This window comes from Garra rufa, chromosome 20 (genome assembly GCF_049309525.1).
Source record: "Garra rufa chromosome 20, GarRuf1.0, whole genome shotgun sequence".
Classification (NCBI taxonomy): domain Eukaryota; kingdom Metazoa; phylum Chordata; class Actinopteri; order Cypriniformes; family Cyprinidae; genus Garra; species Garra rufa.
In genome coordinates, this window is record NC_133380.1 from 29,701,356 (window position 1) to 29,960,852 (window position 259,497).

Sequence of the window (259,497 nt, forward strand, 5' to 3'; positions counted from 1 at the left end):
TATCTCAATATACAGCTGTTATTTAAAAAAATAGAATAACTTTGGTTTTTATATTAAGTAGAGCATGATTCATAAATTGTGGTTATTTTTTTTAACGTGTGATGAGAACTCTTTAAATATTTTTTTAAAAATGTTTTTGGTGGAAATGACAGGGTGGTGGTGGAAATGACAGCGTATTGTGGAAATGACAAGAAATTAAGGTAAATAGGGAAGCTTCATCCCAATGCTGGAACATGACTGTTTCTGGATTGAAACATTTGCAGTCATGCAAATCTATTCTCACAATCCATATAAATTGCACTTTGTAACCATAAATGTCATTTGACATTCCAATGACTGTGGTGGAAATGACATTTCTGTAGTTTTTTGTGAAAAAATGGAAGATAGCTTCACTGATTGACTTTGAATTATTACTTAGCATTTCGTGTATGTAAAATACTCTTATTTAACTTAAAATGTTTAGCTTTTTAATAACACCATTGACGGTAGAGCATGTGGTGGAAATGACATAGAATAAATATATTCACTGATCAAGTAATATTTACTTCGATTTTTCTTCATTTGTTGTTGATGAAAATGTAAATTCCCTCCATGTCCAACATGTGCTCTGATGTCACTGAACATTTCCATAGAAAACATCAAAAAAATCTTTCACACAAACTTTTTAAAGATACATTACAGTGTTGTGGTGGAAATGACACCAATACTGTGCGACAGCTATATTTTGTATAAAAAGTAATATTGATAGAGGTCTCATATTAAATACTATAATGTATTTTAATTATTTTACTAGTGCTTAATTCAAGGACATTAATAGTTACCAGATTAGTCATATTTTTAAACTGTAAATTGAAGTTTAAAAGTCTGGGTGTGCGACAAGGAGAAAACACTGATTTTGACACCTATAAGAAGGTTGAAAAGTATGAAAAAATCATAATACAAAGGTAGTAATTTTTTTTAGGTTGGTTCTATTGATAGCTTGACAAAGAAAGAGGAATTTGTCCAAAATTACATGTATTTTTAAAAATATGACCAAAGTACATAAAAGTGTCCATAGTCTAAGAATCACCCATATATAGATATATATATACCTACATAATCATGAAGGTCTCTAGAATCATTCAAACAAAACAAATCTTACAAGAGATCTATAGTTTTTTGTGTAGTTAGACAAAAGTCCAAGTGGGTATACGACTTGTAAGTACATTTATCGTGGGGAAAGGTTATTGGTCTTGTTTAGTGCTTTTTGGGAGAAAAGAGATAGAAAAGGGGAGTGGGGAGGACACTAATGACATAATTTCCCATTCCGAATGTCTGTATGCCATTATTATATAGTTTCTTCATTCTATTTATTTATTTATTTTTCATTTAACTTTTTGAGCTTTTTTGGGTTTGCATCGAATGTTTTTCGACTTTTATACATTATATATTTGTTTTTGAATAAAGCTTGATCTGTTGAAAGCAGAAAAAACAAAACCTGGGGAAAATAAATGCTGAACATGTTTACATAGGACATATTAACACGACTATATGCATGAAACCATTCAGAAAAACTTGGACACAAGAGGGTTAACTCTAATGTTAACAGGTAAAACGATGAAATTAGTGCATATTTAATTGGATAACACCTTTTGCATATTTAATCATGTTATTAACAACTATTTTTAGAAAACGTCAGAAAAAATAGAAAAATGTTTTCAATTCCTAATGTAATCAATCAGCTAGGGTTAAGATGATATTATCAATTAGTATAATAGAATAAGAAATGTGAACAAAATATACAAAGTCTAACATGAACTACTACCCATTTCAGTGGATTCACACAATGATTCATCTGGAGATTCATCTCAAAATGGGACATTAGTGTAAGGGACAAACAATCTGTTCTGATGTCAAAGCCAAACGTTCTCAAGGGACTTAAGCAAAACCGAAGCTGAATTGTGAAGCTTCTGAAGGATTTCGGCTTGCACAACATCTGAGGACATGAACTTTCTCCCAATTACTTTTAATAGGAATGAGTTAACGGTGGATGGCTCTCCTGAGGGTTTTGCGGAGCTTCCTAAACGGATAAGGAAGGAACATGCTCGCTGTCAAGGCCTCCGTAATACGCTACGGCTACAGATCCCGTGAAATGAGAGGAAGGGTCTTCCCTGTTCCTCGATGTGGACAGGAAAGGGGGGAGAGGTTTAGTTTTGGTCACATCATGACTAAAAACATGCACCGACGGCGCTACTGTGAAAGATCTTTGGGAAGCGACTTGGAGCTCGTTCCCAAAAACCTCACGAGCTGAATGTTTAGTGTCTTGCTGACATCGAACCTTCAGTATGAGTTACAGTCTTTGATACGACCACGTCTCTGAAATCGTGGGGCCTTCTGGACTTCACCCTAAGTGCTCCGTTTCATATCATATGCTTGTTTATGGACATTGTAACATTGCATCATAGTAATTAAATGCCATAAGAGCAGAAGATAAGAATGTATACTCACATTCATGACACACGAGCAGAACGGATTTGTGTGTGAAGCCTTCACAAAACCACAAAACCAAAATTCACAGTCCAAAAATGCAAGTACAAATGATTCACACAGAAATTCTTTCCACTTTCATTTGATAGGTGCAATTAGAAACGCATTGTAGTTTGGCACAACACCTGCAAAAAGTAGTCTAAGACTTGCTCAAATGTATTAATGTGACTTATGAATGACAACGTTCTGAATTTAATGTCATTTTCTAGGTTGGACTGAACAAATGATGCTTAATTGATAAAAAAAAAAAAAAATCAGGTAATACTTTATTTTGATAGTCTACTAACTTTGCAACATCAACTAGCAGTCTTTGGAGTATCAGTACACTGTCTGTCTAATATCTTCTAACACTTTATTTTCATGGTCACAACTGACATTATACGGACTATAAGAAGCTTTGCAGGTATGTCAACTTTTTCTACTAACACTAATCCTATCCTAACCATCTACTAATACTCTAATGATAGCTAGTTGGATTGTAGTTGCAAAGTAGCGTTAACAGAATGTCTAAAGTGGACTGTTGAAATAAAGCGCAACCAAAAACCAATAAATTATCCCTAGATTTCAACAGTCAGTAAACTGATACTTCTCGTGTAAAGCGCACACACACGCACACCATATACAGCCCTTGGATGTATATGCTTCTAAGCATGCAATGGTGCCATAACTGGTTCTTGGAATTGAAGTTCCAACCCATTGAAATGCAAAGCGAAGGAGGCGTCTTTGGATAAGGTGCGGCTTACAGCCTCTAATGAAGTCAATGCTTCTGTATAATCCTGCAATCTGTGTGTGAACACGTGCAAGATAACGTACTAAAGCATATCTGGGCCATTTCAAAAGAGACGCAATCCATCATCTTTATGCTCAAACCAAACAGCCACTCCTGTAAATGCACACACACATACCCAAAAAAAGCTTCTACGTGAACTTGGTGCTTACTGAGCGTTCAGGTCTCAGTAGTTTTCAGTGCACCAGAACTAAATGAGCAAAGTGCAAGAATTTTGTCAGAAGCATGTGCAGCACAAAGTGACAAGCGATTTTACCATTAAAAATCAGTGTAAACAGGGTTTCTCCTGCGATTTCCACACCTTACATTTATGACAACAGGGTAAAATCCACCATGGTGCACGGCAGTTATATAACAGGTCAGACTGTCTCATCTCGAACGGCTAGATTTGTTTCACTCCATACTGTACGTTTCCTACGTTTTTACACATGCTAAAGATTTAAACCACATTGAAATTCTGGGATTTAAATTCTAACTAAAAAAATGTTTTAGATTTCTAGGTAAGTAATCAAATGTAAGTACAGAGGGTCAGAAACTCAAGATGGTGTTTTTAAACTATGCTGGAGAACATGATCATCAAAGAGAAAAGCACTACTGAATTCAGGTTCATATTTCAAATCATAACATATAATACTAATAATAGAGTTTGTAATGGAAAAGTCAGGTTAAAATAGAAAGCAGAATCATTTTGCTCATTTTAGACTTTTGGACACTTTACATGTAAACATACAAAGACTAACACACACAAACACAAACACAATGACGACATGAACTGTACATATGACAAACATGAATGTACACATAACAAAAACACACAACAATTATGGGAATAACTCTGAGTCTTAATGAAAAACTTTTCGATTTCGATTTCCAGTTTCTGTTTTTTTTTCTCGCCCTCCCACTTTAACGATTACTTACTATGCAAAAGCGTAGTCTGAGCCGAATGACAAAGCTGACCTCAGAATTACTGGTAAAGCAGAATTAGATATTTAGTGACCTCTCTTTCATATTAATTTCGCAATTTGTGTAACGCATCACAAATGTCATAAGGTTGTTTGATTTCCCTAAATAACAGCAGGCCAGACATTGTGCGTTAGTGGCTATTTGTGACTGTCACAAGAATCTGACTTTAGTTCTTGAATTAAAGGGTGCTTATGTTAGCAAAGTTTTTTTCCTTTTTTATAGATCTGCTACTGTGGTATTAGAACATGATGAAACTGTCAGCCATCATTCTGAACTAATATGCTTTATGATGTACATTTTGGTAGATAGCATTTTAGATAAAATGTTGAGAAATTGTGCAGTCTTAACAATCAATACAATAAAAAAATCCAGTTTTACATCTATGATATTAACCAAATGTCAGAAATTATAAATATGTTTCTATCTTGCATACACTTAAACATTTATACAGTAGGCCTATTTACAGTAAATTACTTTATCTGACATGAGATTTTATACACAAAGCTATAGAGTGAAGAGTATGTTAGCTGGCCAACTTCTTGATATTAATTTTGAAAGTTTAAAAATATACAGCATTTTTTCAATACATTTCATTCTACAGCAGCTTTACAGAGAACAGTGCTTCACAAAACCCCAGAGATCACACACGGCAGTAGGTAGGAAACAACATTAAGGTTTCGTATGTTTACATACGTGTGTCATCCATGATGATGCTTTACATCCAGTTTAAACATTTAACAATTGGTGAATGTTATTTTAAGGATAGAACTTTTACTCAGTCAAAACCTGCAACGTTAAGCCAACATTTGCACTTCAGACAAAAAACTTTTGCAAAGTTGCAAAGTCTAAATCTCAGCTTAAAAATAGTTTGTCTTGTGTTTGCGGACAAATCAAAGCTCATAGATAATAAAGTTTAAAATAAATGAAAATGTTGAACTAAGTAGCATATTTCAGTATTTAAGATTTAAGAGAAAAACATCTGAACCTTACAACAAAACATCAGATCCAGTATCATCTTTTTTAAGAGATCATTTCAAATTTAGCGTTTGACAGGTTCATACAGGCGTCCAACAACAGATGTAGAGAAACAAGTATATTCAACCCAGCAAAAATTAAGAAGAAGAAAAAAAAAAAGATACTATTGTTTTATCATTTTAAACTAACAAACGTTTTACTATTATTATTAGCAATGGCATTCAAAGAGTGTAGGTAAAATGTTTATATATTTTTGAGGCCTCTATAATAATCAATATTTACTGTCAGTTCTTCACTAAAACAGTCATTTACTTTCCACTAAATAAAACCTGGTAATGCTAATTATTTCTGGTGTAGTAATGTATGTTGGCTATTTTACAGCAAATGTAGGTGTCTCGACTCAAAAATCCCAGCCATTCATAACACGACATTTTCCTAAATGTTACCGAGTGTTGAAATGCATTAAAATCTGCCAAACTACACTCGTCTATCCAACTCAGCAGTTTATTATTCTATAGTAGAATTCATCTCAAAAAGCCTAATTTATGCAATTTATTCATATCAAGTAATATTATTTAAGCTCTTAGTTTACACTTACCCGAAGTAAATGACGGTTTTTTAATATTGAAACGGCTGTGCAGCATATATGTAGGCTAAGTTAGCAGATTCAAACTAAACGAGCTGTTCTCTTCAGTATTCACCTGCTGCTCACTAGAGGTGGTCTTGAAGTGCACTGACCTGTAGGGGTCTCTTGAAGGTGTTCAGTGACGCTAAAGATATTTCCTCCTGGTGTCACCACCAAACTCTGCTGTTGTGTCTGAGAGCTGCAGGAGTTTTCCTGCTGTCCGGCTGCGTGCGAGAGCTCCACAGCAGGCTGCGTGCAACAGGTTTGACTCGGTGTGAGTTATAGATACAGGAGTCAGTGCTTCAGTTCTATAAAGCGCAAAGATGCGGGGGGCAAGAAGAACTAATGACAGTGTCTCAAAACCTAGCGAGCTGCCTACATAGTAAGCATTAATTTTGGGGGATTATATGCCCCCCCCCCCGCCTCCTCCTTCCCCCCACCTCCTCTCCTCTCTCTCTCTCTCTCTCTCTCTCTCTCTCTCTCTCTCTCTCTCTCTCTCTCACACACACACACACACACACACACACACACACACACACACACACACACACACACACACACGCACGCCTCTATAAAAACACTATAAATATTTTAAAATATTTTGAAAAATTTGAAATATTCGGTACATTGAAAAAAAAAAAAACCCTGCATACATGACTAACATTATTTTAATATTATTCTATTTTAAAACATGACGTAGATTAGGGATTCCTACACGATTCTAAAAAGATGCTTTAAATGAGAGATTAACGATTCAAATATTCTGTACAATTTAGATTAAAAACGCTGCGTATTGCTCTTCAATGCCCAAAATGACAGAGTCTAAGGAACTTTAACTAAATATTCAAAAAGATTATTTGAAAACTCCTAAAATTCTAAAAGCGTCTAGTTAGACAGCTCGATATGATTTGAGACACGGCCACTCTGTTTCTCCTCCCATCAGGAACACCTTTGGAACACATGGAGCAATGCGGAAGAGCCAAAGAAATCTATGCCAAAATAACTGCATTACGTCAAGTTTACGTAACTACGCACTAACGTTACCGATTTTACTCTACGTGTTGTCAACTCAGCACCCAGTGAGATCTCGAAAAATGCTTCAGGCGCTAGAACTGGTAATTTAGGCATTTAGCCAAATATCATTTAGCATTTTATTGATACTGGGAAATTCGTACAGCTGTAAAATAATAATTAATAATACCTTATGAACGTTTTGTTTTATTGTGAAAGTGCATGGGGACACACTGCTGTTTTCAGTTGGGAAACAATGAACCCAAATCATATTTGTTTGTAATATCCGTTATATCAGGTCGTATCAAAGTCTCTTCAGTGAACTCTTAATAGATACCTATTGAGCAGTTTCTCTCATTTCCCCTTCTATCATAGAACGTTTCTGCGTCAGTTGGGTTTTGAAATCCACTGTAATAGCTATAACAATCAATTTAAGTTACAGAATACTGTATCATTGTTTCACATGATTACACGTTTAGAAAAAGTGAAAAAGATGTGGAAAGAGGCTGACAGGTTTGACGTAATGAGAGTCTCTAAAACATCATCAATTATATGACTCAAAACCATTGAGAGAAAAAGACAGTTTTGCTGTTCTGACAGAGTGAAGTAGCAGGTTGTGTATGTGTAGCTACATATTAGTGTCATTATAAGGATTATAATTATATACTGATACCAAACGACATCCCATTTAACATTTACCATTTAACATTAACATTTAGCTGAATTATAGTTTTGAAGACATTGGCATTTTCCCTTTATGTTGTGGGAATGTAGATTTACATTTAATCCTAAGTATAGAGTGCGACTTTCAACCAAGGCGGTTCTACATTTTTCCCACACTCATATTTTGTATAATGGTGTAATTTTATTTTGGTGGATGGGATATGATGGCATAGGCTGGCCATTAACTAGAGTAAGCAAAAATGATTAGTCATCTACTGCCACCTTCTGGCAATTCATATTCTCTGAACTTAATGAATAGTGAGTTACTGGCTTTTACCATCTCTCAGATGAGATTAAATATTTATTTTTCACAAAGTACATTAAAAATACATCAAGTATTTTTTTCTCCAAAGCATAACAGCTTGTGAAAACCAGGGAATGGTCAGGGTGTTAGTGTTTGCACTTACTGATTGGGTCCTCTGATTCTAAAAATGTGTAGAAACAAATACTGAAAAGGTTACAAATACATACATAATATATAGTAAATAAATAAATCTACTGATTAAATACCTCTTACACACTTTAGATACATCTTGCATGTTGAAAACACCCCAGACATCCATTCTTGTCCAAGAATACCAAGAATCATGTTGTTTTAACTGAAACGTTTTTTGTTTTTTTTGACAAATATTGCATTGTTAAATGTCAAGGCCAAATCTGTATCACTATATTAGCTTTTTATATTAAATGTCTTTGCATATCAAAACAGTGACTCCACTATATGGCTAAAAAGCAGTACCTCTAAATCACCTCTTAGTGATACTATAAAATATTATCTTAGTAATACTATATAAATTGCATTCATGATGCACAGGTGATGGCTGTGAGAGAAAAAAGACTCATGTCAGTTTCCAAACAGTCATAACGAATTATTGTAAGTGATCTCTCAAAATGTGCTTTCTTGGGTGAATGTCACGAAACATGTCTAGGTCACATTTCACAACAAAAGAGAAAAAAAACAAAAACAAAATAAAATTCTCATTACTATGCCTTAGTAAAAAATAAATGTAATTCATTTTTTCATACTAAGTTTACTACAAATATATTTACATATTCATTTTAGTTAATCATCATTAAACAAATTCCAATACAAAAAATCTGGCTTTAAAATTTTCACTATGCAAAATATAAGTTCTTATATTTTCTTTTGATTTTGGTGTGATGTAATAACATGACACATTCTTGACAGGTTTCTTGTGATTCATTTAGACTATTTCATTACAGTAGGTTTTGTATTGCTCAGAAGGATATATATAACATAAGATGGCAAAGGTCAAGACGTCATGGGAGGAAGGACTCATCTGCTAAATCCAGCCTATTCTGAAACGTTGATTAAAGAATACGAAACTCACTTTTACATGTCGTTTGAACGTAATTGTGTGTTGGCAGTGTGTGTACACAATCACCCTATAATGATAAAAATCCACCCAGTGGTATTTTTTAATCCCTATAAATAATATCCCCTTTTTTAAATCAAGCCGTTCTCAGCTTCTTGGCTGTGTGACGTCACACCGACCAAGACTGCTCCCACGTTAGTTGATTGACACTGCCATCTTACCTTAGACCCGCCATGAGTAAGCTGTGAACAGTCCGACTGCCATTGTTTTGATGCCAGAGCTGGAACGTAGACAAGAATGTTTTGTTTTGAATGTAATAATGATCATAGCAGTCGTCATTTGTGACCATGGACCACAAAACCAGTCATAAGGTTAAATTTTTACAAAACTGAGATATAAACATCATATGAAAGCTCAATAAATAAGCTTTCTATTGATGTATAGTTTGTTAGGATATGACAATATTTGGCCGAGATACATCTATTTGAAAACCTGGAATCTAAGGGTGCAAAAAAATCAAAATACTGAGAAAATCACCTTTAAAGTTGTCCGAATTAAGTTCTTAACAATGCATATTACTAATAAAAAATTACATTTTGATAGGTTTACAGTAGGAATTTTACAAAAAATCTTAATGTAACATGATCTTTACTTAATTTCCTAATGATTTTTGACATAAAAGAAAAATCAATAATTTTGACCCATACAATGTATTTTTGGCTATTGCTACAAATATACCCCAGCGACTTAAGACTGGTTTTGTGGTCCAGGGTCACATTTATTCCTGACATCTGAGCTGCTGAAGATGCAGAGAATTAACATTACTTGCGTTTTTGAATGGAATGTGCCCTCCGATCTACCTAAATGTGTCTATGTTCATGTGAATCATTTGTGAGCCAGCTTCACCTACAAAAGCAGAGAGTATAAGTTTTTTTTAATTAATCTTAGCAAGTTGCCTTTCCTAATAATGTGCTAGTTAGCAAGTTTTGTGGCTAAATGCGCAAAACAGGACAGCTCGTCACCCCACAGAAGAGAGGGGTGGGGTGAACAAAGCTCATTAGCATTTAAAGAGGCATGCAACAAAATGGGTTGCTGTGAAAAGAGCTGATTTTGACAAGGCAAAAGGGGTATTGTTTTACACTACCACTGACAAATTTTAACCAAAGTGTGTTATAGACTTTTCATCAAGACCCTAAAGAATTTCTGATTCTATAACTGACTGGCTTAAGTTTGAAATGTAATGGCCATTCGGTTTTATGGAATTTCTTCAAATGTCTTTCGCTCCTCATGGTTATCAGTTTACAGTTCATCAGGTAGTAAGAAAATCACTCTAGTTACTAACATATCCTTGATTCCCTGAGATACAGGAATGAGCATTGCGTCAAAAAACACTTATGGGGAAACTCTTGTTCACAAAGCTGCATGAACAAAATGGCACTTCAACCCACCAAAAGGAGTGGAAACAGCAGCTACATAAGTTGGCTCTGAGTGCCATTTTGTCAGAAGGAAGCTATTCCTTTGGGGGAGTGGGCTGTCATTCCAGTAGGACACTGTAAGCTTGCTGAATCTGCTTCGTAACAGGTGGACGAAACGGGCCAGAGTGGTGAACATACATTATAAGAGCCTCAACTTGTTAGAGTGGATTGTGACCCTGCTCATCCTCTTAATTGGGAAGAGCCAGGAAAGAAATGACCTGTGCCCTGAACGGAGTGGAGAGCACTTTAGGCACATAGCTGTGTCTCAGTTTGAGATACAGTCGTTAGGCCCAAACTCAAGACATGAATTACTGAGTGCATGCAGTTGGACTGACACTAAAACTAAAAGGAGGGTGGTCTTAAGTGGCAGGGTTGGCTGACTAGAGCACCTCAAAGGGAGGCACTAGGACTCGAGGACTATATAAGTCCCATTTCGGCACAGTAGGAGGATAAGGTGGATCCAATCTCTGAGCTTCCCTCAGAAACTTAACGACAAGGTCATTTTTGCTGACAGTAGTGGCTGCCACATATACTTTGAGCATGGAAGGAGTGTGCCCCTTATCCAGCAACTCTTGTAGAGGGATTAACACAGAAGACATGTCACAAGAGAATGAGTCCTGACTCTGTGCTGCACTCCGGTCAGAAAAGACTGACCATTTAAGGGCGCAGAGACATTATGTAGAAGGTACTCTAGTCTCCAAATTAGTATTAATCACACTCGCAGGAAGCCGTAAAAGGTTCCCATTGAGGATCCACAAATGAAGGCTCCACAGCTTGGGCAGAGGATGCCAAATGATGTTTCAGAGAAGATCTGTCTTGAATTTTATCAGCCAGGGGGCTGCCGATTCCAAGTCTGGTTCCTCCAGAGTGGGACCACCAGGAGTACTGAGCATCTGGCTTCCCTGACCCATCTGATGCCTTGAGAAAGCAGGGCAATTGGGGGAAGGAATGACTCCGTTAGCTGCTGAACTACCAGGGAAGTGTTCCGATGTAATCCATTTCCACATCTGGGCTGAATCAATAATTGTCCTCAGGAAGATGACTCGCCGGTTGGGAGACAGAAAGCCCTTGGCTAAATTGAATTTTAGCTGCTTGGGCATGTGTTGAGTGAGAAGAACGGGCCCAGCCTGAACAGAACTTCCATCGCTTAGAGCTAAGCGGGGGAATGGAAAGCAAGTGCAAGACTTCTTTGAGGGTAGTCTGGCCACTGCTGACTTTTCCATGGCTTTGGGATCAGGGATGGCTTCTGAGGCTCAGGGTCCAGCACTACTCTGGGGTGTTGACCTTGGCACTTAGGAAACGGGTAGCATCTAGCTGTCTGTGGATGGAGCCTTCTGGTGACTTGTACCAGCCACTGAACTGGAGCGACTTGGCAGGAAATCACACATGGTCTGCAATGACTTCTGTGTTGCCAGAAACCGCTCAGCAAATCAATCCATGACAGGCCCGACCAGTCTGGGGAGTTGAAGAAGGCGATCTTGTCAGCGTTTTTGATCTCAGTTGAAGGTGGCACTCCAGCATGACCACACTGGCCATACCAATCCCCTGCGCAGTGGCCTTTGTAGGGCACAGAGCCAGGTCAGTTGCTGTGCAAAGCTCCTTAAGGGCATTGTAACATGGCCTGAACTCTTCCATGATGTGGAGAAATTTGGCCTGAAAAACTTTTAGCACTGCCATTGTGTGAAGTGCTGGGACTTCAATCCCAGGGCCAAAAATAGGGCAGAGCTGCACAGCGACCACCTCTTCGTTAAGAAAATCTTTCAGTAAACTTTTTCTTCAGCGTTGTAAACAGTGGTGAGAGCAGCAGAAGTGGAACTTCCTCCTTAGACCCCCGAAGGAGATTGAGTCGCTCACAGCCGACAAGGGGTGCTGATCCTTACATGTGAAATACACAGGCAATTCAAGGAATTGTGGGGAGATTGAAGCATACAGGACCTGTGCTGGTGTGATTTTCACTCGAGCACAATGGTTGAGACCTGTTACCTAAGCTCCTGAAAGAAAAGAAATGGTAGAGTAGTCAGGAAAAGACCACCTTCATGAAAAAGATGATCTGTGGGCGAAGCAGGGTGAGACTCATGCTCTTGCAGTGAGAGCACTCTGTCCCGCTGAGCACAGCCTTAGCATGAGCACTGCATGAGCCACATGGGGTTCCCTGCATGAGCCAAACTTGTGGTGCAATATTTAAAACAACGCCACTTGGAAAGATGAACTGCCACTCAGAGATTTGCTGTATATTCGCCAGATAGCTGCAGGGGAAACCCTTGTAGAGCTCAGGGAGGAGATGATCTTCGCACTGAAAAAGAAAAATTCTATAAAATAGCACTCATAGCTGACTTATATATAGCAATTGGCGGGTTAAAGCACCATTTGTTTGTGAAGCTACACAAACATGAACAAAACAGGCTTCAGCATTTAGAGTAAGCAGGAGTTTCCCCATAACAGTTCCAAGGAATCACCTTTCAAGACCTCATTAGAAACAATTTTTTTATGTTATTGAATACACTTGTTGTGTATTCAGAATGTAAACACATGGACTTATAACAGCAAGCTTGCTTGCACATCACTCATGCAAAACCACAAATACTACATTTAAAAAAAAAATCAACATCACACATATAGCACACATAAATGTTACAGCACACATACACACATCCGAAAGCAAAGAAACCTTAGCTAGATGATTAGGAACAACCCTCACTGAAATAAGTTCAAGTTGTACAAAACATTTTTCAAAGTACATTTTGACCACATGAGACACCACAGCACAGAACTTTGTGTAGGCACAGTTAGAATTGCTTTTTAGCTGGCAGCGACAAACCTGGAAACCACTCAACTAACAAGGAAACAAATGTAGCCATCAGAAGCAAACATAGACAGAAAATTTAACAGTACAGAAAACACACTTATGGGGCAACCTCAACCAGCACCAATGAACTGAGCTTTGATTTTTTTGTAGGCTGAACCGTGTATCTGGAATCATGGCAATCGAAATCATTTTGCCTGGACTTGTTTTGGTTCGACTGCAACTCGAGAATGTCGAGAATGTACTGTAAACAACTTTTTGGAGGGGGCTGCTGGCCGACAGTCTTGTTTGGGGTCAGTCAAGCTTTCTTTTAAGTCAGCGTTCTTTAGACACACACAAATGTTTTTCAGTCTTAGCACATTTCTATAGATTCCACACCAGGGGGCAACACTATACATAAAAAAAGATGTCTGAATTTACATTTACACAGATGACAGATTTTACATGTCAGGTTCTAATGCAGCCAATACGAGTTGTGAATATACTGTAAGTAAGCATTGTTTGTTAAAATACTGCAGAATAAGGCATGTGCTTTAAGCATACTAATAAACAGCCAATATTCTAGTAATATGCAAGCTAATTAACAAATAGTTAATAGTGACACCTTATTTTCCACCTAAACACCGTATTTTCCATATTTCAACTATTTCCTTCATTTTTATTGAAAATAAATGCTCTTCTGGTTTGATGTGATGTGATGTAATGGGCGGATTCGAACTCGGGTCGACTGCGTCAAAATGTCAGAATGACATGCTTTACTACTTACACCACTGCTGTTATTTAACAGTCATGTTTTGTAATGTTGTCCAGCCATAGCACACGTTGGTAGGCAGAGGTAGAGTAAATAGCCTCTGTCAACAAGATGGGCTATTTGCACTTAGTAAACATTCAGATTTAGTTATTAAAAGAAAGTGTAAAAGTTTCTCTTTGTGAGCTTTGGTTAAGAATCACTGAAAAGCAGCTTTATGCACAACTGCATGGAGAGACACCAGCAGCTTCAGACTGGTTTACAGCTCAACACTGGCTTTTTTATAGTTGCCCTTTAAAACTATTTGACAGACTTTCCTTAATAAAAGTTTTTCTGTGCTCTAAATCACTCACAAATATTTAGACAGTTTGATAGTCTCTATTTAGTTGTTTTCATGCCTTTTCCAAAACATTGCACAATTTCATGCATTCAGACAGATCTTTCTTCCTCTCCATATTGAATGAGAACTCTAACTTTCTTAATGAACAGTAAACTTTTTAAACAGGTTTCCCATTTAAAAACTAAAATCTTAACTTTTTTTTTTTTTTTTTTTTTTGAAAAACATGAGATGATTTCATTACTGTGGCACACCACATGGAGAAAACATTCATGACCACATCCTTCCATGAGGGAAACTCAAAATATTGTCTTTTATTTACCACATCAAAATACTCAAAATACTTCCTTAAAACTCAAATGTACCACTCACTGAACAGTCAAGAAACATGATGACACAGCTTTGACGTCAATGATGCATTGGCTCTCATGTGTCTTGTGACTGATTTCGACATGCTAAAGTTTGGATTTATCTTTTGAATGAGGAAAGGGAAGATGCTCAGCACTTTGAACTTTCACTTGGTTCCTCACACGAAGCTACGAAGCTATGGCTTCAGAAGACAAAGCAATGATTGGTGCTAAAATCATTTAAGTCATTTTGTTACAAAGAAATGATTGTAACAATACTTTTATGTGCTTGTTACTTATTTTACATTGCTGAGAGCTTGGCAGGTTTAGAGGTTTAGGGGTGCTCAAAAATAGCTTTTAATAGTGTAATGTAATTAAAAGTATTGTGTCTATAAATCTGTCTGTTATGTGTTTTATACTGTTTAAAATGGTTTTGATTTAGGGCTGGGATGAAGTTCTAAAATATCATCATGACAGTACAACATAACAAAACCTTTTTTATTATTATTATTATGAGCTGACATCACAAAACTGACGCCTGTCTTATGAAACAGTCCTGGGTTTACTGGATATGTGACCGCTTTTAGTGTCTACAGCAGTCCACAATATTTATGGCATAATTTGTATTAACAGTTCCAGATTTTTTGGCCAAACTTGAGTTCTCCTTTTCCATGAGGAAAAAAGTGAGCTTCCAAAGAACTACTGCAACGTCTGACTCACATTTCTAATAATAGATTTGGCAAGGATTTATATGTTTTCCGTAAAAACCTCATAAGGCATGCACCCATTGGTCTGTATCCTGGCAAAATACAGAGTCACTGTGGTCAACGCCTCATGACTATATCTTCTTACTTATTACACATTTCTGTCTCTTTGTCCAGTGTTGAAATTCAACAATCAGTTCGCATGCAATAATACAGAGGTTGGGTGGCTGATTTAAGGCTTGAATCAATGCATGTGTTACTATGCTCTCACCTGATACAGTCTTACCCATCCTTTCCATATAAGGCATTAACAGCACAGATGTCTAGACTTCAAAAGACATCTGCACAGGCATCCACCCACAGCTTGTATCCCAATTTATTCCCAATATCAGAACACTTAAGGCATTTTGAGTTTTAATAATCTTGGATGTTAGACACCAATTTTAACATACTGATCTACTACACAGTATTATTCTTACAGAATTGTCACTACTGTTGATTTTCTTTCCTTCCTTCTAATGGATTTGGCATTTTCCATCACATTTATGAATTTAATATTCATAAATTCACATTTATATAAGAAGATGAATGACTCATTTTTTGGTTATGTTGAGCTGGACAATACTGCAGTCGTCTGGGAAAATTCACTGTTTGCGAGGAGAAATGATCATTTTTATTTTTTTAAGCAAAAATTGTGTGATTGTGTATAGGGCTATCAAGCCAATAATTAATCAGTTTGATCGGAAATCAGTCAGATAAATTAGAAGAAAAAGTTATTATTAAAGATATTTCAAAGTTTTTATTGCGGTTAATTAGAAAAGCATGTAATATACATTACAAAAAGTGCCTTTATAAAGAAATATTTTAGTTCAACACACAAAATACAAATAAATTGTGAAATATTAAATGCTTTAAAAAAATAAACGCTACTCTAAATATAAAACTTAAAGTGCCAGTAGGTGGTGTCAAATCACTGTAGTAGTAAGTCAATTCAGTAGATTGGTTCAAACGGATGATTCATTTAAAAAGAAAGCAAGTGCCTTTATGAATGGCTCACTGAATCATTGACTCACTCAATTTGTTTAAAATTGAGTGAAAAATTCACTGAAGTTTAATTTATTTAAACCGTTGTGTGTTGATCAGAGGTACACAACAGTTCTTCTAGGGCTTTATTTTCTTGACAATGTGTCTAAAATGTAATTAGTTTACTGCATTTGCATGCTTTGTATTGCTTTGAAACTAACAATCTCTTTTTGTACATGGAAGCTGTAACATATTCTCGTTATGCATGAAACCTTTAACACAACAGGTCTATATGCATTTCAAATGTAAGAACTATTTTGACAAAATCTATCTTTAATCCTTACACTGCAGGCATGAACTGACTATCGTTGGTAAAGAAGCTTTTCCAGGAATGCCACTCTCTCATGTATGCACATATGACAGTTAGCGGAAGCTAGAGATTTCAGTTTATTAAGTTTTAAATATGGATATTTTTCTTACAAAAACACATTGATTCACTTCAGAGGGCCTGTATTAACTCCCCGGAGCTTTATGATGGATGAGCGCAGTTTATTGGACTTCTATTGGACTATTGAATATCACCACCCATTCATTGCGAATATCACCATTCATTGCCATTATAAAGCTTGGAAGATATTTTTTTTAATATAACTATGGTTGTGTTTTTCTTCCATAATCTGAATGTTCTAAGTGCAACACAGAATTTAAACAGACTTGATTGTTTCCATGAGAATTGTTTCCAGAGTCAGATCTAAATGAATGTACTATACTCCTTTACTGGCACAAGAGCATCTTCAACAATCTCTCTGTGTGTGTTTGTAGAGGATGGGGTTTGTTTAGTCAGAAGGGAGGTCCTTTCCTCAGCCAGACATGAAAGCTATAAGACACCCTTAGAGTCTAGAGAGAGAAGGAGATCACTACAGACGGGGAGAGAATCATTTAGGGCCACAAAAAAGTGCGTTTTATATAGTTGATCATTTCTTTTGTGCTGGCAGAGTGTGAGCATGTCTGCTGCTGGGACTCTATCGCTGCTGTTCTTCTTGTCTGTGGGACTGAACAAGCAGGTGGCAGAGAGCTGCAGTTGCAGTCCAGGGACCTTTCAACAGATGTTCTGCATGTCTGACATAGGTATGTCATTCAAACAGAAGTTTGTGCTCTTTTATTTTCATAAATTTGCTGGTCAGCAGGATGTTGTGATCTATCAAATGTAATCTGTCAAGACCATTACAGAGTTACAGTATAATATTTTTATAGTCTTTTGCACTAAACGAAATGGCTGTTATCAAAACCCACATTATGTCTGTCAACAGTGAGAACTAACAACAGCTTGTGAACATATCTCAGATTTAAGTTCAGGACAGTGTTGTGAACTGCATTATATCAAACATATTAAATTTTAAATTATTGTGTAAATATAACAATAAAAACAGAACCATAGTGGTATTTAGTTGTTGCTTCATTAAGGAAAGATCAGTTTCCTACAATGATCTGGTGCATCTATCAACCTTATTGTAAGAGCATAATTACATAGTTGTCAGAAGCTGCTCTCAGTTTTGAATGACAGATTGAATTATGAATAAGGTGTGAAGCTGTGAGGCTTCAAACTGCTGTTGTAGTAAGTTCACTGATCTAGTTGCTTAGTCACCTCGGAGTGGCATTCATCTTTTAATTAGCTCTCTTCATGGCTTTAAAAATATGTTGATATAATATGTTGATATTGATATAATTTGAACTTTAATAACATCATGATTGAGGTTATTGTCTAGTGTACTGGCAAGAGCTGAACGCTTTCTTATTGGATTATAAACTCCATTTGGTGTCAGAAATCCAAGTTCATTTAGCATCGTGGAAACACTACTGATTTACTACAGAAAGAGTCAATCACTTACAGTTAAAACAGTGGCACTTGTTTTCCAGGACAACATATCTAGTCTAATTATCTTTATACTACGTTCATTTTCCAGAGTAGTAGTTGCTGAAATAAGGTAGGATTTGGTTTCAGAGAATCTACTTTATTCATTTAAATTTAAATATGCAGTTAAATGTGTTTTACTTAGAGAATAATAAAGTTGGTTTGAATCCCTAAATATAAAAAAATTATCTGGTCCTTGGCAGGTCTGAAAATTTGGAAAATAAATCCTCAGATAAACATCCTCACAAGACATATCACACAGTGTCATCATTTATTTAAGAAAAAATGTGTCAATTGCCTGTAGATTCACTTTTAGCAGTAATAACTGGAAGCATTAATTTCTGGAGAAATTTGTCAGACAGATGTCAGACAGATGCCCTCCCTCACATTTGACTTGAGAATACTTCGATATACAGAGGAGTTCATGGCCGACTCAATGATGTAAGGTGCCCAGGTCCTGTAGCTATACAAAACAAGCCCAAAATCATCAGCCCTCCATTAGCATGTGTGACTTTTGGTATGAGGTGTTTGTGCTGATGTGCTCCTTAGTTCTCTCGAGAGGCTGGTTCCCTTAGTAGAATTTCTGGCAGCGTGGAAACTACTGCCAAATATTTCTACATGAGTCCTGCGCACTGTAGAGAAAGGTTATTGCATTCAATTCGGCGCCAAGCCGCCACCTTTCAGCGGGGTATTTCCAACTCTTGTGAACCCCAATCAGGGTCTGGTAATGGAACAGGAAGTAGAAACTCTCCTGAGGAAAGAGGCCATCGAGGTGGTCCCTCCCCAAGACAAAGAGTCCGGGTTCTACAGCCGGTATTTCATTGTTCCCAAGAAGGATGGAGGGCTTTGGCCCATTTTAGATCTCAGGCAGTTGAACCGCTCAGTCAAGAAACTGAAGTTCAAAATGTTAACTGCCAAACATGTCGTGTCTCAAATCAGGTCCGAGGACCGGTTTGTCACGATAGATCTAAAAGACGTATTCTTTCACGTCTCCATTCTTCCCCAACACAGGAAGTTTCTCAGGTTCGCTTTAGGGGCAAAGCTTACCAATACAGAGTGCTTCCTTTCGGCCTAGCTCTCTCACCCCAAACTTTTGCAAAGTGTGTGGATGCTGTTCTGGCTCCTCTGCGACTCCAGGCCATCCGCATACTCGACTGGCTGATCCTGGCCAGCTCGGAACAGTTAGCGGTTCAACATCGAGGTGTTGTTCTCGCTCACATGAAAGAGTTGGGGTTGAGACTCAACACCAAGAAGAGTGTGCTCTCTCCACTACAGAGGATCACTTATCTAGGTGTAATTTGGGATTCAACCACAATGCAGGCACGAATGTCACCTGCTCAGATCGAGTCGATCCTTACTGCAGTAAATGCGGTCAAGCTGGGCCTGTCATTCACTGTCAAACAGTTCCAAGTACTGTTAGGTCTTATGGCAGCAGCATCCAACGTGATACCTTTTGGTCTGCTGTACATGAGACCACTGCAGTGGTGGCTCAAAACCAGGGGGTTCTCCCCGAGGGGAAACCCATTCCGCAAAATCAAGGTCACGCGGCTGCCTACGTGCCTTGGCCATGTGGAAGAAACCCTGGTTCCCCTCTCAGGGTCCGGTTCTGGGAACTCTTTGATGCCGCGTCACGCTAGCGACAGATGCATCCCTCAACGGGTGGGGAGCGGTCATGAGTGGTCGCTCAGCCCAAGGCCTTGGAGCCATACTCCAGGCCCTGAAGTGTTTCCTTCCAGACCTGAGAAACCGTCACGTGCTGGTCCGTACAGACAGCACTGCGGTAGTCTATTATTTAAATCACCAAGGAGGTCTCCGCTCACGCCCCTTATACAAGCTGGCGTACCGGATCCTCCTGTGGTCTCAAGGAAAACCTCTCTCCCTGAGAGCAGTCCAATATCACTGGACGTGGGAGCGGACGTCCTGTCGAGGCAGGGGCCGAGGCCCGGGGAATGGATGCTTCACCCAGAAGTGCTGAAGCAGATTTGGAGAGTGTTTGGCCAGGTTCAAGTGGACCTCTTTGCGACTCAAGAGACATCGCAATGGTCCCCGCTGGTACTCTCTAGTGCCTCCAGCTCCTGCGGGACTGGACGCTATGGTACAGACGTGGCTGAGGCCTCGTCTGTACGCCCTTTCCCCGATCGCTCTGCTCCCGGGAGCTCAGGAATAAGTGTGACCCCTCAGGGGGTGTCGCTGTTTCGCTGTTTCCCTGCTTCCTGTTTGCCTCGCTGCAGAGTGGTCTGTTTGTTTGTAACGTTAGCTCTCTGCAGCTTCGTTTTTCTACTGGATTCTCTATCTTATTGTTAATTCTGCCGTTTTAAATTGATAGATATAGCTTAATTTAATTTCTGGTCTTATCCATCAAACTAATCTGACTAATTTGATTGTTCGCCTTACTCTATAATCACGAGTGCAGCACGTTAGCATTCCATAGCCGGTTAATTTGCCGCTCGCACTCCATTCACGCTTTTAACTCTTGTTTACTATTTTTAGCATTGCGCTGGCCGGTTAACTTGCCATCTGCGTTCCATTCACGTTTTTATTTATTTTTTCTCGTGTTTAATATCGTTAGTACTCTTTTAGCCGGTTCCGTTCCATTTTTTCTCCCCCTGATCTGTTCTTCAGGAACTCTAACAACATTGGTAAGTTGAAATCATTCTACAATCACGGTGAGTAATGGCTTCTTCTCCTACAATTGTAGTCTGCACTGCTTGCCACATGTATAGCTTATCTATCTCTGTCAGCAGTGAGCCTTATACATGTGATAAATGCAGGAATATAGTCAGGCTGACAGAGAAGATTTCAGAACTAGAGTCACGCATCCAAACTTTAATGGAGGATAGTAAGAATGTGAGGGCCTTAGATACGGTTTTGGATGTGACTAGCTCAGAAAGCCCTGTACATTGTTCGGTTCCGGTAACAACGCCCATGCAGCAGGGCAATTGGGTGACTGTGAGGCGGCATAGTCGCGGGTCAAAACACCGCTCTTCCGTTCCGATCAGAACATCAAACAGGTTCTCCCCACTCAGTGAAGCACCCACTGAGAAACCTGATGAAAGTGCTCTAGTAATTGGCGATTCTATTGTACGGAACGTGAAAATAGAGACACCAGCCAACATAGTCCAATGTTTACCGGGAGCCAGAGCGCCTGACATCTTGGCAAATTTAAAAGTGCTGGCTAATGCTAAACGTAAATTCAGTAAGATTGTTATTCACGTCGGCGCTAATGATGTTCGACTTCGCCAGTCGGAGATCACTAAAAATAATGTTAAAGAGGTGTGTGATCTTGCAAGTACGATGTCAGACACTGTAATATGCTCTGGTCCCCTCCCGGCTTACCGTGGTGACGAGATTCACAGTAGACTGTGGTCACTCCATGACTGGATGTCAAAGTGGTGCCCGCGAAATAACATAGGTTTCATAGACAATTGGACAAGCTTTTGGGGCAGACCTGACCTGTTGAAAAGAGATGGTCTTCATCCCTCCGGATGTGGAGCATCTCTTCTATCTAGAAATATGGCACATAGTCTTAGAGTTTGCACTTGACTCACTGGGGCCCAGGTCAGGAAGCAGACAGACTGGCTAAACCGACCGTCTGCTAGCCGCCTCACGTCACAGAAATCAGTTAATTCTCAGCACATAGAGACCCTTTCACCTAGATATCACTCTATAGAGACTGTGTCTGTTCCCCGAGCTAGAAAATACAAAAAACGCCTGAATCAAATCAGGACCAACAATTTAATTAATGTTCAACAAATAAAAAATATATATAATACAGAGAAACAATTGATAAAGCTTGGCTTATTGAATATCAGGTCCCTTTCTACGAAAGCACTTTTTGTAAATGATATGATCACTGATCATAACCTAGATGTGCTCTGTTTGACAGAAACCTGGCTAAAACCAGACGATTACATTATTTTAAACGAGTCCACCCCCCAAGATTACTGTTATAAACATGAACCGCGTCTAAAAGGTAAAGGAGGAGGTGTTTCTACTATTTATAGCAGTATTCTCAATGTCTCTCAGAGAACGGGCTTCAATTATAACTCGTTTGAAGTTATGGTGCTTCATATAGCATTATCCAGAGAAACAAGTGCTAATGATAAATCCCCTGTGACGTTTGTGTTAGCTACTGTATACAGGCCACCAGGGCACCATACAGACTTTATTAAAGAATTTGCTGATTTTCTATCCGAATTAGTGCTGGCCGCAGATAAAGTCTTAATAGTGGGTGATTTTAACATCCATGTTGATAATGAAAAAGATGCATTAGGAACAGCATTTATAGATATTTTGAACTCGATTGGGGTTAGACAACACGTGTCAGGTCCTACTCATTGCCGAAATCATACTCTAGATTTAATACTGTCACATGGAATTGATGTTAATGGCGTTGAAATTCTGCAGCAAAGCGATGATATCTCAGATCATTATCTAGTCTCTTGTACAATCCAGATAGCTAAAACTGTTAATTCAATTCCTTGCTACAAATACGGTAGAACCATCACTTCTACTACAAAAGACTGCTTTGTAAGTAATCTTCCTGACTTATCTGAATTCCTCAGCATATCCAATAGCTCAGAAAAACTTGATGATGTAATAGAAACTATGGACTCTCTCTTTTCTAGCACTTTAGATACAGTTGCTCCAGTGCGCCTAAAAAAGATTAAGAAAAACAGTGTAACACCGTGGTATAACGATCATACCCGCGCCCTAAAGAGAAAAGTACGAAAAATGGAACGCAGCTGGAGGAAAACAAAACTAGAGGTTTTTCGTACTGCTTGGCGTGAATGTAATTTATCTTATAGGAAAGCATTAAAAACTGCCAGATCGGATTACTTTTCATCTCTCTTAGAAGAAAACAAACATAACCCTAGGTATTTGTTCAATACTGTGGTTAAATTAACTAAAAATATAGCAGCAACAGGTTTAGACATTTCCCAAAAGCACAGCAGTAATGACTTTATGACGTACTTTACCTCCAAGATAGACACTATTAGAGATAAAATTGTAACCATACAGCCGCCCGCTACAGTATCGCATCAGATAGTGCGTTGTAGATCTCCTGAGGAACAATTCCATTCATTCTCTATTATAGGAGAGGAGGAATTGTATAAACTTGTTAAATCATCTAAACCCACAACATGTATGTTAGACCCTATTCCATCTAAGCTACTAAAGGAGGTACTTCCAGAAGTCATAGATCCTCTTCTGAATATTATTAATTCGTCACTATCATTAGGATATGTCCCCAAAACCTTCAAACTGGCTGTTATTAAGCCACTCATTAAAAAAACACAACTTGACCCCTATGAATTAATTAACTACAGACCAATTTCGAATCTCCCTTTTCTGTCAAAGGTACTAGAAAAGGTAGTATCCTCACAATTATGCTCCTTCTTAGAGAAAAATGGTATCTGCGAGGATTTCCAGTCAGGTTTTAGACCATATCATAGTACTGAGACTGCTCTAATTAGAGTAACAAATGACCTGCTATTGTCAAGCGATCGTGGTTGCATCTCTCTATTAGTGCTACTGGATCTTAGTGCTGCATTTGATACTATTGACCACAACATTCTTTTAAATAGACTTGAAAATTATGTAGGCATTAGTGGTAGTGCACTGGCATGGTTCAAATCGTACTTATCTGACCGTCATCAGTTTGTGGCAATAAATGAAGAGGTATCATTTAGATCGCAAGTGCAGTATGGAGTACCTCAAGGCTCAGTGCTAGGGCCATTACTTTTTACGCTTTACATGTTACCCTTGGGAGATATCATCAGGAAACATGGTGTTAGCTTTCATTGTTACGCTGATGATACTCAGCTCTATATTTCTTCGCAGCCCGGAAAAACATATCCATTCGAAAAACTAACAGAATGCATAGCTGATATTAAAAACTGGATGGCGAATAACTTCTTACTGTTAAATTCTGAAAAAACAGAGGTATTAATTATTGGACCTAAAACCTCCACAAGTAATGACCTAAAACACAGTCTAATACTAGATGGCTGCTCTGTAAATTCGTCGTCATCAGTTAGGAACCTAGGCGTCCTATTCGATAGCAATCTCTCCTTTGAAAGCCACATTTCTAGCATCTGCAAAACCGCATTTTTCCATCTTAAAAATATATCGAAATTACGACCTATGCTATCAATGTCAAATGCTGAAACATTAATTCATGCGTTCATGACCTCAAGGATAGATTATTGTAATGCTTTATTGGGTGGTTGTTCTGCACGCTTAATAAACAAACTCCAGCTGGTCCAAAATGCAGCAGCTAGAGTTCTTACTAGAACCAGAAAGTATGACCATATTAGCCCGGTTCTGTCAACACTGCATTGGCTCCCTATTAAACATCGTATAGATTTTAAAATCTTGCTAATTACTTATAAAGCCCTCAATGGTTTAGCTCCTCAGTACTTGAACGAGCTCCTATCGTATTATAGTCCTTCACGTCCGCTGCGTTCTCAAAATTCTGGCAATTTGATAATACCTAGAATATCAAAATCAACTGCCGGCGGCAGATCATTTTCTTATCTAGCGCCTAAACTCTGGAACAATCTACCTAACACTGTTCGGGAGGCAGACACACTCTGTCAGTTTAAATCTAGATTAAAGACACATCTCTTTAACCTGGCTTACACATAAAATCATTAACACATTTCTATAATTCAAATCCGTTAAAGGATTGTTAGGCTGCATTAATTAGGTCAACCGGAACCGGAAACACCTCCCATAACACCTGATGCACTCGTTGCATCGTAAAAAGAATGGCATCTACGCTAATATTAGTCTGTTTCATTCTTATTCCGAGGTCACCGTAGCCACCAGATCCAGCCTGTATCCGGATCAGATGGTCACTCCAGTCCCCCGGATCCAGTCCGTACCCAGCTTAGAATATGTATCACCACCTAGAGATGACTTCAATAGCCGTGGATGTCAACCAGATGAGCTCCAAGGCGGATCACCAATAAAGACCTCGCCAACCTTGACGGCCATCGGCACTACACCACAGGATCCTGATGAGTTCTCTACAATCAGACATTGGTACAAACTGTTGTTTGGTCTGGCCAGAGGAGAACTGGTCCCCCGACTGAGCCTGGTTTCTCCCAAGGTTTTTTTCTCCATTTCTGTCACCTGTGGAGTTTTGGTTCCTTGCCGCTGTCGCCTCTGGCTTGCTTAGTTGGGGACACTTTCCAGCGATATCGTACACTATTTGAACTGAACTGACGATGATATCACTGAATTCATTGATGAACTGCTTTTAACTGAAAATTGATTGTTACAATAATGCGTTACTTACACACTATTGTGCTGTTTAAATACTGTGCAGTTGCTTTGACACAATCTGTATTGTAAAAGGCGCTATATAAATAAAGGTGACTTGACTTGACTTGACACGTCTTATAGAGGTCAGTCTCTCAACCGAGGTTGCTGAGACCATCCTTCACTACAGAGCTCCCCCTATGAGGAAACCCTATGACCTTAAGAGGAAGTGGTCCACTGCATGGTGTAACCAGCACCAGTTTGACCCAGTTAACTGCCAGATTGGTACAGTACTGGAGTCTCTGCAGTCTCGCTTTTCGCAGGGCTAACCCACTCCACCCTGATGGTGGATGTGGTGGCGGTATTGGCCTGCCACTCACATTTCGGGTCCCGTTAGTGGGTAGAGTCCCCTTGGTCATACGTTTTCCTCCACGGTGCACCTGGTGACCTAGCCGGTCCTCGAGAGCAGACGTACTGCTGAGGCAGGGGCGGGGAATCAATGCTTCATCAGGAAGTAATGAAGCATGGAGAATTCTTATCCAGACTCAGTTGGACCTCTTGCAACTCGAGAGATATCGCAATGTTCCCTCTGGTTCTCCTTAGTGCCTCCAGTTCCGCTCGGACTGGACGCCATGGTACAGACGTGGCCGAGGCTTCGTCCATACGCATTTCCCCCGATCGCTCTGCGCCCAGGAGTTCTGGAAAGAGCACGCCGGTATCGGTACGGCTGTTACTTCTAGCCCCATACTGGCCGGTCCGAGTATGGTTCTCGGACCTCCTCTCCCAGGCTGGGGGCGCAATCTGCCACCCCCATCCGGAGATGTGGAAATTATGGGTGTGGCCCCTGAGGGGGCGCAACTCATAGGATCTGGTCTTTCAACTGAGGTTGTCAAGACCATTTTCCAATCCAGAGCTCCCTCTACGAGGAAACCTTATGGCCTAAGTGGAACCTGTTTGCCTCATGGTGTCACGAACACCATTTAGACCAAGTTACTGCCCGTTTGGTACAGTACTAGAGTCCCTGCAAACTCACCTGTCCACAAAACCAGCTCACTCCACCCTGAAGGCGTTCGTGGCGGCTCTCTGGCCTACCACGCCCCCTTTCGGTGGCCTGTTGGTGGATATAAGCCCCTTGGTCATATGTTTTCCTCGGCGGTGCACTCAGGTTGAGACCCCGAGGGGTCCCAAGCCTCTATTTTTGGTGCGCGACCAAATTGGAAGTATAACTGCATGTGTCCAGTGTGAGCACTGGGCACACACGGCCACAAAAGCATGTGGCATAAACAGAGCTATCAGTAGATGGATCATAGATGCCATTTCTACTACTTTCAAGTCCTCTGGTCTCCCATCTCCATGGGGAGTCAAGACTCACTCCTCCTGAGGCTGTTTGCCTCTAAAAGCTCTGGTGGCAGGTGTCCCTATCCAGGACATCTGCAGTGCTGCGGGTTGGTCCTCGCCCCTGACATTCGTCAGAGCCACTCCAGGCTCCTTCGTTCTAAGCCTGAGAGATTCAGCCCCCTCCCTAGCCAGGAGGAGACTTCTCAAGGCGCATTCTTTTAACAAAAGAAGAGAAGTCCTTTTTGCCGTCTTTCTCCTCGAGTGAAAAAGTGCATCCTTGCGTGCCTGAGGGCCGAGGATCACACTGCCTTTTTGTCCGTGGAATACTAGACAAAGGCTCATGCCTCTCGCGTCCTGGCAAGGTCACCAGGCCGAGTCAATTTCAGTCCCTCTTGTTCTGGCTTTTCCCAGACAAAGGACTAAGACTCCTCGTGCACCTGCGGGCCGAGGAGTACCTCCTGCACTGGCTGGCAACCAGGCAGAGGTCTGCCACCTTCCTCGTGTGCCTGAGGGCCGAGGATCATATAGACCTCTTGTCCATTCAATACTAGACAATGGCTTATTCCCCTCGCGTCCTGGCAGGATTACCAGGCCAAGTTTATTCAGTCCCTCTTGTTCTGGCTCTTCCCAGACAAAGGACTAAGACTCCTCGTGCGCCCGAGGGCCGAGGAGTACCTCCTGCGCTGGCTGGCAACCAGGCAGAGGTCTACCACCTTCCTCGTGTGCCTGAGGGCCGAGGATCATATAGCCCTCTTGTCCGTGGAATACTAGACAATGGCTTATTCCCCTCGTGTCCTGGCAGGATTACCAGGCCGAGTTTATTCAGTCCCTCTTGTTCTGGCTCTTCCCAGACAAAGGACTAAGACTCCTCGTGCGCCCGAGGGCCGAGGAGTACCTCTTGCGCTGGCTGGCTAACAGGCAGAGGCATTCACTGTTTTCCTCATGTGCCTAAGGGCCGAGGATCTCATTGCCCTCTTGTCCGTGGAATACTAGACAATAGCTTATTCCTCTCGCGTCCTGGCAGGGTTACCAGGCCGAGCTTATTCAGTCCCTCTTGTTCTGGCTCTTCCCAGACAAAGGACTAAGACTCCTTGTGTGCCCGAGGGCCGAGGAGTACCTCTTGCGCTGGCTGGCTACCAGGCAGAGATCTACCACCTTCCTCGTGTGCCTGAGGGCCGAGGATCATATAGCCCTCTTGTCCGTGGATTACTAGACAATGGCTTATTCCCCTCGCGTCCTGGCAAGGTCACCAGGCCGAGTCTTTCAGTCCCTCTTGTTCTGGCGGTACCCCAGACAAAGGACTACCACTTCTCCTCGTGGGCCTGAGGGCTGAGGAGCACTCCATGAGGTCGAGTACCCTGTCCTCGTGTGCCCGAGGGCCGAGGACCATGCATACCCTCTTGTCCGTGGAACACTAGACAATGGTTATTTCGGTCCCTCTTGTTCTGGCTATTCCCAGACAAAGGACTAAGACTCCTCGTGCGTCTGAGGGCCGAGGAGTACCTCTTGCTCTGGCTGGCGACCAGACAGGGGTCTACTACCTTCCTCGTGTGCCCGAGGGCCGAGGATCACATGCCCTCTTGTCCGTGGAATACTAGACAATGGCTCTTCCTGTGCTCTGGCAAGGTCCACCAGACACAACTTTCTTCCACCCTGGTCCTAGCAGACACTAGGCAGGGCTTTGGAAATTATGGGGGCGTTGACATCTCGTTCCCCATAGCGTTTCTGACGCGGCTCGAGTTCCCGGAAGGGAACGTCTCGGGTTACGTATGTAACCTTAGTTCCCTGAGGGAACGAGACGCTGCGTCACGGACCATAATTCCCGCACCCTGCGGCGCTCGCTTCATTCCTAAAGAGCTGCCGTCGGCTTCAAACGCACGTGCTTTATACTTCCTGGTCGCTGACGTCACCGCGCATGTGACGTCACTCCCGTCGTACGATTGGTTGTTAGACAATGACTCAGAATGCTGCCCGCCAATGGCGTTCCCCATAGCGTTTCTGACGCGGCGTCTCATTCCCTCAGGGAACTAAGGTACGTAACCCGAGACGTTTTTCACCAACTTGGCACTGTGCATTATGGCTAAACATCCCCATTGTGCTGCCATGTTTGTTTTTTTAGATAGAAGAGGCTTTCTTTTGCCAAGCCTTCTAAACATGACATTTTTGTCCCATATTTTTCCAATGGTATTGTCATGAACTTTATAATTTAACCTTTTAACTGAGACCTGTAGAGTCTGAGGTGTAGTTCTTGGTTTTTCTGCCATTTCTCTGAGCATTACATGGTCTGATCTTGGGGTGAATTTTCTGGGACATCCACTCCTGGAAGGAGAGGTGTCTGTTTTAAATGTCTTCCACTTGTAAATAAACATCAAATTGTTGTGACCATATTTAAGGGGCAGTCGAGGCCTAATGGTTAGAGAGTCGGACTTGTAACCCAAAGGTTGCGGGTTCGAGTCTCAGGTCCGGCAGGGATTGTAGGTGGGGGGAGTGAATGTACAGCACTCTCTCCACCCTCAATACCACGACTGAGGTGAGTCCCTTGAGCAAGGCACCGAACCCCCAACTGCTCCCTGGGCGCCGCAGCAATGGCTGCCCACTGCTCTGGGTGTGGGTGTGGGTGTGTGTGTGTGTGTGTGTGTGTGTGTGTGTGTGTGTGTGTGTGTGTGTGTGTGTGTGTGTGTGTGTGTGTGTGTGTGTGTGCGCGCACTTGGATGGGTTAAATGCAGAACATAAATTCCTAGTATGGGTCACCATACTTGGCCTCACGTCACATCCTTTCCTTTCCTTTCCTTTCCTTTCCTTTCCTTTACTCTTCTCAGATTGATGGCAGCAACAAATGCTTCTCTAAGATGATTGCTGATGTCTTACCTCCTTGGCATTGTGTTTACACACACCTGAAGGCTCCAGACCAGCAAATTGCCAAAGCTTATGCTTTTAAAGAGGCTTGCTGATGATCAGTGTTGGGTGTAACGCGTTACAAAGTATAATATAATAAAGTATAAGTACTGTAATAATATTACTTTAATCAGTAACTAGTAGTGTAAGGCATTACTCGTCTGAAAATTGTAATATTATTACAGTTTTCCCAAGCTAGTTACTTGCGTTACATTTGCCAGTAGCACCTTCATCACACACAAGGCACACGACAACACAGAGAACAGAAGGGAAGGGGAGGGGGGCGCGAATGGAACAGTGATTGGTCTGGGTTTGGCACGAGGTATCATTAAATTACCATCACCGATTGGTCGACAACCGGCAGCCAGCAGCAGAGCGGCACTTGCAAAGAGAGACCTGCAATCCCGCGGGACCCAACGCAACAGAGTGCGGCGCGGGACAAAACTTGATGGACAAGTGCGTGTGCTGATGCGGGCGGGTAGAGACTTGTGTGTGTGTGTGTGTGTGTGTGTGCGGGATGCGGGATGCGGGTACTCCCGCAATATAGAAATATCTAAAAATAAAAAAAATAAAATGTTATTCATCTATTACACAAAAGCAGCAAGAACGAAATATATGATTAGTAAGAGCAAGAATAGGCAGTTTCAATTTAAAACTTGTTTGCAGCATCAGCAATGTAGCCATCTGCTGATTTTTGGAACGCATCGCCAATCAATAGTGTTTAAGATAGAATTCACTCACTGCTCAAAAGTTTTGAACAGTGCTGAATATTGCGTGCTTACGAATCACAACACACGTAGACCTTTATGAAAGATTAATTGTGCATAATATCCATTGTGTTATAAGAGCTTTATGAGATCGCGTATGCACTGGATGCACGCAGTAGGTCATGCTTTTTTGTTAAGAATAACAGTTTTTTGTGTAAGAAAAAAAATGTAACTAGTAATGTAACTAGTAATATAACTAGTTACTTTCTCCAGGGAGTAATAAAGTAAAGTAAGGCATTACTATTTTTGAGAGTAATATGTAATATGTAATATATTACTTTTTTGAGTAACTAACCCCAACACTGCTGATGATCAGTTAAATGAAGGTATTTGATTAGCAGTGCTTGCCTTTTATATACTCTTTTAATTTCGATGTTAAGAGTAAAGTCTTTTCCATATTGGCTTTATTTTTGTTCAATAAATAATGACAATTTGTCATGTGTTGATGTTCATCTGAGGTTTTATTTTAAGGACCAGATTTTTTTTAATGATTATGATTATTTCAGGTTATGTATGTAATCATGGTTCCCTGAGGAGGGGAATGAGACACTACGTCTTCTAGAGGCCACTAGGGTAACTGCCATCAGCGTGACTGGTGTCTGAAGAATACATACAAAAACTACAATAAAATTGGCCGGTGACAGCCTATGACATCACTACGGTGCGACTCGTCACTGCGCGACTACAGTATAAAAGAGTGCCGGTAGAACACAACATTGGCTTCTACGTCTGAAGCTTACGTCTGAAGCATGGCGAAGAGACTAGAGGACGCAGTGTCTGGTTCCCCCTCTCAGGGAACCATGATTACATACGTAACCTGAGACATTCCCTTCCGAGGGAACACGAACTGCGTTCAGATGGTCAAGAGATATCGGCGATGATACCTAAGTGGAGTCAGGCCCAAGGAGACCGGGGTTTTAAAATCAACTCAAGAATGGGAACGAAACGAAACCATACCATACAGGATTTAAGAAAGTGCCCAAAACTTGGTGGGCACTTACCACTCATGTGGATTTTAGAAAGTGCCCAGAGACTTGTGTGCGTACTTACCACTCTTGTTAATTTTAGAAAGTGCTCAGTCACTAGCGTGGGACACTTAACATAACATTCGGATTTGAGAAGGTGTGTTTTCCAGAGGGGTCACACTTGAAAGAGCTCCAGGCTTGTCATTAATGACAGGCAATACTAGGGGTTGACCCTCAAAGTCAGGGGAGCAATGCTACACCCAAAAGGACAGACAGTTCGCAAAACTGTTAATCGACTGATGTATTGCCATGGAGCTATACTTGACCATCATTCAAATAGTGGAAATCAATAGAGGACAGACTCCTAACCCTGAGATACAGGGAGGAACACCCGTTCCACCGGGGGGTGGCACTGTATAGGGGACCCATCTGTAGAGAGAGGAGTGTGCCAAGCCCTATCCACAAAGCCTGAGAAGGGAGAATCAACCCTTGAAAGTCAGGAAAAGACAGGCTCCTAACCCTGAAAGACAGGAAGGAAAACCTGACCCACCAGGAGTGGCGCTCTAACCAGGACCCTTCTGAGAAGGGGAGCATGCCATGCCCTATTCAAGAGGCCTGAGAAGGGAAATATGAATAGTAAAGGGCAAGCTCCAAACCCTGAGAGACAGGGAAGAACATCTGACCTGTTGGAGGGTGGTGCTCTGTACTGGACCCTTCTGCAGAAAGGGGAACATGCCAAGCCCTACTCACAAGGCCTGAGAAGAGGGAATCACTCTTGGATATCCATAAGGACAGGCTCCTAACCATGAGAGACAGGGAGGAACACCTGACCCACCAGAGGGTGGCACTCAATAGGGGACCCTTCTGCAGAGAGGGGAGTAAGCCATGCCCCATACACGAGGCCTGAGGAGTGAGAATCAACCTTGGATGTAGTAAAGGACAGGCTCCTAACTCTGAGAGACAGGGAGGAAAACCTGACTTGCCAGAGGGTGGCGCTCTATATGAACCCCCTTTCGCAGAAAGAGGAGCATGCTCACCCTATCCTTTAACCCTAAGGCTTGCACAGAAAGCCACTTCCCCTGTCCTCAGGCTAAGAAGGTGGTGCTTCTGAAGGTTTAGCTAAAACCAACCCTAAATGGACTTATGCTTCTGTCTCAACAGAAACACAAGCCAGAATCTGCAGGTACAAGAAGCCTGAGAGAGGTTACTCGTCAGAGTCAACACTCAAGAGGGTTTTCGCAAAAACCCTTATGGTAAAACCCACTCCACAGAGTGGTGATACACTAGTCCACTTAGAGAGGGCTGGGAGCTAAGCATGGGATTCTCAGTGAGGAGGCCTGAAAGGTCCAGCGTTAAACTTGCCAGGGGCATTCCTGTGAAGGAAAAAGACATAAGTCCTAAGTTTAGCGAGCTGTAAAGGGGGACTTGGTGGTTTCCATAGGGACCTATGGCACCAAGGAAGACAAACACCGCCATAACCCTAGTCAGTAGACCTGAGGACTTGCTCCTTTTTCTGAAAGGTCTGCTTCAAAAAAAGCAATAGTCCTGCACATGACTCCAATCCGGGAAAATAAGCCCGAAGGAGCGTAGCTCCAGACCATCAGTAATAGTAGCTTCTATGCAACATAGAAGCTAACTATAAACATCATAGGTCTGGGGAGCATGCAGGAGGCTCTCACCTAACCTCGGTCAGGTGCTGATGGTAGTAGCAGGGGATTTAACTCTGTAGGGGAAGTAGCTCTGCAACTTTGTCAGGGGAAAGTCCCTGACCTTTATCCAGGTCCTTTAGCAGGTCAGCCTAATAGGCTTCAAGCACCGCCATAGTGTGCAACGCTCCCACAGCCTGACCCGCTGCTGCATACACCTTGCCATTTAAGCGAGATGTTACTTGAAGGTGCACAGATGGCAAGGAAGGAGTCTTGAGAGAGGATGTCTCTCCTGTAGAGAGATAGCTAGCCTGCGTCTCTTCTACAGGGGGCATCCTCTCATAGTCGTATTCATGTATTTCCTCAATGTTCGCATAGTTAGCCTGTGGAAAACTATGGAAATGCGAAGAATACAGCTTTTTCCATACCTTCTCGATCTCAGAACAGAGATCGGGGAGAAATGGAAGACTCACTGGAGCCGGGAGGTTATGGTCGGAAAGGTAGCGTTCGTCGAGACGACCATGCGACACCACCCTTCTAGCCCACTTTCACGGCAAGTCAAGCCTTGCTGTGGCACGGTCCATAACCTCCAACAACTCCTCGTATGCAGGGCAGGAGGGTTGGGAAGACTCAGCCTCAGCTTACTCATCCTCCTCCAACATTTCCTGCTCTTCCTGGGTGGAACCCAACAGAGCACTGGCTCCTGGTGATGTTAGAGAAGTAACATCATCATCCTCCAGGAGTTCACTCTCATCTCTGGATGACGGGCGCAAAAGGGAAAGGCTTTCCAAGCTCATTCTCCTCTGTGCCTCGGCAGCGGTAGGATCTGAGCCGCGGGGAACAGATGGTTGTTCCTCCTTCCTCAAAAGGAGAAACAAACAAAAGCGGAGCTTTTTCATAGAAAAAACGCTTACAGTGTACGCAGGATGCCCCCTCGAGGACATTGTGTACGTGCTCTTCACCCAAACAGAAGACACAAAGTTTGTGCGTGTCGTCAGGTGTCAAATAACAGGGACACGGATCCACACACCTCTTAAACATCTTACTAGTGCTCACCATAATAAGAGGAAGAAAATAATTCTTAACAGTATGCACGCTTAGACAAAGAGAAGCTGAAGAAGAAGAAGAGAATGTTGTGTTCTTTTATACTGCGCACTTTTATACTGTGGTCGCACCGGTAGTGACATGTTGACAGTGATGAGTCGCACCGTAGTGACGTCATAGGCTGTCGCCGGCTAATTTCATTGTAGTTTTTGTATGTATTCTTCAGACATGAGTCACACTAACAGCGGTTCCACTAGCGGCCTCTAGAGGGCGCAGTTTGAGTTTCCTTTGGAAGGGAACCATGAAATTCTAATAATTTTCCCCCTCACTTTATATATACATACATACACACATACAGGTGCATCTCAATACATTAGAATGTTGTGGAAATGTTCATTTATTTCAGTAATTCAAATCAAATTGTGAAACTCGTGTATTAAATAAATTCAATGCACACAGACTGAAGTAGTTTAAGTCTTTGGTTCTTTTAACTGTGATCATTTGGCTCACATTTAACAAAAAACTACCAAATTCACCAATCTCAACAAATTAGAATACTTCATAAGACCAATAAAAAAACATTTTTTGTGAATTATTGGCCCTCTGGAAAATATGTTAATTTACTGTATACAGTATGTACTCAATACTTGGTAGGTAGAATACCAGGTACCTTTTGCTTTAATAACTGCCTCAATTCAGTGTGGCATGGAGGTGATCAGTCTGTGGCACTGCTGAGGTGGTATGGAAGCCCAAGTTTTTTGACAGTGGCCTTCAGCTCATTTTTCTCTTGACAATACCCCATAGATTCTCTATGGGGTTCAGCTCTGGTGATTTCTCTGGCCAGACAAGCACACTAACACCATGGTCATTTAACCAACTTTTGGTGCTTTTGGCAGTGTGTGCAGGTGCCAAATTCTGCTGGAAAATGAAATCAGCATCTTTAAAAAGCTGGTTAACAGAAGGAAGCATGAAGTGCTCTAAAATTTCTTGATAAACGGGTGCAGTGTACTAGAGTACCAACACCAGCAGATGACATTGCACCCCAAATCATCACAGACTGTGGAAACTTAATACTGGACTTCAAACAACTTGGGCTATGAGCTTCTCCACCCTTCCTCCAGACTCTAAGACCTTGGTTTCCAAATTAAATACAAAATGTGCTCTCATCTGAAAAGAGGACTTTGGACCATTGGGCAACAGTCCATTTCTTCTTCTCCTTAGCCCAGGTAAGACGCCTCTGACGTTGTCTGTGGTTCAGGAGAGGAATATGACAACTGTAGCCAAATTCCTTGACCCGTCTATGTGTGATGGCTCTTGATGCCTTGACCCCAGCCTCAGTCCATTCCTTGTGAAGTTCACCCAAATTCTTGAATCGATTTTGCTTGACAAGCCTCTCAAGGCTGCGGTTCTCTCAGTTGGTTTTGCATCTTTTTCTTCTACACTTTTTCCTTCTACTCAACTTTCTGTTAACATGCTTGGATACAGCACTCTGTGAACAGCCAGCTTTTTTGGCAATGGATGTTTGTGGCTTACCCTCCTTCTTAAGGGTGTCAATGATTGTCTTCTGGACAACTGTCAGATGAGCAGTCTTCCACATGATTGTGTAGCCCAGTGAACCAAACTAAAAGAACATTTTAAAGGCTCAGGATATATTTGGAGTTGTTTTTGTGATTGGCAAGTCACCATATTCTAATTTGTTAAGATAGTGAATTGGTGGGTTTTTGTTAAATGTGAGCCAAATCATCACAATTAAAAGAACCAAAGACTTAAACTACTTCAGTCTATGTGCATTGAATTTATTCAATACACAAGTTTCACAATTTGAGTTGAATTACTGAAATAAATGCACAATTCCATGACATTCTAATTCACTGAGATGCACCTATATATATATATATATATATATATATATATAAAGGGCTTAACCTTGAACCACAGTCCTGAGAATCTACTGTTATATACCACAAAAGTTTGAATGATTTGAATTAATGTTCACATACAAGATGATAAAATATATTACAATTTACCAAATAAAGCCAGATGAAGAAAGCTGCGGGATACATTTTAGCTCTTGTAGACAGTGTTGGGTGTAACGCGTTACTAAGTAACACCTTTGTAATTAAATTACTTTTCCACTGAAAAAGTAGAGAAACTCATTACTGTTAATTTTTAGGTATTTTAATTACAGTTACTTTTAATGTACTTGCGTTACATTGTAAAATAATTAAACTCGCTGAATATCATTATTTAATTTTATTAATTAATCTTCTAAAAGTAAAAGTAAACTCTGCTGCTTTAAAATCGTTGTAGTGCAGCTAGGTGCACGTGATTTCTCGCCAGTTTGCTGCTTCGTATTCTAAAGCGGAAGATGTCGGACTCGGCTGAAGCGAGTGGCTGTTTTACGAAATGGAAATATTACCATCACTTCAGTTTTCTGAAAAAAGCAGACAAGAACATTACAGTATGTATACAAAAAGTAGAATGTTTTATCGAATTATAGAATGTTTTTACAGAATGAAATAATGATGATTCAAAAAGCTAAAATGTTAACTATTTCATGTTTGACTCATATGTTTTATTTAATTATTTATTATTTAAAGACTTTAATTTCTATTGTTTATCCACTCAAGGTTTATAGGGATTTTAACAAGTATTTAGTTAAATTACTTATTGAGTAATTAAGTTACTTTTCAAACACAGTAATTAGATAAGTATTTTAAATACAACATTGATCAAGTAATTAGTAATTAGTAATTAATTACTTTTTTAAAGTAACTTACCCAACACTGCTTGTAGATAACTGCATGTAGGTTACCTGGAAGTAAGTTCACAATCTGTCTTTTTCAGCAACAGCAACTTTTAGGTGCACCTCGCTGGACTGTGTATTGAGTACTTTCTTTCACTATGTATTTAGTACTTGAATTGCTAATTTATGCTGGGGTGGAACCATAATTACATTTCTGTCAATGAGAGTTAATAAGAAAATCCTGAAATCAGTTCTGTAAGACTTACATAATGTGGTTTTGAAAACTGAAATTGCTTTCAAATGTTATTGTTCCTGACAAGAAATAAGGAGACTAAGAAATTGATTTCACTGAAATGATTCCTTTAATGCTTTCAGTGTTATGCTCTAGTATTAACAACTGATTCCTTTCTGATTAGTGATGCGAGCTGAGGTAACTGGGGAGAAGATCATACCCAGTGCTATAAATATACCTGGCATGGGAAAAATTCAATATGAAATCCAAGTGATAAAGGTGAGCTTAAAGTACTTGATGATCACGTAAATGTTCTGTTGGGAAAATTATTGTTTTTGCTCCACTTTTAGGCAGTTATAGTGTAAAAAAATACATAAGCATAATAAAAACTGTGACTATTTGCACTAAGTAACAATGCTGCCACCCAGCTTGGCTAGTAGCATAACAATAGTCTGGTCAAACCAAGCAAATGTATTACAAAACTCTTTTGGCTGGCCAGAAACTTTAAGCATCATAAAGAGTAGAGTTGAAGGAGTTTTAGTGACCCATATTTAATTCATCCTTTGACCAATCTCTTTCTTCTCTCTATGTTTGACCTATATAGGCTCACAGAGACATTTATTTTAAATTACACACACGCACGCACGCACGCACACACGCGCACACACACACACACACACACACACACACACACACACACACACACACACACACACACACACACACACACACACACACACACGTTGGGTTTACATGTTTTATGGGGACATTCGATAGGCGTAATGGTTTTTATACTGTACAAACCGTACTTTTTATCACCCTACACCTACCCTACACCTAAACCTAGCCCTCACAGGAGATTGTGCATACTTTTACTTCATCAAAAAAAAACTCATTGTGCATGATTTATAAGCCTGTTTCCTCATGGGGACCTGAGAAATGTCCCCACAAGGTCAAAATCTACTGGTATTCCTATCCTTGTGGGGACATTTGGTCCCCACAATGTGATGAATACCAGGTACACACACACACAGTATCTCACAAAAGTTAGTACACCCCTCACATTTCAGCAACCATTTTAATATATCTTCTCAAGGGAAAATACTATAGAAATGAAACTCTGATATATTTTAGAGTAGTCAATGTGAAGATTGTATAGCAGCATAGGTTTACTGTCCTCTGAAAATAACTCAATATACAGCCATTATTGTAAAAATAGCTGGCAACAAAAGTGAGTACACCCCCAGGGGTTTTCAACTCTGGCCTTCGAGGTCCACTTTCTTGCAGAGTTTAGCTCCAACCTTGATCAAACTCACCTGCCTGTAACTTTCTAGTGATACCAAAGACCTTGATTAGCTTGTTTAGCTGTGTTTGATTAGGGTTGGAGCTAAACTCTGCAGGAGAGTGGACCTTGAGGGCCAGAATGGAGAAACCCAGCCGTAACAGCAGTATGTTGTTCAACCATGCAAAGCCACATGTCCTATTCATCATGTTTATGCTTGACAGGACCATACAAAGTTGTGTATCTTGTATTAGAGCAGTTAAAATTAGGTGCTTTAAGTACAATTCTCTTATACTGACCACTGGATGTTCCACATGGCACCTCATGGCAAATAACTCTGTGAGGATTTGAGAATTAGTATTGTTACTCTCCACAAAGATGGCCAAGGCTATTAGAGGTTCAGTAACAAGAGTTGCACTACAGAACGCCTGACATTCAGAACCACAGGGGAAAAACACTATGAAAACATACAAACACAGTCCACAAACCTGACACTGGTGAGGAGTACCAAGAAAATTGTGTCTTGCCTACGGTCAAGCATGGTGGTGGTAGCATCATGGTCTGGGGCCGCTAGTACTGGGGAGCTGCAGTTCATAGAGGGAAACATGGATTCCATTATGTACTGTACATTCTGAAGCAGAACATGATGCCTTCCCTTCAGAAACTAGGCCGAACGGCAGTTTTCCAACACGATAACGACCCCAAACACACCATCACAATACATTGACACTTTGGACAAGTTCACTTTAGGGTGTACTCATTTTTGTTGCCAGCTATTTTGACAATAATGACTGTATGTTGAGTAATTTTCAGGGCACAATAAATCTATACTGCTGTACAAGCTGCACATTGACTACTCTAAAATATATTAATAGTTTAATTTCTATAGTCCCTTGAGAAGATATACTAAAATGCTTGCTGAACTGTGAGCGGTGTACTTTTGTGACACACTGTATTTATTAAAAAATTGACCTGCAGACCATAATGGGTTAGGTTTAGTGTTAAGATTGATTAAAACATACATCTTAAAAAAGTAATATGGCGACTGTGCAAAAATCTTGTTTTTACAGGTGTTCAAGGGTGTTGACAGAATAAAGAAAAGTCAGCATGTCTATACAAATGAGATGTCTTCATTGTGCGGGACCAGACTACATCATGAACAGTATCTGATTTTCGGTAAAAGCATTTATGAAGTTTTTACAAACTACCAAATGTTTTTTGCACTTCTGAACTATAATAATAATAAAGAATCCTTGAATCCTTGAAATGAGAGCTCATAGAAAACTAACTATGTTGCAAAATGAACATGACAGAAATGGGCAATATTTGACCAATGATTACAAAAAGTTATAGTGACAGTAATTTATACCATCTGTGTAGACAGCACACATCAATCATTGCAAGTTATTTCAGACACTTGCTTGAGTCTAAAAAAAGAGTTGTGCAATAAAAATCATTTAAATGTCTTAAAAGTTTATGTTAGCTGTTAGCTTGATATGAAACATGGGAAATTAGCTGTGGTTTTGGCCATCTCGTAACTTAGATAAACTTACAAATTTTTCTGCCCCTAAAACTTTGAGAGCGTGATTCAATGACTAACATTATAGACCACAAAGATAATAAAACAATACTGAAATTTATCACACTGTGTGTTTGTTATCTCACAGGAAGGATCAAGCCTGAGGGAGTCTTCATTTCATTGTGCCGCAAGCCTGTGCTCTGGGACAAACTCTCCTTAATTAAAAAATGGAAACTCAAATACAGATATCTGATGGGCTGTAACTGAATGGTAAAAAAATATTGATTTTAACATGATGACAATTATCAAAACATTATGATCACTTAATTACCAAACAAAATTTCATGACATTCCACTGAATTCTTTACATTTAACATTAACCAATATTTTCAAGAGATTTGATAATACACAAAGATACACGAGATTTGCTGTTTATAAAAGTTTAGTTGTGGAGTAGGATTAAGTAATGTGCTTTTTAAGTACTAATAAACACCCATGCTAGAAATGTGCATGCTAATTAGCAACTACAAGTTCATAGTGCAAACTGGTCAAGTGTTACCCAACAATTATATTATATTATGTCTCTGAAACTATGTTCTCTACAGATCTCTACCTGCACCAAAAAGCCTGTTAACCCAGCACAAAAAAAGAGTGTATACTGACAAACTGGTCATCCTCATGGTCAGTTGAGGAGAACCGGTTCATGAGTCTGCGTGCATTAGACACAGCGATGGCTCCTGCAGCTGGTATGGAGGAACTGGGAAACCTTATGAAAATGTCACCATAGATGTGTGTGATGTCTGACAGCCAAAAGCATGAGTGGTTTATCACAGTAAAACAATTTGCCTGATGCTGTTCAAGAAGATCAGACAGTTCCAACTACCTGTCTTATTAAGCTCTTATCAGCACCCCTCAAACAACTACCGAGAGCAACAATTTAACAAAATACTCTTTAAATTGACATGTACAATTAATAGTTGCACTCAAAGATGTTACCTTGAGTCTGTTGTACATCTTTGAAATGTGTAATTGCATTGTAACTACATAATTAATGATGTGTTCATTTAACTTTGCCTGGCTAATCAATGATTTGAATTAGAAATAACTGTGCTGGATTATTAGCATGTCATAGTTGTGCTACAATATGATGCCATATCTTTTACATCCATGTTATTTGATTTTCTATTTAAAAAGGAATAAAGAGAAATGCAAAAGCTAATACAGCTTGTATTTTTTAATGGGTTTATGGCTTAGATGGTTTATTCGCATATATCTTTTGGACCTTTTTCACATGTACAGATCTAAACTAATCATTTTACATTTTATCTGTATTATATTTTCTTGATGTATTTTAACATGTTATTGTTTGACATGTAAGTTGTTTAAAAAACAGAGGCAACATGCAATTGAAGACAGGAATTAAGAACGCCATCAAAGCAATGTTCATGTTTTGAAATAGGTTGGTCGTAAGGCTATTTGCAATGCATCATGCTGAATGCAAGACAGTGTAACATCAGCTTGAGATGCTGCTTGTCTTTGCCTGTGTCACTAGAAACTATAACAGACTGGATTAACTGGATGATTGCAAAATTAGTTCTTGGAAAAATTAAGTTACATTGTACTTTTACTACAGATACAAATAGCATGGTTCTTGAGACAATGGAAAAGGGGCCCCCACATACTATCTTTGCATAGGGCCCAAGAATAAGGGCTTCAGCTGCTGCTCACCAGAGGTGGTCTTCAAGTGCACTGACCTGCAAGGGTCTCTTGAAGGTGTTCAGAAACACTAAAGATATTTCCTCCTGGTGTCACCCCCAAACTCTGCTGTTGTGTGTGAGAGCTGTAGGAGTTGCAGGAGTCCTGCTGTCTGGCTGTGCACAAGAGCTCCATAGCAGACTGCATGTAACAGGTTACGCCAATTTTCCTCCACCTGTTCCCAACTCAGCACCCCGTGAGATTACAAAAAATGCTTTAAGCACTAAAATTGGATATATCATTTAGCATTTTAATGATACTGTGAAACTGATACAGCTAGATGTAAAATAATAATATATAATACCATATAAACTTTTAGTTTCTCTTCTATGGGACTGTGTCCTCTAGTGGACACTATGGGGACTGCCCCCAGCAGGACCACTGTCTGAAGCACGTGTGAAACAACTCCATTCCCGTTGACCTATGTAGCCCATGACATCACAGACGGGCACCCGCCGAACACGTCACCATCTTTTGTTGTCTTCAGGAGCCGTTTGTTTGACAGTGTGTGTAAAGGTGTTATGGAGAAAACTAAAGCTAGTAAGCATTTTAGAAAGTGTGTGCCTCGTGTCCTAGGGTTTTGACACCCGAGGACACACATGATTTATGCATTATGTGTCTTGGTGAGGAGCACACGCAAGGAAGGAAGCTGAAAGAAAAGTTCCACATTCTCATAGATTTTGCTTCCAGCAACCATTGGGGGGCAGAGGCACATAATGTGAAAAAACAAACAAACAAATATGACAGGAATGAGGAAGTGAGCTGTATAGGGAAGACATGGTCAAAAAATGAAAATACTGTGGAAGCATATGATGTCCTAGATACCAAAGTGCCAAGTCCAGCCAAAAGGTGACTTGATTGTTTAACTCCAAACTGCACACAGACTTCTCCACCAAGTTTGACGCTGCAAGGCACTGGAGGAAGCCAAGGTTCACCAACGGGGAACTTACTAGAGAAACAAGCGCACATATCTTCACCAGTGGAATGGTGCCACAAGAAAGACACCAAGCCAGACCTGTGTCTGAATGTGTCTGTTACCTGAATGCTCCCAACATATGGGACGAAACTGGCTCTGCCCGAAGATTATAGAATCTTGAAAAGGCGTTTGGTGTCGCCCAGTCCGCAGCTCTACATACAGTATGTCGGCAAGAGAGGTGCTGTGCACTAGTGCCCAGGAGGAGGAAACACTCCGAGCTCTCAATCTCAGGTATCACGGCTCACCTTGTGCCTGATACAACAAGGTGATGGTGTTCACCAACCAATAAGCCAACTTATGTTTGGAGACAGCCATCCCCTTCTGCTGTTCTCCAAAGAAGACAAAGAGTTGTTCGGTGTGTCTCAGGTTTCAGGTGCGTTCTACATAAATGTGCTGGTGTTGAAGCAACAGAGGGGCGCCCTCTGTGACGGGCAGACGAAGACAGGGCCCTTCGTGGCTTGGTGACTCGAGTCTTCAGCTGGGGCAAGATGTGTTTTATGGCCTCTGTCTGGAGTTCTGGACTACTGAGAACTTCTGGCCGATGTCCTCGACATTGTCGCTGAAGAGGTGTTTTGCAGGCATCTTCAGCATCCAAAGATGAAAACCCCTCCTCTGATGCAGCGATAGACATCTTGCTGGGTCTGCCTTGCTGGATCAGACCAGTGCCATCATCCATGACCTTGACAGCACTATGTTGTGAGGGGCTAAACTTCCATGGGGGCTGACCTGACAGAACATTCCTGACCGTAATCCTCTGGTCTCCCTTGTCTCTAATCAGCATGGCCCCAGAGTCTTTACAACCCGAGGAACCAGACTGGGTAGAGCCTGAGGGAAATCTCATAATGAATGAGAGCCACAGCCTCAGCCTAGCCATGGACATGTACTCGCAGCGTGGGCATGAACCATCTACGTCCTCGGATGTAAGAAAACTACCACATCCAGAAGCACATGGTCAGATGGACATTCCCAAGATACCCTTGCCAAGCATAGGGCTTCCCTATTTTCACGTCTCCTTCAGACATGGTGACATGTTCGGCAAGTGCCCTCTTATACTTCCAGGGAACCAAATGAGTCCTCTGCAATTTGACTTTGATGCAACATGGAACTTTTGCAATTATTGACACACTATTGTCCTATTTTAATATTTTAATACTGTAAGGTTGCTTCGACACAACTTGTATTGTAAAAAGCGCTGTATAAATAATCTTGTTTCACATGATCACACATTTAGATAAAGTGTGATGAAGATGTGGAAGGAGGCTGACAAGTTGGCTGTTATGACAGTGAAGTAACAGGTTGTATGTGTATATTAGTGTTATTAAAATGATTATAATTACACTGCCCTCCAAAATAATTCCTTCCAAAAGTTTGGAAACGCCCTAGAAAAGTGGGGTTTTGGACAATATTGGCATGAATCCTTTTTAATTTGTGATCATTTTGCACTGATAAGGGACAACACAAACTACGAAAAGATATATTATTACATAAACAATTTATACATAAAAAATTGTTTGATTCATCAAAATGTCCACCATTAGCAGCTATTACAGGTCTGCATAATCCAGGCATCGAGCTGTCAGTTTATTCAAACATTGACTTGATATATTACTCCAAGCCTCCTGAAGGATTGCCAGGGGTGTTTCCAAACTTTTGGAGGGCGGTGTACATACTGATACCAACCTTTTAGACATAACATATTGAAAGCTGAATTATAGTTTTGAAGACATTTGTGTTTTCCCATTTTGTTGTGGGAATGTAGATTTACATTAAATCTTGAGTCTTGAGTGCTAGACTTTCAATCAAGCAGGTTCTACATTTTTCCCCACTCATATTTTTGTATAATGTTGTTAGTTTATTTTGGTGGATGGGATATGATGGCATAGGCTGATCATTAACTATAAAGAGTTAGCAAAAACATTAGTCATCTACTGCCACCTTCTGGCAATTCATATTCTCTAAGCTCAATGAATAGAGTTGCTTGCTTTTACATCTCTCAGATGAGATTAAAGATTTATTTTTTTCACAAAGTACATGGAAAAAAACCCCATTATGAATGTTTTACAACGCATAACTAACCAAACCAAATGGCCGGGGTATTGGTGTTTGCACTTACTGATTAGGTCCTCTGGTTCTAAAAATGTGAAGAAACAAATACTGAAAAAATAACGTTACAAATACATGCATAACAGTACGTGTCGCCACTCAATGCTTCAGCTGAATGTACATATAATGGGCAGACTGCAAACGGAGCACAGAGCACGCCGGTATGTCAGTGGAATGATGCGCCACGTGTTTATTGACACTTGTACAGAGAAAACAATTATCACTGGATCATGCAAAGCAATATCACTGCGCACAAAGAAAACACAACATGAACAGTGTGACGCCGGAATAAACATATATTCAAATTAAACTCCTGAGATGTTAAACATACAGTACAATACAATATGTAGAGATACTATAAACATGGCACTCATGAATATCTTGACAGGTTGATAACTGAATGCAAGCCATGTTGGTAAAACACCAGGCATTCCACTGAATCCCACCACTGCATTGAAACCGACCAGTCCAAGCATTGATTATTGTAGGAAACTTGAATAGGAAAGTGCTTTTATAAAGATCCCGAGGTATTGTTGAACTAATGTCTTACTGGCTAATGCTTACGACACACCAACTAGTTACACACACACACACACACACACACACACACACACTACAGGGGATAAACAAGGGAAACTAGTCACAAATATTTGTCTCAGGTTAAAGAAAACACACTACTACGATACAGCTACAACATCGATGGGTTAAAGACGACTTCAGCATACTCCAGCCTCCTGTAACTGATCACTTGAGAACCATCCCCTCCTTATATAAATCCCAGTGTTTCGGGGCAGAGTGACTCAAAAAATGTAAATACCAACATCTCGCGAGAACAATCACTGTACATCACTCTAACCTTCTTAATTAACACTCGGATAATTACAGCATAGTTGGGAGGAGGGGTTAAATGTACACAGCTACATGGAATTAACCTCAGACCAGGATGCATATCTGTCACTCAAGTGCCTGGCCAACTTTTAGGCTGTGGGATTTTGTCATTAGTCAGAGAACAGGCTTGCAAAGGACTTGCGCAAGTTTCGAATGGTCTCAGCCTTAGCTTCATCCTCGTTGCTGGAACGGAAGGTATCACCAAAGGCGTTGAAGGCGTTGGTCAAGGACTGGGATTTGCTGCAAAACAGTGGGAAGAGCAGAAGGCAAATTAGATCATTTTTGTAGTTCTGCCTTCATTTAGGTAGTCATGTCATTTTAATAAACACGACAGTAGGGTGTTGAAGGCAGAAGACCTCAATCCCACTCATGGATATTTACCTTCCTGCAGAATTTGCCACTCTTAACCAGGCCAATCACAGGATTAATTTTGAAGCACAGCTGAATCCTGCAGGAAGCTAAGACTGCATTTTAACTCACATTCGAAATGGGATTTAACCCTCTTCTCCGGGAGAAGCACCCCTAATGTATGGCAAGGGTGTTCAATCCTGCTCCTGGAGGGCCAAGATCCTGGAGTGTTTAGCTCCAATTACTTCCAACACACTTGTTTGGAAGTTTATAATGAGTTTGAAGACCTTGATTAGTTGGTTTGGTGTGTTTATTTATGCTTGAGGCTAAACTCTGCAGAACACTGGCCCTCCAGGAATCGCAGTACAGTTTCTTGCTAAAATGCCTTGCAGCAGATGATCTCCAAATAAAAAGATTCTTACTTCAACAGGGGATGGGTTGACTTCTGCTGGGGTGCAGGCTGTTCCTCCACAGGAGGCTGAGATTGAGGGGGTTTCACTTGGGTAGGTTGGGCCAGGGCTGGAGCCGGGGAAGGAGTTGCTCTGACAGGGGCTGAGGGTGCTTCAGATGGAGCAGCAGTCTGAGCACGGGCTTCAGGTTTGGCTTGCTCTCTGAGCACTGGTTTAGGCTGGAGCTGAGGTTTAGCTGGTGACGGGGGTTTAATAGGGACTTTGGCTGGGGATTGCTCTTGGGCAGGGACTGCATCTGGCTGGGTTTGACCAGAATTCTGATCTGTGTCACCCAGTTGAACTCTTGGTTGGGCCTTGGTAGGAGGTGGGGTTTGGGGTTTCGGTTGGATCTGAGGCTTGGAGTTTCTCCGAACTGGAGGCACAGGCTTTGGGGGAAGTGGTTTGGGAGGTTGGGGTTTTGGGGGCAGTTCCGACGGCTTCCCTGGAGTGGGTTCAGGTGTTGCTTGAGCCTGGGGTTTGGGCTGCTGTGTGGTGGGTTGTACAGTTGGGGTAGGGCCTGCTTTAGGCACAGGTTCCTGGACAGGGACTGGCTCAGGTGTAGGTTCTTGACTCTTAGGTTGTGGTTCTTGGGGTTTCACTGCCCCCCCTAGGTTTAGTACAAAAGAGAGTCATCATTTTATAACATTTTTACACACTGAAGCTTGCAAGAAGGTTTTAAATCCAGCACCGGAAACTGCGTGATTTATGATAAAAAATTAAGGTGCCCCCAAGACTGGCCAAAGTAACCATACAAAGGGTAATGCCCAAGGTAAGAATAGTCATGTCCACCAAGCAAAAGGAAAACTCTTTTTCTCCAAACAAGCAGAATGAAACAGACAGGACATTTAGCTTGCAGCAGTATCATACATGTAGGTGTGGATGTGAAGAGTAATAGCTGCAGGTTCACAACAACAGATCATGCATACAAAAAACTGAGACCCAGAGGCTGCATGTGCCTTCTTTAAAAAAAACAAGACCGTATTTCTTTTACTTTTCACTCCTGGCCACAACTGTTTTGCCTTGCTTGTTTGAGAAAATCTTTGAAAAAAAAAATCAGAAGTGTTTTTTTTACATAAATATAAGGGACAATTGGGATACATGCAGGAGCAGGTAAAATGTGGAAGATCATTTGCTTTCTTGAAATAATTACATAATGATCTAGTAAGTGAGGTGTGTCTTGTGGTTTTGCTTGTTTGTTTAGAAATACTTATGTTTCCTGATATCTCACTATAATTAAACATACAGTGGGCTTGACCCTTTAGAAATTTTACAAAGACACTCAGAAGAATCTCGTCTTTCATAAAGGTTATTCCATTTAAAAAAAAAAAAAGCTAACAAAAAGTATAATTCAGTAACACAGAACAGTAAGTCTGGAAAATGGGAGCTTTATTACTTTGGACATGAGGGGGAAAGACTAGATCTATATCAGACAATAATCACAGGTAAAACCCAAGTACTGGATTTAAAGAGACAGTGACATCAGCAAAGCCTAATCAACCCAAGTCAATGAGTATTAAGTCAGACCACACTATGCGACGCTACATCAGCATATAGCGATAGAGATCTGATTGTTCACATAGGGGACATTATTTTCAGTGTGTTTGATGAGTACATTCATTGATTTCATTAGTCTTTTCACACACAAAAAAATATTTCTGATTTTTCCACTCTTTGGTAATGCATGCAAATATAGTTAAGTAAACATTTCCCATGCAATATAAGGACATATTTTAAATTCTGAACATAGATACCTCTTACGCATTATAGATACCATCTTGCATGTTGATAAAACAGTTAAAAACATCAATATACAGAACAGGCACTACACTGAAAACACCCCAGATATCCCTCTTATATATATCCAGTCTTGTCCAAGAACACTAAGAATCATGTCTGTTTAACTGGAAAAGCTCATTGTTTGTCAGATATTGCATTGTTAAATGTCAAGGCCAAATTTGTATCACTATATTAGCTTATTTAATTGAATGTCTTTGCATATAAAACAGTGACTCCACTGAATGGCTAAAAAGCGATACCTCTAAATTACCACTTTGTGATATTATAAAATTGCATTCATGATGCACAGGTGATGGCTGTGAGAGAGAAAAAAAAAAGTTTTTTAAACAGTCATAACCAATTATTGTAAGAGATCTCTTAAAATTTGCTTTCTTATTTGGGTGAATGTCACAAAACATGTCTAGGTCACATTTCACAACAACATCAAAAGAAAAAGATTAAAATTAAATTCTCATTACTGTAATGCATCCAGGCATTTCACATTACGTTTTTTGATAGATTAGATTTTGATTAGTGTATTACAATGTGTTTTTAATTTCATTCATCAGCAATAAAAGGCAGCACAACAAATATGCTGTGATGTAATTTTTTCATAATTACAGTTAATCGTAATGAAAATAATGCAACAAATTGCAATGCAAAAAAATCTCAATGGCTTTAAAATAGGCTTTATTTTAATCATGCAAAATATAATTTCTTATATCCTCTTTTGATTTTGGGGGTGATGTAATAATATGACATATTCTTGACAGGTTTATTGTGATTCACCCATTTTGACTATTTCACTACAGTAGGTTTTGTATTGCTCAGAAGGATATAAGTTGACAGTCAAGAGGTCATGGGAGGAAGGACTCATCTGCTAAATCTAACCTCCTATTCTAAAACGTTCATTAAACCTGATCCACTTGATGAACTGATGGTCATTATGGAATTCCTTCAAATGTCTTTGGCTCCTTATGGTAATTTGTTTACAGTTCATCAGGTGGAAAGAAAATCTTGGTAACCTCGGGAAAACAAGTGTTTAAGACAGCTTCAAACTGTTCCAAAGAATCACCTTCCAACACCTCTTTAGAAATCATGCTGGAAGCAGTAAAAACACTCATCTTATTTTTTAAAAAACAAAAAAAGTTATTGAATACACACTTTGTGTATTCTGGATGTAAACACATGGACTTATACCAGCAAGCTTGCTTGCACATCACTCATGCAAAACCACAAACACTACATTTAAATAATAATAAAAAACAACATCACACATATAGCACACACACAAATGTTACAGCACACATACATCCGAAAGCAAAGAAATCTCAGCTAGACGATTAGGAACTACCCTCACTGAAATAAGTTCAAGTTGTACAAAATCTTCAAAGATCATCAATCTTTCATAGAACATATTGACCACATGAGACACCACAGCACTGGACTTTGCGTAGGCACAGTTAGAATTGTTCTTTAGCTGGCAGCGACAACCCTGGAAACCACACGACTAACAAGGAAACGAATGCAGCCATCAGAAGCAAACACAGACAGAAAAGTAAACAATACAGAAAAACACTTCATTGGGCGAACGACACAGTCTAGGCAGATTCTGAAGAGCACCAGCTCCAAACTACTGCATCTGTCACTATCTTAACCTCAACCAGCACCAGTGAACTGAGCTTTAGTTTTATTGTGGGCTGAACCGTGTATCTGGAATATTGGCAGTAGCAATCATTTTGCCTGGACTTGTTTTGGTCCGACTGCAACTCCGTTACAGTCGAGAATGTACTGTAAACAACCTTGTGGAGGGGGCCGCTGGCCGAGGGTCTTGTTGGGGTCAGTCAGGCTTTCTTTTAAGGCAGGGCTCTGTAGACACACACAAACAAACACACTCAAATGTTTTTAGTCTTAGTGCACTTCTATTGATTCCACACCAGGGGGCAACACTAGACAGGAAGACTAAAAATGGAACTATTTTTGGGAGAAATTGCTTTGCTAACCTAAAAGGAAAACTCACCCTCTTTAGAGTAAAATCATTTCTTTAAAAGAAGATGTCTCAGTGTTTTGGAGTCAACTGACTTATATTGTATAGACTAAAACGGTTTTTAAAATTAAGTCACAGTGGTTTGGGCAAGTAAATGATGACAGCATAGAAATTTTAGGTTCAAGTGCAGCCAAAAAGAGTTGTGAATATACTTTAGGTATACATTGTTAAAATACAGCATATATTTTTATATATTTTGTGCAATTTGCTGTACAGTTGTTTATTGGTATTTAATTGGTCGCCCCACATAGTTCTTGTGTATTAGTGATGCAGTGGATCTGAGAAAATACACAGTGTTCCAAATTATTATCCAAGTGACATATCAGAAGAATTTCAGTTAAATAAACATTCAGATTTTAGTTTTTCAAAGAAAAGTGTAAAGGTTTCTCTTTGTGAGCTTTGGTTAGGAGTGGCTGAAATGCAGCTTTATGCACAACTGCCAGCCTGCATAGAGAGAAACCAGCTTCAGATACCTGTTTATGCCCCTGGCTTTTTTATAGCTGCCCTTTTAATTTATTTGGCATAAACTTTCCTTAAAGGGTTAGTTCACCAAAAAATTAATCCGAGAAGAAGAAACTGTTAAATAAAGTTGTTTTTTGTTTCCTTTGTGTATAAAAAGTATTCTCGTAGCTTCATAAAATTAAAGTTGAACCAATTAATTTAACAACCTTAATACCCTTCTGGGCCTTGAACATGGAAGTTGCGTTGCTGGGTCAGAGAGCTCTCAGATTTAATCAAAAATATCTTAATTTGTGTTCTGAACATGAATGAGAGTCTTACAGCTTTGGAATGACATGAGGGTGAGTCATTAATGACTGAATTTTCATCTCTGGGTGAACTATCTTTTTAATAAGCCTTTATCTGACCAAGTTCTTCCATGTTTTGATTCACTCACAAACAGTGTTGGGCATGCTACTTAAAAAAGTAATTAGTTATAGTTACTAATTACATAATTATAAGAGTAACTAATTACTAGGGAAAGTAACTATTGTGTTACTTTAAAAAAAAAATCAAATGTGTCAAATAACTTGGATGCCCCCAATATTAAATAAAACGTTGTACACTAATCTACACTATTTTAATGTTTCTGTCACTTTTCAGGGGCTAAATATGACATTATAGGGATCACTTCAAACAGCGGCTATGAAAAACATCCTGTGGCAACACTGTTGCAGTGTGGTCTGTCTCATTTTTTCTTGATGACTGCGAAAACAACTAAAAATACTCTGTAATATTTGATTGTACAGATAGAAGTAAGGTATCGTTTGAAACTGCAAAGGGTCTATTTTATTTGTGTGTAGTCATAATAACAAAACAATGTGCTTTTTTAAAATGAAGAAAATAAAAAGGGTGTGCTTTCTGTAGTCTCGGCCTCTGTCACCTCTTTTCACAGACACGTAAATAAAACAACCTGAATCTCAGCAAATACCTGCCTCACAGACATGAGAAATATATGTATAGAAAGCTTGAAAGCTTGAAAAATATCTTTTAAATGAAGTAAGTCACATTGAAAACAAATACTTTCTGATCTCTATGTAATCATGTCCACCAGCAGCTCCACTTTTTAAATTTTAAACATCCACGTGAGACGCACGGACATGTAGTCTAGGTAAACGCCCGTAAACAAACGTAAGCATTCATCAAGTTCATCTCGGCTACTTTCAGTTTCTGGAAGAAGACGCGCTGAGAGGAATAAGCCAAAATGCACCTCAGAAGAAGAACGCAGTGTGATGCGATGCAGGTCCTATGGCTGAAAGAGAGCCTACTCGGATGAAAACCGATGCAGTGAGCTGAATTATAGTAACACCATGTTTTATTGTCAATACGGTAACGGTGTTGTAAAAATGTTCAAATGTATATAATAACTTGGATGCCCCCAATATTAAATAAAACATTGTACACTAATCCACACTATTTTAATGTTGCTGTGGGATAATGTGAGATACACTTTTCAGGGGCTAAATATCAAATTATAGGGGTCACTTTAAACATCCTGTGGCAATAGTGTTGTGATGCGGTATGTCTCATTTGTTCTTGATGACAACGAAAACAACTAAAAATACTCTGTAATGTTTGATCGTACAGATAAGAATAAGGTATCGTTTGAAACCGCAAAGGGTCTACTTTTATTTGTGTATAGTCATAATAACAACAAAACAATGTGCTTTTGTAAAATAAAGAAAATAAACAGGGTGCATTTTCCCAGTCTTGGTCTCCATCACCTCTCTTCACAGACATGTAAATAAAACAACCTGAATCTCAGCGAATACCTGCCTCACAGACATGATTAAGCTTGAAATGTCTGATTTTAAATTAAGTAAGTCAGGTGCAAAACAAATATTCTCTGATAAAGTAATATGTACAAAGGCGAGTGCTAGTTTTTCCAATCTAAACTAATCTCTAATGTAATCACGTCCACTAGCGGCTCCGCTTCTCAAATTTTAAACATCCATGTGAGATGTGCAAACATGGAGCCTAGGTAAATGCCCACATTGCCTCCATAAACAAACGTGAGCATTCATCAACTTCATCTCGGCTACTTTCCGTTTCTGGAAGAAGATGCGCTGAGAGGAATAAGACAGAATGTATCTCAGAAAAAGAATGCAATGCGATGCAATGCACAGTTTTGGAGGTCCTATGGCTGAGAGAGAGACTACTCGGATGAAAACCGCTTTAGTGAGCTGAATTATAGTAATTTCATTGTCAGTAAGGATAACGGTGTAACGGTGTTGTAATTGGGGAACTGTAATTTGTTTGATTACTTGTTACTGAAAAAAGTAGACAGTCTTTAGACAGTTTGATAATCTCTATTTAGTTTTCACAAAATATTAGTTGTTTTTTATGCCTTTTCCAAAACATTGCAAAATTTCATGCTTTTTTATCTACAGAAAGATTTTTCTTTCTCTCCATATTGCATTAGAACTGTGATTTGCTAAATGTTGAACAACCTCTTTAAGCAGGTTTTGCATTTACCTAAGAAAACTATTTCACAAACCTGTCTGGGATCAGTTAATCAAAAAAAGGGAAATCAAACAACACTTCTTGGAAACCTAAAATTCTTTTTTTTTTTTTTTTTTTTACTGAAATTCTTCTGATATGTCACTTTCATCATGTGGAACACAGTGTATATTGTGTTGAGTAACATCAGTGTTTGATGACCGTACTTGTGCTGGTTGTACAGTGGTCGGAGGTCTCTGTGGGGCTGTTGTGCGGCCCGATTCTTGGTTCATCTTGGCCAGAACGATGGCAGCAATCAGCTGCCGGTCCTCCAACTGGTGATCTCCAATCAGCTGCATTGAAGAGCCCACAACCTACAGCCGATCACACACAACAGTATTAATACATGATGAGGAGCACAGGCTATCTATCTATCTATCTATCTATCTATCTATCTATCTATCTATCTATCTATCTATCTATCTATCTATCTATCTATCTATCTATCTATCTATCTATCTATCTATCTATCTATCTATCTATCTATTTATCTATCTATCTATCTATCTATCTATCTATCTATCTATGTGATAGATAGATGTGCTGCTCCTGCTCTCAATGAGAATACGCTCATTCACTGTGCGCTAGCACTGTGCGCTAGCATAGAAAACAGTTTCCATAGCAACACTGGCATGTCACACTAAGTCTCTTATAATGAATCAAAACATTTCAACAGCAACATGTTGTACAGAGAGAAATCAATGCTTTGATTGTTCATCATTTGATATGAGAATTGACATTGTCATTGATTTATCTGAATATCTCTAAGCTAAAGAAAGAATAATGTCTGGGTTTTTTAGACAATTTTAGACAATGAATTTTGTTCTTGTGGCACACCACTGGGAGACAACAATCATGACCACATCCTTCCATGATGGAAACTCAAAATACTGTTTTTTTTTTTTACGGCATCAAAATAAATTTACTGAAACCACTAGAAATAAGACATGTTTGTGAGAAATGTTATTGTTTTGTGAGGAATCAAGGAATATCTCACTATTGTTAATGTCCACTCCCAATATGACTGTTTGCTACATGCTAAAGTTTTGATTTATCTTTTCAATGAGAAAGGGGAAGATGCTCAGCACTTAAAAAGTTAACTGTGTTCCTCACATAAAGTTTCCTCACATGGCTTCAGAAGACATGCAATGCTTGTGCTAAAATCATCAAGTCGTTTTGTTACAAGAAAATGACTGTAACTGCTTTTATGTGCTTTATACATATTACATTGCTGAAAGGGGTAAAAGGTGGATGCAGGTGCTCAAAAATAGCTTTTTAATAGTGGAATGTTTAATTTAAAAAGTATTGTGTCTATAAATCTATCTGGCTGCTATGTGTTATTGTTTCAAATGGTTTTGATTTAGGTTTAGGGCTGGGATGGAGTTCTAAAATATCATCATGACAGTACAACATAACAAAACCAATTTATTTTGAGTTATAACAAAACATAATTTTATTGTGAGTTGACGCCTTTCATATGAAACTGCCCTGGGTTTACTGACCATGTGGCTAAATGATGCTTTCAGTGTCCACATAATGTAGTCCACAATATTTATGGCATAATTTGTAAGAACTGCTCCATGTTTTTTGACCAAATTTGGCATTTAATGCTGAATATAAAGAAAATTACCTGCACATGTGTGGATATTAGCAGGAAATTAAAAACTATAGGAGTGTCCTTAGAATGCAAACACTTGAGTTCTCCTTTTGCATGAGGAAAAAGTGAGCTTCCAAAGAACTTATGCATTGTCTGACTCACATTCCTAACAATGGATTTGGCAAGGATTTATGTGTTTTTTGCAAAACCTCATAAAGCATGCACTCATTTGTCTGTGTCCTGGCACAATGTACGGTCTCTGTGGTCAACGCCTCCTCTCATGACTATAATCTTCTAACTTATTACGCATTTCTATCTCTTTGTCCGGTGTTGATCTTTAACTATCAGCTTACATGCAGTAATACAGTGATCGGGTGGCTGATATAAGGCTTGAATCAATGCGTGTTATCACTAAGCTCTCACCTCAGTGATATAGTCCTTTCCATCCTTTCCATGTATGGCTTTAACAGCGCAGATGTCTAGACCTCCGAAGACATCTGCACAGGCATCCACCCACAGCTTATATCTGCAGGAAAGAAAAACATGTCACTAAAGCCAGCCAGAGCTTTTACTTGCCCAATTTCTGATCACATATTGAATATAAAATTAAACTGCCAGTTGAACACCGACTTCAACATACTAATCTACTTCAGTATTATTCTCACAGAATTGTCAGTACTATTCATTTTTTACCATTCTTGCTACTGGATGTTGCATTTTCCATCACATTTAGTAAAGGGACCATGAACTGAGAAATCAAAATTCCCTTGATCTATTGACATATAAGAGGTTATTGTGCTATAAAACAACTTATGTTGAAGCCAGTCTGCCAAAACGACAAGTTGTGGTTATTCTCTTACATTATTTTAATTCATTTAATCAGCAACTAGGGGAAGTGTACAGTAGTTGCACTGTACATTTGCATTTGTGTATATCATTTGGCAGCATATGTGCAGATTTTTTTTTAGCTTGAAAGCCTCAGTTCCCATTAATTGTCAGTAAATTCTTTAAAAATCCTTCTTTTATATTTCACAAGACAAAGTAAGCACAGTAAGTGACTGTGTAGCTTGTTCTTTCTGGTTTATAACTAGCCATTGTAGGATGCATTTCCCATATAATGCCATAACTCATTGCTTAACTACCATAGTGCAATAATGCACTGAGGAGAAATTAACTAGCTAGTCACAACTGTTTCCCAAAGCACAGTATTTTTATAGCACATCCATCGTTTTAAACCATGTTTAAAACATTCATCTGGAGACGTCTCTTAGATGCAAGTTTTCAGACGTTTCCAGTCAGATGTGTAATGTAACATTTGTTTTTGTGATTAAGTGCTTTTTACCATATATTGCCAAAAGTATTAGGACATCCCTTCTAATGAACAGGTTTGACTACTTTAGTAATTTCCATGAGTACAAATCTTAATATTTAAGCATATAATGATATTCTAGGGAATTGTGTGCTTCTAATTTTATAGCAACAGTTTGGACAGGACCCTTTTCTATTCTAACATGACAATACCATGTACACGGCAAGGTTCAAATCGAAATGATTAATTCAGTCAGTGTTGAAGAACTTGACTGGTCTGCATAAAGCCAAGTGTGACTTTAAATGCAGACCTTGAGCCAAAAACTCATCACCAAACACCAATGACATATACGTATGAGTACAGTCATTTTAGACAAATCCAAAACTGTTGCAACAGAGGTGGAAATACAATTTTCAAATACATTATTTATGTTATGTACAAGTCATTGGTGTTTGGTGATTAGTTTTTTGCTCAAGATCTGCATTTAAAGTCACACCAGAGGTGTTCAGCTGGGATTTGGACTTGGCTTTCTGCAGACCAGTCAAGTTCTTCCTCATTGACTAAATCAATCATTTCTATTTGAACCATGCCTTATACACATATTGTCATGTTAGAATAGAAAAGAGTCCTATCCAAAATGTTGCTATAAAATTACAAGCACACATTCCCTAGAATATCATTATATGCTTAAACTTTAAGATTTGTACTCGTGGAAATGACTACGGTAGACAAACCTGTTCATTAGAAGGGGGTGTCCCAATACTTTTGGTAATATAGTGTATATGTTTCAGGGCAAAACCAGGTAATGCTGAACCAGGTAATCTTTTTAATAGCTTTTTATAGAATTTATGACCTTTCTGCTTTCATATTGTGATTTTTTAGTAACCTTTTTACACTATCTATTTAACATTTGCTGTAGTCTACCAGCATACAGATGGCATCAAACCTAATATACTCTTTATAGATTAAAAGACATCATAGATTCCGTAAATGCCTTTGTATATCTGGACAATGCAGTTCATCCAAAGCATTTCTATTGATCTTACTCACTTGTCAGTCATGGCTACTTGCTCCAGCATGGCAGAGCCAGTGTTTGATTTCCAGTTGCCAGAGATGGATGTTCTCCTGTGAATTGAAATCATTTATCATTTCACACAGCACATACTGCATCACATTATTTCACAGCTTGCACAATGTTTTAACCAATCACTATCTAAGGAATACTTCACCACAAATGACCATTTGCTATAATTCGACTTTAGAATATGTATTGGCTGCAAGTATGATACATTTATGATCATTTTTGAAGCTTGGAAGCCTCAGTTCCCATTAATTCTCAGTAAATTCTTTAAAAATCCTTATTTTATGTTCAGCAGGACAAAGTAGGCGCAGCTGTACTTACATGTAAGCCTTATAATCAGAACCGATCTTCTGGACCCTGATGTCATATTTAGCATCAATGAAAGTCTCTGTAGTCGTGTAGGTCTGAGTGATGGCCACAACACTCGCAATGTCTTGGAAGTCACTGTGATTGTCAACTTTCACCTGCCAAGACACATTTCCATTAATTTGTTGTCACGTGTTTCATGGGCTGTGAGCTAAAATGATATCAAACAGAGACATCAGTGGATAAGTTGGGAAACTAATGGGAAACACATGGCAAAATTACAAAAAAAGAACTATAATAGTATATAAATAATAATAATGTAACGTGCGCACACACATAAAACACTTCACCTAGACCTTTTGAAGAGCTGTTTTCAAAACCAATCAAACATTTTACCATACCTTCCCCATCCCAGAATGGGCATGTCCGATCTTCACCACCACAGGGAATGTTGGCATCGAGATCTGAAACACAGATTAATTGTTGACTTTCATTTATATGCTTTTCCTCATTTGCATTAGTTACTGGAAGGATCCAGGAACTGGTCATTGTCTATAAAACAACATAATTGAATCCCAGCTCTTGGCCAATAAAACTTTCATTGTTTCAAGTCATTTATTATGCATTACTGCGGTGTGGCGTATGCTTCAAAAACAGGTGTGTTTATGACATTTATCAAAATTGGCTCATCATATTAAGTCTAGCAATCAAGCATGTGTGAACAAGACAAGTTTTATGTCTTAGCCACAAATGGCTTATTGTTAAACACTGCACGCAACATCTGATACTTCTGAGTGCAACACAGCATTTAAACAGATTTGAATATTCCCATAGGGAACTGATAGCATAAAGTGTCTTTCATATGAGAACAGAGTCAGATCTGAATGAGTTCCACTGGCACAAGAGCATCTCCACTGAACTCAGCATGTGTGTGTTTGTAGAGGGTGTGGTTTGTTTAGTTAGAAGGGTGGTCCTTTCCTCAGCCAGACATGAAAGCTATAAGACACCCGTAGAGCCTAGAGAGAGAAGGAGACCACTACAGACGGGAAGAGAATCATTTAGGGCCACAGGAAGTGTATTTTATATAGTTGATCTTTTCTCTTGTGCTGGCAGAGTGCGAGTGTGAGCATGTCTGCTGCTGGGACTCTAGTGCTGCTGTTCTTCTTGTCTGTGGGACTGAACAAGCAGGTGGCCGAGGGCTGCAGCTGTGCTCCAGGACACCCTCAACAGCTGTTCTGCATGTCTGACATAGGTACGTCAAACAAACAGGAGTTTATGCTCTTTTATTTTCGTAAAGTGTCAGGGACAGGATGCTGTGACAAATCTGTCCAGGACTTTACATGGTTAAAGTATAATATTCCACAATTGCTCTAAATAAAAATAGAGAAATTATGTCTGTCAACAGTGAGAACTAGCAAGGAATGGCTTGTAAACAGAATAGACCACAAGAGATGTACTGTAGGTTTAGGTCAGTGTTGTGAACTGCAATGTGTAAAACACAATAAAGTTGTAATAACTGTGCAAATATGACAATATGATCAGAATCATGGATGGTACAGTATTTAGTTAAGAAAAAGCAGTTTTCTTATTTTACAATGATCTGATGTAACCATATTATAACAGCATAATTACATAGTAATCAGGCGCTGCTCTCAGTTCTCTGTAATTATGAATAAGCTGATATTCAAACTGCTGTTGTAATAAGTCACAGTTCAATGATCTAGTTCCTCAATCACCTCAGAGTGGCATTTACTTTTAATTAGCGCTCGTTATGGCTTTAAAAATATGTGTACTGATATAATTTTAACTTTAATTAAGTTATGATTTTTGTCATTGAGGTCATTTACCTCATGGGCAAGAACTGAACACTTTTTTCTTGAATTATAAACTCCATTTGGCATCAGAAATCTAAATTCAATCAACACTGTGAAAACAAAACTGACGTACTACAGAGACAATCATATCTAAAAGAGTGGGTCTTGTTTGCCAGGACAAAATATCTAGTCTAAATAAAAGTTATAAGGTAAGATTTGGCTGAAGAGAATCTACCTTATCCAGTCTTATCCTTTAGTTTTTACAAACGAAAGTAAAAGTATTTTTACTTAAGTGAAAGTCGTCTAGTCAAAAGACAAAAGCAAAACACTGATTTTCAAGATATATTCTTTGAAAACAAGTCTTAATGTCTTTAAATTTATCAAGTTTTAAGAACATTGAGATATTTTCTGAAAAACAAGAGCGACATCTGATTTTTGCAGTGCACTCTTTTAAATATTCTGCTAAATGTGTTTCACTCAGAGAATGAAAAAGTTGGTTTGAATCCCTGCTTCAGTGCGTCATAGCTGCTTTGGCATTCCAGTCTTTGTTCTGGAACAATAAGGCATGGAATGACTGGCATGAGGTTGTAAAGACACGCAGATTCCATTAGTATTCATTGAACGAATACAGTAAATCCACATAATCCATCAACTGGAAAACAACTATGGCATCAGTGTACCATTCCACTCATTTATAACCAATAGATGTTTTATTTTTTACTTTTGTTGTGCAATTCAGTGCCAAATTATTTCATCTTGGTAAACTCCTAACACAGCAGATAATGTTGGGTCATTGACAAATAAAGATGTCCTGAGATGTCCACTTTCAGCAAATAATTTGAACTTAGTTACACTAAAAAATGTCAAGTGGTGTAACCAAGTACAAATAATTACATTTCTTTGCTTACTTGAACCCATGTATATTGAAAAAGAGTGAAATTATGTCCATTAGTGTATTTTTAAATCAAAATGGCAAGAACCTTGGTATTGTCATGGGTTGTTTGCGGGCAAGCAAAACTCTGGGATAACTCAGGAGGAAACATTTAGAGGCACAAGAAAAATGTAGAAGAATAGCAATTTAGACATGGACAAGAACAAGCAAAGAATAACCCTGCTGAAAAAAAAAAAAAACCAGCTAAAAACAACCAGGCTGGTTTTAGCTGGTCAGCAGGCTGGTTTTAGAGGAGTTTTGGCCATTTTCTCAGCCTGGCCAGGAGACCAGCTAAAACCAGCTACTTCTAGCTTAAACCAGCTAAGACCAGCCAACCAGCCAATCAGACAAAATTGCACGTGTATCATGGAGTAAGTGTGTACGTGGAGGAGATGCCCATAGTGGAGCGGCCGGTACAGGACGAGACCATGGAAGAGTTGACTATAAGAACCTTGGAACCACAGTCCTGAAAATCTACTGGACATCTGCATGCTATACATACCACATGACTTTGAAGATAAATGGATTTTTTTCTGTTATTAATAGTATTTTAAATTAACTTTCACATACAATATGAAAAAATTAGTAACATTTACCAAACAAACCCAAATCAAAGCAGCAGGATTCATTTTAAGAGAACTTGTAGGCAACTGCATGCAGGCTAACTGAAAGTAAGTTCACAACCTGTCTTTTGCAGCTATAGTAACTTTTAGGTACAGTAGATTCATCTACAGTAGCTGGACCAAGTATTGAGTACTTTCTTTCACTATGTATTTAGTATTTAGTATTGAATTGCTGGTATGTTGGAGTGGCACCATGAAGACATTTCTATCAATAAGCGTTAATAAGAAAATCTTGAAATCAGTTCTGTAAGACATTAAGAGTCACTTGTATGCTTAGCACATATGGATTTTAAAAGTAAAATTGCTGTCAAATGTTAATGTTCCTGACATGGTTACTGACCTTAAGGAATAAGGTGACTAAGGTCATTAAGCAGATACATGATAAACATGCCTGTGTAAGTGTATAGAAGTGTTCTAGAAGAAGAAATTGGTTCTACTGAAATGATTCCTTTAAAGCTTCCAGTGTCACACTCTAGTAATAACAGCTGTGTCCTTTCTGATTAGTGATACGAGCTGAGGTAACTGGGGAGAAGATCATACACAATGATGAAAATATACCTGGCATGGGAAAAATTCAATATGAAATCCAAGTGATAAAGGTGAGCTAAAGTCCTTGATTAAATCAATGTTCTGCTTGGCTTTACGTCCAAATAATGAAATGGAGGGAGTTACAGTCTCTTTGGGGTTTTGGTCAATTAACTAGTAGAGTATAGACCAGGGCTGCTCAACCCTGTTCCTGGAGATCTACCTACCTGCAGATTTTTGTTCCAGCCCTGCTCCAACACAGCTGTCTGTAATTATCAAGTGCTACTTAAGACATTAATTAGCTGGTTCAGGTGTATTTGTTCAGGGTTGGAGCTGAACTTTGTAGGACAGTAGATCTCCAGAACAGGGTTGGGCACCCCTGGTATAGACCAATAAAGGCAGTGTGAATATCTAAATATGAAAAGGCACATCAGATGGAAAAACAAAAACAAAACAAAACATAAAAAGTCTGACTATTTGGAAGTTACAGCTCTGCCACCTTGCTTGGCAAGTAGCACAACAATAGTCTGGATAAACCAAACAAATGTATTGCAAAACTGTTTTGGCTGTTTTTGCAGGTGTTCAAGGGATTTGACAGAATAAAGGAAATTCAACATGTCTATACGAATGAGATGTCTTCAATGTGCGGGACCAGGCTTGGTTGTGGACAGTATCTGCTTTCAGGTAAAAGCATTTATGATGTTCTAACAAGCTACCAATTTTTTTCTGGACACTTGTCGGGGTCTGAAAGTGAGTTTTGCAATAAAAATATTTAAATGTGTTAAAAGATTATGCTTGCTGGTAACCTGATATGAAAACATTGGAAATGAACAGTGGTTCTCACCATCTGCTGACTTAGATAAACTTATATATTCAAAATCTGTCTGCCCCTGAAAAGTGCAAGAGGGTGATTCACTGACTAATATCATACATAGACCACAGAGAAAATAAAATGACATTGCAATTTATAATATAGTGTGTTTGTTATCTCACAGGAAGCATCACGCCTGAGGGATTCTTCGTTTCAATGTGCGACTTTCTTGAGCTCTGGGACAGACTCTCCTTAATGCAAAAAAAGAACCTCAAATACAGATATCTGATGGGCTGTAACTGCATGGTAATAAACTATGTCATCTATTTCTTTCAACCTAGTTTACAAACATCCAAACATTGTGATCAATTGCCAAACAAAAATATCATGTCATTGCACTGAATATTAACAAATATTATCAAGGGACTAGATCAGGGGTTTTCAAACCTGTCCTGGAGCCTCCCCTGCCCTGCACATTTTGCTTGTCTCTCTCATCTAATACACCTGATTCAAATCATCAGCTCATTAGTAGAGACTGCAAGACCTGAATTGGGTGTGCCTAATAAGGGAGACATACAAAATGTGCAGGGCAGGGGAGGCTCCAGGACAGGTTTGAAAACCCCTGGACTAGATAATACACAAAGCCAATTTAACATAGCTTCTATAATATTAAGAAAATCACTAATTCAGAGAATGCTTTATGAAGGTTTGAATAACCAAAAATTATATGTGACCCTGGACCACAAAACCAGTCATAAGTGTTGCATTTTTTTAAATTGAAATGTATACATTATCTGAAAGCTAAAAAAAAAAAAAAAAAAAGCTTTCCATTGATGTATGCTTTGTTGAGATTCAACTATTTGAAAATCTGGAATCTGATGGTGCAAAAAAAAAAAAAAAAAGAAGCAAAATATTGAAAAAATTGTCATTAAAGTTGTCCAAATGAAGTACTTAGCTATGCATATTACTAATCAAAAATTACGTTTTGACATATTTATGGTAGGAAATGTACAAAATATCTTAATGGAGCATGATCTTTTGCCCCATACAATGTATTGTTGGCTATTGCTACAAATATACCTGTGCTACTTAAGTTTTGTGGTCTAGGGTCACATATTATATTCCAACCATAATTGACCATTAAATTACATTCATATTTAGTGTTTAGAAATACATTAAGGACACACACACACACACACACACACACACACACACACACACACACACACACACACAGACACACACACACACACACACACACACACACACACACACACACACACACACACACACACACACACAGACACACACACACACACACACACACACACACACACACACACACACACACACAGACACACACACACACACACACACACACACACACACACACACACACACACACACACACACACACACACACACACACACACACACACACACACACACACACACACATGTTGGGTTTACATGTTTTATAGGGACATTCCATAGGCGTAATGGTTTTTATACTGTACAAACCGTACTTTCTATCGCCATACACCTACCCTACACCTAAACCTAGCCCTCACAGGAGATTGTGCACACTTTTACTACTCAAAAAAACTCATTGTGCATGATTTATAAGCCTGTTTCCTCATGGGGACCTGAGAAATGTCCCCACAAGGTCAAAATCTACTGGTATTCCTATCCTTGTGGGGACATTTGGTCCCCACAATGTGATGAATACCAGGTACACACACACACACACACACACACACACACACACACACACACACACACACACACACACACACACACACACACACACACACACACACACACACACACACACACACACTTCATAACTCACAACTCAACTACATTTTTATACTGTATAAACTGTATATTTTCCTAAACCTAACCCTACTCATGGCATTGTCTTTTTTTCATGACTTAATCTAAAGTGAGAACTATTTATGGCTAGTAACCAAATTGTAATCTCCACAGATCTCTATCTGCACCGAAAAGTCCTGTCAACCCAGCACAAAAAATGAGTGTATACTGACAAACTGGTCATCTTTATGGCCATTTGAGTATGGAGAACCAGTTCATGAGTCTGCCTGCATCAGACACAGCGATGGCTCCTGCGGCTGGTATGGAGGAATTGGCAAACCTTCTGAAAATGACACCATGGACGTGTCTGATGTCTGACGGCTGACGGCCGAAGCCATGAGTGGATTTTAACTTTAATTAAGAAGCTGCTTGATGCTGTTCAAGAAGAGTAGACAGCTTAACTGTAAACACATGCAAGCCCTTTAACCTGATATACTTTCTTGTAGCCATACAGAACACCTTAGCCACCACTTAACATCTCTCAAACAACCACCAAGAACAATTCTGCAACATTTTAGCAACCAACATACTCTTCAAACTGACATGTACAATTAAGATGTTACCATGAGTCTGTTGTACATCTGAAATGTGATTGCATTAATCAATGATTTGCATTATAAATAGCAGTGTTAGATTATTAGCATGCCATAGAATGCGATGACATATCATTTACATTAGGTCCATATCATTTTCTATTTAATAAGGAATAAAAGAGAAATGAAAATGGTTTGTTCAAACGTATCTTCTGTAACACAGACACATTAGAAAGAATGCGCAGTATATGAAAGTGCATTCCCACACCAGCTACACCCCTTTCTCGCATCTGCATTTACAAGTGCACGAGTGAGTTTTGGTACAGGAATATTGTGAAAGAAGTAGCAAAAGACAAAGCGTTAGAATTTGAAGTTGTACTGCTGGAACTGACTGTGTCGGCTTGAGCTTGTAAAGTGCAAAGTAAATACATTTCACACACTTGTGTCTGTCATTTTGTTTATGTGAATGTCATTTTACACATTTTTAACTATTAATCTGCAACTTCAAATTCAAAACGGTTCAGCTTTTTACATTAGAGCTGTGAGTGTAAATTTCAGCTTACAAATACAAATATTAACAAGACAAGTTCTCACATTTAAATCCACAACCACTCGAGTTATGCTACTGTTTTACCTTTATACAATGGACCTTTTTCACTTTTACAGATCTAAATAAATTTTTACAGTTTACATTTTATCTGTACTATTGTCACGTTCTATCAAGGGCGTGGGAGTGAAGGAACGAGGAGAAAGTGGTTAAACGGAAACAAACGGTCTTTAATAACAAAACCAAAGAGAATACAGGGGCAGGCAGGGAAACAAACATAGAACAACTTAGGGGAACTGGAAGACATACGATGCCGAATACAGGACAGTGGAAACATAGGGCTAAAATACTGAACAAACTAGAAAATGACCAGGAAACACCTTGTTATTTTTTTAATGAAGTAATAACTAATAATAAAATAAACAGGCAACATGAAATAGAAAAAAAATGACAGGAATTAAGAAAGCTGCCAACGGTATTTTTTCTCACGCTACAGCAACGCAATGTTCATGTATTGCAAAAGGTTGGTTGTGTGGCCGTTTGCGATTAATCATGGTGATTGCAAGACAGTGTAACATCAGTTTGAGATTACAAACACGTTATTTAGGTGGATGATTGCAAAATAAGTTCTTCTACTAAAAGCCCAAAAAAGGAAAATAAAGCTACAATTAATCTCTTACAGCAGATGCATATTCATCATTTGCATATGTAGTTCTGTAGCACCTGGTGATTGCAAATGTGAATGTTTCGGTTTAAATATTTTTGATTTCAAGATCAGGGATATGTGGCCCAGATGATAAACAGCAGTGATATAGGTGACTTTATCCTTTCAATAAAAATGTGAAGATTTGTAGCTGAGATTTTTAGTGGATTTTTAGCTAACATCACTTTGAGAGTCCAAAAAAAAGTACATGTGACACCTATTGATACCAATATATTGAAGTCTTATGAAGCGAAAAGATAGGTTTGTGCAAGATACGAAACATTATTACCTTTAACCAACAGCCTCAGCAAATGTCAAAGTCTGATTCTTTTCCTGCAAACAGGTTCTTTTGAATTCATTTAAGTGAACTGGTTTAAATAACCTATTTACCTGGTTGTTCACATAATGATGTAACATATATGCAATTATACTATTAAAGCACCCAATAATGATGTGAAATTATTAGTTACTAACAACCTAAAAAACAACAGGTATTAGCATTGTGTCAGTTGCTGACGCTTTGGGGAAAATTCCATTTCTCTGAAATACTGAAGCCTAAATACATCAGATTACACACCTGGATGAACAAATTAATTTTTTTTTTATGTAAGACGGTGCTGAAGGTCATTTCATCAGAATCTGACTGGGAAGCAGCAAGCATTCACTTTAGTGCAAGTATGCAGTGCTCATTCCCCTTATCTCTAGTGACTGAGATGTTCCCTTTAAATACTGTTGATTCCCTTGGTGTGTTTCTTTGTGTTTCCTTTTGGGAACACAATTCAGAAGAACCATCCTGTGAGCCCATCTTATGATCATTTAGGGTTCAGGGTCTGGGAAAAACTGCCAAGAGCCTACACTGAAGAAGGATTGCTTAGAGACAAGAATTAACTAAAACACTTTAGTATAGGGACCAATTCACACTGTTAACTTGTTGCTTATTAGCATGCATATTACTAGCATATTATTACTTATAAAGCACATATTCTGCATGACCATATTCTTAATCCTAACCAATACCTAAATTTAACAACTACCTTACTAACAATTATCAAGCAACAAATTAGGAGTTTATTGAGGCAAACGTTGTAGTTAATGGTTTTGTTAAAAGTGATAACTGGACCTTAAAATAAAGTTTGACCGAATTAACAGTACCTAACAGTCATGCCGTACAGACCTTGGAGGGGTCAAAAACAGCTAAGCAGACAAATTCTGTGCCTGAACAGCAGGGATGTCAAATTATAGAACCTGGCAGAGGTGGATGGACCAGCCAGTTGCCACGCAGATACCATGCCTAGGAGGAGTCCCAAGGAGGCACAGGCCAGCACTATTGCATCAATTTTCTAAAGAGCCTGTCTTTGCTTCATAACTAAAGGCAGCCCTTTAGTGTGACAGTTTAGCTACAACAAGCTAGACCAACTTCGGGAGCCAGGCTTAGTTCCGACAGAGCAGGGTCAATAGGGACAGAGTGTCTGTCAATGTCAAGTTAATTTCTAGGTTACAATTTATAATAACTAAAAAAATGATCAAATGGTTTTACAGTAACAGAATCATAACATTCGAAACAAAACACAGAACAGGGGACTGTATTAATCTAAGTTTTGTAGCTTAGATTTACAATCAGAAAATATTTGGGCTGTTTTAACACAAAAGGGAAGACTGTTCCACGGTTTACAGGCAACATTGGAAAAGACTAATCCCTTCTTAATTTTAGTCTAGGAGCTTCCTAGTACTTAGGTACTAGGAATGGTTAGCATCCTCTGATCTGAAGATCTTAGGAATCTCAAAGAATTGTGGACAGACACAAGACTTGATATATAAGTAGCTGTTTAAAGATTTAAAAACAAATAAAATAATCTTAAAATCGATTTTATAACAGACAGGAAGCCAATGAAGGGACATTAAATCCAGATTAATATGCTCATGCTTGTGTACAGCCAACAGAAATTTAGCTGCAGCATTCTCTGAAGTAGAGAAAGATCATTGGTTTACAACTACATAAAGGGAATTTTAGTAGTCAAATCAGCTAGAAATAAAGGCATGAATGACCTTTTGTCCACGGGGGTTACCACAGGGAAATGCTTGCATGTACAAATTAGGCCGCTCATATCAGGAGCGACAGATATTAATTTTGTGTTGCATATTTGACTCTCAAAGGACTTGCATTTTATGAATCATCAAGGACTAAACATCTTCTTTACTGGTGCTAAAGAAAAAAAATATATATCATCTAAATCTTGGATGGCTTGAGTGTGAGTAAATTACCAGCAATGCAGCCATTTTTAAAAGATGCTCTTTTTGATGGAGGATTGTCCTGAATGTCACAATGTGTTTCTGCAGTATAATGCACTTTAAAAAAAAAAGAAAAAGAAAATGTAATTCTTCATGACAGTTTACTGGTGTTTTTTGCTTTATCATGTTATTGCTCAATCTTTAATACACTAGACTTCATAATCAAACTTGAGAGTTGATGTGCGTGTCTGTATGAGAGGTGGGGTTCGTGAGGTTAGATGGGTGGGAGATATAAGAGCTATATAAGATGCCCACTACGATTTAGAGATCTTTGGATAAAGAGAAAGAAAAAAGAGAAACAATCAAAAAAGCTCTAGCTGGTCGAGATCCTGAGTATATTGTTTAATCTTGCTGTAAGAGTGTGAGGATGGGCATCCCGCTGTCTGCCGCTGTGACTCTAGGGTTGCTGTTCTTCCTGTCTGTGGGACTGAACGAGCAGGTGGCCGAGGGCTGCGAGTGTATGGCAAGACACCCTCAACAGCTGTTCTGTGCGTCTGACATAGGTACGTCAAACACATGAACTGCTAATTAAACATAAGAAGTTTTCTAAAGCTATAGGTGCAGGAACATATCGCTATAAAATAAGCTAACTTTGTAGTTAGATCCTTTCATTACAGTGTAAGTTACATTAGTTAAATGAATATTTTCACCCAAGTAACATGAACTCTTTTCTTTTGTAGTGTCAAATTATTTAAAGAGAAAGTTCAACCAACAATTAACATATAATTTCAAACCAACATGACTATTTTGAACACAAAGGAAGATATTTTGAGAAATGTTTTTTTTTTTTTTGTGGGCTCTAGGAACATTTTTTAAAAGATAAAATTAACACATTTTTGTCGCATCTGTCTATTTTACCAATTAGTGATTCGAGCTAAGATCACTGGAAAGAAGGTGATCAGCACTCCGCATGGATTGACTGCATACAGTGTCAAAACAATCAAGGTGAGAAAATGTACTTGCCACATCATTTTCAAATCCAAAATTTGCCAATAAATCTTTCTTAACTATAAATATTTTCTTGTTTTTTTTTTTGTTTTGTTTTGTTTTTTCCTTTCCAGACGTATAAGAGTGTCAACAAAAAGCCAATTCGGTACATCTACTCACATCAGACTTCATGTGAAGTCACTCTGGAAAATGATGAGTATCTGCTGTCAGGTAAAATTATTAATTATCTAAAGTCAGATTTTGAACTGGGTCTGAACACCCTAATTCCTGATGCTGGTTGTGAGCATAGATTAAGGCTGGAATACACTACACATCAATGCTTAAATTTTTAGCTCAGATTTGCAGTCTAGACAAGTCAACGAAAGTTACTGAAAGTCAGAGCCATTCTGCAGATTTTGGGCAGTCTGAGTTGAAAGATTTCACAGAAATAGTGTATTAAGTTATTCAACCAATTTTTTTCTTTTTGCTCCGTTCTGTGAGAGAATATCAGATAATTTGAGATGATTTTAAAGCACATATTGTTTTTACCTATCATGCATTACCTAGCAACAAGGCACATGTTTCATGTATTTTCAGACAGTGGATTTTTTTGTTCTGAATTCTTAGACTTAAAATATCCATTTGATGTTCCAAATATCTTCTTCATCTTGAAAACTCTTGAAACTCTTGAAAAGCTATTAAAAAAAACAAAAAAAAAACAAAACAAAACAAAACTGGATATTTGAGGTCTAAGAATATTTTGATATAAAAGACTGTTTTGATAAAGCAAGCTAAAAACATTCTGGTTAGTATAAAAGTAGCTTATATTAAAGCCATAGAGATAAATATGTTATGTTTCTTTTTTAACCTAAGGAAATGTCGAGGATGGAATGATCTTCATTGATTTATGTAACCTTGTGAAGCATTGGAACCATGTCTCCTCATTTGAAAAGCGGTACCTCAGCATATATCAGAGAGGCTGTGACTGTGAGGTAATAATCTAAATCATTTTCTTACAATAATAACATAGTCTGAACACAGTGCAGAGCTGTTGAAAATTGCTGTCATTTTTTGCCTAATTAAATTTTCTGCAATTTTGAATGTTGTCAAACACATTATGTTCAGACTATGCTTTTCAAAATGTTTTTTTGTGTTAGCCACAAACTATCACTATTGATTTATTGTCGTTTTTAAAGTAGTAAAACAGTTGTTGTCATGTTATAAGCAGATAAGAGCTCAGTCATCTCTCAAACTGTGATCTCCACAGATATCACCCTGTACTGGAGCGTCCTGTTTGATCAAAATGCTTCAAAAAAAATGTCTGATGAGAGTCAAAGATTTATTCATTATTGATGATGAAGAGGCTCTTCAGTCTATTTGCCTGCAAAGCAGCGACGGCTTCTGCAGATGGAATAAACCTCGTTGATATATAACTACAACAGCTCCTAAAAATTACAGCCTGATGATCAAGTTCACCAGCCATTTGTCAATTTGAAAGTGTGCCATTTTTTTTTTCAGAATGCGTAGAACATGTTTAAATGAATTTAAACATTTACTGAAGCTTTGCAATGCAGTCAACAATTACATACAAAACAATGTTTTATGGGGATATGTGATTAACTATTAAACATTTTTGTATGTGAAAGTGTCTGTGTGTATTTAATGTGAAATGTAAGCAAGTTTATATAGATTTGAATGTTCGTAGTCTTCAGAAGCAAAATAACTAAATAAATCAGAATCAGAATCAGAATCAGAATGAGCTTTATTGCCAGGTATGTTTGCACATACTAGGAATTTGTTTTTGTGACAGAGCTCCACAGTGCTACAGAATGACAGTGACAAGACGATACATATTATAAAAAGAACAATATAGAAGTATACAAGACAGACAATGTGCAAAAATAACAAAGACATTTGAATGGAAGTAAGTATGTGCTTTAAATAAATAACGGAAAAATGAATAAAGAATGTATAGTGTTGTATGTTCCACGATCAAGTGTTCATGAGATGGATTGCCTGAGGAAAGAAACTGTTTCGGTGTCTGGTCGTTCTAGTGCTCAGTGCTCTGTAGCGCCGACCGGATGGTAACAGTTCAAAAAGTGAGTGTGCTGGATGTGAGGGGTCCAGAGTAATTTTAGCAGCCCTTTTTCGTACTCTTAAATACACTTTACCTCACTTAAAAGTACTTTTCAATTGCAATGTATTATATGTAAGCAATAAGGTGCAAGAGGCCGTGCGGTACTGTGAATAAGTCACAGCTGAATGCTGTTCTTAAGCACAACGCAAGGTAGTAAAATTATACCATTGCCAACTTAGTTAATCAGCTCTGGTAAACACTTCAACCACCACTCTCCACTTCTTTCTCTGAATATCATTCCAGTCCCATTGTCCATCCAGCTACATACTTGGGCACTCTGGAGGATGTCATGCGGCAGATGTTTTCTACTTCAATGCTCCCTTGTATTTGAAATATAGCCACACAGTTTTTCCGCTAACGGAGCGAAGTTTGCTTGCATCATTACCCTGCGCTCTGGCCATGCTCTACAATAGGATAATAAATGTGGGATCATGCAAGCTTAGTCACTTGTTCGCTCAATGCTTTCACACATCATTTCAAAGAGCTTTTTAGACAATTTGTCAGCAAGGCTTCCATCCACAAACAACTTTACAAACTGTGTCAAGGTAACTAATTTGTTCAGAATATGCTTAAAAATTTCATACGCTTGGATGCCAGCCTCATCACCAGGTATTGTCAGGGTCTCGCATTGCTGTAGCCCTCACAACTCACAGTGTTTGACGAACCATTGGACTTGAGAATCTCATTCAATGCTCTATTTGCATTTCTCAATGCATAATCACCTGTAATGAGAAATTACCGACCTTGCAATTCCTGCCATCTCAGCACAATATCCTCTAGCACCAGGGAATGAGAATTTCCTCACTGGAAAGCTCCTTCGTCAACTGACTATCTCAAAAATCTCCTGTAAGGAACCTCTAAATATCCATTCCATCCTGCATAGGCCACTTGGACATGAGACATTTTCACACGTATACTCCTTTGAGGACATCTAAATGTGGAAGTACTGTAATTTCTCTGCTGGTGCTGGAAGGCTCAACCACCGAGATCATTCTGGGATGCCCGTAGGTCAAGTCAAGTCAAGTCAAGTCAAGTCAAGTCAAGTCAAGATTATTTATACAGCTCTTTTCACAATACAAGTTGTGTCAAAGCAACCTTACAGTATTAAAATAATAAAGTAAAATGTCAATAATAATGCAAAAGTTCCATATTGCAACAAAGTTAAATTGGGGAGGACTCATCTGGTTCCCGTGGCCTTGTGTCGGTGGCCGTTTAGGGTAGGAGTTCTTTCTTGATGATCTGTCCATCTGTCCATCTGTCCAAGTCCATTTACCACACTTACTGACTGAGCACCCCTAGTCTAAAGTGCATGGCGCAGGTGCACGTAGGGCATGTCCGAATCCACTTTTGCTAGTTTAAGGATGGGAAAAATGTCTAAAAGGGTTGTCCCTTTTCTCTTAATGAGTCATGGGTGTGTTTTGGGCATAACGCACACTAAACCACAGTCTCATCTTTCATTCCCTTTAAGAGCCAGTTGCGCTCATGGGCCGTGCCCTCCAAACCAGTTACTATGCACCCCCTTTCCATTCTCTCCCCTTTTTGCTGAATGTGGTCATTATTGAAAGTGAAAGGGAAATAAAAAAATAAAAAAAATAAAATAAATAAATATAAACAGCGCGCATAAGAAAGCAAATGACTATCGTTTATGACATAGGCATTTTTTTTATTTATGTACACAATAATAATATTTTACATTGTAATCCTTTGGCCTGTTTGTGTTTATTATATATATATATATATATATATATATATATATATATATATATATATATATATATATATTAGTGGTGGGCATAGATTAATTTTTTTAATCTAGATTAATCTAGATTAAATCTTGAAATTAATCTAGATTAATCTAGATTAAAATGGCTAATTTGAATTCTTCTGAAAGCATTCAGAATATGTGTGCTACCCAAATAATGACTAAAAGTAAGTCTTTGAGAACGGGTTTCTCAAGCCAGGTGGCGCATTAGACCAGGCGCTCATCTCCTGTTTCCAAAATGCATTACAAACTGCTTGACAATTGCATTTAAAACACAATTAACTATACAAACTTGTGTAACCAAGTACTTCTGCGCAAAAGGCTGTACTATTCAGTTGTTGCATATAGTATAATGTCTTTATTTCGGGATTATCAAAGTAAATTATAACTCAAACTTGAGATTTTACTGGGGCACAGCAGATTTTCACTGGGGCACGTGCCCCAGTAAAAAGGGTCTAGCAACGCACACACCTGCCCTGAAGCGGCTTCATAACTGCATCCATGTCTGCGCGTCTCATTTGATGTGGTAATTTCACAGAAGTTGAAGACTCGTTCTCGCCCCCTACATTGCAATTCAACTAGATATACGTCATCCGCGCTAAAATATCAAAGTGAAAGTCATCATATCTTGCGTAGTTTAGACCCAGCTCCCAACCCAACTTTGAGAATAGATTAACGGCGATATTTTTTTTATCGCGCGATATGAGTCTCACGTTAACGCAGCACGTTAACGCCGATAACGGCCCACCACTAATATATATATATATATATATATATATATATATATATAAATTGTGGCATTTACTTTATAACAGGTTTTAGTTGGTCAGTGGCGCAGTTTATTTCAGTTACTTAAAAATAGCAATGGGCCGGCACAGTACCTGAACACACCTTGTTTTCAGACCAGGACTCCCATGGCACACAAATTGGTGCAAAAAGCATTTGCTGTTTAAACAACATGGAGCAGTACAGTACGTGAAAATGGCTGAAACTAGCAAATATCACTTGCGCCAACTTGGTGAACCTTTGCCCAAAGGGAAAGTTCATCCATTATTTAGAACAGAAGGCCACAAAGGAGTACATAGAAGTGGCACTGTGTCAGGAATACCTCCACCCTTCTATGTCCCCTGCCATTTCCAGTTTCTTCTTTGTGGCCAAGAAGGATGGAGGTCTGAGGCCCTGTATTGATTATCATGCCCTTAACCAATATACTATCAAGTACCACTTCCCCTGAATCCAAAAGGTCTAGAGATTCCTTGAAAAGTTAGACCTGCATGGCCCGTACAACCTTATCCAGATACAGAAGAGAGATGAATGGAGGACCGCCTTCATCACACCAACAAGACATTATGAATATTGGGTTATGCAGTGTGAACAGCCTATACCTAAAGCTTGGGAAATGTGAGTTCCATAAGCCATCTATTCAGTTTCTGGGTTACATTATCTTCTATTGCAGCATCCCTATATAAGGGCTATTAAGTATTATTTTGCAAGCTTTATGACTATAAACGACAAATTTGGTGGGCAAGCAGTCATCTCTATAAAAAGCTTGCAATCAGGAATATTATGAGAGAGATTAAATCTAATATATAAAGTGACCTTCCCTCCCCGCTTGAAGCAGGGGGGATATCAAGAAGGGAATGAAGCCCCCATATCACAGCTGGCTATATTTCACCCTCCATTCATTAACAAAGCTAAGCTTAGTTTTCTTCTTTTATTTTCAATATCAGGGTATTGGCAAATATTGCTTGTTGCTAAAGGCTTGTTGAGTAACATGCTTGTTGCTTTAGGCTTACTGGTTATTATTGTGACATGCTTGTTCTTTTAACTGTTGTTTAAGGCTGATCTGATTTGAGTCAACAACAAGCTATCTAGTTTATCAGTAACATGCAGTGTCATCTGGGTGGAGGCAACATGCTTACTGCTTTAGGCTTTTCTTGTTGCTTAAGCTTCTGGTATTGACAAACGTTTGTTGCCTTAGGGTAACTGCATCTAAAGGGCACACTGCTCTTTTTACCTGCTTACAATCAAAAAGCACCCCCATCGCTTATACTCTCCTCGTGTGATGGGAACACTGCCCCAGCCTCTGCTATTTAAGTCAAGTCACCTTTACAGATACAGATTGTGTCAATGCAGCTTTACAGTAAATTGGAAAATAGTGTGTCAATAATGCGAAAGGACAACAGTAAACATTCAAAATTCAGTTAAAGGCAGGTCATCATTGAATTCAGTTCGAACAGTATCTGTGCAATCAGGTCAACAGAATTCAGAATAACATGCTCTTTCTTTCAGTTTTTTTTTTTTTTTTTGCTGTCAGTTTTTGGTTATTGCTGCTCTCCTTGCTCTTATTCTTGGATGGGCTGAAAGTTTTTGCCTAGAACCGAACTATACTGTCAATACAAACTTTGTGCTAATTGTCAATCAGCTTAAATGATAAGTGGTCCTGACAGAATTTCAGTTAGTTTGCCTCTCCGCAGGGGCGGATTTAGCCATTTTGGGGCCCAATGCAAACACAGAAATGGGGCCCTCTACATATTTTGTTCCTCCTTGTAAAACTGTTAAATCGTATTCTCATAATATATTACCTGTGCAATAATATTTATTATCTATTCACAAGGAAGAGTTGCCATTTGTTCTATTTACCTTGGTTTCCAAGCAGAATCTCCTAACTAGATCTGTTTGCTGCTGCTTAAATTGGAAAAGTTGTTTATAGTCTTCTATCTTGTTTTACTAAAGCGAGAAGAAACACACAACATAAATCATGTAAATCAGGGGTCACCACACTCGGTCCTGGAGGGCCGGTGTCCTACAGAGTTTAGCTACAACCCGAATCAAACACACCCAAACCAGCTAACAAGGTCTTAATAGGTATACTTGAAACTTCCAGGCAGCTGTGTTGAGGCAAGTTGGAGCTAAACTCTGCAGGACACTGGCCCTCCAGGACCGAGTTTGGTGATCCCTGATGTAAATGATCAATATGGACACATAAATGCAAAATGCTGTATTACAGTCTTCGTCATTACTATAATGGCCAAAAGTGAACACGGAAGTGCTGTTACCTGCACAGGGCTTGAAATTTACTTTTTTACTTGGTAGCACTGGTGCCCCCACGTTCAAAAAGTTAGGAGCACCAAAAAAAAAATTAGGAGCACCCAATTTGTTTTTAGTAATGCACGATGCACCGATCTTGAGTATTCATGGCCGATTCTGATTGTCGATGTTTTACAAGCAAATGGGCTAATTCTGAAAGCCTTTGAAATAAATTTATTTTACGCCTTAAGCAATGGACAAGAATGAATGTAAACATGAGTACATGAACAAGCTGGTTAATTTCTCTATTAGAGCCATTTAAATTAGAGGCAGCCACTGTATTTTTAAACAATCTACAGTAGAAATGACAAAAAATAAACGACACAGTTCGTTCTTAGTGGTGTTGACAAATGCAGCCATAATCAAAGTAGGCTCCTCTGTTAATATTCAAATTGCAAATAGAGACCGAATTTTTCAAGCATGATACAGAGCTATAGACAACATTATCATCTTATTATCTGCTCACATACTAATAACAGCCTAGATATTTTATGTAGCCTAATTTGCGCGCATTGGGAAGTCACTCTCTAAAGGTATTAAAATTGCTTTTGAATGTGCGTGCGCGTTTCACTTTTGGTTTTAACAATCGCGCAAAACTCTCGACGGCGCTGAGCATGTTAAAATCCAAGAGATTACTTTAACAAAGCCATTTGAAAGTAGGAGAACACAAACGGGATTTTGAAAAGTGCGTCCTCAATGGAAATTACGCCCCTGCGTGAGTGGAACTCTGCCACTGAGTTATCATTTGATGTGGATGTATGCTGCGTTGTACAGTATTGAGACGGAGGCGCCAGAATGTATCTGACAGAATGTACGCTGTAGCACGAAATATAGAATATTTCTTCAATCACTTCCGCAGTTCTGCAGCAGATGCGACGTGAAATAATGGAATAGTCCAACAGTGTGGTGTTCGAGGGAGGCGCCAGTTTCCATAAAATATATTCTATAGTATTCTGATGACTTTTCAGAGAATCTTTGACATTTGCCACAAAGTAAAAAAAAAAAAATCACCTCGACCAAATTTTTTTGAGGGGGCCCCCTTGCAGCTCGGGGCCCAAGGCAACTGCCTACCTTTGCCTAATGGCAAAGTCCGCCCCTGCCTCTCCGTTCATGGTCTGTAACAAGCCCAAGTGTCTGTCTTGGACACCAGCAACTACTACCGCATTCCAACAACTCAAAAAAGTCTTCACCACTGCTCTTACCCTTAAACAAACCAATACAAACATCCCTTTATCGTGGTAGTGGACGCCTCTACAACTGGGGTAGGAGCAATTTTGTCCCAATGTCAGGGCAATCCACCAAGACTCCATCCATGTGCCTTCCTTCTAAGAAACTGCCCCCAGTGGAGCAGAACTACGACATTGGTAACTGGGAATTGCTAGCTATCAAATTAGCTCTAGAAGAATAATAAAATTGGCTGATGGGAGCCAAACACTACTTTGAAGTTTTCACAATACCTTACCTGGGCTGGGTACACACAATTTTCCCTCAAACACCACACCACAGGATTCACTTCCTCTCAGTACATGGTCGGCTGTTACCTTCATCAGGAGAGACATTGGAAGTTCCTGTTGTAGACCATTAGTTCAGGGAGAGCAAGAGTGTCTAAGCCTTAGCTCAAAATTATTTTAAAAGGACAGTTTGAAGGCATATGAGCCAGGCTGATCATAGAAGAGCCAAAACCAAGGATATCCACTTTCAGATGCTCTGTCCGAGATACACTGGCACCTTCACCATACAAAAACAATTAAATGCAGTCACATACCACTACTGTTTAGCCCCTTCTCTTCATGTCTGCTTCCTCAAACCTCACTATCCTTCTTTGGTTCCTCTACCCGAAGTGTCTGGCACAGCAGGCAGTCTTCTTCTTCCCACTTCCCTGTATGAAAGGCCGGTGTATGCAGTCTCTTACATCTTGGACTCCTGATGATGGGATAGTAGACTTAAATATCTCATTGTCTGGGAGGTGTACAGGGCTGAAGAAAGATCCTGTGTACCACAAGAGGAAGTAAACCCACGCTTGCTAACCGATTGCAACCATCCAGAATGACCTGCATTCAGGAGCACCCACATCATCATATTAAAGGTGCCATAAAATGGAAGACTATATTTACCTTGGCATAGTTGAATAATAACAGTTTTGTACATGGACATGACATACTGTGAGTCTCAAAACCCACCATTTCCTCCTTCTTGTATAAATCTGGTGTTTGCAAAAGACCACTGAAAAATAGGCTAATCCTACCATAACAGGGACTATTACGTAATAGTTGCAATCATTAATAGTTACGCACCCAACATTTGCATAGCTGAATCATTAGAAGTTCTGCAGCTAGGCTATTGTGAAAAAAAAACAAAAAACAAAGTGAGGACAATAGGGAAAATGGCAGATCAGGGGAATAAATGTTATGTTCCAGGTTGTGCAGGGGATGTTTAGTGCAGGGATGGTTGGTGTCTGTAACTTACTCAAAAAGGCAATAAGGCGAGCCACTGAAGAGACATGGTTAGCTTACTGCTAGCGGTAGCCTGTTATATTGCAGTACATAAGATTTTACTTACCACATAAACGGAGAGCTGGAGAGTTGACTGCGAGGACAATGGCCAATGATTTACAGATCCTGAGCATCACTAACAAGCATCTAAACTTATGTGGTAAGTACTGCCGCTGTAGTATAACGTTACACAGAGCACATGCGATCACAAAAGTAAAAGTAAAATGATTGCATTCAAAATGGCAGTTTCAATAAACCGCATATTAATAGCAGCTTGAGCTCCTAGATTAAATATATATTTTCCTCCATGTGCGAGCTACTGAAATGAGAGCATCAGAGCAGAGAGAATCATAGCAGAGCTTATCATTATTATTCATGAACCTTCCAAATAAGGTAATAACAGACCATTTAATTCTAGGGACAAATCCTAGGGTTGTAAATTGACCTGTAAACCGTTTCTGGAGAATTCTTGACCTTTCCTATGCCATATACCTTCTATGTAGATATCAGAGAACATTTCAAAATATTGTATTAATGCATTTTTGGCACCTTTAATATACATACTCTCCATATAAGATATTAGGGGAAAAATGCTCCTGTATGAGTTCTTGAACAAATCACTTATATAAATGACTCAGTGACTCAGTGAATTTTATAGTTAAAGTGTTAATCTCATAACATTTATGCAACTGTAATTGCAGTGTAAATGCATTATTGCCACTTCTAAATATTACTTCATGCAGCTACTGTGCTACTGTGCAATACTTAGACAGATTTTGTTTACACTTATTTCGAATGGTGACAACAGTCTGTTTTTCTTTCTCATAGATAATATACTAAGAGAAAAATCTGATCTGTTTTCAGTTACATATTTATAAATATTTGGTTCATTTTGTAGATTTGAATTATGAATTAACGCAATACTGCACAGTATTGTGATACTACTTGGTATTGCAATACTTCAGCTGGTACAGTATTATAAGACATTTTTATGGTATTGTGACAACCCTAATAAGAAGTTCACATTCAAAACTAGCAAGCACACTAATATTTTTCACTGTTATTCACAATATTATATGTTCCCTACCAAAACTACACTCGATGCTGCGTATCAATACGCTGATTAGAACATTCTTTGTTCGACCGGTTGTGAAGCATGTGTGCCAAACACACCAAGAATTTGGCCTAAATAACCTCGGTAGGTGACGTAATTGATTGAACACACCTGAGGGTTATAAATAGATGTGAAACGAACACACCTTCAGGTTTCTTTGTCTTCAAGGACCCTGTTCGCAAAGCGAAAGTAACAGAAAAATAGAAAAGCTTACCATGTCTGAGTTGAAGAGATGCTTGCGTCCATGTGTCAGGCTCATCTCTGATGACGATCCACATGGTTTTTGCTTCGAGTGTTTGGGGGAGGAGCACGCTGCTCTCGGGCTCGAGGGAGAATGCGAGCACTGCGATCTGTTACCTATCAAAGTGCTTCGTGCGCGGCTTGCTTTTTTCAGAGAAGGGCAAGCAGCCTTTCCCTCGTTAAGATCCTGGGGGTCGCGTGTTGATCTGGCTGAGGCACGTGAGACGGGCATGCCCCTTTCTCTCGTGCTCTCACCAGAAGAGGAAGTTTTACCATCCGTTTCTGAAGCGCACCCCGGTGCTTCTTCTGAACGGATGGAGGAAAACTCATCTCTGGTTTCTGTGGAGATAGACATTGAGAGTGCCACCTCCGAGCGCTCCTCCGGTGATGATATATCATATGAGGAGTTACTCGAGGTGGTAAGTCGATAGATTAAAGCTCGACTGGCCACAGGAGTCTGAGACCCCCAAACACTCGAAGCTGGATGACAGATATCTGTCAGGTGGCCAGGGGGAGGGGCCTCAACGACGGTCTCTCCCCTTCTTTAGTAATCTCCATGACGAGCTAGCTCGTTCATGGAGTAAACCTCACTCGTCCCGTGTCTTTGTAACCTCGAGGTCGATTTATTCGACTATCGTGGACGCACAGGCACGGGGCTATAAGATGATGCCCCAGATAGACGAGACGCTTGTGGGCTATCTCTCTCCTGGGAGCTCATCGTCTCTAAAAAAGCCTTCGCTCCCCACCAAGCCATGTAGAATGACATCTTCGCTGGTGGGGAAAGCATTTTAGGCAGCGGGTCAGGCTGGTGCTGCCCTGCACACCATGGCCATCTTGCAGGCGTACCAGGCTGACCTGCTTAAAGACTTGAGCACCGGCGGGTCTATTGATGAAGAGGCGTTTCTCGAACTGCGCCGAGCCACAGACCTGTCTCTCTGTGCGACCAAGCAGACGGCCCGTGCTATCGGCCGTTCTATGGCTGCTATGGTTTCCACGGAGAGACACTTGTGGCTCAACCTCACAGTCATCAAGGAGAGGGATCGATCATTCCTCCTTGATGCCCCCCTCTCACCTTCCGGCCTATTTGGCGGCGAAGTCGACACCATCGTCACTAGGTTCCGGGAGGCGAAGCGTCACGAAGAGGCGTTTGTGAGGTTTCTTCCCCGCCCTGCTCAAGCGTCGGGACTGTCGGCCACCCAGTCCCGACCAGGTCCGGTCTCACTGAGGCGAGAGGCTCAAAAGGAGAGTGTGGCCAGTCGTGCACCTCCTCACAAAGAATGGGGGACGGCTCGCCGCACTCCTCAGCCTGCTTCTAAGAGGCCGGATCTTAGAAGTATCCTCTCCAAAAAGCGGTCCTGAAGGTTTTGCGCCCAGAACCGTGAGGTTGTGCCCCCCCGGGGAGGGGCGCGTAAAAATCCAGCAGAAAATAGGGGCTCCTTCCCGGCACCCCCAGGAGACCGCTGTAAAATCTCTGCCGCTTCTGGCGTTTCAGGAAACAGCAGTCTCCAGCGAAGTGTTACGTGGTCGGTTGCCTCCTGCCTCCATTCAGGACACCGCACATCTAACACCCCCCCAGCCAAGCGAAGTGTCAAAACTTGTGCCCCTTTCAGAGAAACTGGCAGCGTGGAAACTACTACCAGGTATCTGTCCATGCGTCGTAAGGACTGTCAAAAAGGGCAACAGGATTCAGTTTGCACATCGTCCTCCGCGTTTCAATGGCGTGGTCTCCACTTCCGTGAAACCGGAACGAGCGCATTTATTGACACAGGAGTTGCAGACATGTTCCTCTGCCAGACAGAGAGTCAGGCTATTACGGCCGATACTTCCTAGTTCCCAAGAAAGATGGGGGGTTGCATCCAATTTTGGATCTTCTTTTGATCTAAGAACTTACAAGTTCAAGATGCCCACAATCAAGGTGATTGTTTCCCAGATCCAGCCAGGGGATTGGTTCGTGACAATCGATCTCAAGAACGCTTACTTTCATATAGAAATATTGCCACAACACAGGAAGTTCCTGAGGTTCGCTTTCGGGGTCGAAGCTTACCAATATCGGGTTCTTCCCTTCGGCCTAGCCTTGTCACCCCGCACGCATACAAAATGCATGGATGCAGCTTTGGCTCCTCTGCGACTCCAGGGCATCTGCATTTTGAACTACATAGACGACTGGCTAATTCTGGCCCAGTCCCAAGAGCTAGTGCTTCGACATCGGGATGTCGTCCTAGCTCATCTTGATTCTCTGGGGTTGAGACTCAACGCCAAGAAAAGTATTCTCTCTCCTGCCCAGAGGACAACGTATCTGGGGGTTGTATGGGATGCGATCGCAGTGCAGGCACAGTTGTCACCTGCGCGTGTCGAATCCATTCTAAACACCCTAAAGAACATCAAGCTAGGCCAAAACGTTACTGTTCATTACTTTCAGAGAGTTCTGGGTCTCATGGCAGCTGCATCCACGGTGATACCTTTGGGCCTGCTGCACATGAGACCGTTTCAGTTGTGGCTCAGAGCCAGGGGATTTCATCCAAGGGCCAATCCCCAGAGGCAAATAAGGGTTACACGCCAGGGGCTTCGTACCCTTTCTATGTGGTTCAGACCCCGGTTTCTGACTTTGGGTCCCACTCTAGGTCTGTGTTCCCTCACGGGCTGGGGTGCGGTCTTAGATGGCCGTCCAGCCTAGGGGTTCTGGAGAGGTCATCTTCTCGACTGGCACATAAATTGCCTCGAAATGATGGCTGTATTTCAGGCCCTGAAATACTTCCTCCAGCAGTTAAGAGGCTACCATGTCCTAGTGCGGGTGGACAACACAGCGGTGGTCTCTTATATAAAGCTTGAGTCAACATACCACAGTCATGTCTGAGACCTCTTCAATGCTTGTGCGCACACACTACACAACCTTGAGGGGTACAGACACTTCCAGTGCGGCAGCGTTGGTATTCTCGTTCCTGTCAGCGTATTGATACGCAGCATCGAGTGTAGCTTTGGTACAGATCTTGGCTGGGTTCTCCGAAACCACCTTAACGCTACGTCGTTCTTAAGTTGTACCTTAAAAAGTACCTTATCGTTAATATGTGTTTTCCGAAACCTTCTTAGTTAAGTATACCTTCTGTAAGTCATACGTTCGTAAGGTTGGTCTGGAGCGCTCTTAGCTATACCTTACCGCTTCTGACGGTTCATACCGCTAGTGGGCACCACGCAAAAAGCTTTTTTACATCGCAGTTTAATTACAAATAGACAATTTTATATGAACATTTAATATAAAATCTGTTTTAATATTAAAATTGCTTTTTTTACTTTACTTTAAAATTTTACACATAAAATACTTAAGTTGTTATAGCCTACACCCAGTGTCAAGTCAAGTCACCTTTATTTATATAGCGCTTTTAACAATACAGATTGTGTCAAAGCAACTGCACAGTATTTAAACAGAACAATAGTGTGTAAGTAACGCATTATTGTAAACAATCAATTTTCAGTAAAAGGCAGTTCATCAATGAATTCAGTGATATCATCATCCAGTTCAGTTCAAATAGTATACGATATCGCTGGAAAGTGTCCCCAACTTAGCAAGCCAGAGGCCACAGCGGCAAGGAACCAAAACTCCACAGGTGACAGAAATGGAGAAAAAACCTTGGGAGAAACCAGGCTCAGTCGGGGGATCAGTTCTCCTCTGGCCAGTGTATGGAAGTGTTTTCATTAATAAAGTTTCCATGGTTGTTAGCTTTTTTTAATTACTATCTCGAGGCACATCAGCGGGAGAACCATTTGACAGAAAAGGCTATGAGCCTATATAAAGAAAGATGAGTTTACACAAACTTTATAGCAATGGTACGGTGCCCGCCAGGGGACACCTTTGGTTCACTTATGTTTGTCGTGGCCACAACATATAAACTCGTGGGAACGTGATATTATGTCGTGGCCACAAGATATTAATTCGTGGGAACGTCATATTAACTCGTGGGAATGACATCCTTATGTCGTGGCCACAAGTTTACTAAACAAACCTGCGTGACCATAGTAACCCAGGCTTAGATAGGTTTATTACTATTTTATTTTGAGTTAACAAATGATTGTATCAATTATTATAGAAATTAATACAATATTAAATTATTATATTAACAATAGGCGATGCTGTCTGTGCGCGATGTAGACAGCATTCAAAAGTTTATCATGAATAAATATTACAAAGTACATCAAATAAAATAGCCCTACAAAAATATTTTATGCATCCCACATTCTTGTCCATTAACTGATCCTATGTTTTACGTAATATTTGTATTATTCATTTATATTCGTTATTTTCCCCTTTATTTCGATCTCTTAATGTTCTTAATGATAGGCTACTGTAAGGTATGACTGGGGTTTTCACTGGAATGCAGTTTAAAGGTTGAATTTACCATATATTGTAATTTATTTAGTCTAATTAATAGACAAATATAGTGTTTCACTGAAGAGTGAATTATTCAAGTAGTTTCATTTGGAAATCATTTATTTTTTCAAATCAAATCACGTCTTTTTTCCATATTATAATTAATAATAATAATAATAATTATTATTATTAGCAGTAGTAGGCTAGTAGTAGTGATTCCTATTATTATTGTATATTTTTTTAATTTTCGTTTATATTCGTTTTTACCCCTAATTTTGCTATCTTTATGTGGAAATGATACTGTTATGCTTGACATATGCAATGACTGACTTTTACTGTAGTTTAAAGTTTGAATTGAACATATATTTTATTTTATTTCGTCTAAATAGACTAGACTATATAATACTATTGTGTTTCACTGAGGAATGAATCATTCACATAGCCTAGTTTCATTTATAAATAAAAATATTTTCGTTTATCGTCACACACGGGTGTAAATGCAATCATAAAGTCAAAACTTAATTGGTAGCTACAATTGTCAGGCGTGAAAAAATATAGCCCTAACCAGTTATTAAAATAATAATAGCCTAATAATAATAATAATAAATGATAAGTGACTTAGAGCTATATTTTTATATTTATTGTGTATCGCTTTATCTAAAAGCGTATCCTTGAGGAGCCGTTGTGTAGGCTATAGGCCTATGTTATTTATGCCATATATTTAGCAAATATTGTGAACGACAATTATGCCAATACAGTTTTGTTTTTATGATTGTATTTATGCCCGTGTGTGACTATAAACGATTTACAAATGAAACTACGTGAATGATTCACTCGTCAATGAAACACTATTCATATAGGTTATAGGTAATAATTAGACGAAATAAAATGAAATATATGTTAAATTCAACCTATAAACTGCATTCCAGTATCCATCATATATCATCAGTATCCATATCCATCATTCCATCATATAGCATAATCAAAGCTTTACTGGCATGTCCAGCATTTACCGTATCATTTACATTAAGAACGTTAAGTAAAGAGATCGAAATAAAATAACGAATATAAATGAATATAAACAAATAATACAAATATTACGGAAAAAAAAATAGGATCAGTTAATGAATAAGAATGTGGGATGCATAAAATATTTATTGTAGGGCTATTTTATTTGATGTACTTTGTAATATTTATTCACGATAAACTTTTGAATGCTGTCTACATCGTGCACAGACAGCATCGCCTATTGTTAATATAATAATTTAATATTGTATTAATTTATATAATAATTGATACAATCATTTGTTAACTCAAAATAAAATAGTAATAAACCTATCTAATCCTGGGTTACTATGGTCACGCAGGTTTGTTTATGTAGTAAACTGGTGGCCACGAGAAATGGATCTCGTTCCCTCATCATCGGATCTCGTGGCCACAACATAAGGATGTCATTCCCACGAGTTAATATGACGTTTCCACGAGTTAATATCTCGTGGCCACAACATAAGGATGTCTTTACCTCGACAAAATGATCTCGTGGCCACGACATAATATGACGTTCCCACGAGTTAATATGATGTTCCCACGAATTAATATCTCGTAGTCACGACATCACGTTCCCACGAGTTTTTTATGTCATGGCTACGACAAACATAAGTGAACCGAAGGTGACCCCTGGCAGGAACCGTAGTTTTCTCAATAAAATATTATAATTTCCTATTTACTCAATAGAATGTATGCGAATACTAGGGAATACTAATATGGCGGCGCGGTGGCTTCACTTTTATGACGTCATGAGCAATCCGGTTCTCTATTATAGATCAGTGTTTCAAGCACAAGCAATAGGCTGAAACTTGCCACAAAGCACCGGCAAAATTAAATAACAATAAATGTGTCTGGGAAAGAGTAAGGACAAATCTGAATTATTTATTAAAAAACTAGTGTATTCTGAGTCAGTGTCGCAAAGATCTTTTTTTTTTTTTTTGGACGCGCCTTTAGAGAGAAATTACATATGAAATTGAACGGATTACATATGAAAGAGCTTTTGTTTTCGATTTGTTTTATTTTGTTAAGTAATAATTTAAAGCTTTCTATAGATATATTTATCATGTCTGTGAGGCATACATTTCCCTTTATTTTTGTTAAGCGCTCCTGTTCAAGAACGAGACGGAAGAAAGTGCATCATTTTTGTTTTCTTTATTTTATAAAAACGCTGTAACGCTTTTTGATTACTCGTACCTTTGTGAGCAAAAAATTATGGATAATTTTAAATTGCTTCCACTGAAAAAAATGCAAGTGGTTGCGCTGGCGCCTGGATGTCCTGCAAAGCGGCTTTAGCTTCCAATTTCTGCACAAACATTTTACTTTAACGTTTAAACTAACATTGTTTTATACTTTAACTGTTTTATATCTATAGAATTTATTTTAGACAAGTTGTGATGATTTGAGAAGGCAAACTGATCAAACAGACAATGATCAGTCTTCCCCTTGGCGCTGTTCGTTAAAAAAAGGAGGAAAAATATATTTTTGTCCCGTCCATTGCTTCACCGCTATTTCGAGAATGAACCCAGCATAAATATGCAGATGTCATTCCCAAAACATAGTAGCGTGTATGTGTCCGAAAAACAAAAGTTTCATACAAATTCTGAATGGATTATAGCCTGGAAAGTGCAAAGCGCGCTCCCTTTATTATGACTACAAGCGTCTCTTAGTTGAGATCTCACAAAGTTCCGTTATAATTAATAAAGCTCTCTAAACTACACAATGAATCTTGTATTTACATGGCGTCTACACTTAGTCATGAGATGATTCACGAGAGCACAAAGTGGCACTTATTAAAAAAATACACTTTTCGGTCGTTTGCTTTTTGCAGTTTCGAATGCGCTGTAATGTAAAATAGCGCCGTCTCTCTCTTCGGCGATCGGCCCACTACTCCACCGGCCCACCGGGAATGTCCCGGTACTCCCGATGGCCAGTACATCCCTGGTTAACGGTATTTGTGACCAACGCCCAGGGGTGCGTTTCCCGTACAACGACATAACTCGCTGGTTAACCTCCATAGTACGATGCATCGTTGTGGAAACGAACTAGTCACGACTGTTTCCCGAACACAGTCGCATCTCCGTCGTTTAAACCGCATAGTTCAACAACTTAGGGCCGTTGATAATGACGTCACCGATTAATAACTTCTGCTAGGGTCTCTCAAAAATGCAGCTATATTGAACATGGCACCTAATGACTAATTTACTATTTTTGTTCCCTGTCATTTCGCTTTATTTGTTGTTTGATTCATTGCGCGTTCTCTCTTACGTGCTTCACAACCGGTCGAACAAAGAATGTTCTAATCAGCGTATTGATACGCAGCATCTCGTTCCGCTTTTAAGGGAACAGGGTTACAGTCAAGTAACCCGAGAAGTTTCTGTACCAGTTTTTTAAGCAGTATTACTGACCTGAGCCAGAGCCACAACTGTTTTAGACAGTTCAGTTCGATATAGTGAACATTCTTCATCAGGGGTGTCAAACTCAGTTCCTGGATGTTTAGAGTTTAGTTCCAACCCTAATTAAACACACCTGATCCAGCTAATCAGGTCATTCTGGCTTATTTGGAAACTAAATGGTTTGTGTATTGGAGCAGGGTTGGAACGAAACTCTGCAGGGCTGTGGCCATCCAGCAACTGAGTTTGACACCCCTGCTCTTCAGAAAACACACTTGAGTGTTGATGTGCGTGTCTGTACAAGAGGTGGGGTTTGTGAGGTTAGATGGGTGGGGGACATAAGAGCTATAAAAGATGCCCATTACGATTTAGAGATCTTTGAAGAGAGAGAAAGACAAATAAACTCTAGTTGGCCAAAATCCTGAGTATATTCTTTAATCTTGCGCTGTAAGAACGTGAGTGTGATCATGGGCGTCCCGCTGTCTGCTGCTGTGACTCTAGGGCTGCTGTTCTTTCTGTCTGTGGGACTGAACGAGCAGGTGGCTGAAGGCTGCAGATGTCTTCCAAAACAAAGGCAACAGCAGTACTGCGATTCTAACACAGGTATGTCAGACACTTGCATAGCTAATTAAACATGAACAGCTATAGGTACCGTATACAAATCTGTAGGTTGTTAGCTGTTTTGAAAAAAGATGTTACGAGATGTTTCTTACATTTTAGTTAATTTTCAGTAGTTCAATTACTTATTTAATTATTGAACTACACATGAGGTTTATGGAAAATACTGTGATTGCTATAAAAAATAGTGATAAATAAATTTTATTTAAAGTTAGTTGGTTTTCTTAATTATAGTTCAAGTATCTTCTTTTTGTTTAATCTTGGCAAACTTGGAATGCAAAATATGAACATATGTTTTTGCTTAGGCCAAAATGTAATGTTTTTTTTTTGTTTTGTTTTTTGTTACATCTGACTATTTTACCAATTAGTGATTCGAGCAAAGATCACTGGAATGGTGACCAGCACTCCGAGTGGAAATACATATGGTATCAGCATTATCCAGGTGAGAAAATCCACTTGCCACATCATTTTCAAATTCAAAATTTGCCAATAAAATCTTTCTTAACAAGATTTTTTAAAATTATCCCCCCCCCCCCCCCCCAGACGTTTAAGCATGTCGGAAGGCCAGTTCAGTTCATCCACTCATATCAAGGTTCATGTGGCATCAGTTTCGACAACGAGGAGTATCTGCTGGCAGGTAAAATCATTTATTATCTGAAGTCAGGTTTTGAGCTGAAACTGAAAACCCTGATCTATTAAGGCTGGAATATACTACACAAATTACGCCCAGATTTTTAGCACTGATTTACAGTCTGGATGAGTTCATGTTAGTTTCTAAAAGTCAAAGCCAGTCTGCTGATTTTTGGCAGTTTGAGTTGACAGATTTCACAGAAATCACAAAGTGTCTTCAGTTATTCAACTTCTATTTTTTTTAGCTTTAGACTCTGATTCCATCCATGTCAATCCATGTTTTGACATTTAAAGCACATATTATTTTCACTTATCACACTTAACTCCTAACAACGAGGCACATGTTTTTGTGTGAGTTTGTTGTGTTTGGAAATAGTAGTCTGTTAGTTTGTAACAGGCATCTCTAGGTACACAAAAGTTGTATATATTGTAAACTGAGCTTTAGATGTAAAACTAATAGAGATACATTCGAAAAATGTTATGTTTGTTTTTTCCACCTAAGGACATGTTCAAAATGGAGTGATGGAAGTTAATTTATGTAGCCTTGTGATGCGTTGGGACAGTCTCTCCTCAGTTCCTGTATCAGAATGGCTGACTGTGAGGTAATAATATAAATCATATTCAAACTGTCATTATTGATTTATTGTAGTTTCTAAAGTAGTAAAACAGTTGTTGTCATGTTATAAGCAAAGATAAGAGTTCAGTCATCCCTCAAACTGATCTCTACAGATCTCGCCCTGTACTGGAGGACCCTGTACTGGTGGACCCTGTGGAGCACCCTGTACTGGAGGACCCTGTACTGGTGGACCCTGTACTGGAGCATCCTGTTTGATCAAAATGCCCTGAAGACCAAGTGCATCAGCCATTCATCAGTGTGGAAGTTTACATTTTTGTTTTTCAGAATGATTAGAACGCTTAGAACATTTTAATTAATTTAAACATTTTACTGATGCTTTGCAATGCATACAGCAAATACATACAAATCACTGTTATCATGGAGATATGCAATTAACCATTAAACAGTTTTAAATGTAAACGTGTCTATGTGTATTTAATGGGAAAAGTAAGCATGTTTGTATTAAGTTTGAATGTTCTTTTTTCTTTTTCTTTTATTTTCTGATGAGCATGGGTTAAAAGTAAACAGTTTAATTTTCAAAAAATTGTAATGACAAACAAAAACAGTTAAGGTTCTTTTCAACAGAACTACATCCACATTAGGAAATTATGTTTCAGCATATATCGTATTCAGCATAACACAAAAAAATATTCTGCACCGTGTTAACATAAATGCAATTTTTTTATACTTTACATGATATTCATTACATGAAATTCCTTATATTTTTACATTAATGATTTGCCAGCAGTTACTGAATTAGTGAGTGAAATGTGTGTGTGTGTGTGTGTGTGTGTGTGTGTGTGTGTGTGTGTGTGTGTGTGTGTGTGTGTGTGTGTGTGTGTGTGTGTGTTTGTTTTTGTGACATATCAGGACACATTGGTGTAATAACATGGGTATGACATAGGTATTACAAGGAGAGGGTGACTTATGAGGACATTGCCCATGTCCCCACTTTTCAAAAGGCTTATAAATCATACAGAATACGTTTTTTTGAGAATGTAAAGATATGCACAGTCTCCTGTGAGGGCTAGGTTTAGGTGTAGGGAAGGTGTAGGGTGATAGCAAATATCGTTTGTACAGTATAAAAACCATTGTGTGTGTGTGTGTGTGTGTGTGTGTGCTTCCCCGGATATTATTATTTAAAAAGAATGATAAATGGCATGAGATTATTAGAAAGTCTTTGCATAGGGCCTAAGGATCAGCAAAGCCTGACTATAGTTTAAGAAAACATTGGATTGCTTTGTCTACAGGAAAATTGCAAACTGTACTTTGTATATAGATAACAATGGCCAAAATATTTAAATAGTATAAATGATCTCCAACCTATGCCAGTGGGCATTTGGTTGCCCACATGTCTATAGTTGCATCCCAAATGACGCACTATACACTATGTTGTTATGAGATATGTACTTAACCATGTAGTGTATGAATTTTTTAAACATTTATTTATTTGAGCATACCACTACAAGTTTTCAACCAAAGATAACTAAAAATACCAAACATCACAAGCACTTTAAAGTACTTTAAAGTAACTATCACGCAAGTAATACACTTACGAATAGACTTTAGAGCAAACTTTTTTTAAAAACAGATTCATAGTTATATTAGTAAAATATATTAGTAAAATATGTTGACTTTAGCAATCTTTGTTGCTATTCATCCATGATGCTTTAGGGTCCTAATGAAAAGTTTGTAATATACTTTGATTAAAATTTTTCAATGGTTGTGTAAAAAAAAAACCACTCATTTAGTACATGGCCCTTTAAATTAACCTCTGCTCACCTCGCCCCTCAGTTCTGTGGGGCGTGTCATCACATTGCACATGGGGTGTTGCCTAGACAACAGTAGAGGGTACAGTTTGGGGAAATAATGGTCGCGGGAGGCTTTGAAAACACATCTGTTACGGCTTGAACCGGGTGTTTATGAATGGTTAGTAAACTTAATGTCACTTTGATTTCTCTTTGTATGTACTGGCAGGGTAGCGTACTGAGAGAGATACGAACGCGATGTGTTTACTGAGGTAAAGTTGATTGAACGAGAGCAAATGCAGTTATAGCTGATCCAAAACGATTTAAAATAATTGTACATGACTTCTTAATCATTAACAGACACCGTTTTAATCCATCTAGCGTTACAAAGCTAAGCTTAATGTAGTTTTACAACAACGTATACAGTTTGTAACTAGACAATCACCTTAATGCATTGTTCATTATAAACGTGCGATTAGGAATTATATTGAGATGGATGTACATAGAGAAGACGACATAACCATGTTCTCTGAGAGTGTAAGTTACACTTTCATTCATCGTAAAATGTGCTTACTTTTAGCACATTATTAGAAAAGGCGATTTGCAAAGATTCATAGAAAAAGAAATTACACTCACTTCTTCTCGTGAAGATGAAGCAGGAACACAAATAATTGGTACAGATCCATTTTTCAGGAGCAGCTTCCTAGCAAAAACCTGCTTTATACTGACCCTTGTTTACAGTAACTCCTCAGGAACTATCTACTTAATATAAAGTGTAAAATGGTTACAACTCACTGAGTAATATGTCAAATGTAAACCTCTGTGCAACACTTTAATATCAATGTACTTACATGGTAACTCCTCAGGAACTGTCTATTTAATATAAAGTGTAAAATGGTCACAACTTACTGAGTAACATTTAAAATGTAAACCTCGGTGCAACACTTTAATATCAGTGTACTTACATGATAACTCCTCAGGAACTGTCTACTTAATATAAAGTGTAAAATGGTCACAACTTACTGAGTAACATTTAAAATGTAAACCTCTGTGCAACACTTTAATATCAGTGTACTTACATGATAACTCCTCAGGAACTGTCTACTTAATATAAAGTGTAAAAAAAAAAAAAAACTGCGCTCATTGCACTTAAGTGCATTTTACGAATTCAAATACAACCGCGTCAGGAACGGCAGTTTTTACGGCAGGAAAATCGACCTCTCATTGGCTCTTACCAGCATTCGTCACACATTACGACATGCCGTGTTTCTGGTGAGATGTGTTTGAATGATGTGCGGGGCCGGGCGCATACTCTTTGGGCGCATTTACGGAGAGGATGAGGAAAATAATCTGGATAATATTTTCAGCGATTAATAACTTTAATTCTGCTCTGCACCTCAAACAAACCTACTGTTTTCTTGCAGACTGCGGCTGCAAAAGCATCGCCATTTGGATTACTTTTTATGGTATGGCTGTTGACATTTCTGCATTAAATAAATTATTGTGATTGTGATGCAATTTTCTGTTTGTCATGTTTTTTTTTTTATTAATGTACTGAGAGAGATCATGGTTAATGTTAGGTTTAGAGGTAGGAGTGTGATTAGTGACTATAAAAATATTTTTGTATGCTATATTGTTAGTAAAAATGTTAATTTCCCTACATATTTTGGTCAGTTACAATTTATATTCTTTTAGTTTTACTATAAAATGGGTAGCTTTAGGTTTGGGGGTAACGTTAAGGTTAGCTTAAGGGGGTTAAAAATGTTAATCGCTTATTAATAAAATGATTAAAAGGCATTGATACGAATATCTTAATGATGTCACGATTTGAGCCTCCGTCGTCCTGTCATCACAAACTCTTGCACTACACATCATGGACTTCATCCCCCACAAGCCACTGCACCAATCACTGCTCACACCTGCTCCTCGTGACCCACTGCACTGATTGCTGCACGCATCTGTTTCTCATCACACTGACTGTTCATAAACCACTCACACACACAGCTTCTTCGCGAAGTCTTGTATTGCCCTGGCTGCATTTCTGAGCGTTTCTTCCCGTGTTTGTTTTCCCGTGTTTTGATTCCTGGACTCCTTCCTGTGTTTGATTCTCGCTGCCTGCCCCGACCATTCTGCCTGTGTTTGACTACGATTTCTGCCTGCCCCTTTGTGTTTGTTTGCCTGTACAATTAAACGCTGCATATGGATCCGCTCGTCTCAGACCATCCTTGTGACAAATGAATTGAAAGATACGTAAATATTTTACATTTTTTAGCAAAAAAATACGTATCTATCTGTACATTTTAATCGTTGAAATATCATTTCATAAACAATGAGACCAGGCTGGACCATTTTACACTTTATATTAAGTAGACAGTTCCTGAGGTGTTACCATGTAAGTACACTGATATTAAAGTGTTGCAGAGGTTTACATTTACATATTACTCAGTAAGTTGTGACCATATTACACTTTTTATTAAGTAGACAGTTCCTGAGGAGTTATCATGTAAGTACACTGGTATCACAAATTGATACTTTAATTCTAATTCAGGGTTCACAAATACATGAATACAATCATCACGATTTCAATAATGTTTCAGGGCAGTCTAAACTGGTAACTGTAATACTGAAGACTGTGTGGAAGTGTGAAAACTTCTGTGAGTACATATTGTTGTTACAAAATGTAGTTACATAATTCTTGTTACACATGTGTACTTCCAGAAGTGAAAAAAAGTGTTGTTACCAATGTCCTGTTACACATTTGTTGAGTGAGTTGAGTTACACACATGTAATGAGTTGTTACATGTGTGTAATTACACCAGTGTTAGAGCTGTAGATGCAATGTACCAATGTGTACATACACTGTGGTTACATGCTACGTACACATCTAGTTACCATGTAAGTTCACAGGTATTAGGGACACTTAATATAAAGTGGGACCAATTAGTCTACTGAATTTGTTGTCATCTGAAGATTTTGTAGAAGTTACCCTCATACCAGATATTGTCAGGGTTCCACACCAAACATGACGATGTGATCTATGAGTATTTGCAGCATGTTTCTGTATTTGGTTGTGCTGTGAGTATTTGCAGCTCATGTGCCGTCAAACTAATGAAGATGTTTTCCTAATTTGCAGGTGTTTTTTTATTATTTGCAGCACATTGAGCTTTCTCTTTTTCTTTTTTAAACATTATGCAGAACTAGAACCTTCATGAAAGGCGTGGTTGTTTCAGATCTCCATATAGGACATACTGTTCTTAACCATTCCTTAAGTAGTATTGGGAAACATGAGTCAGGTTTATGTAATAATCATAAAAAAAAAAGTTGGCAGTTGGCAAAAATTGTTTGCCAATTCCACTATGTTGAAAGAAGTGTTGAAACCTGAGTGTTGATGTGCGTGTATGTGCGGGAGGTCGGGTTTGTAAGGATAAAAGGACATAAGAGCTATATAAGATGCTCACTAAGATTTAGAGATCTTTGAGGAGAGAGAGAGAGAGAGAGAGAGAGAGAGAGAGAGAGAGAGAGCGAGAGAGAAAGAGAGAGAGAAAGAGCGAGAGAGAGAGAGAGAGAGAGAGAGAGAGAAAGAAACTCTAGTAGTTATAGAACCTGATTATATTGATTTATCTTGCACTGTAAGAGTGAAAGTGTGAAGATGGGCATTCCGCTGTCTGCTGCTGTGACTCTAGGGCTGCTGTTCTTCCTGTCTGTGGGACTGAATGAGCAGGTGGCCGAAGGCTGCAAATGTATTCAAAAACTACCGCAACAGCATTACTGCGATTCTGACACAGGCATGTCATGCATAGCAAATTAAACATGGACAGCTACAGGTGCTGTATGCAAATCTGTAGGCTGTATGCTCTTTTGAAATCAGATGTTACGAGATGTTTCTTGCAGTAGATTCAATTATTTGAATTACACATGAAATGCAAAATATGAACATACATTTTTGCTTCTGACATAATAAAGTGTAATCTGGGGGAAAAAAAATGTTTTAACACATTTTTGTCACATCTGACTATTTTACCGATTAGTGATTCGAGCTAAGGTCATTGGAAAGAAGGTGATCAGCGCTTCGAATGGATTAACTGCATACAGTGTCAACGTTATTGAGGTGAGAAAATGCCACATTGCCACATATTTGCCACATCATTTTTAAATTCAAAATTTGCCAATAAAATCTTTCTTAACAATATATATTTTCTTGTATTTTTTTCTTTCCAGACATTTAAGCATGTTGACAAAAATCCAATTCGGGTCATCTACTCACGTCAAAATTCATGTGGTGTCAGACTGAACAATGAGGAGTATCTGCTGTCAGGTAAAATTATTAATGATCTAAAGTCAGATTTTGAGTTGAAACTGATAACGCAGATTCCTGCTTGTAAACAAGGTTGTAATACACTACACAAAACAAATTATGTTAGGGCCGATTTACAGTCTTAAACGATTTGACGAAAGTTGCTTTAACAGAAAATCACATAATGTGTTCAGTTGTTCAGCCTAATTTTTTTTGCTTCAGTCTCTGTTTTCATCCTGTTGAAGAATATCGCAAATTTATTATTTTGAGATGACTATAAAGCAGATATTATTTTATCATGCATGAACTAATGAACCTTATTGTAAAGTGTTACCGAAAAATTTTATGATTGTTTTTTTCACTCTTTAAGGATATGTCAAGGATGGAAAGATCCTTGTTGATTTATGTGAGTTAAGGATGCTTTGGCAGGATGTCTCCTCAGTTCCTGTATCAAAATGTCCATGACTGTGAGGTAATAATCTAAATCATATTTATTTTTATAATAATAATTCACCATAGTTGAGTTCTGCAAAGTTGAAATACAAATTTTCTGCCATTTTGGATGTTCTCAAACACATACTGTGCATTGTTGCTAATCCTGGGTTCAGATCATGTATACTTGTCAAGACTTTTTAAATTTTTTTTTTTTTTTTTAAGATTTCCGTGTTTAAAGCATAAATTAATTTGAAAAGGACATTCGAGATGCCATAGGAAGTTCTCAAGACTTTTTATGATTAAGCTTTCTCAGTAGAGAAGGAAGTTTCATTTACTTGGGTTTGTAATTATACTTGCAGCTCTTGTACTAGCCACAAACTGTCATTATTGATTTATTGTAGTTTTTAAAGTTGTAAAACAGTTGTTGTCATGGTATAAGTAGATCAGTCATCTCTCAAATTGTCCACAGATCTGGCCCTGTACTGGAGCATTTTGTTTGATCAAAATGCCCTGAAGACCAAGTGCATCAGCCATTCGTCAGTGTGGAAGTTTGCCCTTTTTTCAGAATGCTTAGAACATGTTTATGACTTTAAACAACAAAACATTGTTTTCAATGGGATATGCAATTTACCATTAAACTGTTGTGTAAATGAAAGTGTCTGTGTGTATTTAATGGGAATTTTATGTAAGTATGTTTATATAAATTTGGATGTTCTGAGTGGCAATACCTTATATCAAATGCATTCATCTGGTATTGTGTTTCATTTTTATCTTCTGATGAGCATTGGGTTCTATATTTGGCTTATAAGTTATATTTTTGGGATTTTATGCCCTTAATGGACAAGGCAGTAGAGAGATGACAGAAAAGCACTGGGTGTAGAGAGGGGAGCAGCAAAGGACCTCGAGACGGGAATCAAACTCGGGTCGCAGTGAGCACAGTTGTGCTAAACTTGGCACACTAACCACAAGGTTCAAACAAAACAAACAAAAATCAGGTTACCAAAAAAAAAAAAAAATGGAGGAGAACAGAAAGAAAACAAAAGGGAAACAATTTTAGGTAAGAGCAGGTGAGAACTAGTGTGCATGGTAGATGGCATTTGTCTACATAAGATTGAAAATGGTTATCTAATGGTGATCCACAAAATGCAAATTCAAGTAACGAGCCTGGTTTGAAAAAGTAAGAAATAGAAAGTAGAAAAATCTACTTAAGTACAGTAACAAAGTCTTTGTACTTTGTTACTTCTCATCTCTAAATGGCATCGATCATGAGATGATGAGAAAGGGAATCTTTATATGTATGTTATAATTACATCATTACTTCATTACTACATAACTGTCTTTGGATTAAGGTTAAAGTAAACTACTGAATGAATTAACAAGCATTTATTATAAACTAAAACACATATTAATGCCATTTCTATCAAAGGTATGGCATGCATTTAAATACATTTCCAATTACATACCATTTAATACCATTTTATTCACTTCAAATGTGATATATAATAACAGTCAAAATTCGAATCAAGTACTTTAGTATGTTAGTCAACACATCACAAATACTTCTTTAAACCACACACACACTGTCACAAATTGATCCCTCCACCTGTTATTAAGCAATCAAGGAAACTAAATGCTACTGTTGTCCATTTACATTAAATTACCATACTGAAAAGTTACCCTAATACCAGATATTGTCAGGATCTCACACCATTTCTGTAGCCACCTACAACTTATAGTGTATGACAAACCATTGGACTTGATAATCACATTCATTCTCATTTCTCAATGCATGATCACCAGTTATGAGAAATTGCAATCCCTGCCAGCACTAGAAATGTGAGTTCCATAAGCCATCTATTCAACTTCTGGGTTACATTATCATCTATCACAGCATCCTATATAAGGGCTATTCAGTACTATTTGGCACGCTTTATGGCTTTACTCGGGAGCTAATTATACAGCAAAATTGGTGGTCAAACTGTCATCTCTATAAGAAGCTTGCAATCAGAAATATTGAGAGAGATTCATTCCCCACATGAATTTCTCACCAGATTCAAGTGATTAAACTGATTAATTGATATATGCTAATAGATTTGAACGCGACCTTCATTCCCTGCATTGACGAGAGGGATATCAAGAAGGGAATCAAACATCCATATCACAGTTGGCTATATTTCACCCTCCATTCATTTCTGAATGTCTTAACAAAGCTAATCTTTGTTTGATCCTAAAGAAAGATCTTAGGTTCCACGAGAGGAAGTCCTCGACCCAAGCTTGCTAACCGAGTGAGTTTCATTCCAACCATCCAGATTGATCTGCATCCAGGAGCACCCACATCATCATTTTAATATACATACCCTCCAGTCAGATTCGGAAATTTCAAGATATTAGGGGAAACATGCTCCTGTTTAAGCTCTTAAACAAATCGCTTGAATAAATGATTCAGTGACTCAGTCTATAAGACTTACTTGTTTTAGTTTCCCATTTAAAGTAGGCCTGCTATTTCAGTTTTTCTTTGACATTTCATATTTCTGGATTCAGAATTGTATATTCAGAACATAATATCATTACATTTATGCAATTGTAATTGCTGTGTAAATGCATTAGTTCTCTCAACACTGTAGTTATTGCTCAATCTTTATTACATTATGAGGAAGTACACTTCATCAGGAGAGTCAAACTCAGTTCCTGGAGGGCCACAGCCCTGCAGACTTTAGCTCCACTCTTTATTAAACACACCTGATCCAGCTAATCAGGTCATTCAGGCTTATTTGAAAACTACATGGGTTCTGTGTTGGAGCAGGGTTGGAAATTGATTGTTGATGGGTGTGTCTGTACACAGAGGTGGGGTTTGTGAGGTTAAATGGGTGGCTGACATAAGAGCTATAAGATGCCTACTACGAGAGATCTTTGGAGAGAGAGAGAGAAGGAAACTCTAGTTGGCCAAGAACCCGAGTATATTGTTTAATCTTGTGCCGTAAGAGTGTGAGTGTGAAGATGGGTGTCCCGCTGTCTGCTGCTGTGACTCTAGGGCTGCTGTTCTTCCTGTCTGTAGGACTGAATGAACAGGTGGCCGAAGGCTGCAGATGTCTTCAAAAAGATGTGCATCAGGCGTGGTGCAATTCTGACACAGGTATGTCAGACACATGCATAGCTAATACTTTATTTAAAGATGTTAGGTTTTCTTAATTTTAGTGGATGACATTATTTAAATCAATAATAATGACTTTATAAGCCTATATAAACCTGTATGACTTTATTGAACACAAAGGAATTTATTTTGAGATGTTTAATGGCCTTCAATGTTGTTTGGTTTCTTTTCTAATTATTTTTTGATTCCAAATCATCTTTTGTGTTTAATCTTGCTAAACTTGAAATGCAAAATATGAGCATTAGTTCAAAATGTAATGTAATCAGTTTTTAAAAAATACAATTAACACATTTGTTTGTCACATTTGGCTATTTTTACCATTTAGTGATTCGAGCTAAGATTACTAGAAAAGTCACCAGAGCACCAAATTCTCAATACAGTATCAAAATGATCAAGGTGAGAAAATGTACTTGCCACATCATTTTACAAAACTTGCTGATAAAATCTTTCTTAAAAGTTTATCTATCTATCTATCTAATCTATCTATCTTTCCAGAGGTTTAAGCATGTGAACAAAAAGCCAATTACTGTCATCTACTCACATCAAGATTCATGTGAGGCCTATCTGCAAAATGAGGAGTATCTGCTGTCAGGTAAAATTATTAATTATCTGAAGTCAGATTTTGAGTTGAAACTGAACACCTGATGCTGGTTGTGAACATCTACTAAGGCTGAAATACACTACACCAATTATGCCCCAATTTTCAGTCTGGATAATTTGAGGTAGTTCCTGAAAGTTAGCTAGTCTGCAGATTTTGGGCAGTTTGAGTTGGCAGATTTCACAGAAAATCATACAGTGTATTCACATATGTGATAATTTGAGATGATTTTAAAGCAATTATTTTCACTTATAATGCATCTTATAGCAACAAGGCACACGTTTTTGTGAAAGTTTTTTGGTGTTTGGAATGAGTTGAGAGTCTGTTAGTGTGTAAACCTCAGTTGTGAATTATATCCAGTTTTCCTCTGTAACATTTACAAAGTCTGCACAGTTTTTAGAACTTCTTCAGAATTTAAGTCATGTAAAGTATTCCAGTCAGATCAATTAAGCTGCATGTTTCTTTTTAATACCTAATAGAACTTGATAACACACTTCATTAGTAAACAAGTAAATGTCCTCAGTGATGTTACACTCTTCAAAGAAAAGATTAATATTATCCAGGACCTCAAACCCAAAAACACTGAAGAATCTCAGCAGAAAATTGGGGTTCAAATGACGACATATTTAGGTACTCTAGGTTCAAAAAATGTTGCATATATTGTAAAATGAGCTTTGGGTGTAAAATTAGATATACATAAGATAATGTTATGTTTTTGTTTTGTTTTTTTCACCTAAGGACGTGTCGAGAATGGAAAGGTCTTTGTTAATGCATGTGAATTTGTGAAGCGTTGGGCCGATGTCTCCTCAGATGAAAAGGAGTACCTCAGCAGATGTCAGAGAGGCTGTAACTGTGGGGTAATAATCTAAATCATGTTCTTACAATAACAATTCACCATAGTCTGTTCAGCAATGTTGACACTCTTGGCTTTTTTAATTTTTGCCCAACTTAACTTTTCTGTCATTTTGGATGTCAAACACATACTGTGAGAGTTGCAAATCCTGGGTTCAGATCATGTATGCTTGTCAAAACATTTTATTTTTTATTTTTTTATATTTCCATGTTTAAAGCAACAATTAATTTAAAAAGAACATTCCAGATGCCATACAGGAAGTTCTCAACACTTCTTATGATTAAACTTTCTAAGTATAGAAGGAAGTTTAATTTGTATATTTTGGTTTGTAATTTTTACTTGCAGCCCTAGCCAAAACTGTTTTATTGTAAAAAAAAAAAAAATTTGTAAAACAGTTGTTGTCATGTTATAAGCATAGATACAAGTTCATCTCTTAAACTGTGATCTCTACAGATCGTCCCCTGTACTGGATCATCCTGTTAGATCAAAACGCCCTGAAGACCAAGTGCATCAGCCATTCTTCAGTGTGGAAGTTTGCCTTTTTGTTTTTCAGAATGCTTAGAATGCATAGAACATGTTTAAGTGGATTTAATTTTGCTGAATCTTTGCAATGCAGTCCAAGAAACAAATGCAAAACACTGTTTTCATGGGGATATGCAATTAACCATTAAACTGTTTTGTATGTGAAAGCGTCTTTGTGTATTTAATGGGAATTGTTTGCAAGTATGTTTATAGCAGCAATGGCTTTTTTTATATATACATTCATCTAGTATTGATTTTCTCACTAATTATTCTGATGAACATCAAGTTAAAAAAGAAATAAGTTTAATTTAAAAACTATAATGGCAGTTACATACTGTACAGCCACATCAGACAAGAAAAATCATGTTAAATCAAGATGTCTACTTCATTAGAAACCACAGAAACAACATTTCAGCTTGTTTGCACAATGCAGAAAGCTGATAATGATTTTTGAAATTGCATTATAGAGGCGTTATAATGACGCAGTGTGTATGCTCTGTATAAATGGGGTGCTACTGAAACAGATTGATAACAAATAAACTAATGGATTCATTTGAGGATTTTTTTTTTAATAAGTACAAAGATTAACTGCTTTAGGTCTACAGGAAAACTGCAAACAAAACTTTGCATATAAAAATGACGACCAAAAAACTATTTACATTTGCAATTAGATTCATTTTAGAGGGGTGTCTTCATATGCCTGCCATAACTACACGGAAAACATATTGAAATTTTTTGACATTTGCAAATACACATTAGTAATGATATTTAAGATATATTAAATGTAATATCAAACACACTACCATTTATTAAATTATAATCAAGTACTTTACATGTGCTTTTAATATGTTAGTCAACAAATCAAAAAAATATACTTCTTTAAAGCACAACAAAAATTATTAAAGAATAATGATTTAAAAAAAAAATACATTATTACTTTTTAAAAGTGTGTTAGTAAGCATGAAAGATTCTCTCTATAAGTAGTTATGTGGCCAATTATTTAATTAATATATTTTCTGCAAGTCTGCAAAGTTTTTATAGCTTTTTTAAATATCTGAAGTAGGCTGTCACGACTATTAGGCAGAATTCTTGTTCAAAAGAGTATGTGTTGCTGTAGCAGTAGGGGTTTTGTCATCAGGACACAAGTTCAAAAAAATCAAAATGCATAATATAATTTAGTTTGTTATCAAAATCAATAGCTTGCCATAAATTAGTTTATATCAGTTTAATCCTATGCTCTTTGGGCTTTGCAATGCTCCTGGAACTTTTTAGCGACTTATGGAAAGAATTATAGGTGATTAGTCTTTGCTTTTGTATTTAGATGAAGTGGTTGTGTTTTTGTCATCTTTTGAATAATATCTTAGTCGTCTTAGGTTGGTGCTCTTGTTATTTTGAGAGTGTGGATTAAAGGTAAAATGGAGTAAATATTCGCTTTTTCAGCATCAGGTCTTATCTGGGACACGTGATATCGACTGAGGGGGTTGCAACGGATCCTGAGAAAACCTGGGCGGTGGCCTAATGGCCACGACCAAGTACAGTAACAGAACTTAAATCTTTTTTGGGTTTTTCTGGATATTACAGGTGTTTTGTGAAAAATATTTCTCAGTTGGCAGCACCCAAGCCATCATGGCTTACTAGACATGGCTAGACATACTAGACATACTAGACATGGCCAAATTAAACAGGCGCTGCTATCCCAGAGTTTGAAGAAGGAGGTCCTTTGTGGGTTGCATGATGAGCATTGACATAAGGGGGTAGAATGCAATAAGTTGGTCAGAGCTAGATGTTACTGGCCAGGAATGTTCCAGGATATTGAAACTTATTGTAGGCAATGAGAGAGATGTATTGTGGCAAAACCCTATTGCCAAAGTTAATAACCATAAGGGTAGTTTGTTAGCAAGAAGAACCTTTGAAGTGGTAGCTATTGATTTTACCATTCTAGAACCTTCTAGTCATGGTAAGGAGAATGTCTTGGATTTTTACTGATGTGTTTTCAATATTTGTGGTTGCAGTGCTTACCTGAGATCAAAAGGCAGTGACAGTGACAAAATCTCTTGTCAGGGAGTGGATTCACAAGTATGGAGTCCCCCAACTAATTCATTTGGATCAGGGGAAGTGTTTTAAAGTGGAGGTTTTTCAAAACTTATTTAAAACGAATTGGATTAAGCAGAGTCGAACCAGGCCCTACCAATGGTCAATTCGAGAGGTTAAATCGAACCCTGCATAATCTGTTAATAACTCTCTCACCACCAAAGAAAAGAAGATACTGTAGGTTGAATATTTACCAGAGGTAGTTTTAGCTTATAATACAACAGAACATGCAAGTACTGGTTATAGCCCGTATTTTGGGGGGTTTTGGGTAGTCGCCAAAGTTCACAGTTGACATTTTATTTGGGGTAAGCCAGGCAGATTTTACAGAGACTGTTGGTGAGTAGGGTTAGGGTGGGGCATCAGGAGTGATTTAAAGAAGCCTATCAAAAAGCAAGGGGGCAGATGGAGCATGCTGCGGAAGAGACAGATAAGATTCTGGATTTGTGGATGCCTACGCCCTTTAAAGTGATAGTATGCATTATGAAACTGAGAAAGTTTAGGCCTAAGGCCTAAGGCCTATTCAGGCTTAAGCTGCAATCACGCATGTCATAAATCCGAGATGACAACATGTGACATATAGATTATAGATAATTCACATATATCTGAATTATTTTCTATGGCAAAACTATCAATGCTAAAGCCCTCACATGCTCCTGAACCCGTAAATACAAGTTGTAAACTCAGAATGTTCTTAGAGCTACGACGCCGACTGGTTCATTTTGGCGCTACTTAGGCACTAGCCTCACATAGCCAGACCTTCAGACTGATGGCTGAAGGTCTGGAATCCATGGCAGCTTTCATTGGCCAAGGCCTGCCATAAGGCCGTTTGACCAACATGTCAAACAACCAATCACGTGCGTGGAAATGCCCCAACAACAAGACTGGCATGCAACAAGTCAGTCATTGAAATAACCAGCATCAAAAGTTAACGAAGAAGAGGGAGAACAAGCAGTAAGTCAGTAATTTATGAACGAACGGCGCAAAAGTGTATAACAACAATGGCATCTGCATTAACACCTTTAAGCAAAACGCCAACGTTCCGTGGGCGTGATATCTGAGGCTGAGACTATTTAGGCGCTACCTCTGAGTCCGACATGGAAAGCTATGAGTAAAATGTCATGTGTTGTCATCCCAGAATTATGGTAATTACAACATGGCATGAATGCAGCATTATTTTAAAACTGAATTGTTTTTGTGTTGGAGAAGGGTTGGAACGAAACTCTGCAGGGCTGTGGCCCTCCAGGAACTGTGTTTGACTGCTCTTCAGGCACACACTTGTGTGTTGATGTGTGTGTCTGTACAAGAGGTGAGGTTTTTGAGGTTAGATGGGTGGGAGACATAAGAGCTATATAAGATGCCTACTAGAATTTAGAGATCTTTGGAAAGATAGAGACAAAGAAACTCTAGTTGGCCAAGAACCTGAGTATATTGTTTAATCTGCGCTGTAAGAGTGTGAGGATGGGCATCCCGCTGTCTGCTGCTGTGACTCTAGGGCTGCTGTTCTTCCTGTCTGTGGGACTGAACGAGCAGGTGGCCGAAGGCTGCAGATGTGTTCAAAGGAAACCGCAACAGCAGTACTGCGATTCTGACACAGGTATGTCAAACACATGCATAGTTAATTAAACATGAACAGCTATAGGTGCCATATACAAATCTGTAGGTTGTATGCTCCTTTGAAATCAGATGTTACGAGACGTTCCTTGCATTTCAGTTCATTTACACTATTTCAATTACTTGAATAACTTGAAATACAAAATATAAACAACAAATAACATGATGTAATGTGACATAAAAAAATTATAAAAAAAAACAAACAAACATAAAAAACACATTTTTGTCACATCTGTCTATTTGACCAATTAGTGATTCGAGCTAAGATCACTGGAAAAGTGAACAGCACTCAGAGTGGAACTGCATACAGTGTCAAAATTATCAAGGTGAGAAAATGTAGTTGCCACATCATTTTTAAATTCAGAATTTGCTAGTAAAATCTTTCTTGAGTTTTTTTTTCCCTTTCCAGATGTTTAAGCATGTCGACGAAAAGCCAATTCAGGTCATCTACTCAAGTCGAAATTCATGTGGCATTAATCTGAAAAACAAGGAGTATCTGCTGGCAGGTATAATTATTAATTATCTGAAGTCAGATTTTGAGTTTTGAATTTTGAAACTGAACACCCTGATTCCTGATGCTGCTTGTGAACATCTGTTAAGACTGGAATACACTAGCACCGATTTGTAGTCTGAACAAGTTGACGATAGCTGCTGAAAGTCAGAGCCAGTCTGCAGATTTTGGCCATTTAAGAACTTGATAACAATCTAACTTCATTATTAAACAGTAAATGTCCAGTAAATGTTACACTCATATGAAAAGATTAATATTATCCAGGACCTCAAACCTAAAAACACTAAAGAATCTCAACAGAACATTAGGGTTCAATAAGTACCCCCATGTTTAGTTAGTTTAAGTTAAGTTAATATATTAACTAACATGAATGAACATTGAGCAATACATTTATCACACTATTTATTTATCTTTGTTCATTTTAGTTGTTTATTATAGTTGTTTATTGCTTGTTCATGTTAGTTCACACTGCATTAACTAATGTAAACAAACACAACTTGTGATATAATGCATTAGTAAATGCTGAAATGAACATTAACTAAGATTAATAAATGCTGTAAAGTATTGTTCATTCTTAGTTCATGTTAACTAATGTTAACTAATTAACCTTATTGTAAAGTGTTAACCAAGATTTTTTATTTTTATTTTTTCCACATAAGGAAGTGTCAAGAATGGAATGATGTTTGTTAATTTATGTAGCCTTGTGAAGCGTTGGGACAGTCTCTCCTCAATGCCTGTTTCAGAATGGCTGTGACAGTGAGGTAATAATCTAAATCATAACAATAGTAATTCACCATAGTCTGAATTATATAGAGTTCAGCAATGTTGAAATCCAAATTTTCTTTCTACTATTTTGAATATTATCACATTTTTTTGTAAAGATTTCTATGTTTAAAGCATAAATGAATTTGAAAAGGACATTCCACCTGCCATACAGGAAGTTCTCAACACTTCTTATGATTAAACTTTCTAGGTAATGAAGGAAATTTTATGTGTATACTTGGGTTTGTAATTTCTACTTGCAGCCCTTTTACTAGCCACAAACTGTCACTATTGATTTATTGTAATTTTTTAAAGTAGTAAAACAGTTGTTGTCATGTTATAAGCATAGATAAAAGTTCAGCCATCTCTTAAACTGTGATATCTACAGATTCGACAAGTACTGGAGCATCCTGTTTGATCAAAATGCCCTGAAGACCAAGTGCATCAGCCATTCATCATGTGAAAGTTTTCCCATTTATTTTTCGAAATGCGTAAAATGTGTAGGACATTTTTAAAAAAATTTAATGATTTTACTGAAGCTTTGCAATGCAGTCCATGAAATACATACAAAACACTGTTTTCATGGGGATATGCAATTAACCATTAAACTGTTTTATATGTGAAAGCGTCTGTGTGTTTAATGGGAATTGTTTGCAAGTATGTTAATAGTGGCAATGGCTTATATCAAATGCATTCATCTAGTATTGATTTTCTCACTTTTCTATTCTGATTGGCATCAAGTTAAAAAAGAAATCAGTTTAATTTAAAAACTGTAATGACAGTTACATACAGCCACATCTGACAACAAAAATCATGTTACATCAAGATGTCTACTTTACTAGAAACCACAGAAACAACATATTAGCTTGTTTGCACAATGCAGAAAGCTGGTAATGATTTTTGAAATTGCATTATAGAGGTGTTATAATGACGCAGTGTGTATGCTCTGTATAAATGGGGTGCTACTGAGACATATTGAGTCCACTGATTGACAATAAATAAATAGATTTGTTTGAGAAAATAATAAGCAGGTATATCAAAAATGAACATTTTTACGATTAAAATTTCAATGAAATTTTGTTTGCATTTCACCCTTAATTTTTATGGCCTTTTTATCATAAAGTAGGGTAGGCAATGCCTGACTTTAGTTTTAAAGAACTTTGGAATTTCATTATTACAAAGATCGACTGCTTTATGTTTACAGGAAAACTGCAAACAATGCTTTGCATATAAAAATATTGACCAACATATTTAAATAGGGGACATGATCGTGTTTCGTCATCTTTTGAATAACATCTTAGTTGTCTTAGGTTGGTGCTCTCACATTTTTTGAGCATGTGGCCTAAAGGTAAAATTGAGTAAATGTTTGCTTTTTCAGCGTCAGGTGTCTTATCTGGGACACGTGATATCGACTGAGGGGGTTGCAATGGATCCCGAGAAAACCTGGGTGGTGGCCCTTTGGCCATGACCAAGTACAGTAACAGTACTTAAATCTTTTTTGGGGTTTTCTGGATATTACAGGCGTTTTGTAAAAAAAAATATTTCTCAGTTAGCAGCACCCCTGCATGCCCTCGCAGCATTGGCTACACCAAAGAGTGCCCTTGGGTGAATTGTGGGGTTCTGAGTGTGAATCTGCTTTCCAGGTTTTAAAAGAGAAGTTACTACCCCGGTACTTGGCTATGCAGATTTTACAAAGCCCTTCTATTTAGAAATCGACGTTAGCCATCATGGTTTGGGAGCAATTTTGTCCCAAGAAGAGAAAGGGGGAAGAAGACCGATTGCATAAGCAAGTCGTGGGTTGAGTGGAACATGGAGAATTACAGTGCCATGAAGTTAGAGCTATTGGCATTGCAGTGGGCAGTCACACATAAGTTTCGTGACTATTTGTTAGGTCACAAATGTATCGTGTTTACAGATAATAATCCGTATAATATATATATATGTTTGTATTTGTTTGTGTTGTGAGTATTTGCAGCACATGCTGTCAAACAGATGGAGATGTTTTCTTAATAGACCTTTATCACATCTCCTATATCCGGAAAGTAATGCAAAGTATCGCCACTTCTGGTCCCATCATAACGCAATCAAAACTAATGGGAGAGTCCTCTCTTTCCTTTCTTTCACCGGTGTTACTGTACGGTGGCCGAGAGAGGCCAACGCACTGCAAACAAGAAAACACATGCAAACAGAAAAAACGACAACAAATTAAGAAAACATCTTCATCAGTTTGACAACACAGGCGCTGCAAATCCTCGCAACGCAAACACAAATACGGAAACGCGCTGCAAATTCTCACAACACAACCAAACTCAGAAACGCGCTGCGAACACACGAAGGCGCTGCGAACACACGAACGCACTGCATATACCACGGTCCACAACGGAAATGTTTCAGGGGGACCTCAAAAAGTGACGAACCCATCTGGGACCTGATTATTTTTTCAGTGGCTGTTGGTCAGAGCAGAGGTGTTATCGGTGAACTATCGCCTTTTAGTGATAGTATAGTATCACTTAATTTTATTGGAAAACATTATTTAAATAAATCTTACTGACTTCAGCCTATAAAAACCTATATGACTTCATTGAACACAAATTAATTTTTTTTTTTTTAGATATATTTAATGGCCTTCAGTGTTGTTTGGTTTACTTTCCAAATCTGTATTTGTGTTTAATCTTGCCAAACTTGAAATGCAAAAATGCAAAATATGAACATATATGTAATGCATGGAATATTTTTTTTAAAATACAATTAACTAATTTTTTCACTATTCTACCATTTAGTGATTCGAGCTAAAGTTACTGGAAAGGTCACCAGCGCACATAGTTTTAAATACAGTATCAAAATAATCAAGGTGAGAAAATGTACTTGCCACATAATTTTCCAATTCAAAACTTGCCGATAAAATCATACTTAACAATATATATATATATATATATATATATATATATATATATATATATATATATATGTGACCCTGGACCACAAAACCAGTCTTAAGTCGCTGGGGTATATTTGTAGCAATAGCCAAAAATACATTGTATGGGTCAAAATTATTGATTTTTCTTTTATGTCAAAAATCATTAGGAAATTAAGTAAAGATCATGTTACATTAAGATTTTTTGTAAAATTCCTACTGTAAACCTATCAAAATGTAATTTTTGATTAGTAATATGCATTGTTAAGAACTTAATTTGGACAACTTTAAAGGTGATTTTCTCAGTATTTTGATTTTTTTGCACCCTCAGATTCCAGATTTTCAAATAGATGTATCTCGGCCAAATATTGTCCTATCCTAACAAACTATACATCAATAGAAAGCTTATTTATTGAGCTTTCATATGATATATATATATATGTATATCTCAGTTTTGTAAAATTTAACCTTATGACTGGTTTTGTGGTCCAGGATCACATATATATATATATATAATTTTTTTTTTTTTTTTTTTTTTTTTAATTAATTTTTTTTTTTTTTTTTTTCCTTTCCAGATATTTAAGCATATGAACAAAAAGCCAATTAGGGTCATCTACTCACAGAAAGATTCATGTGAGGCCTATCTGCAAAACGATGAGTATCTGCTGTCAGGTAAAATTATTAATTATCTGAAGTCAGATTTTGAGCTGAAACTGAACACCTGATGCTGGTTGTGAAAATCTACTAAGGCTGAAATACACTACACATATTATACAATTTGCAGTCTGGATAAGTTAAGGTAGTTTCTGAAAATCAGAGCCAGTCTGCAGATTTTGGACAGTTTGAGTTGATAGATTTCACAGAACATCACACAGTGTATTCATTTATTTAACTTCAGTTTTTCAGCTATCACACATTTGATATTTTTAGATGATTTTAGAGCACATAATATTTTCAATTTTCATGCATCTTCTAGCAACAAGGCTCATGTTTCTGTGTGAGTTTGTAGAGTTTGCAATGAGTTCAGAGTCTGTTAGTGCGTAAACCTCAGTTGTGAATTATATCCAGTTTTCCTCTGTAACATTTACAAAGTCTGCACAGTGTTTAGAATCTGTTCAGAATTTAAGTCATGTAAAGTATTCCAGTCATATCAATTAAGCTGCAAGTTCCTTTTTAATACCTCAAAAATAATTTTTAAGAACTTGATAACACACTTCATTAGTAAACAGTAAATGTCCTCAGTGATGTTACACTCTTAAAAGAGATTAATATTATCCAGGCCCTCAAACCTAAAAACACTAAAGAATCTCAACAGAACATGGGGGTTCAAGTGATGACATCTCTAGGCATTGAATAAAATATATATTGTAAAATGAGCTTGAGAGATACATCAGACAAAAATGTTATGTTTGTTTTTTTCCACTTAAGGACGTGTCAAGGATGGAAAGGTCTTTGTTAATTCATTTGTGAAGCGTTGGGCCGATGTCTCCTCAGATGAAAAGCAATACCTCAGCAAATGTCAGAGAGGCTGCAACTGTGGGGTAATAATCTAGATCATATTCTTACAATGACAATTCATCATAGTCTGAATTATACAGTGTTCAGCGATATTGATACCTACTGGCTTTTTAAATTTTTGCCCAACTTAAATTTTCTGCCTTTTTGGATGTTGTCAAACACATATACTGTGCATTGTTGCAAATCCTGGGTTCAGATCATGTATGCTTGTTAAAACGTTTTTAAATATTTCCATGTTTAAAGCATAAATGAATTTGAAAAGGACAGACCAGATGCCATACAAGAAGTTCTCAACACTTCTTATGATTAAACTTTCTATGTAAAGAAGAAAGTTTCATTTGTATACTTTGTCATTTGTAATTTCTACTGTACTTGCAGCCCTTGTACTAGCCACAAATGGTCACTAATGGTCACTATTGGCAGGGGCGCCGCTAAGGGGGGAAAGTTAGGATAATTCTAAGGGCCCACGCCCTTTAGGGGCCCCCAGAGATCTGCTTTGGTGTGGTGTGGGGGGGGGGGCAACCTCATATTTTGTCATAGGGCCCAAAATTGCGAGCGGCGCCCCTGACTATTGGTATAATTTTTTAATAGTAAAACAGTTGTTGTCATGTTATAAGCATAGATACAAGTTCAGTCATCTCTTAAACTGTGATCTCTACAGATCAACCCCTGTACTGGATCATCCTGTTTGATCAAAACGCTCTGAAGACCAAGTGCATCAGCCATTCGTCAGTGTGGAAGTTTGCCCTTTTGTTTTTCAGAATGCTTAGAATGCATAGAACATGTTTAAATGATTTTAAACATTTTACTGAAGCTTTGCAATGCAGTCCAAGAAATACATACAAAACACTGTTTTCATGGGATATGCAATTAACCATTAAACTGTTTTGTCTGTGAAAGCGTCTGTGTGTATTTAATGGGAATTGTTTGCAAGTATGTTTATAGTGGCAATGGCTTATATCAAATGCACTCATCTAGTATTGATATTCTCACTTTTCTATTCTGATGAGCACTGAGTTAAAAAATAAATCAGATTAATTTAAAAACTGTAATGACAGTTACATACAGCCTCATCAGACAAGAAAAATTATGTTACATCAAAATGTCTACTTGAAACCACAGAAACAACATATTAGCTTGTTTGCACAATGCAGAAAGCTGATAATGATTTTGAAATTGCATTACAGAGGCATTATAATGACACAATGTGTATGCTTTGTATAAATGGGGTGCTACTGAGACGAATTGAGTTCACTGATTGACAACAAATAAACAAATTGATTTGTTTGAGGAAGAAAAAACAGCAACAACAAAAAAACTGGTATATCAAAAATGAAAATTTTTATGATTAAAATTTCAATCAATTTTTAATTGTATTTCACCCCTCAAAAATTAAAGATAAAACTATTTACATTTGCAATTAGATTAATCTTAGAGGGCTTTTTACATCTTCATATGCCTGCCATAACTACATGGAAAACATATTGAAATGTCTAGGCTACATAGGTATCCCACGTTCCCCGAAGGAGGGAACGGAGACGTTTCATATGGGAACTCGCTAGAGCAGGGGTGCTTAATCCTGTTCCTGGAGATCTACCTTCTTCAGCTTCAACCCTGATCAAACACACCTGAACCAACTAATTAGGATCTGAAGGAGCACTTGACAATTACAGACAGGTGTGTTTGATCAGGGTTGGAACTAAACTCTGCAGGAAGGTAGATCTCCAGGAACAGGGTTGGGCACCCCTGCGTTAGAGAGACCTATCACCTCTGTGCTAAAGAGAAAAGGACAATGACCATTGGCGAGTGAAATCTGCATGCACAGCCACTCCCCCGTACATACGGGTATATCCATTTATTCAGGTTTTTGCTGAGGAGCCGAGCCGAGCCGTAGCCCAGCCTACAGCGCAGCTCAGGACTGTGATAAAAAGGGGATATAATGTCTCCGTTCCCTTCTTCAGAGAACGTGGGTTACTTATGTAACAAAAATTATTAAAGCTTAATGATTTAAAACATAAAATGACATTACTTCTTTTTAAAAGTGTGTAAGTAAACATGAAAGATTCTCTCTAAAAGTACAGTTATGTGGCCAATTATTGAATTAATAAATTTTCTGCAGGTACTGTTTTTATAGCTTTTTTAAATATCTGACGTATGCTGTCAATACTATTAGGCACAATTCTTGTTCATGAAAGTATGTGTTGCTGTAGCAGTGGGGGGTTTTGTCATCAGGACACAAGTTCAAAAAAATCAAAATACATAATGTAATTTTGTTCTTCATCAAAATCAATAGCTTGCCATATTTCAAGCACAATTGTTTGTCGTTTCTTATGTTGCCTGTTTGCTGCTCTGGTTTGAAATGAATAAAAACAAAGTTGTTTTGTACTTACCATGTCCCTGTAGTTTGAGTAGAACGACTGATCAACAAGAGGGAATTTATCTGCTCCTAGTTTCTTGTAGATGCTGATCAGTTGAGCAAACTGGGAGAAAACAGAGAATCAGTGAGGATGCAAATATTGGCAATAGTAGAACTTGAAGCGTTGAAAGTGTGATTTAGCCATGTCCATGCCACAATGCGGTCTGATCTTATCTCACAATTATGCATGATTATACATTACATTCAGATGGCCAGATAAAAAGTACATAAAAACATAAATAAATAAAATGAAAATAACAGCATATTAGGGATGTCCAATCTCAGGTATTGCCCAATTTTAGTATATTTATTGGTACTGGACTTTTTGATACTGTAACAACATTTACAGTATGTAAAGGGTGGTTAGTTCAGTTTAGCTGAATGTTTGGTAAACACATAACACACATTGTAATTTGGGTGCAGAACACTTATAAGTATACTATTTTTTATCATTAAACAGAACATTCCTTGAATCATACATTAACTAATGCAGTTTAAACAGATTGAATCGTGTTGCCTTATAGTAATCCAATTGGCCCCGTACACTGCTGACCCCTTACTCAACCCTTAAACCTACCTATACCATCAAACCTGTCCCTAACCCTACCTGTGTCACCCCTCAGCAACAGCAGAAATGTTGTGCATTAACAAAAGCTTTGAACCATTGTAGAACATCTGTTAAAAATCATTTGAAGATTTCCAAGATGTGCATGACCATATGAATTAAATGTTTAATGACATTTGAAAGCATTTTAATTTACATGAAATGTTAATTATTGGGTAATGTTTAAGACATATTAGTAAACATTAACAAACACATTAATTAATGTTTCTAGATATGCAAATATATTTATTAACTAATGATCTGTTCAGAATTACATAATGTTTGTTAATGATTTTTTTTAAATTAAAGTTATTATGAAGTGTTACTGCTCTAATTTGCCTATTACTTTTATCTCCCATAAAATGTTTTAACACTGCAAGCTTCATCTTTTCTAACCCCACTTTCTTCCTTTTTATATTGCAATTATTCTGCTTAATATACATATAAAACACAATAAGTTTATATTGATAGCCCCATATTCATAATTGTGACCAAACAGTGTTTACAATGTCTACCATTATGACATGTTTACATCTACCAATGTCTTTATACAGTAAGTGGAGATGGGGGCACAAAAAACCTGATCAGAACATCCCTACAGGATTTGTTCATTTTTGTAAAGTAGCCTCAGAAGCTATTTCAAAGTTCTAATGCTCCTCACATTGCTAGATTTTTTATTTTATTTTTTTTCAAAGAAAAACACAGTACAAAACGAAACATCTACTCACAGCCCATGGCTTGTCACAGAGGTTGTAAATAGACTCCAGTGAGTTGACGCTGGGGATTCCGGCATACTGCAAACCGATGATTATATTGCGGAAGTCTTCATTCTGAGCCATGCTATAAGCGTGCTGTCGCACCATGACAAAGTCAGGCTTGAAGGACCTGTGTGAACAATAATATCGAGAACAGAGCAAAAAAGAAAGTCTATTATCTGTTTAACATTTCAAATGAGTTGTGTTTAATTATGTATGTACTCTGTTTTGATAACCCCACTGGGCAAAACCACATTTAAAAAAGATCAGATTTCCTCTTCAGTAATAAATACATTTTAATGTCAAGCTTTAATGTCAACAGATAATACCTTTTCACAACTTCTTTTAAATATGATCATGAATAACATATGGACTGTATTTTTTTTTAAAGACAACACAAATTTGCATAAAATAAACATTTACATGAAAAAATAAAGTGGTTGTTTTATTTGTGATGATTTTGGCTCACATTTAACAAAAACCCACCAATTCACTATCTCAACAAATTAGAATATGGTGACATGCCAATCAGCTAATCAACTCAAAATGGCTTCAAAATGGTCTCTCAGTTTGGTTTACTAGGCTACATAATCATGGGGAAGACTGCTGGTCTGACAGCTGACCTTCACAAGGAGGGTAAGCCACAAATATTAATTGCCAAAGAAGCTGGCTGGTCACAGAGTGCTGTATCCAAGCATGTTAACAGAAAGTTGAGCGGAAGAAAAAAGTGTGGAAGAAAAAGATGCACAACCAACCGAAAAAACGTCTCAGGTTACGTATGTAACCCTGGTTCCCTGAGGGAACGAGACACTGCGTCCTGAAACGCTATGGGGAACGCCATTGGCGGGCCGCACTTCTGAGTCATAGTCCAACAACCAATAGAATGACGGGAGTGACGTCACAGGCGCGGTGACGTCAGCGACCGGGAAGTATAAAAGCACGTGCGTTTGAAGCCGGCGTCAGCTCATAGGAATGAAGCGAGCGCCGCAGGGTGCGGGAATTATGGTCCGAGACGCAGTGTCTCGTTCCCTCAGGGAACCAGGGTTACATACGTAACCTGAGACGTTCCCTTCCGGGAACTCTACACTGCGTCCTGAAACGCTATGGGGAACGAGGTATCAACGCCCCCATAATTCCAAATCCCTGCGCAGTGTCTGTGCTGCTAGGCCAAGGGAAAGGAAAGCGTTTTTGAGTCTCTGGTGTACCACTCCAGAGAAGAAGTTCCCTCTGTCTGGTGACCTAGGGTGCCAGAACAAGAAGGAAACAGTGTCTGGAATACTTACCTGCCAAGACACTGGATGACTCCGCCTGGGGGTTGCCAGGACGCGAGTGGTAATACATCTCTGTCTGTGATCAACCACCAGACAAGAGGGATATATGAACCTCGGCCCTCAGGCACACGAGGAGAAGTGGTAGTCCTTTGTCTGCGTTACAGCCAGAACAAGAAGGACGCAAGAAGTGCCTGGTGAACTTGCCAGGGCACTGGAATTCATCTCTGTCTGTGATCAGCCACCAGACAAGAGGGATAGAATAGGCCTCGGCCCTCAGGCACACGAGGCTAGGGTTCTCAACCGCTGCCTGTCATAAGACCAGCGCAGGGGGAGAAACGCTCCTCGGCCCTTAGGCACGCGAGGAGAGATAGTGGTCCTTTGTCTGCATTACAGCCAGTACAAGAGGGATGCAAGAAGTGCCTGGTGATCTTGCCAGGGCACTGGAATTCATCTCTGTCTGTGATCCACCACCAGACAAGAGGGATACCTGAGCCTCGGCCCTCGGGCACACGAGGATAGTGTTCTCGACCGCTGCCTGTCCTGAGACCAGCGCAGGGGGAGAAATGCTCCTCGGCCCTCAGGCACTCGAGGAGGAATGGCGGTCCTTTGTCTGCGTTACAGCCAGTACAAGAGGGACGCAAGAAGTGCCTGGTGATCTTGCCAGGGTACTGGAATTCATCTCTGTCTGTGATCAACCACCAGACAAGAGGGATAGAAAAGGCCTCGGCCCTCAGGCACACGAGGCTAGGGTTCTCAACCGCTGCCTGTCATAAGACCAGCGCAGGGGGAGAAACGCTCCTCGGCCCTTAGGCACGCGAGGAGAGATAGTGGTCCTTTGTCTGCATTACAGCCAGTACAAGAGGGACGCAAGAAGTGCCTGGTGATCTTGCCAGGGCACTGGAATTCATCTCTGTCTGTGATCCACCACCAGACAAGAGGGATACCTGAGCCTCGGCCCTCAGGCACACGAGGATAGTGTTCTCGACCGCTGCCTGTCCTGAGACCAGCGCAGGGGGAGAAATGCTCCTCGGCCCTCAGGCACTCGAGGAGGAATGGCGGTCCTTTGTCTGTGTTACAGCCAGTACAAGAGGGACGCAAGAAGTGCCTGGTGATCTTGCCAGGGCACTGGAATTCATCTCTGTCTGTGATCCACCACCAGACAAGAGGGATAAATAGACCTCGGCCCTCAGGCACACGAGGATAGGGTTCTCAACCGCTGCCTGTCGTATGACCAGTGCAGGGGGAGAAGTGCTCCTCGGCCCTCAGGCACACGAGGAGAAATGGTAGTCCGTTGTCTGCGTACAGCCAGTACAAGAGGGACATAGGGAGTGCCTGGTGATCCTGCCAGGGCACTGGAACTCATCTCTGTCTGTGATCAACCACCAGACACAAGGAATACAGGCCTCGGCCCTCGGGCACACGAGGCAGGATAACACACCACTTGCCTGGGAAGTGCCAGGCCAAGATGGTGGGGATACATCTCCTGTCTGGGGACCTGCCAGACCAGGAGGACAAATATAGAGGAGAGTCATACGCCTTTGTCTGGGGAAATTGCCAGAACGAAAGGGGGGTAAAAACTCTTTTCCTTGCTAGAAGGAAAGCGCCTTTTGACCTCTTGAGCCTAGCCTTTATGCTAGGTCTGAAAGATGACTGAGCCCGGAGTGGCTCTGAGGTCTAGTTCATAGAATCTGACGAACGTCAGAGGTGAGGACCAACCCGCCGCACTGCAGATGTCCTGGATCGGGACACCTGCCATCAGAGCTCTGGAGGCTGCGACGCCTCGAGTAGAGTGAGCCTTGACTCCCATCGGGGATGGGAGACCAGAGGACTCGTACGCAGTAGAGATGGCATCAACGATCCACTTACTGATAGTAGGCTTGGAAGCCGGGCATCCCCTCTTAGGGGGGCCGTAACAGACAAACAGTTGCTCTGATTTACGCCACAGGGCAGCTCTGTGGACATAAGTGTCTAGTGCTCTTACTGGACACATCAAGTTATACTTCCTCTGGTCGTGCTCCACGGATGGAGGAGGATAAAACGCTAGCAGCGTTATTGGCTGTGGTGTTACTGAGGGGACCTTGGGTGTGTACCCAGCTCTTGGGTAGAGGAATGCTTTGGCCAACCCTGGGGCAAAGTCAATGTAGGAAGGGGCCACTGAAAGGGCCTGCAGGTCCCCGACTCTCTTAAGAGACGTTAGCGCTAACAGCAGTGCTGTTTTTAAGGTAAGCATCCGATCGGAGGCCTCCTCCAGAGGCTCGAAAGGGGGGCTTACACAGCGCCTCCAACACCACAGCTAAGTCCCATGTAGGGACTCTCGGTCTTGCACGAGGCCTCAGCCTGAGTGCACCGCGGAGGAAACGTGAGACCAGGGGGGTTTTGCCCACTGAAAGGCCGCCCTGAAGGGCGTGGTAAGCCGATATAGCCGCCACGTACACCTTCAAGGTGGAGTGAGCTAACCCAGCGGACAAACGAGTTTGCAGGAACTCCAGCACTGTACCAACCGGGCAGTGGACTGGGTCTAAACGGCGTTCATGACACCATGACGCAAACAGGTTCCACTTTAGGCCATAAAGTTTCCTCGTAGAGGGAGCTCTGGATTGAAGGATGGTCTCAACAACCTCGGTTGGGAGACCAGCTTCTATGAGTTGTGCCCCCTCAGGGGCCACACCCATAACTTCGACTTCTCTGGGTGGGGGTGGCAAATTGCGCCCCCAGCCTGAGAAAGAAGGTCCCTCCTGACAGGAATCTCCCACGGAGAGCCGTCGAGGAGGGCGATTATGTCCGAGAACCATACTCGGGCCGGCCAGTACGGGGCTATTAGCAGCAGCCGTACTCCGTACCGGCACACTCTTTCCAGAACTCCCGGGAGCAGAGCGATCGGGGGAAAAATGTACAGACGAAGCCTCGGCCACGTCTGTACCATGGCATCCAGTCCGAGAGGAGCTGGAGGAACTAGAGAGTACAAAAGGGGACATTGCAATGTCTCCTGAGTCGCAAAGAGGTCCACTTGGGCTTGACCAAAGACTCTCCATATCTGCTTCACCACCTCTGGGTGAAGCATCCATTCCCCGGGCCTCGGCCCCTGCCTCGACAGGACGTCTGCTCCCACGTTGAGACGTCCAGGAATGTGAACTGCTCTCAATGAGAGAAGCTTCCCTTGTGACCACATGATGATCTGGTACGCCAGCTTGTATAAGGGGCGTGAACGCAGACCTCCCTGGTGGTTTATGTAATAGACCACCGCAGTGTTGTCTGTGCGGACCAGCACGTGACGGTTTCTTAGGTCTGGAAGGAAATGCTTCAGAGCCAGGAACACCGCCAGCATTTCTAGGCAATTTATGTGCCAAGAGTGATGCTGGTCGTTCCATAGGTCATATGCGGAGCGGCCACTCATGACCGCTCCCCACCCGGTGAGGGATGCATCTGTCGCTAGCGTGACGCGGCGGCAAGGAGCTCCCAGCACTGGACCTTGTGATAGGAACCAGGGCTTCTTCCACATGACCAAGGCACGTAGGCAGCGCCGCGTGACCTTGATCTTGCGGAGTGGGTTCCCCCTCGGGGAAAACCCTTTGGTTTTGAGCCACCACTGCAGTGGCCTCATGTACAGCAATCCAAGAGGTATCACGTTGGATGCAGCTGCCATAAGACCTAACAGTACTTAGAACTGTTTGACAGTGAGTAGCAGGCCTAGCTTGACCGCATTTACTGCAGTAAGGATCGACTCGATCCGAGCAGGTGACATTCGTGCCTGCATCGTGGTCGAATCCCAGATTACACCTAGATAAGTGGTTCTCTGTAATGGAGATAGCACACTTTTCTTGGCGTTGAGTCTCAACCCCAGCTTTGACATATGAGCAAGAACAACATCTCGATGTTGAGCCGCTAACCGTTCTGAGCTGGCTAGGATCAGCCAGTCGTCTATGTAGTTGAGTATGCGGATGCCCTGGAGTCGCAGAGGAGCCAGAGCAGCATCCACACACTTCGTGAACGTTCGGGGTGAGAGTGCTAGGCCGAACGGAAGAACTCTGTATTGGTAAGCTTTGCCCCTGAAAGCGAACCTGAGAAACTTCCGGTGTTGAGGAAGGATGGAGACGTGAAAGTATGCGTCTTTCAGATCTATCGTGACAAACCAGTCCTCGGACCTGATTTGAGACATGACCTGACTGACAGTCAACATTTTGAACTTCAGTTTTCTGACTGAGAGGTTTAGCTGTCTGAGATCTAAATTGGGCCGCAGGCCCCCACCCTTCTTGGGAACAATGAAGTACCGGCTGTAGAACCCGGATTCTCTGTGTTGAGGAGGGACCACCTCGATGGCCTCCTTCCTCAAGAGAGTGTTCACTTCCTGTTCCAGTACCAGAGCCTGCTCGGGGCTTACAAGAGTAGGAAATACCCCGCTGAAAGGTGGCGGCTTGGCGCCGAATTGAATGGAATAGCCTTTCTCTACAGTACGCAGGACCCACATAGAAATATTTGGCAGTAGCTTCCACGCTGCCAGAAAATCTACTAAGGGAACCAGCCTCTCGAGGCTGGTCTCTGGATTTATTAGAGGAGCTAACTCGGTGACCTGTAACAGCGAACTGGCAGGATGCACCTGAAGTAAGCGCTCTAAAAACCCCCGTGGGGGTGGCGAACTCTCTGGTTCCGCTACGTCTCCGGGCGGAGAGACCGGAGAATGATGTTCGCGGGAGACTGCCGCGCCCTGTAACACTGGCAGGGTTAGCTGACGAATCTCCTGAGGGCCCTGAGGAGAGGTGGCCACCGCAAAAGGCGGTGGGGCACCTGACTCCTCGAGAGGGGCTGCCCTCATTGGCCCTGTGGTACCGCCATCAGGGCCGTTTAGCCGAGGACCTCTTAGACTAAAGCACGACCCTCAGATCGGGCTTAGTCTTTGAAGCCCCCAGTCAGGAGTGTTGCCAATCCCGCCCTCTAGGTCTCACCGGAGGGAAACGGGCTGCAATGCTCCTAATATGAGCCTCTTATGTGAGGAGCTGGTACACGGCTGGGGTTTTTATGCTCCCGTCCAGCAACCCCGACACGTGTGCAATTTGCCCATCAAGCCTGAAGTTATTTTAGGCGGCCTGGAAAGCAAAGACGGAACTTTTAAGGATGATGCCAGGCTGGGTGACAGATAGCTGACTAGCGTCTGTTCAACCCGCGGCATCATCTTTTCTTTCTAGTTTTTCCCCTGATCTAGACAGCTCAGTGTGCAGATCGGGGAAGAACAGAAAGTTCCGCTTTGGAAGTGCTAACTTAGCTACTGCATTAGTCAGCACGTCCAAAAGCTCCTCATACCGAGGCAATCAGGGGGGGCGGTTGAATACTTTTGACAACGTTCTCCACATCAACCTCCTCGGAGGAAGATAGGGGAAGTGTTGAAAACTCTTTCTGGATGGAAGTAACCGATGCGGGCTTCCTTATCCAGTAGGAGGTTTACCGATCCACCAGATAGGGAAGGAGATGGGGATCACCCGTCTCACTACCTCTAGTAGATCTAGCTGCGATCCCCACGAGTGCAGCTGCCGCTCCGCCTCAGCGGAAGCGGGGCCGGACCCGCGAGGAACGCTGGTGAAGGCTCTCTCCTCGAAGAGAGCCTTCCGGGGATGGAGCACCCGCAGTGGAAGAGTTCACACTGTGGACAGTCAGCCTTTTCGAGGGCTGACTGTGCGTGCTCCGCACCCAAGCAGACTACACATAGACTGTGTGTATCCCAACAACAATGAAGCGTTGGCAGGGAAAAACACACTATCTATGTGGCTGCTGTACTGCCTAGTTTCTTAACTTTCCCCCTTGGTTGACATATTGCTCAAAATAAAGGTGTGCAAACTGGCACAAAAACAGCAATATGTTATAAAGACAGACAGACACAGAGTGCTCTCGCTGAATGACAAAAGCTGACGCCGGCTTCAAACGCACGTGCTTTTATACTTCCCGGTCGCTGACGTCACCGCGCCTGTGACGTCACTCCCGTCATTCTATTGGTTGTTGGACTATGACTCAGAAGTGCGGCCCGCCAATGGCGTTCCCCATAGCGTTTCAGGACGCAGTGTAGAGTTCCCGGAAGGGAACTGCAGCATTGACAGACTTCAAGCAAAATCGATTCAAGAATTTGGGTGAACTTCACAAGGAATGGATTGAGGCTGGCGTCAAGACATCAAGAGCCACCACACACAGACGTGTCAAGAAATTTGCCTACAGCTGTTCTATTCCTCTTGTTAAGCCACTCCTGAAGCAGGCGTCTTACCTGGGCTAAGGAGAAGAAGAAATGGACTGTTGCCCAGTGGTCCAAAGTCCTCTTTTCATATGAGAGCAAGTTTTGTATTTAGAAACCAAGGTCCTAGATTCTGGAGGAAGGGTGGAGAAGTCCAAGTTGCCAAAGTCCAGTGTTAAGTTTCCACAGTCTGTGATGATTTGGGGTGCAATGTCATCTGCTGGTGTTGGTCCATTGTGTTTTTTTGAAAACCAAAGTCACTGCACCCGTTTACCAAGAAATTTTAAAGCACTTCATGCTTCCTTCTGCTGACCAGCTTTTTACAAGATGCTGATTTCATTTTCCAGCAGGATTGGGTTTTTATGGATTAGCAGGATTATTATTATTATTATTATTATTTTTTTTTTTTTTTTGCAGTGGTTGCTACCTGTTCACATGACAGACCTACCTGTGGGAACTTTTTCACAAGACACAAAATATCACTGCAGTTTCCAACATAAATTATCACTAGAGGTGGTAAAGTAGCGAGCACTTGTAATGTTTCGCTTTCCGGTGTTTCGTTTTTCCCCAGTCAGATTTCTACCACCCTAGTACTGCTATGTTTAGGTGTGGGAGAGGGGTTAGGATTAGACAATCATATATCAATTTTAAAGAGAGGGATATTTTATTTGCAGGGGTTCGAAAATGGGCAAAACCTCTGGATGTTACAAGCTAGTGTGGTAGCTCAGCAGGCACAGAATTGGACTTAGGATGCAGAATCCTTGGGTACGAATCGAATGACAAACATGACTCACGATAAAAGAGCTGAATAATATCGAAAAACAAGCTAAAATGGTATGCTTGCAATTGCGTTTTGAAGTCACATTCATTTTTGTTCATACTACTGGGTAGTTTTATGTGTAGTGCAGTAGTAGCATTTCAGAGTCAGAGTCAGAACTGAGGTGACACGTACAAAACCAAGTTCACATAAAACGTATCACATGTACAGTCAGGTCCATTTATATTTGGACACTGACACACTTTTCATCATTTCGGCTCTGTGTGCCACTAGAATAGTTTTAAAATGATACAATCAAGATGAAATTGAAGTGCATTTTAAGTTTTAATTCAAGGGGTTGAACAAAAATATATCATAAAATGCTAAGGAATTACAATCATTTTTATACACAGACCCCCCATTTTTAGGGGCTCAAAAGTAATCATAAATAAAATGATCATTTTTAATATTTTGTTGAGAATCCTTTGCAGGCAATGACTGTCTTAAGTCTGGAACTCATGGACATCTCCATAGACTGGGTTTCCTCCTTTGTGGTGCTTTGCCAGGCCTTTACTGCAGCTGACTTCAGTTGTTGGTGTTTGTTGTTGGTTTGTGGGTCTTTCTGCCTTTAGTTTTGTCTTCAGCAAGTGAAATGCATGCTCAATCAATTTGAAATCAGAAGATTGACTTGGCCATTGCAGAATATTCCACTTTTTTTACCTTTAAAAACTCCTGGGTTGCTTTTGCTGTATGTTTTAGGTTATCGTCCATTTGTACTATGAAGAGCCGCCCAAACAACTTTGCTCCATTTAACTGAATCATTTAAAGAAGACAGTATATCCCTATACACTTCCGAATTCTTCCGGCTACTTCTGTCTTCTGTCACATCATCACTAAACACCGGTAACCCAGTGCCACTGGAAGCCATGCATGCTCATGCCATTACACTGCTCCACCATGTTCACAGATGATGATGTTGTAGGCTTTAGATCATGAGCTGTTCCAAGTCTTCTCTATACGTTTTTCTTCCCGTCATTCTGGTACTTGTTGATTTTAATTTCAGCAGTCCAAAAAATGCTTTTCCAGAAGTGGTCTGGCTTTTTAAATGTTTTTTTGACAAAGTCTAATCTGGCCTTGTTTGCACCTTGTGGTAAACCCTCTCTATTTTGCTCTGGTGAAGTCTTCTCTTGATTGTAGACTTTGACAGTGAAACGCCTACCTCCTGGAGAGTATTCTTCACTTGGCTGGATGTTGTAAAAAATTTTATTACCATGGAGAGGATCATCCAATCATCCACCATACTGTCGTCTTTTGTGAACATCCAGGCCTTTTTATGTTGCTGAGCTCACCAGTGTGATCTTTTTCTTCTCAGAATTCACCAAACTGTTGATTTGACCACTCCTAATGTTCCTGCTATCTCTCTGATGCATTTCTGTTGTTTTTGAAGCCTAATTGTTTGTTTCACTTGCATGCAGAGCTCCTTTGACTGCATAATGGGTTCAGAGCAACAGCTTCCAAATACAAATGGCACACTTAGAATCAACTCCAAACCTTTTATCTGGTTAATTGATGTAGAAAAAATGAAGGAATAGCCCACAACTGTCCATGAAACAGCTTTTGAGTCAACTGTCCAATTACTTATGGTCCCTTGAAAAAGGGGGGAGGTACATATTAAAGAGCTGTAATTCCTTAACCTTTCTACCAATTTGATGAGACTGCCCTAAAAATTTAAGTGTGCACTTTAAGCCCATATTCATTGTATAACTATGTATATGTATAACTATATATATATATATATATATATATATATATATATATATATATATATATATATAACTGTATAAATATATATATGGACCTGACTGTATGTTCAGCCTGGTTTTATTGTTAGGTATTGATACGTAACATTTTCAAGCACAAAAAGAAAATTTTTTGTACATTTGTATTGATGCTAAAACAATTTAGACGTATTTCAACATTTAAAAAGCACAAATTTTTAGCTAAAAAAATGCATTTTTATCATCTTATCAATAAGCTATTTAGATTTTTAGACCCCTTAACCTACCTCCAAACCTTAACCCACCCATTTTGAAGTGAATATTTTTGTGGCCCATGGCACAACAAACAAAGTAAATATTACATGGATGATTAAACGATTGCATAAATGTTATTTATTTTAAGGGTTTAAAAGTGAAGTCTTGTTTAACATTATGTAGGCCTATTCTTAGAAACTAACTGGTAGCAGAAATCACACAGAACAGAACGAAATGTTAAATGAGTAAACAATTTAATAATTGCAATTGAAAACTGTTGAAAACAACAATAATAAAATTAATGTCGCAATTTCAATATTCATACAGATTAATTTTTGGGTGTCGTCAATACGTCAGTATTGTTTGCTTAAATGCTGAAAATATGTGTGTATTTGTAAGTTTAAATGCTGGAAATACGTCAGTATTGTACGTTTTAGTGCCTGTAAATGATGAGATCACATTGGTATGGTCATCTGTTCTAGGGGGAAAAAAAGGCATACTCGGTAAGCGCCACTCAGTGGACATTTCTGTTGAAAACTGCAGCGATATGTAGTTACATACATGTAGTACATATTTCGCATCTTGCGAAAAAGTTCCCACAGGTATGCTTTCATCTTGAGATCAAGCTGGCCTTTTTAGTAGGGATGTAACTATGCACCCCGAGCTGGTTGGAAATGTATACAAATATGTGACAATTAAACTAATTAACAAAATTGCTAATCGCGATATTTTTCTTTTTTGGGCTTTGCTTTCCCTGTTTTGTTCATTCCCTGTTTTCCTGCTTATTTTATTTCCTTAACCTAGTTTCCTGTGTTCCCATATTGTGTTTGATTATGTCATTCTGTTCAGGTGTGTCTAGTTAATTATCCTAGTTTGGTCTGTGTATTTAAGTCGCTCCCTTTCTATTCATTACATGTCGAGTCTTGTCAATCTCTCTTGTTTTACCAACCTGCCCTTGTCGAGATTATATTCTACTTGTCGTTGGATTATTAAAGCCTGTTTGCTCACTATCTCGTCTGCATGTCAGTTCTTTGCCACAGAAGTGTGGCAGTTTTCCTTATTAGTAGTAACAACAGAAACACAGGAAAAACTGTCTGTTTAATACATGTGTGATACACACAATATGGCTGTCATCAACGCTGTCAACAATTTGATAGATTAGATCTGTGCAAAACCATTCTGTAGTTTCAAGTCATTAATTTGTTAACACAGATTTATCAGAATCATCAGTTCCAAAATAATGGGTCTCATTCCCTAAGCATACACACTTGTGAACGTTTTCACGAACAAGTCATGATTCACTAAAAACTTTTTAAATTAAAAGGACCACTGAAAGCATATGTATCTAAAAAACACATGGTCGGACTTATAGTAGAAAAAAATTATATTGTTGCATGTTAACATGGCTATACGCACAGACACAAACACACACACACATATATATACCCTAGACAGTATTTAGACGGTATTTAGACATGACAAAGGTCAGCACTGGGTAGATGCTTCGGTGTTCTGCACAACTGAAAAGAGCCAACCACCATGTTTGAATGATGTTGTGGAGCATAGATATGGCTTATTTATGCTGCTATATGGTTGCTAGGGTTCTCTGAATAATTGCAAGGGCATTGCTAGACAGTTGCCAGGGAGACATTTGAAGACTACGGGCTATAGAGTCTAATAAAAGTCATAGCACAGCTTTTTTCAATAAGCCGCATGTTTTGACTCCTCATCATGGGTCTACGATAAACAGTGTGGGACAATTTTGCATAGGGGTGTGCGAAATATACAGTTTACGATAATATTGTTATTGTTATTTAAATGATATGCAATTTGACATTATCGAGTATATTATGAAAACCAAACAAAAACACACCTACACTCTACATTTAAAAATAAAGGTTCCAAAATGGTGTTATTGCAGTGATGCCACAGAAGAACCACTTTTGGTTCCCCAAAGTACCTTTTAGTGAACTGTTCTTAAATGAACCTTTTTCAAAAACATTTTTAAAATCTAAAGAACTGTGTAATTTAATCCATTAAAACATATTTAAACTATATGCCCCTGTATGACTTTTTTTTTATTTTATATTTATATTCTCATCAGCCATTTGTACGAATCGGTTGAATGAATGACTCAATAATGACTCACTTATACAGTGATTTGCTGCCACCTACTGGCGATTTTAGGTTTATATTTAATATTTAAGGTATACTTTCTGTATACATGATCTTTACTTAATATCGTAATGATTTTTGGCAAAAAAGAAAAAAATAATAATTTTGACCAATACAATGTATTGTTGGCTATTGCTTCAAATATACCTGTGCTACTTATGACTGTTTTTGTGGTCCAGGGTCACATAAGGTCTAATTATCGTTATCAATAAAATTCCAGAAAAATATTGAGATATAATTTTTGTTATTATTACACACCCCTAGTTAAGTTTTGTCCATAAGAAGAACAATAAGTATGCAAAAAATAAAAAATAAATAAATAAATAAATAGTAGTGATGCTTTGTTCACAAGCACGACTAATGAACAAAATACAATACTTCACAGAAGTGAGTACATCCCTCACAGCAACCATTTTAGTATATCTTCTCAAGGGACAATACTATAAAAAGGAAACTTGGATATATTTTAGAGTAGTCAATGTGCAGCTTGTATAGCAGTATAGATTTATTGTCCCCTGAAAATTACTCAACCTACAGCCATTATTGTCAAAATAGCTGGCAACAAAAGTGAGTACACCCTAAGTGAACTTGTGCAAAGTGTCAATATATTGTGTTAGCACCATTGTTATCTGGCACTGCCTTAATCAACCTGGGCATGAAATTGACCAGAGCTGCACAATGTTGCTGGGATCCTCCTCCACTCCTCACAGAGCTGCCGGACAATAGACACATGGTGCTTCTCTACCTTACATTTGAGGATGCCCCACAGGTGCTAAATAGGGTTCAGGTCTGGAGTCATACTTGGCCACCCCATCACCTTTAGCTTCCTCACCAAGGCAGTTGTCATCTTGGTGGTGTGTTTGGGATTGTTATCATGTTGGTAAACTGGGAAGGCATCATGTTCTGCTTTAGAATGTACAGTACATAATGAAATCCATGTTTCCCTCAATAAACTGCAGCTCCCCAGTACCAGCAGCAGTCATGCAGCCCCAGACCACCATGCTTGACTGTAGGCAAGACATCATTTTCTTGGTATTCCTTATCAGGGCATCGCCACACATGCTGGACACTGTCTGAGCCAAACAAGTTTACCTTATAGTCTCATCAGGCCACAGGACATGGTTTCAGTCATTTATGCTCTTGGCGTATGGTCTGAGCACTGACAAGCTGACTTTCTTCTTCTGCAACCTTTAAAGTAATGCTGGCAGCACTCATGCATCTGTTTTTTGAAGCCAGGTTCTGCACCTGACTCACAGAACGAGTGCTCAACTTCATTGATCGACCCTTGCAAGGCCTGTTCCAAATGGAACCCATCTTGGAAAACTTCTGTATGACCCTGACCACTGTAGTGTAACTCGGTTTCAGGGTGTTACTGAACCTCTAATAGCCTTGGCCATCTTTGTGGAGAGCAACAATTCAAATTTTCAAATCCTCAGAGAGTTCTTTGCCATGAGATGCCATGTTGAACATCCAGTGGTCAGTATGAGAGAATTGTACTTGAAGCACCTAATTTTAATTGTTCTAATACAAGATTCACAATGGTCCTGTCAAGCAGACAAAAAATAAAATAAAATAAATAAATAAATAAATAAATAAATAAATAAATAAATAAATAAATAAATAACATGATGAATAGGATATGTGGTGTTGCATGGTCAAACAACATACTGCTGTTATCACTTAGGGTGTACTCACTTTTGTTGCAAGCTTCACATTGATTACTCTAAAATATATCCAAGTTTAATTTCTATAGTATTGTCTCTTGAGAAGATATACTAAAATGGTTGCTAAAATGTGAGGGGTGTACTCACTTTTGTGAGATACTGTATATGCAAAATAAAATAAAAGGACAAAAAAGAACAACAACAAAAAAGTTTTTTTTTTAAAGTGTTATGCAAGTTAATTTAAGTCAATATTTTTTAAGGCAGATGTTTTTCTGGTTATATCAACAAACGCCCAAACCAGTAAAAGACACGTCAAACCCCATACTGATACCTACACACACAAACACGCACACTCACTCATTAGGAGTCACAGGTAATGGGAAAATCCAGCCATACTCATTTGAAACAATGGCATGAGTAAGCTGACACTTCTCAGCCTGCACACCCACAGTGCTGTAGCTGTGGTTATGTTAAACTGTATTTTGGCTTCCTGTCTGTTTGTTAAACCACATTTTGTGGGCATCATGACAGTAAATCACATCAGTCTAAAACTTACTGCTAAAATCTGTTTTTAACACTTGAGCTATGAAACAGTTTGGATAAATATATATAGCCAAACACACACATATATATATATATATATATATATATATATATATAATTGGCTATATGGCTATTGGCTATAAGTGGGTTCAGTATGCATCAGCAATATTACCTGGAAAACATGAATAAAAAACTTAAATCTAATAGCAAATTTCTTTAAAATTTAGTGCTACAGATTTTCTGATGATTATGTTGAACTTACCGAACCACTTTTGTTCCATTTCTGATCACTTGCATGTCCACACTGCATGTACCATTAGCATGAGCCACAAGGTTGAGCTCCGAGAACTCGGCCTGAAACAAAAAAAGAAACGTATAAAAATGGGTTACACTTTATTTTGATCTACATACTGTCACAAGGAGGAGTCAGAGACGTGCGGATCCATTTGCAAGGCTTTATTAGAATAGTCAACAAGCAGGAGTAAACGCCAGGAAACAGGAACAACGTAGGTAATCCGGGAAACAGTTCAATAATCAAGCAGTGGTCGCAAATGGCAGGCAGCAGGAATCAATAACGGGGTACACAGTCCAGAGTCATACACAGGCAATCCAATCCAGAGAAACACGCTTAGAATAATGACCATGGGAACAATTAGACTTCGCAAGGTGGCTGTGTGTGAGAGTGGCTTAAATGCAGTCAGTAAATGTGAAACAGGTGTTTGCAGCAATCAGATCAGTGGGAAATGAGGAACAGATGTGTGCAGTGATTGGTGCAGTGGCTTATGGGGATTGTAGTCCATGAAGTGTGGTGCAAGAGTTCATGATGACAGGGAAGACCAGATACGTTACATAGCCCCTCCGCAAGGAGCGGCTTCCAGACGCTCTAACCACCTTAACCATCTTGAGGGTGGTGGAGCGGAGGCGGAACAGGGGGAGGGATGGAGGGCCAGGTCCATGTAGTGGTACTGGAACCACAAAATGAGGCGGAGCCGACGGAGGGAGAAGCCATGGAGGAGGAAGGGTTGGCTCCTGCATGGGGCCGACCGACGGAGGTAGAGCCGGTGGAGCCCGAGGCGGAACCGGAGAGTCGATGGTCCTGGGCGACACAGAGGATCCGGAGGGCCAAGGCGGAACCCAAGGCTCTGGCGACCCCGGCGGAGATGGAGGTCCGGAGGTACGCAGCGGAGCCGGAGTGACAGAGGATCGAGGCTGTGCCCACGGGAGGGAGGAGGTCCACAGAGCCGGCAGGACGGAGTGACGAGGCGCAGCCGGAGGAGTAGAGTCCAGAGGCGAAGGTGGGGTGACGACTGACCGGGGCGGAGCCGGAGAGACGATGGAGCCCGGAGGAGCTGTTGGGCCGACGGCCGACAACGGAGACGAGGGAGCACAGAGCCGGGGTGGAGCCGCAGGGTCGGAGGACCGAGGTGGAGTCCAGGACTCTGAGACTGGAGGTGATGGTGAGGGGTCCTTCAGTCTGGACACCGATGGCGACTGGCAGTCCCACGGCAAGTCCTCTGCCACGAAGGTGGGATGGGGGTGAGTAGAGGGACTGTCAGGAGACAGAGGTGGCAGGACTGGAGCAGCAGGGAGGGTGGGTGGGAACAGTCCATGCTTGAGCTCCGTGACCAGAACCGGGCAGACAGGAATCTCAGGACGACTGGATGTAACCAGCGGAGTCTCTGGAAAGCTGGGCGGAACCAGCGGAGGCTCTGGAATGCAGGGCTGAACCAGCGGATTGTCTGGAAGGTTGGGCGGAACCAGCGGAGTCTCTGGAAGGCGGGGCTGAACCAGCGGAGTCTCTGGAAGGCTGGGCGGAACCAGCGGGGTCTCTGGAAGGCAGGGCTGAATCAGCGGAGTGTCTGGAAGGCTGGGCGGAACCAGCGGAGTCTCTGGAAGGCAGGGCTGAACCAGCGGAGTCTCTGGAAGACAGGGCTGAACCAGCGGAGTCTCTGGAAGGCTGGGCTGAACCAGCGGAGTCTCTGGAAGGCTGGGCAGAACCAGCGGAGTCTCTGGAAGGCTGGGCGGAACCAGCGGAGTCTCTGGAAGGCTTGGCAGAACCAGCGGAGTCTCTGGAAGACTGGGCGGAACCAGCGGAGTCTCTGGAAGGCAGGGCTGAACCAGCGGAGTGTCTGGAAGGCTGGGCGGAACCAGCGGAGTGTCTGGAAGGCAGGGCTGAACCAGCGGAGTGGAGCGGAGCTCTTGTGAAGCGGGCTCTGGACGACGCTCTTGTGAAGCGGGCTCTGGACGACGCTCTTGAGGAGCGGGCTCTGGAGAACTGGACGACCCCAGCGGAGATTCAGGAGGGCTGGGCGTCTCCAGCGGAGACTCTGGAAGAGCAGGCTCTGAGCGAGCGGTCACTGGAGGGCGCTCTGGCGGCGCAGTCACTGGAGGACGCTCTGGCGGCGCAGTCACTGGAGGGCGCTCTGGCGGCGCAGTCACTGGAGGGCTGGTTGGGAGACCAGCTGCTCGAACCGACAGCAGCGGTGGGTCCTCCACGCTAGAAATTAGCCTTTGCCACCCCGTGGTAAAGTGTGGCTGCTGTGGTTCTGGGCTAGCAGACCTCTTGTGCTGTGGCTCTTCTAGAACTCTCACAGTAAGCGGAGAGCCGCATAACCCCAACGCATAATTCATAAAGTCCTCCACCGAACACTTAAATTCCCCTCCAGGCAACAGCGATTTAATGGGTTCATTGAGTCCAAAGCGGAATAAGTCCCTCAGCCATACTTCATCATAAAAAGGTACTTGAAGTGATAACCTACGAAACTGTAGTACATAATCCTCAATGGGAAGATCTTCCTGTCGGAGGAGCAGAAGTTGGTCGACTGGGTCCATGTTGTGATGCTGGTGGTTGAATAAAGCCGCTGGATCCGGGTGTGGCGAAGTCTTCTGTCACAAGGAGGAGTCAGAGACGTGCGGATCCATTTGCAAGGCTTTATTAGAATAGTCAACAAGCAGGAGTAAACGCCAGGAAACAGGAACAACGTAGGTAATCCGGGAAACAGTTCAATAATCAAGCAGTGGTCGCAAATGGCAGGCAGCAGGAATCAATAACGGGGTACACAGTCCAGAGTCATACACAGGCAATCCAATCCAGAGAAACACGCTTAGAATAATGACCATGGGAACAATTAGACTTCGCAAGGTGGCTGTGTGTGAGAGTGGCTTAAATGCAGTCAGTAAATGTGAAACAGGTGTTTGCAGCAATCAGATCAGTGGGAAATGAGGAACAGATGTGTGCAGTGATTGGTGCAGTGGCTTATGGGGATTGTAGTCCATGAAGTGTGGTGCAAGAGTTCATGATGACAGGGAAGACCAGATACGTTACACATACCTTCTAATGTTCTGATGGGCAAACTACTCTTGCAGATGTCTTGCAGATGTAAATGCAGACGTCAAATAGACGTCTCCGAAATGTATATAAATATGTCATGTCTGCTGTTATAATCATGACATGAACAAAATACAATATATTATATTATTTGTACAATATATTTATTATTTTTCCATATAAATATCTACTTTTTATAGGCTAACGATTTGTGTTGTGTCTTCAAACAAAAAATAGTCCATAAACATACCTCAGTAAGTCTTTTTTTAAATAAACATCTTTAATTGAGTAAATAGTAGCATGTATTATACCATTATAAGTTGTTATTTTTATTAATTATATTTTTAAAGAAGAAATCAACTAATAAGAAAGTAAGATTAAAACTATTATTATAACAAACACCTGAGTAATTAAGTATAACAGTTCCTGTTGGCATGCAGTTCTGTAAATCCTTGTGAAGAATACTTAACGTTTTCATCATTATTCATTAAAAAGTAACTTAATAGCTCCAACATCACCTGCTAAGGCGTTGACAGCATTTATCTGAAAATCATCCTGTTTAAGGCAGATCTCCAATGTCATTGTCCATTGCATAATCAAACTGTCTTTTGGTTACAACAGTGATGACAGTTGGCATCATTGGCACCTAAACTTGCACAACCTGTGCTATTTTTCAATCGGAACTATTCTGTTATTTAGTTTTTTGATACTACTTCAGAGGGGAAAATTACATATTTTCTATAGTAAATGAATGTAACACAACCTTGTTTTGCTAATTACATGTATTGCATATTTCAGGAGGCAGAGTAATACCCTTGTCATCACATTAGTCATTTTAATTAAAACCTGTGATTTTAAACCACAATAAGTACCAGTAGGTGTGAATCATGTCCCTCAACCATTTCCTTCATTCTCATCACTGTAGGCTTGTTAACATTCATCCATTATGCAATGAGAGCAGTAAAATATGAGGTTTATATGCAGACACAATAAAACTGGCTATGGGAAGCTGTCTCATATTTTATATGCTTAATTATTGCAGAATGGTCATTCTTTGGTAATAAAATATCCAATTATATTGTTGCAGGCCTTTTTAGTCACTGCAGTTTGCTTTATTAACAGTTTAGTAGACACATTCTGAAGGATCATTCCCTTTACAAAGGCATTCAAATAAATGTTACACTTTATCATGTTTGACACACTGACCCCTGCCCTTTAAGACCAAACAATACAGTGTTAAATATGTTTGCTCAAATAAAGTGGACAGTAACCCAAAAGACAGAGTTAAGGACTACAAGTTAATGAACTCCAGTCGCAGCTCTATCATCTACATGTTCCTGATCAATAGCCAATTTCTACCATTACTCTTTGCTTTTTCTCTGGGTAAAGGGCAAATTACAAGTATTGGCACAATTCAGATCAGTAGCATTGGCTTCCAATTAACAACATGCAGTCTAGAATTTCAATGATGAAGTATGAAATGACCTGGGAGTATTTTTATTTTGTAAATAAAGGCTATTGGAATTGATTGTGTGACTGACTGTATGAAGCAACCTGATCTCATGACAAAAACGTACCTGCGGGAACTTTTTTGCATTCCGCCATGTACGTTTTGTGACATATTCGATGTGAAATGTCCACTGAGTGGTGCTAAACGAGTGTTCCCCCTACCAGAACAGATAAACATTGTGTGACATTGGTCATTTGAAATAATGCCCGTTGAGTGGCGCTATACCTCTAATGGTCTCTGACATGTTAAAATAACTTATCATCTGCACTACACCGAAACCAATATAAAAACTCTTTCATTCCTCATCCTAAGTCCAATTCTGTGCCGGCTGAGCTACCACGCAAGCTTGTTACTTCCAGAAAGCAAAACATATGGAGCTGTAATCATAACTGTGTAAGAAAATGATTACAAGTGCTCGCTGTTTTACCACCTCTAGTCTTCATTTCTGTTGAAAACTGCAGCGATATCCCAGACAGCACATGTACGTCTGCAAGATGTTTGTTAAAGATCTCTTGATCTGGAAAGCATCTGCTGTGTACAAACATCTGGTAGACGTCTATAAGAGGTCAGTTTTACATACATTCAAATTCATAAACATCTTAAAGACATCTAATAGATGTCTATTTGACATCTGATAGGAAATGTCCAATAGACTTATTGCAGATGAGCAAACTACGTACTGCAGATGTAAATGCAGAAGTCAAATAGACGTCTTCGAGATGTATGTGTGCTATCTGGGATATTACTTATTGGTAGCCTCACTGATAGCACACATACATCTCGGAGACGTCTATTTGACGTCTGCATTTACGTCTGCAAGACATCTGCGAGACGTAGTTTGCTCATCTGCAATACGTCTTGCAGACGTACGTGCGCAATCTGGGATGTTTTTGTCATGAGATCAGGTAGCGAGTATTTAGCGAGATCAGGTAGCGAGATGTAGGCTGGCACAAATGGCTTGGGTTTGACGAAAGCCCGCCTTCCGAAAAACAAAATGTGTTGTGATTGGTTAGCAGTCCCACTGCGTTGCGATTGGCGGAACAGCTTAGATGGCGTTTCAGTCCTGCCACACTCCTTCCCAAAGCAGCAAGTTCCGTGTACAACTGTTAGCACAAGTTAGATTAAAGTGATTCTTACGGTTTATATATGGATATTTTTCTTACACAAACACATTGGTTCGCTAAAGCCATGTGAGGCACTTTTTATTATGGATCGATGCACTTTATTGGACTTGTTTTGAACTGATGGAGAGAAACACTTGTCTATGACGTTCTGGGAGTGCCAGGATTATTTTAAATGTAACTCCGATTGCATTCGTCTGAAAGAAGGAAGTCTTATACACCTAGGATGCATGGAGGGTGAGAAAATAATACGCTACAGTAGTGTTGGTACTATCGTCAGTCTACAAGATCGCAGATACATGATATTTTCTTTATTGTGATATTTTATTTAATTATTTACATAATTAGCTCCAGCTCCAGCATAAGGCTAGTGAAGCTATCTACACTGTATGATGAATAAATCTCTTACCACACACTGCACCCGTCTATGGTGCAGCTCTGACGTGACCACCGATGATAGTCAATGCTTGTGTTTACATCAGCCGCCACTCCACATGTGTTTCGATCCTCTATACCGCACACGTCAACGGCGCGGCCCCAATACGGCGACTGGAGCAGATCGCTACTACTTTAGTCAATGCTTGCGTTTATGAATAAACATCCCAGAACCCAGAACCCAGAAAAGCATCCCAGAACCCAGAATGTCCATGCAACATCGCTAAAGTTAGGCTAATCCCCCACCTCGTTCCTTCCCACCTACCAACGATTCAAATTTCCATAGGCGTTATTTATTTGAATGATATTCTAATAGACTGCGTTGTGACATCATAGCATCCAGAAAACAAACGCTGTAGTCCAAAGGAGCAGTTCGTTGTAGTTCTTCAAAAGGGATTTTTAAAAACAAAATATCTCCTTTTGGAGTGGACTTTGAGATTTGTAGATGGTATTTAAGCCCAAACATATGCACCACACATAACCATTATTTTCGTGGTGTAAAGAACAATTCAATGGTATTAAGAATCTTTTTTTTTTTTAAATATAAAGAACCTTTTGTGCAATGGAAAGGTTCCAAGGTGATTAAAAGCTCTTCACTGAACTGTTATTTTTATGAGTGTCCCACTACTACAGTACAGCAGCCTCCAGTGATACTGTCACGGTGCATGGATCGGCTGCATTCTCAGGTCTCGTGATTTGGTGTCTTTCATGTGGTTTGTCATGCTCATTCGATTCAGCTGCTAATCAGTCCCCGCACCAGGTGTCACGCATTACCATCAGCTACATATACTCACCTCATTCTCTCCTTCCCTGTCTGATAGTTGATCCGGATTGTTGGACTGTCTTGTTGGTTTGTCTTGGTCTTGTTCTCGTTTGGATTGTTTATTTCGCCGTTGATCGTCACTGGATTTGTATTCATCACGGGAGATTCACGCCACGTCATCACCACCCATCAAGCCTCTGCGCCACCCAGCCGAGAGATACCATCATCACCACGGAGTTTTGTGTTCACTATATTTGTCTTCAATAAATATTTGTGTTCACTCTGCATTTGCTTCCACTCTCATTCATTCCCGTCACAGAACTATCAGACCACATCATGGAAGCAGCAGGCTCCACCCCACTCACAGCCGACGAAGCTTTGCTTCCTGCATCTCTCGGCTGGAAACCCAGGAGAAGAGCTCGGCGGATACTGGTACAGCGATCCGAGCTCTTGTGGCGCAGGTGTCCGAGCTTGCCCAGCGGACGCAACACTGGCAACTTCCCACTGCGCCAACCCCACCACCCATGCCGCCCGCCCATCGTGAACCATCCGGGGCTGCTCAGTCGCCCGAGCCCCGCCTTCCCCCACCGGAGCTGTACAGCGGTGAGCCGAACTTCTGCCGGGCTTTCCTCACTAGATGCTCCATGCATTTCTCTCTACAACCACGCACTTTTCCTAGTGAGGAAAGCAAGGTGGCGTTCGCGCTCACCCTGTTAACGGGGAGGGCGGCACTTTGGGGCACGGCGGTATGGGAGAACTAAGATCCGTGTTGTGCCTCGTTCTCGGCGCTCTCCGCCGAAATGAAGCGGGTGTTCGACCGCGCGGCCAATGGGAGGGAGGCCGCGCGGAGATTGACGGATCTCAGACAGGGGGAGAGATCCGTCTAAGACTTTTCTATCGAGTTTCGCACCCTAGCGGCGGAGTGCCGATGGAACGAGGAGGCGCAGTGGGACATGTTCCTGCATGGGCTGGCTGACCGCGTCCAACGCGTCCTACGCCCGCAGATCTCAACGGCCTCATCGATCTGGCGCTGCGGGTAGACGCTCGACTCTCCCGAGCCGAGCGGCGGTGTTTACCCGCTCGGCTTCCCCCTGGGGAGGGACCTCCAACTCGAGCCAGTGGCCATGACGTGGTCAGCCCGTTCGAGGATCACAAGCCCATGCAGGTGGGTCGAGCTCGGTTGACTCGGGAGGAGAGGGAGAGGCGGAGGTCTCAAGGCCTTTGCCTGTACTGCGGGGCGGCGGGGCATTTCGCCCTTAGCTGCCCAGTAAAAAGGGCCAGCCCGGCAGTAAGAATGGGGCTACTGTCGGGTGGGATCTCCGCTATCAAGTCCTCGTCCAGATCTACCTCCACACTCCTCCCGGTCAGGCTTAGATGGCAACGTTTGGACCTGCACTGCACTGCACTACTGGATTCAGGGGCTGAAGGTAATTTCATGGACTTTTCATTTGCTCATCAAAATCATGTTCCCCTCCTCCCCCTCACCAGTTCTATAGCAGTCCACGCACTCAATGGTCAGACGCTTCCCACCATCACCACCATCACGGAACCCATCACTCTCACGGTATCAGGTAACCACCGTGAGAGCATCTCCTTCTACATCCTGGACTCACCTCACGCACCCGTTGTTTTAGGTCATCCCTGGCTCATCAAACACAACCCCCGGATTGATTGGCAGCTGAAATCGGTGTCTGAGTGGAGCATTAAATGTCATGAGTCTTGTCTTGTGTCTGCCTGTCCGTCTGTATCTGAGTCTGTGTTGCAGGAGAAGACGGCGGATCTGTGTAACGTGCCCACGGAGTACCTCGACCTGAAGGAAGTGTTCAGTAAGTCTCGGGCTGCTTCTCTTCCTCCTCATCGTCCCTATGACTGTGCTATAGAATTACTGCCAGGTACGTCTCCGCCTAAGGGCAAGTTATACTCACTTTCTATTCCTGAGAGAGAGGCTATGGAGAAATACATTTCTGATTCTCTAGCAGCCGGGTTCATTCGACCCTCCTTTTCTCCAGCGGGGGCGGGGTTCTTTTTTGTGGGGAAGAAGGATGGATCTCTGCGACCTTGTATTGATTACCGAGGGCTGATTAATATCACGGTAAAGAATACCTACCCTTTGCCGTTGATATCTTCAGCCTTCGAGAGGTTGCAGGGAGCATCGATCTTCACTAAATTGGACTTAAGAAACGCTTATCATTTGGTTCGCATCAGGAGGGGAGATGAATGGAAGACCGCCTTTAATACCCCCAGGGGGCACTTTGAGTACTTGGTCATGCCCTTCGGCTTGTCCAACTCCCCAGGTGTCTTTCAGGCACTCGTTAATGATGTGTTGAGAGATATGGTCGATCAGTTCATATATGTCTACCTGGACGACATATTGATTTTTTCTTCTTCTCTCCAGGAACATGTTCAACATGCAGACGAGTGCTTCAGAGGCTGCTAGAGAATGGGCTTTTTGTCAAGGCGGAGAAATGCGACTTTCATGCACAGTCTGTTCCTTTTCTAGGGTACATCGTGTCGGCCGAGGGTATGCGCATGGATCCCGAGAAGATCAAGGCTGTGGTAGATTGGCCAAGTCCAGATTCCCGTAAGGCCCTACAAAGGTTTCTGGGGTTCGCCAATTTTTACCGGCGTTTTATTCGCAATTACAGCCAACTAGCCGCACCTCTGACTGCCTTGACCTCTCCCAGAACGGCGTTCAGGTGGTGAGACGCAGCGGAAGCTGCGTTTGCCAACCTCAAACGCCGCTTTGTTTCGGCCCCCATCCTTGTTACCCCTGATCCATCACGTCAGTTCGTGGTAGAGGTCGACGCGTCAGAGGTGGGGGTAGGTGCGGTGCTTTCACAGCGCTCACCCTCGGATGACAAGATGCATCCCTGCGCGTTTTTCTCTCATCGTTTGTCGCCAGCAGAGTCAAATTACGATATTGGTAACAGAGAGCTGTTGGCAGTCAAGCTAGCATTGGAGGAATGGCGTCATTGGTTGGAGGGATCGGGGGTACCCTTTATGGTTTGGACCGATCATAAGAACCTAGAATACATCAGAACTGCCAAAAGACTAAACTCTAGGCAGGCTAGGTGGGCACTTTTTTTCGGACGTTTTGATTTTACTCTTTCGTACCGCCCGGGTTCCAAAAATGTCAAACCCGATTCTTTATCTCGAATTTTTGACCACTCCGATCGCCCGTCCACTCCCGAGAGTATTTTTTCCGAGACACTTATTGTTTCTACTCTCAGTTGGGAGGTCGAATCGAAGGTTAAGACAGCCTTACATGGGGTAACGCCTCCGGCCGGTTGCCCACCTAACCGTTTGTTTGTGCCAGAAAGTCTTCGGTCCGAAGTTATCCAATGGGGTCATTGTTCCAATGTAGCATGTCATCCAGGGGTAAGTCGCACCTTACATTTGGTCAAGCAAAGATTTTGGTGGCCACTCATGGCTCGTGATGTTCGCAATTTTGTTTTGGCTTGCTCAGTTTGTGCCACTGGTAAGACTTCTAACAGACCTCCAGATGGGCTCCTACAACCGCTGCCAATCCCTTCGAGACCCTGGTCCCACATTGCGCTAGATTTTGTTACCGCCCTCCCACCCTCTCAGGGTAACACGGTAGTTTTGACCGTGGTGGACCGGTTCTCGAAGGCGGTTCATTTCATCCCCTTGCCCAAATTACCTTCAGCCAAGGAGACAGCGGTAGCAGTCATTGATCACGTCTTTCGGTTACATGGCCTCCCGACAGACGTGGTCTCTGACAGAGGACCCCAGTTTGTGTCCAAATTTTGGCGAGAGTTTTGTAAACTTCTGGGGGCCACTGTTAGTCTCTCTTCGGGGTTCCATCCTCAAAGCAATGGGCAAACTGAGAGAGCCAACCAAGATTTGGAGAGAACACTACGATGTATGGTCGCTCGAAATCCTTCCTCCTGGTGTCAGCAGCTGTCGATGGTGGAGTACGCACACAATGCCTTACCAGTGTCTGCCACGGGCCTTTCGCCATTTGAATGTAGTGTAGGGTACCAGCCACCAATTTTTCCCAGTCTGGAATCCGAAGTCGCGGTCTCCTCCACTCACGCCTTCGTCCAGAGGTGCCGTCGCACATGGTCCAGAGCCCGTGAGACTCTGGTCCAGGTGGGAGCGCGCACCAAGGCCAAAGCCGATCGCCACCGGTCGAGGCCTCCCGTATACGTCGTCGGTTCCAAAGTGTGGCTTTCTACCAAGAACATTCCTCTCCGATCCGTTTCGAATAAACTTGCTCCCAAATTTATTGGCCCGTTTTCTGTCACCAAAACCATTAGTCCGGTGGCAGTCCGCCTCAACCTCCCTCCAGCGTACAGGAGGATTCATCCCTTGTTCCATGTATCTAAAATTAAACCCGTATTTTTTGCTCGCATAAATCCGCCTGCCCCGGTTCCCCCACCGCCGCGGCTCGTAGACAGGGAACCAACATATTCGGTCAACCGTATTCTGGACTCTTGGCGGAGGGGACGCGGATTCCAGTACTTGGTGGACTGGGAAGGTTACGGTCCGGAGGAGAGAAGTTGGGTACCTGCTAGAGACATATTGGATCACTCACTTATTGATGAATTCAATCAACAGGTACAGGAGGCTGGGAACGTCAGGGGACGTTCCTAGGAGAGGGGGTAGGTACTGTCACGGTGCATGGATCGGCTGCATTCTCAGGTCTCGTGATTTGGTGTCTTTCATGTGGTTTGTCATGCTCATTCGATTCAGCTGCTAATCAGTCCCCGCACCAGGTGTCACGCATTACCATCAGCTACATATACTCACCTCATTCTCTCCTTCCCTGTCTGATAGTTGATCCGGATTGTTGGACTGTCTTGTTGGTTTGTCTTGGTCTTGTTCTCGTTTGGATTGTTTATTTCGCCGTTGATCGTCACTGGATTTGTATTCATCACGGGAGATTCACGCCACGTCATCACCACCCATCAAGCCTCTGCGCCACCCAGCCGAGAGATACCATCATCACCACGGAGTTGTGTGTTCACTATATTTGTCTTCAATAAATATTTGTGTTCACTCTGCATTTGCTTCCACTCTCATTCATTCCCGTCACAGATACAATCAGGTTGACAAGCTGTTTAAACATTTAATCACAATGAGAGAAAATATGTTTTGACAGTTGCTTGGTTTATATCTCTACAGCATCACAGTGAAATCTCATTGCTCCAAAATCCCTCACCACATGGCTGTACTTTACACATCATATCCATTCTGACTGCCTCAATTTGTGCGGCACACAGAATTTTGCTTCGGGTGAGACAACAAATTACTTACTGGAAATGTATTGCATCATGCCCGGAAAGGATGCAGTAAGCACTATAAATTAATAATTAATAGAGACTTGTTTGTGGGTGTTAGAAAACTGGTTTAAAGCTGCCGTGGTTTGTGTGATCCAACTGAGAATAACACCTACGTCTAAAGAAAGGGTGTCAAACTCACTTCCTGGAGAGCCACAGCCCTGCAGAGTTTAGCTCCAACCCCAATTAAACACACCTAATCCAGCTAATCAGGTCATTAAGGCTTATTTGAAAACTTTGTGGTTTGTGTGTTGGAGCAGGATTGGAATAAAACTCTACAGGGTTTGACACCCCTGGTCTAAAGCTATAATAAATGCCCTACCTGCTCAACTTTGACATCATAATCTCCTTGGACCTTCTTCCCACGGAAAATCTTCGCCCTGAAAGACAAAAAAGATATTCATGAATCATTTCATGTATGTTTGTAGTGTTATTCAATCAGTATATGCAAAAACAATTCAATATCATTTACAACCCTGCTGCTATAATGACTGGGAAAACAATCAAATAAACAAACTGCGTAATTGCAGAGTTGGCGGCTGGGAAATGACAGCAATGCAAACATCTGCTGTTTTAATGCAGATTTTGATACGTGTGTACATTTCTCGTTCATGTTTTCTTTCACTCTTTAACTTGTGTTTGGGTGTCATATGAGCAGTCGCAAAACAGGCCAGAGAAAATAGCTAAAAGTAGGAAAGAAGGCTATCTGTGTCTGGATGGACAGAAGGATATCTGGTGTGATCTGTGTCTTTAGCCCTCTTCATTACTGTACTAAAAAAGCAACACCGAAATCATTGGCTCACACTCAACATATCTTTCTAAACATCTCTCTTTGTTTTTGCATAATGTTCTAGCACATAATGCAATATTGTCAGTAAATGTGAAGCAATTACACGCTGACACAATTTCAGTATAAAAAGTTCCCATAATACGGGTCAGAAAAGATGTTTTCCCAGCAGCTGCGTCCATTGCATTGCTGGGTGCAGACCGACCAGAAACGATGACTGATTATGCAGTGCTGCCATCTAAAGGAAATACAACATAATGTCATTTCATACAGATGGCAGCATCCTCAACGCACAAATTCATTTAACACTGATTCAGGAATGTTTTTTTGCACAATACAACTAAGAAAAATAAACAAAGTTGTTTAATGTCCACTGCCAGTAAGGCATGCTGTTAGCACCATTCGGTGGATTTTAATTTTGGCAGCAGTGAAAGCAAAACACCTGTGTCTCATCAAACAGAAGCTGTGTGGACCAAATTAGAAACAATCCCAAAGTGCAAAACCAACAATGATGAGTTTTCCATGCTATAGTGAGATGAAACGCTATGAAATCATGATTATAGCGACCAAAATGAACACAGTACTGTTAAAATGTGCTGGAAATGTTTAAAAAGTAGATACACACACTCAAATCACCAAGTTTCATATCAAAAGACCAACAAACAACAAATAAAATTAGCAATTATGCACTTTTTGTTTTCATAAACATTAAATAACATTTATGGCCGAGTTTTAAACATACAAAAATATTGACTGGGTGACTTAAAACAAAGTATTCATCCTCTAACATAAGTGTTATTGCACACACATTAATGCACATTAGCTTGTTGTCTATCTAACCTTAAGGCAAGAGACACTGCAGGTAAACAGGGTAAAAAATGAACCAATAGTTATCGCCTTACTTACCCAGTTGATTGATTACATTGAAAATTGCAAAAAAAAAAAAAAATTGTATTACAAGTTTTCTAAAATGTTAGGTTTAAATATGCAAATGAACATTATTTAATGAAATATGCATACATACTAATTTGCATACATTTCTAGTACAAAAATCTAAACACTGGATGAAGTCAGTTTCAAAATTCTTGTTAAATATTATTTTGACATATTAAAGTCAAATGTTTTTACAGAGGGAATTTTGGGAATCTCATTTTGTCACTCCATAATTCAGAAAATACTTACAACAGACAGAAAACAATACATTTTCACTATTTTTGGGGAATAAAATGTTGTATATAAAAAAGCAAATTATATATGGACAAATCCCTCTGTAAAAGCCTTCAGGATATAGACAGGAATAAAAATGTCAAGTTTGTGTAACAATCAGTCCACTGAGACGGCGAGATGTGATGAACCCAAGTGCAGTTTTATTAAATCCAAAGTGCAAACATACAAACGATAATCCAAATGATAATCCAAACAGTAATCCAAACAGTGACGTGACTTGACTTGAAACAAACAGACTTGACTTGACTTGACATAAACAGACTTGACTTGACTTGGCTTGAACAGACTTGGCTTGAAACAGACTTGAAATAGACAAACACTCACCAAACAGCAGATTACAACTTCATTACGCGACAATGAACAATGAAACAGAAGGCCTATTTATATGAAACAATACAGGTCACATGACACAAACAAACCAATGGAAAACAAGGAACAAGACCATAGCAACAAATGCAACCAATCAGAACAAGAAACATGGAACAAAGGGACCAATAAGGAATACACAAGGGAAGCAAGACACAACAGCATGAAATGATTACATAATAAAAGACATGAAAACATGAACATGAAACAAAACCCCAAAACAAAACCCAAACCACCCATTACATTTCCCCCCCTCTAAGGGCGGCTCCAGACGCCCTAAAACACCACCCAAAACAAAACCCAAAAGTGTCCAGGAGGGTGGTGGAGCAAAGACAGTTTGTGGGGGTGGGACGGTGGGCCGGGTCCATGCAGGGGAACAGGATCAGAGTTAGGGCCTAGACCTTGGAGCCGAGGCAGACAGTGGAGCAATGGAGGTCCTGGGGCGTGGGGTAATAGCAGACAGTGAGGCAGTAGAGGACCTGGGCCGTGGAACAGAGGCAGACAGTGAAGCACTGGAGGACCTGGACCATGGAGCTGTGGCAGACAGTGGAAACTTGGAGGACCTGGGACGTGAAGCAGTAGCAGACGGTGAATCAATGGAGGTCGTGGGCCGTGGAGCAATGGCAGATGGTGTAACACTGGAGGACCTGGGCCGTGAAGCAGAGGCAGACTGTGGAACATTGGAGGGCCTGGGGCATGGAGCAATGACAGACAAATAAGCTCTGGAGGACGTGGGCCATGGAGATATGGCAGACAGTGGAACAATGGTGGACCTGGACCGTGGAGTGATGGCAGACAGTGAAGCTCTGGAGGATCAGGGCCATGAAACAGTGGCAGACTGTGGAGTAGTGGAAGCCATGGCGGGGCAGGCAGAGCAGGAAGCCATGGCGGAGCCGGCAGAGCAGGAGGCCTTGGCGGTGCAGGCAGAGCGTGAAGCCTTGGCGGAGCAGGCAGAGCAGGAAGCCTTGGCGGTGCAGGCAGAGCAGGAGGCCTTGGCGGTGCCGGCAGAGCAGGAGGCCTTGGCGGAGCAGGCAGAGCGTGAAGCCTTGGCGGTGCAGGCAGAGCAGGAAGACTAGGCGGCGCAGGCAGAGCAGGAAGCCTTGGCGGTGCAGGCAGAGCAGGAGGCCTTGGCGGTGCAGGCAGAGCAGGAAGACTAGGTGGTGCAGGCAGAGCAGGAAGCCATGGCGGAGCCGGCAGAGCAGGAAATCCCGCTATGGACGCCGCCTCGGTAAGAGGCATGGGCGCAGCGGGTTCGTGGACAGACGTGGCCTCTGGAACGCAGTGAGCAGCCCACACACTTAAAATGGCGATGGCCATCACAGGCAGCGCAGTGGATAGAGGGGGGCCCACCAGGCTAGTGGGTGTGTGGCTTGGGAGCGTTGGCTCTGCGGGTATGCCTGCAGCCCGTACTGACATTAAAGGAGGGTCCAATATGCTGGCAATCAAGACCTGATGAGGCTCTGAAGGATAAATTGAGGCTTGGCATGGCTCTGGCGTGGCGGCCATCTTGGCCGGGGACTCTGGTGTGGCGGCCATCTTGGCCGGGGACTCTGGCGTGGCGGCCATCTTGACAACAGGCTTAGGGATGGCAGCCATCTTGGGTGCAGACTCTGGCATGGCAGCCATGATGGTTGAAGGCTCTGGAAGGGCAGTCATGACAGGTGTAGACTCTGGAGCAGCAGCCATCTTGTGAACAGGCTTTGGGATGGCGGCCATCTTGTAAGCAGACTCTGGAATGGCGGCCATGACAGGTGCAGACTCTGGAGCGGCAGCCATCTTGTGAGCAGGCTTTGGGACGGCGGCCATCTTGTGAACAGGCTCAGGCGTGGCGGCTATCTTGTGTAGTGGCTCTGGAAGGACAGCCATCTTGTGAATATTCTCTGGAGCGGCAGCCATCTTGTGAACAGGCTCTGGGATGACGGCCATGACAGGTGTAGACTCTGGAGCGGCAGCCATCTTGTGAACAGGCTTTGGAATGGCAGCCATCTTGGGTGCAGACTTTGCGTGAGTAGGCCCTGGAGTGGCAGGCTTGGGGTGAGCAGGCCCTGGAGCGGCAGGCTTGGCATGAGCAGGCCCTGGAGCGGCAGGCTTGGCGTGAGCAGGCCCTGGAGCGGCAGGCTTGGCGTGAGCAGGCCCTGGAGCGGCAGGCTTGGCGTGAGCAGGCCCTGAAGCGGCAGACATGACGTGAGCAGGCCCTGAAGCGGCAGACATGACGTGAGCAGGCCTTGAAGCGGCAGACATGACGTGAGCAGGCCCTGAAGCGGCAGACATGGAGTGAGCAGGCCCTGAAGCAGCAGACATGGCGTGAGCAGGCCCTGAAGCAGCCGACATGGCGTGAGCTGGCTGTGGCTTGGCAGACATGACGTGAACAATACCAGACATGATGGTGGGGACGTGAAAGCACTCTGATGGTGTGGGTACTGTGGGATTGTGGGGTTCTTCATCTACAACCCCCACAGTAAAATGTGAACCAGCCAGCAAAAGAGCATGATCAATATACTGTTCAAGAGTCCAGTGTATTTTTCCTCCAGGAAGCCATAAGCGAACGGGATCATTCAATCCCACTCTAAAAATGTCCTTGAGCACCACGTCATTAAAACCCACTAAGTGGCACAGTTCACAAAAGTCCTGCACATACTTTTCGATCGCCCTGTCGCCTTGACGAAGGCAGAGGAGGCGCGAAACTGCTGGGTTCATGATTGGCGGTCGCGTATTCTGTAACAATCAGTCCACTGAGACGGCGAGATGTGATGAACCCAAGTGCAGTTTATTAAATCCAAAGTGCAAACATACAAACGATAATCCAAATGATAATCCAAACAGTAATCCAAACAGTGACGTGACTTGACTTGAAACAAACAGACTTGACTTGACTTGACATAAACAGACTTGACTTGACTTGGCTTGAACAGACTTGGCTTGAAACAGACTTGAAATAGACAAACACTCACCAAACAGCAGATTACAACTTCATTACGCGACAATGAACAATGAAACAGAAGGCCTATTTATATGAAACAATACAGGTCACATGACACAAACAAACCAATGGAAAACAAGGAACAAGACCATAGCAACAAATGCAACCAATCAGAACAAGACACATGGAACAAAGGGACCAATAAGGAATACACAAGGGAAGCAAGACACAACAGCATGAAATGATTACATAATAAAAGACATGAAAACATGAACATGAAACAAAACCCCAAAACAAAACCCAAACCACCCATTACATTTTGGTGTGTGTAAGTGCTACTGAAGTGGAGATTTATGGCTAATTGTAGGAGAAATAACACATTTTGAGAAAATGGCCTTTAAAAATATGTATTGTAATAGAAAGCTATTGACACAAATAGATAAAGTGCTATAAAACAAAACACTTAATAGTGTCTTTTGGATGTTTTCTTTCTACTAGTCTGAAAAAACACTTTGTGAAAGAACAAAAAGCTCAAAATCTTAAAACTGCGTTTTTGCCTGCAATGTCTCCCCTTAAGATTTATAACAAATCTATTGATTGAATTTTCACATTTTTCTCAACACAACTGGCAGACAGGTTGAATGAAAATGTAAATCCACTGTCAGGACAGCAGGTGGCGCTTATGGAACAGCAGAAATAATCCAGTAGCCGTATCCTTATTCTTCAGCGTGGAAGTAGGCCTATGAGTAAAACTTCCAGTTCCATAGAAGAATAATAGGATGTAGTAAACAACAAGTTCTCACTGGTCAGGACCCCTTGGTGTCACTTTTTGATGCTCAGGGTATCCCTTTAGCGCAACTTAAGACGTGCAATGTTCTCCATTTTTTTTTGTTGTTTACATTATGCATCATATTTAATGGTTTGCATGCATTTATTGCAGATATTTTGGAGCACCTAACTCTACCCCTGCCCTAAACCTACCCACTTCTGAAGAATATAAAACACACAACAGGCAAATAAAAGTACAGTGACAGGTATTTATTGCTAAAACTGACCATAAAAAGCAGTATAAACGTATTACAAACAATATCCGATATCTTTATGCGAAGAACAGAGTAAATCCTAAAGTTTTAATCGCTGAAGATGATCTCACTTCCGCACATACCACATTCAAAAAGATACTCCCGAACTTGTTTAGCATGACGCAATCGGTCACAAAACACACAAGACCCAATCACAACCAAAGCTGACCTAACATTTCTTATGGTGGCAATTTTTTAATTTGTGGACGGACTGAAAGCTTTACGTAAGCTTTACAAAGGATAGATACAGCGATTGTGTCTTCTCTTACAAATAAATTGTTTTGCATTAGAGGAATTGGGATATTAATACTTTTTAACTAAATTGTGACTATAGTTGTATCTGCCTGTTTATCCTGTGTTTTATATTGACAAATGGTTAGGTTTAGGGGCAGGAGTCGGGTTATGTGCTCGTAAATGTATAAATAATGTAATGCAAATAAAATGATTGTGACTGTTTACATTGAAAAACCACACCCCAAGATGCAATAATGGCAATATTATTGCCCAATATGTAATTTAATCATGACGATCAAATTCCCAATGCCTTTCGCATCAGCATATTGACGCCAAAGGTTTCTTATTTAAAGCAGTGTAGGACCCTGCATGTCTAAAACTTAGGTTAAAGGGGTACCCTATGCGTCAAAAAGTGACACCAAGGGGTCCTGACCAACCATCAATATGTGACAAGTTGGAGTGAGAATGTGTTGCAGTAAACGGTAAAATTGTTTGCACTACAAACCAATATGTTCATTATTAAGATAATACATAAAAATAACATGATAACACACCAATTTGCAAAATCAAGCAGCAAAACTAGCTGTTTTGTATGGTCAAAAATAGCTGGACGTGGATGAGCCCGGAAGCCAGACCCATAAAACAAGGTGGATACATTAGATATACAGTATGTCACAAAAGTACACCCCTCACATTTCAGCAACCATTTTAGTATATCTCCTCAAGGGACAATACTTTAGAAATGACACATGGTGCTTCTCCACCTTATACTTGAGGATGCCCCACAGGTGCTAAATAGGGTTCAGGTCTGGAGACATACTTGGCCACCCCATCACCTTCAGCTTCCTCAGCAAGGCAGTTGTCATCTTGGTGGTGTGTTTGGGGTCATTATCATGTTGGAAAACTGCAGGAATCCCTGTTTCCCTCAATGAACTGCAGCTCTCCAGTACCAGCAGCACTCATGCAGGCCCATACCATGATGCTACTGTAGCCCTAAATAACTTAGAGACTCCCCCCCCCCTTCAAATTTAGAATTTTGTCCACCTGGAAATAATGACAGTTCATGTGACAGTTTAATTGTATTCTGTTGAGAGTAAAATTACTTGTTTAACGCAGGTTCGTCAGCAAGGGGGCGCCCACGCTTTGCGCTAGTCATCAGTAGTAGAATAATGAAGAAATAGTATTCATTACGTGATGAGCTTCGTGGTAGACGCAACAGATGCGCTCCTTGCTTAACCTGTCTCTTTTCTATCTTTTCTAACAGGTACGCTGATAATTATTACTCTAATAACACTCAACAGTAAACTGTGAGTCGAATTTCTGAACTGAAATGGTGAAAATGCGGAATTTGACCGTGATTAAGAGCGTCAAACCCAAAATGCCGAATGAGTGTTAAAAATAGTAACTTTTAACGTGAGATGTGAATGTCTAAATATACAGATAGTTTAGAAAAGCAAGCAAAATGAGGCATGATGATAAACTGTTTAGATCTTTACAAACATGGATTAGTTATAGTGACGGGTAGCGAGAGTTAAGATTACATATGAACATGTAAAGACCCCATTTAGTGTGGCTCTGTCAGTTATTACGATTAAAAGAACATCCTTAAAATACACTTAATAAGAAAACAAGTCAGATTGAGTTGCAAAATGCTGTTATTTTTCATTTGTTAGGTTTCCAGAAAAAACAGTTAAAATCTCGTTCATGCAAGAAAGTCAGTTCATTAGCGTATTTCATAGAAGATTAAAACTGATTAAAAAGAGTATTAAAACAAATCCAGATAGTTATCATTGCAGTTATGTGAAAATACACTAAATAGTTATTCTTGTAATTGTTTATAGAGTTTATATTACTCACTGTATTCAGAGTAAAGGAGGCTGTGACGCTTAAATTATGTTGTTGTAATACTTTTCCTTTATGCTATGTGAGAGTGAGCATGGTACACATTCAAATCTATTTGATGAAGATGATCATTGATTTAGAGCAGATATTTTTGAGTGTGGTTTAAAGAGTAAAATGTCAAGTGTCATATATCTGCATTAACATCTGCTTTATAAGACTTTTTTTTTGTTTCTAATTCTCGAAAGTGTCTGATGTATAGTGAAGAAATAGTATTCATTACGTGATGAGCTTCGTGGTAGACGCAACAGATGCACTCCTTGCTTAACCTGTCTCTTTTCTATCTTTTCTAACAGAAAATAAATGTGTTGCTCTAAGAACGGACTTCGCATCTTTCTTGGAAGTGTAACACTACCACCACCATGCTTGACTGAGGGCAAGACACAATTTTCTTGGTACTCCTCACCAGAGCATCGACACACATGCTGGACACAATTTTAGCCAAGCAAGTTTATCTTATAGTCTCATCAGACCACAGGACATGGTTACAGTAATTAATGCTCTTGGACAGGTTGTCTTCAGCAAACTGTTTGCAGGCTTTCTTGTGAGCCAGCTTCAGATGAGGCTTCCTTCTGGGACAACATCTATGCAAACCAACTTGTTCTGAGCACTGACAAGCTTACCTTCTACTTCTGCAACCTTTATAGCAATGCTGGCAGCACTCATGTATCTGTTTTTTGAAGCCAGGTTCTGCACCTGACGCACAGAACGAGTGCTAAACTTCGTTGATCGATCCTTGCAAGCCCTGTTCTGAATGGAACCCATCTTGGAAAACCTCTGTATGACCCTGACCACTGTAGTGTAACTCAGTTTCAGGGTGTTACTGAACCTCTAATAGCCTTGGCCATCTTTGTGGAGAGCAATAATTCAAATTCTCAAATCCTCAGAGAGTTCTTTGCCATGAGATGCCATGTTGAACATCCAGTGGTCAGTATGAGAGAATTGTACTTAAAGCACCTAATTTTAACTGCTGTAATACAAGATACACAACTTTGTATGGTCCTGTCAAGCAGACAAAAACATAAACATGATGAATAGGACATCTGGCTTTGCATGGTAAACAACATACTGCTGTTATCACTTAGGGTGTACTGACTTTTGTTGCCAGCTATTTTGACAATAATGGCTGTATGTGGATTATTGTCAGTGGACAGTAAAGCTATACTGCTATACAAGCTGCACATTGACTACTCTAAAATATATCCAAGTTTCATTTCTACACTAAGATATACTAAAATGGTTGCTGAAATGTGAGGAGTGTACTAACTTTTGTGAGATACTGTAAATTGCATTATGCTCAGTGTTGATACCGTCAGGAAAACAAAAATAAACAGGAGTGATGCCAGTTTCTCACTAAGGCATGTAGCCTATCACTATTTCCATTTTTTCTCACGTTGGTTAATACAACCAGCCAAACACCTAAACAGCACAGTAGAAATCACATGGCAATGCACTAAAAACCATTCAGAGCACCTTATTAACCACAAAGTGTTCCCAAGTAACCAATCATAACAACCTAGTAACCGATTAGCAAAAGAAAGCACAAAACAGCATAGCAACCACATAGCAACAGCCACCCACTTCACTCCATCATCACTGTGAAAGTTCTGCTTCGATAAGCATCATTCAGGAGTATCAGCACTCTAATACTAGGCTATGCATGTGCTTTTTTCTATGTCAGCAGTAGCATTTGTGAGTAAATGAATAAATAAGATAGCAGCTGTCTGTTAGAGAACAGACTGGCTGCAGGCAAACACTAATAAATGTTGTCATGAAATGCAAAAGAATTCCCAGACCTGCAAGGAAGAAAGGCATACAGCTGCTATAGGCCTGCGCAATGAACAAGAGCGCTACACTGCCAGAGAATATGAATGCAAGCAACTATCCACCTTATTCTTCAGTACTGTAAGATATAAAATAATATCGTAAGACACCAACTTGCAATCAGGCAGCAAAACAAGCTGTTTTGTACAGATAAAAATAGCTGGATGCAAATGAGACCAGAAGCCAGACATGAAGAAACATGAAGAAAAAGCTGGATAAGCTCTTTAAAATAACACTTTCAAAAGTGTGATGTCACGGCAGTGCCATAGAATCATAATTTTTGGTTCCTCAAAGAACCTTTAAGTGAATAGTTATTAACATTTTAATAATCTAAAGAACATTTTTGATGGACCTATCAATGCCAATAAAGAATTGCTTTTGTGTCGAGTGTCGAGAACGCTGCAGTGATGCCAAAGGACACTCTTACCATATGTGACCGCTGCCATATAGAGTATAAAGTCACGACACAAACGCTACAGTCCTGCACTAATCATGGCGTTCATGACCAGTGAACCTTCACAGTCGCCGCTTCAGCGAACACTGCCTCCATAAACTACAGGGAGTCTGGCTACAGTCAGAAAAACAGCTCTGCTTTATTAACTTTAGACCGCTTTTAGAATGAAGCGCAAAAAGAAACCAAATGCAAGTTTATTAAGAGCAACACGAGAATGAAAAGGGTTTAGGTTTCCTTTTTTTTATCATCAGCTTACAGTAAAATCACTACGATAACAACTTTGATCAATTATTACTATTAAATGCTCAGATGTGGACTTGATGCTAATGATTAACACAACCTTTTCAGAATTGTAATGGTGAAATATAATGACAAACAGCACATTTTCTTCAGAAAACGTCAAAGTTGGTTCACTATTGTTTTATTTCATTTCAATTCATTGTAAATCCTCTACATTTTCCAGTCCACTAAAATGAACTACTAGAAACTACATCTGTAACTGATCATAATGTTTCCACTAGAAACAGCGTTCTTGTACTAGTATCACAAAATGAAGAGGAGCCAGTGAGCAATAAAACAGTCTTGACAGCAGTTATTAATCATTCAGGTCAACCCTGCCATTGCTCCTAACGTAGTTGTTTGATGGTGCGCTCAAGGAGTCCTGCTGAACATTTGGTAATTAAGTCATTATTTTTTCCTGCAGGCTGGCGGAGGAAAACCACAAGAAAAATGGGAAGGAAAGGTTGTCGGTTTTTCTTTCTGGTCCATTGCCAATTCAGCAGAAGCGGACAGCTCTTTGCTAAAAGTGGAGATCTGAGCTCATTGCCATACTGGAATATTCTGGATTTTTCTTTCCAGAAAGCAAGTGATTAAAGAGCACAGTCGAGCAGAACAAGCATGCTATGAATACACATTGATACTCTTTAACAGACTGACAGTAAAAGGAACTTGTAGGTCAAAAACTCTTCTGATAATAGTTTTGTGAAAAAAGGGGTAATAATGCCTTTGAAAAAAAAAGAAGCCACCAATCTTCAAAATGCGAGGGTTATTTACTTAAAATTAGCAACATCTGAAATACTTCTTTAAATGAAATTCCAGGCCTTCTTTTATTACAATTGTGCAGGAGAATTTATTCTATCTAGGCACATTGAAAATACGTTCCTCTATATACATTTCTGCAAAACTGAAAAATTGCACATATATGTACAAATCACTGCAGTTTCCAGTTGAAATGAACACTAGAGGCAGTAAAACTCCAACAACTTTTAATAAATTTCACACAAAGAATGATTTACAGGTACAGAGTTCTTCTCCTGTGTGATTTGAAAATGGATACTTTTGAACGTTGTTGTCACATATACAGCTTCATATGCATTAGTTTTCCAATTCAGGAGGTTTGCTCAGTAACTCTCACAATACGGTGTTGCACTTGAGAAATTAACTCTGGTACGAACCCTGTAAAAATATGTCTTGACAAAACAGCTCAAATATGCAAAAGGAAGTTAAAATAGCACTGCTCTCTGGACATTTCACTTTAAAAACTGCTGTGAAACGTGCATAAGGTACGTAATTACGGTGTTGCAGAAATGCATATAGAGCCATGTATTTTCATAAACCTGGGTTGAATTTATTTTAATCTACACTCTTAAAAATAAAGATGCTTCATGAAGCCATAGAAGAACCTTTTTTGTCTAAATGGTTCCATAAAGAACCTTTAACATCTGTAGAACTTTTTTTTTTTTTTACAAAAGGTTCATTGGGCGATAAAAGGTTCTTCAGATTATAAAAAGGTAAGAAAGAGATGATTCTTTAAAGAACCTTTGACTGAATGACTCTTTGTGGAACCAAAAAATAGTTCTTCAATGGCGTCGCCGTGAAGAACATTTAAAGTACCTTTATTTTTAAGAGTGTATGTGATTTGATGGATACAAGGGTACAGAGCCTATCCTGCCTATGCGCAAAATATGCAAGCTGTGTAAGGCCCCCAAAACACCAGGGGGCCCTCTTGCCCTTTAAAGATGATTTAATTTTTGTTTTGTTTTTGAATTTGGCTGGCGATTATGAAAACATGAATGTTCATTTCCTTTAATGTGGTGTGCTTTCGCCCTTTCTAGGTAAAAATCAGTCAAATCATCTGACGTCGATGTCGTATAGTCTCTGGCTCAAGACTAAAAAAACTAGTTGAAAGCATACCGAGCCGTGGAAGAGACACTGTTTCTCAACCCCTTTTGTGAGCGTGATTCAAAATGGAGTGAAACACAGACAAATACGTTTCATTCATTTATTCATAACCACTCATCCCCCATACCCCGCAACTCCCCTGTCACAGTTTTCAAATTTCATTAAAACAATTACTTGCTGTTACTCTATTGGGTATTTTAGAACAACTGGAGCAATGTATTGACCAGAAGCAGAGCTATCAATTTTATCATTGAATCTGTGTATGTGATGGCAAATAATACTAAAAAATGATGTGACAGCAGCAATAAAAACAGCATCAAGCTTGTTTCAAGCTGCAGGGTGTCCCTTAGCAAAAAGGGCATATTTCCCCACCCAGTTTTCACCCTCTGAAAAGGGAAAGCGATTTGATGCCCTCCTCTGCGTCACTGCAGCTTACCAACAGCAGATAAAAGAGGGATACTAATAAGCGTCGACTCCTTTGATCTTGTCATTTGATAGAGCAGCTGCCATCATTTCTGTATACGAATGAGCAGAGGAAGTGTCCCAGTGAGCCAGAGAATCTCATCTGTGCTCTGGATGAAGTGTCAGTATTACTGCTGCTCATGGAACTATTCTGAGGAGTCAAAAAGGATGTGTTTGTATAAGAAAAAATATCCATATTTAAAACTATAGCTTCCACTGTCATTTGTGCATCACAAAAGAGTAACGTTCCAGCAGATAATAGGACATAGGCGAATGTGGAAGTGCAGTGAAGAGAGCAAAACAAAACACTGGTCATAAATTAAAAGTACAAAACCAGGATTTGTAAAGAAAAACGTATATTATTTTAATATAAGCCAAGAGCAGACTGGTTTTCCTTTGCTGTAAACAAAAGTTGGTTCTTGCAAGACTAGCATATTCTCACCAGAGCTTACGCTACACAAATGTCCTACACTCTTAAAAATAAAGGTGCTTCACGATGCCATAGAAGAACATTTTTGTCTAAATGGTTCCATAAAGAACCTTTAACCTCTGAAGAACTTTTTTGTTTCACAAAAGGTTCTTTGTGGCAAATAAGGTTCTTCAGATTCTAAAAAGGTAAGCAAGAAATGGTTCTTTAAAGAACCTTTGACTGAATGGTTCTTTGTGGAACTAAAAATGGTTCTTCTATGGCATTGTTTGAAGAACCATTTGAAGCACTTTTATTTTTAAAAGTGTATGTCATCTCCTGGAATGCCACTCTCTCGTGAACTCACATGCGACAGTTATTTTTCTTACACTAACACATCAATTCATTTCAGAAGGCCTTTATTAACCCCCTAGACTGTGTGGAGCACTTTTTATGATGTATGGATGCAGTTTTTGGGGGTTCTAAATCTTCAAACCCATTCACAGCCATTATAAAGCTTGGAAGAGCCAGGACATTTTTTTAATATAACTCTGATTGTATTCGTCTAAAAGAAGAAAATCATATGTAGTACACCTAGGATGGATTGAGGGTGAGTAAATCATGGGGTATTTAAAATTTTTTTAGTGAACTATCCCTTTAATGTGTACAGAACTGAACCAAACAACTAGTTAACCTCATCAGAGGGGTGCGAGACTCATTTATGCTGCCAGATCTTGCTAGAAAAAAAAACAGTAAACAAAAACAAACCCATAATCAACCTAAACAAAACCTTTTTTTTTTTTAGGTACAGTATTGTGAAGGTGATTCAGACATTGGTATGCAGGTATTCTTAGTGAGTTGTTAGGTGGTTTAGATATGGGACTTCAGTTTGTTTTATTGCTTCAGGCGCACAGCATTTGAATTGCTTAGTAAAATAACTGCACACTTCTCAACAAGCCACAGGATTTAAGATTCATGTCTACAACAAAACAACATTACATGCTGGAATATAATAAGAGTTGGTTTGTGCAAATGCATAAGCAATAGTAACAGTGGCACTTGCAAATAAGGTCTCCACTGAGACTGCTTTCTTTTTTAATGAGTAAGTATTGTTCTGAAACAACTCGCCAATGCAAATCCAGCCCTTCAGTTCTGTTAAAGCTACTCCATTATTTCTGTTTTTATGTTTTATTCATTTCAATCAATGTTGAGTATAAAATTGCTCAGAGCAGCTGAAGTGCAGTCTAATCAGTGCCCTTAAAAAGTACATCCAGTAATGGGAAGCCAATCAATGCCGTTAACAGCCACTATGTCTGCAGTGCGACCTGCCAGCAAGCATTCATATCTTCTATTGAGAGATTCTGGGCTCACATTTGAGAACAAGGACACAACATGCACTTCCTGTCTCTAACCACTGCAGAATTTATGATGACACTTTTGGGACAGTACTTTTAAAGGTGAAACATTTAACAGTAAAGAGTTTCTACAGCACAGACTCCAATTATCAGACCTGCAAGAGATTTTTTTCATGCTCAGCGTCTGTTCGTCATTCTGCCCGCGGCTATGACGAGAGTGCTAATGAATGTTACACATCATCTCTCCACGCACACCAGTATGTCATTATCTAAGTATACATAACACAATATAAAACAATATACATCTTAGGGTTTTAAGGTTTTGAAAGATTATTTTGACTGACTGTCTGTCTGTTTGTTGCTTAATGACACGCAAAGCTTGATGCTTTAGCTTCATTTGGAACAATTTTCCTTGATAGAAAACAACAAACTGGTACTTTTTTTGTCTAAAACATAGAGTGCCTTGCAAAAGTATTCATAACACTTCTTTTATGGCATGTTTTGTTATGATGCTGCCTTATGTTAAACTGTTTTAAATGACCTTTTCCCCCACATCAATCTACACTCCATGCACCATAATGACAAAGCAAAAATGCATTAATTAAAAAAATTAAAAAATAAGTGAAACAAGTACATTGCATAAGTATTCATACCCTTAACTCAGTATTTAGCTGAAGCACCTTTACAGCCTCAAGTCTTTTTGGGTATGATGCAACAAGATTTGCACATCAATTCAATTCAATTCAATTCAAGTTTATTTGTATAGCGCTTTTCACAATATGAATCGTTGCAAAGCGCTGTACAAAAGTTTAGGCTACTACAATATATCAACATTTGGCAATTATTTACCATTCCTCACCTCACCTCTTCACCTCTCAAGCTCTGTCAGCTTGGATGAGGTCTGGCAGACATTTTCAGGTTTCTCAAGAAATGTTTGATTGGGTTCAAGCCCAGGCTGTGGCTGGGCCACTTTTGCTTTGAGCTTAGGGTCATTGTCCTATTGAAAGGTGAACTTTCTGCCCAGTCTGAATGCTCTGGACTGGGTTTTCATTAAGGCTATCTCAATATTTTGGTGCATTGAGCTTTTATTCTACTCTGACATATCCCTCAGTCTCTGCCACTACCCTTTACTTTTGGGATGGTACATGCAGGTGATGAACAGTGCCTGGTTTCTTTCAAACATGATGCTTGGAAGTGAGGTTCATCAGACCCAACACCACATAATCTAATTTCTCACAGTCTGAGGGTCCTTTAGGTGCTTTTTTGCAAATTCCAAGTGTGTTTTCATGTGTCTTCACCTAGGAGAAAATTGAGTCTGCAAAACTACCTTAGAGCCCAGATCAATGGAGTGTTGCAGTGATCTTTGTCTTTCTGTAGGTTTCTCCCACCTGCATATATGATCATGGAGCTCAACTATCAGGTTCTTGGTCACGACTCTAGTCAAGGCCCTTCTCTATCAATTGCTAAGTTTGGCCAGAAAGCCAGCTTTAGGAAGAGTTGTGGTTGTTTCAAGCTTCTTCCATTAAGGCTAGGGGAGACTACCTGCTTCTGTGAAACTTCAATGCATCAAAATTTATTCTGAACTCTTCCCCAGATGTGTGGCTTGATGCAATCCTGTGTCTGAGCTCTACAGACATTTTTTTTTTTACCTCAGGGCTTGGTTTTTGCTCTGATATGCATTTTCAGCTTTTAGATATTTTATTAAGACGTGTGTGCCATTGTGAATCATACTTATTCAACTAAATTTGCCATAGGTTAAGTTCAGTAGAAGTGTAGTAACATGTCAGGATGATGCTTGACCCCAACGTTGGTCAGACATTGCATTTTGGTTGAGAATGAAAATTGGGTTGACATCAGTACTTTACGTCAATTTGACATTGGCTTAACGTTGGATTTTGGTTACAAAACCTGAAAACAAAATATCAACATCAGTTGACGTCGGTATGGACATCAAATTAACGTTGACATTAGACATTGAATTTTGCTCACCCAATGTTGTGACCATCTTATGATGTTGTGTGCCTGCTGGGAAGGGTATGAATACTTATGCAATGGAATTAGCATTTTATTTTCACTTTCCGGACATAACAAGCTTGCTCGGTAGCTTAGCCGGCAAGGAATTGGACTTGGTATGTTGAATCCTAGGGTACAAATCCTGTGAAAAACATGACTCATGATGAAAGAGCTGAAAGATGAGAGATTGAAAACCAAGCTAAAACGGCATGCTTGCAATTGCAGTTTTATGTCACATTCGTTTTTGTTCATACTATCGGGTAGATTTAGGTTTAATGCAGATGTTATTTTAAAATTTCGCATCTCACAAAAACATTCCCACAGGTACTTTTTCGTCATGAGACCACAGATTCATTGCTTAAAAGCTCTCTCTTAGAAACAGTCCAAGCTATTGTTGCTAGTTAGGCAAGCGTCTGTAAGAATTTCAGAAGGTCATTTTAGAACTAGTAAAGGCTGTTTGAGACATTTCTATGCAGTTGCTGCAGACAGAGAGAAAGTGTGTGTAATTATCTGTGTCTACTGCGGTTCTCAGCAGTGTTGGGCAGGAGGATCTCTACAAATAGCAATGTAATTAGTTGAACTACGAATGTTCTCCAGAAGATAATTGGACAGCCTTTTAAATGGGCAGGACTTTGAAACACATGGCGAATAAATGAAACATGATGCACATGACTGACTGTGCTTGAAATTCTGCCTGTCTGTTCCCGTACACCGAGTGCTCGAAGTTAAACACACAGTTAATTAAAATCTAAAGGCATTTAGTTGAAGTTCAAAATCATGTTTCTTGCTTATTGACATTGTGCTTTTTGTCATTAATAAGTGAGATGTACAAACACTCTGTCCAGTCAGATGATGATCAATCAAGCATTAAGTAAATGGGATCACCAGGGCCAAAGCTGCTACACAAGCCTTTACAGCTCTAGATTTGCATTTTAGACAAATTATTTCCCATTAAGGACAGTAAATCTATAATGCTATACAAGCTGCACATTGACTACTCTAAAATATATCCAAGTTCCATTTCTATAGTAATGTCCCTTGAGAAGATATACTAAAATGGTTGCTGAAATGTGAGGGGTGTACTCACTTTTGTGAGATATAGTATGTATGATTTAGCAAAAGAACATATAAGTGAGGTCATATGAATTTGTATGAATTAGCCACTTTGTAAAATTGAGATCAGGTTGTACTATCAGCGCTGTCTGTTGAAAGAAAGCTTCTTGAAAGATATTAGATGATTTATTTTCATTCAGTTGTTTATGTAATCTCAGTTCTGCAGAAACTACTGCTTGATGTGACTGTAATGCTCAGAATGTACACTGGCAATAAAAAACAACGTCAGAATACATATTACACCCAGGGGTATCTGATCTGATGTGATCTGAGAGCTCCGTGGCATAGGTGGAAATTCAGTGAACTTAAATTCATTACTTTCCCGAAGGTGCCCTAGTCGATTGCTAGAGATCAGTCAGACTGTCCTGGATGGCTTCAGGTGTCTCTAGGTCTCTGATGAAGTCAGGTGTTCCCGTGGCTACTGTTTCCATGGTGATTACTCAATAGTTGCACTAGATGATGGCCACCCATCAAATGTGGTGTCTGTGTGTGCATCTTACTGTGAGCTCAGGTACAGGCAGTATCTTTTCAATAGTGTTTTTTTTATATATCTGCTGTGCGACAAATGGCATTTTCCTGCTGTTTATATTTAGTGTATGCATTCAGTGTTGACAGAAATGTTATGAGCTAATGCATTTCCAGATGTAGAATAAAAATTCAATTTTGGCTTATGTGTTTTTCATATTTTTAATTGCTTTCATTACAAACAAACAGAGCAGCAATGTCCTCGCAAGAAAATGAGCCCCAAATGAATAATACAGTGTGCATTTCCTGCTACTGCACAGTCTAGGACCATTTTGACTATATTTAAGACTTGCTTATTACACAGCTACTTACCGAATACAGATATCAGTGCAACAACAGTTAATTATACAATTTAGTAGTCATTAAAAAGAAAGACCATGCAATGACTAAACAATGAGTATTCCGGACAGCCGAGTAACAATGGGTTTGACATTGGCTAAATAAGAGATAAGTATCAAGAAGTAGAAAACACTAGTTCTTGAAAACACTGCAACCAAGAACAACCATGATCTTATCTAAATTCATCCTGATCTGCTTTTATCACAGTTTCAATACCTTGCCTTTGTAGACCTTTGGGAAAAATAGAGCACAACAGATGCCATAAATCAACAAAATTATGTTATTTTGTTAGCCTTATATATCAGAAATAATAATACCAAATAGAAAAATTGTATATATAATATTTTGCATCAGTTTTACAGTTAGAATGAATAGCCAAAAAATTGGCTCAGTTTTCTGTAATTAAGTGTAATAGTCCAATTAAAATGTGTAATCATAAACATATTTCCACATTGAATCCCCAAATCAATGTAGGATCAGTCCAAAGGGTATTATTTGTTTAATGGCATCTTTTGCTTAACCGCAATATGTACAGATTATTTTGATAAATGCATGTGTCACTGCTTTTATGCTTGTTTACCTCTGGAATAGTCACAATCTAAAGCTGATGTTTAAATGTACTTTTTTGAGAGATTTTGGTTCAAGTCTTCAACTCTTTATTGAAGATACATTGCTGCTGAAAAAGTGTGTTTCCTTTTTTGTACTGTATATTTGATTATGATGCTAGTTTGGCTTTAGTCCTAGCTTTTACAAAAGAAGACTCCTGGATAAAAAAGCCAGCAACACCTTTTTCCCAACACTGGATTTCAGTGCTGAAACACATTGCTTCTAGATGTAGCAAGAACATCTCTAGTGAGATTCAAACCTGCAGTCTTTTAAGTTGCATCATATGCTGGTATTAGAGCTACAACAACTCAGACGCCTTCATTCAGCAGTACAGTGACTGGTTAACCTCCAGCTATTTATTGACTGTCAGTTAACACGCCCCTTAAATCACTGTTGCACAGACCCTCCTGTCTCCAGACGCAGAGCAGAATCGTGACAAGCGTGGTGTGGTCACAGGAGAGGCGTGACGATGGAAAACTGCTGGCAGCGCAAATGATGCTTAATGGGCCTTGTCAGTGCAGTCATAAATCCAAGTCTTTTGCTCAGTAGTTTGTATGCATGCACTGCCTGTCCTCCTGCTGTGTAATTTTGTTATTGGAGTCAACGACACAAGTGACCCGATCCCAACTAACTCACCTCATTCCCCTTCTGAAACCTTCCTAAAGTAGCCCAGCTGATCTTTCACTCACTTCCTTCCGTTATAAAAAAGTGAAGCCAAAATAGCTTAGTATCTTGCGAAAACAATGTGATTTAGAGCTGGAGTCTCTGCAGTAATGATTGTGAGGTGGAGCCGTGGTATCAAAGTTCATATAACTCCGGCATGACAAGAACTACCTAAAATGACTGAAACCATCTTTGGGAAAAAAATGTCTTTGCGGTGTATTTAGACTTTTTGGTTCGGCTTATGTCCAATTCGTTTATATGTAAAGGGCGAAGTTCATGACCTTTATTGCAGGCAGCCACCAGAGGGCAATCAAAATGTTTTGGCTTCACTTTTCAGGTCATATGCAGCACATTTGCCAAAAAGACCGACCCATACAGCTTGACCATTACGTTTGTAGATTCTCCTAAAGTCGGCATGAAACGGAAGTTACGATTTTTTACCTATTGTGACGTATATCTGAGTGAAACGGCTTCTGGAATGAAGGGCTAGATTTCACCTTTCACAAACTTAGATTAATGTCAGATTAAAGTCTAATGTTCATTCATGTTTATTTCATGCTATAAATAGTGGTAAAGAGAAAGAGATGATTTGTTCATATGCCACTTGAACTGAGGCGATTCTGTTCTCACTGCACACATCATCACCAGTGATGGGAATATCGGTGTTATAAATAAACAGCATTACTAACGGCATTACTTTTTTCTGTAATGAGTAATCAAACAAATTACTGTTTCCTCTGTTACAACACCATTACTGTTATTGACAATAAAATGCGGCATTACTATAATTTTCACATTGCACTCTTCTGAGGTACATTCTGGTTTTATTCCTCTCAGCGCGTCTTCTTCCAGGAACGAAAGGTAGCCGAGATAAACTTGATGTATGTTAACGTTTGTTTATGGAGGTGGGCATTTACCCACATGTCCGCGCGTCTCACGTGAATGTTTAAAGTTTGAAAAGTGGAACTGGTCGTGGGCGTGATTACATTAGAGATGAGTTTAGACAGAAAAAAAAACGGAGATCGCATTAGTATCGTACGGATTACTTTATCAGAGTATATTTGTTTTCGACATAACTTACTTTATTTAAATGTATACATTTCAAGCTTTCTATACATATATTTCTCATGTCTGTGGGGCAGGTATTCAAAGAGATTCAGGTTGTTTTATTTTACGTGTCTGTGAAGAGAGGTGACGGAGACAAGACGGCAGATAGCACACCCTGTTTATTTTCTTTATTTTACAAAAGCACATTGTTTCCTTGTTATTATGACTCTACCCAAATAAGAATAGCCTCATTTGCGGTTTCAAACTGACAATTATTTGTAGTTTTTCATTATGTTTTTCATGTCGCGGGTTGAAGCGACCCCAATAACGTGATGTTTAACCCCCTGGAAGGTGTCTCTCACATTGTCCCACAGCAACATTAACATTGCATAGATTATTGCACAATGTTTTTTACAATGTATTTGTCATATTTAATTTTGGGGGCATCCAAGTTATTTGACATATTTGAACAGTTTTTTAAAAAGTAACACAATAGTTACTTTCCCTGGTAATTAGTTACTTTTATAATGATGTAACTCAGTTACTATTTGTGAGAAGTAACTAGTAACTACTAATTACTTTTTTAGTAACGTGCCCAACACTGATCATCACACAGTGAAAACTACATCACAGAGCAAAGAGGACACTGGCAATACATCAACAGACAATACAGAGCAGTTTACTTTTGGTAAAAGTCTCAACTTTCAAATTTTGTAATTTTTTAAAGAAATTCAAACAATAAATATAATTTTTGGGTCTCTTTAATGTGACAGATCGCTGTAGCGCCTCAGTTCTAGCAGTTTAAACATAAATTGATCTCTTTCTGCTAGTTATAGCATGAAATACACATAAATGAACATCATATGTTGTCTCAACCATGGAAAAACATCAATACTCTATTTTCAAGTTCGACTCCACTGACATTAATATATTAACTGACTACTTTGTCGAACAAAATGGCAGATTCAGCTTTATGATTAGTCAAATTGGCCACTGAGTGGCGCCTAAAGAGTGTTTGATTTATTTCCCCTGGAACAGATGAATGTACATATGGTACATTTTATGTGACGCTGGTTTTGTACGTCACCGTAATTCTGACTTAAAAAGGTCCGTTGAGTGGCGCTATAACTCTAATGCTCTGTGAAGTTTTAAAATAATGTACTATCTGCACTAAACCTAAACCTACTTGATAGTATAATCAAAAGCGAATGTGACTTAAAACCACAATTACAAGCATGCAAGTTTTAGCTTGTTTTTCAATCTAATTTTTTTAGGTCTTTTATCATGAGTCATGTTTTTCACAGGATTTGTACCCAAGGATTCCACATCCTAAGTCCAATTCCATGCCGGCTGAGCTACCGAGCAAGCTTGTTTCGTCCGAAAAGTGAAATACATGGAGCTGTAATCATAACTGTGTATGAAAACGATTAAGTGCTCATTGTTTCTGTTGGCAAATGCAGTGATATATACTTATTGGTCGGTATTATGCATCTTGCGAAAAAGTCCCCACTGGTACGTTTTTCGTCATGAGATCAGGAAAAGACACGCCGTCTTTTTTTTTTTTTTTTTTTTTTTTTTATAAACACACATCACCAGACAGGTAGTGAACACATTAAAAAATATACATTTAACATTTAGAATTATGTAACAGAATAATGTGTTTAAAGAGAATAATAATAATATTGAATAGTCACTGTCGCAATGTGCAGTGAGTTAAGGTATTTTCCAGTGACCAGATTCGTGTACATGATATACTGATTCATGAGGTCAGGAGCTAGAAAGCTGATTGAGATACACCTTTAGGCCCTGTCCACATGAACATGGGTATTTTCAAAACCAGAGTTTTCTTTATGCAGTTTTATTCAGTTCGCCAAAAGTGACAGTTGAATCAGTCTGTTCTGTGCTATTTGAGGACGGTGTTCATTCTTTTTTATTACGGGCATGAGTCCCATGAGTTTTTGGGAAAATGTAATTGTGCTACGAAGTCTAAGAAAAGAGGGCAATTATCATGACAGGAAGAAAGCTAAGGCACACTCTAATCAAATCACAGCATATTGAAATCCTACAGACAATCCAATTGTGGCATCAGCAGGCATTTCCATCCTATGTCCGTAACTGTGAAGCAGAAATGTGAATTACATTAAGACTCCACTGATCCTGAGTGTCCGACGACTCAGACTGGCAGCTTTAATACTCTTTGACATGACAATTATCTTGTTACAGTCTATAAACATTGATTAGGTTTGTCTCTCAAGATATATTTGGTCATCATCCATTTAGTTTTTTACTGGTTAAACTCTCTGGTAGAACATGGACAAGCAATTTGAATTCATCGATCAGCAGTGATATGTGACGACCTGCAGTTGTAGATCACCAGTGGTGCTTCAACCTGAATCGATCTGGATCTCTTTTAGATTTATGGCATAAATAAACAGGCCAGACATACAACTATTCCAAGACTTTAATGTGCAGACAGCTGTAAGTAAGCTATTTATAGGTTGACTTCCCTAAATAGTGTAACAACACTGGCTCATCCAGTAACATAACCTGGAACTACTTGTTTGACCAAACAATGGAACACAATGGGAGTGCTAGGGAAACCCGTTTGAAAACAGCTATTGTGTCAAAGATTTTTATTATTTTTATTCTTACACAAGCATGTTTTACATGTTTCAGACTTTGGACCTAGAGCTTCCAGCTTGGTTCAGTCCAATATTTAGGGTTTCTGTTAATTCCTGTGGATAATTAAATTAACCCTCTAGGGCAGGGGTTGTCAACTATGGCCCAAGATCCAATTTCTTGCAGAGTTTAGCTCCAGTTAACTTGTTCAGGAAGCTGAAATCTGCAGTAAAATGAATCTCGGCACGGGAGAGGTTTTGACATGCCCTCACATTTGTGTTTTTTCAGTATCCTAAAAACATATTAATGGCTAAAGTCTAATTACACTTTAATCAGCACAAACTATTAGCAGCATGAAAGTGCATGTTTGTGTACATCATTAATTTATTTGTTTATCGACCAATTTACATCAACTACCTCACAGAACCTTAAAGAGAACACTGGGTATTAAGTCTTGCATAACTTAATATAACATAAATGATATCTCTTACTGAAATATGTAGTAGAAAACCCATGATTTATGTTATTTAAAAATCTGCATTGTTTTACACATATTTTGGACTAAGGAGGCACCATTATTTCAATGATGTAAACTCGATGAGCTACTGGCACTACCTGTTGCTATTTTTACCCCAACACAACTCGGAAAATAAAATACAGATACGATGACCACAGCTACTGAAAGAGCTTATATAGGTGGCGATGGATATAAGCATAGGCCTAAACCAAATGCCGTACCATCTTTTTCCCCACCAGGTGTCTAAACGCCCCCCGATATTGAGTGAAATCCGTGCTAAAAAACTCATTTAGTGGCTGCAGCTTCATGACAAGCGTCAGCATGGTACACCCTACCAGGATGGCATCTAAGCGTTTCTTGTCTCTGCCGTTTGTAAGCTCTTTCAGTAGCTGTGGTCTACTAAAAGCTGCAAAGGCATCAGGACTAAAGTGGAGAAAACAAAGACATTTGGGTCTTTAGGAAGTTTTATTCGTCCACAGGAATCTTCCCATTCTTTTTTCGTCTTCTTATCGCTAGGAACGCAGTGAAGACTTACATCGCTTCTCTTGTTGCCCTTCGAATTAAAATTACAACCAAAAGCCACACAATGTGGCACCGTTGCAGTATTTTATTTATGAAGTTGTATATTCCAAGTTGTGTTGCAATAAAAACAGCGAGAGGTAGCTCACCCAGTGCAACCATTACATAATCAAAATAATGGTACCACCCATAGTCCAAAATATGTATAAAACAATGTGGATTTTTTTTTAAATAAAGTAAATCTTTTATAGGTTCTCTACCCCATATTTTAGTAAGAGACATCATTTATGTTACATTAAGCCTTAATACCAGGGGTTCCCTTTAACAGCCATCCAGAACACATTTTTGATCCACAATACAACATTCAGACTGTATAATTGTAAAAAAGTTAATTGCTTTTTAGCTGAACAATGAGTCTTATTTAGCGGTCAGCATCTCTTATTTTGAATTGTTTTCTATTTGATTGTGTGAATGCATTTTTTTGGCACATAACACATGTCTTTGTGATGGAATGAATGGGTTTCCCATGAGTCAGACCTATGTTGGAATATCACCAAAGGGCATCAGAATGCAGAGAGTGCTGGCCAATGACTTTGCAGTCCTCTGGAGGGCAAGAGTTGGACGGACATTGTCCCCAAAGAATATTCGACGGCTGGCAGGCCAAAGACACAGTCTATTTAATACTGGCCCTGTGGAGCCGCTATAAAGCGTGACAGCATGAGCTGGTATTAGCTGCCTTTTCATAATTCCAGTCTAATATAGTGCAAAACATAAGCCAGGCTATTAGACCTCCCATCTGCACTCAATTGCATGGCAGAATGGCTTTACACTTCACAAGCAGTTGAAGGAAATTATTAACTCTGATTGACATTAAAAATTTAATTTCATTATATTGAATATATAAATATATAGTGGTAGATGTATACAGTAAAGTATGTGTTTCAGTAACCGTGTTATTGATCAAACAGGTAAATAATTAAGGAAATCCAAAGCCAAAAAGATAATTGTAACAGTGCTTTTAAACAACAGTTCAATAAGCAGAAGTTAATATTGAGTAATTTTCATTTTAGACTCAGTGTTGCCAGTTGCTTTCTCTGTTTTTGATCTGTTAATGAAAATAATGTTCAAACACATCCGGTGCAGAACCGTTCCAGCACACAGTATTACTGTTTCGTCCCTGTAATGATTCAGTGTTTTAAACAAATCAGTTGAGTCAATCATTCAATGACTCAACCAAGAATTCTTGTAGCTTCATATAATTACGGTTGAACCATTGAAGTTACATGGGCCATTTTGTCCATTCTGGACCTTGAACGTGGTACTTGCATTTCTGTTTATGCAGGGTCAAAAAACTCTCGAATTTCATCAAAAATATCTTCATTTGTGTTCTGAAGATGAACAAAGGTCTTACAGGTTTGAAATGACATGAGGGTGAGTAATTAATGACAGAATTTTCATTTTTGGGTGAACTATCCTTTTAAGTCTGATCACTTAGTAAATACAACACATTTGTCATCAACAAAACAATAAGCAATGGTAATTCTTTGTAACTTCATATATATTTATATATTACTTAGTCTCTAACTTGCAAAGAGCAATCTTATCAAGAACCATTATGGGCTATGATCTTGAGTAGCTATATGGCTCTTGCCTCTGGTTTTTAGTAGTTTAGTCTATGTCATACTAGATGATGTGGACTCAAAGATAGAAAGTGAGAGCTGCTTCAGGCAGAACAGATAATACTACAAACCCATCAGCACAGCAATAGCTGCAATATCAACAGCAATTACAATAGCAGGGCCAAAGATCTGCCCTCATATCAGTGGTGAGTAGTCGGAGTAGATAGTGATGTTCAATACTTTGACACTTCCTCACTATATCTGCAGCAGAGAGTTTAAATGCACCTTAAGAAGTAAACACACAGCTTATTACTGAACGTCCATCACACTATTAAAGCAGTGTAATTACACATCATCTTGGTTTCATAATTACAACCTGATCAAGTCGTGACTAAGAGAAAAACATCATAAATATTCATTAAATCAATAAGTGGACATTACGATTATTAAAAAGTTATAGCTTTTAAAAAATAATTATGCATATGCCACTCAAGGGAAGATTATTAAAGAAGTAGTTCACTTTCAGATCATTTTCTGGAAAAATTTACATATAATTTACTCATCCCCTTGTCATCCAAGATGCTCATGTCTTTCTTTTTTTAGTCAATGAGAATTTTTTTCTTGAGGAAAACATTTCAGGATTTCTCTCCATATAATGGACTACAATGGTGCCCCCAAGTTTGAACTTCCAAAATGCACTTCAAATGCAGCTTCAAATGGCTCTAAACGATCCCAGCCGATAAATAAGGGTCTTATCTAACAGAACAATTTTCAAAACAAACTGACAATATACTTTTTAACCTCAAATGCTTGTCTTGTCTGTGTCTGCGTGATTTCAGTTTCAAGATTGCAGAGATGAGACAAGTGAGTACTTAAGGTTAAAAAGTATGTAAATTGTCAATTTGTTTAAAAAATGACAGCGTTTCGCTAGATAAGACCCTTCTTCCTCGGCTTGGATCATTTAGAGCCCTTTGAAGTTGCATTTTAACTGCATTTTGCAAGTTCAAACTTGGGGGCACCATTGAAGTCCACTATATGGAGATAATTTCTGAAATGTTTTGCTCAAGAAACATATTGTTTTACGACTGAAGAAAGAAAGACATGAACATTTGGGTGACAAATTATCTGTAAATTTTTGTACTGGAAGTGAACTAATCCTTTAAATCAACCAAATCTGCATTTAATAAACATTAATACTGTGAAATATTATTGCCATTTAAAATAATCAGTTAATATTATAATATATTTTAAAATTATATTTTCCAGTTTCAGCATTATTACTCCAGTCTTCAATGTCACATGATCCTTCAGAAATCATTTTAATATACTAAATTGCTGTTTAAGAAAAAACACTCACTGCAAAAAGTGTGACATTCTGCCCTGGTCTTATTGTTTTTAGACTCTGGTATTTCTTGCTGTTTGTCTTTCTGAGCAGTTTGGGCCTGTCACATTGAAATATTGAAGTTTGTCAAAGATTTCTCTCTTTGTTTTTGTGAGGATCAATACACTTCTTTGATTTCTTTCTAGTTCAATTTGCATTCACATAGCCAGGATTTCCCTTAAGCACTGAAGAGACTGCATCAATAATGTGAGATTGCTTTACAAACATTGTGTTTCAAAGCACTATCTGGAATTTTTATTTATTTATTTATTCTCTCTCTCTCAGTCTAAGAGCAATGACACCACATAACATTTAAATCTTTCTAAACAGACCTACCTTGAGCTTCTAGTCTGCATGATTCTAATGGACTACATTACCCATCATTATGAAGTGAGAGCTGGTAATTAGGGATGTTGCTTTTACCATGGAAACAGAAATCCCAACATGAGCAGTGTCCATTCAGTCTTCTGATGAATTGAAAATTACATTGTTGTGACTCGGTTTCCTTACATTTTAATATTTAGAATAATAATAACTGATTAGAAATCAATCAATGCACCCGTTTTTCAAGATTCTTTATCTGATTCTTTGCACAAGAGATGCAAAAGATGCACTGCAAAAAATACTGTAAATCAGTATTAAAATGCTTACGGACAGAACTTGTCATGTTGTGATTCATCTGGTTTTGGTTTAGAACTTGGTGTTGAACAATTCTGTGAAATGCCTGAAGAAAATGAGAAAAATACTTCCAGAAATAGAGCCACATGAGTACTCACTGTTGAGCTTCATATCGCAGAGTTTTCAGTGTTGTATAAACTGTTTTATATGTTAATCAAACATGTTCATGTGAAAACATTATTGAAATATCTACCATCAAAAGTGATTATTCGTATTGTTAAAAATGGTTAAAAAAAACTCATAGAGGTTTGGAACCTTTGCCTATAAACTAACAGATCTGAAGAAATCCATCACTTCAATTGATCCTCTGCAGTGATTGGGTGTCGTCAGAATGAAAGTCCAAACAGCTAATAAAAACATAGTAATCCACAAGTAATCCACACCACTTCAGTCTATCAATTAACATCATGTGAAGTAAAAAGATATGTGTTTTGTAAGTAAAATATCCATCATTATGGCATTTTTAACATCAAACTGTTGCTTCCAGCTAAAATATGAGTCCATAATCCATTATAACACTTCCCCCAGGGAAAATCCATCTCTTGTTGTCCTCTCATATTAAAATCCACCCACTTTTTTTTAACTGTTTTGACTTGTAAATGATGCTTGATCTGCTATTTCTCTCCTGATTCAGACCAGATGCCTTTTTAGAAGCCAGAAGCAATGGTTTAAAGTTAATAAACCCTTAATGATGGATTTGTTTCTTAAAAACACACAGCTTCAAAAGATGTTAACTGATGGACTTAAGTGGTGTGAATTACTTGTGGATTATTGTGATGTTTTTTTTATCAGCTGTTTGGCACCCATTCACTGCAAAGTATCCATTGATGAGCAAGTGATGGAATGCTACATTTCTCCAATTCCGATGAAGAAACAACAAACTCATCAACATCTTGGATGGCCTGAGGGTGCGGACATTTTTCAGATAATTAAAATTTTATGGCGAACTATCCCAGCAGGCACCGGGCGCCAAGTTGACATTGGACATGAGAATGAAAATGGGTTGACGTCAGTATTTGATGTCAATTTGACTCTGACTTAACATTGATTCGTTTGGTTCATTTGGTCCAGACCAAAAATGAAAATGTTACATTTCGTCTCACAAAGAGCTCATTTGATTCATTTAGAAGTATTTGGTCCGTGTTGCGTTCATATCAATCACGCTGTAAAATGATTGCTTCAGCTGCTCACCTTGAGAGACGTGATAGTACGCTGTACATTATCTCAGATCTTTAATAATAATTCTCCCCTGTGAGAGGTTTCCCACTCCTCAGCACTTTATCTGTCAGGCAGCTCGGTGAGTCACACAGTGTTTGTTATCAGAGTAACACTGCTGTAAAGAGAAGTGTGGATCAAAGCAGGTGAAAGCACTGACCAACACACTCACGCTTCCTACGACCCAGCCGCTCATTACACGACTTCCACACCGCACGTTGAGAAAGGTTACAACTCGCACTCCTGCTCGGCTGAGGCTGATCTCTGCTGGATCATGAGTCACGCAATGCACTGCAACATGAGTCAGTGACAAATGAGGATGTAGTAAGATGGAAAAAAAATAAATCTTTTGAAAATCATGGAAAAACATTACTAAGTAATAAAGGTTGGATTTAATTACTCTAATTTGTGAAGTAAAAACTAATGGAATATTTGAATACTAATATTTTCTACACTTTTCCCAAACATGTTTTTTGAGGTAAATCATATTAATCATGATCATCAAAAGTTTTTTTAATGTTTTTAAGTCTCTTATGATCAAAAATACAGCAAAAACAGTAATATTGTGAAATATTATTAGGGTACAACAGGGCTAAAGGCACACCTTAAGAAAAAATTGCTTTTTACTATGCCCATAATGTATAATTGCAGGAAAAAAAATATATTTGTATTTTATATATAGTCTGTATTGAACATTTATGGAGTAACAGATTTTTGTGTGAAAAGAAATCATAAAAGTAGTTTATTTTGTTTAAAAATCGTTTAAATGTAAGAGGTGGCATGGGGGGCCTTTCACCCCACACCGGGGTAAAAGGCTCACCAGCATGGGGCAAAAGACACACAGTATTGATATAAATACTTTAGCTCTAATAATGTTTTTTTTTTTTTTTTTTTTCAAATAATGTGTAAGTTAATACTTGTTAAAAACAATCAAGTTTGTACTATTTTCTGTTTATTTTGGTAGATAAAAGAATTCATTTTTGTCCAATAAATATACTGTCATTAAAGCATGTTAAAGGAGTAGGTCACTTTCAGAACAAAAATGTACAGATAATGTACTCACCCCTTTGTGATCCAAGATATTCATGTCTTTGTTTCTTCAGTCGTAAAGAAATTATGTTTTTTAAAGGGAAAACATTTCAGGATTTCTCATATAACGTACTTCTATAGTGCCCTGAGTTTGAACTTCCAAAATGCAGTTTAAATGTAGCTTCAAAGGACTCTAGATGATCCCAGCCGAGGAAGAAGGGTCCTTATCTAGCGAAATGATTGGTTATTTTCTAAAAACATTTACAATTTATATACTTTTTAATCTCTACACAGAGTACACACAGAGCTAGACAAGACGAGAGTTTATTTTTATTTTTATTTATTTTTTTAGAAAATAACCGATCGTTTTGCTAGATAAGACCCTTCTTTCCTCAGCTATGATTGAGCCCTTTGAAGCTGCATTTTGGAAGTTCAAACTGGGGGGCACCATAGAAGTCCATTATATAGAGGGAAATCCTGAAAAGTTTTCCTCAAAAAACATAATTTCCTTACGACTGAAGAAAGAAACCCAATAATATATAATATTTATTATCTTAATCCAACATGTCATGTCAACAAATGGAAAAGTCAGCCATCTATTAATTATCATGTAAATTACTGTGCCTTTTGCCCCAACAGCAGGGGTGCTTTTTACCCAAAAATCTATACTTTTACATATTCTTCAGTTATGAAAAAACTGTTGCTTTAATTACCTTAAACAAAACTCATTAAGAAGACCTTTGTTTCAAAATATATTTAATCATTTTAGCAATTCTCATTTGCTACCTACATCTACAACATTTAAAAAAAACATTGAATATTAGATCAAGTTAGCACAGAATCAACTGTGCGCTGCTACCCGCGATCATGTCAAGGATCAGACAAATTTGCATGTGCATCTTAAAAAAGTCAATATTTTAGAAAACGCTATGCTACATTTTTCTACTATGTTTCATGCATGTTAAGTTATTTACATTGTTAAAGAGTTGGATTCTCATGCTAAACATGGCCAAAGTTTTAAAAAAACTATTTGGACGTATAACAGAGTATTTCTGTGCCAAATACACACTTCCGGGTTTCTTACAAGTTTCGGAGTGTTTTTTCGATCATGGCTCTTCATGATGTCCTGAAGGGTGGAACTCCTTGTATCGACGTTTCTCCCGAAAAAGGACGCCCGCACACACATTGACCAGAGCGAGAGCAAGAGTTCGCTCATCAATGTGCTTCATTCGGCTGCACTGCTGCACGGGACTCACTCGGGAAGAATGTCTCTAAAGAAGTGTGGTTTTGGTTGTAAGGCAAAGATAACCTTGCTCAGCTTTCCGAAGAACCTAGCATTACGTAAACAGTAGTTTTTGTTTTTCCGGGGCAGAAACAGAGTGTTGCAAGTGTGTTTGTTGACGAACGTTTTATAACCAAGGCCCAGTTCGACGCTGGATTTGCACATCATTTGATAATGAAAGATGGAGCGGTCCCTGCTATAGAAGATCCCGGTTAAGAGAAAGGCATCAAAGTCTGTGTTTTGTTGGCAATCGGTGCGCGAGTTCTCGTCAGTCTTTAGCTCCGCCCACAGCACGCCTCTAAAGCTCTGCTGTTTTCGGAGAGAATCGTAAAGCTGTATCTTTCTTTTGTAAATATGATCAAACTAAAGAATTTTTGGAGATATGAAGGATGCAGTACTACTCTATAGGTACTCAAGATTAACATAAGATTGGGTGAAACTGTGTGTGTCATGCCAACTTTAACCTAACTGATGATATTCACTGCGTTAAACTACAAGGCACTAGCTGATTGGTTTATGTTGCATATGCAACCAATAAGCTTGTTGCTTTACATTTAATTGCCTGGTTAGCAATCATTTCACAGCATTTCACAGCGTGCTTTTAGAGTTCTTCTGAAACCCTCCACCTTCCCCAGCTCCACCTGTATATATCTGCAATGGGTTATTATATAGGATATTTGTGCAGCAGCACTATGTTTTACATACATTGTCAGTAGCAGTAGAAAGTACCTGTACTTACAATACTCTACAACAACAGCAATAACCAACAGCAGCAGCAATACATCTATTCTGTCAAGAAGAAATACTGTACATTAACATTGTCATATCCATTACCAAGCTAAAATCAGTCATGACAGAAATATGTTAATTGTATTGTGTTTAAGTGTGATCGTGATCGTGTGTCTATGGACATCATGTGTGTGAAGAGCAGAATATGTGTGTGTAACTGTCACAGCACTCAGTCACATTATTTCTCATAATGTCCGCGTTCACAAACACAGTCACATTCAGTTATTCGCTGCTGTCAGGCAGTCAGACCGCTGGAGGACGACAGCACACTGACAAACCTGATTTACACAAATGCCAATTCATGGCCAGCCATTGATTCTGAGCCTCATTCTCAGAACATTCATCAAGGAAACATTCATACCTCATGATTATTTGAAAACAATTTCATATTTGAAATCATACCTTGATCAGACAACATCTGCCCATTTCGTAAAGTAATGAATGACATTTCAGAAACGAGATTTTTATATTTTCTGAACTGTGGTTGTTTTCTGACTACTATTTCTCTTTCCTACTTATTTTATTATTGTCCAACAGATGGGGAAGAAATTTGAGGAGCCATTTATAGATCATAAACGCAGCAGGACGACACACACACACACACACACACACACACACACACACACACACACACACACACACACATTTAGTGATAGCACATCACACTAACAGTTACCAAATTCATCACAATATTCATATTACAATTTCTGTTAATGTTCTGTATTCTTAGTCATCTGAAGCATTATTTTAAAGCAATGCGTGATTTTTCTAACCATGTTTCTAATCACGTTTGTGTTAATCTAGAAATTCTTGTCAACATCTCTCAATGTCAAAATGATTGACATACTGTAAGACACACAGAACTGCTAAAATTAGATGAGGCATAGATGAAGTTGTCTATGTCAATCATTTCAAGGCAGAATTTTGATATTTGATATTTCTGTTATATTTCAGTAACAAGATGGATAGTAGACTGAATAATGAATACTAAATCATTTTCTTTCCACAGAGAGCTGCAACATCACATTAGTGCAGCTATTGCCTTTCTTACACATTGTTTTTGGCCTCATGAAAATCCAAGTAAAGCTGTCTGCCGACAAACACACTAAGGGCTGTGTGTGTCTAAACAGAAAGGACTTCAGGTTGTTTGTTTACTAAAGTGCAAAATGGGATTTTTTGTTATTGCAGTTTGTTTTCAGATAGAAAAAGCTATAGCCTGAACTGAATTTCTTCTAAATCAAACGTATACCTGTCCATGCAAGCTAACTGAAGCATTATAGGTTTTATTTGTCAGGGCCGATGGCTTGGGGGAGAGATAACTGGACAACACACAGGGAAAGGACAAGCCTGAGACAGAGATGATAAAAACTAATGCAGGCCCTGATCTATTAGTTTTAATCTATATTAGACAGACTTCTACTTCAGTGATTCTCAACAGGTTTTATTTCAGAGCCAGACTGTGCATTATTGAAGCTTATTTCCACCACAGAAATAAAATAACTATTCTGACTTTTCCCCAGGAATTTTTTATTTTTATTTTTTATAAATGTTATAAACTTGCAGTTCTGCTATTTTTATTTAGAATTTACATCTTATAATGTTTTTTTTTTTTTTTTTTTTTGTGATTTTTTATTAAATCACATAATTGCTTACGTAATTTTTTATCTCACAATTTTGACTTTTTTTTCACACGGTTGCGAGTGTGTATCTTGCAATTTGGACTTTTCTTCTCAGAATTGTGATACCACTTCTGTCTTTACATCTTCTACTTCTGTTTTTGTTTATTATAAAAAAATAAGACATTAGTTCTGAATTTTCCTCTCAGAATTAAGCAATTAAGAGAAAAAAAATCTGAATTTTGTGAGATAATAAGCAAGAATTTGTGAGGAAGAAAAGTCAAAATTGTCAGATAAAAAGTCACAATTACATTTACTATATTATTTTAACTATTTTATTTTATTTTTCTGTGCAATTTTTTTTTCAGAATTCCAAGAAAAAGTCAAACTTGTGAGATAAAAAAGTCACAGTTACATTTTATTTTATTATGTGATAAAAACAAAAACTGTTTGTCAGAATTTCAAGAAAAAAAGTCAAAATTGTGAGATAAAATGTCACAATTTTCCATAAAAAAAAAGTCAAAATTTTGAGATAAAAAGTCACAATTACATTTCATTTTATTAATTCTGTACTAAAAACCAAAAACTGTTTGTCAGGTTAAACTGTTTATGAGTAAAAATCTTCTTAAATATAACATAATATTAAAATATAGAAAAATAATAACATGAATTAGGCTAAAAAGAAAATTATATTGTTTTGTATGCATAAATAACATCAGATGTGATTCACAAGCTGAAAAAGTGAGGCCAAATTATATATATATATATATATATATATATATATATATATATATATATATATATATATATATATATATATATATATATATATATATAATTTATAATATATATATATATCATTTATAAGTCTATTCATTTTGTTGGTCTAGTATGCATGATTAGTTTCAAAGTACTTTTCACATGTTGGTATCATTATCATTTTTTTTTAATTGCCAGATATGTGTGCTGGTGTGTTAAGCACACATTTCACAGTTATTTCCCAATGTTTTTATTTTCAATTTAGCCTGTCCTCTGAGCTGACGGTTTCTTAATAACATTTTCTCTGTTGAGGTTGAATGCGTTTGAATGCAGTTTCATCTACAGTGACTGGAATTAAATGTCAGGAGCTAATAGAGACGTTCCTGCGGCAGGTCTGATGCTATTCACCGAACGCTGCCGTCTGACAGAGCGACTGAACTACAACCCCAGCCTATTGAAAACAAGACACGAATGAATGCAGAAGTCAAACACATTGTGTAAAATCACTGGACACGCTCTAATTGCAGGTTGAGAATCAGGCTCAAGGCGTTTTATTGTTCTGATCACATATTGGCCATGACTTTCCAATTAATATGTATGAAACTGAAAGTAGAGTGTAGGAATGGTTTGATGTGGAAACAAGCTAGCTAATTAATAAAACCTAGCATAAACGTACCTGCAAGCAGCAATTATGGCGTGAAGCTTAGCATCAGTAGCATGGACACTGTTTCCTCAGAATGAGCCCTTACAAAAGTATCAATTATACAAATAAATGCAAAGGCAGTGACCCTTTAATATTTTGTGGTGTTAGTTCACCATGCCGAACCGAAATTCGTACATTTTCCCTTAAAGTTGGCCATGCAGGTTGTTATTTCAGGGGTTTCATTATTCAATTCACTAAAGTAGTTTATGTGATAAATCAACATAGCCACAGGCCTTAGGGTGAACCATGGAAATATGTCAGCAGCATTTATAAGCATATATGAGAAAACTGTGTTTCATTTAACTCAGTATGCTGCACTGTACACAAAGAGACCAGTCACATGGCTTTTGGCCAAACTGTTCAGAATTTCTAAGCAACAACAGACATTTTTTTCATATTTCCACATACATCACCACTAGATGGCGTTGTGCTGAAACTGTACAACTACTCTCAGGTCATTCTTGTGAAGACAGTTACTAACTTTAGTCTCAATATCCAAAAGCATTGTAGAGATAAAGCCCCATGTCCACTCTGGCATTCTAGACATCAAAATGTGTTACTCAAGAACGCTTTACTGTATCATTATGAATTTAATAAGTTTTTGCCAGCATGGACTAATGAAGATCTGCACCAATTTTAGTGAAGATCGGATGAACCATCTAGAAGGTATTCAAACGAACAGGTTTTTATAAAAAATCACAATGCAAGAAAAACTAGCATGTTATACATTCATGTTTAGTTGTAGAAAAGAGTAATTCATGTTTTGAGTGACATGAAACTAGATGATAAATCAAATGGTTTGCAGACTTACTTTAACTCAAATTCAGGCGTTAATTAATGCATAATTTTCACAATGAAACGTTTAAGAACCTACAATAATTGTGCAAATACATTTTTAAAGATACAAATGATTTAAAATTGACTCTTGACAAATTCCTGTGATGTTTGTGCACAAGTACAGAATCCTGTTGATTCATTCATAATTTTATTTCGCTGACATTATCAGAGGATTATGATATTATGGCTAATGCATAATATTCCATCACTAGATAAACCACCCAACTACAGGAATATGAGCCTACATTTGTCTGTTTTATTTGTCAATACAGTCAGATAATGCCAGTTTCAGACTAATGTCTGTTCTTCTGGCCTTAAAGAGGACAAACCTAGCAGCAGTGTGTCGTTTTAGTGGCTGTCTGATAAAAAAGAAGGAGTGATCAATTGATTTTAAGCCTAACCCAGGTAAAAAAAAAGTGCACTAAAATGCACTTTATTTAAGTATACTTAGTACACTTTTCAGTAATGTACTAAAAGTGCTCTATTTTCGCACACTAATTTTGTACTTAATGTACTAAAAGATAGTATTAAGTATATGTTAAGATAAACTTAATACCATCTAAGTGTACTCAACTGTGCTATTTTGAGACACCATGAAATTGAACTAAAATGTGATTTTAACATACTATATCTGTATTTAAAAATATATATTTAGTTACAACTAGAAATACACTTGAACCCTACTTTTAAACATTTATAAATATATTTATGACTAATTTAAAGTATAATAGTAATATATTAAAAGAATATTCAAAATGTGAAAAAAGTGTGCTAAAATACAATTTAAGTATACTTAGTACACTTTTCAGTAATGTACTAAAAGTGCTCTATTTTCGCACACTAATTTTGTACTTATTGTACTAAAAAATAGTATTAAGTATATGTTAAGATAAACTTAATACCATCTAAGTGTACTCAACTGTGCTATTTTGAGACACCATGAAATTGAACTAAAATGTGCTTTTAACATACTATATCTGTATTTAAAAATATATATTTAGTTACAACTAGAAATACACTTGAACCCTACTTTTAAACATTTATAAATATATTTATGACTAATTTAAAGTATAACAATAATATATTAAAAGAATATACAAAGTGTGAAAAAAGTGTGCTAAAATACAATTTAAGTACACTTAGTGCACTTCCCTAATGTACTTAAAGTGCTCTATTTTCGGCCACTAATATTGTACTTAATATACTAAAAGTTATTCTTAAGTACTCCTTAAGATAAACTTAAGATCATCTAAGTGTACTCAACTGTGCTATTTTGAGACACCATGAAGATGAACTAAAACGTGCTTTTAACATACTATCTCAGCATTTCCAAAAATGTATTTTGTTACCACTTATAATACATTTGAAACATATTTCATAAACCTTTAAATATACTAATTATACATAAAAAAATAAACTTACTGATTATTTAAAATACAATAATAATATATAACAAATGTATACAAGGCGTATTTATAATGTATTGCCCACATGTTTTTTTTATTAATAAAAAATACACTTATTAATTATTTAAAATACATGAATAATATATGACAAATGTATACAAAGCGTATTTATAATGTATTGCCCAAATATTTTTATTAATAAAAAATACACTTGATGATTATTTAAAATACATGAATAGTATATAATAAATGTATACATAGCGTATTTGTAATGTATTTTTTATTAATAAAAATATGTGGGCAAGACATTATAATTACGCTTTGAATAAATTTATTATATATAATTGATATATTTTAATTAATTAATAAGTGTATTATAATGAATAAAAATGTATGGGCAATACATTATAAATACGTTGTCACGAAACGTGTAGGAAAGCAAAAAATAACGTCTTCAATAAAAAGTCTTCAATAAATCCTCAGGCAGAGTAACAATAGACAGGAATGGCGGGAGAAGACGTGCACACAACGAAGGAGCATAGGTGTAACGCTTGTAGCCGGACAAAGAAACAAGGAAATCAAACAAACTTATAAAGGGGAGATAATTACAACAACAGGTGGAGGGGATCACACTAATGAGCAGGAAGACCAAAAAAGGGCATGGGAGAAACCAAACAGAAAGTCCAATGGGGGAAACACTGGGAAAAACCAAGACAAACAGTCCAAGGGCGTGACATACACTTTGTATACATTTATCATATATTATTCATGTATTTTAAATAATCAACAAGTGTATTTTTTTTGTAATAAAAATATGTGGGAAATACATTATAAATACGCCTTGCATACATTTGTTATATATTTATGTATTTTAAATAATCAACAAGTGTATTTTTTATTGATAAAAATATCTGGGCAATACATTATAAATACGCTTTGTATACATTTGTTATATATTATTCATGTATTTTAAATAATCAGTAAGTTTATTTTTTATGTATAATTAGTATATTTAAAGGTTTATGAAATATGTTTCAATTCTATTAGAAGTGGTAACAAAATAAATTTTTTGGAAATGCTGAGATAGTATGTTAAAAGCACATTTTAGTTCATCTTCATGGTGTCTCAAAATAGCACAGTTGAGTACACTTAGATGATCTTAAGTTTATCTTAACATATACTTAAGAATAACTTTTAGTATATAGAGTACAAAATTAGTGGCCGAAAATAGAGCACTTTAAGTACATTAGGGAAGTGCACTAAGTGTACTTAAATTGTATTTTAGCACACTTTTTTCACACTTTCTATATTCTTTTAATATATTATTGCTATACTTTAAATTAGTCATAAATATATTTATAAATGTTCAAAAGTAGGGTTCAAGTGTATTTCTAGTTGTAACTAAATATATTTTTTTAAATACAGATATAGTATGTTAAAAGCACATTTTAGTTCAATTTCATGGTGTCTCAAAATAGAACAGTTGAGTACACTTAGATAGTATTAAGTTTATCTTAACATATACTTAATACTATTTTTTAGTACAATAAGTACAAAATTAGTGTGCGAAAATAGAGCACTTTTAGTACATTACTGAAAAGTGTACTAAGTATACTTAAATAAAGTGTATTTTAGTGCACTTTTTTTTAACCTGGGAGAATTACCACACTCAAAATCAGTTTAAGTGTTAGTGCTAATAATGCATTCATATTAAGTGTACTTAAGTACAACTTTTGGGAAAATGTACTTCTACTACAATACATTACTAATAGATTTTTAATAAAATAAATTTAATGTAAACTTAAAATTACCACACTCAAAATCAATTTAAGTGTTAGTGATAATAATGCATTCATATTAAGTGTACTTAAGTACAACTTTTGGGAAAATGTACTTCTACTACAGTACATTATTAATAGATTTTTAATAAAATCAATTTAATGTAAACTTAAAATTACCACACTCAAAATCAATTTAAGTGTTAGTGATAATAATGCATTCATATTAAGTGTACTTAAGTACAACTTTTGGGAAAATGTACTTCTACTACAATACATTACTAATAGATTATTTATATATTAACTTATTTTAAACTCAAGATTAGTATGTAAACAGTGTACTAAAAATCAACTAATGTTTAAAGCATTTAAAGCACACTTTTGAAAAACACACTAATAAAACTCTTTTGGATGTTTTTTCTGTAGTGTACTTTATTGTAGTACACTAAAAAATTATTTAAGTATTACTGGTATTTAGTATACTTTTGTCAAGTGTACTAAAGTCCTACTGAAGTATAAACATACTTTTAATTAGTAAATTTATAGTGTATAACCATCAAACTTTTATTTAACACAAAAAAAAAACAATGTACTAAAAATGTATTTGCGGGTATTTAAGTGTATTTTAATTGCATTTAAGTATATATTTTTTTCACCTGGGAAAGCTTTAATGGCAGCTCATTCATCAAAGCTCCCTCTTAGGTCAGTCAGTGGATCAGCACACTAGAACACTAGCAGTAAACACACTACTTGCACTTAAATTAATATATATATGGATCACAAAACCAGTCATAAGGGTCAATAAAAAAAAAAAAAAGTTGAATAAATAAGCTTTCCATTGATGTATAGTTTGTTAGAATAGCACAACATTTGACCAAGACACAACTTTGAAAATCTGGAATCTGATGAAGCAAAACAATCTAAATATAGAGAAAATCACCTTTAAAGTTGTCCAAATTAGGTTCTTAGCAATGCATATTACTAATCAAAAATTAAGTTTGGATATATTTATGGTTATAAATTTACAAAATATCTTCATGAAACATGGTCTTTACTTAATATCCTAATGATTTTAAAAGAAAAATCGATAGTTTTGACCAATACAATGGATTGTTAGCTTTTGCTACAAATATACCTGTGCTACTTAAGACTGGTTTTGTGGTCCAGCGTCACATTAAGTCTAAACGTAGACTACCGTAAGACTGGAAATGACTTTTCTTGGCCCTGAAATGCATTTAGAAATATATTTTGGCATATAAAGATTCAAACTAAATGAATATATATATATGTATATATTCACATGCACATGTTGAATACTCACATTATATGCGTTACTGTGCATATAAGTGCATTCTATTTTAATAACAGTATTTTTCCCTCAGGATATGGTATTTCAAAGAGTTAGAACAACAGAAAAAGCATTATTCATCACAGGCACATTAAGGCTGTGGCACTCGTAAGCAACTTTATGAAAGTGAAAATGACAAATGAGACACCCTACAGCCTCATGGATATTACAGGCTTGCGGTAGCCATCATGAGTCTGCAAGTGCACATCAAATGTGTCATTTGGGACAGGGCCTAGAGTATATGGGAGGAGGACAGTCTGAAGAGAGACGTCCTGTTATAACGAAATGACTTCCAGCTACACTGTAGTGTGGTTAAAACCTGAAACTACTTATTAGACAAATAATCAACATTGTTGAACTTCATTCAGCCAATCAAAATCGAACATTTAAGAGTGTCGCAGCATAAGGACACATTTAAAGATGTCTGAATGTCATTTGTCAGATCAAGTGCGTGTTTTAAATGCTGCAGGATTCTTCACATGGGCACAACAGCATCTGGGCTAAGCTGTGATTCATTTATATCTTCTTTGGCACAAAATGCATTCAGTCACTACATCTGTCAAATTACATGAATAGTTTTCTCACTCAGACACAAAAAACAATGAAACTTGATGTACATACGGGCCAATTTGCATCTAAAAAAGACTAAACTTAGGTATCATTTTGTATTCTAATTTTATTCTGTAGTAATTCGAAATGGTAGTGTGTGTCATTCTTGTTTTAAAAGAAAATGCAACCTGTTGTTGATGTGTTTAGGTCAATGTTTTATTAGTGACAAAATCTGTTTTTGTTACTAGTGTTGTGATACAATGAATTGATTTGAGACATGCGGGAAGGGTTTGGTTCATTTTAGTGCAATTTGATTTTGAAATGAACTGCTGTGCCATGTTGAAATTTGATTATGAAAAATGTATAAAGAGTTTTGAAAAAGTGACTAAAGTATTAAGTAATGTGTCCTGTAACTGGCAACACCCTCCACTAACCACAAACACAAATTCACACAATACAATCCTTATTTCCAACATTAGATCTATTGTTTTAGCATTTAGCATTTTTATCTCATTTGATGACATTCAGACATGTTTTTAATTGTGACTTAAGCGTCCAAATACTGTATTTGGGTACTGAAAGCTGAACAGCACATCGGTGAAGGGTTTCAGCTGAACATCACCTGTGTTAGTCTTTCAGTTTCATTTGCCTCTACAAAAGGGGAAACTTAAGAATTATTTTGTAATGTAATTTTATGCTGTAGTCAATTATAAATAGTAGCGAGTGTCATTTTTGTAAAAAAAAAAAAAAAAAGAAAAGAAAAGAGAGAAAACACTGTATAATGCATCCTATTGTTGATGTTTTTAGGTCACTGATTTATGAGTGACGAAAAACAGTTGAGGTCAAAAGTTTACATACACCTTGCAGAATCTGCAAAATGTTAATTATTTTACCAAGATAAGAGGAATCATACAAAATGCATGTTTTTTTTTATTTAGTACTGACCTGAATAAGTCAATTATTAGAAAATAATAATTGAATTTATGAAAATGTTCAAAACCCTGTTTAAAAGTTTACATACATCTTTATTCTTTATACTGTGTTGTTACCTAAATGAAAATTTTATTTTGTAATAGTTGTTCATGAGTCCCTCAACTGTCCCGAACAGTTCAACTGCCCACTGTTCTTCATAAAATCCTTCAGGTCCCACACATTCTTTGGTTTTTCAGCCTTTTTGTGTATTTGAACCCTTTCCACAATGATTGTATGATTTTGAGATCCATCTTTTCACCCACATGTGTACATTTTTCTTATTTTGCCTAAATATCATATTTTGTTCATTTAGTTCTGCCCTTCAGAAGCTACAGAAGATACTTACATGTTTCCCAGAAGACAAAACAAGTTACATTTGCCCTGATCTTCAAATTCCTTCTGATACATCAGAAAGCGATGATACCTGGTACCTGAAAGATTTTTCTGATTAACAGCTGGCAGTTTAACTGTTCAGGACAAACAAGGGACTCTTGAACAACTATCACTAACAAAAATAAAATAAAATAAAATAAAATAAAATAAAATAAAATAAAATAAAATAAAATAAAATAAAATAAAATAAATAAAATAAAATAAAATAAAATAACAGCTGTGGATCATTCAAGTAACAACACAGTATTAACCCCTTACACTCTGCGGCTATTTGGGGGATTTCTGCCTGCATTTGGCCTACCTAAATTCAAATGGTTCCCCTATACACATACAATGGAGGAAATTGAAAAAAATGGTTTCATTGTATAGAAAACCTTTTAAACTACATAATATCAGTGTAATTCTTTATAAATAACATTATATAGGTTTCAAATATTACAATAAAAACAAAAAAAACATAGGCGCTTTTTGATTTTTTTTTTCAAAAGTTTTTTTTGAAAGTCTGTAACTCAGGATTTAGGTGTCTCAGTTCTTTGCAAATTGTTTTGTTTGATTCCACTAGGTCTCAGGATATACCAGAAAAAAGATTTTTTCATATAACAGTTTCTAATTGAAAGTTATTGAATTATAACCGAAGGGAGTCGCATTGCCCCTTTTCCCCTTTTTTCCCCCTTTTTTCCCCCTAAAAGTGTCCTTCTGTTTCTTTGCAAAAACAGGTTTTATAAAGCACATTACCCCTTAGAATACTATTTTACTATATACCATAGCACTTTTCATGATAATTGACTGAATTATGTTTCATTTTTATGTTTGCCTGTGCATTTACTGAAACTTCTACTGTACTTTACTGCCAATATTCAATATACACTCAATACATAGCTTAGCAGATTGTTTTGGTGTCCTTTACGTTTCAAAGTAATTATAGGAATAAAACAAACCTGAATAGAAGCACTGTTATACTTATAGACGCGCTTATGAGCCGCGGATCCTCTGCTCTCCATGGAAACGGCCCGTTATTTATTCATTTAGCGTCTATTTTTGATAATGGAGACCGCTATATTCCTCTGAGACGCATATCTCCGGTTTAAGAGTCCAAAAACTACATATCCCACAATCCTCTCCACCGTCGAAGCATCTTTTGTGACCCGGAACCTCTCCTTGCGTCGTCTTCTTCTTCGCGTCTGGAGAGGAGATGTGTCATCGTTCACACCTCTGTTCAGCACTACAGGCGGCCGGAGAGTGTAATCTGATCTACTGACACGCTCTGAATGCAGCCGCAGACACACACACACCTGTTTGAGCGGCTCAGAGCGCGTTTGGAAAGCCGCGGCCGTTCTTCCTTGGGCGCATCTGGCAAAATAACGGATTTCTCAGCAATGGAACAACGCAGAAACGTGAAAATGGTCTTGTTTGAAAGAAGAGATCCTAATCTAAAAGATAAAATGGAGTTTATGGCTATTTGCGGCTAACTGAAGCAGTAGTATGTGGAGGAAAGTAATAGAATTTATTATCATATTCTTCAAGTATATTCTGACATCGCGATTCAATTGAAGATAATTTGATCTGTGTTTGTCACACAATAAAATGATTTATATGGTCAGATTCTTGAGAATGAGCACTTTCTTGTGATATATGATTTGTCTGTTTTGTGAAAAATATAAGAAATACACATTCTTTGTAATAATTCTTCACAATCGTTAGGCGGAAATTTGTGTGTGGAACAACATAAATTCTAAGCATAATTTTACTACTTTATGTATCATAAAACTAAAAGTTATGGTATTCGTAGTAAAGAGGAGACTCTAAGCTTTCAAATGAGATCAATTATGGGCTGATACTATATGAGGAAGGTCATGTAAATGAAGCAGCAACATTTTGAAACAATTTTGAAACACTTTTTATTATATTCTGACATCGCGATTCAATTGAAGATAATTTGATCTGTGTTTGTCACACAATAAAATGATTTATATGGTCAGATTCTTGAGAATGAGCACTTTCTTGTGATATATGATTTGTCTGTTTTGTGAAAAATATAAGAAATACACATTCTTTGTAATAATTCTTCACAATCGTTAGGCGGAAATTTGTGTGTGGAACAACATAAATTCTAAGCATAATTTTACTACTTTATGTATCATAAAACTAAAAGTTATGGTATTCGTAGTAAAGAGGAGACTCTAAGCTTTCAAATGAGATCAATTATGGGCTGATACTATATGAGGAAGGTCATGTAAATGAAGCAGCAACATTTTGAAACAATTTTGAAACACTTTTTATTATATTCTGACATCGCGATTCAATTGAAGATTATTCGATCTGTGCTTGTCACACAATAAAATGATTTATATGGTCAGATTCTTGAGAATGAGCACTTTCTTGTGATATATGATTTGTCTGTTTTGTGAAAAATATAAGAAAAACACATTCTTTGTAATAATTCTTCACAATCGTTAGGCGGAAATTTGTGTGTGGAACAACATAAATTCTAAGCATAATTTTACTACTTTATGAATCATAAAACTAAAAGTTATGGTATTCCTCGTAAAGAGGAGACTCTAAGCTTTCAAATGAGACCACATATGGGCTGATACTATATGAGGAAGGTCATGTAAATGAAGCAGCAACATTTTGAAACACTTTTTGGAGACTTCCGCAGAGTTTAAGAGGTTAAGAATCAAGTGTATGTAAACTTTTGAACGGGGTCGTTTTTATAAATTCAACTATTATTTTCTCTTGTGGACTATATCTAAACATATTTTATATATATTATATCTTTTTCATGCCAGTACTAAATAAAAAAAATAACAAGCATTTTGTATGATTTCTCTTATTTTGGTAAAATATTTAACATTTTGAAGATTCTGCAAGGTGTATGAAAACTTTTGACTTCAACTGTATGTTTGTTCGTGGACAATCTTTACTAATGTTCTAATGTTCTAAATGTTCTAAAACAACAAAAACAAGGGTTTGGTTAGTTTTAGTGCAATTTGGTTGTGAAATTAACTGCTGTGCCATGTTGAAAGCTGATTATGAGAAATTTGTCCTGTAACTAGCTACACCCTCCACTAACCACAAACACAAATTCACACAATACTTTCCTCATTTCCAACATTAGATCTATTGTTTTATCACTTAGCATTTTTATCTCATTTAATTGTGACTTAAACATCTGAACACTGTATTTAGGCATTGAGAGCTAAACAGCACATCATTCAGTGTAGGGTTTTCACTAGCAGCAGGGTACAATTTGATGACACACTATTGTCCTCTCAAACATCTGTTGCAGTTTCTGTCCTGTTATTACAAAAATGAACACATGTCAGCTGGATGATATATTCAGCATTGACAACAAATTATAACAATATTTTGACAAAATACTCTGCTTGTTTTTTAGATCCTTTAGTGATAATGTGTACCATCCATAATTTATTTAATATACTGTAATACGTTTAAACCCATTACTGGCATTTTGTGAAATATCTGAGAAAGAAAGAAAGAAAGAAAGAAAGAAAGAAAGAAAGAAAGAAAGAAAGAAAGAAAGAAAGAAAGAAAGAAAGAAAGAAAGAAAGAAAGAAAGAAAGAAAGAAAGAAAGAAAAACATCTGGGCTGTTTTATTACTCATTATGTTTCTGGTTAAATTATGTAAAGTCATTCTGGTGCAAGGTAAAATGCTGAGAACTCAATCACTAAACGATTAAAAAGTTCTGAATTTCTAATAATAGCCCTAATCATTTTTCAACAGATATTTGACAAAGCTGCAAAATTAAAATGTTCAGCAAACCCTTATTAGCGTTGGGGTGTTGAATGAAGGCCCAGATTTTGTGCTTCTCTTGAGCCTTCAGTTATTAATCTGAGTAGATGTGTGCAACATCAATGAGCATCAACTGCCTCATTAAACAAAACGAGCAAAGGACAAATTATGGAGGATGTGTTTGTTTTATTAAAAAACGCTGCAGAAGTTTCCCCTGAGGCTTGAGTAGTAGGCCTCTAAGAGCGATTCTGTTTGATTAGGCTCTAATATTACCGCATAACAAAACTACATTATTCCATCTCATATTAAGCTGTATTAAAACATTATTACAGTTAAAGATGGTAATATGGTAATCTTTTTTTTTTATAAAAGACAAACTTTAGGTTTTCTTGAGAAAGCCTAGCTTGAAAGTTTAAAGCAGCTGTAAAAGCTTAAAGTTTTAAACTTTATATCTAGATTAGATGATTAGCATTTTGCTAGCATGATTAGAATTTAGTTAACATGATTCAAACTTTTTTCTAGCCTTTTTAATGTTTCTAGCATGATTAGCAAGTTTCTAGAATTTCATTAGCAAGTTTCTAGCATGATTAGCAAGTTGTTAACATGTTGCTGGCATGTTTCTAACATGTTTCTAGCATAATAAGCAAGTTGCTAGCATGTTTCTAACATTATTAGTAAGTTGCTAGCATGTTAATAACATGTTTCTATCATGATTACCAAGTTGCTAGCTGGTTTGTAGTATGATTAGCAAGTTATTACCATGTCATTACCATGTTTATAGCATGGTTAGCAAGTTACTAGTATGTCATTAGCATTTTTCTAACATGATTACCAAGCATTATTAACAAAGCTGCTAGCATGTTTTTAACATGATTAGTAAGTTGCTAGCATGTTTTTAGCATGATTATCAAGTTGCTAACATGATTTTAGCATGAGTAACAAGCTGCTATTATGTTGCTAATGTTTTTAACATGATATGCAAGTTACCAGCATGTTTCCAGCATGATTAACAAGATGTTAGTATGTTGCTAACATGTTATTAGCATGATTAGCAAGTTGCTAGCATGCTTCTAGCATGATTAGCATGTTGCTAACATGTTTCTAGCACGATTACCATGTTATTAACATGTTATTGAGCAAGTTATTAACATGTCATGTCATTACCATGTTTATAGCATGATTAGCAAGTTAGTTACTAGTATGTCATTAGCATGTTTCCAACATGGTTAGCAAGTTGCTAACATGTTTCTGGGCTGACTAGCAAGTTGCTAACACATTTTTAACATGTTTCTAGCATGATTAACAAGTTGCTAACATGTTTCTAGCATGACTAGCATGCTTCTAGCATCTGTAACAAAGTTGCTAGCATGTTTCTAACATGATTAGTAAGTTGCTAGCATGTTTTTAGCATGACTACCAAGTTGTTAGCATGTTTCTAGCATGACAAACAAGTTGTTATCATGTTAATAAAATGTTTCTATCATGATTATCAAGTTGCTTTCATGATTCTAGCATGAGTAACAAGCTGCTATTATGTTGCTAAGTTTTAACACTATATGCAAGTTACCAGCATGTTTCCAACATGATTAACAAGATGTTAGTATGTTGCTAACATGTTATTAGCATGATTAGCAAGTTGCTAGCATGTTTCTAGCATAATTAGCAAGTTGCTAACATATTTCTAGCATGATTAGCATGTTATTAACATGTCATTAGAATGACTGACAAGTTACTAGCATGTTTCTAGCATGATTAACAAGCTACTTGCATGTTGGTAGCATGATTATCATGTTACTAGCATGATTAGCAAGTTGCTAGCATGATTATCATGTTACTAGCATGGTTACCAAGTTGCTAGCCTGTTTCTAGTATGATTAGCAAGTTATGTCATTACCATGTTTATAGCATGATTAGCAAGTTACTAGTATGCCATTAGCATTTTTCTAACATGATTAGCAAGCATTATCAACAAAGCTGCTAGCATGTTTCTAACATGATTAATAAGTTGCTAGCATTTTTTAGCATGATTATCAAGTTGCTATCATGATTCTAGCATGAGTAACAAGCTGCTATTATGTTGCTAACATTTTAACACGATATGCAAGTTACCAGCATGTTTCCAGCATGCTTAACAAGATGTTAGTATGTTGTTAACATGTTATTAGCATGATTAGCAAGTTGCTAGCATGTTTCTAGCATGATTAGCATGTTGCTAACATGTTTCTAGCATGATTACCATGTTATTAACATGTTATTGAGCAAGTTATTAACATGTCAGGTCATTACCATGTTTATAGCATGATTAGCAAGTTAGTTACTAGTATGTCATTAACATGTTTCCAACATGGTTAGCAAGTTGCTAGCATGTTTCTGGGCTGACTAGCAAGTTGCTAGCACATTTTTAACATGTTTCTAGCATGATTAACAAGTTGCTAACATGTTTCTAGCATTACTAGCATGCTTCTAGCATTTTTAACAAAGTTGCTAGCATGTTTCTAACATGATTAGTAAGTTGCTAGCATGTTTTTAGCATGACTAGCAAGTTGTTAGCATGTTAATAACATGTTTCTATCATGATTATCAAGTTGCTTTCATGATTCTAGCATGAGTAACAAGCTGCTATTATGTTGCTAAGTTTTAACACTATATGCAAGTTACCAGCATGTTTCCAACATGATTAACAAGATGTTAGTATGTTGCTAACATGTTATTAGCATGATTAGCAAGTTGCTAGCATGTTTCTAGCATAATTAGCAAGTTATTAACATGTCATTAGAATGACTGACAAGTTACTAGCATGTTTCTAGCATGATTAGCAAGTTACTTGCATGTTGCTAGCATGATTATCATGTTACTAGCATGATTAGCAAGTTGCTAGCATGATTCTAGCATGAGTAACAAGCTGCTATTATGTTGCTAGCATGTTTTAACATGAAAAGCAAGTTGCCAGTATGTTTCCAGCTTGATTAGCAAGATGTTAGTATGTTGCTAACATGTTATTAGCATGATTAACAAGTTGGTAACATGTTTCCAGCATGATTAGCAAGTTGCTAGCATGTTTCTAGAATGATTAGCAAGTTGGTAACATGTTTCTAGCACGATTAGCACATTATTAACATGTCATGGCTGACAAGTTACTAGCATGTTTCTAGCATGATTAGCAAGCTACTAGCATGTTGCTAGCATCATGTTGATGATTCTATTTGCTAGGATTTGCTAGATAGTTAAATAGATTTCTCAAACCAACCTAATTACAAATGTCTTATGATTGTCTTATTATAAAATATTATAAACATTAACATCATGATTTTCTCCAAAGTTGCTCTGAAACAACACATATTGTAAAAAGCGCTATAGAAACAAGTTTGACTTTACATTTGTTTTTCTGCTCAAAGCACTACAGAAGCAATTTGCTAACCCATATGTCACCAAAAAGCCATCATTTACAGCTTGTTACAGTATTACACTTAATTAAACGAAAAATCAAATCAAATTTTTGCATTAGCTGCTAACCCATATGTTGTACCTGTAAGCTAAACACCTACAATTTTATAGCCATGAAATAAGCTTAAATAAGGGGTTGCTAGCAGCTAAACCATGTGCTGTATTACTGTTGATGTTCAGCAGAGCAGTGCTGGATATGAGGCATATGGTGATTGAGTTTGGATGTTGTAAAATAAGGTCAGAAGATATTATTAAATTACACTATGTTAATATTCCATATGTTGAGGGACAGAGCTTCCATAAGCACACCTGCGCTTGGCCTGAATGCCTGAGATCTGAGAAGACTGTATGCCAGAACCCCTCTTACACAAATTCAAACTCACTAGTATGGAAATGTAAAACCAGGAGCGGAGCTGGACTGTGTGATCAACGAATTCTCTGAATGCTTTTTTTTAAATGATTTGACTTGCAGAAATAAAATCTATAACGGAGGCTATTTAGATGAACTTCACCCACGAATGAGTGGTTGGGCTAGTCAACATTACAAAATAGGACTGTTGAACTTTAAATTGAAATTTAATAGCTCCAGCGGCGTAGTGACTTTTTGACACAATCGACCCGAGTTCAAAACCCTCCGCTTTTGCATCACATATCAGATCAGAAAGGCATTTAACTTAATTTTATTAGTTGAAGGACCCCATTCATGATCATGCTACTGAAGCCCCCTGGGAAGCTCATGACATGTGCACATGGTAAATGTTTGTCTCAGAGTTGTTCAAATATTTCACTTTTTTAGAATCACTACAAAAGTGTTACATTTTGTTGTCCTTTGGTGTGACACCCCTAAATTATATATATTTTTAATTAAAAACTGTATGTTAAACTACATAATCATGGAAAATTATGCAAATGTGTCTTTTTAACCACTAATGACAGGTTAGCATGGAATAGCAAGGTCAATAATTGATACAAAAGTTTGAAACGTCCTATGGTGTGACAGAAAATGTCCACCAGTGTGACTCCTGTATTGTCACAGCATAGGACAAAGATGTCACATCAGAGAAAAAGATCTTTTTAAGAAGCATTAAATAATTCAATAAGACTAATTTGTTTTTCCTTTTTTGATCATTTTCAGTGTTCACAAATGGAATAATTACATGAATTAAACTACTTTCTGATGTTTTTGCAGAAAACTTGTACAGTTATAAAGTGTCATGAAAATATGTATAAAATGTGTTACTTTGTTTTTGAAACAGGATTCAGGAGTCAAAATGATGATTATAAAGAGTAGCCATATAGTTATTAAATCACTTAATCTTAATGAATATATTTTAATCATATATCAGTAATATTTAACAGTATCATGCATATCAATAGCAGATGCAGCAGGGGGGCTAGAAGAGTTTCAGTAACATACTGTTTGACTAAAAGACTGAATTTCGTTAATGAAAATTATATTGTTTTGTTTAAAAAACATTTCGTTTTGTTTATGTAATTGAAATACTTCAGTAATCAACATTTCTGTCCTTTAGTGTGACGTAATGTCCTATGGTGTGACACACATAAAAGAACAACAGATTTGTTTTTATCTCAAAATATCTTTAAAAAAAAGTAGAGTTGAGGGGAGATATAAACATTATTCATCCTATAATGGTATAACTTTCAGCAGCTTTCAACAGATGACAGCAAAGTTTGTCTTAAAATTGTCCAAGTCATGGGGAAAAAATGATGTCAATTATAATTTCGTATTAAACATATAACACCATATAAAAATAAGCGTCTAACAAAGAAGATAATTCTCTTTCATGTTATTTATATATAATTAGTTTTGTTTGTTTGTACAAAGAGTCCAACTAAAGCAGATACTGATCACAAAATGGTGGTATGACGATTTTTCAACATTGATAGCAGATGCAAAAGATTCACAAATAAACATTTTTTTAACATTGATTCAATGGTTGCTTGCATGTTAAAACTTATTTCAACTTAATTTAATAAGTTGAAAAATAAAATATTGTAAAATCAAATGAACTTGAATAATGCAATTCAACACTAGGCAAGATTTAAAGTTGTGAGTTGAAATGACTTGTGCTTTTAAGCTGAAATAGCTTAAAATCTTAAGGCAACCACAAAACTTAAGTTCCTAAGTTTTCAGTAAAGTCAGTAAAAATGTCAAAAAAATAAAAATAAAATAAAAAAATAAAAAATGAAAGAATTGACGGTTAGGTACCCTTTATATTTTCTCAAAGATCAGACTTCACACTACATAAATATATGCATTTCTTCACCAAAAATTGTCTTTTACAAAATAAGCATTTTTACTGCCTATTTGTCAACTAGTTATATTTTGATCATGATTCTGAAACAATCTGAAAATAGTCTTTGACAAATAGACTGCGTGCAATAGTGATTTTAACTAATTGCTAAAGCTGAATACTCAAACTGTACTGATTAATCAGTTAAATAATCGACAATTAGCCGATTAATCGTTCCAATAATTGTCAGATTAATCGATTATCAAAATGATCAAAATAATTGTTTGCTGCAGCCCTATCAGCCATCTTGAGCTGTTGTGTTATTGTGTTAGTCCATCCATACAATGTTTTATTAAATAAAAAATACAGTATCTCCTCAACAGAGCAAAATCACTTACCCAGCTGTTGTTTGAAGACTGGACAAATCAGCCAGTAGGTGGGCATTATGCAACTGTGCAAGGTGACATATCTACATCACAGAAATAATGGCAGGGCTACAAACAAGCCATTTCAGGCAAGTGTTTCTGTTGAGGAATTGAACTCCCTTTGGCACTGACTTTGTGCTTTGTAACTTTATAGATCATTTATATGCTAAAAGAAAGGTGAAATCAAATGGCATTTTAACACGTGTATACATAAACATTATTGCAAAAAAATAAAAAAATAAAAATCTATCCTGCATGTCGACATTTTGCTTTCCCAGCTATAATAGCATCCTCACACACGTTGCAACCACACACAGTGCACAGATGCAAGCCTCGGGCTCACTGTGCTGATTCACCATGTCCCTTTTCATTACTTCAACACATGACTGCCCTTATACTGCTCTCTCTGGATCTACATAGAGGAGACTGAAGGGCAGAACAGAGATCCTGTATTTCCACATCCCACCGGGATTTCTCCCTTCCTTGTCAGCTTGGGGGGTTTCAGAAAACTAGTATTAAGCAAAAGCACAGGTTTCTGCTGATTCTTGAATAGTTTAAATCATTTAAGATTTTTTAAAGCAATTTAAGAACACAAGGCACATACATGTAATTTCTAAGTACTGAGAAAGACACCTTGAAAAGCACACAGCCTTGTGAAAAACAAAGCAGAGGTCTTTTTCTTTGAAGAGTGGACATGGCAGATCACACGGAAGATGGAAGCCGACGGTTATGTAAGCTTCTTGTTTGTGTCATCCACACACAGAGTGCTACAGAAGATGCTTTCCAGACCACAATTAATTAAGCTTTCTCACTTAATGCTGGGACTGACCCTTGTACTTAAAGGTGGGTAATCTTATGAAACATGCAGGGATAGGTTATTATTCTAAAAGTTAAATGCAAACAGATTGCTGGCAGAAGCCCAGTGGGAAGGGATAGTGACTAAGGATAATGTCTGTGTCATTATTCAGCACGACACATTCAAGATTCGCAGCACATCTTCTGGCACACGTCTCAAGCTGCACTCCTACTGGTTACCGCTCGGCGTGTGGCCTGAATATGCGATGCGCTGCACCCTTGCACCAAACTAAATAAACTGAATTATCATAAAATGCATAGTGTACACCATATGCATGGTTCTAATTAGGCTCGCTTTTATAACAGGAAAAGCAATAGCTTCTTAAGGAAGTCCTATCAAGTCTTACGGGCCTCTCCAGTGCAGGAAAAATCAATAGCATCCGCAGAAAACACAGCTGGCTTTGCTTTCTTAGAGAGATCTCATGCTGACTCCCCTGGAGGAACGCCACTGAAATATTCATGCTTGTAACCAAGGTGTGATTCCTCTACTCTGAGCAGATCTCAGGGTTTTTTATTATGCAAAGCCAGTGAATAATTATCTCCGTTGGTCTTCTGGAGCGTGTGATTTAAAGACCTAAGCTCATTAATGTAATGCACCCTGAACATTCATCAGGTGCATTTGGATGGTGTTTTTCCAAGCCAATCAATCGCAGGGAAGCGTAGCAACCGTGACCAGCAGGCATTCCATAATCGCCAATTAGTATTGGCTTGGTGGTCAATACTGCAAAAGATGGAACAAAATTGCAGATCATTCATATTTGGAGCAGTCTGACCTTTCATCATTAGTGATAGTGCCATCATTAGGATGAACAAACATTTAGCAGTGATGCATCTCAATCTCAGCTCACAACTCACGCTGGGAGAATCCCTTTGACTATGCTGTCCTTTCCCACATTTGCAACCAGAAAACATCAAGACAATCTCTGTGATGTAGAGAGCAGCTCTAGTGCTCAATCTGCTTTGTTTGTATCGTGACAAACGATGTTGTAAATCAAGCCTCTTTGCATGCAGCCATCTGCTTAGGAGGCACATAAAAAAAGAATGGTGGTGCTGTCCAAGGTACCAATCAACTTCAGTTTGAGGGGCAGCAAGTGAAGAAAACAAGACACAGAGATCGAACAGTGCTGTGTAGCTCTAAAAAAAGTGCAAACTTACAGTATCAATGCTTTTGACTTCAATTCAAATGCATCAACAAGTGTGGGTCAGTGCAAGCGAACTTACCACTCATTTTGGGGTTCGTCGATGACCAGAAGGATCTTGAACTTCCGCGACACCGCCGCAGGACTTTGCTCCACGAGTCCCGCAGAAGCTGCGGTTTGCTTCACCACATTGGTGATGGAGCTGAAGAATCCTGAGCCGGTGGATTGGGCAGGCTGTGGCTGTCGCTCCGGGGCTGGAGAAGCGGTAGGAGACTTGGATGCAGGAGGGGCCGAAGGGGCAGGAGTTGGTCCGGCAGGGACTTTGGTGGCAGTGGTCGGAGGAGGTGGTGGAGGTGGGTCGGGCCTCTGGAGATCCGACATGTAGCCGTTGGGAAGGTTGGCGATGAAGCTGCTGTCAGAGAGGCGACGACGTAGGAAGTTCATGGCTAGTGAAGGTTAAACTCTGGGTTGGGCGTCAACAGCGTACAGGTGATGGTCGCCTCTTTGCGGTCTGGGATTGCCAACTCTTGTGCTGCTTCGCAAGAGCGCGGTGTTGATAATGCTGTTGAATTTCTCCGTCTTCCTCCACTGACAGCTTGAATGCCAGGAAGAGATGCTCACACTCTGCCTGTGTCTCTGCTCCCTCCCTCCCTTCCCTCGCTAGCTCTCTTCTCACGCGCTCCCCCTCCCCCTAGTCGCTCACGATCTCCTACATCATCACTTACGTGGCCGTACTACGTTGTACTGCAGCTGCTGAACGGGGTTTCCAATGAATATGCAAGGAAAGAGGGGAGCTCCTACAGCAATTCCCCCCTGCCCGTGAGTCTCTCCTCCTCCAGCTCCCTCCCTTTGCTCCTCGGATTGACCCGCAGACCCTGGTCTGGCAGCGATGGGGCTGGAGGGAGGCAGAGGAATGGAGTAATAGGTCTACAGATGGTGGAGACACGCGTCAGCTTGGCTCTCTAGGGGTCTGTGAGCGTCTTCTAAACATTGATCCCATGCCATCGTTTAGTCAATGATGCTCTCCTGAATACAGGAGCTCAATATGCCAAGCCCATGTTGGGCCATCACTGGAGAAAATACAAACAAAATGGAGGCTGAGGAATGGTGATCATATTATACACAACCTGGCAACAACAAAAGAAATGTTATTATTACTGATTGAATGCAGCTGGAGTCACAGGTTATGAGATTTGCTCAAGGGCTCAATGGTGCTGGGTTTACATCACAAAACACAATACTGCCCTCAGTAATGAGCACCACGGTATTCACACACACCAGATTATGCTGTCTTTACACAGCCACAGTGATGCAGATGCTGAATCTGAAACGCCATACATACTGAATTTTTTATTGAATTTTTTTATAGAAGATTTTTTTTGCAGCACAGAGACTACATGAATGCATTTATAAAGAAATTAATATTGAAGAAAAAGTGAAAAGTGAAATAAACCCAGAACACCTGAGCAACCACCTAACAACATAGGTAAAAACACCCAGAACATGCTAGCAACATGCTGAAAATACACCCAGAACACCCCAGAAAATGCCTAACACCATGTTAAACACCCAGATCACCTTAGCAACTGCCTTACAAAACACTCTGAACACCCTAGAAACTGGCTAACAACATGTTAAACACCCAAAACACCCTAGCAACTGCCTCACAACATGCTAAAAAAACACCCAGAACACCCTAGCAACTGCCTAACATGTTAAACACCCAAAACACACTAACAATTGCCTAACAACACATTAAAAACACCAATAATACCCTAGCAACTGCCTAACAACGTGCTAAAAAACAACCAGAACACCCCAGCAAATGCCTAACAACATGTTAAACACTCAGATCACCTTAGCAACTGCCTCACAACATGTTAAAAAACACCCAGAACACCCTAGCAACTGCCTAACAATATGTGGGGAAAAAAAACACCCGGAACACCCTAGCAACTGCCTCACAACATGTTAAAAAAAACACCCAGAGCACCCTAGCAACTGCCTAACAATGTGCTAAAAAACACCCAGAACACCTTAGCAACTGCCTAATATTATGGTAAAACACTCTGAACACTCTAGCAAATGCCTAACGATGTGCTAAAAAACACCCAGAACACCCTAGCAACTGCCTAACAATATGTTAAATGCTCAGAATACCCTAGTAACTGCATAACAATATGTTAAAGACACCAAGAATACCATAGCAACTGCCTTAAGAACATGGTAAAACACTTGGAACCCCATAGCAAATGCCTAACAATGTGCTAAAAAACACCCAGAACACCCTAGCAACTGCCTAACAATATGTGAAAAAAAAACACCCGGAACACCCTAGCAACTGCCTCACAACATGTTAAAAAAAACACCCAGAGCTCCCTAGCAACTGCCTAACAATGTGCTAAAAAACACCCAGAACACCTTAGCAACTGCCTAATATTATGGTAAAACACTCTGAACACTCTAGCAAATGCCTAATGATGTGCTAAAAAACACCCAGAACACCCTAGCAACTGCCTAACAATATGTTAAATGCTCAGAATACCCTAGTAACTGCATAACAATATGTTAAAGACACCAAGAATACCATAGCAACTGCCTTAAGAACATGGTAAAACACTTGGAACCCCATAGCAAATGCCTAACAATGTGCTAAAAAACACCCAGAACACCCTAGCAACTGCTTAACAATGTGCTAAAAACACCCAGAACACCTTAGCAACTGCCTAATATTATGGTAAAACACTTAGAACACCCTAGCAACTGCCTAACAATATCTTAAACACCAAAAAATAACCTAACAATTGCATAACAACGCATTAAAAACACCAAGAACACCCTAGTAACTGCCTGACAACATGGTGCAACACCCAGAACATCCTAGCAACTGCCTTAACAACACACTTTAAAAACACCCAGAACACTCTTACATCACAATAAAACACCCAAAACACCCTAACAACTGCCTAACAACACATTAAAAACACCCAGAACACCCTAACAACTGCCTAACAACACATTAAAAACACCCAGAACACCCTAACAACTGCCTAACAACACATTAAAAACACCCAGAACACCCTAGCAACTGCCTAACATGTTAAAACACCCAGAACACCTTAGCAACTGCATAAAAATAGGTTAAACATCCAGAATATGTTAGCAACTGCATAAAAACGCTAAAACAACACCCAGAACACCCTAGAAAATGCTTAACATCACATTAAAAAGACTCAGAACACCCTAGCAACTGCCTAACAACATGGTAAAACACTCAGAACACCTTAGCAACTGTCTAATATCATGGTAAAGCACTCAGAACACCCTAGTAACTGCATAACAACATGCTAAAACACCCAGAATATTTTTTATGCTGTATATGTGTATAAGTTTTCCCTGTTAGTAAAAACTCTCTTTTCTACTGTAATCTAAAAGAAATTTCACTGTAGGCTTCAAATGATAAAACACCCCTTCTTATGTGTTAATTAAGAACATAAATCTCTTGTGTTCTTTGTATAAATATTATTATAGAATGCTTATGTGCAATATTTTGTAGGTTGTAGGTTGTATTTGTGGTGTGTGATAAGGTGATTATTCATACTTTGCGTAAGTTCTAAACTTCTGCACATATTTCAGACGCTGCAGCAGACCTGAATGAAAGGAGAGCTGTGCTATCACTTTTGACAACCAGATACCACTATACAAATGTGCTTCAATGCACAGAACAACTTAGCAACTACATATTAACACTATAGCAACAATTCACAACATCCTGGCATCGTAGCAGCTAGTGCGCCGCTATATAAACATAACCGTGTTAAAGGATGGGCAATGAGAGCGAGAAAGGGTTAAATAGATGTTGACTCATCAAATGTCATACGTTTCTCAGGCTAAATTAGATGAAAAATTGTATTTATGTGCGAAGCCCAGCAGGGACAGCTACACTCTGACGGCAAACAGGAAAAATGATAACAGATATGAGCATAATTACATTGTGTCTTGTGCAATTAGTGAGATGAATCTGAATTAGATGTTGTGGGTTTTGTGCTGTAGGTGTTGGAGAACAGCTCATTTGTGCAAAACAAGCGATTACAGAAGCAAACATTGACGTGCTGCGTATTAAAGGAGTGCTGATGGTGACTGTGTGAGTTGCAAGGCTCATGGCTGATTTCTGAAGCAGGAGAATGAAGTCACAACATGTCGGTAGTGCTGGAGGTGTGAGTGCTGGAGGTGTGAGCATGTCGTGAGCCACAGCTGTAGCCCTGCTGACATGCTAAGCTTATTCTGACCTCAATTTTTCATGGCAGGGAAAAAATAGCACAACATCATGTGGAGCTTGAGCATATTAAAACACAGACTTCTGATCAGCTTATGATTGTATAAAATTGTGCTGAAACATTGGTTTGACTGGATACTTACACTTACACATGGATGGACTGTGATCAAAAACATCAGAAAATAATGCAGTTTCGTATTATAAATTTATGAGGCTTTGATATGATCTCTTGCATGAGAACTGGTTGGGAAGCACTTACAGTTTATAAGCGGTTTAGAAATTTGGATTAACTTGATAACATTTATTAGCAAGATAAACCAGAGGAGCTACTGCTTCAGCTTAAATTATTGCTACGACATAAAATGTCATTTGCAATTTATAATTTCTCCAGTGTTTGATAGCAGCAATTCATGGTTGATATTAACTTGCAAAAAAATTTGGGCTCAGATCATCTTCAGACCATGCTTGCAAAAAGTTGTGTAAAGTAGATTAGTCAAACCGTTCTCAAATAACACACAAACTAATTCAAGAAAGAGTAGCAAAAATGGATGCAAGGCTATATCTCCGCAATGGTTTGGGGTTTTGAGACCAAACTTGGTGTGTTATAATAACCATGACATGAAGTTATCTGCACAGTTTGGGCACAGTGCCACCTAGTGGTCAGGAGATATGAAAATTGGCTATTTTTGCTTATAACTACTGAATGGTTTGAAAAATCACAAACTGGTCTTTTTATATACGGTGCAGCATGCTGAGTCGAACCATACCCAATTTTCCCATATCAGTCATTCGTGCTTTGGCCATTCTCAATTTTGTCGTAATGTGCTATATTTTATGAATGCATTGACGTATATTTATGAAACTCTGTATGTGTCTTCACCACCATGCTCTGACAGTACTCAAAAAGTTTGGGGCAAAAAGTAATCAAATGCTAATAACATTTGATTTAATTGACCTATTGTAATGAAAGTGGTTTCAATATATTACTTGGATTATGCCGAGAACATAGATACCAATTTTGACATAGTCTTGTCCGCCATTTTGAATTAGGTTAAAACCCTACTTTTTTCAAACTCCTCCTAGATTGTTGGTCTGATTTCCACCAAATTTGACTCAAGTCATCTTCAGTTTTCTCAGATTTCATGTTGAATATAAAACGATTATCATTTAATGCATCAATGACTGCGTCTGAGGATGTATCTTTGCAAAGCTTTGACTGTAACACTTGGGAGTCGGGAGACAGACGTTCGGATCCAAATGCAGGCTTTATTTAGAAGGCGTGGTAAACAGACAGGGTCAATCACCGGCAAACAACAACAACGAGGATAATCCAAAGAGTAGTCAAACACAGGCAGAAGGTCGGGGCTGGCAGCGAGAATCAAAACACGGGGAGGAGTCCAGGAATCAAACACAGAGAAAACAAACACGGAAAGAAACGCTCGGAAATAATGACCAGATGGAACAATAAGACTTCGTCCGGAAGTGTGTGTGTCTGTGGCTTAAATGCATGTGGGTAAATGTGAAACAGGTGTGTGCAGCAATCAGTGCAGTGGAAAACGAGGAGCAGGTGTGTGCAGTGATTGGTGCAGTGGCTAGTGGGGAATGCAGTCCAGAATGTGTATGCAAGAGTTCATGAAGACAGGATAGACCACATACGTGACATTGACATATTGACACCAAACTTTAAGTTTTTGGTATGTGACATTGTCACCATTGTCACACTAATTTGGTAACAGCGCCACCTATTGGCCAAAAGTAATAAACTACTTATTAACCATTAAGAATAATAGTTCCAAAAATGCTAATAATCTTTGATTGCTTTAGCTTATTGTAATTAAAAAATATCTTAAAATACTCATGGGTCATGCTGAGAACAGAATTTTGCCATAGTTGGCCCGAACTTCCTGTCTGCCATTTTGATTTGTGTTGAAAATCTATATTTTCAGATCCCCTTCAGACTGTGCTGACAAAATGTTACAGATTTCGGGTTGATATACGAAACGGTTATCATTTAATGTATCAACGAATTTGCTGGAATCTTGCCAAACTGCGTCTGAGGATGTATCTCTGCAAAGCTTTAACAGATTGACATCAAAGTTACCTTTTTGTTTGTGCCATTGTCACCTCAAACTGACCACGCCACATTAATTTGGTAACAGTGCCACCTATTGGTCAAAAGTAATAAAAAAACATTTATTAAGCATTAATAATGAAATTATCAAAAATGCTAATAACTTTTGTTTGCTTTAGCCTATTGTAATTAATTTTTAATTAATCTGTCTGCCATTTTAAATTAGGTTGAAAACCTACTTTTTTGAACTTCTGCATCTGAGGGTGTATCTCTGCAGAAGTTTGACATATTGACACCAAACTTTGTATATGCCATCGTCACCTCAAACTGACCACGCCACATCAATTTGGTAATCGCGCTACCTATTGGTCAAAAGTATTAAACCATTTATTAACCATTAATAATGAAATTTCCAATAATTGATTTAGCCTGTTGTATGGTCTCAAAATATTCATTGGGTCATGCTGAGCACATACTAATTTTGCCATAGGTGTCCAAACTTCCTGTCCACTATTTTGACTTGTGTTGAAAACATACTTTTTCGAATTAGTCCTAGACTGTCCAATTTTCACCAAAATCGAGTCAGATCACCTTTAGACTGTGCTGACAAAAAGTTACGGATTTCATGTTGAGCAGACAAAACTGCTTTTGTATAGCAGCACAACAAATTGAAGTATGATGCCAGATTACGTCTGAGACTGTATCTCTGCAAAGCTTTGACATATTGAAACCAAATTTTTTAAACCATTGTTGCAGTTGGTTGCAGTAGCCATGCTTTGCTCGTCATTTTGCCACCCCTGCTGAAAAAAAAAAAAAAAAAAACATCTAAAACCAGCGCCTAGGCTGGTTGGCAGGTTTTAGCTGGTTAGTAGGCTGGTTTTAAAGGGGTTTTGGCCACTTTTCCAACCTGGCCAGGCTGGTCAGGCTGGGAGCTAAAACCAGCTACTCCCAGCTTAAACCAGCTAAGACCCACCAACCAGCCTAGGCTGGTTTTAGCTGTTTTTTTTTCCAGACCCTTAAAGGAACACTCCACTTTTTTTTTTGGAAATAGGCTCATTCTCAAACTCCCCCTGAGTCAATAAGTTGAGTTTTACCGTTCTGAAATCCATTCAGCCGTTCTCTTGTTCTGGCGATATCACTTTTAGCATAGATCATTGAATAGACCAATAGCAAAACGGTAAAACTCAACTTATTAACTGGCGGGGAGTTGGAGAATGAGCCTATTTCCAAAAAAAAAAAAAAAAAAGGTGGAGTGTACGGTGCCCGCCAGGGGACACCTTCGGTTCACTTATGTTTGTCGTGGCCACGAGATATTAATTCGTGGCCACGACATATTAACTCATGGGAACGTAATATTATGTCGTGGGAACGTCATATTATGTCGTGGCCATGACAAACATAAGTCAACCGAAGGTGTCCCCTGGCGGGCACCGTAGGAGTGTTCCTTTAATTGCTGTATGCTTTTTATTTGTATTTAACACCATCTTTTATACCTCTGAATTATTTAAACATTTAACATGTGAAAAATATTGTTAGTTACATTTTAGCTCTTGTTTACAAACTGAATCTGTGAAAATATTATTTTCCAAGCAAGCAAATGCATTCGGTTTGAAAGCTGCAATGTCAGAGGACAAGATGAAAATGCATTTATGTAGCTTTTATATCGGCTAGCAAACCTATCTGCTATAATAAAATTAGCCCTAGGTTATAAACATGTAGATGTGATGCTAAAATATGAAGATGCTTTGAACACTATTGCTTACACTCTGTAAACGAGATGTCACGTTCCCTGGTGAAGTGCGTATATTCTGGCAACGTGCCATCCTATGATCTGTTTCCCTTTCTGGCGATAAGTGCTGCATTAATTATTAAGCTTAATGTCATATTTCTGACGTGGCGTGCACGCGCTCTGTAAGTGCGTTGTGTTTATCCTAAATGACATCAGCGAAGCGATTTGTCCTTTTTAACTGCAGGCAAAGTGAAATGTGACAGTGCTTATGCTCCGGTCTCACAGGCTGCTTTAAACATAGCAAACTGAAATAAGCAGTGAATGCATCTCCATGGCAACTGCAGTAAAGTGTGAGATGTGTTGAATGGTGCACGAGAAAAGAGCTCAGGTCCAGATGCCTCTCTGAGCACATACAATCAGTCCCTGAGCTCTATTATCACAAGCTGCAGCGAGCAATTCCCCTCGAATTAGACTTCCTTTTTCACCTCACTGCAGGAAGATGACACTATACCAACGAGACACTCACATGAAGAATCTCTAGAGTGGGACTGAATGTGTTTTTGGCCACAGCTAAGCAATGACATCCTCTGACACTGACAGATCTGAGGAGAGTTGATGATTAAGATGAGATTGCGTCGTGACTCAAGACGCTCATGCAGTCGCTCCATAATGAAAACATGATAAAAAATGACAGTTCTGTTTTAAGCACAAGCCTAACCTTATTTACTGGATGCTATTCAAATTCTTTACTCGTCACATAATTACTACATGTCCCTTAAATTCAGTGTCACTCCATTACTATTTGCATTAATATTTAGCAGGATTTGTAATGCATTCTGATGAAGAGAAATCTTGACCTCGAGTAAGACTGAATTTAGATTAGATTCTGACAGTTTAACAGTTCCTGCTCATCGTGTGAATGAATGCTGTTGTTGTTGTCATTACTAAAAGCCGTCAACGGTTAAATGTTCAATACTTTAGTGCTCTCTAGTGGCTGATAATGAAAACACAGCAACTTTCTGTGGTACAATGCCGCAACACATTTCCTTCAGTTTAACTATTAAACTATTTTTTCGTAAGTGAATTCTATAATTGTATATAAAAAGGAAATTACACTGGTTGACATAATGAAAACTCTTACCCACAATATATTTTTTCCCACTTGTAATTTTTATATATAATTGCATCAAATATATTATTAAATATTTTTTTGTTTATTTGAAAGTGAAGAAATGTGTCCTAGTCGTGTTTTACCCTAACGCCAACAAAATAACAGAGACAGACGTTTCTCGAATGAAAAAAAAGAAAAGAAATAAAATAAAAAGAAATAATATAAATAAATAAATATACAATAAAAAATTGCTTTCTATGTTAATATATGTTAAAATGTAATTTACTCCTTTGATAAAGCTAAATTTTAAGCATCATTGCTCCAGTGTTCAGTGTTACTTGATCCTTCTAATCATTCTAATACGCTGAAACATGTATTATTATTATTATTATTATTATTATTATTATTATTATTATTATTATTATTATTATCAATATTTAAAACAGTTGAGTAATTTTTTTCAGGATTCTTTGATGAATAGAAAGATCCATAGATCAGCATTTATCAGTAACATTATACATTATACCATTCAAAGCTTGGAGTGCTTATAATTTAATTTAATTTTATTTATTTTTTTAATCATTACTTTTTAACTAATACTTAATAATAATACTTTTAACAATGATGAATTAAATTGATCAAAAATGTATAATGTTACAAAAGATTTCTATTTCTGATAAATGCTGTTTTTCTTAACTTTCTATTCATTAAAGAAACCTGAATAAAATCTACTCAGCTTTTTTTTGTTTAATTATGTTTTCAACATAATAATAATAATAATAATAATAATAATAATAATAATAATAATTATTATTATTAATGTTTTTTGAGCAGCAAATCAGAATGTTAGAATGATTTCAAAACAGTTAGAAAACAGTTATTTTAAATAGTAAAAATATTTTAAAATTTGACTGTTTTGCTGTACTTTGAATCTTGAACTTTCAAAGGTCTGTGGTCAGTAATTTTATTTATTCATTTTAAGATATATGTATTAAAAATATATTAAAATATATTAATACTTTTTTTAAACAGAGGTGCGAGCAATCAATTGAATTGACGTTAATGCCATTTGTAATGCTACAAAAAGATTTATATTTTGCTGTTTGTCTGAACTTGATATATCAAAGAATCCTGAAAAGTAAAATGTGTTAAGGTTTCCCAAAAATATGAAGCAGCACAGCTGTATTCAACATTGATAATAAAAATAAGTTTCTTGAGCAAAATATCATCACATTAGAATGATTTCTGAAGGATCATGTGACACTAAAGACCGGAGTAATGATGCAGACAATTCAACTCTACATGACAGGAAAAAAAATTACATTTGAACATATTCACAAAGTTATTTTAAATTAGAAATACAATCAAAGTCTTTATATGTATATGTATTCTATAGTCTTTGATACAATTACGTTTGTGTTCCTCCAGACCGCACGGTGGCGTCCGCGAACTATTGCCTGAATTACCGGTGCTCTGTAGGTCTTGACGATGAAATTTTCATTCAGAAGTTGCAGCTTTTAACATCTTTAAAATGTTCAGCTGGCGAAAAATAACTAGTTAACATTATTACCATTAATGACAGTCGGTCCTCGCATCATGCATGTGTGTTTCAGTGCTGGGTTTGGTGTGTCGCCGAAGGTTTTATCGCTTTGAATGAGATGTAAACATGTTGACAGGCTGATCAGATGTTAAGGGCATCACTGTGTTAATATTTCGCTATGACTCTTCCAGCGTTACAGAACAGCAGTGTTTTTTACAGGAAGATCCTGAGTCGCTTTCCTCAGGACATTAGTTTAGCTTTTGCTTATGGATCAGCTGTGTTCAGACAGACTGGAAGCTCTCAAGGTCAGATGGGGGTAAGAAACTCTTCACATTCACTGCAAACTGATCAGATGAGCTGTCAAATCTCCAGTCAATGGTCCTCAAATGAGAAGAAACCATCTGTGCTGTCTCTATGTTCAAAATTAAACTCTTTTGTTTTGTCTGTTTTAGAAGAACATGCTGGACTTTGTGTTTGCTGTGGATGATCCAGTCACGTGGCACACCATGAATCTCATAGAGAACCGAAAGCATTACTCTTTCCTCAAATATCTGGGGCCGAAACACATCAGCAATATACAGAACGACTATGGAGCTGGAGTTTACTTTAACACCCTCGTCCCTTCTGAAGATAGAGTAGGAGAAATGAATATGGCACATTTGTGCCAAATTAATATGAAAAACTGACTTCTCAACATTTATAGTGGATCAAAACCTTTCATCATTGTTGTCCTAAAACCAAAACAATTGCCCGTTTTTGTCTTAGGACAACTTTGATGAAAGGTTTTGATTCAACAAATGTTGACTACTACAGTGCCCTCCACTAATATTGGCACCCTTGAGCAAAGGTGGATGTAAAAAAATAAATCTGCATAATTTATCGTTTTGATCTTTCATTCAAAAAATTCACAAAATTCTAACCTGTCATTGAAGTAAAACAGAATCTGGGAGGGAAATCTCATTATGAAATAAATGTTTTTCTCTAGTTCACATTGGCCACTATTATTGCAAGATCCTTTTTCCAAGATAACAATTCAGAGTTTTCTCCAACAATGTCTAATGAGTAAAAGATCTAAAGGATAAACAATGCAGATTTATTTTCACAGTCACCTTTGCTCTTATTTACCAAGGGTGCCAATATATTAGTGGAGGGCACTGTGTATATATATATATATATATATATATATATATATATATATATATATATGTATATATATATATATATACATGGTCTATCAAATTGTATATTAATATATACATTAATAATATATAAATTAATACTTTTATTAAGCAAGATGCATTAAATTGATAAAATGTGACAGTGAAGACATTTCTAATGTTTCAAAATATTTCTATTTGAAATAAATGCTGTTTTTTTAAACCTTCTGTCTATCAAAGAAGCACAAGTGTTTTCAACATTGATAATAATCAGAAATGTTTCTTGAGCATCAAATCAGCATATTAGAATGATTTCTGAAAGATCATGTGACACTGAAGACTAATGATGCTAAAAATGCAGCCGTGATCACGGGAAAAATTACATTTTACTATGTATTTACATAGCAAACAACTATTTTAAATAGTACTATTTTCTAATAGTTTTTATTGTATTTTTCTTCAAATAAATGCAGATTTGGTGAGCAGAAGAGACTTGTTTAAGAAACAATAACGAACCTTATCAACCCCAAACTTTTAAACGGCAGTATATAGTATAAAAACTTCTAATGTAATTTTTTGTTTGATGTGCTGAAGTCATAAAAACACAACTTGTGTTTGCAGGTGATCAAGTACGGTGTGATCAGCACAGATGCTCTGATTGATGACTTACTCCACTGGAAAACCCTGTACGTAGCAGGCAGATTACACAAACCTGTGAGTATCTCTTACAGCGGATAAGATTAAGCCGCTTCATGCTGAAGAGACTGCTTTGAGTGACGTTTCTGAAAGAATAGGGCAATTCAGTTACACACAGAAACCAACGGATGGCAGTAACTGAACACACAATCCTCTTCACATCTAGAGCAATTCTCAACCTTTTAGAGGCCAGTTATCTTTGATTATAGTTAAGGTTCATGACTTTACATTTATGGATAAAGATTTTTACAAATATTTTTACTCACAATTTCTACCCAATGAAATATTTTACATCTTGGCATAACTAGAAAAATGTATATTCATCATTTATATTTACATTTAGTTATTTAGCAGACGCTTTTATCCAAAGCGACATACAAATAAGGACAGTGGAAGCAATCAAAATTAACAAAAGAGCAGTTCTCACATTTTTAAAATTAGGCTTCCTTATAAAGGTTGATAAATAAGCTTTCCAATTATGTATGGTTTATTAGGATAGGATTGAATATTTAGCGACAACAATTTGTAAAAATCTGGAATCTGAGGGTGCAAAAAAAATCTAAATAATTAGAAAATCGCCTTTAAAGTTGTCCAAATGAAGTTCTTAGCAATGCATATTAATAATCAAAAAATAAGTTTTGGTTTATTTATGGTAGGAAATTTGCAAAATATCTTCATGGAACGTGATCTTTACTTAATATCCTAATGATTTTTTGGCATAAAAAAATTTGATAATTTTAACCCATACAATTTATTCCTCAACTTTTATTTACATTTGAACATAAAGTGGCATGTCCAAAATTATTCATACCCTTCTCAGTAATCAATAGAAAAGCCTTTATTGGCTATTACAGCAATCAAACACTTCCTATAATTGCTGACCAGCTTTTTGCAGCTTTTTCTCCACTGGTATTTTTTACCCATTCATCTTTAGCGATGAGCTCCAACTCTTTCAGGTTGGAGGGTCTCCTTGCTTGGTTCCCTGGTCCACCGGCTGAAAAACAGCCCCAAAACATTATGTTCCCACTAGGGATGTCCCGATCAGGTTTTTTTGCCCTCGAGTCTGAGTCCGAGTCATTTGATTTTGAGTATCTGCCGATACCGAGTCCCGATCCGATACCTCTATGATACATAAAAAAAGAATAAAGAAGAGCGAAGAAACAGATCCAGGATGTTCCTTATTTTTTATTTAATTCACCTTATTTTAACATTCAACAAGTCTGTTAACAAACAGAGCACTTCTGTGAGGTAGCTTGAACAATCAAATAATATATTACATAAATTCTTCACTTCTGGACTTTAGTGCAACAGTAAATATAAAAAAAGTCTAATATAAAAACAAATAGCACCTCAACTTAAAATACCTGCCAGGCATGTAAACAATTAAAAGAATATAAGTGCCACAGTGTTTGCTGTGTTTCTGTGTGGAGTCAAGAGGTCTAACTCTGTGCCACCGCATAACAATAGATGTGTTAAAAAAATAATGAGAATATATATGTACCAGAGGTTGCGTTAGACTGTTACATTGCCAGTCATTTTGATGGACAGGGTTGTAAAAATTCCGTCATAATTCATTATTACCCGTCATTTTAATTTTCATATTTTAATTATAACACATTTAATTGCATTCATTTTTGTTCACGTTTTATTTTTTATTTGTTGAAGAGAACAGATGAGACTGCTTACCTTTTCATGTTCAACACCACACCCCGCAGTGACATCGATTTTAATATATTCTCATTTTAATGAGCAATATTGATCAGTAAATCCCAGTCGATTTTTTGGTCTATGCTGTTTTCAGACGATGACTAACAAGTACATAGTGCGCCTGCCATCCAATAAATCACAATGAAACAAAGTCTCAAATTTCAAATTCAATTTCATTAGGAAATTCAAGCAATAAATACCGGTTTGGCGCTCTTTAATGTGGCATGATAGATCGTTGTAGCTTCTTAGTATTACTGCGCCTGTGCTTAATCAAACGCATAGCAAAAGGCAAAAGATTAGTAACAGTTTCATTTTAGTTCTGGAGCAAGTGCTCTGTTGCCACACTGGAGCGCACTCGCCACCAACTGGACAGGACTGGGAATTACAGCTAATAATTACACTAGATCACCCTCTGTGTAATCTGTCAAAGTGACGGACGGCCTTCAGATTTTTCCGTCATTGCAACAAAAATTCCGTCAATGACGGACAATTTTCGGTTTACGCAACCTAGGATATATACATATATATCCGAGTCCTGATCGGGAGGTAATGTCCAATTCCGATCGAGTCTGAAACCACATGATCGGGCCCGATTTCCAATCACGTGATCGGATCGGGACATCCCTAGTTCCCACCACCATGTTTGACAGTGGGGATGGTGTTCTTAGGGTTGAAGGCTTCTCCTTTTTTACGCCAAATGAAGGCTACATCATTGTGGCCAAACAATTCAATTTTTGTTTCATCTGACCATAAAACAGAAGACCAGAAGTCTTCTTTTTTGTCCAGATGAGCATTTGCAAAGGTCAAGCGGGCTTTTGTGTGCCTTATTTGGAGAAATGGCGTCCGTGGAACCCAGCGGTGTGCAGTGTCCGTTGGACTGTCTGCCTTGAGATGTTGCCACCAGCAGAGCCCAGATTCATCAGGATGGCCTTGGTGGTGATCCTTGGATTCTTTTTTTACCTCTCTCACTATCCTCCTGGCCAGCACAGGTGTCACTTTTGGCTTCCGACCACGTCCTCTGAGATTTTTCACTGTGCGGAACGTCTTGTATTTTTTAATAATACTTTGCACTGTAGCCACTGGAACTTCAAAACATTTAGATATGGTCTTATAGCCCTTTCCTGACTTGTGAAATCCTTTGTCTTTGCCATGACTGTCCACAAACCAACAGCAGAGAGCTTCTGTTTTTCACCTGTTGAGTTGATTAAAACAGCTGTTCCCAATGATTCAGGGTAATTAGGATGCTTTAGAACAGCTTGGACTATTTGGAATAGTATAGAACTTTGGATTTTCCCATAGACTGTGACAGTTTGCAAAGGGTATGAATAATTTTGGACATGCCACTTTTTGTTCAAATGTAAATAAAAGCTGAGAAATATTTTTTTTCCACAATGATGGCTCTTGTCCTTTGCCAGGGGTATGAATAATTTCTATTTACTAAATGACAGTATATTTTCAAGGTAAGGAGATCTTTTCCGAATGCATTAGCTGATCAGTAGTTAATGTGTTTTGGATGAATTCTTCAAAATATTTCAAAAAGCAGTTGCCACTGGACATTTGTTGTTAGCTGTTAAAGTCAGTGAAGGTATTAATTTTGGACACTTTTCGAACACATTTGTTTCAGTGTCAGATACTCCATTTAGTCAGCTGTCAAATGCAATGTTTTTGCTTTAGTATGTTAGTTACGATTTTGTCTCTCTAGGTTCGGATTCTGCTCCAGAACGACAATGGAAAACTGCGAGCTGCTCTAGAAGGGAATTTGAAAAGTGCCGTGATCGCTTCTTTTCTCATGCTGCCAGAAAGTTTCTCAGAAGAAGATCTTTTCCTCCAGATAGCAGGCTTGTCCTACTCTGGTAAATGTTTCTTGTATCACAGGGATAGTTCATCCAAAAATGAAAACTACCCAATGATTTACTCACCCTCAAGCCATCCAGGGTGTATATGACTTTCTTCTTTCAGACAAATACATTCTGAGTTATATTAAAAAAAATGTCCTTGGTCTTCAAAGCTTTATAATCGTAGTGAAAGGGGTTTAAGATTTTAAAGCCCAAAAAATGCATCCATCCATTATAAAAAGTGCTCCACATGGCTCCAGGGGGTTACAGTAGAGGTCAAAAGTTTACATTCCCCTTTCAGAATCTGAAAAATAAGAGGGATCATACAAAGTACATGCTATTTTTTTTTTAGGTACTGACCTGAATAAGATATTTCACATAAGACATTTACATATAGTCCACAAGAGAAAACAATAGTTGAATTTATAAAAATTCCCGTTCAAAAGTGTACATGCACTTGATTCTTAATACTGTGTTGTTACCTGAATGATCCACAGCTGTTTTTTTTTTTTTTTTTGTTTAGTGACAGTTGTTCATGAGTCCCTTGTTTCTTCTGAACAGTTAAACTGCCTGCTGCTCTTCAGAAAAATCCTTCAGGTCCCAGAAATTCCTTGTTTTTTGCAGCATTTTTGTGTATTTGAACCCTTTCTACCAATGACTATGATTTTGAGATCCATCTATTCACACTGAGGACAACTGAGGGACTCATATGCAACTATTACAGAAGGTTCAAACACTCACTGATGTTCCAGAAGAAAAAAATACATGCATCAAGAGCCATTGAAAACTTTTAAACAGAATGGAGATGTGTACATTTTTCTTATTTTGCCTAAATATCAAATTTTTTTCATTTAGTACTGCCTTTCAAAAGCTACAGAAGATGCTTGCATGTTTCCCAGAAGACAACATAAGTTCAATCTACCCTAATCTTCAAATTCAAAAAGTTTTCACCCCCGGCTCTTAATGCATGTTTTTTTTTCTTTTGAAGCATCTGTGAGTGTTTGAGCTTTCTGTACTAGTTGCATATGAAAACGGGCTCTTATTTTCTCTTGTGGACTATATGTAAACATCTTTTATGTGAAATATCTTATTCAGGTCAGTACTCAATAAACAACAACATGCATTTTGGTAAAATAATGAATATTTTGCAGATTCTGAAAGGGGGATGTAAACTTTTAAACTCCATTCACTGCCATCAAACTGGAAGCAGCTCTCTTATGCTGCTCACCAAACCTCCTCATTAAATCACTGCAGAAAGGATTAAACAACTGAATTTCTTCTTTCTCGTCTTTGTGTAGGAGATTTCAGGATGGTGATTGGTGAGGATAAATCCAAGGTTTCCAACATTGTAAAAGACAACATGCCACATTTCCGGAAGTTATATAACAATATTCTTCAAGAGTGCCCGCAGGTGGTGTACAAGCCTCAGCAGGGCCGACTGGAGGTGAGAGATTCATTATGAGCTCTAGATCTGAGATCAGCTGCTGTCAGTGCTGTTTTCTTCTGATATTAAGTTTTTAGGCTCATATGAAGCTAAGTGCTTGTGGCTGCTCTCCCTGTACAGAAGACACGATGAGTGAAGATTTGCCCACACAGGAAGTCTGAGTCGGAGGGTGTGGCTCTTAAACATGGTCTTTTCTGACAGAGCACGTCTCCTCAGGCCAGACACACACATCCTTTGGTTAAGTAAGATAGAAGAGAGCTTAGAGATTTTTTTTTTGTAAAAAGTTATGTTAATCAGTTTAGTTTTTAGTGTTTGGTTGCTTTATCAAACACTCTTTAATCATGTGTGTTTGTAGATTCCAAAACTTTGCAATCCAATTCATATTAGTGTACACAGTACTGAGCATCCATTTGAGAAAACATTCAGATTCAACGGTTTATATGGCTAATATTTTTCTTCTTAAAAGTTTATTTAAGATTGACAGCACCCTCAAAGAAATTTCATTAGGATTGAGACATTTACCTGAAGGCTTTTTAGTCTTTTTAGTCTAGCCATCGTAAAACACACACACTTGTGGTCTTGTTACATCAGTATTACTGTAAATGTGAGCTGTTAACTTGTCAGTTTTAGGTCTGAATGGATTTAGTGTTTACTGACAAACCTTCAATCTTTATTGCAGCAGTTCTGTCGTGACTGGCTCAGTGCAGTTGCATTGAATCAAAAACCTATTTCTGATTCACAAATAAATCAGAAAACCTTTTTTTATGTGCTTTTATTGTTCGAAGGTCAAAACAAAACAATCAAATCAATGTTACAAAAACCGCAAGGCTGTCAAACACAAATAAAACGTGTCCCGACTGAGACCAAACACAAGGCCGGATAACAGAGCGAGCTCCTGAAATCTAAACAAGCTCCTGCAGGTGTGATTTGTGTACAGAACAGCCCGTACCACAGCCGGATATAGAGACTACAATGACAGTCCAGCAGGAACTTCTTTATTGACCAAGGCAGGGAGGAACTTGATCTGAAACCCTAGGCCCTATTTACACCTGGTTTTAAGTGGACAACACTAAATACAGGTGTGAACGGTTCTAAAATGTTTTAAGCTTGTCCACTTTCGATCACTTCCAGATGTAGTGAACCAGATTGTGCTTGTAATGTGGACGCTCATGACATGAGGTCGAATGTGTGCTTAAACATTATGATGTTAATTTCCTGTCTGTTAACCGACAAAATTAGAATGTTAAATTGTTTAAATTTAAATTCAATTAATAATAATAGGTAAGTGTATGTGACCCATAAAAATAAAGCAGTATAGCAGTTTTTGCCATGGTGAATCATAATTTCGGAGCTCCATTGATCAGGGCTTTTCATAGTCATGGTGCAAGCACTAAACTCAGAGTAAACCTACTCAGAGTGGATTGAACTAACTTAGTTCAGCTGTTCTGAAACCAAAAACTCAGTGTTTCCCATCTCAGGGTAAGTCAATTCAGAGTTCAAGTTTAAACTCAGAGTTGGTTGAACCTCCTTATTGAAACAGGCCCCTGATCTGACTTGAGCTGTATAATGATATTATTGTCTTTTTAAAGCTGATTTACGTCTTATTGATGACGTTTGAATAATAGATTTTCCTGTTTTGCTACTGTGAAGTTCAAATTACCACAGCACTCTAACACAATTCCAACAGGTTTGTTCAGGAATGTTTGTATGTTTTCTGTTTCCTAGGTCGACAAAAGCCCAGAGGGTCAGTTCACGCAGCTCATGGCTCTTCCTCGCACTCTACAGCAGCAGATCACGCGTCTGATGGACCGTCCCGGAAAAAACAGAGACGTGGAGGAGATCCTCCTGCAGGTGGCGCAAGACCCAGACTGCGGCTCCGTTATACAGCAAGGTAAACCGAGCAGCAACCGGTCAGGAATGATGTGAGATGTCAGCGTTGTCCACTTGTGATTCAGCCTTGAATAGCATGAAATAAATCATTACACAAGATGAATGATAGAGCAAGTAAGCAGTGGTTTTCACAGAGCCGTGGTTCCAGGACTCGCCAAACTGGCCGGCTAGGTTTTGGCGGTGTTGAGTTTCTCCGGCGGCCTCACCCACACGTCTCATTGTCATAATAACCGTCAGCGCATTTCTCACAAACACCTGCGTGTGTTTATGTCCTACACCTCACCTTTGTGGGATGCTGGGATAGTATTTACATTAATTTTTTTTAGAGTTGGTGGACTGGTCTTTTCAATACATTACAATGTATTTGCAATTACAGTAGAGAGCTTGATTGATTAGTAGATTTTGGAAGTAACATTAGGTGAAACGACAACTGCTATACATATTATCAACAGACATTTAATAATGTTTTTGGTCGAATTGCATTGCATCATCTAGTAATCATTAAAAAACACTGAAACATGATGAATAACAATAGCTTAAATCAAATATAAAATATTTAGAGCAGACGTTGTAGGATGTTGTTACATTCAGTGTAATTTACATTTAATTTAACCCAAATATGAATAAATTGATTCATTTTTCACTTATGTAATACTCAGATTGATTGTACTTATTCACTAATAACTTCTAAAAAATTCTAGCAATTCTTTGTTGTTGGCAGATGACTTATACTTGTTGTAATAGCTAAGTATGAGTTGTTGTGTGAATTGCTATAACACAAGTAATTATGCTTTCTTCACAGGAATTTCATCAATTGTGAAATCCTCCAGTATAACACAAAGTGCCAAAGGAATCGTCACCGCTGGTAAGAGACCTTTAGATTTCATATTGTTTTAGATTTTTGAAGAATGATTTTACCTGCCATTGTTATTATTTGTTTTTGTATTATTATTATTATTATTTATTTATTTATTTATTTTTACAATAAAATCATTCAGAGATAAATGTTTTATATTATTTTACATTTATATATATAAAATATAAAACTTATGAAATGTCATTATACACTACCAGTCAAAAGTTTTTGAACAGTAAGATTTTTACTGTTAATTTTCTTTATTAATAATAATCAATATTTAAACAGCTGAGTAATTTCTTTTCAAGATTCTTTGATCAAAAAACAAATATATATATATATATATATATATATATATATATATATATATATATATATATAAATAATATTATATAATATAATAATTAATTATTTTTTGGGGAAAGAAATTATAGAAATAATACATGTTTTTAATTTATCAAATGTGATGATAGAGACATTTATATCTATTTTAGATAAATGCTGTTTTTCTGAACTTTCTAGTCATCAAAGAAACCTGAAAAGAAAATACTTGGGTGTTTTCAACAATAATAATGTTTTTTTTTTTTTTTGAGCAGCAAATCAGAATATTAGAATGATTTCTGAAGGACCATGTGAACTGTGGTAATGATGCTATAAATTCAGCTTTGAAATCACATGAATAAATTACACTTTAAATATATATTCAAATAAAAAGCAGTTATTTTAAATAGTAAAAATATTTCACAATTTTATTGTTTTTGCTGTACTTTGGCTCAAATATATGCTGGCTTGGTGAGCAGAAGAGACAAAAAATAAATAAATCTTACTGTTCAAAAACTTTTGACTGGTAGTATATGTCCTGACAGAAGGAATAGGTTACTTTTTTTTTTTTTTTTTTTTTTAATACAAATTTTTCTTTAAAAAATCTATTTCTTAGCATCTGAGTCAGTTTTATTGCAATTGTACAATCAGACTTTTAATTATTATTATTGTTGTTATTATTATTTTACTTTTTTATTAATTACCAAGGTGCCATTAATAGCGACACCAACTAAATGATTTAATTCATGTTGTCATATGCTAAATATTATATATTTTCTGTCCCATGACTAGTTCTCTTCTTTATTAAATAGAGCTGAAATTATAGCCACTTTGGTTTTATTTTATAGTTTAAAATTCTGTTTCTTCAGAGCACTTAGGAATCAGTGGCATTTTCTGAATTGTAATTTGCAGAGATGTATTATTTTATTTATTGATTCCATTTATTAGCAGTGACATGACTGCTGTTGAAACTCTTTCCGCAGGTCTTGTCAAAACAGTGTCATACAGTGCAAAAAAACTGCAGAAAATGTGGAGAGGCTGGCGAAGAAAACCATCATGACTGACAATTATTTCTAAAAGCATTTCACAATAACTCACAACTGTGTCAAATACATTATTCCCATGTTGCTATCCGCAGTTTAAAAAATATGTATTGACAATCCAAGTGTGAAACTAATGACTGAAGCAGTGTGCATTATCCATTGATCCATTCCTGTGAAAATGTCAATAAACCTTTCTTCGTATTTTCCTAAAGTGTACTTGTTTACTGGCGGACTTCCCCTTCACATTGTACCTGTTGCAAGGGATATGATGTCACTCGCGCATTAGCATAATGTATGCTGATCTCATTCCGTTGACCTCGACCAATGAGAATTCTTGACTCTCATCACCTGCTAGGAAGAGAATTCCATCATTCCAAGCATTCTTCCCCAGCGCTCGCGTTCTGCCACTTCCCAAACTCACTGCTGGATTACCACATCAAACTCTGGAGCTCTCACTGGATTTATCGCTCTCTGGAGCTTTTTGCTCGACAACTTTCAAAGACGCTGTGTTTGCGGAGATTTCAAAGTGGCGCTTCAAGGTGGTATGTAGTTTACATGACTTTAAAACGGATATTCTTGAATACATACAACATTAACTGTGTACGAAAAAGTGAAATATATGCGTATTTCTGTAGTAGGAATTGTTGTTATTATCAAGGAAGGAGCTCCCGCGTCTTAAAGACAACACTTGTTACAAGACCTTCCCGCTGTATCATTTACCACTGAAAACAAGAGTGTTCTGGAATATGTGAGTTAGTGCAGTTCCGTGGTATTATCCGACCGCATTAATAAGTAACTGTAGTAAAACATTGATGACTTCCTCATGTGTAACACGCGGCAACCGAGGCGACGCAGCTGAAACGCAACGCTTCTATTATAATGAACGAAACATTCAGCACTGCATCAAAAATAAACAAAACGCGCGTAGTTTTGTTGTAACGTCGCGTCGCTGGTTTACACAGCATACGCGAACACGCGTCCAAAGCGCAGGAATTCACTCTATACCCGAGTTCAGAAGCACCAAATTAAATGCTTTTTTATTTATTTCGAACTCGAATGGTAAAAGTTGCTGTTTGTGTGAAAGACTCTCAGCTGTGCTCGAACTCTGGAATGCGATCTGTGGAATGTGAAGTGTGGGAAGTGGGACGCAAGCGAGCTGCGCTTCAGACCTCACATGTTTGCAGTGTTTATTCTGGGAATCCTTGAGAAAACGTTGCATGCCATGAACCGGATTATGCCAAAGATGTTCCCAATGTTTACAGATTTAGCGTGCTTCTGGATGCTAGTTTAACCATCTGATTTTTTTTAATGCTCAGGGTCTGACCCAGGATGGAAACGCCTTTGGATGTTTTGTCAAGAGCAGCATCTTTAGTGCATCAAGATGATGAGAAACGTGAGTTTACAATGTATTACATTTCAGATTGAAACATGATTTACACCCATTGTAGCTCAAGCAGTAGAGTGTGGCGTGAGAAACATTAAGGTCGTGGGTTCGATTCCCAGCAAATGCATGTGTAAATGTTTAATTGTCAGATAACTGATATCATTTCTGCTTTTTGATTAAATATGAACTATTTAACATCATAAATATCTCTAACAGAACCTATATTCCTTGTAGTTTGAAAGCAAGTAAGCAAGAAATGCGAAGCAGAGAGTCACTGAATTTCCATAAGTGAGGCACATGGCTTTAGTCTGTGTTTGTCCTGCTTGTATTGAGTGTTTGATCATTTACATGAGAAATGCCTTCACATAATGCCCCTGCCTCTCTGAGATGCCCTTCGGTGCAGCTGCTTTCAGCTTATTGCACTGATATATGATAGCCGAGCGCAGGAGCGTTATGAAACAATGAAACTGAAAAGAGCCGTGCTGTTTGCTGTCACATGTCCCGTTTACTCCGGCCAGGCCGCGCAGTCCCTCCCTGAGTGTTGCTCTGCAGTGTTTTCCGTCAGAAATTCCTTCCTAGATTAAGCACGAACAAATCCTGCTCAATAGGAGTTTAGTGTTATTGGAATTCATTGTGCAACATCTACATGTTGCAGCGGCCTGTTCAGTGTGGCTCTGCTGGGCTTGTATTGACAGGGTTTGGTTAGATGTACAAAATGTGGTTTGAAATCGCAGGGAATATAATTTCCATCAAGACATCTTCAAAGATGCAGTGAGTAAGCGAAATCACTAAACTGAACTTAAGTCAGTCAAACTAACAGATCCCGTTCATCTGTTCAAACAAATTGAGCAGTGTTTCCATAGCTTCATGGTTTTTGAATTTGCTGAAAATGTGCTCGCTGCTCACCCTCAGGTATTTTAAGATGTAGATGAGTTTGTTTCTTCATCAGGTTTGGAGAAATATAGCATTGCGTGACTTGCTCACCAATGGATCCTTTGCAGTGAATGGGTGCCGTCAGAATGAAAGTTTAAACGGTTAATAAAAACATCGCAGTAATTCACAAGTCCAGTCCAGTCCTTCAGTTAACATCTTGAGGTGCCAAAAGGTGTGTGTTTGTAAGAAAGTCTTTCATTAAGACGTTTTTAACAAAAAACAACGACTAATATTGTTTTCTCCAGTGAAAAAGTCATCTTGCCTGAATCAGGAGAAAAAATACGCATATCAGGCACTGTTTACAAGCCAAAACAGTTCTAAACAAATATGTGGGTGGATTTTGAGTCAAGAAAACAACAGAAGATGGACTTTTTTTTTACTGGAGGAAGCATTATTATTGATTATGAACTCTTATTTGAGCCATTTATTTCTTGCAAACATGCACCTTTTAGCCTTGCAAGATATTAATTGATAAACTGGAGTCGTGTGAATTACTTGTGGATTATTGTGATGTTTTTATCAGCTATTTGGACTCTCATTCTGACGGCACCCATTCACTGTAATATAGTTTCCAATTTCCATCCAAACATCTTCAAAGCTGCAGCGTGTAAGCAGAATCACCAAACTGAACATCCATTGGTCAAACTAACTATTCTGTTCGTCCATTCAAACAAATTGAGCAATATTTCTGTAACTTCATGGTGTTTAAATTTGCTGAAAATGTGCTCACCCAAAGGTTGTTCAAGATGTAGATGAGTTTCTTTATCAGGTTTGGAGAAATGTAGCATTGCATCACTTGCTCACCAATGGATCCTTTGCAGTGAATGGGTGCCATCAGAATGAGAGTCCAAACTAGCTGATAAAAACATAACAATAATTCACAAATAATCTGCATGAATCCAGTCCATCAGGTAATGTCTTGTGAAGCCAAAAGGTGCATGTTTGTAAGTAATAAATCCAACATTAAGACATTTTTAACAAGTCTTCTATCTTATTATTTTCTCCAGTGAAAAAGTCATCTTGTCTAAATCAGAAGAGAAATATAACAGGTCAAACACTGTTTACAAGTTCTAAACAAATATGTGGGTGGATTTTGATGCAAGAAAACAACAGAAGATGGACTTTTTTCCACTTGAGGAAGCATTATTATTGATTATGAACTTGCATTTTAGCCATTTATTTCTTGCAAACATGCACCTTTTAGCTTCACAAGATGGTAATTGGTAAACTGGAGTCGTGTGATTTACTTGTGTATTATTGTGATGTTTTTATCATCTGTTTGGACTCTCATTCTGACGGCACCCATTCACTGCAATATAATTTCCATCCAAACATCTTCAAAGCCGGAGTGTGTAAGTAGAATCGCCAAACTGTGCTCCCCTTCAGGCCATCCAAGATGTAGATGAGTTTGTTTCTTTATCAGGTTTGTAGAAATGTAGCATTGCATGACTTGCTCACCGATGGATCCTTTGCAGTGAATAGGTGCCGTCAGAATGAGAGTCCAAACTAGCTGATAAAAACAACACAATAATTTACAAATAATCCGCACAACTTCAGTCCATCAGTTAATGTCTTACTAAGCCAGAAGCTGCGTGTTTGTAAGAAACAAATCCATTTTTAACAAATGTGTCCTCTATCTATAAAAAAAGTCATCTCGTCTCAATCAGGAGAGAAATATGCACAGATCAAGCGCGGTTTACAAGCCAAAATAGTTCTAAACAAATATGAGGGTGGATTTTGATGCAAGAAAGCAACAGAAAGTTGACTTTTTTTCACTAGAGGAAGCATTATTGATAAACTGGAGTTGTGTAAATTACTTGTGGATTATTGTGATGTTTTTATCATCTGTTTGGACTCTCATTCTGATGGCACCCATTCACTGCAATATAATTTTCATCCTATTTTCATAAATCAGGAGAATAATATACACAGATCAAGCACTGTTTACTAACCAAACCAGTTCTAAACAATGTATGTAGGTGGACTCTGAAGTGGAGCGGGAAGGGAAACTAGGTCATGGTGTCAGAGCGTGTGTGTTCTTGCATGGGTTGCTCCAATGACAGTGGACGTGCATCTGGAGGAGTATGGGATTGCTGTTGTGTTTTTTTCCTCCCCCTGCTGTGTTTTGTTTTGCGGGGAGCTGATGTCATCTCGTTGTGGTTGGTTGTGTGTGTGTGTGTGTGTGTGTGTGTGTGTGTGTGTGTGTGTGTGTGTGTGTGTCCCTCACAGTGCGTCTGACCTGTTTTCACATATGCAAGCTCCTCCTGCTTGTTTGCATTTATCGCAAGTTTGAATTGTTCTCACTTGCTGGAACACTTGAGGAGAGACGTTAAGTCAGTCGAGTGCACATTTGGCCCAGCTTACAAGCTGCGGCAGCGCAGTGACTTATTCCATTAGAAGGGAGAGCACAATTACATGGAAGGTGTGGCTCTCTTTGTCAGTCTTAGTCAGGTGACGGCTTGCATTGGGCTGCACGCTTGAGGCAAAACAGCCTGATTGTGAAGTGTCCTCCAACAGCAGTCGACAAACAGATTCTAGTTCTGCTGCTTGATCTTTTTTTTTTTTTTTTTTTTTTTTTTAAAGCAACAGTTTCTCATGGAAAAGAACTGCAGTTATCTAGAAAGACTCCATTTGCACATTTTGTTGTAGAGCGTAACAGTTACGATTTTGACATTTAATTATTAAAGAATTCAAATGTTAAATTCTAGTGAAGAACTACCCATGTTCATAAAAAGACATCCACCAATCACATGCATTTTTTCATGGAAACATAAATCATGACGAAAGAGCTCAGCAGCAGCACCCACTTCCATCAAGTGTTGCAAACGACAATGACTCTGTCACCTTACCTACATTCTCAAATTACACTGCTGTTCAAAAGTTTGGGGTCAGTAAGAGTTTTTTTTTTCCCTCAGTATATACTTTTATTCAGCAAGGATGCATTAAATTGATCAAAAGTGACAGTAAAGACATTCCTAATATTACAAAAGATTTATATTCCAAAGAAATGCTGTTTTTAGACCTTCTATTCATCAAATAATCCTGCAAAACGGGTTAAAAAATAATCTTGCAGTTCTGACTTTTTTTTTCTCAGTATTGTGTGATATTAACTTGCAATTCAGAGAATTAAAGTTGCAATTCTAAGAATTAAAGTGCGAGATAAAAACTCTCAATTCTGACATTTTCCTCAGAATTACGAGTTTATATCTCAATTGTGACTTTTTTTTTCCTTTTGCAAGAAATGAAGTTTGGAATTCCGAGAAACTCGCAAGTTTTGACTTTTTTTTCTCACAAATGTGAGATTGTATCTCACAATTCTTTGCTTGGAATTCTGACTTTTTTTTTCTCAGAATTGTGATGTAAACTTGCAATTCTAAGAATTAGTCAGAATTGCGAGATAAAAACATGCAATTCTAACCTTTTCTCGCCAATGTGAGTTTGTATCTCGCAATTCTGACCTTTTTTTGCATTTCTGACTTTTTTTCTCAATTGCAATCCTGACTTTTCCTTGCAAATGTGAGTTTGTATCTTGCAATTCTGACTTTGCTCACAATTGTGAAAACTTACAATTCTGACTTTTATCTCAGAATTGTGACAAACTCCCTATTCTAAGAATTAGTCAAAATTGCGAGAGGAAAAACTCACAATTCTGACTTTTTTCTTACAATTGCAAGAAATGGTCAGAATTCTGAGAAACTCGCAAATTGTCTCAAATGTGAGTTTGTATCTCGCAATTCTAACTTTTTCGCAGAATTGTCACTCGCACTTCTGACTGCTCACAATTCGGACTTTTTTTTCATCAGAATTGTGACAAACTCACAATTCTCGCAAAATAAAAACGTGCGATTCTGACTTTCTCGCCAATGTGAGTTTGTATCTCGCAATTCTGACTTTTTTCGCAGAATTGTGACTAACTCGCAATTCTGACTTTTTTGGGGGGATTTCTAACCTTTTTTTTTTTTCTCAGAATTGCAATTCTGACCTTTTCTTGCAAATATGAGTTTGACTTCTTTGCATGCAGTTCTGACTTTTTTCTCAGAATTGGGACAAACTCTCAATTCTAAGAATTAAATTCAGAATTGCGAGAGAAAAACTCACATTTGCGAGAAAAGGTCAGAATTGCAATTCTGAGGAAGAAAAAAAATTCTGACTTTTTTCTTACAATTGCAAGAAATGGTCAGAATTCTGAGAAACTCGCAAGCTCTGTCGCAAGAAACTCAACTTTTTTTCTCGCAATTCTGACTACTTTTTCGCAGAATTGTCACTCGCAATTGACTTCTTGCAGTTCATCAGAATTGTGACAAACTCGCAATTCTCACAATAAAAACATGCAATTCTGACTTTTTGTTGCATATGTGAGTTTGTATCTCACAATTGTGACTTTTTTTTCGCAGGATTGTGACAACTCGCAATTTACTTTTTTCGCATTTCTGACTTTTTTTTTTCTCAGAATTGCAATCCTGATTTTTTTCTCGCAAATGTGAGTTTGTATCTCGCAATTCTGACTTTTTTCTCAGAATTGTGACAACTTGCTATTCTAAGAATTAGTCAATTGCGAGAGGAAAAACTCACAATTCTGACTTTTTTTCTTACAATTGCAAGAAATGGTCAGAATTCTGAGAAACTCGCAAATTCTGTCTCAAATGTGAGTTTGTATCTCGCAATTCTGACTTTTTCGCAGAATTGTCACTCGCAATTCTGACTGCTCACAATTCTGACTTTTTTTTTCATCAGAATTGTGACAAACTCGCAATTCTCGCAAAATAAAAACGTGCAATTCTGACTTTCTCGCCAATGTGAGTTTGTATCTCGCAATTCTGACTTTTTTCGCAGAATTGTGACAAACTCGCAATTCTGACTTTTTTTTTGGATTTCTGACTCTTTTTTTTTTTTTTTTTTTTTTTTTCTCCTCAGAATTGCAATTCTGACCTTTTCTCGCAAATGTGAGTTTGTATCTCGCAATTCTGACTTCTTTGCTTGCAATTCTGACTTTTTTCTCAGAATTGGGACAAACTCTCAATTCTAAGAATTAAAGTCAGAATTACGAGAGAAAAAATCACATCTGACTTTTTTCTTACAATTGCAAGAAATAGTCAATTCTGAGTAACTCGCAAGTTCTGACTTTTTTCTCGCAAATGTTTGCATCTCGCAATTCTGACGACTTTGCTCTCAATTCTGATTTTTTTTTTCTCAGAATTGCCAAATATAAACTCATAATTGCGAGAAATAAAGTCTGAATTCTTTTTTTTTCTCGCAAATTTCTCTGATGACTTTGCTTGCAATTCTGACTTTCACAATTTCTCAGAATTGTGATAAACGTGAGTTTATATCTCAAAATTCTAAATTAACTCACAATTCTGACTGTATTTCTAAAGATTGCGATTTTGTATGACGAATTCTGAGAAAAAAGTCACAATTGAGAGAAAAAAAAATTGCAATTACCTTGTAGGTGATGTACAGTAGTCAACATTTGAAGTGGATCGAAAAAGATCAAAGTTGTCCTAAGACAAGAACGAGTATTGTTTTGGTTTTAGGACAACTTGAAAGATGAAATCAAAAGATTTTGATCCACTTCGAATTTGGATACTATATAAAAAAAAAGCATATGATTTCTTAATTATGGTGAGATAATATCAATATTTGCACACTTTGGAATTAAAAAAAATATATATATAATGACTATTGATACACCTGTTTCAAATTTGATTTGATTTTTGTATTTTAACGACCCAGGACATTGCAGTGAAACTTTATCAATAAAAAAAAAAAAAAAATACATTAACATTGTCAAAAAATAGTTTTCAGTTTTTTTTAATAAGCAGCAAGACTTTTTTTCTTTTTAGTTTTTATTTGCTTCTATTTGTGTAACAGAAACATAAGCAGAAATCCAGCACAGGGCCCGTATTCACAAAACATCTTAAGGCTAAAAGTAGCTCATAAGTTGCCGATTTAGGAGAAAATCTTAAAAATAATGGGCGTGTCGGTCCTAAATTTAGGACTCATAAGTTTTTGCTCTAAGAGTGTTTCACAAAGCGTTTAGCGCTAAAACTAGCTCCTAAATCTGTGCAACGTAAAGACTGATTTATACGTGTCCGCAAGTTCGCTTGGGTTTGTAAAATCACCCATTTCGCGTGGCTGTGTGCACGGCTTCTCGAGTGAACTGTTCGCGTGTAACCCCATTTCCCACGAAAAATGTTAAAGCTGTTTTGGCTGAACAGGTACGCCTGTACAAACATCTCTATAATCCATCAATGACCATATAAATAGTCAGATGGCAAAAAACTCATCGTGACCTGTATTGGAACGGACGAAAACTTTTGCAAAAAAGTTTGTGAGACTGTACATTTTGTGTTGGTTTTACTGTTGAAGACTGCTGTAATAAAAATATTTCTCATAATTGCTTCTGTTAGTGTTTCACATTACTTATTTTCATAGGCGTAATGCACGGGTGGGATGAGTGGGACACTTTTTGTAAAGCTATTGTCCCACCACTTTTTTGAACATCTCGCAGCAAGGACATACCTAATGCTGATGAAACATTCCTTTCTGTTAAATAAGGTGCTGACGCTGGAATCTGTATTTTTTTCTGAAATCATGCTTAATGTTCATTGCGCAACTTTCTCAATGCGGCTCGTGCTCAGTGTTCACACGCGCGCGCTTCAATCCCTCACTTAAAAATCAAAACAAAATACACACAAATGTGTCTCTGATATAGGATCACTGATGAACATATTTAATTTTATAAAGGGATGAAAAAGCTATGTGACGGCGGATTAGAACCGAAACCCTCTGACTCATCTAATGAACATTCTACCACTAGACTATTGGATATTACTAATAATGCTTGCATATCTATGCATTTATTCACGGCAACATTTATCTCAAGGTTAATAACATATTATTAAAGTACATGTAAGAATAAAATTATCATGTTAAAAACTAGTTTAATGTCAATACATTATGTACACATGATCAGAGTCTGTAACCACAAAACATTTCATCTTACCACTAAAAGTTCTCCTAAATGCTAGTAAAAGTTTTTAGCTAAGAGTTTTCTCTTAAAACCTATTCACAAAGCTGCTGAGACAAACTTTTACTAAGGAATAGAGAGAAGTCTTAAGCTAAAAGTAAGGGCGGGGTTGACCTCGTTACTATGGATGATGTTGACATGCTCATTAACTATGCACACAATGATTGGCTGACAGGGGAGGGGTCTCTGTCAGAGATTTATTCATAGAAGTAACGTGCACTATTATATCATATTTAAATAAAGGTTTTAAAATGCAGGCTAAGTGTCACTAATTAAACGTGTATCTCCTGCCACATGTGCGCTCCTCGTATACAGTTAGCGGCTATGCATATAAACAGCCTTTTAATTAACAGGGTAGAATAATCATAGGTGATAGTAAGGCATGTAAACGTAAAAGAAAACCAAACTGGACGCAAGAACAACTCTTACTTCTTGCCCAATTTGCTCATGAATACAAAGTTGGGATAACCTCAAAAACTAAAAGAGATGCGTGGGAAAATATATGTGTGCAAATAAATGCAGCTTTCCCACTTTTGTCCAGAAGCAAAGATGACTGTGAAAAGCGCTGGTACTCTTTGCAAAGTCAGGCAAATTAAGGCAGAGATTGCAGAATTTAAGTGACAAACAACTGCTACAGCTAAACGGACATTACTTTCAAGTTGCCGATAATGTTTTCATGTAACCTTATGCTATTGCAGATTAAAATCCTTAGCCTCATTAAAACATTTATTGCATTCATAAGAAGCTGCGATTCGAGGATTGTCAAAACATTGATCTGTGGAGTTTTTTCTATTTGTTGCAAATCTACAGCAGTCCTTCGCGATTAAGACCACATCTTCTGAAAAGCTCATTATCATCCAATGCTTCTAAAATGCTTCTGTTCCGAGGCAGACAGCCGGCAACAGCCATTATAGGATAGTTTTAGGACTTGATCTTAGTGACTTAGGAGTCCTCTCCACTACTCCTAACATTTCGCAGATTTAGGAGCTAGTTTTAGTGCTAAAACGCTTTGTGAAATACTCTTAGAGCAAAAATTAGGAGTCCTAAATTTAGGATTGTTTTAAGCATTACTTTTAAGATTTTCTCCTAAATCGCTAAGTTATGAGATAGGCTACTTTTATCCTTAAGATCTTTTAGGAACAGGGGCCCAGAATTTGGTGATGTGCGCGCGCAGGCAGCACAGGCTTGCGGTGCAGAAGAACACGTCGAGTATAAATCAGCCTAAATAAGGCTTAAATCACAAGATCAAATCCTTACCTTCCTAATACTGCTGTTGGTGGCGATCTGCCTATAACTTAAACGTTTTAGAAACACTCTGCATGTATATGCATGCATATTCCTACACAACTTTTTTTTTAGTCTTGGAGGTTATTTCCATTTGATTATATCCTACGTTGGGCAAGAAGTAACAGCTGTTCTTGCATCCAGTTTGGTTTTGTTTTACGTTTGCGTATCTCGCCATCAGCCATGATTATTCTATCATGAATAGAAAACAAGGCTTTTATGTCGGCGCCGATAGCCTAGCGGTTAGTGCGTCAATATATAGCGTAACTCTGCTCAAAGCGCCCTGAGTTCGATTCCCGTTTCGAAATATTTTGCTGCTCCCGCCCCCTTCTCTTCACCCAATGATTTTGTGTTAGTTCTCTGCTATTCTGTGTCATTAAAAGCATAAAAAGCTCTTTAAAAAAGTCTGTTTACACGCATATCAGCTAATTGTTTTTTATAAGAAGCACACAGGTAATAGGCTGTCAAACATTTGAACACTTATTTATTAAGTGAAACTTGCCCTGTATTTTAAATTCTTTTTGAATGTGGCAACATTTTTACTACCTTTTTAAAACTTTATTTGAATATGGCAACATTTACAACAATATTTCTATGAATAAATGTCTGACAGAGACTCCTCCCCTATCAGCCAATCACTGTATGCATGTTAGTGAGCATGCTGACATCATCCATAGTAACGAGGTCAACCCCGCCCTTACTCTTAGCTTAAGACTTCTCTCTACTGCTTAGTAAAAGTTTGTCTCAGCAGCTTTGTTAATAGGTTTTAAGAGAAAACTCTTAGCTAAAAACTTTTACTGCTATTTAGGAGAACTCTTAGTGGTAAGATAAAATGTTTTGTGAATACGGGCCCAGGTCTCATGTAGCAGAGTTTTGTTTCAGTTGTGGTCAGACAGCAGCTCCTCCTCCTCCAGACGTCCGTGTCTCTCTCCCATATTTGTGTTGGCTCTGCCAGCAATGATTCCTGCACCTGCAGTCCAAACAGGATCCAAACAGGAAGTTGACCTTTAAGCTCCCGGCTATTTTTCTTTCCTCTTCATGAAAGATTGATATTTCTTTGTTATTGTTCTGTGGAATGGCCAAACACACGGCCGCGTCGAGTCAGTAGTTACTCTGATATTCTGTTGTTAAGGCTGTGGGTATCTGGTTTCTGTGTTATGTCACATCAGTAATATCACACGGATGCTTCAAACTCACTTTTTTTTTTTTTTTTGATTGTCATTAAAGCATTGTTGAAAATGATTTTGAAAATAATACCCTGCCTCAACACAGATGAGCAGCTCTAAGGAATTTAAAATATGTAAATCAGTACATAAGGTTGAAACATGAGCGTTTAATGATAGAAACAGAACGTTTTCTGTGGTTTTGTGTCAGTAAGTGTCTTCTCAAGGGCTCTTTGGGTCGTTTCAGAAGCACACGTGTGTGAACCCAAGGTTTTGGGTCAGAGGTCACAGGTCAGAGGTCACTGAAGTGAGGGACACATCATTGTTGTGGCACACATGCTGTTGTCTTGATGGATTCTTGAAAGAAAACACTGGTAGCGATGTGGAAAATATAGACTGCAGGAATAAAAGATGTTTAGCCTACATCTAGCCAATCTCCAGAGCTGCTCTGAGAGTCACTTTATCAGCATTCACAATTCAGCATTTAGGACCCTATAAAATCAATTTGACTTTTTCCCAATTTCATTAATTTTTTTCCAAAATGAATTTTTTTCCTCCTCTTTAATTTTTCTGTATTCCCTTTTAATGGTTAAATTAATTGTTGGTAATCAAAAAGCATGTGTCATTAATTAAGCCTGTACAATTTTACAACACATTTATTACAAGTTTAAAGAAAATTACACCTTTAGGACCTATGAAAAATCTATCCATCCATCCATTATTTTATTTTTCCCCAGTTATTCTGTTTTCTGTTTTAATTTTTCAGGATTCTGTCTTTTCAATTTAATTCATTAACCTTTAACAACTTCCTTTCTTTTTTTTCTTGATTTAATACAAATGTATTATTGGTGGTTATCAAATGAGAACAATAAAAAATTATCTAATGTTTATTTAATTTTAATAAAATAATTTTATTATTATTAATAATTTTATTTATTTATTTTAATTTTGTTTTTATTTAATTAATTTTATTTTGTTTCATTTTTATATACTTAATTTATATTATTTATTTTAATTTTTTATTTTAATTGTCATTTTTATTTTATTTAAATTTTATTTCATTTTTATTTTTTAATTTTATGTAATTTTTTTTAGTTTTATTTTACTTTTTGTTTTATTTTCAGTATTATATTTTACTTTTATTTCATTTATTTATCTTTTTTTAATACTGTATTTATTTTTACATTTAATTTTTTTAAACTTATTTTACTTTTTGTTTTATTTTCTTTTTATTTTAAGTATTTTTTTACTTTATTTCCTTTTTATTTTATTATCTTTTTTAATATTGTATAATAATAATTTTATTTTTAAATTTTTATTTTTATTACATTTTATTCAATTAAATTTTCTTTTATTTTATTTTCATTTTTATTTTATTTTGTATTTTATTTCTATTTTTTATATTTTTTAGGTCTTTTAATATTGTATTTTTCATTTTCATTTTTTAAATTGTTTATTTCATTATTTTGTTTAATTGTTTATTTTATTTTTTTAATATATTTGTTTATTTTTATTTTATTTTATTACATTTTTATTTTATTTTAATTTACTGTTTTATTTATTTACATATTTATTATTATTATTATTATTATTATTATTATTATTACTACTACTGTTTTTAAACATGTAAAAAGTGGTAGAAATGAACTGTAATACATTGTCAAGATTTATTTGGGGATTCAGAAGTCTTGTCTTCATTCACTCTATGCGGAACATTTCCACTTGTCCAGATGCTATGGGTTCTTTCAATAGATGACTAGTTAACTGGCACTCCTGCAGTTAACCAGTGGCTTTATGTCTGCTACTTTGTTACTAAGATTGTTGTTTATATCAGTAGCTTTATCTGGAGTGGTTTAAACTGAATTGCACCTGCATTCAGTTTGTGTGTGAATCTGCCTGTTTAATGAGTTTTCTGTGGAGAACATCTGTCTTCTGTTCATTTGATTTATTACTGTCTCAGTAAACATGCATTCATCCACACAAACACAATGGTTCATTCTCTCACGGCTACAGAAATCATATGGAATCCATTCAAAGTGTTGTTTAAACAAAGTCTCAGAGCAGTGCTGGGGGGTGTTCCATAAAACAAGTTTACCAAATCAGCCAAATCAAGTGACAATAAGTCAGACTAACTGAAATAAGCCTGGCTTATTTGGTAAACTTGTTTTATGGAACACCCCCCCGCTGTCTTCGTTTTCCTGCTGTTTATTGTTCTGAAAGGATTCCATGTCGTTTGGCATCGAGTCAATCTGCGGCTGGATCTGGTGACAGTGAAGTCATAAGAACCTGTGATACTTTATGTTCCCATGAGTTCAGGATCATACCATGAGAAGTTTGGACTGTTGTTTTCTGTTTTTCACATTTCAGATGAATAGTAAAGTCCTGAAAGCCATGAAATGACGCACATGAGAGTATGTGAGTGGGCAAAACATGACGTGAAAACTGAAATCGATACCATTTCATTTGTCTACAAAAATAAAGTCAGTCATTTCAGCGCAGGCCTTTAGTTCAAAACATCCTGAGACACTTATATTCAGTTACGCGTGTCCAAACTTTTCAGAGTGTATAATCTATATTACATATTGGGTTTTATATTTAACTTTGTAAAGTTAATTTGTTAATCGTGGTTTAGACAGGTGTACAGCACAGACAGTGATGGTGCACAGAAGCGGATACAATTACATTCTGTTAAATCACATTTGAAAATATGCAAATATAAATTACCATGTCAAAAAAGCATTTGGATTTATGCAGAACAAACAACTGACATGTTGGAAATGATTGCTGTTAGAACTAGAAAAGTAAAGCAGAACTGCTGTTTCTTGTATTGTAAATCTTGCAGTAGCTTTGAAAACTGGGTTGATGGTTAATCTTAATATATATATATATTGTCAACTCTATAATTTGTGTTCAAATTGAGTCCCACTGCGTTGCGATTGGCGAACAGCTTAGACTGCGTTTCAGTCCTGCCATGCCCCTTCCCAAAGCAGAAAGTTTCCTGTACAACTGTTAGCGCAAGATATATTACAGGGATTAAAGTTCTTTTATAGACCATTTTCTGTGCGCCCACAGATTTGCTTTAATTTAATTTAATTTTATTTAATTTAATTTTATTTTTTATTTATTTTATTTTTTTATATTGTATAATTATTTTATTTTTACATTTAATATTTTTTATTTCATTTCATTTTTATTTTTTAATTTTAATATTTAATTTAATTTTTAATTTAGTTTTTATTTAATTTATTTTTATTTTACTTTTAGTTTTATTTTATTTTTATTTTAAGTATTTTGTACTTTATTTTTTATTATCTTTTTAATATTGTAAAATAATTATATATTTTTATTATTTTATTATTTTATTTTTTATTTCATTTATTCAATTTTTTTTATTATTTAATTTTTATTTTTATTTAATTTTATTTTATTTCATTTCTAATTTTTGATTTTTTGTAGATCCTGTATTATTGTATTATTATTTTAATAGTTTTTTATTTCATTAATTTATTTTATTCAATTTAAATTTGTTATTTAATTACATTTTTATTTTATTTTTAAATTTTATTTTATTTGCATTTTTTTTATTTTATTTTAATGTATTGTTTTATGTATTTATTATTATTATTATTATTATTACTATTAATGTTGTTGTTGTTATTGTTATTATTATTATTATTGTTATTATTATTATTATTATTATTATTATTATTAATTAAATTTTTTTTTTTTCCAAAGTGTAAAAGTGGTAGAAAAAACATTTTCTGTGTGCCCACAGATTGCGATAAGGAGAGTGGCAGATTTACACAATTGTCTACTGCCTGATTTTACTCTATTTTATCAACTAAAATAGTTCTAAATAAAGTAACAGCTAAGCCACTGCACATCTCTAAAAGCAAAACAGCGGTGGTTCATTCATGAATGAAAGTGCTAGTGATTTGTGATTATTCATTCATAATGACAATCGCTTCATTCTCAAACGAATCAGCCGTTCAAACAAATCAATTGACTTGCCGCCACCTGCTGGCGGATTTAGTTTCATTGTAATGTATAATTTCAGTTATTTAAAACATTTAATATTTTTGTTCAAAATTTTATGTTTAACCCTTGTGCATCAAAAAAAAAGTTACACATAGGCAGGGCTTAAAAACGGAAAAAAAATCCATTCGGTTCACTCCGAGCAGAATCGATATTATAACGTTTCTGTTCTTGCGTTCCTCATTAAACAATACGTTCCGAGAACGGTTTTCTAGAAAAAATACCGGTTAATAACGTTATTTTATTGCACAGCACGATAGATCCGCTTCACATTCTGACCACACGGCTTAATCTGCGATAAAAACCTGTTGACTTAATTATTCCTTGCCTAATATGCATAGCCTATTATAGGCTATTTTCACTCAAACAAAAGAGAACTAAAAACAATAGACAATTTTAACTACAAGTTTTAATTAGGCTACAATAACTTAAACCTAAACATACCTTTGCACATGAAACAGCAGGTGCTTGGTAACCTTAAGCTCGTCGCATCAGAAAGGGCTCTGCTTATGACGTCTGCTTCGCGGGCATTTCACGGTGTATGCGTCACCGTCTCATTTGCGCACACAATTTGAATTCATGTTTTTGGTCTGCCAAATTGATATAATAAAGAGAACGATAAAAATACCGTTATTAACCGGTTAATTTGGAATTTCTGTTTCTGTTTCTGTTCAGAACGATTTAAATTGATTTTGTTTTCGTTTTTGTTCCTGTTCCTGTTTAATGTCATTTGTTTTCGTTTTTCGTTTTCGTTCCTTAAACCGGTTCAGAGCCCTGCACATAGGTGCAAAATGGACAAAAATGTCCACTTCCAAAAACTGTCCAAAATATGATTTATTAATATTTGTTTCCACTTTCACTGATGTCGATTTTCTAATCAGCATCTGTTCTATCCATAGATACCAAACATTCATTAATTTTCAGAATTGTAACCCTTTAAATGCTGGTTTGTTTGCATAATGCCACAGGTGTTTTTTATGAAAAAAAAAAAAAAGAAAATTATTAGTGATTTCCATATACTAAATGCTAAGCAGATTTTTTTTCTTTGCTTTTTAGATTATTGGGTGTGTCAGTGAAGAACAACAACATTAATTTTGAGGCATTTATATTTTTATTTAGTGTTAGATTTTCTTTTTTAATGTATGTGCCAAATTTGAAAAAAAATGGCACAATCTAGTAAAAAAATGTAAAAATGTAAAATTTGAAGCCTTGCCGATAGAATGAATGCCTATTAGCAAACATTGCATTTTATATATCTCAAGTAAGAATGTAATTTTTTACTTTACGACTACACTGAATATCAATCCCAGTCATGACGTTGCATGATTTTAAATGTAAGGTTCTGTTGAATAGGTCAAACCTCTGAGGTGGGACATGGTCATTCAGTGATAATTCATCTGACATATATCCAGTAGTTCTCACAAAAATGTACTGTATAAAGTGCCTTAACAGAGTCTGAATGACTCCTGAATCCCTAAATCCCAGTAAAAGCAGGTGTGCAATGAGTTAATGGGCCGTGACGCAGCTGTCACACTGTATCACAAGAATGCAGGCCATGTGTGTTTGTGTGTGAGGTTGTTTGCATGTTACTGAACAGCAGGATCTCAGTTTAACGAGGGTATCTGGATCATTTTGATTGAACAGTGAAAACTTTGCAGACACAGTGTGTATGTACTGAATTAAATCAGAATTTCCTCATGATAGACTCAGTACTTTTGCTGAGGTAAACAACTGCACGTCTTTCATTGTGTGCTAGACATTCATTTGATATTAATTCTGAATGTTTTAATGCCTTAAGTATTGAGTCTTTACATACTTCACCATTCTTCTGAAAGTTTTCTTATGCATTTTTATATTTAATAGATCAGATTTATATGGAAGCCTTTTTCCGCCACTGAATTAAAAATAAAAAAGGTTATTGCAACTTTTTATCTCACATTTTTCTGACTTTTTTTTTCTCAAAATTGTGAGATATGAATAAGAAAATCTGAGAAATAAAGTCACAATTGAGAATTAAGATATAAACTTACAATTCTGAGAACATATTAGTATTTTTTCCCCCTTAAAATTGGACTTTATTACTCTTAAATGTGAGTTTATATCTCACAATTCTGAGTTTATCCCGCAATTCTGACTTTATTTTTCACAATTGTGAAATAATATTATGCAATTCTGAGAAAAATGGCAGACTTGCGAGTTTGTTTCACAGTTCTGAGGAAAAAGCCAGAATAGTTTGAAAGAAGTCAGAATTGTGAGATCAAAACTTGCAATTCTGACTTTTTTATCTCTCAATTATGACTTTATTTCTTGCAAATGTGAGTTTATATTATGCAATTCTGAGTAAAAAAGACAGAATTGTGAGAGAAAAACTCGCAATTCTGACTTTTTGTCTCACAATTCTGAGAAAGCCAGAATTGCGTTAAAAAAAAAGTCTGAATTATGAGACAAAAATGTGCAATTCTGACTTGTCTCACTAATGTGAGTTTTTATCTCTCAATTCTGACTTTATTTCTTGCAAATGTGAGTTTATATTATGCAATTCTGAGTAAAAAAGACAGAATTGCACAAAAAAACCCCTGAATTGTGAGAGAAAAACTTGCAATTCTGACTTTTTGTCTCGCAAATGCATTTTTATCTCGTAATTCTGACTTTATTTTCTCGCAATTGTGAGTTTCTAGCACACAATTTTGAGAAAAAAGCCAGAATTGTGTTAAAGACTTTAATTGTGAGAGAAAATTCTGACTTTTAGTCTCACAAATGCAAGTTTTTATGCAATTCTGACTTTATTTCTTGCAGTTGAGTTTAAAAAGTCAGAATTGTGAGATAAAAACTCGCAATTCTGACTTTTTGTCTCACAATTCTGAAATGGCCAGAATTGCGTTAAAAAGTTCGAATTATGAGACAAAAATTTGCAATAAAATTTAAAAAAGACAGAATTGCACAAAAAAAAAACCCTGAATTGTGAGAGAAAAACTTGCAATTCTGACTTTTTGTCTCGCAAATGCATTTTTATCTCGTAATTCTGACTTTATTTTCTCGCAATTGTGAGTTTCTAGCACACAATTTTGAGAAAAAAGCCAGAATTGTGTTAAAGACTTTAATTGTGAGAGAAAATTCTGACTTTTAGTCTCACAAATGCAAGTTTTTATGCAATTCTGACTTTATTTCTTGCAGTTGAGTTTAAAAAGTCAGAATTGTGAGATAAAAACTCGCAATTCTGACTTTTTGTCTCACAATTCTGAAATGGCCAGAATTGCGTTAAAAAGTTCGAATTATGAGACAAAAATTTGCAATAAAATTTAAAAAAGACAGAATTGCACAAAAAAAAAAACCCTGAATTGTGAGAGAAAAACTTGCAATTCTGACTTTTTGTCTCGCAAATGCATTTTTATCTCGTAATTCTGACTTTATTTTCTCGCAATTGTGAGTTTCTAGCACACAATTTTGAGAAAAAAAGCCAGAATAGTGCAAAAGAAGTCACAATTGCAAGATAAAAACGTGCAATTCTGACTGTCTCGCGAATGCATTTTTTCTTGCAATTCTGACTTTTTTGCCATTTAGTTTATATCACGCAATCCTGAGAAAAAAGGCAGAATGGTGAGTTTATATCTCACAGTTCTGAGAAAAAAAAGACAGAATTGCTAGAGAAAAACATGCAATTCTGACTTTTTGTCACAAATTTAATTTTTTTTTAATCTAACTTTATTTCTCACAATGGTAAGTTTATGTCTCGCAATTCTGAGAAAAAAAGGCAGAATTGTGTGTTTATATCTCACAATTCTGAGAAAAAAAGGCAGAATTGTGTGTTTATATCTCACAATTCTGAGAAAAAAAGCCATAATTGCGAGAAAAAAAAACATTCAATTCTGACTTTGTCACATTTTTTTTTTAATCTAACAACACAGTGAGTGATATTAAACGCTGTGATTGGTATTCATGTTGTAGTGAGGGTTAAAAACATGGCATGTTGCATGGTGGAAAATGTAAAACACAGTGCATCTCGCAATTGCGAGTTTATATCTCACAATTCTGAGAAAAAAAGCCAGAATTAGGTCTGTTAGAAAAATCTGCTGACTTAAGCAAGTTTTGTTGCATTATGTGCCAACTCAAAAATGGGGAAATAGCACTTTTTTAACTTTTCTCCAAAGTTTGTATGCTTATAACTCAAAGTATTAAATATACCTTCATGCCCTTTTAGATATAGAGCCTTAACAAACTTTCCTTTTGGCATTTTCATTTGTAAGGCCCTGTATGGTTCAGTTCCAGAGATATTGGAATTTCAATATGGCTCCAGCAGTAAATCGTTGAATTGTACACGATTTCAGTGGTCAAAAACCAAACGTGAGTCACTTGCACAAATTGGAATGGAATGACCCCTTCTGTCTTAATACTTCACTGCAGATTTGCTCCAGCTCCACCCAATCAGACAGAAAGAGTTTTCAGCACAGCTTTTTCAGTCCGAGTCTGGTCTGCGTCTGACATTCCACAGTTCCGACCTTCTTTTTTTCCTCCCTTGACATTGCTTCATAGTTTTTCTGTGTTTTTGGTCATTGTCCTGCTGGAAATTGAACATTTGTGCTCCATATGTTTTTTTCCCTGTATTCTGGCTCCATCCGTTTGGCCTTTCAACAAGTTCCTCATGCCGACAGTGATTGCCACCAGCACACTTGACAGCTGCATCACCTGGGTGTTAATGTCTGAACTGGATCTGCACCAAATACGCTGCTTTTCTTCCAGACCAGAGACCTCAGCTTTCTTCCAAAAGGTTTCAGGTCTTGTTCCACGGTTTTTCTAGTATGTCTGGGTGTGACATAGTCTTTCTCAGAAGTGGGTTGTTTTTCGCGGCTCTCCCAGAGGCCAGTCTGTGAGATTGACGTCTGGTCGGTTGCTGCCAATTCAAATAGTCCTGCGACTCCATAACTGGTTTCTTGTTCGTTTCTGAGATGATGATGATTCTCTTGTGTTGCCGTCGCATCTGTTTAACATTGTGTGTGTGCAATAAATGGCGTTCATATGCTATTTGTATATTTAAACAAACTGCATGTTGAATGATATTTGGATTTTTTTCTCTTGATCCTAGATGGCACAAAATCTCACCTCAGCACTTTTAATAAATGGCTGCACTTTTTAATTTTGTCAGTTTATCTGAATACCAACGTTAAACTGTTATGACATTCTGTTAAGTTAAATATCAAAGTTTTTGTGTTTAATTGTTAATGAGAATCAATTAGATTTGTGAAGTAAAATATACTATTTTGAAGTGAAAATATTAAATTAGATACTTGAGGTAAGATGGGTCCCGGGAATTGGCATAGAAAGACCAGAGTGGCATGTTTTCCTGGTGATATTATTTTAATATTAGTTCATGGGTTAATATTCAATAATTCCATAAGACATATGCACATTTCAGATATCTTTGCTTTTCAATAGGCTAACATAGTGAAACCATTCAGTTTGGATTCATAGTGTTAATATTATAATATCTTCACTTAAAATATGGGCAGTCGAATATGTAAATATTCATATGCCAGTATAAAAGTCATAAAATACATTTTAATGGGGTCTTTTAAACACAATAGTTGATATACATTTATACATAATTCATTTATACATTCTGTAAACTTTTAGCCAGCAGGGGGCTTCTTGCTCCAGGTATAACCTTTTTTTGTGCTGTAAGAAGCATAATATAAGGCATCATAAAACATAGGTTTCTTCCAAAACCCAAAATTTGCTACCCAAAATGACATTGAGAGTCAACTAATTTCCGTAAGGTAACATGTAAGATGTTACTTATACACTACCAGTCAAAAGTTTTTGAACAGTAAGAGTTTTAATCTTTTTTTTTTTTTTTTTTAAGAAGTCTCTTCTGCTCACCAAGCCTGTATTTATTTGATCCAAAGTACACTAAAAACAGTACAATTCTGAAATATTTTTACTATTTAAAATAACTGCTTATATTTGAATATAGTTTTAAAATGTAATTTATTCCTGTGATTTCTAAACTGAATTGTTCAAATCATTACTCAAGTCACATTATTCTTCAGAAATCATTCTAATATTCTGCTAATATTTGCTGCTCAAAAAAACATTTATTAGTATTATTATGTTGAAAACAGCTGAGTGGATTTTTTTTTTCAGGTTTATTTGAGGAATAGAAAGTTGATCTGAATTAGAAATCTTTTGTAACATTATAAATGTCTTTATCATCACTTTTGATCAATTTAAAGCATCCTTGCTAAATAAAAGAAGTATTAATTTCTATAAAATTAATAAATAAATAACATTTAAAAATATATGTACACTGAAAGCTTTTGAATGGTATAGTGTATAATGTTACAAAAGCTTTTTATTTTAGATAAACTCTGATCTATTCATCAAAAAATCCTGAAAAAAAAAAAAAAATACTTAACTGTTTTAAATTTTGATAATGATAAAAAATGTTTCTTGAACAGCAAATCAGCATATTAGAATTATTTCTAATTCATGTGAATGGAGTAATGATGCTATAAATGTAGCTTTGCTCACAGGAATACATTACATTTTAAAATATATTCAAATAGAAAGCAGTGATTATAAGTAGTAAAAATATTCCACAACATTACTGCTTTTTCTGTATTTTTTGATCAAATAAATGCAGGCTTAGTGACCAGAAGAGAATAAAAACATAAACTACCAGTCAAAAGTTTTTTTTTTTTTTATTTACAAGCAAGGTATATTCATGCTACTTATATTTACAATCCTTGTATGTAATTTCATATGCAGTTATGATACGCAGTACCCTAAATCTACCTACTATATATCTCAACTAGAATAACAGCATCTATCCAATCTGCATGTTTTCCAGGGCGACATGTAGATAATAAGTTCATTGTGTCAGATGCTTAATGTAAATGCACACTAGTTAAAGACACTCAATTAAAAACACTTTTACAGAATGCTGAAGTATTGTGTTACTAAACCTTTTCCTGGCTGCTTTGTAAAAATGTGGCTTCGGAAATAAAATTGCACCTGCGTAATACTCACGTTACGTTTTGTAGTGACCAGCCTTCTAGCTTCACAGAAGTATCGTGTTTATAGGGTGTCGTGTTCACACTGTAAGTGCTGTATTGTCCCCCTGAGGTGCAGCGCTCCTGTGGATTCACTGTACAGCTGATTGTCACCCTCCCCAGCAGCAGGACGGATCTGGTTTCTTTTCCAAAACAACTAGAACAATACGGCGTCCCCTGGAAACAGGAATGTCAGATGTGTTACTCGCACCTACGTAAGGCAATATCCATCAGGCCTGGCGCTTCTCGACATCACTTAAAGAAGCAGTTCAATGAAAAAACAACAACAAAAAAAACAGTTGGACGATCTTTTACGTACATTTAGTCCCAATGTTGACTGAAGCCTTGTTCAGACTGTCAGCCTAAATCCGATTTTTATGCAAATCCGATTGAAATCCAATCATATTTAGGTAGTCTGAGCAGCAACGAACTACATGAAATCTGATTTGTGCAAATCCATCTCAAGCTACATTCATGTGGTTTGGAATCCTATAAAAATCGGATTCCTGGAAATCCGTTTCAGTCTGACCGGTCAGATCGGATTTGGCGAAGCTTTTTAGGCTCGTTCAGGCTGTCAGCCTGATTTTTTTTCAACTGGATTTGTATGCAAATCCGATCATATTTAGGTAGTATGAACAGCAACAAACTACATGAAATCTGATGTGTGCAAATCGGTTTCAGGCTCCATTCATATGTGGTTTGGAATCCTAAGCCTCGTTCAGACTGTCAGTCCAAATCCGATTTTGTCCATATCTGAGTAAAATCTGATTTGAATATCTGACTGACCACACAGCGTATAACAACTGTTCATATCCTACTTACCCATATCTATGGGTACATGGTACATGATGTTATTGTTTACATGGTCGTCAAGGATATACAGAGAGAATGTGGGCAGCCACGCCATCGTTTTTTAAAAGTCTGTTTTGCTCCGTTTACACTGAAACACAACCCCAGAGTTTTCAAACTAAAACGGGATCTACAGCATTTTCAAAAGTCTCAGTTTTCGAGGATTGAAAACGCTGGAGTAGTGTAAATGACAGGCATAACTGTAGCAAAAGTTATGCGTTTTAAAACGAAAACACACTAGTGTAAATGCAGCGGCAGAAACGCAGAAAGCTAGAATGTGCTACTTTATATTCTGTGCTGTCATCTCAGTTGGTTTCAAAACTCAAAGAGGTCCGAATACTAGCCATATATTGAAATCCAGCTTGACTTGCAGTTTGCAAAGACGTTTATTATGTTTTCCACAAAAACGTCTGACATGTTTACGTTTTAGGTGAAAAAGCGTTGCCAAATCCGATCTGACCGGTCAGACTAAAATGGATTTCCAGGAATCTGATTTTAATAGGATTCCAAAGCACATTTGAATGTAGCTTAAAACCGATTTGCACAAATCGTATTTCATGTAGTTCGTTGCTGTTCAGACTACCTAAATATGATCGGATTTGCATAAAAATCGGATTTGGGCTAACAGTCTGAACGAGGTTTTATTCAAATCGGATTCCTGGAAATCCGTAACGGATTATGTTTTTTTTTTTTGTTGTTGTTGTGGAAAACAAAGAAATAAGCTTGTGTTGTTGCAAACTGCAAGTCAAGCAGAAAAAGACTATATGCGGCTAGTATACGCACCTTTTTGAGTTTTGAAACCAGCAGAGATGGCAACTCAGAATAAAGTCGCACATTCCAGCTTTCCTGCGTTTCTGCCACTGGTAGAAGACAAATATAATCCAGTGTGACAGCAACGTTGTCAAATCAGATATGAACAGTTGTGATACACTGCGTGGACAGTCAGTTATTCAAATCAGATTTTATCCGGATATGGACAAAACTAGATTTGGGCTGACAGTCTGAACGAGGCTAAATGAATGTAGCTTGAAACAGGTTTGCAAAAATTAGAATTTATGTTGTTTTTTTGCTGTTCAGACAACATAAATAAGATCGAATTTAAATCGGATTTGCATAAAAATCTGATTTGGGCTGACAGTCTTAACGAGGCTTTTCACGTTTTCATGCCACGTAAACACGTCAGATGTTTTTGTGGAAAACATAACAAACATCTTTGCAGAAACAAGCTTGTGTTGTTGCTAACTGCAATGGCAAGCGGGAAAAGACAATATGCAGCTAGTATACGCACCTCTTTGAGTTTTGAAACCACAGAAACCAACGCACATTCCTTGAAACGAAAGAGCGCTTATGGACACAAATCGGATATAAACAGTTGTGATACGCTGTGTGGACAGTCAGTTATTCAAATCAGATTCTATCTGGATATTGCCAAAATCGGATTTGGGCTAATAGTCTGAACGAGGCTAAATGAATGTAGCTTGAAACGGATTTGCACAAATTAGAATTCATGTAGTTCATTGCTGTTCAGACTATCTAAATATGATTGGATTTGCATAAAAATCTGATTCAAATCAGATTCTATCCGGATATGGACAAAACCGGATTTGGGCTGACAGTCTGATCAAGGTTTTTTTCACGATTTCATGCCACGTCAGATGCTTTTGCCACGTCAAGTGGGAAAATACATTCCTTTATTATGAAAGCGTGCTTATGGACACACAAATCAAATATGTGACCCTGGACCACAAAACCAGTCTTAAGTAGCAGGGGTATATTTGTAGCAATAGCCAAAAATACACTGTATGGGTCAAAATTATCGATTTTTCTTTTATGCCAAAAATCATTAGCATATTAAGTAAAGATCATGTTCCATTAAGATATTTTGTAAGTTTTCTACCGTAAATAAATAACTTGATTTTCGATTAATAATATGCATTGCTAAGAACTTCATTTGGAGAACTTTTAAGGCGATTTTCTCAATATTTAGATTTTTTTTGCACCCTCAGATTCCAGGTTTTCAGATAGTTGTATCTCAGACAAACATTGCCCTATTTTAACAAACAATGTCTAAATGGAAAGCTTATATACTCAGCTTTCAGATGGTGTAAGAATCTCAATTTCAACAAATTTACACTTATGACTGGTTTTGTGGTCCAGGGTCACATATGAGCAGTTGTGATACGCTGTGTCAGTCATTCAAATCAGATTCTTTCCGGATTTGGGCTGACCGTCTGATCAAGGTTTTTTTCACGATTTCATGCCACGTCAGACGCTTTTGCCACGTCATGTGGGAAAAGACATTCCTTTATAATGAAAGCGTGCTTATGGACACACAAATCAAATATGTGACCCTGGACCACAAAACCAGTCTTAAGTAGTAGGGGTATATTTGTAGCAATAGCCAAAAATACACTGTATGGGTCGAAATTATCGATTTTTCTTTTATGCCAAAAATCATTAGCATATTAAGTAAAGATCATGTTCCATGAAGATATTTTGTAAGTTTTCTACCATAGATATATAAAAACTTGATTTTCGATTAGTAATATGCATTGCTAAGAACTTCATTTGGAGAACTTTTAAGGCGATTTTCTCAATATTTAGATTTTTTTGCACCCTCAGATTCCAGGTTTTCAGATAGTTGTATCTCAGACAAACATTGTCCTATTTTAACAAACAATGTCTAAATGGAAAGCTTATATACTCAGCTTTCAGATGGTGTAAGAATCTCAATTTCGACAAATTTACACTTATGACTGGTTTTGTGGTCCAGGGTCACATATGAGCAGTTGTGATACGCTGTGTCAGTCATTCAAATCAGATTCTTTCCGGATATGGACAAAATCGGATTTGGGCTGACAGTCTGAACGAGGCTTGAGGCTTTCAAGCTACAAAACCATCTAAAAGCATGAAAGACCTTAGCAGATCTTAACAGGAGTTTACGTCATGCTTTTGTGTTTGTAATGTTATTCACTAAAAATGTTCCCATCAGGGGGCGTTAACTAAGACCGGATTTCTGAATCAGTCCGTTGAGCTTGAGAACTTGATCACTCTGATTCAAAGAACATCAAATCAGCTGTTCCTTAAAGAACTTAATGTAATGAACCCTTTCTCTTATGAATGGGTCTTGTTGAGCTGGTGTTAAGCTTTAAGTGAATAATGATTTAAACTCTGTATTTCTCACACAGGTCTATTGTATGAGGGTGAGTAAATGATAATAGAAGCGTAATTTTTGAGTGAACTTTAATGCCACTGGTTGCATAATGTTGATCTCAAATCAAACTACTTAATGTTTTTAATGGATCGGTGGCTTGAAAACTCGTCAAAAATGTCATAATCTTGAGGGTGATTAAATGCTTAAACATGGACTCGACTTGTTTTATCTGGTCCTGGAGACAGAGAGGCTGTGAAATGCACTAATTACACCTGTGTACTTCAGCTTGTGATTATATAGTTTATAAACTTCAAAGAGGCAGATTTGAGGGAGCGGTGTCATCTCACAGTAGCCAAAGGTTCGCTGGGAGAAAATCCCACATCAGGCTTGTGTAAGAATTAATCATCTTAGCCTAATGTTACTCAAGATGGTTTTAACAAAGTGGCCATTTGAGTAGCATTAGTGCCTGCCTCAGATTTGAACAAATGTCTAATACAAAGTCTCTTTAATTAGTGGTGTTTACTAAATCAGACAGAACTTGATGAAACTTGGAGTTGGTGAGCTGACAAAGCGTACACCACTAATCCACTAAGTATTAAACTAAGTATTCATACTTTTCCAGAACTCTGTCAAAGCTTGATTTCTTCATTAATCTAATCTTTTGATTCATCATTCTTGCGCTCAACAGAAATGTTTGTTATTGGTTGTTATGGTTTAAAAATGGTCAGCTGTAATTAATTGTTTAGAGTTTTTTTTTTTTTTTTGGTATTTTTTGCCCAAGCCTTTGTTAATTTTCCACCCTGATCTCCACACTCAATGTTGAGGAGATCTCCTAATAGTTCTCACTGTATATCTGCACACCAACTGCCAAGCTCATAAAAGATCAAAGACTATCAAATCAGCATAACAGTAGTTCATACAACTTGAGGCACTATATTTCAATTCTTGTGAAATTATATGATTGATTTGTGTGAGAAATGGAACCATATTTTAATAATTTACTGAAAATCTTGCCCTACAATTTTATGGCATAATGAATGTCATTGTCTTGTGAGCAAATGTCATTGACATGAAAACCTGGTGTCACATTTAAACTGAGAGCCACACCAAGGTGATTTTCAGTAAAAATGTCAGTAAATATTAGGGATGCAACAATAGTGATTTTCAGTAAATATTAGGGATGCAACAATACAGTTAGCTTACAGCTTGGCATATCAGAGTGCAATTTTTACATTTAAAATGCAATTTTTAAAACAAATCAACCAAAAAAAAAACTTCTGTACGCTGGATATACATATATACATCACAGAAGTAATAGAAAATAGCTATCGCTGTATCTAAGTAAAAGACTATAGAAATGTTTTGAATGATGAAACATGAAGACAATAAACATTTGACTATGTTCCTCAAGCCATTTTATTTTTTCCCAAATTCCGTTTTATTTTTTTTCCAAATTCACTTTTTTCCCCGTTTTAATTTTTCTAGATTCTGATTTTTCCATTTTAATTTTTTAGACTGTTTAAATTTTTAAAATTAAAAAAATATAAATAAAACATAATGTCTAATTAATTGAAATCATGAAACATGCACAATGTAACAATAATATATATTATTTATTAATTTTTTTATTTTTTAGAAATACTGTGTTGTGTATTTACATTTTTCTGGTAAATAAATTCCGTAAATAATGTTTTAATTATTTTAATGGGCAAAGAACATTTACATTATGAAAGAACATCATCACAGACTAGCCTAGCTAGTCTAGCATTTAGTCTAGCACTGTTTTGATTTAAGTAGGGTTGGGTATTGAGAACTGGTTCCATTTTAGAACCGAAATTTGCCAAATTCCGTGATATTCTGCGTTATACAGTAAATTCCATGTTTGTGACTGGACTCTGTGATTCCGTCTACGTTTTCTGCATTACAGAAATCATAGGGCCCTACATCGGTGGAGCATGTGTAAGGCTGGCTAAGGGGACCTGGGCAAAAAATGCCCCTGCACAAACAAATTAAATCTATTACGTCTGTTGCTAACAAAGTGAAAAGTAATAAAGTGTTGATTGTGGCATTAAATTAAGATCTTCTCATGTTGCACCATAATTCTTTTTAGGCACAGTTTTGCGCATTATAACCAATCACACACGATTCTGTTGAGCTTAGCAATGCAATGGCCAATCAGAGGCGTTCAGATGAGTCATCGCTGAAACTCATCAGTTTTGTTGAGTGCGCGCAACTCTTTAATTCTCTCATCATAAACATCAAAGTGCAGATTTATGTACTGTACAATTCACAGTTTCATTTCACAGTGTAGGCAGCTTCAGTGATTATAACGATAAATTAGTTTTTTGGAGAGTGTTTAAACTCCTGATGTGTGTTTGAATAACTGGAAATTAAAATTATAATTATCAATTTCTAATGTTTTTATTCAATTATAATCATGTTAAATACAAATTCAGTCCCATTAAAAATTGTTTATTAGCCTACATGACACATGTGTGATTCTTTCCTTAAAAGACGAGTTTATACTGTTTGTAATTAATAGATTTGGCGGCATTTAGCCTTACCCTAGAGTTGGCTCACCCTCCACCTAAGAGGCCCTACATGTTAACGTTGACTCACGGGCACACAAACAGAGCCAAATCACAAAGAAATAAAATGCACAGAAATGATTAAAATGCAAAAAATATATATGTATAAAAAGTATTGTGGATGTTGTACTAAACTGCTTAATATTACAGGGCTCGAAATTGCGACCGTTTTGGTCGCATATGCTCCCAAAATTGAATCTGCGCGACCACAAGTTATATTTGGAGGCATTAGTGCGAGTGCGAGAAATTGTTGTGGTGCGACTTGGTGTCATTTCTTTACAAAACTTTTGCTGGCCTAACTACTGTACAGACTGCTGTGAGCTGATACAGCGACAGGTTCGCCGTTCTTTCCAACATTACATAACCATTTAAACTCGATCTTTACATTATTACCTTTTATGCAGAGCCGTCAATCACTCCGTCACGGACACTGTGCTCCGCTGAACTAGGAACCGGCCGTTTTTGGATAATTAAAATGTCTCCACAATCTGCCTTTGAAGAAATATACTATATTTCGTGTACACCGCATATTCTGTCAGATACAATTCTGGCGCCTCCATCTCAATATACTGTACGACACGGCATATAATAAACATCTTGTTCATGTACTCATATTTTCATTCATTCTTGTCCCTTGCTTAAAAAGTCTTAAATCAGCCAAATTGCTTGTAAAACATCGGCAATCAGAATCAGCCATGAAGAATCAAGATCGGCGCACCACTAAAAATGTAGGTGCTCCTAATTTGTTTTTGGTGCTCCTAACATTTCGAAGTTGGGAGCACCAGTGCTACCAAGTAAAAATGTTAATTTCGAGCCCTGTATTAGATTTGAGAATTGTGGCATCCCTAGTAAATATCAAAGCTTTAAACATCAGGCAGATATTTGGACAGTTTGGGTTTGTACTGTTGATGAAGAATATTGATAAAATGTCCTCATTTAGCAGGTTTATGAGGCAAACTAAATTCCTCATTATCACCAGTGAGTGGAAAAAACAAATATTAAATTGCTCTCCATATCTGCTTATTATCTCCTAAAATCTAACATAGGAACTTCTCAGGCGTCATTAGCAGTTTACACTGCTTTACTGACCAGCCGTTCACCTCTAACTGTCAAACTGTACAGTATTTTATGTCCCTCAAATATCTCAGCACAGCTGAAGACAATGGGTCATGCCGCTCTCTGAATGGCTGCTCTGTTCAGCCTCGGCCGGGCCGTTTTGCAGAGTGTGTGAAATATGAGACAATGCCTCTTCAAACCCAGTGAGAACCGTTTTCCTTCGGTATTGACAGAGTCAGAGGAGAGACGAGTGCTGTAGAGTTAGGGAGGGCTGAAGGAGTCGCTGAAAAGACCTTTAATCCCGTGGCCATTGAGAGTCGCTGTAATCATGAGGACGAGAGAGGTCAATGCAAATGAATGGCGTGGCTGTGAATAACACCTTCAGCTTTCTTTTATGTTCTCTGGGCTTGGGAATATACAGCGGTCTGTTAAAGGTTAACTGGATTTAATGTTTGCTAGTGTGCTACTGATCTAGTTAGAGAAGGGTGGGGGAAGATGAGCCACTTTCCCTTAGTTGAACTAACTGATCTTCATGATGAACTAACAATCTAATGTCATTCACATACAGACATCCCTCCTCGTGATATGGGGAAGCTGTGTCTTGTCAAGAAGGACAAGTTGAATTCATAATCAATTTTACATTTCAAATTTCAAATTTTACATACGTGTAAATTCAAGTCACATGTCAAGTTTTTGTTTAACAGGCAATGAACAGTTTTGGCATAAAATGGCTTTCAAGTTTCTGATGTGTTTATCAATATGAAAAACTAGATGGAAACTTTGAACTAAAATATCGAAATGTTGTAAAACAGTTTAAGTACTAAAATTATTTTTATTTATATTAAAATTACTGGAAAAAAAAATAAAAGTTGAACTGAAAATATAAATATGCAAAGTAATTAAAAATGTTAGAATGGTGTGTGTGTGTGTGTGTGTATGTGTATTTATATATATATTTAATTTTATAATTATTTAGATATATACTAAATGATGCACTAAACCAGGGGTGCCCAACCCTGTTCCTGGAGATCTACCTTCCTGCAGAGTTCAGCCTCAACCCTGATCAATCACAACTGAACCAACTAATTAGGATCTGAAGGAGCACTTGATAATTACAGACAGGTGTTGGAACTGAACTCTGCAGGAAGGTAGATCTCCAAGAACAGGGTTGGGCACCCCTGCACTAAACAGTAAAGACCTTTACAATCATTACTTGCACCTAATAAGTTGACTGCTTGGTCTGGTTTTTAGTCAGCTATATTGGTCATAACTGTAGCATAATTAAATCTTTGTGTGTTGTAGTAGTGTTCTCTCTGAGATGGCTGCGATAGTCATCACTACTTTAAGAACAAAGAAATATGAGCCAGATCATAACACAGCTATTATTCTAATAATATACATGAATAGCCATAGCAGTGTCTAGGTTTTACCTATTTAGCACCAGTCCTGTTTAACTGTGAGTTTAGCTGCTCATCCTAATTTCATCCTTATTTTATTTATCTAAGACTTCTGCTCTTATAAAATCCAGCTTTTCTTCCCCTTCATATCCACACCAGGGCATTGTGGGTGGGCTGGATATGTGACACCACCAGAGGGCAATAGAGTGTCATTAAAAATCACATGAGTTTGCTTTGTATGTTGTGTTGGTCTTGAGGTTAGTAGTATTGAAGCATATGTTTTGTTCTATAAAACTTCAAAGACAATTTTGCTTCAAGTTGAGGATTTTCTTTTACTATGATTAGTTAATTTTAACGGTGCTTTTTAGTACTATTGTGCTCTGAGTAAAAAAAAAAAAAGACACATTATAAAGTGTACATAAGTAGGCCGAGTAGTTACTTCTATAGTTGTGTCAAAAGCATATTAATCATTATAGTGCCTGAAAAGGGCCTTACATCTCAGTATTGTTTATTTAAAAGGTAAGAGTTGTTTTAGAACTTACTTTTAGGAAAGGTTTGGATACTTTTTCTCACAGGGATCAAGACATATTCCTTACTTATAAACGTATAAGATAATCATGTTTACAATAATAACTTCATCTTCATATTTTGTTGGCATTTGTAATAAATAGTTATGGTTTTTCATATTTAACATTTAGAACTCCAGAGTCCCATATTACAGTGGTCCCTACTGGAGTAGTTACTTACAAAACGTTAGAAAGTCCCTCCATAGTAACTTTTCGTTGTTTTGTACGGTTCTTTTGCTCTACTATACTCCTCCCCCATTACATGTAGCGATTCCCATGCGTTTGGGAGGGGGAAATTCTCGCGGGATTTGGCGAGCTTGCCCAGTGTGAGGAGGCGCGCACAGTGGAGCGCGAGAGCGCGCATCGGACTCATACCGATCATAGGCTGCGTGTCAGTGCAGTCGACTTACAGCGGGCTGTGAGGAGAACTGGCGCGACCCCTTTGTCCTTAAAAACAACTCTTTTCATTCGCTAAAACTTCTTAAAGTTTCTTTAAACTCGCGTTAGAGTACTTCTACTCGTTAGGTACTCAAGGAGGTCGGCTTAAACTAGTTCTTTTCGCTCTGTTTGAAGTTAAAGGCTGGGCCTTTACACGCGCTCCTGACTGACGAGAGAAAAAGAGAAGCTGCTCTTTCTGCGATTTAAAAGTCCATAAATGCTTTTTACCAAAATGGACCTGTTGAACTACCAGTACCTGGACAAAATGAACAACAACATTGGCATCCTGTGCTACGAAGGTAATAAACAAACACTTTCTCGCTTCTGCTTAATGAAATCAAGTAAGTTAACGTTATTTTGTCAGTGAAAATAACGGACGCCGATGACGTCATCGCGTCCTGCTGCACTTTCACGAGCATTCCGCGCTCGTGCTGTTTTTCTCGAGTTCACGCGGCTTAAGTGAGGCTTGTTTACTTTAACCCACAGAAAATAGTTTCAAAATAATATATGAAGAAGTTCGGAGTGAGAAAAAAGTCTTACAACCTGAAAAAAAGTGTTGCCAACTTCTCAAGTCCTACTGTATGACGTGCTAAGTACTGTCTATAACAGAATGTATCAATTATATATGTTTCTAATAATGAATTCTGTTTCTAAAACCTCATTTAAATGAGTGAATACATGGAGTGTTTGTGTAAAACAGACTAGTGAAGGCAACAAGTGTTTGAAATGGTTCATAAATAAGTTGGCAATTACAGAACCAAAGATAAACAGTTTATTTATTCATTTAATGTAATGCATTTTTATATGAATGTTAATATTTCATGGTTTCTTTTAGTTATAGTATGTAAATGAAAAGTTGTAAAGTGCAATTAAAGGTGTCAGGAATTGAAATGAAAATATTCAACATCAGGAAAGTTCATTTTAAAAATATGAGGAAAAAAATAAATAAATACTACTAGTATTATTATTTGAAGCAGTTGCAGCACATGCATTCAGATGTGCGCGTGAGAAATGTCCGGTATGCATGTTCATCTGCAGCGATCCAGAGCATTTACTCATGCCATTACTCACCAGCTGTCTTTCTCTCTGTTGTGCCTAAAGTTATGAAGTGTCAATATTGTGGCTCATTGTGTTGCTGTATGTGTTGTCCTGAGCATCGTATGCTGTAGCCCAGCTGTGGATTGAGTAGAAAAGCAGGTAAATTGTTGTGCGTGGATATCTGCACCAGCCTCCTGTTGTCGGCCATCACATGTCAGAAGAGCAGAAATGCGATACAGCCCTCCTGTAGACTCCATGATATATGAACAGCTCTTTTTCATCTGACTTTCTCAAGCAGAGTTGTGATTTACTAAATGACATTTACTTTGACAGGTTGTCTGTTAGCAAATTACTATCTGTCATTGTAGCCTATTGGATTGAGTTTCGACTTAGAGTTTCGACCACTAGAGCTGGATTTAGTTTTGTGTGCTGTGGCCATGTGTGAATATTCAGATGTTTACTGCGCAACCTGTGATGATACTTCCTCTGTTTACGCTTGAGAGTGACGCCAAAGGTTACGTCTTCCTTGGCGGGTGACTCCTCTGTGTTTCCAGATAACTCTTCAAAACATTATGTGGAAAAACTCCAGCGGCCGCGCATGTGTGTGAATGGCTGACGTGACTGGCGTGTCTCTCCACGGGCCTCCTCGAGCGGATGTCGGGGTCCTTTGACCCGCTGGAATGCTCTCCTCTCCGGCAGCCGGTCACATGACCCGGTGACAGTGGATGGAAATACACAATCACAGCCGGTTTTTGCTCGCTGTTGCGCGGCTGCCACTTCAGCTATTTATAATGTGTGCCAGAGAATTTCCTGAGCACATGGCTAATCTATCACAGCTTCTGTGAGCCGAGCATCATCCCTTAAAATAGCTTGGTTTCTGCAACACTTCTTGAGGTCAGAGCGTGCGCAACGCAGTACTCTGGTAAAAGACATCGCTTTGCTGAACTTTGCTTTATGCTTTATCGGCAATTGAACGAAGGCAGCCTTTCAAAGGTCACAGACGAACTTTATCTTTATGTTCATTGTTCTTCACACCAAAGATGATTTTGAGGACTCTTTTACAGTGGGCTGACTAGACCATAAAACGGAGAAAGTTGATGAAAGTGCCGTCTTGTGGAATTTGATGAATTGTGGCACAAAAGTGATACTAGGAGAAATAAGCACTTCTGTTAATCAATCAGTAATAACAATTGTTAATCACAATAATACTTATGTTTTTAATGTTAAGTTTGTGTATAAATATATATTTATTTATACACACACACATATACACACAATGCCATTCAAAAGTTTAGTTTTTTTTAATGCTTACCCAGGCTGCATTTATCTGATTAAAAATACAGAAAGAAAAAACAACAGTAATACTGTGAAATAATATGCAGTTTAAAATAACAGCTTTCTGTTTTAATATACTATGTTTCTATAATATTTATATAACATAAATGTAAATATTTTGAAATGGTACACACTACTATGCAAAAGTATTTTTACCCCTTGCTTTATTTGAAATCAATTAACACTTTTATTCAGCAAGGATACAGAAAGCAAATACAGAAAGCAAAAACAACAATAACAGTAAAACTGAAATATGCAATTTAAAATGACAGCTTTCTATTGTAATGCACTTAAAGTATGTGTTTCTGTTCTGTTTATATAATATAATTACTTTGTAACAATGTACACTACAATTCAAACATTTTTCCCTTGCTTTATTTGAATTAAATTAATAATTTTATTCAGAAGGATATAGAAAGAGAAAGTACAGATATAAAAAAACAACTAAAATATTATGCAACCTAAAATGACAGCTTTCTATTTTTAATGTACTTTAAGAATGTTTCTATTCTGTTTATATAATATAAATATAAATATTTTGTAACAATATACACTACCATTCAAAAGTAATTTCTGTTTGAAGTATGTGTTTCTATAATATTTATATAATATGAATAGAAATATTTTTGTAACTATATACACTACTATTCAAACACATTTTTTTTCTCTTGCTTTATTTGAAATAAATTAATACTTGTATTCAGCAAGGATATAGAAAGAGAAAGTACAGAAAGAAAAAACAACAGAAAAATTGCAAAAATATTATGCAACCTAAAATTACAGCTTTCTATTTTAATGTACTTTAAGAATGTGTTTCTATTCTATATTTTGTAACAATATCCACTACCAATAAAAAGTATTCTTTTCCCTTGCTTTAAAAAAGAATAATACTTTTATTCAGCAAAGATACAGAAAGTGAAAATACATAAAGAAAAAAAAAAACAACAACGGTAAAACTGTAAAATAGTATACAATTTAAAATTACAGCTTTCAATTTTAATAAAAGTATTAATTCTTTAATAAAAATAAATAAAATTACTAACCTCACACTTTTTAATGGTAGTGTATATCATTACAAAATATTTCTATTTATATTAAATCAAATAGAAACTTATACTTATAGTATATTAAAATAGAAAGCTGTTTTATGTATTATATAATATTTATATAATATATTTATATATTATATAAACGGAATAGAAACACTTAAAGTAATGTACTTTTATAACTTTAAGTATGTTTCTATTCTGTTTATATAATCGAAGTATTTTGTAACAATATACACTACCATTTAAAAGTATTTTTTTCCCCTAGCTTTATTTGAAATAAATTAATACTTTTATTCAGCAAGGATACAGAAAAAAAAATACATGAGAAAAAAAAAACAGTAACAGTAAAACTGTAAAATATTATGCAATTTAAAATGACAGCTTTCCATTTTAATATACTATAAGTATACATTTTTTTATTTATTTTTTTTTTAATATAAATAGAAATATTTTGTAACGATATACACTACCATTGAAAAGTGTGGGGTCAGTAATTTTATTTATTTTTTATTAATGAATTAATACTTTTATTCAGTAAGACTGTATTAAATTGATAAATTATAGTAAAAACTTATATTGTTAAAGAAGATTTTTATTTTCTTATAATAATAGTTATTTTTAACTTTTTGTTCCTTAAAAATCCTGAAAAAGTTTTCCAAAAAAATATTAAGCAGCAAGAACTGTTTCCAACATTGACCCAGAGGACTGGAGTAATAACACTGAAAATTAAGCTCTGTATCGCAGAAATTAATTGTATTTTAAAGTTTTTTTTTTTTTGTTTTTTTTTAAAGAAAGCACCTTATGTTAAATTGTAGTAATATTTCACAATATTAAAATGTTTTCCTATATTTTAGATCAAACAAATGCAGTCTTGATGAGCAGAAGAGTGCTTTTTTTCCCTTCTCTCTGCCTCACCTGCAGAAGATTTCAACCATGTCGTTAACTGAATGTATCACTTGATTTTCGTGGAGAGCATGTTTTCTCTGATTGCAGGTATCAGGCATGTTCAGGAGGAAAGCGTGGTCTGCTCCGTATTGCAGTGGTGCCATTAGGGGTGGGCGGTACACCGGTGTCATAGTCATCACCGGTGTGACATTGCGCCACGACATGGATTTTCCGTAATACCGTAATAAATCAATTATGTGCCTCGAACGGCTGCATTTACATCAATAATAGCTAATTCTAAATAATAAGGCATTAAATTTTCTTCAGACGTTCAGTTGTGGTCTGAATACCTGTCCTTATACTATATATCTTGTTGTAAATAAAGTTAAACATATTCGTATCAGCTTTGCAGGTGGTAGGTAAAAGGGGAGTGGCCATTAAACGACTGGTGAAACATCATGAAGAAAGGTCGGGCCTGTAGCCTATACCAGGGGCGGAGTGGCAATCGGGACGACCGGGACTTTTCCCGGTCGGCCGGCCAAAGGATTTACACAGCGGATCACAAATTGAGCGGGCTCGAGGCAAACTAATATTGTATATAATTTTCGCACTTTCAATATGCAGGGTATAGAAATCGCTTTTAACTGAGTGCTCGCACTGTTTACTTTTACTTTCGATTTTGCGATAACGCACACTGTGTAAAGGGAGCAGCACATCTTATAATTAGGGGTGCAACGGATCGTAGGTGATCCGTGATCCGTACGGACCGAAATCCACGGTTCGGTACGCATGTGGTTCGCGGATTAACTGTTAAGTTTAACCATCATAGAAAAAGTTTATAATTTGCACGTGTTTTGTTTTGCCAATTTAGCCATTCAAACTGTTTAAACCGCTGCAGCAAAAGAGAAGACGCGCGTTGTTTTTTACCGCTGGCGCACACAAGCGAGCACGCGCACAGAGAGAGAGAGCGAGAGCGAGAGAGACAGAGAGAGATGCGCGATTTAGACTGCGTGATTCACAGATTGATTCCTCTTCAAAACTTCTCTTAACATACATACAAAGTTATGTTTAAATACCCGTTTTTGTATTCTGGTAAACACAGTCGTTTATGTCTTCAGTGAACTGAAACAGCTGAGAAAGATGCGTGCCAGTATTAGATACGTGCATTAGGCCTTAAAGAGACAGCATCCTATAAATACCTGCAGTGAGAAGCACTAGTTATTTTACAATTAATTATTACATTTCTGCTGCTGAATACTAGTGTTATTGTTTTTATTAGTAACTTTGTTGTATTCATCTACACTTGTCATTTGTGTAATTGTTTTTGTTTTGTTACTGACTTTATTAGTTCAGCTAGTAGTTTTTGCTATGGATTAGAAGTACTTAAAGCATTCAGAAATTATTAAAAAACAAACTTTTTTTTTGTTTTGTTTGTTTTTTGCTGATCCGAAAAATGATCCGATCCGTGACTCAAAATCCGTGATGTGATCCGAACCGTGAGCTTTGTGATCCGTTGCACCACTACTTATAATAGATATTTGTTAGTGAGTACAAGATTGCAGCAAATCCTCCAGTCTATTTTTGTCATCTCTTTACTTTCGACCCGTGGTCATTCAAATCTAAAGGTCATTGTACACTGAGTCTGATTTTCGTATGCGTTTTTTTTTTTTTTTTTTTTTTAGTTTTCTCATATTCGCCATCCTTATCAAAATGCTTATGGATGCGAAAATGCAGAAAATCAAACACGATCCAAATTTTTTTATGACGGACGAAAGTTTCAGAGGCAGTGTGTAAACTCGATTAACATAACCTGTATTTAAACAATTCTGGGAAGATGTCACTGAATCCCTATCCCACCTCCTGGGCTGTCACATCCCATTATCCCCTTCACTCTGTCTACTGGGCGATCTATCAACACTTAATCAGGAAATAACAAACAAAAGGATACTCCTCATAGCTCTAGCCATTGCCAAGAAAACTATCTTCTTGAACTGGAAATCCCGAAACACCATTCACATAACACACTGGAATTGATACACAGAGACGTAAATCTCTGACAAGCTACGCCATATCGTGCTAAATATCGAATGTGATATTCAGCTCGATATGGCGTAGCTTGTCAGAGATTTACGTCTCTGTGTATCAATTGCCGCTCCAGCGGAACCTGAGCGGAACGCACGTGATGGAGATTTACTACTAATCAAAGCACCGGCTTCATTGACTAAACGCGCCTCACAATACCGTTCGATATATTGCACAGCCCTACTCCCATGTCTCTTTTTGATAAGGATACCTACCATTTACTCATTATATTATAAAAATATTAACTTTATTCACATACTAAAGGGACAGGACAGGCTACTCCTCCCAAAATGTACCAAAAAAATTAATACCGTGATATTATACCATCACCATTCAAAAGATGAAAAATACCGTGATATTAATTTTAGGTCATATCACCCACCCCTAGGTGCCATGCTGTGCTCCGCTGTGGATGTCTGCTCGCCAGCTGAGCTTAATTTGAAGCAGGGCTGAAACGCTGACTGTCATCTTTACTGCTGAACAAAAGCTAAAAACGGCTGCTGGCAACAGAAAGATAAGACCCCCCGCTAAACCCGTACCTGTTTAGCAGTCGCCTCTCTGCTTTAAGAGAGACATAGCTGCCCTCACTCATATGAATGGGGGTCATGCTGTCTGCTGGTCAGAGAAGATCAGATTTCAGACGCTGTAAAGCAAAGGAGGCCATTGTTCTGCAAACATCAGCAGTGTGATCAGAGGGGCTTGGGTTGAAATTAAGGTCTTGTTTGTTTTTACTACATGAAGTTCCAAAAGTGTAGTTTGCATTGGAGGCTGTGTCTTATTTTGATCTTCTGTAAATGTGTGTGAATGTAGGAAAGGGACGGAGGTGGGCTCACATCTGTAACTTGATCTCATTCTGGCTTGACGTTTGAAGTCTCTAGTAGTAGGGCTGACTTTGATCACTTACACTCATAATGACAGTCTTTCAACAGATCAAACATTGGCTGCATCTCTTCTAACGCTGATAGTCATCTTTCATGGCTCCTGCAGTTCCCAACAAAGGTTGCTGTGAGGATTTAACAGTTCAAACGTCCCAGAAAATACAGACTCACTGAAGTGTGAAATTCAACAAGTTGGCTGAAGGAAGCGTCGTTCTCCAGTTGTTAGCGTGTGAAAGGTGTCTGCATGTTGAACGCTTTAGAAAATCTGCAGTGAGGAAATCAAGCAAGAGTTTAGTTTTCCCAGAGGAAGATGAGTAAATTAATTCATTTCATTTGAGCTGAACAGTTTTCTCAATCTTTAGAGCAAATCACTTATCATGAATGTCCTCTGAGACTTTGAGGCTTGTCTGGAGTTAGGAATGTCTAGCTATGTTCACACTAATTTATAATTCTTCAGTGTGAATGCAAACTGAAGACAAATTTCTTGAAAAAGGAACATTCTTGCGATTACTCACATAATGTGTAAATTATGTTAGTTATTGGGTATATTGTGTATAAGAAAATGATGGCTGTGGATGAGTGAAACCGCAACCTTGAAGCTAGGGCTGCACGATTTGGAGAAAAAATCTAATTGCGATTTTT

At 38.0% G+C, this 259,497-nt stretch overlaps 8 protein-coding genes and 1 long non-coding RNA gene across 10 annotated transcripts in view; 7 read left to right on the forward strand and 2 right to left on the reverse strand.

Annotated features, from left to right (window-relative positions):
* Positions 1-6,158, reverse strand: part of pparg (peroxisome proliferator-activated receptor gamma) — a 42,362-nt gene extending 36,204 nt beyond the window's left edge. The window contains exon 1 of one of the 2 annotated variants that reach the window (XM_073826104.1): positions 5,990-6,158. Coding sequence is in view for 1 of the 2 variants with exons in the window: in XM_073826103.1 (XP_073682204.1) it covers positions 5,850-5,895 (46 nt within the window). In the remaining variant the exon portion in view is untranslated. The other variant, XM_073826103.1, reaches the window with a different exon arrangement.
* An 11,169-nt stretch (positions 6,159-17,327) lies between these two features.
* LOC141293269 (metalloproteinase inhibitor 3-like) lies at positions 17,328-41,163 on the forward strand. The gene is made up of 5 exons (XM_073825298.1): positions 17,328-17,512; positions 37,383-37,477; positions 39,551-39,656; positions 40,148-40,269; positions 40,605-41,163. Exons 1-4 carry the CDS (start codon positions 17,389-17,391, stop codon positions 40,264-40,266), a joined length of 444 nt encoding a protein of 147 aa, XP_073681399.1. The 5' UTR covers positions 17,328-17,388; the 3' UTR covers positions 40,267-40,269; positions 40,605-41,163.
* A 3,831-nt stretch (positions 41,164-44,994) lies between these two features.
* Positions 44,995-197,649, reverse strand: syn2b (synapsin IIb). The gene is made up of 13 exons (XM_073825999.1): positions 197,072-197,649; positions 141,928-141,985; positions 129,408-129,499; positions 114,465-114,621; positions 113,107-113,196; positions 58,033-58,095; positions 57,647-57,789; positions 57,295-57,369; positions 55,359-55,461; positions 53,506-53,652; positions 50,097-50,163; positions 46,492-47,125; positions 44,995-45,961 (listed from the first exon to the last, which is right to left on the reverse strand). The coding sequence occupies exons 1-13, from the start codon at positions 197,431-197,433 to the stop codon at positions 45,832-45,834; spliced, it is 2,121 nt and encodes a 706-aa protein (XP_073682100.1). The 5' UTR covers positions 197,434-197,649; the 3' UTR covers positions 44,995-45,831.
* timp4.1 (TIMP metallopeptidase inhibitor 4, tandem duplicate 1) lies at positions 58,627-65,182 on the forward strand. The gene is made up of 5 exons (XM_073826245.1): positions 58,627-58,883; positions 61,504-61,598; positions 62,103-62,208; positions 62,520-62,641; positions 64,325-65,182. Exons 1-5 carry the CDS (start codon positions 58,760-58,762, stop codon positions 64,526-64,528), a joined length of 651 nt encoding a protein of 216 aa, XP_073682346.1. The 5' UTR covers positions 58,627-58,759; the 3' UTR covers positions 64,529-65,182.
* On the forward strand, positions 68,582-70,811 carry LOC141293281 (metalloproteinase inhibitor 3-like). Its single transcript, XM_073825308.1, has 5 exons — positions 68,582-68,785; positions 69,148-69,227; positions 69,344-69,440; positions 70,083-70,201; positions 70,477-70,811. Exons 1-5 carry the CDS (start codon positions 68,650-68,652, stop codon positions 70,633-70,635), a joined length of 591 nt encoding a protein of 196 aa, XP_073681409.1. The 5' UTR covers positions 68,582-68,649; the 3' UTR covers positions 70,636-70,811.
* LOC141294212 (metalloproteinase inhibitor 2-like) lies at positions 88,184-90,100 on the forward strand. The gene is made up of 5 exons (XM_073826296.1): positions 88,184-88,447; positions 88,831-88,904; positions 89,006-89,099; positions 89,595-89,694; positions 89,822-90,100. Exons 1-5 carry the CDS (start codon positions 88,312-88,314, stop codon positions 89,922-89,924), a joined length of 507 nt encoding a protein of 168 aa, XP_073682397.1. The 5' UTR covers positions 88,184-88,311; the 3' UTR covers positions 89,925-90,100.
* Positions 99,834-101,476, forward strand: LOC141294213 (uncharacterized). Its single transcript, XR_012340896.1, has 3 exons — positions 99,834-99,928; positions 100,673-100,791; positions 101,241-101,476. It is a non-coding gene; the product is annotated as an uncharacterized lncRNA (long non-coding RNA).
* Positions 104,627-106,724, forward strand: LOC141293272 (metalloproteinase inhibitor 3-like). The gene is made up of 5 exons (XM_073825301.1): positions 104,627-104,994; positions 105,264-105,337; positions 105,421-105,517; positions 106,182-106,283; positions 106,673-106,724. Exons 1-4 carry the CDS (start codon positions 104,859-104,861, stop codon positions 106,274-106,276), a joined length of 402 nt encoding a protein of 133 aa, XP_073681402.1. The 5' UTR covers positions 104,627-104,858; the 3' UTR covers positions 106,277-106,283; positions 106,673-106,724.
* A 10,000-nt stretch (positions 197,650-207,649) lies between the features above and the next one.
* tamm41 (TAM41 mitochondrial translocator assembly and maintenance homolog) lies at positions 207,650-218,876 on the forward strand. The gene is made up of 8 exons (XM_073826189.1): positions 207,650-208,032; positions 208,169-208,351; positions 209,495-209,587; positions 212,979-213,129; positions 214,410-214,555; positions 216,281-216,446; positions 217,248-217,310; positions 218,606-218,876. The coding sequence occupies exons 1-8, from the start codon at positions 207,895-207,897 to the stop codon at positions 218,680-218,682; spliced, it is 1,017 nt and encodes a 338-aa protein (XP_073682290.1). The 5' UTR covers positions 207,650-207,894; the 3' UTR covers positions 218,683-218,876.
* The last annotated feature ends 40,621 nt before the right edge of the window (positions 218,877-259,497 follow it).

Excerpts from the sequence above, each read along its gene's own strand:
- LOC141293269 (XM_073825298.1), top strand. The coding sequence starts at position 17,389 with ATGTCTGCTGCTGGGACTCTATCGCTGCTGTTCTTCTTGTCTGTGGGA. Across the intron at positions 37,478-39,550 it reads ATGAAATCCAAGTGATAAAG|GTGTTCAAGGGTGTTGACAG; the intron begins GTGAGCTTAAAG and ends TTGTTTTTACAG. Across the intron at positions 39,657-40,147 it reads TGAACAGTATCTGATTTTCG|GAAGGATCAAGCCTGAGGGA; the intron begins GTAAAAGCATTT and ends GTTATCTCACAG.
- timp4.1 (XM_073826245.1), top strand. The coding sequence starts at position 58,760 with ATGTCTGCTGCTGGGACTCTAGTGCTGCTGTTCTTCTTGTCTGTGGGA. Across the intron at positions 61,599-62,102 it reads ATGAAATCCAAGTGATAAAG|GTGTTCAAGGGATTTGACAG; the intron begins GTGAGCTAAAGT and ends CTGTTTTTGCAG. Across the intron at positions 62,209-62,519 it reads TGGACAGTATCTGCTTTCAG|GAAGCATCACGCCTGAGGGA; the intron begins GTAAAAGCATTT and ends GTTATCTCACAG.
- LOC141293281 (XM_073825308.1), top strand. The coding sequence starts at position 68,650 with ATGGGCATCCCGCTGTCTGCCGCTGTGACTCTAGGGTTGCTGTTCTTC. Across the intron at positions 68,786-69,147 it reads GTTCTGTGCGTCTGACATAG|TGATTCGAGCTAAGATCACT; the intron begins GTACGTCAAACA and ends TTTACCAATTAG. Across the intron at positions 70,202-70,476 it reads AGAGAGGCTGTGACTGTGAG|ATATCACCCTGTACTGGAGC; the intron begins GTAATAATCTAA and ends TGATCTCCACAG.
- LOC141294212 (XM_073826296.1), top strand. The coding sequence starts at position 88,312 with ATGGGCGTCCCGCTGTCTGCTGCTGTGACTCTAGGGCTGCTGTTCTTT. Across the intron at positions 88,448-88,830 it reads GTACTGCGATTCTAACACAG|TGATTCGAGCAAAGATCACT; the intron begins GTATGTCAGACA and ends TTTACCAATTAG. Across the intron at positions 89,100-89,594 it reads CGAGGAGTATCTGCTGGCAG|GACATGTTCAAAATGGAGTG; the intron begins GTAAAATCATTT and ends TTTCCACCTAAG.
- LOC141293272 (XM_073825301.1), top strand. The coding sequence starts at position 104,859 with ATGGGCATCCCGCTGTCTGCTGCTGTGACTCTAGGGCTGCTGTTCTTC. Across the intron at positions 104,995-105,263 it reads GTACTGCGATTCTGACACAG|TGATTCGAGCTAAGATCACT; the intron begins GTATGTCAAACA and ends TTGACCAATTAG. Across the intron at positions 105,338-105,420 it reads ACAGTGTCAAAATTATCAAG|ATGTTTAAGCATGTCGACGA; the intron begins GTGAGAAAATGT and ends TTCCCTTTCCAG.
- syn2b (XM_073825999.1), bottom strand. The coding sequence starts at position 197,433 with ATGAACTTCCTACGTCGTCGCCTCTCTGACAGCAGCTTCATCGCCAAC. Across the intron at positions 114,622-129,407 it reads AATGGAACAAAAGTGGTTCG|GTCCTTCAAGCCTGACTTTG; the intron begins GTAAGTTCAACA and ends TTGTTCACACAG. Across the intron at positions 58,096-113,106 it reads ACTCAAACTACAGGGACATG|ATCTCGATGCCAACATTCCC; the intron begins GTAAGTACAAAA and ends TCTGTGTTTCAG.
- tamm41 (XM_073826189.1), top strand. The coding sequence starts at position 207,895 with ATGACTCTTCCAGCGTTACAGAACAGCAGTGTTTTTTACAGGAAGATC. Across the intron at positions 208,033-208,168 it reads GCTCTCAAGGTCAGATGGGG|AAGAACATGCTGGACTTTGT; the intron begins GTAAGAAACTCT and ends TGTCTGTTTTAG. Across the intron at positions 209,588-212,978 it reads CAGGCAGATTACACAAACCT|GTTCGGATTCTGCTCCAGAA; the intron begins GTGAGTATCTCT and ends TTGTCTCTCTAG.